Source organism: Odocoileus virginianus, chromosome 26 (assembly GCF_023699985.2).
Source record: "Odocoileus virginianus isolate 20LAN1187 ecotype Illinois chromosome 26, Ovbor_1.2, whole genome shotgun sequence".
NCBI lineage: Eukaryota > Metazoa > Chordata > Mammalia > Artiodactyla > Cervidae > Odocoileus > Odocoileus virginianus.
In genome coordinates, this window is record NC_069699.1 from 13,666,613 (window position 1) to 13,954,970 (window position 288,358).

The 288,358-nt window shown below is 45.0% G+C and overlaps 1 protein-coding gene and 3 long non-coding RNA genes across 8 annotated transcripts in view; 3 read left to right on the forward strand and 1 right to left on the reverse strand.

Moving 5' to 3' along the window:
- The first annotated feature begins 92,613 nt into the window (after positions 1 to 92,613).
- On the forward strand, positions 92,614 to 219,248 carry LOC139031314 (serine/arginine repetitive matrix protein 2-like). The gene is made up of 8 exons (XM_070456155.1): positions 92,614 to 92,638; positions 92,774 to 92,965; positions 95,182 to 95,642; positions 99,835 to 99,893; positions 213,185 to 213,360; positions 213,463 to 217,036; positions 217,732 to 217,905; positions 218,430 to 219,248. Exons 1-6 carry the CDS (start codon positions 92,614 to 92,616, stop codon positions 213,756 to 213,758), a joined length of 1,209 nt encoding a protein of 402 aa, XP_070312256.1. The 3' UTR covers positions 213,759 to 217,036; positions 217,732 to 217,905; positions 218,430 to 219,248.
- On the reverse strand, positions 168,038 to 176,483 carry LOC110145192 (uncharacterized). Of its 2 annotated transcripts, none has more exons than XR_002316128.2 (3): positions 176,172 to 176,483; positions 175,437 to 175,578; positions 168,038 to 168,570 (listed from the first exon to the last, which is right to left on the reverse strand). It is a non-coding gene; the product is annotated as an uncharacterized lncRNA (long non-coding RNA). The 2 variants fall into 2 exon arrangements; XR_002316127.2 differs by lacking the exon at positions 168,038 to 168,570 and adding an exon at positions 174,032 to 175,248 and having other exon boundaries at positions 176,172 to 176,482.
- Positions 219,249 to 219,364: 116 nt separating the features above from the next.
- On the forward strand, positions 219,365 to 235,553 carry LOC110152018 (uncharacterized). Of its 4 annotated transcripts, none has more exons than XR_011483626.1 (3): positions 219,365 to 219,500; positions 221,476 to 232,878; positions 234,494 to 235,553. It is a non-coding gene; the product is annotated as an uncharacterized lncRNA (long non-coding RNA). The 4 variants fall into 4 exon arrangements; XR_002318234.2 differs by lacking the exon at positions 219,365 to 219,500 and having other exon boundaries at positions 220,020 to 229,969; positions 230,051 to 232,878; XR_011483627.1 differs by lacking the exon at positions 219,365 to 219,500 and having other exon boundaries at positions 220,020 to 222,340; positions 223,414 to 232,878.
- Positions 235,554 to 288,211: 52,658 nt separating this feature from the next.
- The window catches only part of LOC110152023 (uncharacterized), a 7,148-nt gene continuing 7,001 nt past the window's right edge, over positions 288,212 to 288,358 (forward strand). The window contains exon 1 of the long non-coding RNA XR_002318237.2: positions 288,212 to 288,358. This exon is cut by the window's right edge and continues 47 nt beyond it. This is a non-coding gene — a long non-coding RNA (uncharacterized lncRNA).

The following is a 288,358-nucleotide window of genomic DNA, read 5'->3' on the forward strand; positions in this document are numbered from 1 at the left end:
AACATTCATTAGAAGGACTGATGCTGAAACTGAGGCTCCAATACTTTGGCCACCTGATGTGAAGAGCTGACTCATTAGAAAAGACCCTGATTCTGGGAAGGACTGAAGGCAGGAGAAGGGGATGACAGAGGATGAGATGTTTGGATAGCATCATGACTCAATGGACATGAGTTTGAGCAAGCTCTGGGAGATGGTGAAGGACAGGGAAGCCTGGTGTGCTGCAGTCCGTGGGGTCCCAAAGAATCGGACAGGATCGAGTGACTGAACAAACAAACAACCCAGATCCTTCGGGCCCTCTTTCATAAACTTTAGATAATGATGTTGATAACAATGGTAACCATTTATTGAGTATTTACTGTGCTTTCAAAAAAAAAAAAAGTGGATTATTTCATTTAATCCCTAAAAGAAGCCTAGAGGCAGCTATCATTATCAATACCATTTCAGAGAAGAGAGAAACTAAAGCTCAGTGAATTAGGGGTTCCCTGATGGGTCAGCAGGTAAAGAATCTGCCTGCAAATGCAGGAGACACTGGAGACGTGGGTTTGATCTCTGGGTTGTGAAGATAACCCTGGAGTAGGAAATGGCAACCCACTCCAGTATTCTTGCCTGGAAAATTCCACGGACAGAGGAGACTGGTGGGCTACAGTCCATGGGGTCACAGAGAGTCAGACACGATTGAGTGACAGTGTTTGTTTAGGCCCAGGGGTTAGACTAGTACACACAGCATGACATGAGCTCTTTGTGACTCTATGGACTATAGCCCTCCAGGCTCCTCTGTCCATGGGATTCTGCAGGCAAGAATACTGGAGTGGGCTGCCGTGCCCTCTTCCAGGGGATCTTCCAACCCAGGGATAAAACCACCGCATTGACAGGCAGTTCTTTATCACTAGCGCTACCTGGGAAGCCCCAATTCCACTCACACAGTCCATCAAATAACCATTATCAAACAGAAAACTGAAAGCCCTGATTTTGTTTTTATTTTTGGTTATCTGAAAACTTGCAATAAAAGTGTGAGCTTCTGGCCTGTAATTCCCCCTTGAGGCCTAACATGCCTTGCCTAGTGACTGGGATAATAGGGTAAGTGTTTTCACAGATACTACTCCTAATTTTAGTATTACACCGCCCTTCAGGAGCCCACAGCCTCTTCCCAACCACATCTGGCATCTGAGTGAGCAACCCAGGGAAAGTCCTTTAAAGAGTTGAGGGCTTGCTCGCCCACCGTATTGAAACAGATCAGTGGTCATGGCAGTTCTTTGACTAACCTGAGGGCTCAGCCGTTATTCAAAAACATTTATAACATGTCAGCTTTATACCAGGCACTGAGCCAAGGCACTGCAGATCCATAGACGTGGTCTCCATTCTAATTTTACTTAAAATTAAGGTTTTAAATAAATCAGAACAGCTGACTCACGGAGCAGACAAAAACCAGGCTGGAGGGACATTTCCTTTCATGCTGGAGAAGGGTGACGGCAGGAAGGATGCAAATGCATTCCCAAGAGAGAAGAGGAGGCTGTAAGGATCAGATTTGCCATCAGTTACCAAAGATGAAGAGACCTCAGAAACAGAAAGGCCAGGAGCCTTGTCCATACCACAGGGCAAGGCTAATGGCTTGTAAATTATAAAACTTGTTGTGCTTTATATGAAAAATCCAAACTCTCTAGAGCTGTAAAATGTGGCAGTGCCCTTTTCCTGTCACCCCCCCCCCCACACACACACACACAGACAAACCTATAATCTTACTCTCTAGGGATAGATAGTACTGTGAACAGTTCAGTGTTGAATCAAAGGGAACTAGTGCTTCTTTCCTAAATGTGACACCAAAAGAAAATATACCAAAGAACATAGCCCAAAGTATTAATAAAATGAGGCCACAGAACTTATGCTAACTGGGCTACAAGATCCTTCCTATGGGGTAAATTATTTGGGCTTTATCCTTTCTGCTTGGAAAGAAAAGCCTAAATATTTGCTTGTCATATGGAATTCAGGACTCAGTGGCAGTCACTATGTAAACTGTCATTCCATCCTCTGGGTAAGGCATTACCAGGTTTTGGTTAGAAGCCAGATGTGTTCACCTGGTTGCTGTCACTGTCAAGCCTTAACCAACCTAAATGTCTTTATATGAAATTAACTTATCAAACTAGTAATGTGCAGAACCTTGGAGAATGGAACAGGTACATATTAAGGCAAGAAGGAGAAACTTGGGCTGGTGAGACATTGTAATAGGGACTCTGGGCAGGTGGGATTCTGGGGGGAATTTGAAAAGGAAAGAAGGGGCCATGGCTCAAGAGGTGGGCGAGGCTCAGGGCAGAAACTTCACTCACTTTGCAATTTTGCCTTGGAGCAGAGATAGTATGTAGTAGTCATTACAGTAGCAAGTTAGATTGGGATTTTGTTGTTCAGTCGCTCAGTCATGTCCAACTCTTTGCGATCCCATAGACTGCAGCATGCCAGGCTTCCCTGTCCTTCACCATCTTCTGGAGCTTGCTCAAACTCATGTCCATTGAGTCAATAATGCCATCCAACCATCTTATCCTCTGTCATCCCCTTCTCCTCCTGCCTTCAATCTTTCCCAGCATCAGGGTCTTTTCCGATGAGTTGGCTGTTCGCATCAGGTGGCAAAAGTATTGGAGCTTCAGCTTCAGCATCAGTCGTTCCAATGAATATTCAGGATTGATTTCCTTTAGGATTGACTGGTTTGATCTCCTTGCAGTCCAAGGAACTCTCAAGAGTCTTTCCCAGCACCACAGTTGGAAAGGATCAATTCTTCAGCACTCAGCCTTTCTCATGGTCCAACTTTCACATCCATACATGGCTACTAGAAAAACCATAGCTTTGATTATACAGACTTTTTCTGGCAAAGTAATGTCTCTGCTTTATAATATGCTGCCTAGGTTTATCATAGCTTTTTCCCCAAGATTGAGATTAGTTTTAATTAATTTATATCTGCACAGATTTATCACAGTCTCTGCCTCTACACATCCTGCTCCAGAACCTTGACCTTGAAGGGATCAGAACAGGTTTTGAAGACTGAATAAGGAGGGATGGCCACAGTTTCAGAAGTCCCGCACCATCCATTCTCCCCTGCATGGTCATTCACAGAAGACACTGCGTGTCCCAGCCTCCCTTGCTGCGTGTGGCCCTGTGACAAGATTTTGCTCCAGGGTGATGAGTGGGAGTGATGTATGCACTCTCTGTGTAGTTCCCTGTGGTATAGGCTGCCTCCCTCAGAGGCAACCTGGCCTCTTCTGCAGTCATTATACAATAGGGGAAGGTAGATACCCAGGTGGAACTGACATGCAAGGATTTTATTGGGAGGAGTGTCAGATGAGGCTGGGAGACGTATCTGGAAACCTTTGAGCCAGGCCAGCGTCAGAGGTGTCCCAGATCTGGGAACCTGTGTTAGAGTCCCTGCTTTCCCTGGCCATTGAGTCAGGCAGCCCACAGAAAGCACAGCCTCGGCACAGACACAGCAGTGGGCTCCATGTGCAGCTGTCAGCCCGGGTCACAGCACCCAAGTTGGAGGCAAGTCTGCTAGGCGCATGCTCGGGCCATCACTGAGGCCAGCCAGGAAGGAGGCGTCAGGATGCTCCAGGGAGCAGTTGACCACTGTCGGGAACAGGCACAGTCCTGCTGGCCCCATCTGGGAAACTAGGGAACACCCCTCTTCTCTACCTGAGGGGCATGGAAGGTGGGAAATATACTCCCGTATATTTCCTGCTGAGATGCTGGCCTTCACTGCAGCAGCTAAATGCTTACGGTAACTAGCCCAGGTTCAAGCCCCTGAAATTGCTAACAAACTGAACGTATAACTGATCGGCGTTTTACTTCCTCTCTCTCCACACTCCTCTCCCACCTCCCCACCCCTCACCTGCTGGAGAATGGAGAAGTGTGAAATGCCCCCAAAGTGAGAAACACAGAGCAGAGGATTCTGGGGAAAAAAAACAGGTAGAACTATCTACCCCTCCCCCAACCCAAGGGCATACTGCCAAGGCCCTGGTTATAACCACCTCTCTTCTTTACAACTCTGTGTGAAAACATGATCAAGGGGGGGAAAGTCTAGAAGGAAATATACCATAGCAATAACTGGCTCTACTGAAATCATAGATTTTTTTTTATTCCTCTTGACAATTTTCCATAATGAAATGTGCTTTTTTACCTCTTTAAATGTTTATATTAAAAACAAAATTTCTGCTTTTCTCTATGCTTAAACACTTCCATAATAAAAATCATGTTTTAAATTTCAAAACAATTGTTTCCCTTACCCTTTCTACCTTTTTTTCCCTTAATATCCTCCACTTCCCTGTCTTTCCTTCTTTCTCCCTGCCACCTGAAAAAACCCCAGAAGTACCATCAGCTGTAAATCTGCGGTGGTTCATTAGGACATGTGATCTTGGGCAGATGGCAAGCCTTGGTTTCTCCTGGCTGAGCAGTTCACTGAATCTAAGGGGAGATGTTGCTGGGGTCTCTCTTGAGGGGAGGCTGGCAGATGAAACCAGGTCTGAGTTTGTGTTCAGTGCTCTGAAAAAAGTGTCACTGCCTACAGCCAAACCAACTAGTTAGTTATCAAATCTAGCTCCTCCGCCCCCTGGCAACAATAGCCTGACCACATTTCCCAGATTGCCTTGCAGTCTGCCACATCCACCTGATAATTGCAGTCCCCTGGATCTGAGATAGTCACTCAGTCGTGTCCTACTCTTTTCAATCCCATGGACTTGCCAAGGTCCTGGTAGCCCTCCAGGCTCCTCTATCCATGGAATTCTCCAAGCAAGAATACTGGAGTGGGTTGCTGTTCCCTTCTCCAGGGGATCTTCCTGACTCAGGGATCAAACCCTAGTCTCCTGTATCACAGGTGGATTCTTTACTGTCTGAATGTGCCATTTCCAGAACTTAGGATGGAAGGAGCCTGATCCCTAATCACCACTTGGATGGAAGTTGCCCACCCAGCAGAAACACCCTTGCTGGACTTGATTTGTCAGAGAAATAATTGTGTTAAACCACAGAAAGGTGTGTGTTTTTTTTTTACAGCAGCAAGCTTACTGCAATGGGTACATTTTTCATCTCTCTTGCTAAAGTGCCCTGGTCACCATGCTCTAAATCCACTTGGTCTGAGGTGAATTTGATTGCAGAGAGCAGTGGATGGAGCTCCCCCTTTTAAGACTTGCAACCTGGTCTCTTCTGCAATCATTATACTGTAGGGAGATATTGCCCTTGATGAAATCTTGTAATGTCCTCCAAATTTACTGTAGCTTTCTTCAATGGAAGTAGCTCTAGATGGGGAGCCTGGATTATCTATTCCTAATTATTAGCAGGATGATGTAACCCCCAAAAGCCTCAGAGAGTATCCAGTTCATTTTAGAGAGAGGCAGTAGCAACAATGCTAATAACTAGCTGTGGCTGAGTAGAGGCCAAGCACCTGAACAGATTAACTGAGGGAGGTGGGTGTTAATATCAGCATTTTGAACATAGAAAAAACTGAGGCTTCCCAGATGTCGTTAGTGGTAAGGAACCCTCCTGCCAATGCAGGAGATGCCTGAGACAAGGGTTCCATCCCTGGATTGGGAAAATCACCTGGAGGAGAGCATTGCAATCCACTCCAGTATTGCCTGGAGAATCCCGTGGACAGAGGAGGCTGGTAGGCGGCAGTCTATGGGGTCGCAGAGACACGACTAAAATGACTTAGCAGGCATGCACAAGGCACAAAGAAATGAAAACACTACCCAAGGCCACAGTTAGAAAATATCATATTCAAACATAGGCAATCTAACTCCAGGGCCAGAAACTAAATTCTCAGGGTTCTAAAATGCTGAGATATGCCCAGAAAGCAGTCTCTCTGTGGTTGAGATGCTGTTGGTGCTGGCCTTGTGATATGCCTGGACTTGGTGGTTTCTGTATCCCCCAGCTGTGTTCCCACCCTGCTCTGGACAACCTTCTCCCGCTGACAACTCCTGCTCTGGAAATATACAGCCTTGCAAGGGATGACAAGATCTCCCCTCTTCCTTGATCTCCTTAATCTGATTAGACACAAATTGTAATAGGCCTTGATTCGGAGAACTTCCTTTTGCCAAATTAAATCCCTGGAGATCTCACACACAGACCTTGATTTATGAACACCAGACTCTTTCAGTCCTCTGTGATTTTCTTTATTGAAACCATGCAAGGCCAGCTCTCAAGCAAAAGAGAGCTGGTGATCAAATCTTGGTTTCCGATGAATTCAGGGAATTCAGGGAACATCGGAGGTTATGTGATTCAAATGCAGAGTAAATCACCCTGACTTTACTCACCAGAAGAGCAGTTAGAAAATGACAACCAGACAAACCCTGGGCTTTAATTAGACTGATTATTGAAATACTAATACAATTCTGTTATGACTATCTTTAGTAATTCAGCTTTTTTCTTACAAATTGACTCATCTACTCTGAATTTCTCCAACTGTAGTATGTGGTGCACCTTCCTGGACCATTATGAGGATTAAACAAAAAACCTATATAATACAATTTAAGGATTCGCTGTGTTCCAAACATCATGCCAACGAATACTACCTACTTATCATCTCATCCCCAATTTAGAGATAAGGAAATTGGCATCAGAGAGGTTAAGTTACCTGCCCAAAGTGTGGTAGGCAGAATAATGACCCCCCATAAAAAAAGAAAACTTAGAGTACGTTCTAATCCCCAAACCTTTGACTTTGCAAAGCACAGGGATGTGCAGGTATGATTAAGGTAAGAACTTTGAGACGGAAAGATTATCTTGGATTATTCAAAAGTAGACCCAGAATAATCACAAGAGACCTTAGAAGAGGAAGAGGTAGGCAGTGGAATCAGAAGAGGAGATGTGACAAGGGAAGCAGAGTGCAGAATGTGGGGCCGAAAGTCAAGGAATACATGAGCATCCTAAAGAAGCTGGAAAGGCAAGGACATGCATTCTTCCCAAGAGCCTCCAGGAGGAACATAGCCCTGTCAACCCAGTTTAGACTTACAGCCTCCAGAACTATAAGATATGTGTTGCTTTAAGTCTCTAAGTTTGTGGTGATTTGTTATAGGAGCCTTCAGCAGCTGTAGGAAACTGCTACATATTATATAGATGCTGAGTGGTGGAAGCAGGATTTGAATCCTGCTCCTCGTGGCTGCACAGACCATGCTCTTTATGTATAGATTCAGTGGCCTTGAAATTTAAAATATGGTTTTCATACTACCGCAAATATGATATTAAGAAACAAAATGTAAAACCCAAAAGATTTTTTAAAGATAAAATGTGAGATATCAAAAAAAAAAAAAAAAAAAAAACCCAAATACCCACCACTACTGAAAGAATCCATTTATCTTTTCTGGGAATTAGGACTCACAGCTCTGATGAAATCTGCAACACCTAAATTTAATTTTTAATTAAAGACACAAACCAATATTCAAACTAAAGTACAAGAACTCTTTGTTTGTTCTCTTTTTGATACTCTACCACATTGCTATTCTTGAGTTCTAAAAATAATCCTGTATTCTTGAAGTAAATATTGTTGCTTCTCTGCTTGTTAAAAAAAAAATGACAGAGCAAAAGAACAGAATAGAGGGCACAATAGAACCAGGTTGTCTTTATGTGGTAATCTGGTCTACTAGTGAACGTACTATTACAAGGGCACAGGAAAAGTATGGATTGTTTGGTTGATGATGTTAAGGAAACTGGAGTTTTAAAAAAATAATAACTTATGGGCAATAAAGTAAACCTGGAGCCATATCTCATACCCTGATTGATTTAAGTTTCAAATCTGAAAGGAAAAATAATAAAGCCAATAGAGAAAAATACACAGGAATATCTCTGTAGCCAAGAGTTAGGCAACCCTAAGACTTCCCTGTCAAATCAATAGATTTAATTATATTAAGTGAAAAGATTTCTGTTCAAAAGATAGATATGATAAACAGGTCTCAATCTGGGAAAAGACATGTGTGATGATTTAAAAAGATAAAAAAATAATTGTATGCTCTTTAAAGAATTCCTGAAAATTAACAGGAAAAAGACAGGAAACCCAGAAAAGAACAGGCAAAGAATATGTAGAGTGAATTCACAGACCAGATTCTCTAACTCATTAATAATCAGAGGAATGCAATGAAAACAATGGACAAAATATATTACACCCACCCGAAGAGAAGAAAAATAGAAAGGTAACTAACAATAAGAGTCGATGAGGTCTTGAGGAAATGGGCACTTTTATGCACCGCTGGTGGGGGGAAAGCAGGACCGTCATTCAGGAAGCCTGTCCAGTGTATGTGCTCTAGGATCAGGGACCCTTCCACCGGGTCTTTATTCAGCCTGTCAGGGGGCACGTATAAGGTGGTCACGTCTGTGTTGACTGAGTCACAGTGAGCTGGAAGCAATCCAGGGGCCCATTCTCAGGGGAATGAGTAAAGTGACTGGGCATGATCTGGATTATGCACCATGGCATAATCTGCAGCAGCGAGCAACACACTAACTGTAGAACATGTGTGTGTCTGAAAACACAGTATTGAGTGGGAAGAAAGAAGGAAACACAGCAAGTTCCGTTACCCAATACTGCATATACCAATTAAAACAGAAAATGACACTATATATTCTACAAGGAAACATCCTACCAGAGGGCTTTTATCAAACGCATTGAAGTGGATGCCTGTGGGAAGAAGGGACTAGATCATGGATAAAAAGGAAAATACATCAACTGAACAAGAGTGACAACTCCTACGGAGCAATGATGCCGATATGCATATAACTGAGATCTCTCAACACCTAAAATAATAGAAATAATAGACTTTCTTTGGGGAGGAAGGACATTTTTCCACAATAAGTCACGCCAAACTACAGGAGTTGATCCCAGGGGGGAGCCACTTTTCCCTGTCATGTTGGTTAGAAAATGTGAAGTGTTGACAGGTACCTAATATTTCTGAATCTCTAAAATGCTCTTGGAGTTAAGAAGAATGGAAACAGGGTAACTCGTGTCTGGAAAAGCCCTCTTAAAGTCAACTCACTTAAAATGAGAACCAAACTGTCATTTCAAGTAGTGAAAAAAATTAGAATATCATCTTTTTAAGCTTGAAAAGTAAAACTAAAATTTAATAAGATATGTTTTGTCTCATGTTTTATAAAATTATATTTTCAATGCAACTCTGATCTGCTATATTACTACTATTTAGGGCCAGCCACCATGCAATAAGTATTTGTTGAATGAATGAATGAACAAATGATGATCAACTCTTAGAAAGAACAAAGAATGAATTGTTACTTTTCCCTCAGAGCGTTCCGTAATTTTCTCAATTTTTTATTTTAAGTATAACTGATTTATAATATTATGTTAGTTTCAGGCATACAGCAAAGAGATTCCATTATATATATTTTTTCAAATTATTTTCTATTATTGGTATTATAAGGTGTTGAATATAGTTCCCTGTGCTATACAGTAAATCTTTGTTGCTTATCTATTTTATGTATAGTACTTTGTTAATTCCCAGCTCCTAATTTATCCATCTCTCCTCCTCTTCCCACTTTGGTAACCATGTTTGTTTTCTATTTCTGTTTTGTATAAAGATTCATCTCTGATATCATATCTTTTGATATTTATCATATGATATTTATCTTTCTCTGCTTTACTACTCTGAGTATAATATTCTCTCAGTCCATCCATGCTATTGAAAATGACAATTTTTTGTTTTTATGGCTAATATTCCCTTGTGTATGTATATATATGCACACACACACACCCCTCATCTTCTTAGGCTGATTGTTGATGGGCACTTGGGTTGTTTTTATGCCTTGGCTATTGTAAATAGTGCTGCTATAAACACTGGGGTGCATGTATCTTTTTGATTTAGAGTTTTCATCTTTTCCAGATGTATACCCAAGAGTGGAATTGCCTGATCATATGGTAGCTCTGTTTTTAGTTTTTTAAGGAACTTCCATACTGTTCTCCATAGTGGTTGTACTAAAATTAAGAAGATATGTTTTGTCTCGTATTTTAAAAATTATGTTTTCAATACAACTCCGATCTGAAATTCCCACCAACAGTGCAGGAGGTCTTCCTTTTCTACACATCCTTTCCACCGTTTATTGTTTGCTGACTTTTTGATGATAGCCATTCTGACTGATGTGAGGTGATACCTCATTATGGTTTTGATTTGCATTTATCTAATAATTAATGATGTGGAGCATCTTTTCATGTGCCTATTGGCCATATGTATGTCTTCTATGGAGAAATGTCTGTTTAGGTCTTCTGCCCATTTTTTCTCAATTTTAAACTGTTTTAACTCTGCATGATTTTCTCATTCTTGTTGACATGGTGTGTGACTTTAGCAATTCTTCAACTTCACTTTTATCAACTTGTGAAATTCTGTATCTTTGTAGATAAAGTGATTTCTCTTTGCAATTGATCTGCATTGCATGTGCATTACAAGCTCCAAAAGGGACATTTCAATGGGAACCCATTTCATAAGTAGATATTCAGAAGTGATTATCTGATCATTACCTTCACTTTTGCTTGCCATGCAACCCTGTTCCTCTGAGGATCCAAATAAAGAACTCAGGCTACAAAGATGCTCTGGACTATCCCCACTTTGCAGACATGAAAACTGAGACTTAAGGAAGTCAAATGGCTTGCCCCAAATCTCAGGACTTGAAAGTGGCAAACCACAGAAAACACAGTGGGAAAGAGACCATGACATACGGGTCATATCCAGAGAGCTCCATGGAACAGAAAGGAGTGGGGTGGGGGTAGCAGGAAGGGCTGGTTGTGTGCTTGCTCTGTTATTAATAATGGCCTGTAATAATAAAATGGTTCTGGCAAGGAACAGTTAGCGTCTTAATTTTACATTGAGCTGTCCTTCCTCATGCACCCTTTCTCTATGAGGCATCAAGGAAAACTGCATGAGGCATCAAGGAAAACTGCACTTGTCAATAAGGAACGTTTCAAATTTCCCTGGTAGTCCAGTGATTAAGACTCCACACTCCCTTATACAGGGGGCACAGGTTTGGTTCCTGGTCTGGGAACTAAGATACACTGCATTGCAAGGCCTAGAAACGAATAAAACAAATATAAAAAAATAAGTAATATTTCAGGGCCCCAGTCTCCTTTGAGTTTCTGCTGTCCTCGATCGTCCTCTCCCAGAAGGCTGAGGGATGCGCTGAGCGTGCAGTGTCCGGGCAGCAGCGAAGGATGGGGAGGGAGACCTGTGTCTGGTTTCCTTGTGCTGGGCTGTGGCCCCTCCTCAGCCTCTGGGGACCTGCTGTCTCCTGTCCGCTGGTGACTGCCTGCCCTCTTGGCCCCAGTCAATGCTGCGGCTGCTGGAGCCTGGGACCCTCTCGCTCTTCACTGATTCTAAGAGCCTGATAGTCCTCCCACTGTCTTGCTATAGCCCCTGAGGCTCAGTTGCTGGCCCCTGGTGTCCAGCCTCCTGGACCCCATGGCTGTGACCAAATCTCAGCCTTCTAGGGTATGTGACAACCCAAGGGCTCAGAGAAGCTCAGGGTTTCCCTGCAGAGAGCATGCAGCACCACCGCCTTTTCAGCAGCGTGTCCCCTAGGGTTGCTAGGTGAGAAACATTCTGCTCCCACGTCCCTACGGCAGCAGTCAGCGTTTAACCAGAAAACAGAAGGAACTTGGGGATTTAAAACAGAGGGATTTTAGTACTGGCCAGTGGTGACACAGATGAGGGAAGAATTAAAAAGTCAGAAAGGGCAGAGTGAGGCGCTCAGAGATCAGCAGCTGTGTGAAGCCACCACTGCCTTCAGGAGGGGAGGTGAGTGGAGCCCAGGGCCTGCTGGCCCCGGAGAGATCGGACACCACAGAGACCTGAAGCAGAGAGACAAGGGAGAAACACCCTGGCCTCTCTCTTCCTCCAGCTGCAGCCATATCCACCCAGAGCATCTGATTAGCTGGGAGCCTGGGAGACAAAGACCCCCAGGGGCTGCCCCTCTGAGATTCAGGGCAGGGCAAAGAGTGATGTGGATGGGAGGGCAGAGGACCCAGGGCCAGCATGAGCCCCTCCCCAGAAGGAAACAAAGCCCCTCCTCTCTCCCTATGCACAGCAAGCCCCTTCCACGCTTTTGCCTGAAGGAGGCAGGACAGGATCTATGTCCCTTGCTCTCTTTTCTCCCCTCTGCTTCCTGCTTCCCATGATCCACTGGGGTCCTGGTGGGCAGCAACCCACTCCCTCTCTCATACTTTGAGCCTGTCTACTCTGAGCTTATAATAACACCTTAGGGTACCCGGGCCCTGCTCTTAGGGGTTTAAAGGTGGTAAAGAGATATTTCTCTACGTAAAGTCCAAATTTCAAGACTATTGTCTTAACATGGACAAGCTTTGAGTCTCAGTGCTTATCAGTAACACATGGACAAGCTTTGAGTCTCAATACTCATCAATAACATCTTTTCCTCCTTCCTTGGGGGCAGTAAACCTCATGGTTCATGTTAGCCTTATAAGTGGGAGACTGCAAAAGGAAATGATAAAGGAGAAAATGAAACTATATCAGTTAATAGCCCAAGAAATAGTGTTCCCATGACACTCCCACGTAGGGTCACTGCAACTCTACCTGGAGTGTGGAATGCTCCAGCAAGCCCATCAGGGGGTTTCTCTCGTTGGTCCCATCCTACAGATGTGGTGCCACTGAGGCTGAGAGATTCATTGCCCATCTGGGATTTAAGAAACTGGGTGAGATTTGAAAGCAGGTCAGTTTTGATACAGCTTTTTAACATTTTTATTTGTTTACATTTGGCTGCGCTAGGCCTTCACTGTTGTGCGCCAGTTTCCTCGTGGCCAGCGAGGCGCTGCTCTCTAGTTGCGGGGCACAGACCTCTCACTGCGGCGGCTCCTCTTGCTCCGGAGCACGGGCTTCAGAGTGTGCACTCAGTAGTTGTGGTACATAGGCTTAGTTGCTCCGCAGCACGTGGGATCTTCCTGGACCAGGTTCGAAACCCGCATCCCCTGCATTGGCAGGCGGCTTCTTAATCACTGGACCACCAAGGAGGTCTCCCAGATCACTTTTGGATTTTCATGCCTGGCTGATTCTTCCTGTGTCCCCACCTCTAGTTTCTAAATTCTATAAACTCCTTTTTTCCCCATTTTAAAATAAATTATGGTAAAATACACACAAAATTTACCATATTAATCATTTTTAAGTGTCCAGTTGAGTAGTTTTAATAACATTGAATACCCATCACCACCATGCACCTCCATAACTCTCCATCTTATAATAGTGAACTTCTAAACCTGTTAAACAATAATTCCTCCTCCACAGGTCCCCACACTAGAGTACCACAGTACAGTACCACTCTATTCCATGTCTCTATGATTTCTCACTACTAAAAGCGCCTCATAGAAGTGGAATCATACAGTATCTGACTTAATAAGTATTTCCTCACTGATTTGAAATGCCACATTTATCATATACTAAGTTCCCATAGGAGAAGGCAATGGCACCCCACTCCAGTACTCTTGCCTGGGAAATCCTGTGGACGGAGGAGCCTGGTGGGCTGCGGTCCGTGGGGTCGTGAAGAGTCGGACACGACTGAGCAACTTCACTCTCACTTTTCACTTTCATGCATTGGAGGAAGAAATGGCAACCCCCTCCAGTATTCTTGCCTGGAGAGTCCCAGGGATGGGAGGCTGGTGGGCTGCCATCTATGGGGTTGCACAGAGTCGGACACGACTGACATGACTTAGCAGCAGCAGCAAGTTCCCATAGATATTGGAGTCTCTTTCTAAATTCCTCATCCTATTTACCCAATCTATGCTAGCATCAAACTTTCAATTACTATAGTTGTTTTGCATAATTTGCTTGGTTTATTTTTTCATATAAACGAAGAACCTTGTCTCTTTCTTCCCCCGGCTATACAAATCCATTTTGATTTTATCTATATATCTATCTGGCACTTATCCGGGCCTTAATGGGTACCAGAAACAGTTGTGAAAATGTTAAATTTACAAGCCAATTTAAAAAGATACCTTTATAATTATTCTTTTTCACTAGTATTTGTTGTTTTCACTCACTGGCTTATTTCACTCAGCATAATGTTCTAAGTTTCATTCATGTCGTAGCATAATGCAGAATTCCCTCCCTTTAAGGCCATTATCTATTTCACTGTATGGATGCACCACATTTTGCTTATGCATTTCTCTGTCAATGGACATTTGGGTTGCCTCCATGTTTTAGCTATTGCAAATAACGCTTCTACGAACATGGGTATACAAATAACTCTTCCAGATCTTGCTTTCAATTCTTTTGGATATATACCCAGTGTAATTGCTGGATCATATGGTGATTCTATTTATAATTTTTTGAGGAACCAACATACTGTTTTCCACAGCAGCTGTACCATTTTACATTCCCACCAACAAAGCATAAGTGTTCCAATTTTTCCACATCTTCACCAATACTTGTTGTTTCAAGGTTGTTTTTTTTCCTGGTAGCCGCCATAATGTATGTGAGATAGCTCTGTAAATTTCATCATAATTTTATTTTGCATTTGCCTGCTGATTGGTGATATTGAGCATTTTTTCATGTGCTTCATGACCATTTACATATCTTCTTTGGGAAAATGTCTATTTAATTTCTTTGTCCCTTTTAAAATTAAGCTTGTTGTTGAGTTATAGGCATTCTCTATACAGCCTGAATATTACTGTCTTATCAGCTATAACTTGCAAGTATTCTCTCTCATTCTGTGGATTGCCTTTTTAGTCTGTTGTTGTTGGCTTTCCATGAGAAAAATTTTTTAATTTCCATGAAGTCCAATTTGCCTTCACGTCTTAATTCTCACTCACAATACTCATTCCAGCCCACTTCTCACCACCATCCCCTTTCCAGCTTGTTGGAAAACTTCACTCAGGAAATAACACAGTTGGTGATCGTCTCTCTGATGGTCAGTCTCAGCTTGACATTTTCACAAGGTCATGAACCAGAACTACTGTCATCACTGTCTTTATTAACATCCACCTGTACATGTGTTATAGCCTGGGTCCTCCCTACTCCAAAAGGAGACCCTGAGATGAAGACATGGGTGCAGGTGGTTTATCTGGCTGATGCCAGGGAGCAGGAGTGAGGGAGAGTGAAACAGGGGGAGAAGAAAAGCCACTAGAAAATGGTCATCTTGAGGTCATCACTATGAGCAACTAAAGACCCCACTGGGACACTCTTGGGAGTTTAAAAGATGCTTCTCTCAATTGTCCCTGGTGGATAGAAACATCTATCCATTAGCTCCCACCCTCCATGATTGGACCTCTCCTGCACATTTGGGCTGTGCCTAGTGGCCGCAGTGTGATGGCCTCCAGATCCCCCTGCAGAAACAAGAGTTATACTTCCAGCTGCTGGAGGCGTTGCCCAAAGATGGTCCTTGGCTATCAGCCCTCCTGGACATGCCTTGGGAGAAGAATACTGCCTCATCCATGGACACACTTCCTGCCGGGGAAGCCCATACTCTGGAATATAGAAGCCTGATTCATCCCCCCAAATCGGGCAACTCTGCAGGGCCACCCCAGCTTCAGAGTATCCCAAGGAGCTGATCACAGATGACTTCTTCCTCTGTCCACATCTACCATAACCTCCCTTCCCTCAGGGGCTGATGAGTACTCCCTAGTAAGCATCGTGCATGCTACCCTGCTTGGGGGGAGTCTGCCCGACCACAGCCTGTGTAGCTGCCTTGTCTGCATGCCTCTCCTCCAGACCCGGAGGATTGCAGAAAAGGAAGTAGAGGACACGCAGCTCATGGAGTCATGCTAAAAGCCCGAAGTGCAAGGGGGCTTGAAGCTCACTTAGGATTGCTCACATGGCTAAGACTGCAGTTAAGGCTGGGAGGGTGTAAGGCAGGCCTCAAGAGGCATCTGATCCCACATGAATTGGAATTGGTTCCAAAATCATGAAACAAATCTGGGTCTTGCCTTCAGTTCAGTTCAGTTCAGTTCAGTCGCTCAGTCGTGTCCGACTCTTTGTGACCCCATGAATCGCAGCACGCCAGGCCTCCCTGTCCATCACCAACTCCCGGAGTTTACTCAGACTCATGCCCATTGAGTCGGTGATGCCATCCAGCCATCTCATCCTCTGTCGTCCCCTTCTCCACCTGCTCCCAATCCCTCCCAGCATCAGAGTCTTTTCCAATGAATCAACTCTTCGCATGAGGTGGCCAAAGTATTGGAGTTTCAGCTTCAGCATCAGTCCTTCCAATGAACACCCAGGACTGATCTCCTTTAGGATGGACTGGTTGGATCTCCTTGCAGTCCCAGGGACTCTCAAGAGTCTTCTCCAACACCACAGTTCAAAAGCATCAATTCTTCAGTGCTCAGCTTTCTTCACAATCCAACTCTCACATCCATACATGACCACTGAAAAACCATAGCCTTGACCAGACGGACCTTTGTTGGCAAAGTAATGTCTCTGCTTTTTAATATGCTGTCTAGGTTGGTCATCACTTTCCTTCCAAGGAGTAAGCGTCTTTTAATTCCTTCTGAAGCTTAATGACAATAATAACCTATTGCCATTATTTCTGAGCACCTTCATGTGCCCAGGAAAAATGATGTTAATGGGGAGGAAAAGTAGAAAATTATGATATTGAGAACAGTCATAAGGAGAACAGACATAGGCTAAGGACATGTTGGCCACCCCACCCCCTCCCCTAAGAAAAGCCCTGTGACTTTTGTAAGCCCAACAGCTGACTTCTGGTGTAGTGTCTTCAGTTTTGCAAGTCTGTCTCCTGCAGTGATGCTGGTAAGAGCCAGAAAACCTCAACATTCCACTCACTGTCTTCCAAGTGCTGCATGGAAAATGCCTTGTCACCAGGGAGGGCATGCTTCCAGTTCTTTTTCTCCCAAGTCCCTGCAAGAAGCTGAGGCCTATAGTCAGAGGAAACAAAAATCCTTCTCTCGATACTGCCAATGAAATCATACCAGAGGATGCAAAGTGGCCTCAGAAGGAAGATTATACAACATTGAGAGTTTGGCATGGAGGAAGGGCTAAAATGGTGGTACTGAACTCATATGTGCTCACCTACGTCTTTGCTGTGCGTGATGCTTCATATTTTTTTCCCTTTTGTTTTAATCACTGTTTCATGTTATTCAGTAATTCATTTAAAGGAGTTTTCCAAATAGATAACAAGCCAGAAGAGATGTAAAAGCAGACTGGAAATTCTAATAAAGGAGAGCGGAATTTTATTTTACTTACCTGGCTAAGAACAAAAGACAAGGAAAGATCGTGATAATGAAGAAAATAATTGCTGCAAAGATAGGGGAAATGCTGACTGGACCAAGAAGATACTGAAGGACCTTCAGAATAACTGAATTGCATTCAAGGTACTTAGTTGCTTGACTGTGGTCCAGTGGCTCCTTCCTAATGGATATTTATGAAGCATGAGGGTCTGGGAATCCAGAGGTGCCCTCATTACATCTAGGGAAAGAGAGAGTTGGGGAAGAGAGAGTCTCTTAATAAGACAACAAAGGTGAATAATTGCAGAGGGGCATGCAAAATACCTAGTAGCATTTTCAGATCTGTTTGTTTGGCATAGAGCCAAGCAGAGTGGAATTTTCAACCTCTTTCCCCTCTTCCAAACAAAAGTCAAGCTAATAGTATTTGGAAGAAGGGATTTTTGCAGATTGAGTCCCCGGCTTGGCAAAAGTGAGACTCAGAATTTCCTACAGCAAAAACTGTGGTGGTGAAAGCTGCTGGAAAGTAGGCACCACATGCTACCCTGCTTGGGAAAGTCTGCTTGGGGAAGTCCCTTGCTTGGAGACGATTTGACAACATCAAGGACCCACTGCTAAAGGAAAGTAAGCATCATTGAGGATTCTCCAGATCATCCACAAGAAAAAGGCAAAATTCTGTGGTTGTCATGTCACCGCTGATTACCTTCAATCTAGTGTCTAGTTTATCCAGCTGGCAGAGGCTTTGACTGGATTAGTCAAGCCATACCATGACTACCTGGTCCTTGTTCTTTGAAGAAAATTAACCTGCCATAAGTCCTTGTGAGACTGCAGTTTCTGGAGGGCAAGGGGTGAGTCCTGTTCTCACGTGCCTGAGTTGTGCTTAGTTCTTGGCACATGCTCAGGATCTTATGGCTGACTGGGTAAAACGAAGCACAGGTGCCTTCATAGTTCCTCCTCTTCCCCATCTTCTCCCAACTCCCTACCCACAAATGACACAGGGGCTTGTTTCTCAAGACCAAATGAGCAACTGTTGAAATTTGCTTTGAGCCTGGATTTTCCAGATAATCATATCCAAGAGCTCTCCAAAATAAAAGGTTAATGGGAAGTAAAGATCAGAAGTGAAAGGCATCAGCAGTCCAACAGAAGAAAACCTAAGCAATTAGAATAAAAATTCAGGAGGCAGGGGGAGCATAGAGCTGAGGGGGATCAGTGACGCTGGGTTTTGTAAAATTTAATAAAACGTATAATTGACCCTCATTAGATTTATTCACATTACAAAGAGAAAGCTGTTTGCTAATGAGAAACGCTTTATTCCCCAAATTTCAGATCATGAATTCATTTCCCTTCTTCCTTGCTGGCTTGGCACATTTTTAAATGGCTCCGTTAAAACAGTTATTAATCCAAAATTAAATATCCATGACAATTAATCCCCCCAGAGCCAAGGAAAGTCGCCACTGCTTCCTGCTTCATTTTCTCTGCCACCAAGTTGTGAATTTGCTCTAAGTCTACGTGTGAGTTGTATTAAAGCAGAAGAAATATATTCTAGGTTAAAGAGAGGCAAATCAATAAAAAGAAAATAGAGACGGTGGAAACATGTGTTACTTGAACCATAGGTTGGCATTTTAACTTTGTTGCTGTGTACTTCCCGTTAAGGATTGTATTTAAAGATGAGATACATCTTTATTATCAGCTGTATACCTCCTGTAATAAGTGAACGATAACTGTGCCTCATCAATGGTCTCAAGGTTTAAACGAGCTAACCTCCGTGAAGGGCTTGGAGCAGTGCAGTGCGTCTGTAAGGGCTGGTCCCTGCCAGTTGTGATCATCATTCTCTTTAGTAAGTTCTTTCCGGGCATTTTGGCTATTATTTTGGCATGATGTCAGATAATATTTTTTTTTAAATATCTGTCCAACATTTAATTTGGAGAGGCTCTGCGAAACTAATTTTCTATTAATAAACATGTATTTTCTTCTATCTGAAATAAAAGTGATTTCACACATCCGATACATGCTATCTTCTGGATCAGAAAACCCCTCGCGGAATTTTAAGTGGTTTAACTCTTGGGATCCTAAAACGTTCCTTCCATGATACATTTTTCTGTTCCAAAATTTCAGCAACAGCAGCCAGTCAGTTCAGCTCCGGTCAGCTGGCTTACCTCGTGGCGTGTCACCTCTCACACGTAACTGACAAGCACTTGTCACAAGCACACACAAGGTGCACAAGCAACTCACCAGCATACGCAGTGCAGCCAGTCTTGGTCATGTATTTCTGCTCCAGATCCGCCTTCCTTGGCAGTGACTTTTTGTCAGTTGTCACAAATCGCAAGAGAGATAAATTGGACTGAGGGTATTTTATTTCTATTCGAGGATAGTCTTTTTTATTTTATTTTTTTTCCTCAGAACTAAGCCTAATTTACATTTTACCAGTTATACACAATGCCATGTTTGGAAACCTGAGTCAACAGCCAACACATTTTCCGAGGTGTATTTAAGCACTTCTTACTGCTGGCATTTCTAATTAGTGACCCTAAGGGTCCACCCTTTAATTTAGCCTCAGAAGACCCCCAAGATTAACTCCTACCTCATTAACACTCTCTTCAAATTCTCCATCCAATTAAGTCTTACTATTTTTGCAAAAACCTTCAAGTTGTTTCAACATAGTATCGGCTGAAAAAAAAAAGCATAACCTAAAAATTGAGAATTATGTTCTATTTAGCGGACAAAACTGAGGACTTAAGCCCCAGGACATAGCCTGTTAGCTAGTTCAGAGAGACTGCTCTGAACAGGTAAGGAAAAAGGCAAGTAGTTGGAACATCAGAAGATTACCATTAATTTAAAAAAATCAGATAGCTCAAGTGAAGGAATTTAGCACCTTTCTATGTATGGCAAGGTGACAGGGCTTGGGTCCACTGAAATTACTCCTTTGACATGCACCTCACCCATCTGGGCCCAGCACCGAGTCTCCTCAGGGCTCACCATCGGGGCATCTGCAATGTGATGGCCTAATGGCTGCAACATCGTTTGTTTACAATGGTAGAGAGTCCTCCTGCCAATGCAGGAGACACAGGTTTGATCCCTGGATTGGGAAGATCCCTCGGAGAAGGGATTGGCAGCCTGCTCCAGTATTCTTGCCTGGGAAATCCCATAGACCGAGGAGCCTGGCGGATTACAGTCCATGGGCTCACAGAGTGTTCTGGACGTGACTGAGCACCTGAGCACAATGGCAGGCAACAGATCTTCACTCACAATAGGGCCAGTGCAACCTGTAGGAAAACCAGGAGAGGTAGGTAGAGGCTCAGAGGGCCACGGAATAGCAGAATAGGGTTTCCGGATGCAGATTTCATTCTGAGCTGGAAATGACCCATCCTTTGGATTCCAGTAAAATCTGAGTCATTCATCTGCCAATGTCTCAGATGTAAACTGGAGCATCTCCCTGTAAATAGTCCCTTTGACCATGAAATGGGCAATTTCTATCCCTGTCTCATACTTCTTCCTCACAGCCACTTTGTGACATAGGTAGCTATATGGCTCAGAGATAGTTTAACCAAAATAAAGGTCTTATTTCCCTCACGGGACAAAAAGTCTGGAGAAGTAGCAGCCAGTAGTAGCTGATCCAGCTCCTGGAGACATCGTCAGGAACCCCAGGACCTGCTCCGCTATCCCTGAGTATGTGGCTTCCACCCTCATGGTCACAAGATGGCTGCCCCTCCTCCAACAACAGTATTTGTGTCCCAGGCAAGAAGAAAAAGAAGGGCACAGAGAAAAAGGCGTGTGTCAGCTAAGTCTGCTCATATTTATGAGGAAAGCAGTGAATCTCCTTGGAGCCACCCCAGCAGGGTTGTGGTCACCTCTTATTGGCAGGAAACCAGCTATATGATCACCCCTGGGTGCAAGCAGGCCGGGGAGGGCGAGCACTTTATCTGGAGCATGTCTCCCAGACATGGTTGGGGTTCCACTGGCAAAAATGAAGGGGACTGAAAGTAGGTGGGAAGCAGTGTCTGCCTCTATACTATTTTTTCTGTTGTACTCCTGGGGAAAACAGCTTCAGAGAGGCTTCAAGGCTTACTCAAGGCCATGCATCTGGTCAGTAAAAGATATCTGAGGACTTCGCTGGATGTTCAGTGTTTGGGAATCCACTTTCCAATTCAGAGCCATCAGATTAGATCCCTGGTCAGGAAACTGAGATCCCACAAGCCTGCAATGCAGCCAGAAAGAAAAAAGAGCCAGACTCTGCCTCCAGAACCCTCATCTATGCTGGGCATGTGTGCAGTGATGCCGTGAGGAGGAACACAAAAGACCCTATTTTATATTCCTCCTCCACCATGATATACACACAACACAATTACACATGGCAGGAATGGTTGATCTGTTTGTTTATTCATTTATTTATTCCTGTGTGATTGTGGTGTGTGTGTGTGTGTGTGTGAGTCCATTCCTGGGTAATCTCTTTTGTTTATTTGCCAGTGATGTGGATATAATTTGTGCTTCACTAGTGCTTTTACCCAGGGAACAAAGTCCAAGTGACTTAATCCAACTGTTTACTTAGTCAGTAGGGGAACGGGAACGGTGCCAGACTTCTGATGACTTGAAGGGGGATGAGCACTCCACTCTGTTGGAGATATGACCCTCCTCCATGAAAGAAATCCTAGAAAAATCAAAGAAGTGGGACACCTCCAGGGTCAATAAACAATATCTCTACCATGTTTCTCTAATGAGGTTGATTCAAGAATTAAAAATTACTTTCGAGAGCTGCTGGATGTGGGTCTGACTATCCAGAGAGCTGGGAGCTGCCCTGCAGAATGGACTGCAGTGTGACTTTGTTCCTTCTTCAGGGCCTGGGTACAGGCTGCAGGCTGAAGTGAGGGTGCTGCCATCCTTTTTGGCCATTTCCAAGTGGCTTGGTGGTAAAGAATCTGCCTGCCAATGCAGGAGATATGGGTTAGATCTCTGGATCAGAAAGATCCCCTGGAGAAGGAAATGGCAACCCACTCCAGTATTCTTGCCTGGGAAATCCCATGGACAGAGGAGCCTGGCAGGCTATAGTCTGTGGGGTCAAAAAAGTTGAACACAGTAACACCACCAAGAGTTCATTGCAGTCTCCCCTTCACCTTATACTATATATATATATATATATATATATATATATATATATATATATATATATGTAAATAGCTTTATCCCAGTTCAGGTCAGAGTCACAGAAGCAAATCCACAGTGGTTGTTGGCACAGAAAAGTGGACCATAGCCAACAATACTGTTCTACTGACTTAGCCACTCCCTCTGGTGCCACAGTCACCTCCAATCCTTGGTTTGGGGAGGTTCACTGCCGGACTTGACCTTTCTTCTTCCCATGAGCTCCACCAGATTAGCCCCTTCTCATCTTCCAGGCTTGGATTAACTGTCCCTGGTTCTCTAGGATAGGATTAGGGTCTGTTCCAAAGGGCTCCCCCCACCCCGCCCCGGACAACACTACCCAGTTCTGTCCAAAATCAGAACCAACCACGCTGTTGTGGCTAGGATAACTAAAGTGGCCAGGTCATCTATCATCTAAACCAGAGCTCTTCAGAAGGAGAGGTAGCACCATTAAGCGTCACACAAAAGACAACAAGCAAAACCAGAACATGGGCTCAGCGCCAGTGATTTCAGAGAAGTGAAAATAGGAGCATAAAAAAACGTACATCTTACCATCAGTTAGATGTGGCATTTAACGTTACAGATTCTTTTTGGACAAGTGAAAAACATGTCTTACATGGTCTTTGTGAGCGTTCTGTTGTTTCTGTTTGTTTGTTGATTTGTTTCTTAAGTGATAGAACCCAGAATGGGCCAGAGTTTAGGGAAGCAACCACTTTGGTGCACTGATTGTAGGGCTGGAGCTTGGTTCGATGTATCTGGAAGATATTTGACACTGTACATCAAAGGCCTTAAAATGATTCATAACCTCTGACTCAGCACTTCTATCCCTGGGAATCGCTCCTATGGAGATAATCAAGGTCATGAAAAAAAATTTGCCTATGTTCATCACAGCATTAACAAAAAATGGGAAATAATTTAATAGTCAGCCTATAAATAGTTTAAGTAAATTATCATACAAACCTTTTGGTAGAATGCAAAGAGCCACTCAAAAATTCTGTTGTAAAAGTAGGTTTAATGACATCTTGTTAATCAGAAAAAGAGTTATAAAGTAATTCATACATAATTTAGTTCTATCTATAAAATGCTTGTAAAAAAGAGAGCTATGTATATTTTCTTTTTATGCCAGAAAATTTCTCTATATTTCTAGTATTTTTTTCTATATGTTTTTTTAATATTTTCTAATTGTAAATATAAAAAACTTAAAATTACACCCCCAATGAACCTAATATTTACTTTTATATAAAAGCAAATTTTCAGTGGTGGTTTCATGTTTTTATATTACATCTGACTTTCAGAAAAGAGGTATTTCTGAAATACATTTCCCCCAAGGCTGAGAGCTAGTTTGGGGTAACAAAGTCAAACTGGACAAACATGTTTGTTTGGGGCATACAAACAACCAATTTTGTAGTAAGATCACACTTTTATAATGTTCCTCTAAAGAATTTTTTTAGAGAGAAAAAATAGGTTTTCCTGTTTGTCTTTTTTAATGGAGCTGTCTAGATTGGCTTCTCAACCACCTTAATAAATATCTAGAAAACCGTTGTGCATCTTCCAGCAGCAATGCTGAGCCCCCAGGCCTTAGGGCCCCAAATTCCTGCTGCCCTGCAGAGTGATGCTGTCCCACTCTGCTCCTTGACGGCAAGGAGAGCAGCTTTGCCAGGGCAGGTCCCAGCCCTGGTCCAGGAACACTCAGCATCTTCCCGGCACAGAAGCTGCTGCAGTTTCACAGCTTCCAGCCTAGTGGTGTGAGGACTTTCTGATCTCTCAGGATCCCTCTTTTTCCCTATTACTCCTCCAGCCCTTCCAATGCCTTGTAAGCAAACTTCTGTGTCAAACTATCTCTTTTTGAAATTCCTAGATGGTTTCTATTGTCTGAGTTGCAGCATGAGTGATGTACCATCATGGTTCAGATGACCAGATGCAGTGTATTTTATATTTTAACATTCTGGCAACTGATATTTCAACACTCTTCCAAAAAGTTGGAAACCCTAACTGGAGGGTTTGGAAACCTGTCTCCCTCATGCTTTGACTGCTCTTTAAGATGGGAGAAATCCTTGCTGTGATAACTGCCTGGAACATAGGCGTGTACAGGCTATAAGGGTCTGAGTAACTGTGCCCAGGCTTCAGCTGAGGGCAGTAAGGAAGCCCACCACCTCCTTGCCAAGAGCCAGAAGAGTCAGCACAGAAGAAATGACATTGGCATCCAAATGAAATACGCCTGAGAGAGAGCTGGGGGCTGCTACAGGGACATTTTATGGGGTCGGGGAGGGGAGGTATGTCCTGGGGTGGGGGGAGAGCAAGGGCTTATTGAGAAAATGTGGAAGCTGAGGTTTGAGCAGTGAGAATAGGAAGTGAAAAAACACTCATGGGGGACATTAGATGTTTTCTGTGTTTCCTTGTTAGGCCTAGATGCCTAACAAGGAAAATTAGCTACACAAATCCTCCAGGTCTCTATGACTTGGGGGGCTTAGACCAGAATCCCTCCTGGTTAAAACACCACCAGGAGTCACTTTGTATTTAGAATACAAAAAACTAGCAAAGTGGTATTTTATTTATTTAATTAGTTAATGTGATGTTTATTTATTTATTTATTTAGTCTTTTGGCCATGCCATGTGGCATGTGGGATGATTCCCTGGCCAGGGATCAAACCTAGGCCTCCCCAGTGAAAATATCAAATCCTAACCACCAGGGAACTCCCCGAAGTGTTATTTCACTATTTTTTTTTTTATAATTTTAAATATTATTTTTTATTTTTGGCTGTGCTGGATCTTTGCTATTGGGTGGGCTTTTCTCTAGTTGCTGCAAGAGGGAGCTACTCTCTAGCTGCGATTCTCAGACTTGTCATGGTGGCGGCTTCTCTTGTTGTGAGCACAGGCTTTAGGGATCAGGGGCATCAACAGCTGTGGCTCCTGGACTCCAGAGCACAGGCTCAGTAGTTGTGGGGTACTGGCTTAGTTACTCTACAGCACGTGGGATCTTCCCTGATTAGGGATCAAACCCGTGTCTCCTGCATTGGAAGGCAGAGTCTTTACCACGGAGCCACCAGAGAAGCCCCCAGATGTCATATTTTAAGGGCGGCAACCACCCCTGCCCCCAGCACACACACACACACACACACACACACACACACTGTTGACTTCTGGTGGACTCTGCCCCATTTTTCTAACAGCAGAAATCCCAAGCTGGAGACACTGTTGGATTCCCTTCACTTTTCCCTCCCACCCAGAGGGCAGTGTGGGGCTCACCCAGAACCACGGGACTGAATGGATGGGCCTAGAACAAGAGTTGCGGTCGTATACAGAGGTAACTGAGAGCAGTCCCGGCTCTCAGTCATTTCTATATCCCAGAAGAGCAGCATGCAGTCGGCACTCAATAAATATTTATTGAATCAAATTCACGCTACCCTTCTGTGCATGTCCTCTTCTTTGCATCTCCTCTACAAGTCTACCAACTGGAAAGCACTTTGCAATTCTGTTTCTGAGCCAAATACACAGCATCATTTCTTTGAGAAAACTTCTGGGACTTGGATTCTTTTTGAGAAATCCCCAGCAATAGGGATTCCAACCAAACGGTGTAAGGATAAAGAGAAACAGTGATCAATGTATTTTTGCTGACTGGTGTGCAACTCAGATGCTAACTAGTGCCATGTGAGCAGGCCTCATCAGACGTGTAATGGCAACGAAGTGGCTCACTTCTTGGGCGAGACTCACTTGAAATCTCTTTAGAAGAAAGAAGGTAGGAGATGCACTTCCCCTTCTGAGAAGTAAGTTGGCAGGGCTCGCTAATTAAAGTTAAAAGCAAATGTCTGAGTCACACTTCCTGGCTTTCTGGCTCCTTCCTTTTGGTCTCCCACTTATTTCTGAACCATGTGCCGCTCTGCTGGAAAACACTGTGGGTAACACGTTTGACACTAACATAGACACTAATGATTTTAAGTTTTTCCCACCAAATCTGAGGGTTTGTCTGAGATGCAAATAAATATATGCTTCAGGCTGTGAATTCTCCAGTTGCTGTGAATTTTTGTGTTCCACATGGCTTGTTTTCTTCTTTTTTGTCTAAAGCAACAAAGGTTTTCCCAAATGCAAGCGTGTGTACTGGGGGAGGGGGTTAGGTGGGAACTTACTGATCCCAGGTTGATAAAATCCTGTGGGGCCAGGAAAGGGAAAGGGAGTAGAAGCTTTCAGTTCTTGGTTTCACAGCACACGTTTCTAAAGGAAACGCCTTATGGTTTTGTAATTGATTTTCAATTTTTGTGTGTGTGAGATTATACTGCAAGTCTGGCAATAAAAAGCATGGGTTCCTTTCTTGCTTGGTACCAACTTGGAGTTCCCTCCCCAGAAACAACCATTGAATTCAGTTGTTTCTCCTGGAACTCACTCTCCTGTTTCTAAATAATATGCCCATGCTGCAATTTCTTGATTTATTAGTGTTAGAAGTGATCTATTGACTTCATATTCAGTTAAGTAAAGATTTTGCACTCTTACAGATCACTCTGTAAGAATTTCCATTTTACCCATTCTCCTAATACGCTACTTCCAGAATTAAACCAGCTGTCAGTGTTTACATCAGTACAAGCTTGTCAGTATTGATCACTGCTGAAGCAGAGAGACACTTTCACCTTTCTGTCTCTCGTACAAGTTTTGGTTCTCCTGGAGTTTATCCTTGCCTCAGTTTTTATCATTTACTTCATTTTCTATGTTTCAATTTCTATGTCTTCCTTTTATCTCCTAATGGATCTGTCAGTTGTCTACAGATACATTTTCTAAATGAGCAACCATATCAGATACTTTATGATTTCCTAAACACTTGCCTTCCACAGCTCTCTATCTTTCTCCTTTATTCTGGACTTTTTGCAGACTATATCCCACATTTCCCCTCATCATGGGTTCTTTCTCTGGCTTGATGGATTTAAAGTTTTCCTTTTTTTAATCTTTCTGCCTTTTCTGTTATTTTACTGAAGTACATCCTCCAGTAGCTTCCCAATATTGCTTGCTTGAGAAGCAAGCTTTTTGAAACTGTACCCATCTAAAAACATTTGCTTTAAAATTTAGTTGATAGCTTGAAAATATAAACCCTTTGATTCAAAACTGTCTTCGCTTGTATTTTTAAATGTATTGCTTCCATTATGCCTTGAGAGGGCCAGTGCCATTATGACGCCCAGTCCTTTTGTGTGGGACCTATTTATTCCCCTCTTTGGAAGCTTTCAGAGTCTTTTCTTTTTTGTTGCTGATGTACCTTGATAGCGAGCTCTCTTCAGATTCCTGAACTGGATGATGTTTATGCCATCTCAACTTCAGGAAAGTTTTCTTGTAATGTTTCTTTAATAACTTCCTCCCCCGCACCTTTCCTTTCTGTCACTCCAGACTGATTATATAATTTTATTATCTTCTCTGCCCTATCGATGACATATTTGCCTTTTTGTTCTGTCCTCTGGGGGAGTTCCCATACTTTATCTTCTACTTCTGCTAGTTAATTTTTTAAATTTTAGTTACATTAAAAAATGTCAGGTCTGGTTTACACTCTCTGTTGCTCCTTTTTCATAGTATTCTGTTCTTGTCTTTCTTTGTTAGTTTCTGGCAGGGCTGAAATGTATTTTATTTTCTCTCCCTAAGAGGATTAAGCTAGTGAGTAGGTATATTCATGTGGTTGGGGGAAGGGGCCAGGCATCTTTGTCCACTTGGAGCACAGGCAGGGCTTGCAGACTGGTCCGTGTTAGGTGTAGGGGTCCAGGTTGCATGGTCAGACCTGGCCTTGCCCCCAGTAGCCAGAAACAGGATTTTTTTTTTTTTTTTTAGTTTCTGCAGATTCTCTAGAGAAGAATCTTTCCATCTTCTGGTCATATTAGAGGTGCCCAGATGCCTGTATTTGGGGACATGCTAAGAAAACAACAGAGGGACCCACTCAGGACACAGACTTCTATTTCATGTGTTTACTATGAGCCCATACCTCTCTGCCACCTCCACTGTGCCCATGGCCCCTGAACCTGAAATGTCTAAAGGGGATCTTTTTCTTTAGAAAAGAAACCTCTCATCTCTTGTGGGTGACATTAGTATTGTACCTATTTGGGGGTGACAAACTGCATCCATCTAAGATGGTAAATTTAGATGTTTATATTGTTTATAATGAAAAAGAATAGATATAACAAATATCATATACATATGATCTCAAAAAAATGACATAACTGTCATATTCCAAGATAAAAAAAGACGGTAAACTTAGTTGATAAACATTGTATGTATTATATATATACATATATATGTATTACATACATATATACATATTATATACATATATATGTATTATATATATATATATGTATGTATGTATGTATGTATATTTGGCTGAGCCACGTCTTAGTTGCAGCAAGCAGGATCTTTTTTTTCTCCAGCTGTGACATGTAGGATCTTTAGTTTCAGTACGCACACTTATTTGCAGCATGTGGGATCTAGTTCCCTGATCAGAGATTGAATCCAGGCCCCCTACACTGGGCATATGGAGTCTTAGCCACTAATCGCCAGGGAAATCGCAATGTTGTGAAGACAAAGGAGAAGTTCTTTAAGGAAATGAAAGTGCTACTCCAGTGAACACAGGAATGATAAGAAAGCAAAACAGCCTTATTGCTGATGTAGAGGATAGTTTTAATGGTCTGGATAAAAATCAAACCAGTCACAACATTCCCTTAAGCTAAAGCCTAACCCAGAGCCAGGCCCAAACTCTCTTCTGTTCTGTGAAGGCTGAAAGAGGTGAGGAAGCCGCAGGAGAAAAGTATAAAACTAAGAGAGATTACTTCATGAGGTTGAAAGAAAGGAACCATCTCCATAAGATAAAAATGCATGGTGAAGCAGCAAGTGCTGATGTAGAAGCTGCAGTAAGTTATCCAGAAGGTCTATCTTGGATAATTGAAGGTGGCTACACTAACCCACAGATTTCCAACAGAGACAAACAGCCTTCTAGCGGAAGAAGATGCTATTTAGAACTTCCATAGCTCAAGAGAAGTTACTGCCTGACTTCAAAATTTCAAACGACAGGCTGACTCTTCTTAGGGGCTACTGTAGCTGGTGACTTAAGCCAATGTCATTATCTATTCTAAAAATCCTAGAGCCCTTAAGAATTATGCTGAATCTACTCTGCCTGTGTTCTGTAAATGCATCAACAAAGCCTGAATGACGGCACATCTGTGTACAGCATCAATTACTGATTACGCCCACTGTTGAGACCTATTGCTCAGAAAAACAGAGATTCCTTTCAAAATATGACTATTCATTGACAATGCACCAAGAACTCTGATGGAGATGTATGAGATTAATATTGTTTTCATGCCTGCTAATGCAAAATCCATTCTGCAGCCCATGCATCAAAGGGTCATTTCAACTTTCTATTTAAGAAATACATTTCATAAGTCTATAATTGCCACAGAGAGTGATTCCTCTGATGGGTCTGGGCAAAGTCAATTGAAAATCTCTGGAAAGGATTCACCATTCTAGGTGCCATTAAGAACGTTGGTGATTCATGGGAAGACGTCATAATATGAACAGGAGTTTGGAAGAAGTTGACTTCAACTCTCTTGGATGACTTTGAGGTGGGGAGGGGACTTCGGTAGGGGAAGTAACAGCAGATGTGGGGAAATAGCAAGAGAATTAGAAGTGGAGCCTGAAGATGGGACTGAATCTCTGTAACTTCCTGATAAAACTTGAATGAATGAGGAGTTACTTCTCATGAATGAGCAAAGAAATGGTTTCTTGAGAAGGAAACTGCTTCCAGTAAAATCATTGTGAAGATGGTCGAAGTGACAACAAAGAATTTCAAATACTACAAACACTTAGTTGATAAAGCAGCTGCAGACTTTGAGAAGATTGATCCCAATTTTAAAGAAAATTCTACTGTGGGAAAAATGCTATCAAACAGCAATGCATGCTACAAAAAAAAAAATCATTTGTGAAAGGAAAAGTCAGTCGATACAGCAAACTTCATCACCTTGTTTTAAGAAATTACCACAGCCACCTAACCCTTCAGAAGCACCACCCTGACTGGTCAGCAGCCATCAACATAGAGATGAGACCTCCTTGGTGGTGCAGTGGATAAAAATCCAAGAATCCACCTGCCAGTACTGTAGGGGGCATGGGTTCAGTCCTGGGTTTGCGAAGATTCCACAGGCCATGGAGCAACTAAGCCTGTGCACCACAGCTACTGAGCCTGTGTTCTGGAGCCGGGAGCTGCAACTATTGAGCCCTCATGCTGAAGTTACTGAAGCCCACAAGCCCTAGTGCCTGCAAGCCATAACTACCAAAGGCCATGCACCTAGGGTCCGTGCTCTGCAACAAGAGAAGCTACCACAATGAGTAGCCCATGCACGCAAGAAAGAGTAGCCCACGCTCACTGTAACTAAAGGCCTGCATGAAAGCAACAAGGACCCAGTGCAGCCAAAAATAAATAAATAGAATTTTTTTAAAAAATTGAGATGAAACCCTCCACTAGCAAAAAGATCATGTCTCTCTGAAGGCTCAGATGATGGGCAACCTTCATTAGCAACATATTATTTTTTAATGAAGGCATACACATGGTTTGGGGTTTTGTTTTAGACTTAAGGCTACTGCAAATTTAGTAGACTACAGTATAGTGTAAACATAACTTTTATATGCATGGGAAGCCACATAATTCATGTGACTCCCTTTATTGTGACATTCACTTTATTTCAATGATCTGGAATCAAATCTATAGTATCCCCCAGGTCTGCCTGTGTAACTGTGATAAGTAACAAGGAAAACCACAGTAACAGGAGGGCCCACTTGGGCTTTGTGGGGATTGAGAAGTCTTCCTTGGGAAAATAACTTTGAACTGAGATGTGATGTTTGAGTAGGAACTCCTGGAGGAATGAGGGAATAGGCAGTGGAAGAGAGTGTTCTAGACAGGAGAAAAGACCCCGGTTTAGAGGGAGGGATGAAAGAGGGGGTGTTTGAAGAACTCAAAGCAAAGTCGTGGCTTATTCTTCAAAAGTTTCCAGCTTGTTTAAGAACAAGTTGAGGCAAATCGATGCTCCAGGGCCAGAAATATCCTTGAGGCCACGATTGCGATTTTGATCTTTATTTGGAAAGTGATAGCAGATCATGAAATGGTTTATAGCAAAGGAGAAATATGGTCTCATTTTTGTTTGTTGGTTGTTTTGTGAAAATATCTTTGGTTTCTGAATGCAGGAAAGGTTGGCAGCTAGCAAGCACCAATGAGAAGTAACAGTTGAGTGGTCCAAGTGAGTAAGCCAGTGGGTGGGCAAAACTGGTGATGAAGATGGAGGGAAGTGATATTTAGGGGGTGAGTAGTAATGGGCTTTAGGAAGAGGTGCATTAGGAAGGGTAAGAGAGATGTCCAGAGTTAAGTATTAGTGCCATTTGGGGAAGCTGGGGGAAGGTTTATGGGGGAGGGAAGGGAGAGCATGAATTTGATCCTTGACATGTCGTGCATGAGATATTTTGAGCCTTCGGAGCAGAGGTACTGAGTGCAGAGGGGCCACTGGATTTAGAAGCCAGAGGTGGAGGCAGTGTGGGCTGGAGGTGTGTATTTGAATGTCAAGGGCATGCTGACTGTTGACACCTGCTTCCTATGGTGCTGTCACATGCCTTAACAAGGGCAAGGTGTCAACGATATAAACAGGCAGAGACCTCAATGAAAATCTCCTTCCCTCAAATGCAGTCAGTGAACAGGCTGACAGCTCACGATGCCAGGCTCCATCCTAGAGGCTGAGAGGGAGGTAAGGAGCATAGAATTGACACTCTAGATGGAAAACAAATAAGAGGAAACCCAAATAAGAATACGGAAGCCAAAATGCAGAGTGCCATACGAGTCTTTAAATCAGCAGGCAGAGACTGCTGAGTAGGAAGCAGAAACATGAGCCTCTTGGTTTTTCTCATGGGCTGGAAGTAATACCACTCCAGTGTCCATTCTCCTGCCTCTTCGGGAGCCCTGTGGTCACAATTTATCACTTACCTCTTGCTATGTGCACGCATGCATGCTTACTGCTTCAGTTATGTCTGACTCTTTGCGACCCCATGGACTGTAGCCCGCCAAGCTCCTCTATCCATGGGATTCTCCAGGCAAGAGTGGGTTGCCGTGCCCTCCTCCAGGGGATCTTCCTGACCCAAGGATTGAACCCTTGTCTCTATGTCTCCTGCATTGGAAGACAGGTTCTTTACCACTAGTGCCACCTGGGAAGCCCCATCTCTTGCTATCAGATCAGTTCAGTTCAGTTCAGTGGCTCAGTCATGTCCGACTCTTTTTAACACCATGGACTACAGCTCACCAGGCCTCCCTGTCCATCACCAACTCCCAGAGTTTACTCAAACTCATGTCCATTGAGTCAGTGATGCCATCCAACCATCTCATCCTCTGTTATCCCCTTCTCCTCCTGCCTTCAATATTTCCCAGCATCAGGGTCTTTTCAAATGAGTCAGCTCTTCACATCAGGTGGCCAAAGTATTGGAATTTCAGCTTCAATATCAGTCCTTCCAATGAATATTCAGGACTGATGTCCTTTAGGATGGACTGGATGGACCTCCTTGAAGTCCAAGGTACTCTCAAGAGTCTTCTCGGGGGGGAGGAGACAAGATGGCGGAGGAATAGGACGGGGAGACCATTTTCTCTCCTACAAATTCATCAAAAGAACAATTGAATGCTGAACAAAGTTCACAAAACAACTTCTGATCGCTAGCAGCGGACATCCGGCGCCCAGAAAAGCAACCCATTGTCTTCGAAGGGAGGTAGGACAAAATATAAAAGATAAAAAGGGAGACAAAAGAGCTAGGGACGGAGACCCGTCCCAGGAAGGGAGTCTTAATAGAGGAAGTTTCCAATCACCAGGAAACCCTCGCGCTGGCGGGTCTGAGGGAAGTTTTCAAATCTCGGAGGGCAACCTAACTGGGAGGAAAAATTAAATAAGGCCCACAGATTACATGCCTAAAAGCAACCCCCAGCAGAAAAGTACTCCAGACGCCCGCACCCGCCACCAGCAAGTGGGGGCGAAACGGAGAGGAGCGGGCGGCATTGCTTAGGGTAAGGACTGGGCCCGAAGGCCCTGAGAGCAATCAGAGGGAGCTTTTTTTAAACTGTGGGATAGCAAGAGAGAAAATCAACCGGCCCGAACACACTGCCGGCTGTTCGCAAAACAAAGGGACTGAGAAACTCCAGAGAAGAGCCGGCCCATCCCCGCTGGAGGTAGGAGGCAGGGGGGAGGGGAAAGGGGCAAACTCAGCCCCAGGGAAGCCACCCCCTCCCACACTGCAAACAGGACCCCGGTTCCTATCTAAAGACTTCCTGAGACCCGACCTCGGCGCGCGCTGGGGCCGCGGAGGGAAAAGGTGTGCCGCACCCGGGGAGAGTGCGCCCAAGCCTCTGGCTGCCTGAGCCGCTCGCCACGGAGGGAAAAGGCGCGCCGCATCCGGGGAGAGTGCGCCCAAGCCTCTGGCTGCCTGAACCGCTCAGGCCGGGGAAGGCACAAAACGAAGGCGCAACCGAATCCGCGCTTTTGTGGAGTACCCGAAAAGTGGAACCGCACTCAACGCAGGGCCGCTCCATATAGAGCAGCCGGGAGCCTGAGCAGCGTAGACGGGGAAAGCACAGACACCCCTGTACGGGGCAAACCCAGTGTGGCCGGAACACGGTGAGTGCTATCCACACAGAGCGGTATCTGCCTGCAGCGCCCCACCCTCCCCGTAGCAGGAGTGAACTGAACTAGCGAACCTAAATAAGAGATCACCTCCGCCCGCCAGTGTCAGGGCAGAAATTAGACACCAAAGAGACGGCAAACAGAAGCCAAATAAACAAAGGGAACCGCTTCAGAAAGGACCGGTGCAACAGATTAAAATCCCTGAAGGTAACACTGACTACACCGGAAGGGGCCTATAGATATCGAGAAGTGTAAGCTGGAAAGAGGAGCTATCTGAAATTGAACTGAACCTACACTGACTGCAACAGCTCCAGAGAAATTCCTAGATATATATGTATATTTTTTGTTAAATTTAAAAAAAAAAAAAGAAAATTTTTTTCTTTCCTTTTTTAAAAAAATTTTTCTCTTTTATTTTCTTTTAAAATTCCCTACTACTCCCCCATTACTCCTCAACTTTCATTTTCATATATTTTTATGATTTTTTTTAATTAGGGAAAAAATTTTTTTTTCTTTTATTTTTCTTTTTCTTGTTTTTCTCTCCTATTTCCTTTTAAAGTCCTCTAATACTCCTCTGTTATTCCTTAATTTTCATTTTCATTTCACTATAACCTTGCAAAGAAAAAAAGAGAAGCCCTATTTTTAAACTGAACTTCATATATATTTCTAAATTTTGTGTTTTTGTTTTTAAATATTGTATTTCAAAGAGTCTAACCTCTATGCTAGGTTTTTAATCTTTGTTTTTCAGTATGTGATATAAATTTTTGACATTTAAGAATCCAATATTCAGTTCCCATTTCTATTCAGGAGTGTGTTGATTACTCTCTCCCACTTTTGACTCTCTGTTTTCTACCTCAGAACACCTCTATTTCCTCCTTTCCCCTTCTCTTCCCAATCCAATTCTGTGAATCTTTGTGAGTGTCTGGGCTATGGAGAACACTTTGGGAACAGATAACTGCGTAGATCTGTCTCTCTCCTCTTGAGTCCCCCTTTCTCTCCTCCTCCTCACCTCTATCTCCTTCCTCCCTCTCCTATTCTTCATGTAACTCTGTGAACCTCTCTGGTTGTCCCTCACGGTGGAGAATCTTTTCACCATTAACCTAGAAGTTTTATATCAGTGCTGTATAGTTGGAGAAGTCTTGAGACTATTGGAAGAATAAAACTGAAATCCAGAGGCAGGAGACCTAAGCCCAAAACCTGAGAAAACCAGAAAACTCTTGACTACACGGAACATTAAGGAATAAGAGACCATCCAAAAGCCTCCATACCTACACCAAAACCAACCACCACCCAAGAGCCAATAAGCTCCAGTACAAGACATACCACACAAATTCTTTAGCAACGCAGGAACATAGACCTGAGTGTCAACATACAGGCTGCCCAAAGTCACACCTAACATATAGACCCATCGCAAAACTCATTACTGGGCATTCCATTGCACTCCAGAGAGAAGAAATCCATTTCCACGCACCAGAACACTGACACAAGCTTCCCTAACCAGGAAACCTTGACAAGCCAATCGTCCAACCCCACCCACTGGGTAAAATCTCCACAATAAAAAGGAACCACAGACCACCAGGATACAGAAAGCCCACTCCAGACACAGCAATCTAAACAAGATGAAAAGGCAGAGAAATACCCAACAGCTAAAGGAACATGAAAAATGCCCACCAAATCAAACAAAAGAGGAGGAGAGAGGGGATCTACCTGAAAAAGAATTTAGAATAATGATAATAAAAATGATCCAAAATCTTGAAAACAAAATGGAGTTACAAATAAATAGCCTGGAGACAAAGATTGCGAAGATGCAAGAAATGTTTAAACAAGGACCTAGAAGAAATAAAAAAGAGTCAATTAAAAATGAATAATGCAATAAATGAGATAAAAAACACTCTGGAGGGAACCATGAGTAGAATAACAGAGACAGAAGATAGGATAAGTGAGGTAGAAGATAAAATGGTGGAAATAAATGAAGCAGAGAGGAAAAAAGAAAAAAGAATCAAAAGAAATAAGGACAACCTCAGGGACCTCTGGGACAATGTGAAACGCCCCAACAGTTGAATCATAGGAGTCCCAGAAGAAGAAGACAAAAAGAAAGGCCACGAGAAGTTACTCGAGGAGATAATAGCTGAAAACTTCCCGAAAATGGGGAAGAAATAGCCACCCAAGTCCAAGAAACCCAGAGAGTCCCAAACAGGATAAACCCAAGGCGAAACACCCCAAGACACATATTAATCAAATTAACAAAGATCAAACACAAAGAACAAATATTAAAAGCAGCAAGGGAGAAACAACAAATAACACACAAAGGGATTCCCATAAGGATAACAGCCGATGTATCAATAGAAACCCTTCAGGCCAGAAGGGAATGGCAGGACATACTTAGAGTAATGAAAGAGAATAACCTACAACCTAGATTACTGTACCCAGCAAGGATCTCATTCAGATATGAAGGAGAACTCAAAAGCTTTACAGACAAGCAAAAGCTGAGAGAATTCAGCACCACCAAACCAGCTCTTCAACAAATGCTAAAGGATCTTCTCTAGACAGGAAACTCAGAAAGGTTGTATAAATGTGAACCCCAAACAACAAAGTAGATGGCAACGGGACCATACCTATCAATAATTACCTTAAATGTAAATGGGTTGAATGCCCCAACCAAAAGACAAAGACTGGCTGAATGGATACAAAAACAAGACCCCTATATATGCTGTCTACAAGAGACCCACCTCAAAACAAGGGACACATACAGACTAAAAGTGAAGGGCTGGAAAAAAATATTTCATGCAAACGGAGACCAAAAGAAAGCAGGAGTCGCAATACTCATATCAGATAAAATAGACTTTCAAATAAAGGCTGTGAAAAGAGACAAAGAAGGACACTACATAATGATCAAAGGATCAATCCAAGAAGAAGATATAACAATTATAAATATATATGCACCCAACATAGGAGCACCGCAATATGTAAGGCAAATACTAACAAGTATGAAAGAGGAAATTAATAGTAACACAATAATAGTGGGAGACTTTAATACCCCACTCACAACTATGGATAGATCAACTAAACAGAAAATTAACAAGGAAACACAAACTTTAAAGGACACAATGGACCAGCTAGACCTTATTGACATCTATAGGACGTTTCACCCCAAAACAATCAACTTCACCTTTTTCTCAAGTGCACACAGAACCTTCTCCAGAATAGATCACATCCTGGGCCATAAATCTAGTCTTGGTAAATTCAAAAAAATTGAAATCATTCCAGTCATCTTTTCTGACCACAGTGCAGTAATATTAGATCTCAATTACAGGAAAAAAATTATTAAAAATTCAAACATATGGAGGCTAAACAACATGCTTCTGAATAACCAACAAATCATAGAAGAAATCAAAAAAGAAATCAAAATATGCATAGAAATGAATGAAAATGAAAACACAACAACCCAAAACCTGTGGGACACTATAAAAGCAGTGCTAAGGGGAAGATTCATAGCATTACAGGCCTACCTCAAGAAACAAGAAAAAAAGTCAAATAAATAACCTAACTCTACACATAAAGCAACTAGAGAAGGAAGAAATGAAGAACCCCAGGGTTAGTAGAAGGAAAGAAATCTTAAAAATTGGGGCAGAAATAAATGCAAAAGAAACTAAAGAGACCATAGCAAAAATCAACAAAGCTAAAAGCTGGTTTTTTGAAAAGATAAACAAAATTGACAAACCATTAGCAAGACTCATTAAGAAACAAAGGGAGAAGAACCAAATTAACAAAATTAGAAACGAAAATGGAGAGATCACAACAGACAACACTGAAATACAAAGGATCATAAGAGACTACTACCAGCAGCTCTATGCCAATAAAATGGACAACTTGGAAGAAATGGACAAGTTCTTAGAGAAGTATAACTTTCCAAAACTGAACCAGGAAGAAATAGAAGATCTTAACAAACCCATCACAAGCAAGGAAATCGAAACTGTAATCAGAAATCTTCCAGCAAACAAAAGCCCAGGACCAGATGGCCTCACAGCTGAATTCTACCAAAAATTTAGAGAAGAGCTAACACCTATCTTACTCAAACTCTTCCAGAAAATTGCAGAAGGAGGTAAACTTCCAAACTCATTCTATGAGGCCACCATCACCCTAATTCCAAAACCAGACAAAGATGCCACAAAAAAAGAAAACTACAGGCCAATATCACTGATGAACATAGATGCAAAAATCCTTAAGATTCTAGCAAACAGAATCCAACAACATATTAAAAAAATCATACACCATGACCAAGTGGGCTTTATCCCAGGAATGCAAGAATTCTTTAATATTCGCAAATCAATCAATGTGATACACCACATTAACAAATTGAAAGATAAAAACCATATGATTATCTCAATAGATGCAGAAAAAGCCTTTGACAAAATTCAACATCCATTTATAATTAAAACTCTCCAGAGAGCAGGAATAGAAGGAACATACCTCAACATAATAAAAGCTATATATGACAAACCCACAGCAAGCATTATCCTCAATGGTGAAAAATTGAAAGCATTTCCCCTGAAATCAGGAACAAGACAAGGGTGCCCACTCTTACCACTCCTATTCAACATAGTTTTGGAAGTGTTGGCCACAGCAATCAGGGCAGAAAAAGAAGTAAAAGGAATCCAGATAGGAAAAGAAGAAGTGAAACTCTCGCTGTTTGCAGATGACATGATCCTCTACATAGAAAACCCTAAAGACTCTACCAGAAAATTACTAGAGCTAATCAACGAATACAGTCAAGTTGCAGGATATAAAATTAACACACAGAAATCTCTTGCATTCCTATACACTAACAATGAGAAAACAGAAAGAGAAATTAAGGAATCAATACCATTCACCATTGCAACAAAAAGAATAAAATACTTAGGAGTATATCTACCTAAAGAAACAAAAGACTTATACATAGAAAACTATAAATCACTGATGAAAGAAATCAAAGAGGACACAAACAGATGGAGAAATATACCGTGTTCATGGATTGGAAGAATCAATATTGTCAAAATGGCTATACTACCCAAAGCAATCTATAGATTCAATGCAATCCCTATCAAACTACCAACAGTATTTTTCACAGAACTAGAACAAATAATTTCACAATTTGTATGGAAATACAAAAAACCTCGAATAGCCAAAGTAATCTTGAGAAAGAAGAATGGAACTGGAGGAATCAACCTGCCTGACTTCAGACTATACTACAAAGCCACAGTCATCAAGAGAGTATGGTACTGGCACAAAGACAGAAATATAGATCAATGGAACAGAATAGAAAGCCCAGAGATAAATCCACGAACCTATGGTCACCTTATCTTCGACAAAGAAGGCAAGGATATACAATGGAAAAAAGACAACGTCTTCAACAAGTGGTGCTGGGAAAACTGGTCAACCACCTGTAAAAGAATGAATCTAGAACACTTTCTAACACCATACACAAAAATAAACTCAAAATGGATTAAAGATCTAAATGTAAGACCAGAAACTATAAAACTCCTAGAGGAGAACATAGGCAAAACACTCTCTGACATAAATCACAGCAGGATCCTCTATGACCCACATCCCAGAATATTAGAAACAAAAGCAAAAATAAACAAATGGGACCTAATGAAACTTAAAAGCTTTTGCACAACAAAGGAAACTATAAGCAAGGTGAAAAGACAGCCCTCAGATTGGGAGAAAATAATAGCAAACGAAGCAACAGACAAAGGATTAATCTCAAAAATATACAAGCAACTCCTCCAGCTCAATTCCAGAAAAATAAATGACCCAATCAAAAAATGGGCCAAAGAACTAAACAGACATTTCTCCAAGGAAGACATACAGATGGCTAAAAAACACATGAAAAGATGCTCAACATCACTCATTATCAGAGAAATGCAAATCAAAACCACAATGAGGTACCATTACACACCAGTCAGGATGGCTGCTATCCAAAACTCTACAAGCAATAAATGCCGGAGAGGGTGTGGAGAAAAGGGAACCCTCTTACACTGTTGGTGGGAATGCAAGCTAGTACAGCTGCTATGGAAAACATAGAAATAGAACTGCCATATGACCCAGCAATCCCACTTCTGGGCATACACACTGAGGAAACCAGATCTGAAAGAGACACGTGCACCCCAATGTTCATCGCAGCACTGTTTATAATAGCCAGGACATGGAAGCAACCTAGATGCCCATCAGCAGACGAGTGGATGAGGAAGCTGTGGTACATATACACCATGGAATATTACTCAGCCATTAAAAAGAATTCATTTGAATCAGTTCTAATGAGATGGATGAAACTGGAGCCCATTATACAGAGTGAAGTAAGCCAGAAAGATAAAGACCATTACAGTATACTAACACATATATATGGAATTTAGAAAGATGGTAACGATAACCCTATATGCAAAACAGAAAAAGAGACACAGATGTATAGAACAGACTTTTGGACTCTGTGGGAGAAGGCGAGGGTGGGATGTTTCAAGAGAACAGCATTGAAACATGTATATTATCTAGAGTGAAACAGATCACCAGCCTATGTTGGATGCATGAGACAAGTGCTCGGACCTGGTGCACTGGGAAGACCCAGAGGGATCGGGTGAAGAGGGAGGTGGGAGGGGGGATCGGGATGGGGAATACATGTATATCCATGGCTGATTCATGTCAATGTATGACAAAAACCACTACAATATTGTGAAGTAATTAGCCTCCAACTAATTAAAAAAAAAAAAAAGAGTCTTCTCCAACACCACAGTTCAAAAGCATCAATTCTTTGGCACTCAGCTTTCTTTATAGTCCAACCCTCACGTCCATACATGACTACTAGAAAAACTATAGCTTTGACTAGATGGACTTTTGTTGATAAAGTAATGTCTCTGCTTTTAATATGCTGTATAATTTGGTCACAAGTTTTCTTCCAAGGAGTAAACATGTTTTAATTTCAAGGCTGCAGTCACCATCTGCAGTGATTTTGGACACCAAAAATATAAAGTCTGCCACTGTTTTTCCATCTATTTGCCATGAAGTGATAGGACTGGATGCCATGATCTTTGTTTTCTGAATGTTGAGCTTTAAGCCAACCTTTTCACTCTCCTCTTTCACTTTCATCAAGAGGCTCTTTTGTTTTTCACTTTCTGCCATAAGGGTGATGTCATCTGCATATCTGAGGTTATTGATATTTCTCCCAGCAATCTTGATTCCAGCTTGTGCTTCATCCAGTCCAGCGTTTCTCATGATGTACTCTGCATATAAGTTAAACAAGCAGGGTGACAATATACAGCCTTGGTGTACTCCTTTTCCTATTTGAAACCAGTCTGTTGTTCCACGTCCAGTTCTAACTGTTGCTTCCTGACCTGCATACAGATTTCTCAAGAGGCAGCTCAGATGGTCTGGTATTCCCATCTCTTTCAGAATTTTCCACAGTTTATTGTGATCCACACAGTCAAAGGCTTTGGCATAGTCAATAAAGCAGAAATAGATGTTTTTTCTGGAACTCTCTTGCTTTTTCGATGATCCAGCAGATGTTGGAAATTTGATCTCTGGTTCCTCTGCCTTTTCTAAAACCAGCTTGAACATCTGGAAGTTCGCAGTTCATGTATTGCTGAAGCCTGGCTTGGAGAATTTTGAGCATTACTTTGCTAGTGTGTGAGATGAGTGCAATTGTGTGGTAGTTTGAGCTTTCTTTGGCATTGCCTTTCTTTGGGATTGGAATGAAAAATGACCTGTTCCAGTCCTGTGGCCACTGCTGAGTTTTCCAAATTTGCTGGCATACTGAGTGCAGCACTTTCACAGCATTATCTTTTAGGATTTGAAATAGCTCAACTGGAATTCCATCACCTCACTAGCTTTGTTCATAGTGAAACTTCCTAAGGCCCACTTGACTTCACATTCCAGGATATCTGGCTCTAGGTTAGTGATCACACCGTCATAATTATCTGGGTCCTGAAGATCTTTTTTGTACAGTTCTTCTGTGTATTCTTGCCATCTCCTCTTAATCTCTTCTTCTTATTTTAGGTCCATACCATTTCTGTCCTTTATTGTGCCCATCTTCACATGAAAAGTTCCCTTGGTATCTAATTTTCTTGAAGAGATCTCTAGCCTTTCCCATTCTATTGTTTTCCTCTATTTCTTTGCATTGATCACTGAGGAAGGCGTTCTTATCTCTCCTTGCTATTCTTTGGTACTCTGCATTCAAATGGGTATATCTTTCCTTTTCTCCTTTGCTTTTGGCTTCTCCTCTTTTCACAGCTATTTGTAAGGCCTCCTCAGACAGCCATTTTGCTATACAAGATAGCAATACTGGAGTCTTTCTCCTGTCCTGATACCCCCAGAAATAGCCACCCCCTTCCTTCTGCATGCCTTTCCTTTCCTCCCTCACTCTCTCATTCCTCTCTACCCCATCACCAGGCATCTGTTAGGAGGGAGCACAGACTCAGAGAGTGTGAAGATTAAACTGCTGAGCACTGCATTGAGCTCTCTGTTAAGGTGGGGAGTAGGGGGAGCCCCAGGCAGAGTTGTCAGCCCTCACTCAGTACATATGCTCAGACTCCCCAACTCGGAGCATGTGGATACTCCCTGGGGGCTTCTGCATCTTCTCTCTGGGGTCACCCACGTCCTCATGGTCATGTTAAGTTCCCCAGTAGGCTCCATGACAGTGCATTTTCCTGCCTATCCTCCAGCCTCCCAAGACAAACCTTCAGGTTCTGACCAAATACTGTTTGCTCGACTTCTCGGCTCCCACATGAGCCCTCCCTGGGCAAAGTGCTAGGGTGGGCACCACACAACTGCCTAGTCCAGTGACCTTCTCCTTGAGCAAAGTCGGGGGAGAGGAGATGCTGGGAAGTCTTGCCACACATCTATATGTGCGCTGTGAATCGTGGGGCCACTGACTGGTGACCCAGAGCAAGATTCTTCCTTCCTGGTGTTTTTGTGTCAGCCTCTCAGGAGAGCCATCACAGCCCTGGCTGGACTGTAGGGTGTATCTCGTCTTAGGAGCATTGGAAGCTGCTTTATCTTGAGGGAAGTAACTGCTCCTCTGTTCTATGGAACCAACAAGCTGAGATCTGAATTCATGCTAAGTCCCACACAACTCAAACATCCAACAAAATTCTCTTAACTTGTCATCTAAGTGCCAGGCGTGGTGATGGCTTGGATCCTGAACTATGGGGAGGTCAACACTGCTAAAGAAAAAAAAAAGGTGATATTGGGGCAGTTGGCAGTTAGAACAATGTTAATTGCTCAAATTTTTATTTTTGAGTTGTGGTTATGTAAGAGAATGTCCTTTTTCTTAGGAGATACATGTAAAGTACTAAGGGGCTTAGGGTTTGAGTCTCTGTAATTTACTCTCAAATATTTAGCAAAATTAAGGAAGGAATAAATAGTGTATATATTTCATATCACCCAACCTTATAAACTGAAAGAGAGAGAAAAGAGTAATAAAGCATAAAATGGCAAAATGTGAACAATAGGTGACTCCATATGAAAAATATGAGAGTCCAGGGCAATATTCTTTCAATTTATCAGCAGGTCTGAGGGTTCCCCCCTCCTTCAATAGACGTTTTAATTTTTTAAAGGCTCTGCATTGAATAAATATGCTGTTTTCATGCAGTAGGCATACTGGAGTACTCAGTAGTAAGAGGATGAAGTGGTAGCCATCCTTGTTAAGCTCTGCATGGGTCTTCCCTCCCCTTCTCCAGAAAGCATAGCTCCACGCAGATCCTTGGATCCTGCCCAGATCATTTCAAAATCAGCCACATGATTCTGAATACCTGCATGGCCCAGAAGTTTTGCTAATGGGCTCCTCTACTAGAAGTTACTTTGACATTTGACTTAATGACTTTCCCTCCTTCTCAGTTTACTTTAAAAGACTAAGTGGTTTTCCAAACTTGACAGAGTCCGGTTGGCCTTTGAAGGCAGTCTTTAGCATCGAGCTCATGGCCTTGCACTTTGCATCTGAAAGTTCCATTAGATTTTTCCAAGCTTTATCCCAAGGAGTTGCTTCACCTACTACTACCATTAATATTATATATCTTGGCAAAGGACCTCAGAGTAAGTGCTTCTAGAAACTGGCACATCAGGAGGATCTTCCCTTAGGCCTTTCTCAAGAGTGCACCTTCCTGAGCCTGCTGAACCAACGCCACTCAGAAGGGGTTCACTCAGGCCAGTGCTCTAAGACCATCAGTCCACTTGAGGGGAAGCCAAAATTCCCAGAAGCTGTTGCCACTCCTATGCCTGTGGGGACCTGGGGGAGGGGGAGGTCTCCAGAACTGGGAAGGAGAGAGTCATCCAGAGCAAGTTGCTCTGAGAGAAGCCATGACCTTCAGGAAGGGTCAAGGTCAGCCACAAGCACCCTCGTGGAATAAAAGCCCTAAGATTCATACACTCCACCCTCTGACCTCCTGACCTCCTTTGGCTCCCCTGCCAAACTCAGTCAGAAGCCAGAGGATGAGGGGGTCTCTGGAGACAAGGACTCCCGAGCACAGAGTGTGGGTCTGGAGGGCCAGTGGGAACATATCTGGCATATTCCGTTTCCTCATCTGTAAAACGGGATGTTGGCAGGGTTAAATGAGACAGTGTAAGTGGATGGCCTATTTATTTAATTAAATTTCAGGAAGGAAGGCTTTGTGGGGAGGCTCTTCCAGGAGGGAGCTGTGTGCTTTTGCTGTGCTTCACCAGGAAGAAGAGGGGTCAAGAGTGCTGCTGATGTTGCTAGTAAAGCACTTTCTGCTTTCAAAACTTACTACAAAGCTACAGTAATCAAGACAGTGTGGTACTGACTGAAGGGTAGACAGCTCGATGAAACAGAATGGAGCATCCTGAAAAAAAAAAAAACCCTCTCATGTTTTAGTCAGTTGATTATCAACAAAGATGCCAAGACAATTCAACATGGGAAAGAATAGTATTTTCAACAAGTGGTACTAGGACAACTCAATATTTACATGCAAAAGAGTGAATGCATACCCATATCTCGCATACAAAAATTAACCCCAAATGAATCTAAGACCTAAAACTATAAACTCTAAGAAGAAAACAAGTATAAATCTTCATCACCTTGGATTAAGCCAGGATATTTTAGATGTAACACTTAAAGCACAAGTAACCAAAGTAAACTAGATTACTTTGACTTCATCAAAGTTTAAAATGTTTATGCTTCACCACAGTCATCAAGACAGTATGGTACTGGCACAAAGACAGAAATATAGATCAACGGAACAGAATAGAAAGCCCAGAGATAAATCCACGAACCTATGGTCACCTTATCTTCGACAAAGGAGGCAAGGATATACAATGGAAAAAAGACAACCTCTTTAACAAGTGGTGCTGGGAAAACTGGTCAACCACCTGTAAAAGAATGAAACTAGAACACTTTCTAACACCATACACAAAAATAAACTCAAAATGGATTAGAGCTCTAAACGTAAGACCAGAAACTATAAAACTCCTAGAGGAGAACATAGGCAAAGCACTCTCTGACATAAATCACAGCAGGATCCTCTATGACCCACATCCCAGAATATTAGAAACAAAAGCAAAAATAAACAAATGGGACCTAATGAAACTTAAAAGCTTTTGCACAACAAAGGAAACTATAAGCAAGGTGAAAAGACAGCCCTCAGATTGGGAGAAAATAATAGCAAACGAAGCAACAGACAAAGGATTAATCTCAAAAATATACAAGCAACTCCTCCAGCTCAACTCCAGAAAAATAAATGACCCAATCAAAAAATGGGCCAAAAACTAAACAGACATTTCTCCAAGGAAGACATACAGATGGCTAAAAAACACATGAAGAGATGCTCAACATCACTCATTATCAGAGAAATGCAAATCAAAACCACAATGAGGTACCATTACACACCAGTCAGGATGGCTGCTATCCAAAAGTCTGCAAGCAATAAATGCTGGAGAGGGTGTGGAGAAAAGGGAACCCTCTTACACTGTTGGTGGGAATGCAAACTAGTACAGCCGCTATGGAGAACAGTGTGGAGATGCCTCAAAAAACTGGAAATAGAACTACCATATGACCCAGCAATCCCACTTCTGGGCATACACACCGAGGAAACCAGATCTGAAAGAGACACGTGCACCCCAATGTTCATCGCAGCACTGTTTATAATAGCCAGGACATGGAAGCAACCTAGATGCCCATCAGCAGACGAGTGGATAAGGAAGCTGTGGTACATACACACCATGGAATATTACTCATCCATTAAAAAGAATTCATTTGAATCAGTTCTAATGAGATGGATGAAACTGGAGCCCATTATACAGAGTGAAGTAAGCCAGAAAGATAAAGACCACTACAGTATACTAACACATATATATGGAATTTAGAAAGATGGTAACGATAACCCTATATGCAAAACAGAAAAAGAGACACAGATGTATAGAACAGACTTTTGGACTCTGTGGGAGAAGGCGAGGGTGGGATGTTTCAAGAGAACAGCATTGAAACATGTATATTATCTAGAGTGAAACAGATCACCAGCCTATGTTGGATGCATGAGACAAGTGCTCGGACCTGGTGCACTGGGAAGACCCAGAGGGATCGGGTGAAGAGGGAGGTGGGAGGGGGGATCGGGATGGGGAATACATGTATATCCATGGCTGATTCATGTCAATGTATGACAAAAACCATTGCAATATTGTGAAGTAGTTAACCTCCAACTAATAAAAATAAATGAAAAAAAAAAGAATAAAAAGAAAATAATATGAATACCTTAAAAATAAAATAAAATGTTTGTGCTTCAGAGGACACCCTCAAGAAATTGAAAAGGCACCCCTAGAATGGGACAATATTACTGCAAATTATATATCAAAAAGGGACTCACATATATCAAAAAGGGACTCACATCCACAATACACAAATAATTCTTACAACTCAATTATCAAAAGATAAATAACCCACTTTAGACATGAGCGAGAAATTTGAATAGACTTTTCTACAAAGAAGATACACAAATAGCCAATGAAAAACACATATACAAAGATGCTCGACATCTTTTTGACCATGAAACCAAATCAAAAGTACAGTGAGATAATATTTCATACCCACCAGGATGGCTATAATAAGAATGACAGACAATGTAAGTGTCGGCAATGATGTGGAAAAATAGGAATCTTTAGATCACCCCCCAATCCCCCACCATGTGCCCTCCCTTGACCCGGCAGGGCTGTGATGCTCCTCTGGGCTCTCATGACTTTCTCAGGTATTGGTGTCTACTTGCTCTGCCCTAGAAAAAGGCTGTAGAATAAATTGTTTAGAAAGTAAGGGAAAAAACAGGAAGAAAGGGGAAAAAAAGGGGGAAGTAAAAAGAGAAAAAGGAATAGGACAAGTCATTTTTTTGGTATTTAATCAATTCTGTTTCCATCACAAAAAGTATTTTGTGGCTTGAATCACAATCTATTTTTTAAAATATTTATTTATTTAGCTGTGTCAGGTCTTGGTTGCATCATGTGAAGTCTTTCGTTGCAAGGCATGGACTCTAGCTGTGGCATGCTGGCTCGGTAGTTGCAGCTTGAAGGCTCAGTTGCTGCGGGGCATGTGACGCCTTACTTCCCCGACCAGGGATGGAACTTGTGTCCCCTGCATTGCAAGGCGGATTCTTATCCCCTGGACCACCAGGAAAGTCCCACCATCTATTTTATTCATGCAGTTCCCTCTATATGTCATTGCCTCTACCCTTAACTTCCAAAATCCTAGTTACTCTTCAACACAGAGGAGACGTGTCCCTCCATGGAGCCTCCTCTGATCTCTCTCACGCACACACACACAAAACTGCTCACTAGTTCTTCTGGGTTCCTATAGCACTGTGTACAAGCTTCTGTCATAACACTTAAGAAATTGTACGATTGATTTGGGTCTGTAGCCCCCACTGGACTTTGTGCTATAACAGCAGGAGTCTTCCTTTGCTAGCACTTAGCACAAGGCTGGCACATAGCAAGGGTTGAATGACCCATCCAGTTGATTCCGCACATAAAATGAGCTCCTGGTGTCAGAGAGCTGGCAGAGTTTTTTGTATCCTTGCGTAGTGGGGTTTCTTTTTTATTATTTAAACTTATCCAGGTGGCTTACAGTGAACAATCATGTTAATTTTGCAAGGGGATATGTTCTACAGGACAGTAGTGAGCTGATTTAACACAGCCTTCTGGCAACTACAGAAAACTACCAGGAACTCACCCACAGCATTTTCGCATGTGCCCCAGCCCTTGGCAGCGAATGAGTTACAGTGGTTCATCAGTAACAGCCTGTGCATCTTCAGCTTCTGTTAGATTATAAATAAATTAACATGACAAGACTCTCAATTCAGAGAACAATGCCGAAACATAAAGAACAGCAGAAAGTAATCCAAGTGCCATTAAAAAGGAAGAATTCAATACACCGTACAGGAATTTCTAAGCCTGAATTCCCTCAGAGGAAAGATTCCCAAGTGTCCAACTTGGGAACCAATTTAAACCTCTATCCTGTATTTGTGAATTCAGAAATGCAGGTGACCTGGCATACATTGTGTAGTCAGCACAGAGAACTTGGCATCTTTTATAATTTGTATTTGATTTCACAGTTAAATGTAAACATGGGAAGCAACCCCGCCACCCTTCTTTTCTCCTTCTTCCTCCCTCGTTTCTCTCCATCTCTCTTACTCAGACACCACTGGGTTGGGAGGATCTGGCTCCCTTCCAAGTTGCACCGAACATCTGGAACCATTTTCTATTGTTCTTGATCTGAGTTTGAAAAAACCACAAATCACTTTGCTAAGCATCATTTCCCCTTCATTTTTAAACCTACCTAGATTTCAGATGTATTTATTTCATGAGCTTCTGATTCACGTATACCTTACTCATCAAAGTACACTTTTTTCCCCTAGCTTTTTATGAGCCATTTGTTACCCAAGATGCTTAGGCAATCTTTGTAGTCTTTGTCAGCATCTTTCAACCTTTTTTTTTTTTTTTTCCTTCTGGGAAGGCAGATCATTGACAGAATAAAGAAATGAGCTTCAGGAACCCACAGCACTCCCATCCCCTCCGCACCATACCACCCAAGAAAAGCTGATGATCAGGTCAGAATGGAGAAACCATGGGCAAATGAATACATCCCCTTGGCAGAGAGGCCTGCCAGGACACAAAGCAGAGGCTTATTAGTGCTTTGGAGCACTGTGTGCAGATAAACTAGAATGAAACATAAAAGGATTTTTGTATATATAAGAGGATACATCACAAACACTCTCACTAAATGACTTTTTTAAACTTTTTTTTTTGTTATGGCAAAATATACATAAGATTTACCACTTTAATCATTTTTAAGTACATAGTTCAGTGACATTAAGTACATTCATATTGTTGTGCAACCATCACCACTATCCATCTCCAAAAGTTTGTCATCCTCCCAAACTGAAATTCTGCACTCATCAAACAGTAATTCCTCAATCCCTTCTTCCCTCCCAGCCCCTGTAACCACTATTCTGTCAATGGACGTGACTATTCTAGATACTTCATTTAAGTGAAATCATAAGTGGAATCCCTTTGTGTCTGGCTTATTTCTCAGCATGATACTTTCACGTTTCAACCATTTTAGAACCTCATTCCTTTTGAAGACTGAATAGTACTCCAATTGTATGTATATACCACATTCCATTCATCCATTTATCCATCAGTGGACATTTGGGTTATTTCTACCTTTCAACTACTGTGAACAATGCTGCTATGAACATCAGTACACAAATATCTGTTCAAGTCCCTGCTTTCAATTCTGTTAGATATCTGTCTAGGAACGAAGTGACTGCACCATATGGAAACTCTATTTTTAAGTTTTTGAGCACCCTCCATACTGTTTTTCACAATGGCTGCATCATTTTGCCTTCCTACCAGCAATGCTGAATGATGTTTTTAACTTCCTAGGTTATTTACTCCAGTGTAACCTACTCAACAAGAACATAAGGGACAATCTGTCTGCTCAGGAGAAGGGACAGGAGCCAAAGTAGCTGCTGAGGCTCCTTTGTATGCAGGCTATCCATTATTCAAGAAGTGGCCCTTGAAGTGAAAATAGGATTTGAGGTTTCAGAAAGCTTTAGAGAAACTAAGAAATCCATTAAATTTTCAGTGAGGATGAATTTATAGGCACCCAGAATCTACTGTGTAATAGACTCTCTTGTCAGACCTCTGTGTTTAGCACCAAACACAGAGGTGCTCTGGCTAGACTGCTTGGTATTTTTATTGTATTTGTATAACCAGTGATCATATCCCATCTAAATTCCTCTTTTTGTGCACTCTGTTCCCTGCCAGCTAAGCCACCCTGTGAAACTTTCTTATCCAGTTAGGAAGCACCTCATTCCCTAAATAGCACGTAGCCCTTGACCACACACCAAGCTCTTCTCCAGGCTCCCCCCTTGCGCCTCACCGGCAGAAGGGCCAGTCCTCCAGGAACCCCCAGGCTGGCCCACGTGGTCACTGTCTCTCACCGCGACCCTTCTCAGTGGGAAGAGGTGACAAATGGAAGAAGCCCAAAGAACTTCCTGGTAAAGCTTCAGTGGGTTTGCAGAGCAAGGCCCGCAAAGGCTGTGCATACACAGTCAGCTCTGTGTCCAGCTCTCTGGGTCTCTTCATCATCGTCTCTGATACCTCATCGCCTCCTCTGGCCCAGGAGCAGATTTCTGCACAGCGAGGGACAGAGAGGGTGTAGATAGTGTCCTGTGGCAGAGAGGGCCCCAAGCGGGACCACACACAGCCAGTGTGTGAATCAGGGACAAACCTCAGTCACCACGCCTGACAGCACAGTGTCCCTGATCCGCACTCCATTTGGCTACACTGGTGACCCTCGCAGGACCTGCCAAAAATATGACTGACTCCCCTCCTCAGGAATGCCAAGTTCTAGTTTTGATTAGTTTTTCTCGTGAGGAGAGTAGGGGGAAAGGTTGAGTAACCGCAGACGGATGAGCCATGCAGACTGTAAACTGGGCCAGGGTGGCCCGTTTCAAAGGCATCGAGGCAGCCAAGAAAACAAAGAGGCAATTTCCTACGGCCACATCACAGAAGGGCTGGGCAGGTTACATCTAAATGATTGCAAAGAGCTTGGAAAACTCCAGGCCACAGGCAAACCACAGCCACGAATAATTACACCCCCACAGTCTCAGAGTGGGGAGATTTCCCACGGTCTTAGAATGAGAGCTCCCAGCTCAGCTTGTGGTTCCCAAGCAAGGCCAGAAAGTCAGGGTAGGGGGCCACTGGAAACTAGACAGGACCCTGGGAGAAGGGGACAGTGAGTCAGGAGCTAAGTAGCATCGTGAATATCAGGAGATGCTGGGAACCAGGCAACAGGCAGAAACCACTGGGAGACCGGGTCAGGGCCACCCACGGCGTGTTGGAAAGAGCATCATTTGGGGGGGTCAGTAAGACACGGATTCAAATTCCAGCTCTGCTACTGTCTTCTTTTGAGACCTACCCTCCTCCCTCCACAAATAGCCTTAAAGACGAGGAGTTGGATGCAAGTAGTTAATTTGGGAGATAACCCCAAGACACACCAGTTGGGGTGGAGGAGCAAGGGACGGCAAAGATACAGAGTGAGTTATCCAGCAGTTAGCATCGCAGGAAGTGAGCTGCAGAGCTGTTCCCGGCCAGAGGCGAGGGAGCCGAGGGATGTGTCCACCAACACCCTTCCATCATCAGTTGAGGGTATTAACTCTCTGGCGCTTCAGCTTGTCCTCTGTGCCTTGTGGGGATGGTGGAGCAGGGGTGCGGTGCTTAGGTAGAAAGTTCAGGGTGGTGCTTTGTGGAAAACTAAGTGTTGGGACACAGGTGTGCTTCAATAGCCTCTAATATACCTTCTTACTAGTCATGTGACCCTGGGTCTGGTCTCCTGACACGTGAAGTATGGGAAAACCCCCTTCTAAGGAAAGTGAGTTTTATTCAGTTGTTCTGCCAACAACCTCAAAGGCTTGTTTTGGCTCCTCAGGTGTGGAGGCATGGGTGTCTGGGCTGGACTGCTCTGCAGAGTGGATGGAGGAGAGTTGAGCGCTCCTGGGGTGATTCTGGGGGGTGGAGGTGCAGGGGTGGAAGCAGAGGTGACTGGAAGAGAGAGGAGAAGCCCGTAGCCCAGAGTCTGCAGTGAAGTCCACATAACTGGGCAGGAGTGGATGTCTGTGAGGGTGCTGCGTTTTGTGACCAGGCTGATGCGAGGACAGATAAGGACGGCAGGTCTGGATGGTGAGCCACGAGCAAGGGACTCCTGGTTGCTCTTGGGCTTAGTGTGATTCGGGGTAGGGTTTTGGATCTCTCTAGGCTGTGGAGTTCCTGTTGTGTTCAGTCGTTAGGTGGTGTCCTATTCATTGCGACCCTGTGAACTACAGCTTGCCTGGGTTCCCTGTCCTTCACTATCTTGTGGAGTCTGCTCAAACTCATGTCCATTGTGTCGGTGATGCCATCCAACCATCTCATCCTCTGCAGCCCCCTTCTCCTCCTACCTTCAGTCTTTCCCAGCATCAGGATCTTTTCCAATGTATCAGCTCTTTGTATCAGGTGGCCAAAGTATTGGAGCTTCAGCTTCAGCATCAATCGTTCCAGTGAATATTTAGGGTTTATTTCCTTTAGGATTAACTGGTTTGACTCCTTGCAGTCCAAGGGACTCTTAGGAGTCTTCTCCAGCACCACAGTTCAAAAGCATCAATTCTTTGGCGCTCAGCTTTCTTTATAGTCCAACCCTCACGCCCATACATGACTACTGGAAAAACCATAGCTTTGACTAGACAGACCTATGTTGGCAAAGTGATGTCTCTGCTTTTTAATACACTATCTAGGTTTGTCATAGCTTTCCTTCCAAAGAGCAAGTGTCTTTTAACTTCATGGTGACAGTCACTGTCCACAGTGATTTTGGAGCCCAAGAAAATATGGTCTGTCACTGTTTCCAATTTTTCTTCTTTTATTTGCCATGAAGCAGAGTTGTGTAGGCTGTGGAGCTGGGGGAGTCCAATTCCCCCAGAGCACCCTCTGAGGTAAGGACTTGAGTACACATGGTTTGCTTGCAGAGGTGATTCCAGGGACAAAGCATGTAGATGATGAAGTGTGTAGAACACACTTTAGGATTGTCCCAGGAGGAAAGAAAGTGACTTTACCTAGAACTCTCTAGTTCAGATGAGAACTGCCCCTAGGGTGTGAACTCCGAAGCATGGCAGGCTGCTGTGCCCAGGCTAAGCAAACTCTTGTGCAGCCAGAGAAGGCTTTGGGCAGGGTGAAGCACACAGGCTTGAGGAGTGACAGCTGTCACATGTGGGGACCAGCCCCTGCAGCAAGTGAACTCCAAGGAGGGTGGGGGAGGAAGGGGACTTGAAGTTTCTACTACACCTACCTAGAGCTCTGGGGGCAAGGTGGGCTCAATAGCATATGGGACATAAAGATCATGATCCCTCCAAACAGCAAAGATCTGGAGGCTGGTGCCCTTGGTGACAGGCGAAGGTACAGGCCCAGGTGGAGGCCAGAAGTTCAGATGTTTAAGAAGTCTGGGGGGCAGGGCCTGCATGTACGTCCGGCCAAGCATGGCAAATTGGCTGCAGCCCCCAAAACGGGCGGGGGAGGCCAGCAAGGTTCTTATTCCTTTTTAAAAAAATAAAAAGAAACATAGGATTCATGGGGAAAGAGTAGAACAGTGAGGGACTATATCCACTAGGATGACGTTAGTCTGTGAGTAACAACAGACTCAAAACATCATGGCTTAGACAAGATAAAAAGTTATCCCTCTGTCAAAAGGCTGGAGCTTTTCAGTTGGTGGCTCAGGCGGCAAGCTCCCCGACCAAGGGTGCAGGGACCCAGGCTCCTTCCAGCTCCCCCCGGGCCACCCAGGGTGCTGACCCTCAACCTACAGTCCAGTTGCAGGATGGAGGATGGAACCAAGAGGAAAGGGAAAAGGACAAAGGACACCACCAGCTATTTTGATGGAAGATTCCTGGAAATTGCCACAACTCCACTTCGATCCCATTGGCTGATCTGAATCTCATGGCCACACCCATCTTCAGGAGAGGCTGGGAAATGTAGTCCCATGACCACGCCCATCTTCAGGAGTGGGCGGGAAACGTAGTCTGGTTTGTGTGTGAACACATACCCAGCTAGAGATCCTATTACTGAGAAAGAAGGGAAATGGATGTTTTCCAACCGGCCACCTGGGCTGCGGCAAACTTGGGGATCACCTTTCAATTGTGGACGCTGAGCCAAAGGTGCTTAGAGAACGTGAAATAGATCCCATGTGTGTTCTGGGCAATAAGCCGCTATTTAACCCGCTCCGTGTCCCCCCATCCTGCAGCGGGCCCATCCCCTCCACCCTCCTGAGTTCACCTGCAGCTGTAGGGGACCGTTCCTGCGTGACAGCGGCCACCTCTGGTGATCGCGCGCCTTCTCTCCGCCTGAGACTTTCTCCAGACTTTCACCGTGAGGACCTCCAGCACAGGCCGCGCAACTGAACTTCAGAGAAGTTAATATGCTGGAGCAACTCTCAGAAGAGGGGACCCGGCAGGCAGTGTGGTCTTGTGCCCCAGGCTCCCAGCCCTCAAAGGAGAATTTTGAGGGTGTTCAGCGTGGCTCCTCAGCAGACCCCAGTGGCATGGAACCCCACCTTGCCACACCCACTGCCTTCTTTTCTCCACTCCTGTCTCTTTCCTCACACCCTTCCTTTGTGGCTCAGCTGGTAAAGAATCCACCTGCAATGCGGGAGACCTGGGTTTGATCCCTAGGTTGGGAAGATCCCCTGGAGAAGGGAAAGGCTACCCACTCCAGTGTTCTGGCCTGGAGAATTCCATGGACTGTACAGTCCATGGGATCGCAAAGAGTTGGACATGACTGAGTGACTTTCACTTACCCTGACCAACTCCCTGCACCCATGTTCTCATCCCAGAGTCAGTTTTCAGAGAACCCAAATGAAGTCACCTTTGAATGCCCTCTCCCTATGATCACCCAGACTGTTAGTAGCTACATCAGAATTCAAACTCGGATCTGTAGACTTTGACGCCGAACACTTTTTCCACTGTGCCAGAATAAGAACATGGGAGCATTTTAAAAACCGTTACTTTTTCAACAAATTGCAATCCTGAAATTGTTGACCTGATTTCTGAATCAAATCATGGGCCAGCAAAGAGTGAATGGAGTAGATTAAAATGCAATAAAGACACAGCCCATGTATTAAAGATAATCACCAGGACTGGTTTTGCTAATGAATGGAGCCTGTGCCTCGTCCTGCCCCAGCAATTCTGGGAATGGCTGTTTGATTTGGTTTATTGGTTTTGTTTTTTTTTTTTCTTTATTAGGATGCTGTGCACAGTGGTGGGAGCCACTGCACTCGGAGGTTGAGAGCTCCACCCTGGTAGACATGAGAGGCTGGACACTCTGAGACCAAGACACACAAAGACACTGTGGAGAGTCAACAGAGTTATCCCACCTCAGGGTCGTCCATGGACCCTGTAGCAGCCAGCCTCCCATAGCCAGGTGCATTCTCTGTTAAACACATGTGCGAGGAAACTGAGGCAAGTGACTGAGAACTTGCCGAGAATCTGGGGATGGGGTTCTTGCATAGGAAAGGAACCGAAGGGGTTGACAGTCAGGTGGGGCAAGATGGAGAACCTATCCAGACTGGCCCCTCCCTAGCTCCTGCATCCTGGCCCTGCCCTGTTGGACTGAGGCTTACACACTTGTTCCATCAGATCTGGTGTTTCCAGCAGTAATAATAGTAGTAGTAGTAGTTTTATTATAAGCATAATATCAACAGGATCAACTGGTTTTGCTTTCTTTGGCTGAGTGTTTAATGTGACATTTACTTGGCTTTTTTTATTATTTAATTTAAGATTATAGTTGGTCTGTTGATTTTCAATGTTGTGTTAGTTTCAGCAAAGTGATTCAGTTATACGTATATCTATTCTTTTTCAGATTCTTTTCCCACATAGGTTATTACATAATACTGAGTAGAGTTCCCTGTGCTATCCAGTAGGTCTTTGTTGATTATCTATTTTATATATAACAACTGCTTTACTTTTAGTATTCCTTTTAGTCCTGACAATGATCTCCATTTTACAGATGAGCAAACTAAGCCTCAGTAAGGCCAGGTAACTAGGCCAAGGCCACAAGGCCAATAGTTCCAGCATATCTGCCCCCAAAGCCAAGTTTCTAGCACCATGTCTGCACATCGCCTCCTAGTCTGCTGTATTTGGCCATCAGGGTACTGAGATGGGTAAGGGGGGTATCAGGCTCCCCTCACCCTTCAAACCTTCCCATGAAGCCTGCCTACTGCTCCCCAGGTACCTTGGGCAAAACTCTGGGAAGCCCTGCCCAGGATCATGAGTGCCTTTGAAGGGCCAGAGTCCCATCATGCAGGCAATCCGCAGCTCCTCAAAAGGGCAAGGTGGGCCCAGCACCTGAAAGTGAAAGTCGCTCAATCCGACTATTTGTGACCCTATGGACTATACAGCCCATGAAATTCTCCAGGCCAGAATACTGGAGTGGGTAGCCTTTCCCTTCCAGAGGATCTTCCCAACCCAGGGATTGAACCCAGGTCTCCCACATTGCAGGCAGATTCTTTACCAACAGCTTTCAGGGAAGCCCAGCCCAGCACCTGGCCCGCCACAAAGTCCCAGCTCTGAAGCGCTCAGCACTGCCTATGCCCCACCTGAAGCTTTCTTCAGAACATGCTCCAGCAATGTCTCCTTTGTGAATAAGGCTTGATGACAGAGAAGGGAGAAAGAACAAAACCAGGGGCAAAAGTAATCTGGGATTCATTTCTTGGAGACAGCAGACTCCTTGAATTTTTATCCATGGCAATGTGATGATGAAGTGTTGCTGGGGCTAGTGGCTTATGGGAAGCCGGAAAGGAGGCTGCGTCCCACGGAGGGGGTGAGAGGGATGCAGGTGGTACCTGGTGAGCCAACTTCCACCCAGCCTGAACTCCAAGGACATCTCTGTGCTTCTCTGGGCTCGCTACATGCCATATCACCAGTCATAAATCTTCTGGTCCTGCCCTCTTTCCATTTAAGGTGTGCATGTAGTGGGGGCAGGGTACACTGTGTCCCGACTGTTTCTTAATAAAATAGATAGGCTGGTGAGTGTTCCCAAATATCAAGAACCAGAGGGTGACTGGAGCCAAGGTTTTCCTAATGTTATTAAAAAAGCCAGTGGACGGAGGGCTGGGCTGTCTGCTGGCAGCCTCCAGAAAATGGACACAGTAGCTAAAGAGCCTGTGATGGATGGGGCTGATGTGCTGGCAGCTGGGCATCTGGAAAGATCAGACCACAACCCACAACATACAAGAGGGATGGTTTCTTTATTACTGAACTAAGCTTGGCCTCTAAATAACAATGATACTCAGCTTTTAAGCACCTGGTGGCTCAGATGGTAAAGAATCTGCCTGCAGTGCAGGAGAACCAGGTTTGATCCCTGGGTCGGGACGATCCCCTGGAGAAGGAAATGGCAACCCACTCCAATATTCTTGCCTGGAGAATCCCATGGACAGAGAAGCCTGGCAGGTGGCTGCAGTCCATGGGGTGGCAAAGAGTCAGACACGACTGAACAACTAACACTTTCATAAGAGGCCCAGTCTCAGTGCAGGGGCATTTTGCAAGTCCTTTCTTGGGGCACGTTGGTCAGTGTCCCATCCGTGAAAGCACCATGTGGCCGAGCCCATGTTCTAACAGTGGAGAAGTAAATCCTTTCTTGACGGGAAGTGGCAAAGTCACATTGTAAAAGGGTCTCTGTGCTGGGATGGGTTGAATGATGTTAGCCATTTTTGCAAACTGTCTCCTGCTTACCAGCTCTTGCCTCCAGATTTCAAAGTTCTGTCAGATTATTCTGTCTGACTGAAGTTCATCATCCACACTGGTTCAGCCTCACAATTTGAAAGATTAAGTGAATTGAATGACAGCAGTGTTCCATGGGCTGGGAGTAAGGCACTGGGAATACTCTGGTATAAGGTGCCCGTCCTATCTGTGAAGTCATATAGTGTTGATTAAAAGAGTCGCCTTTTAGGAAAAAGGGTCTTTGTTGAGTTAGTTGTAAATGCAGATTGTAAACTCTAGTGCAATCACAAAAAAATTTTTTTAAAGAAATGAAATTTAAAACCAAAAAGAAATGTAATCAATATGCTAAGAGACGAGATAAAATGGAGTCATACAAAATGCTGAATTAAAATCAGAGAAGGCAGAAAAAGAAGGGAAGATTTTTTTTTTAAAGCACCAAGAATTAAGAACAACAGATAGGAAAAAGTTATAAATGTAAGGGTCATTATTCTAACTAATGTCAATAATCGTTTTAAATGTGACTCATCTAAATACACTAATTAAAACAAGAATTTTCTCCACTGGCAACAAGGATAAAACAAAAAGAAGATCCAATTGTATATGTTGTGTGCAAGAAGCCCAATTTGAATGTTTTGAAAGATCACTCTAGAGCCATCTCTCCCATGTTCAGTAAGCTCTGCCACTGCCGTAAGCCCGCAGGAAAAAGTGAAAGCTCCTGAGAATGGCTGTTAGTGGGGCTCACAATCTGGCCTTCACCTGCTTAATCAGCACCACTTACTGTACACCCAGAAATCTAACTGACGGCCCTAGGAGTCTGTACTTCCATGCCTTTCACCTTCTCTTCTCTCCACCTGGAAATCCTTGCCTCTTCTTTGTTCACTGGATAAATATCAGGGTGCTCATATCATGTAAGAATTAAGTCAATAAAAGTTGTCTTGCTGAAAGCGAGAAAACTTTAGACACTGCCAGTGATGCTGAGAGATTCTAGCATCACATGTGTACTTCCCACTGTATGTAGGCGTTTACCTTTGAGGCCAACCCTGGACCCTCCCTCTTCCGGTAAGGCATCTTTCCAGGGTACTACTGATCCTACACAGCTGGTAGACACTCTGTCTCCCCACTGAGGCTTCCCCTGATGCCCTAGCTTAGTTAGCTGTTCTCCCCACTGTGTTCATATAGCAATTTGTCTCTGTCTGTTCTAGCACTGCCCCATCGGATGATTGTCTATTTCAGGTAGACTGAGAGATCCCTGGGGGGAGGAAGAGTATCTTATTTAGCTTTGTCCTTGCCTGACTGCCCCCTCTGCAACCCATGTGAGTATAGTAACTGGAACCTAAAAGGGGATGGAATAGCATGGGTGGATGGATAGGGGGATGGATGGATAAAATGGATAGATCATTCATTTGGGTTCCCGCAACTCAGAGCCAATGTGAAGATTTGGATGCAAGCAGTTTTTCTATAGGTGGTCTCAGGAAGCAGTAATAATCTGGGAAAGTAAACGAGTCAGTAAAGGGTGCACAGATGAGCAGGTTGCCTTGTGGGGAGCCTGGGAGCTTTATCCCACCCACTGGGGACTCCCTGAGCAGGAACTTCTCGAGCATGGCTCAGGGGGTCTCACAGCCGACTAGAGAGCAAGGCCTTTGTTTATCTCTTCCCAGCCCCAGCAGCTGGTGTGACTGCACCACTCCCCTGCGTTTCCGGTTTCCCCTGCTTGCAGCGGAACGACTTCCTGTGGCGTGGGAAAAAGCCCTTAGGCAGGTCCTCAGGAACATCTGCTACAAATGTAAACTCATCGGAAGACAGAGTCATCAGTAATCTTGGGCTTTAGAGTGAAAAGATCTTACCAAGCCCATTCCAACCCAGACACATTGCTTTCATTGAGATGGTCAACAGTTGTTCTCCTATTTACTATTGGAAGCGATGCGCTTTGCCCACTACATGGTTAGAGGGTGTGGGCGTAGAGTCATCCTCCCCTTTCCCCTCTGAGGGATCATTGCATCCCTCACTGTGACCCAGGTGGTCTAAGCCAGTGATATTTTCCTGGTGTAGCTCCATGCTCCCAAATTACAGGATTCTGTTCTGCTGAGCAGATTGTAAGTCTGGTCCCTATGATCGCAAGGTCCTTCCCAGCCACATCAAGTTTCCAAAAACAGGATGGAGTGTCCAGCAGGGAGTCACCGCCTGAGCAATCTCTTAGAAATGGCAAAAGAGCTGACAGTGGATGTCCAGGGAGGAAGTGCCATTTTGTTGCAATGAAGCTGGGTGGTTTTGCCGATTTTCCTCCTAGATTCAATGGTCTTTCCAGCTGTGTAGAGAATACATAACGGGGAGATAAAGACCAATTTGGGGTGGGGGAGGGAGGGAGGAAGAGCTGTCTAAGAACTGATAATAGAATTGCTGGGTTGAGGCAGCTTCTATTGTTTTGTTTGTCTTTTGCATTTTAGGATGCAAGAGAGGGGGTTTGCAAGTGTTGCTTGGAAAGGACTCTTTTTAGCTCTTCGAAGAAAATCGAGTGTTGCTTTGACTGTAGTATTCTTGTTAGTAACTGGAAACAGCTATTCACCTGGCAGGCCCTAGACAGGGAAGACCAGCCTGCGGTGGGTGAACAGGGGCCAGTCTCAGAGAGCAAGGCTGGTTTTCTAAACTGAAAACAATGCTCGGGTCACTGGAGCTTAGTATTGAGAGGCTGGACAGAAGCTCAGCGGAGCACATCTAAACTGCACAGGACTTCAGAAGACACAGGCATCCTAACTAAATAGTATGCGGAGGAAAGAGAGCCCAGACAGGGTTTCTTCCTTGGGGGTGCTCTCAGGGAAGCAGGATGGAGCGGGGGCGAGGGGAGGAGCCAATGAGGATGTGATTTCTTCTGGGCACCCTCTTAGCCTGATCCCTCCGGGAGCTCTGGAGCACGAATTGTACCAGAGCTGTCCCAGCATGAGGCAGGGGGGTACCTCTGTCATGCTGTGTCATTTGGCCATTGCTCAGGTTTGTGGGGGCCAGGGTGACTTGTAACCTAGGGGGAAGCTGCAGTGGGGAGTGGCTCATATCCCTCAGGCTGAGGCTGGCACGGGGAGGAGACAGCTGCAAGTGATTTGCATCTACTGCTTACCGCAGCCAGAGGTCAGGTGTGTTTGTGCTGTGATGGGATCTGCATGGGGTGCCAGAAGCTTCCACCATGGGAGGAAATACCAAACTTTAGCCTGTCTGTGTCCACATGAATAGCTGACACCGAAAAACACAGCTAATCTCCTAAGATTTATTGTGTGGTCCTTGGCATTAACACAACCAGTTCCCAGCTTGTCATAAAAGATGGGTTCTCCACTGCCTGATCTCAGTTCCCTGTGGGTACATATACATTCTTCTAGGTACTTCCCATCCATTAGAATTTGATATTTTAATTATTCTAATCAATAACTAGACTATTTGACTCCATCGAGCTCTCCATGTTGAAATGTATGTTTCTTAGTCTGTGCTTCTGTGCGCCTGAGCCTTAAACTTAACCCACTGAGAACCAGGCCCATAAAAAAGCAAAAAGCACCACTTTTCTAAATCCAAATAGAATCAAATCCAGATCTTTGAACTGGAACATGAATCAGAAAGAGAAATCAGAAGCTATACTTTCTGAAATAACTGAAACAAAGAAAAGCCTGGATGTCAAAATTGCCTCAAAACTGAACGTTATTTGTGGTGCTGTTGTATTAGGTCTGAGTCACTTGTGGACATTTGTTCCCCAAGTGAGCAGTTGGTCCAGTTCTGTCATGAAGGACCCACGTCAGTCCTATTCACTCACCATCTCCTCCTTTACCTTTTACAACATTCCCCTTGGAGGTGGAGGAGGAAGGGCGGGGAGGGAGCTATTTTAGAATCTGCTGAAGGTGTAGACAGGAAGAGTCCCTGGGAAGAAATGGCTGCAAGCTGCAGCAAACTTTCCTACTTGTTTTCCCCACGTATTAAGGGACAAAACTCATTCAGCTTCATGACCGCCCCGCCTACCTCTCTCCTCTTCCTCCTTTGTTCCCCTTAAGTAAATCCTAGTGAAGTCATGTGGGCATTGGCCACAAGCGTGTTCAATTCTAAGCATCGTCCAGGAAGCTGCAGTGGAATGGAGCACAGTCATCTTCTGTGACTTGGTTCCAAGTGCAGCTTCAGGGGCCGCTGATCATTTGCAGGCAGGCGGGAAGGCCACCTTGGCTTCGTTTTCCCGAGGACTTCTGGGCTGCACTCAGCCTGCAACTGGCAATCCTGAGCGCCTCCCCAGGGGGACAAAGGGACACGGGGCCTGCTGTTCATTTAGGGGTCTGGCAGGAGCCTGTCGATTCTTTTATGATGCTGTTTAAAAATGAGCTTCCCCCTCTTTTCTTTGAAATATTTGCTTACATACATTTTCTCACTTTTCTTTCCGTCTTCCCACCCTTCCCACATACACACACAGAAATAGCTTCACTTCTCCAGAGTGGCAGGCTCCAAGCTCTCCGGGTGGGGCTGCGGAAGCCTGTGGTCTCTTCCTAGAGCTGGCAAACAGCCGAGGAGGCTGAGGGGGCCCTGGCCTCAAACCAAGGACATAATTACTGACATGCTTAGCATCCATCCACTCTTCTCCTGCGAGGGCTCTGCTAATGAGGCAATCGGCTACACAAGTCTCGTGCATTTTGCAAGGGAGGGGTGCAGTGTGGAGAGAGAGCCAGAGAGAGAGAATGAGACCCAAAGATTCAAAACTCCAGGAATGGGCTCAGAGAGCCCTTGGAAAGAATGGCGAAAAGTGTGAGTGAAGTGTAAGCCTTCTGACAGCAAGAAGCCAGACTGAACTTCCTACACTCCCAGAACACATTTATGTCACCAAAATCTCTCCCAGGACAAAAAAAAAAAAAGATTAAATATTGGACTCTAAAATTAAACTCAGAGAATTCTAAGCCCTGGCCAGAGACTCATGCTCTGAGATGAGGCATATGCTAAATGACATCTGAGGCCCAATAACTCCATGGGAGACATTTGGGGACTCCAGGTGTGTTCACAGCATGACGCCAGCGCAAGTGCAAATATTCATAGGATCCAGGCACGTGATAAAGTGAGTGCCGTGGGCTGAGTGGGCACCGTGGTGAGTGAGGAACCTGGGCCAGGTAAGAAGGCACCTGCCGATTACCCCAGGTAAGTGTTCAGTTCATTTCAAACACTCAGTCGTGTTGGACTCTTTGCGACCTCATGGACTGCAGCATGCCAGGCTTCCCTGTCCATCAGCAACTCCCGGAGCTTGCTCAAACTCATGTTCATCAAGTCAGTGATGCCATCCAACCGTCTCATCCTCTGTTGTACCCTTCTCCTCCTGCCTTCAAACTTTCCCAGCATCAGGGTCTTTTCCAATGAGTTGGCTTTTCATGTCAGGTGGCCAAAGTATTGGAGCTTCAGCATCAGCCCTTCCAATGAATATTCAGGACTGATTTCCTTTAGGAATGACTGGTTTGTGTAAGTGTAGCCACATGTAGGATCGTGGCCAGAGCTGCCAAATGGCACTTTTGTTCAAGTGGAGCCAGAAATTCAAAATTTTATATGAAATCACTGATTTTTAAATACCGTGTCTAAATTTTTTAAAAAACTGTTTAGGCCAAAGAGCACATCAGTTATGAGCTGGTTTGCCCAAAGCCTTTAAGACAATTCCCTTAAGTGAATTAAAAGCTTCACACAGGAACTCTCGAGGTTCAGTGAACTTTGCAGACCTTGGAAGGGGTCATTCATCTCACTCCAGAGAGGGGCGGGGGGCCCTTTTTGTTCTACCTGCCACTGGGTACAATCTAAAGGAAGCAAGACCAGCCATGTAGACTGTTTCTCCATGAGGCCAGGATGATTTGGGAAGCCGGCTTTGGCTGAGCCAGGACTCTGCCCGCTCCCTCACCCAGGCAACTGCTTCATGCCTGTGGATGGGGCTCAGGAGACAGTCCTCCACCCACAGCCACCCACAGCCCAGAGTCTGAGCGGCATGACCTGTAGCCTGTGTGTTCCAAGTGGAACCCCGTATCAGACAGCTGCTTGGGTTAAAGTAGGAGGAGAGGAGACGAGCACCGCAGTGGCCCCACCCACTGCCAGGGTGACAGGTGCCCCACAACCGCCCCCCTCGTGCGAGAGAACTGAGCACACACATTGCCCGCAGTCCCTTGGAAGGCCCACGCCCTCCCCCGTGGTATCTGTACGGATACCTGAGCCCCACTTCTCCATGCCACTGGGGTTGCCTCCGAGTGGCTCCAGCTCTGTCTGTTGCTGAGTGTTTTAATAGACCCCACTCAAGACACAAGCGTGGAGGCACCTTCCTCTGCTCTCAGAGCAAAAGCACATCCCTCCCTGTGTGATGAGCACAGCAACCTGGGGGTGCTCCGGTGCTTCTGTCTGCCCTGGGGGGCCTCACCTGCTCCCGGCAGCTACTTCTGCAAGCGTCGCACTAGGGCCCACCTCACAGGTGCCAGACCCCACGTGCAAAAGGGCCTCACACTTGATGGAATACTCTGCTGCCACCATCTTGAAATTCTTCATAATTTTTGGATAAGGGACTCCGTATTTTCTCTGTATCATTCTCCCCTCCCTCCCTTTAAGGAGCCAGTCCTGATGCAAGGAGTGTCTCACTGGAAAGGACCCTGATGCTGGGAGAGATTGATGGCAAAAGGAGAAGGGGATGACAGAGGATGAGATGGTTGGATGGCATCACTGACTCAATGGACATGAATTTGAACAAACTCCGGGAGATGATGGGAAACAGGGAATCCTGCTGTGCAACAGTCCATGGGGACACAAAGAGTCAGATCCGACTCAGCGACTGAACAGCAACAGTAACCTGGCTGCGTGTGCCTAAGCCCCATGGTGCCCCAAGAGGAACTTTAGTGGTAGCAGTGATCCGTGGCCTCAGACTCTCCACCTATGAAATGGTTATATCCATCTCATGCAGGTGGCCCACTCGTTTTGTCCTTTGCAATTAAAAGCTTCTGGTTCCTTGAGGGGCTGGTGGAGGGAGGGGGTACAGAGTCTCCCCAGTGTCTCCACCGCTAAGAGAACGAGATAAGAGACAGAAGAGAGTATATGCTCCCACCCTGCCCCCATTCTGAGCAGAGGAAAGGGAACCGCCCCACCCGCCAAAGCGCCCCGACTCCAGCTTCAGTGGTGCTCCTCTCCCTTTAAGTTCATTCTCACAGAGTCACCCACGACTGCACCAGGATCCTGGCAACAACTGCAGCTTTTCCTATTTGCATGCAGCACCAGATGTCCCAGCAGGGTCCCTGACTGGTGCCCACTGCTGTGGCAGGGCACTCACCCCCACAAGCAAGTTGCTGGATAAACACTCACAACTCTGCCCGGGGGTATTTTATGGTCATGAGAGCTTGCTCTGCACACACAGGAAAGGCTAGGAAGAGAGCCTGTGGTACTGGAAGCAGTCCTGTGCTGAAGATAAGGGGAGTTGGTGGCTAACTGTGCCCGCTTCCTTGTCGGCCACGGTGGGACAGCTGTGGGGTGAGTGCCAGGCCCCAGTGGCACTGGCCCCAGCTGCCATGGTGGAGACCTGCCAAAGTGTCCTGCTTGGACCTCCCCCCTTCCCACTGCCCTCCAGGGGCTTCCTGAGCTTTCCCCCCAAATTAACCACTTGCACTTGAATTTTTGTCTCAAGGTCTGCCTCTGGGGGAATCCAATTCAGAATAATGCCAGTACATTTGCCATTTTGCTACCAAAGTGGATCATTGTGCAAAGTGGATGTGCTTGCCAAAATAGGCTAAAGAGAAGCAGATCACCCAGTTCTTAGACCATGTGCTCCTCGGCTCACCCAGGCCTCATCACTTCTGTGTAAAGTTTGAAAGGAGGCATTTACATTTCTCAGTTTCACTCTATTACATCCTAGAGGTGCCAGGATGTTAACACCCCAGGAGTGACCCTTCATCAGTGCAGGAGGGTAGTTGGTAGAACACAAGTCAGAGTCTGGTGGGCTTGTTATAGTGATCAATACTGGGCTATGATCTTTTGTCCCCCACTCTTCTGTGAAGAGCCCAGTGAAATTTACTCCAGTTGTCCCCCAGGAACTGTGCTGTACTCTTTTCCTATTTGACTTGTCCTGCTCCCTCTTCCTAGGATCACCTTGCAGACAGACTGCATGCGTGCGTGCTAAGTTGCTTCAGTCGTGTCTGACTCTTTGTGACCCTATAGACTGTAGCCCACCAGGCTCCACCTGTCCATGGGATTTCCCAGGCAAAAATACTGAAGTGGGTTACCATGCCCTCCTCCAGGGGATCTATTCTATCCAGGGATCGAACCCCCATCTCTTATGTCTCCTGCATCAGCAGGCAGGTTCTTTACCATTAGTGCCACCTGGGAAGCCTTGCAAACTACAGTCCAAATAGTTGACTGTAGGTCTGCTTTGGGAAAAACACAAACTAGGAGGCAACTGAGGCACGGAGGCCTTGAAGGGTGTATTCAAGGTGAAACAGCTGTGATTGGAGCCCAGGCATTCTGGCTCCAGAGCTTGAGTTCTTTTTTTATTTTAGTATGTATTTATTCAGCTGTGTCAGGTCCTAGCTGTTCTCACGGCATGCGGGATCTTTCGTTGTGGCATGCAGGCTCAGTAGTTGCAGCTCAAGGGCCTCATTGCTAGGATGCAGGTGGGATCTTAGTTCTCTGACCAGGGATTGATCCCACATCCCCTGCATTCCAAGATGGATTCTTAACCACTGGACCACCAAGAAAGTCCCTCCAGAGCCTGAGTTCTTTATCTGAGTACAGCAATCCTCTACCTGAATCTTGCCTTGGAATCACCCAGAGGATGATTAAACCCAGATTGCTGGGCTCCACCTCTCAGAGCTTCTGGGGTCTGGATGAGGCCCTGGAACTGACATCTCTAACCAGTATCCTGTAACATTATGGTTGTTCCAAGCACCGCCTGTGGGAATCACAACTGTAATGCTTTGTCAGTGCTCAGTAATCAGAGCCCCTGTCATGATCCTGTTGAAGATGTTTGTCAAATGGATCCATCGTATCAAATTGGTACGGCCTGTCCCAGGGCAGGTTGCCTGCCCCAGGGGAGCTGAGTCCCGGTGTGGTTACTATGCTCTGTGGTCTACTGACATATCCGCCTGCCATGGTGTGCAGTGGATGCACACATAGGGTGTATCCACTCCAACCTTTCCTGAGTATCACGTGTCAGGTATTTTACAAGAGGCTGTAGGCATATGGAAACCTATAAGACCAAATGTCTGCTTTTGGAAAATGTGGGTCCAGCCTAGGGTAGAAAATTTGAGACCAGCCCCAAACCATGATACCAGGCGGCTGATTTTAAACACAGGAGAGGGACTTACCTGGCGGTCCAGAGCTTAAGACTGTTCTCCCTGCAGGGGGTGCAGGTTCGATCCCTGGTTGGGGAACTAAAATCCCACTGGCTGTGCAGTGCAGCCAAGAAAAAAAACTTGTTTTTAAATCAAAATAAAAACAGTAACAAGTTTGATGTCTGGATTAGTACCTCAGAAAATCACCAGATCAGTCATCAGAGGAAGTAGGAAGTCAAGCCTTGGCCTGGTGGCCCCAGGGCAGAGGTGAGCTGTGGATACTGCTCTTGCCTGTGTAATTCCTGTTTTATCTGCAGATAATGAACACAGCCCGTGGGAGCTGCCTCAGAAAGCCTGAGTCTACTGCAGTTTTGATTCCTGACATTGGAACTTGTTCCTTCACAGCCATTATTCTGCTGGCAGAAGGAGATTAATTCATGGGATGAAAGGAAACCATATTAATGGCAGAGATGATATAAATTTGTATTCAGTGAGGCAAATCAGCAGTGCTCTGCACCTACAGGAGCAGGAGGCAAAGAATGGCATGTTAAATTACTCCTGTCTTGGGCTGTCAATTTTAAACACCTTTTGTGCATTCTTTTCTTTGACCAAATATATGTGCATTTCAGGCGCAGTGTGAAGGCAATACCCGCTAACCTGCAGCGTTCATCCCTCCCCCTCCCTTATAAAAGGCTTGTAAGTTAAACTAGAGTTGCTTTGATTGGAAGTATTTTCCGTGTATAAATATAAGGTAGCTATTAATGTGTGTGCTGTATATGTGTGTGTGTGTGCATGACTTAGTTGCAATTAAAAAAGAATAAAGACTGCAGTGGTTTGAATCATAATGATTTGCAACGAAAAATCCATTAGCCCTGTCTATGGATAATGCTAAATATACCAAATGTCAGGATGTGGTGGACGGGAAGGACAGCCTTAAAATAGTTCCTTTGAAAATAGCCCCTCCAGATGGCTTTTCTCCACAGATCTATCTCCTTGACATATATTCCTGGGGAAACAAAGCCGATGATCGGGTGCAGGGAAGATTGTAGAGGGGGAGGAACAGATACGGGTGTTCCACTGTGTAAAAACCCATGGATCCTGGGCCAGGGCCAGGGGTTCCTGCAACCCATTTGGGGTTGCTCTCCAGCCTCTGGTTGCAGGTCACCTGGATCACATCTGCCCTTGTCCTAGTGAAAGAAAGCTGATCAACCATCAGGGGCAGACTTAACAGAAGTCCAGACCTGGAGTTGTTATTGTGCAGCATCTTCTGTGTAGATAGGGTCAAGGAGGAGTTGACAGGCTTCAGGTGCTGGTCTGAGGGGGGTCCCCCACTCTGGAGGGAGCTGCTTCAAATGGTAGAAGGTTGTGGACTGACTTCCGGCTGCCTGCACCTACCCCACATGACTTTTCCTGGGGGTTCTCTACACAGCAGACCCTGAGTGCCAGGGACTCCCCTACCCCCAGGAGCAAGGAGTTGTTGCATAAACACACTCCTTTGCCCTCAGGTGGGACAGATCCAAGGTGCATGTTTTACATTTATTTCTAGAGTTTCTCAAAGGGACTACATTCCAGGTATCCACGGTGATAACCTGCTGATTCCACATCCTTCACTGACTGATTCCCTTTCCTGTCTCCCTTCACCACTCCCCTCCTGGAGTTTCTTGGGACCAACTCTCAAATAGACTATCTGTACTTGAGTCCTTGGGCTTACTTGCTGGCTCAGATGGAAAAGAGGCTGCCTGCAATGCAGGAGACAGGGTTTCGACCCCTAGGTCAGGAAGGTACCCTGGAGAAGGGAATGTCAAACCACTCCAGTATTCTTGCCTAGAAAATCCCATAGATAGAGGAGGCTGGCAGGCTACAGTCCATGGAGTGGCAAAGAGTCTGACATGGCTGAGCAACTGACCCTATCATTTTCATGTCACTTGAGTCCTTATCTTAGAGTCTGTTTCTGGGGAAACCAGACTGAGACCAATGTATGACTTCTAGTATGGCCTATTCAGGACCTTATTTACTTATTTTTATGGAAGATGGCCATAAGGGAGAGTGCCAGATATTTGAATTTTTGATACACTATAATTAGGTACCAACTAATGGTAGAAGCTGGAGATTAGATTAATGGAGAGGAAAGAGATCCGCTGGTGCACTGGAAGACCTGCCCTCTAAATAGCATTTCTCTGTTTTCCTTGGGTTGCAAGGGTTGCCTTGGAACTTATTCTCTACCTAGGAAATTCTAGTTGGTCAACCAGGCCACCAGGAAAGTATTTGTGTAAAGATACAGGAGTTGAGTTAAATGAAGATTTTGGGACTGTTGGGCCAGATAAAGAGCCAGGCTTGGGTAGGACATAGGCTGCCCCACTGCTCCCCTGTTAGGCTAGCCACCTCCCAAAGGCAGGATGGGGGCCTCAAATTTCTCATCTGAAAATTTGGTCCCCAAAGGAATTAAAATTCTGCCTCAGAATCCAAGCCCATATGACTAAGAGGATTCTTTGCCAGCATCTGCACATCCTTACTCAAAGTGTGGTCCATGGTTTAGCAGCATCAGCATCACCTATGAGCTTGTTAGAAATGCAGAGACTTGGTCCCACCTATAGACCTCCAATTCGGGTCTGCATTTCAGTAGATCCCCAGGTTCTTTGTGTACATTGGGCATTTAGAAGTGGTTGCCTCTTGGAGGAATTAAGGTGGAGACTAGAAGGTGGGGAGGACTAGGCTATTGCTTTTAACTAGGTGATCCTATTACTTTTATAAAAATGTAAAAGTCACTATGAATAAAGAAGCTAGATGCTTTAGCATATCATTTAAAGCTATAACACATATAAAAACAGAAGAACTAAAAATTTCAAGAAACACAATTTGTGTGAAGGCAGGGTGAGAGAGGTAGAATACATCAGCTAAAAGCCGTATCTTTCATACAAAGAAACCAAAATATACATGTCAAAAAATAGAGGTATAAGCAGTAATTTTTTTTAATGTGGATAACTACCAGGGAAAAAAAGTAGAAGCATTATTATTTGAAAACTTTTGGTCCCAAGGAGCAGTACTAGTGGAAATGTGTTGGGCCGGAAAGAAGGCTTTTATTTTTATATTGGGTTTTCTGTACTGTCTGAATTTTTATTGGTATGTGTGTTATTTATAAAATTAAATTTGAAAAGGAAAGAAGAGAGCTAGATTAAAGTTAACCAAGGTTACAATGGCAGGAGAGGGTTTTTTAGCATAAAAAACACTTGAACATATTTGTAGGCAGAGGATTAAAAAAAATAGATTTTAAAGATAGAAGAAAAGAAATGGCCAATAGACCTTGATCCTTTACTTGTGTCTGTCCCTCTGCCTGACCTTCCAAAGAACTTTCACCAAAACTTAGAGTTTTCTAAATTCTGGAATATCATTACCCAATTTTTCTTTGTTTTTTCAGTTGCAAAAGCCATCCTTATTCCTCTCCCTTTCTCGAAGAGAATCTGTGTTATCAGTTGGGTGTGTTTTGTTTCTGTAGTAGTTAGATAAATTTACGTAACCACAGACAACACATTAGGTGACACAGTAGGCATTTATTGATTGTGTGTCTGGTGTGGTCTTTTTGGCAGCTCTGTTCATTTGGACTGGGTCTGCCCACAAGTCTGAGGGTCAACTGACTGTCAACCAGTCTAGGGTGGCCTCAGCTGGGACAGCTGTGGAGACTGGACTCTCCTCCATGTATCTCTTCTCTTCTAGCAGGCCAGCGCAGGCATCCTCTCTAAGTGATGGAGAAGGCACAAGAGCAAAGCAGTCCCAGGGTACCAGTGTCTCCCAAGCTTACATTTGTGTCCCACTTTCAGCATCCCATTGATTCAAAGCAAATCACATGGCTGAGTTCAGAGTCGGGAGGAGAGGGTTAAACAAAGACATTCAGCAAACAGTATAGATACAGGATGGGGTGAAGAAGTGGGAGCAACCTTGCAATCAGTCCCACTACTAGGTGGCAAGTTATGGACCATAGGTTGAATCCAACCCACCTGATTTTGTAAATCAAGTTTTATGGGGACATAGCCAAGCTCATTCCTTTATGTGCTATCTGTGGCTACCTTCACACTACAATGGCAGAGTTAAGTAGTTGCAATACAAGTGGTAGTGCCTAAAGTGTTTACTATCTGGTCCTTTACAGAAATATACCAGCTCTTTTTCTAGACCATTTTCTAATCATTTCTATACATATATATTTATCAATATGACATGTTAACTGTTGATTTTTAAAATTTTACATAAAAAGGAACATCATATGTATTATTCTATAATTTATTTTTCTACTTTAAAATATATCTTGGAGATCTTTCTATATCAGTATATATGTCTACCTCATCCTTTTTTAAAAAACTTTTGCATAGTTTTCTATTTTATGGATTTACCATGCCCTACCACCCAACCCACCTTTTATTTTCCCTGCTGTTAAAAACAATATTGCAATGACTACCCTCCTATATGCCTCTTGGTACACATCTGAAGTGTATTTCTCTAGGATAAGTACCTAGACATAAATGGATTGGGTCAAAGGGTATGCCTATTTTTTCCCCCACACTTTATTATGAAACTTTCAAACAAACAGCAAAGATTAAATAAATTTAAGTGAGCACCAGTATGTCACTATCTACCATTTTACCATTAACATTTTTGTATACTTGTTTTATCATATATCTATCCATTCTTCTACCCATCCATTAACCTATCTCATATTCTGATGTCTTTACGAGTAAACACAGTGTTCAGTTCAGTTCAGTTGCTCAGTCGTGTCCAACTCTTTGCAACCCCATGAATCGCAGCACACCAGGCCTCCCTGTCCATCACCAACTCCTGGAGTTTACTCAAACTCATGCCCATTGAGTCGGTGATGCCATCCAGCCATTTCATCCTCTGTCGTCCCCTTCTCCTCCTGCCCCCAATCCCTCCCAGCATCAGGGTCTTTTCCAATGAGTTAACTCTTCACATGAGGTGGCCAAAATATTGGAGTTTCAGCTTCAGCATCAGTCCTTCCAATGAACACCCAGGACTGATCTCCTTTAGGATAGACTGGTTGGATCTCCTTGCAGTCCAAGGGACTCTCAAGAGTCTTCTTCAACACCACAGTATACTTTCCCCTAAATACTTCAACTTGCATATAGTTGAGTAGTGTTAAATTTTTTTTGAGTTTTGATTTCTTTTGATGTAGAATTTATGTGCCAGAAAGTGTTCAGATCTTAAATGAACATTCATGGAGTTTTGACAAATTGTATGCCTGTGTCTCACTGAACTTTTCCAAAATTAGATCATAAACATCACCCAAGGAGTTTTCCTCATGCCCTTTCTTACCTGTAAACACACAGAGAATCAACTACTTTTCTGATACTTTTCCATCCTTTTGCCTGTTCTAGAACTTCAAATGAAATCATACTGTATATATTCTTTTTGTAAGGATTTTCATTGTTCCATAGCCTCACCAACATTTAATATTGTTCCTTTCTCATTTGAGTCCATTCCAGAGGTGTGTCAGTTCAGTTCAGTTCAGTCGCTCAGTCGTGTCCAACTCTTTGTGACCCCATGGACTGCAGCATGCCAGACCTCCCAGTCCATAACCAGCTCCCGGATGTTACTCAAACTCATGTCCATCGTGTTGGTAATGCCATCCAACCATCTCATCCTCTGTCATCCCCTTCTCCTCCCACCTTCAATCTTTCCCAGCATCAGGGTCTTTTCCAATAAGTCAGTTCTTCACATCAGGTGGCCAAAGTATTGGAGTTTCAGCTTCAGCATCAGTCCTTCCAATGAATATTCAGGACTGATTTCCTTTAGGATGGACTGGTTGGATCTTCTTGCAGTCCAAGGGACTCTCAAGAGTCTCCTTCAACACCACAGTTCAAAAGCATCAATTCTTCGGCGCTCAGCTTTCTTTATAGTCCAACTCTCACATCCATACATGACTACTGGAAAAACCATAGCCTCGACTAGACGGACCGTTGTTGTCAAAGTAATGTCTCTGGTTTTTAATATGCTGTCTAGGTTGGTCATAGCTTTTTTTCCAAGGAGCAACCATCTTTTAATTTCAAGGCTGTGGTCATCATCTGCAATGATTTTGGAGCCCAAAAAAAGTCTCTCACTGTTTCCATTGTTTGCCCATCTATTTGCCATGAAGTGATGGGACTAGATTCCATGATCTTAGTTTTCTGAATGTTGAGTTTTAAGCCAACTTTTTCACTCTCCTCTTTCACTTTCATCAAGAGGCTCTTTAGTTCTTCTTCACTTTCTGCCATAAGGGTGGTGTCAGCTGCGTATCTGAGGTAACTTATATTTCTCCCAGCAATCCTGATTCCAGCTTGTGCTTCATCCAGCTCAGCATTTCTCATGATGTACTCTGCATATAAGTTAAACAAGCAGGGTGACAATATACAGCCTTGACGTACTCCTTTTCCTATTTGGAACCAGTCTGTTAGTCCATGTCCAGTTCTAACTGTTGCCTCTTGACCTGCGTACACATTTCTCAGGAGGCAGGTATTCCCATCTCTTTAAGAATTTTCTACAGTTTGTTGTGATCCATACAGTCAAAGGCTTTGGCGTACTCAATAAAGCAGATGTTTTTCTGGAACTTTCTTGCTTTTTCAGTGATCCAGCGGATGTTGGCAATTTGATCTCTGGCTCCTCTGCCTTTTCTAAATCCAGCCTGAACATCTGGAACTTAATGGTTCATGTACTGTGGTAGTATCTTATTGTGGTTTTAAATTGTAAGCCTCTGATAACTACTGTAATTAATCATTTGCAAGTCCTTACTGGGGAATCATATAGTATTTTCTTTTGGAAGGTTTTTGTTCAAAACTTTCGCCAATTTTTCTCAAGTATTTATTTCTTAATTGTTGTCAAAATCCTTTATATGTGCTGAATACCAGGCTTTGGTCAGTTTTGTGTTTTGCGAATATTTTCTCCATCTGTGGCTTGCCTATTTATTTCCTTAGTGATGCTTTTTGATGAACAGATGTTTTCAATTTTGATGAAATCTAATTTATCAATTTTAAAGTAATTATTGCTTTCTGTGACCTTCCTAAGTAACTGTTTTTTTTAACCCCAATTCACAAAGATATTCTTCCAAGTTTTATTGTAAACAACTGATAGTTTTAGCTTTTATTTTTAGTTCTAAGAGCCATCTTAAATTAATTTGAAACACAGAGTGAGGTGGGCTTCCCTGGTGGCTCAGATGGTAAAGAATCTGCCTGCAATGTGGGAGACCCAGATTTGATCCCTGGGTTGGGAAGATCCCCTGGAGAAGGGAATGGCAACCCATTCCACTATTCTTGCCTGGAGAATTCCATGGACAAAGGAGCCTGGCAGGCTACAGTCCATGGAATTGCAAAGAGTTCAACATGACTGAGCGACTAACACACAACACAACACACAATAGGGTGAGGTAGAAATATTATTTAATTTTCTCCATATGAATATTCATTTATTCATGCTCCATTTGTTGAAAAACATTTCCTTTCTACATTGGATTATTTTATCACCTCTGTTAAAAGTTAAATGTTTGCATTAACTAGGATGTATGTCTGGGTTTGATGTTCTGTGCTTTTGATCTATTTGCTTATGTTTATCCCAGCACCACTCTTCATGAAAGGAAGTCTTACAGTCAGATAGTCTAAATTCTCTGACTTTGTTCTTCCTTTTTAAGATTGCTTTGGTTATTCCATATAATTTTATTACTATATAAACTTTAAAATCTAGTTGTCAATTTCTTTTTTATAAACTCTGCTAGGATTAAGATTTAGATGGACATAAATCTTTCGGTTAATTTAGAAATAATTAATATTTTAAACCAGTGGATTTTCCAATTAATTAACATGATATATTTTTCCATTTATTTAGGTTTTCTTTAATTTAGCTCCAAATGTTTTACAGTTTTTAGTCTAAATTTCTTGTGTAGCTTTTGCTACATTTTATCCTAAATATTTTAACTTTTTTAAAACAATGGAATCAATTTTTTATTTTTTATTTTCAATTGTTTGCTGTTGATACATAAAAATACAACTTACTTTAGTATGTTAACTTTGTATCCTGTGACCTTACTAAATTAACTTCTGAGTTTGATCATTATTTTATGACATTCATAGAATTATCTACCAAAAAATCATGTTATCTGAGAATATAGTTTTACTTCCTTTCCAATCTTTGTGTCTTCTATTTCTTTTTCTTTACTTGTTGCAATGGCTAGCATCACCAGTACAATGTTGAATAGAGGTGGTAAAGGTAGGCATCCTTGTTTCAGTCCTAGTCTTGAAGAAAAATGTTCAAAATTTTACTATTAAACATGATGTTAGCTACATGTTTTCAATAGATTGATTTTATCAGATCAAGGACTACCTTCCTATTCTAGTTTGCTGTGGGTTGTTATTATGGATGGATATTGACTATTGTAAAATGCTTTATCTGTATCTATTCAGATGATCATATGAGCTTTCTCCTTTATTAATGCAGTGAGTTACATTGATTGATTTTCCTTAAACAAATCTTGCATCCCTTAAACTTTATTTGATCATGTTATTCTTTTAATGTAACATTGGGTCTAATTTGCTTACATTTTTGTTAAGACTATCTGTATCTGTATTCATAAAGGATATTGGTTTGTAATTTTTTCAGTAATACCTATGTGAGATTTTGGTGTTAGAATTCTATTAGACTCATAAAGTCAATTGAAAAGTATTATCACCTTTATTTTTTGAAAGAGTTTGTATAAAATGGTGTTATTTCTTGCATATTTGATATAACTCATCAGTGAAACCATCTGGGCCCCAGTAAAACCATCTGGGCCTAGAATTTTGTGTGTTGAAAGGTTTTATTTTTAATGATTAATTCAATCTATTTTTAGTTATGTGATTGACTATTCAGATATTCTCTATCACCTTGTTTCCATTTTGGTGGCTTGTATTTCTCAAGGAATTTATTCATTTTATCTAATTTATTAACTATATTGGCATAAAATTATTTTTATTTTTAAATTATCCTTCTAATGCCTCTAGGTCTTATACCAATATCCTTTCTTTCACTCATGATATTGATAACTTGTGTTCTATTTTTATTTCTTGAACTGACTAGCTGCATTTTTTTTTTAATCTCTGAAGATAACCAACTTTTAGCTCTGTTGGAAAGTGGAAGTGAAGTTGCTCAGTTGTGTCCAACTCTTTGTGACTCTATGGACTGTAGCCTACCAGGCTCCTCCATCCATGGGGTTTTCCAGGTAAGAGTACTGGAGTGGGTTGCCATTTCCTTATCCAGGGGATCTTTCCAACCCAGGGATCAAACCCAGGTCTCCTGCATTGTAGACAGAAGCTTTACCGTCTGAGCCACCATGGAAGCCATTAGCTATGTTAAGTTATTCTATTCTTTGCCAGTTTCTATTTCATTAATTTCTTCTCTTTAAAATTTTAAAACATAATACTTATGGATTTCCAAAAAGAGGAAAACCATCAGTATTTACTCCCAACAGCAATATACAGTTCAGTTCAGTTCAGTCATTCAGTCATGTCTGACTCTTTGCGACCCCATGGACTGTAGCACGCCAGGCCTCATGTCCATCACCAACTCCCAGAGTTTACCTAAACTCATGTCCATTGAGTTGGTGATGCCATCCAACCATCTCATCCTCTGTCGTCCCCTTCTCCTCCCACCTTCAATCTTTCCCAGCATCAGGGTCTTTTCAAATGAGTCAGTTCTTCACATGAGGTGGCCAAAGTATTGGAGTTTCAGCTTCAGCATCAGTCCCTCCAATGAACACCCAGGACTGATCTCCTTTAGGATGGACTGGTTGGATCTCCTTGCAGTCCAAGGGACTCCCAAGAGTCTTCTCCAACACCACAGTTCAAAAGCATCAGTTCTTTGGTGCTCAGCTTTCTTTATAATCCAATTCTCACATCCATACATGACTACTGGAAAAATCATAGCCTTGACTAGACAGACCTTTGTTGTCAAAGAAATGTCTCTGCTTTTTAATATGCTGTCTAGGTTGGTCATAACTTTCCTTCCAAGGAGTAAGCAATGTACAAGAGTATAGAATTGTCCCTTATCCACTTCAAGTCAGGATGTTTATTAACATATAAATGATTGGATGGGTTAGAACTGATAATTCATTGTTTTAATTTTTATTTTCCAAATTACTGCTGAGATTGAGCTTTGTCATATATTTGCTGGCCACTTGTTTTTCCTTTTTCTGTGAATTGTTTATTCACATTTTTAATTGGACTGTGTTGACTTTCTTCTTTGATTCATAACTTTTATGTACTTAGACATCAATTCATTCATAAATATATATTGCAAATTTTTCAGGAAAATAGCATGCAAATTTTTTAAATGTGGACAATTTTTCAGTATTTTATATTTTGTATCTTGTTTAATAGTGTTAAATTTATTCCCAAACCTGTAAACCTAATTCATGGCTCCATATTTATCTAAGAATTACTCTGTAATTTATCTGAAATATTTTCATTATTACAAGAGATAAAACCTAAGTTTATTTCTCTCCACATGACTAGAAAATTTTCTTAACCATGAGTAGTCCATACTTTTCTCACTGAGTTAAACATGCTAGATTTCTTTTATACAAAATTAAGGGTGTGCATTTGTATCTGAACTCTTCTGTTTCATTAGTTAGTTTATTTTAAGGCCAGTTTCACAATTTTAGTTATTAAAGCTTTATAGTATCTTTTGTATTTGTGATCCTTCATTATTTTTCATTTTAAAAGATATGTCTGACTATTTTATTCATTTTCCATTCCAGATTAATTTTAGAACCAGCTTGTTAAATTCCAGGACAAATCCTGTTGGGCTTTTGTTTGAGTCTGTATAAAACTTACAGACTAATTCATTGAAACAAATATCTGCATTATACTAAGGTATCCTATTCAAGAACACAGTATGTTTCTTCATTAATTCACATCTTTTAAATATATCTATGAAGTTTTATGATCATCTGCATACTGATTTTATACATCTCTTAGATTTATTTCAAAACATTTAATTTATTTTTACATTTTAAATGTTTTATTTTATAGTAGAGTATAGCCAGTCAACGATGTTGTGATAGTTTCAGGTACTCAGCAGAGTGACTCAGCCATACCTATGCATGTATCCATTCTTCCACAACTCCTCTCCATTCAGGCTCCCACATAGCATTGAGCAGAGTTCCTTGTGCTAAACAGTAAGTCCCTGTTGGTTATCCATTTGAAATACAGCAGTGGGTACATGTCGATCTCAAACTCCCTAACTATCCTTTCACCCCACCATTTCCCCCATAACAAGTTCATTCTCTAAGTCTGTGAGTCTGTTTCTGTTTTTTAAATAAGTTCATTTGTATCATTTCTTTTTAGATCCTGCATATAGGCAATGTCATATGATAGTTATCTTGATCAGTTTTACTTCACTCAGCTTAACAATCTCTAGGTTCATTCATATTGCTGCAAATGGCATCATTTCATTCTTTCTGTGACGGAGTAACATTCCATTGTATATATGTACCACATCTTTGTCCACTCCTCTGTCGATGGACATTTTGGTTGCTTCCATGTCTTGGCTTTTATAAACAGTGCTGCAGTGAACACCGGGGTGCAGATATCCTTTTGGACCACGTTTTTCTCTTGATATCTGCCCAGGAGTGGGATTGCAGAGGCATATGGCAGCTCTTGTTTTAGTTTTTTAAGGAACCTCCATACTGTTCTCCATAGTGGTATTACCAATTTACATTCCCACCAACAGAATAGGATTCCCTTCTCTCCACACCCTCTCCAACATTTATTGTTTGTGGATTTTTTGATGATGGTCATTTTCACTAGTGTAAGGTGAAACTATCTCACTGTAGTTTTGATTTGCATTTCTCTAATAATTAATGATATTGAACATCTTTTCATGTGCCTCTTAGCCATATGTATATCTTCTTCGGAGAAGTGTCTATTTAGGTCTTGTGCCCTTTTATGATTGGACTGTTTGTTTTGGTGATATTGAGTCTCATGAGCTGTTTGTAAAATTTGGAGACTAATCCCTTGTCAGTCACATCGTTTGTGAATATTTTGTCCCAAACTACAACATTTTATTTTTTATATTGCTATTGTAACTGGGGTTTTTTCCTGTTTCATTGTTTAATTTGTTATTGCTGGTTTGAAGGAAAGCTATTGATAATTTTTGCTCCTATTTTATCTGGAAAATTTGCTGTCAGTCATTAAGTCATGTCTGACTCATGTTGTTCAGTTGCTAAGTCATGTCTGACTCTGTGACCCCCATGGACTGCAGCACGCCAGGCTTCCCTGTTCTCCACTATCTTCTGGAGTTTGCTCAAACTCACATCCATTGAGTTGGGGATGCCATCCAATCATCTCATCCTCTGCCATCCATTTCTCCTCTTGCCCTCTGTCTTTCCCAGCATCAGGGTCTTTTCCAACAAGCTGGCTCTTCCCATCAGGTGACCAAAGTATTGGAGCTTCAGCACCAGCCCTTCCAAAGAATATTTAGGGTTTATTTCCTTTAGAACTGACTGGTTTAATCTCCTTGCAGTCCAAGGGACTCTCAAGAGTCTTTTCCAGCATCACAATTCATAAAAAAGAAAAAAAAAATGCTGTATCCTCTTATTAAATTGAATAAATTTTGAAAGTAGACATTGTAAGTAAAATAACTGGAAAACTAACTTCTGATATTCATATATAATTTTAGTTGTTTGTAGCAAAAATAGAAAAATAATGAACAATTTTATTTCACTTCCTTGGAACTGACATCAGTATTCACTAGATTAGAGTAGAAAGATACGCACACTTATCCATATCTGTTAGGTTAATTTTTCCAGATCTCATTTTAAATTAAATTTAGGTTTAGAAAGCTTTAGTAATGTATTGTGAGACCTCAGAGTTCAAATACTGCCTGACATCTTTGAGCTTCGGAGGGTCCTGTGAGTTCCCCTGTTCTCTCCGGGAAAGGCTTCCCTCTGGGTTAGTTCCTCTATCAGGCAGACCAGCTTCCCCCTGTGGAGTCTTCAGTCTCACGGGCTTCCCTTCCCTGTCAGTTTGTGGAATTATTCAAACAAACCAATCACATCCCGGCAGCCGCCTGGAGCACCCGCAACCTCCAGGGACTGCAAAGCCTGCCTCCCACCTCCACTCCTGGTTCGCTTGCCCCGCCGTGGCGACTTTGTGTGGCCCGACATGGTGTGTGGAGCTCTTCCCTCTGCGCTGAGTTTCCGTGACTAATAAACTGCTGCCAGTCTCATGTATCAGTGTTAGACACCAGTGTTCAGTGACCTTGGGGTCCTCAGAGCAGGAAATCTCTCCTTCACCGTCACGGTGAATAGAAGGTTATCAGAACAAGTAATCAAATCATTTTTTGTTCTAAGCATGCCTCTCTGGCTTAACTAAATAATGATGGTGAAATATATGTAATTATTCCTGAAATTCCTGAAGATGGAGGAGCAGTGTTCCTTTTGGACGTCACTTGTCCTTAATTCTGACTTACCAGATTGTAGCACCCATGTGCTCCGAGGGAAGTAATTTGTTCCAGAGGCAGCCCCAGGCATGCCTTAATTCTCTTTTGAAAGAGGATCTTGGTTGATGTGTTTTGGGTAGTAGACCCACTAAACACCAGTGCTCACAAACACTGTCGGCCTCAGCAGATTCAGCTCCATCTTGGTATATACTTGTATACACCCCATGGGAAGTATACACCCTGTATACCCCTCTTTTGTTCTAAAATTCCCTCATTCCAAACAGAAGAGTCTTAGTGTATTAGTTTTCCCTTGTTGTTTAATGAATTACAACAAACTTGTGGCTTAAACAATATAAACTTAACATCTCCTGTGGGTCAGGAGCCCAGATACCATTCTACTGAATCCTGTGTTCCAGGTGTGGAATCAAGGAGTTGGCCAGGCTCATAGTCCCATCTGGAGTTTGGTGTCATCTTCCTGGCTCACCGAGCTTGTTGGCAGGATTCCGTTCCATACAGTGATAGAATTCATGATGGCTTCCATATTCTTTGAGGCCAGCAGAAAGCCCACTGCTGGTTAGCTTTAATCTTTCTGACTTCTCTCTCAGATTCTAGCCCTAGATTTAAAGGAGTTACATGACTAAATCAGTCCACCCAAGAGGCTCTCCTCTTTGGATAGGTCAAAGTCAACTGCTTAGGGACCTAAATTACATCCTTGCTATATTGCAGAAACTAATCATGGGACTGATATTCCATCATGTTCATAAATTGTGTTCACAGTCAAGAGGAGAGAGCTATATATATATAGTGTGTGTACCCCCCAAGGAGGGGGCAAATCATATTTTCTTTGCCTACTGTCTCTCTTTATGCCTTCAATCTGGTTTCTTTTCCTTCCAACCCTTCCAAAGCTTCTAGGCCAAAGGTCGTTTGGCTCACTGGTGGTAACCAGTGAGCATCCCTTTGACCACAGAGAAATATGGCTTTCATCCCTGTTCCTTCTGGAATGGGGTAGAATCTCAGAATCTGTGTATCTCTTGATAGCTACTTGGCTGCTCCAGTTTGAAAGCCAAGGGCCTGGTGACCTGTGAACCCGAACCAGCCCACTACCTCACCCCAACTAACTACAGTTCTGGGTTTGATTGATATTTGTTGCTATTCTTCACAGGGTATTTCTTGAAAAGTGCTCCCAATGTCACATCATTGTTGATCTCGTCAAAGCCTCTGGGTCCTATTGTCTTCTATTAGTGCTTAGGAAAACACTTTTTTCTCAGGTAGGAAATGGCTTATGAACATTGATAAAGTACGCTGACATCCTCCCACCCTTTCCACCTCTTTCTTACACTTGCACATCCTTGGATGGAGCCAGGAAGACAGGGAACCACTGGGTAATCTAAATGGGCTCCTATTTCTACAGTCACAAAACTGTGCTTAAGCCTGAGTGTTCACATCAAGCAAATTAGGGGTAATTTTTTACTCTATAAAAATTATTATTTGTTGTACAAAAGGATCCAATGCAAGTTTTCTTTTAATATCCAAGTTCTCTAGTATATTTCAAAGATAATTCAGTTTCTAACAATTCAATTGACTCTTTTTTTTAAGGACTGCATCAATTGTGGAAAGTCAGGTATGTCAGAAAGTTCCTTGTTACTGGTTTTTGGGTCTTTGAAGTTCAAGGATGAAATTCTATAAATTCATAGAAGATATTAGAGGACCTGGGTGTGGTTTCTGGGAATAGAATCTCCTATGGAGTTGTTCAGATGAAAGAAAGCTGAGAAAGAAAAATCATAGTCTACTCTAAGACCCTATAATCTAGCTTCGTTCTCTATTTTTGATAATGTCCTTATAACAGATATCATTATTAAAATTTTTCAAAACAAAACTATAACTATTATTTCAACTTAAACCTCTGGAGTCATCTTACTTCCTGAAGATTCTTGGGTGAACAATACTTTTGTACCCATTGAACAACTCAGTGAACCAAGGTATCAAAGATGGACTGAAATGCAGGGTGACAGATCTATCTGCCCTTACAGAACACTTAGCTCAGGGCCAAAGTCATTAGTTGGTGCTTGATAAATGTTTATTAAAATGAAGAACAGTTTTTTTATATGGCCACTTTTATAGACTTTTCACTTTATTGTGCTGCCTCTCAGCTCAGCAGGGACCACTCATTAGCACACTCTGATTCTGGGGGACTAACAACATGGACGATTGGAAGATTTGTGTCCTGTTTGTGTTATCTGTGTATAAAAATGCAACCACACATGTGGTCTCAGTGTGTTAAGGGTGCTCAGTTGACTTAAATATTTTTCCAGGAGTTCAGTGCTGGTGGGTTAACTTATGATGTATGGGCAGACAGCCTGTGACCTATGAACAAAAGGGCTCTGAACTTGGTTTAAGTAACTGGTTTCTCCTGATGGAGATTCTTAATTTTTGATCAAGGAGCCTGCATTTTCATTTTTCACTAGACCCTACAAATATATAGCAAATACTAGGGGGCAAAGAACAATCCCTGTTTTTCTTTAAAAATCTCTAAAACATTAAGCCTTTTGATAGGAGTGAGACAGGCATTTTATATTTGTGATGCTATAGCCATAATAATAATGAAAGTTAAATAGACTAAGAAAGAAAAAAAAAACTTGAAGGAAAAGAGTTCAGGCAGGTTTCACTTAGTCCTCATATTTGTCTTTGAAGAGGCAAGTTGATGGGACTGGCAAGGTGATTGTTGGTCAAGGTCAGTGTTGTTTTCAGTGACCACATAAGTGGGGAGACAGAGGAGAAGATACTTCCTGAGCCAGCAGCATCGATATGTCTTGGCTATTTTCATTCCTGTCATTGTAGGATTGAAAAAAATAGACTCTCTAATTGATGCAGCAGGAAACCTGGGTGAAACAGATTCAGGTCACTAAAGTAAACAATAACAAAACTGGAGTGGGGAGGGGTGTGGAGAGGACCTCTTGACAGTGAGCCTTTGCAAGTTGTATAGAAACACCTTTGTAGTGTAGGTAAATATTTCTGACAAATCAAACCATTAGCTTTTTTGGATCATTTTTATTGTGGTAAAATATATGCATTGTAAGTTTTACCATTTTAGCTATTGCTAAGTGTCCAGTTCAGGGGCATTAAGTACATTCACAGTGTTGTGCATGCGTCACCACTGTCCATCTCCAGAACATTTTCATCACCTCAAACAGAAACTCCTTACCTATGAAACAATAACTGCCTACACCCTTCTCACCCCCAGCCCATGATAATCTCTATTCTACTTTCTGTCTCCATAAATTTGCCTATTCTAGGTATCTCATTTAAGTGGAATTACATAGTACTTGTCTTTGTATCTGGCTTCTCTGACTTAGCATAATACTTTCAAAGTTCATGAATGTTGTAGCATGTGTCAGAATTGCATTCCTTTTTAAGGCTGAATAATGTTCCACTTATGTATATATCACATTTTGTTTATCAGTCAATCTGTTGATAGACATTTGAGTTGTTTCCATATTTTGACTATTGTGAATAATACTTCTCTGCATACCGATGTGCAATATCTGTTTGAGCTCCCGCTTTCAATTCTTTTGGTTATGTATCTAGAAATAGAATTGCTACATCATATGGTAATTCTAAGTTTAACATTTTAGGAACCACCAAATTGTGTTCCATAGCAGGTGTACCATTTTGCATTCCCACCAGCAATGTACAGTGTCCAATTTCTTCATATCCTTAGACACACTTGTTATTTTCTGTTTTGTTTTGTTTTTTATAATCCCCATCTTAATGGGTATGAAATGATAGCCCATTATGATTTTGATTTGCATTTCCCTAATAAGTAGGGATGTTGAGCGTCTTTTCATGTGCTTATTGGCCATTTGTTTGTCTTCTTCAAAGAAATATCTAGTCAAGTCCTTTGCAAATTTTTGAATTGGGTTATTTGTTTTCTTGTTCAGTTGTAGGAGTTCTTTATATAGTCCCTTATCACATATATGATTTGTAAATATGTTCTCCCATTGTGGGTTGTCTTTACACCCTCTTGATAGTATCTTGTGATGCATAAAAATTTAAGTTTTGATAAATTTATCTATTTCTCTTTTGTTCCACATGTTTTGCTATTATAATAAAAAAATCATTGCCAAATCCAATGTTATGAAACCATACACTTTTTATTGGACAAAATGACTTTTAGAATTTCACCAACTGCCATCCAAAAAAATAACTTTAAAAAAGTGCATGAATGTTCAAATTATATGATAGAGGAAGGTTGAAATTTAAAAGAATGAAAAATATATATATCATTCAAATATTACTTTTTTTAAAAAAAAGCAAGAGTGGCTACATTAATACCAGACAAAGTAGGCTTCAGAACAAAGAAAATTATTAGAGAAAAAGAGGGAAATTATGAATGAGAAGGATCAATCTACCAGGAAGACATAACAATCTTAAATGTATATGCAGCAAACCACGGAGCCTCAAAATATATGAAGCAAAAACTGATAGAGTTTACAGGAGAAATAGACAAACCCACAGTTAAAGCTGGGGACTTTTACTTTTGCCTTCTCAGTAAATGATAAAGGCTACTAGCCAGAAACTCATTAAGGACATAGAAGAACTCAACTGCATCTAATCGACAGTAAAGTAATATAGAATAGAATAGTAGAGAATCTAATTGACATTAATGAAAAACTCCACCCAACAACAGCAGAATACACGTTTTTCAAGAGCCCATGAGACATAGGCCATATGGTTCCTCATAAAACAAACCTCAACGAACTGAAAAATATTGAAGCATACAGAGTGTATTCTTTGACCATAAATCAAATCAAACTAGAAATCAATAACAGAAAGATAACAGAAAAATCTTTAAACACTTGGAAATTAAATAACACATTTCTAAAAAAAACCTCATGGATCAAAGAAGAATTTCCAAAATAAATTTTAATATTTATTAAAAAACTGAGTAAGAATGAAAATACATGTCAAACTTCGTGAGACACAACTGAAGCAGTTCCAAGAGAGAAATTAATAGCACTAAATGCTTACACTAGAAAACAGGGAAGATCTCAAATGAGTAACATAACTTCTTATCTCAAAAAGCTAGAAAAGGAAAGAAAAATAAACCTAAAGCAAGAACAAGGAAGGGGAAATAAAGAGAACAAAAATAAATGAAATTGAAAATAAGTACACAACAGGGAATGATCAATGAAAGCTGGTTCTTCAACAAAATCAATAAAATTGATAACACCCAGCAAGATTTACAAAAATAAAAAGAGAAAAGAAACAAATCATCTTTATCAGGAATGAGACTAAGGATATCACTATACTGTAATCATTAAAAGGAAAATAGGAAATACCATGAACAACTTCATGCTTAAATTATTAGAAGAAATGCAAAATCTTAGAAGAAATGAATCAAATTCTTGAAAACCCTAAGCCACCAAAACTCAGCAAAGATGAGATGGATCATCTGAAATGTCCTAGAACCATTAAAGAAATTATTACTTGCATTTCTATATTAACAGTGCTCATGTGGAAACCAAAATTAAAAGTACAATATCATTTACAATTGATCCAAAAACAGTGAAACCTTTAGGTATAAATCTAATGAAACATGAACAGGATTTATATGCTGAAAATTGCAAAATGCTGATGAAAGAAATCAGTGAAGACCTAAATAAAGGAATAGATACACCATGTTCATGGATTAGAAGACTCAACATAGGAAAGATGTCAATATTCTCCCCAAAATGATCCACTGACTTAAAGCAGTTACTATCAAAGTCACATCAAGGGTGTTTGTTTTTTTCTTTTTTGATAGATATAAAAAACCCGTTCTACTCCTGGCAGAGAAAGATTCCACACGCCTCAGGGCAACTAAGCCTGTCCACCACAACTACTGAGGCCTGCGTGCATAAGAGCCCATGCTCTGAACAAGAGAAGCCACCACAAATGAGAAGTTAACGCAACACAACAAAGAGCAGCCCCCTCTTGCCACAACTAGAGAAAGCCCCCATGCAGCAATGAAGACCTAGCACAGCCAAAAATACATAAATAAGAATATGAAAGGAATCACTTTACTTGATATTAAAGCTTATTACATGGCTGCACATATCAACAGGCTTCCCTGGTGACTCGGTAAAGAATCCACCTGCAATGAGAGAGACCTGGCTTTGATCCCTGGGCCAGGAAGATCCCCTGGAGGAGGGCATGGCAACCCACTCCAGTATTCTTGCCTGGAGAATCCCCATGGACAGAGGAGCCTGGCGGGGTATAGTCCATGGGGTCACAAAACAAAGAGTCGCACATGACTGAGTGACTAAGCTCAACAGCACAGAAATCAATATAGCGTGCTACTGGTCAAGTGATAGCTACACAGATCAGTCGAACTGAATAGAGAACACAAAAACAGACCCACACATATATGCCAACCAACCTTTCATAAATGTGCAAAAGTAATTCAATGAAGGAATGGTAGCTTTTTCAACAAATGGTGCTAGAACAACTTGGGACCATAGACAAGAGATACCTCAACTGAAACGTCACACTTTATAGAAATGGTAACTCAGAATGAATCACATAATTAAAAATTTAAATGTAAAACTATAAAATGTATTTAAAAGGGGGAGAAAAAAAAGTCTTCTGAAAATTAGGGCCAGGCAAAAGTGCTAAGACTTGATAACAGCAAGATCCACAAAATGAAAGAATGATAAATTATATCTCTCAAAATGAGAAACTTTTGCTTGTAAAAGCTCATGTGAAGAGAATGAAAAACACCAATAAATTGGACAGCCTAGAAGAAATGGATAAATTCCTAGAGACATACAACCTACCAAGCCTGAATCAAGAAGAAATAGAAAGCCTGACCAGATCTATAATAAATAGATTGAATCAGTAATCAAAAACCTCCCAACAAAGAATGTGTGCGTGTGTGTGTGTGCATGCTCAGTCGTGTCCGACTCTTTGTGACCCCATGGCCTGTAGGCCACTAGTCTCCTTATTTATGGGATTTTTCCAGGCAAGAATGCTTGAGTGGGTTGCCATTTCCTCCTGCAGGGGATTCTCCTGACCCAGGGATGTCTTCTTCGTCTCCTAAATTGGCAGGTGGATTCTTTACCACTGAGCCATCTGGGAAGCCCCCCAATAAAGAATAATCCAGACCAGATTTCACAGGTCATTTCTATGAAACTTTTAAAGCAGAATTAAATACCAATCTTTTTAAAATTCCTCCCCAAAAATAGTAAAGGAGGGAAACTCACTTTATGAGGGCAGCGTCACACTGATACCAAAGCAATTTTGAGCAATTCAGAGGTGTCATACTTCCTTATTTCAAAATATATCACAAAGCTACAGTAACAAAAAATAGTTTTGGTACTTGTATTAAAGCAGATATATAGAGCAATGGAACAGATTAAAGAGACCAGAAATAAGCACACATGTAAATGGTCACCTGATTTTTGACAAAGGTGGGAAGAATACACAATGGGGGAAGAATAGTCTCTTTAATAAATGGTGTAGGGAAAACTGGATATCCACACACAAAGAATGAAATTGGATCCTTACACCATACGCAAAATTTAAATCAAAAAGTTAAACAGAAGACCTGAAGCCATAAAACTCCTAAAAGAAAACACAGGGGAAAAATTTCTTGGCAATGACTTCTTGGATATAACACCAAAAGCCTAGGTAATAAAAGCAAAAATAAACAAGTGGGAGGACATCAGACTAAAGGGCATCTGTACCATAAACAATCTACAAAATGAAAAAACAACCTACAGAATGGGAGAAAATCCTTGCAAAACATGTATCTGATAAAGGGTGAGTATCTAAATCATATATGAAATTCCTACAACTCAATAGTAAAAAACAAACAAACAAAAACCCAATAAACCTATTTTTAGAATGAGCAAAGGAAGTGAACAGATGTTCTGAAAATAAGATATGAAAATAAGAATCAGGTAAATGAAAAGATGCTCAATGTCATTAATCATCAGGAAAATGAAAATCAAAGCTACAATGAGCTATCACCTCACACCTTTAAGGATGGCTGTTACAAAAAAAAAAAAAAAAAAGATAAGTATTAACCAGGATATGGATAAAAGGGAAAACTTGTACACTGTTGTTGGGAATGTAAATTGGTACACCTACTGTTGAAAATAGCATGGTGGTTCCTACAAAAATAAAAAAAAAAAAGTAGAACTACCTTCTAATTCAACAATCCCACTTTCGTATATATCTTTAGGAACTGAAATATTCTGCAATCTTATGTTCACTGCAGCATTTTTCACATAGCCACATAGCCAACACATGGAAACAAGCCAAGTGTTCACTGATGGATGAATGCATAGAGAAGTTATAGTACATACTTCCAATGGAATATTATTCAGCCTTAAAAAAGAAGGAAATCCTGGCACTTGTGACAACATGGATGACCCTAAAGGATATTATCCTTAGTAAAAGCCAGACAGAAGGACAAGTACTACATGACTACTCAACTTATACGCAGAATCTAAACTAGTCAAACTCACAGAAGTAGAAGGCGTAATGGTGGTTACCAGGGACTGGGAGGAAGGGAAACGGAGGGTTATTAGTCAATGGATGTAAAGTTTTAGTTTTGCAAGATGAATAAGCCCCAGAGCTCTACTGTATAGCATGGTGCCGATAGTTAATAGCATGCCTGAGTTATACGTTTAAAAATTTGCTAAGAGGGTAGATCTTATGTTGTGTTCTTACAACAAACTAATCATAATAAAGAAGGTGGGAAGAAACCTTTAGATGTGATGGAGGTGTTTATGGCACAGACTGTGGTTGAGAGTTTCACAGGTATATACTTATCTCCAAAATCATCAAGTGATATACATTAAATATGTACAGTTTTTTATATGTCAATCATACCTCAATAACATGCTTTAAAAAAAAAAACCTCTGAAATATTAACAGGAAAAAAAACACCACCTCTAATTAGAAAATGGTCAGGGACTTCCCTGGTGGTCCAGTTAAGATTTTGTCTTCCAATGCCGGGGGTGTGGGTTCAATCCCTGGTTGAGGAACTAAGATCCCACATGCCTCACAACTGAAAAACCAAAACATAAAACAGAAGCAATACTATAAGAAATTCAATAAAGACTTTAAAAAAAAGAAAGAAAATGGGCAAAAAGTGTGAACAAACATCACCAAAAAAAGGGTATGGAGATGACAAATCAGCCTATGAAAAATAATAAGTATCATTAGCCATCAAAGAAATGCAAGTTAAAACCACAATTAAATATTACTATATTTATCACAATCACTAAAGTAAAAAACAGTGACAACACCAAATGCTGTGGAAGATGAGGAGAAGCTGAATCATTCATATACTGCTGTTGGCACAGGCACTCTGGAAAAAGAGTATGGCAGTTTCTTACAAAACTAAAAATGTGCTGATCATAGGACCCCGAAATTTGTCCTCTGGGGCATTTATCCCAGAGAAAAGAAGCTACTGTCACACAAAATCCTGGAGGCAAATGTTCACAGAAGTTTCATTTCTAATAGTGCACATCTAGAAACAACCCAGATGCCCTTCAATATGTGAATGATTAAACAAACTGTTTACCATTATGGTAGCTCCACGGCATGGATAAAAAGAAGGACCCACAATAAAAAGAAGGACCCGAAATAAAAAGATGGACCTATTGATACAGTGACTTGAATGAATTTTAAGGGAATTATGCTGAGTGGATAAAACTGGTCCAAAAAGATACTAGTATATAATACCATTATACATGACATCCCTGAAATGACAAAGTTGAAGAAAAATGATTAGTGGTGATCAGCCCGCCTCTCCCCTAGGTGTGATTTCAGAAAGGCAACAAGAGTGATCCTGTGTGTTGAAATAGTTCCCTACCTTGACTGTGGTGGTGGATATGGACCCACACATATGATAAAACTGAATAAAACTAAATACATACACACATGAATACAAGTAAAACCAAAGAAACCCAAGTATGATCAGTGGATCTGCTCAATGCCAACATCCTGGTTATGACACTGTACCATAGTTCTGGGAATCGCTACCACTGTGGAGAACTGGGTAAAGGGTGCACAAGATCTCTTTATATTGTTTTTGAAACTGCATATGAATCTACAATCAGCTCAAAATACTTTAATATTATTTTAAAAGTGCAAATGTTCCTGGGCTATTTTTTATTGGATTATAGTTGCCTGACACTGTTGTGCGTTTTTGGTTTTGTTTTGTTTTGTTTTGTTTTTTTAATAAAGGACAATCCTCTTAAAAATGCCATGACTAGGGGCAGAAAGCTGTTTCATGATTTTTAAGAAACCACCTAGGTCCTGAGTGCCACTCCCTCACCTCGCTGTCAGCGACGTGAAGTGCGCTGCACAGTGCTGGAATTAGGAGCTGGAGAGCGATCCCCGGCCGCGGCCTGCGGTGCTCAGGTGTGTGTGTGTGTGTCTATAGGTGGGCACTGGTGTGGTGGTGAAAAGGAGACAGCCAAGGGAGAGCTACGCCTCCCACACTGTCGGGGAGGGTGGCCGGCTGATGAAGGTGCTGTGCTGAAAGCCAGGGAAGGGTTTCTGGAAGGTGCCGGCGCCTCAGGAACGCCCTCCTGCTGCTCTCTCCAGGAGGCCGTGGGCGGTGGCTGAACAGCCCGGGTGCAAGGACTGAATCCCAGTTCACAGGGAAAGGTGAGTGCGGGACGCGCGCGGGCGGTGCGGCCTCTGGGCAGCGGCCCGCAGGCGTGCTCCGCAGCTCAGCTAGCAGACGCGGCGCCGGGTCTTGGATGCTGCAGCAAAGGCGCCAAGGAGACTCCGAACGCTGCGAGCGAAGCGTGGTGGCCGGGGAGGGTGGGGCCGCCCAGAAATCCTGGCGGCGCCAGCCGGGTAGCTTCTGCAGGCCCGGGGCGCGCACACGCGGGGCACGTGGGTGTGGGGGAACCGGCGCCGCTGGGCCTCCTTCCTGCAGCGCCGCGGCGGCCGGGTGCCGGCGCTGGAGGAACCTAGAGTGGGGTGCCCGCCCCGCGCAGGCGGCCCTCTCAGCCCCAGCCCAGCTGGCAGGCGAGGGGCGGGGACCGCACCAGGGCCCGGCGCCTGGAGGCGCTCTCCGCGCGAGTCTCTTACCCAGTGCGGGGACGGGGGTGGGGTGGGGGGGACCTCCTTCCCGCGCCGGTGCGGGAATCCTGGCGGCTTTGTCCGGGGATGTCTGGGGGCGCGGGAGGGAGACGAAGGGACTTCCCTACCTGCCAGACTCTGGCATGGAAGAAAGACTGGGATGGACAGAGCCTGGTCGGAGCACCAAGGGGCTTCGCAAGCTGCACCCTCAGCCCAGTCGGGAGACCGGCGCGGGGGGACCGGCGCAGGCCGGTGGGCTCCACGTGGGTGGACCCCGAGCTGGGCGCAGTGGTAGGGTCGCGGGTCGCCGTCGCGTACGATCCCCTACGCCAGCGCACGAACGCGGGCATATAGCCCCTGCCACCCGCCAGTGGAGGGGCTGGCGCCGGGAGCGCGCGGGGAAGGGCAGGCGGCCGTGTTGGGTGGGTGGCGGTGGGGGGCGGAGAGAGGGGGGCGGTTCGCGACTGAGGTGTGGCCGCGGGGGAGGGGGCGGGAGGCGCCGCAAGGCTTTGGCCCTGCTGCCGCAGCAGCCCCGCAGTCCCCGCCCGGCTCTGAGGAGGCTGCGGCGCGCGGCGAGGTGCCTGCCGGCCGCACTGCGGTCCCAGTCGGCGTTAACCTGCCCGCGGATTAAAAGCAAAAGGCAAAAAGAGTCCATTAAAGGGGCGTGGGCGGGCAAAGACTTTTGCCGGTTCCAGCTGGCGCTAAGAGGTTGGCCGTGGGGACGTGGGAGTTGCAAGGTACCGCCAGGTGTCATAATGCGGGGAGGTGCCTCCACCTGGGTTAAGCTGCCCAGTACGCGACCTGAGCCGGGAAGATCTTGAAGTCGGGCATTACCCTTCGTAGTCCTAAACCTAGCGTTAACCCTTTCCCACCCCCACTCTACACACCTTCAAATTCTTATTACTCTTTTGAGCGCTCAGTATTACCAGCCTCATTTTATGTGAAAAACCAGGACACATTCTTCCCTCTATTAACCTCTCCGTGCCGAAGACCCCAGAGGCAGCTCTCCATTGCCCTAAGACGTGGTCACTCCAAACCCACAGTGAGCGGCTCCTGGGCTCGGCTTTTGCTCCACAAACTCACTCGAGTGCCACCGGAGGATGCTGAAGGCAATGTCTCGGCGGCCGCCCGGCGCCGGTGAGACTACCGCGCCATTCAGTGTGGACGGGCCTCGCGTCCCCCTCCCCAAGCGAGTGAGTCGGCCCTGCACGGACACTTGGTCACTCCCTTTCTCTTTCACTCCCTCTTGGGTAGCGCGCGTTTTCTCTGCAGAGCGTGACCTGGTAGACAATGAACTCGGATTCCCTGAGAACCCGCTCGCTCTTGTCCCGTGGGCCTCCCGACATCTCTGCCCTTCACCGCGGCGGGCGCTGTGTGGGCACCTGGACCGCCCTGGTACCTCGGTTCCCAGCTCTCTCCTCCCCGAGAGGCGGGAGAAGGGCCTTTCCGAGTTACCTGACTCAGGTCAGCAGCCACATGGAGGCCTTCCCCCTCGCACTGATTCCCAAGGGCAGAGCGCATCAAAGTCCGAATCGTCTGTGGCACTCACCTCCGCCCAAGCGGGGCAATCCCCTGGTGTGTGTGTGTGTGTGTGTGTGTGTGTGTGTGTGTGTGTGTGTGTGTGTGTGTGTGTGTGTGTGCGCGCGCGCACGCGGTACGCATGTAACCGCACAGAGTAAATTTCAGACGTGAAAGACAAAGCATTTCATGCAAAGATGGCCCAGAGTTCTAGTAAAACAAACAAACAACACCAACACCCCCCCACCCCCAAACACCACGTCTCGAGGTATGGAGTCAGGGCTTGCCGCCTGCGGAGGCTTCTAGAACGTCTGCATCCTGGAGAAGGGATTTTAACTCTGCATCTCCGCCAGATCCGCTTGGAAATCACCTCCTCTGAAGATGCCGCAACAAGTGGCCCCGCCACCTACCCCGGGTTACAGCGTCTTGATCCCCCAAGTCCCCCTCCTCCATAAGGAGTAGCTGACTGGGATCGGCAGATGGGAGTGAATGCAAGGAGGAAGCCTTTTATTTTCAATTGTGAAGATTCTGTCTGCGTCCTGTGGGCTGGGATTCTCCCGTCACCATCAACCTCCAACGTTAATGTAGTGGTATCATTAACACTTGGAAATGGAAAGCTTACCCATCTTCCTATTAAAAAGGTGTTGATTTTTAACCAAGCATTTTCCTCTCGACAGACTTACACTTTACTGATGGGATTTCCCCCAGCCTTTTGCGGTTTGGAGAAGCGGGGTGGTGGGGGACGTAATGGTAGCAAGGCATTTATTTTCAAAACAGATACTTCTTCCCTTCTCCCCACCCAATTTACGAGGGTTAGATTCTAGGCTTCCTCAAAGGTGCCCTCTCTAGGTTTGTGCCAGAAGCTTTACTGGTAAAGCCCTTTGTGTGTGTGTGTGAGGGGGGTGTCAACCTGCCCATCACTTTTCCCTGCCCAGCGAAACCCAAGTACCAAGGGGTCAAGGTTCCACACCGTCACATTCCTGTTAGGGCCTCGGGGACGCAAGACGGATTGCCGGGCAGGTCGAAGTGGCGAACAGAGGCGACAGCGTCCAGGAACTAGGAGCCTCGGTCTTTCTCCCGGCGGTTTCCTGGACTCAACTGAGCGCCGCGGCGACCTCGACTAGAAACAGATTCCCCGCCCTAGCCGAGTACGAAACTCCTTTGGACAAAAGTTTGAGAGAATCCAGCGCAGAGCCAGCCTTCTTCCAATCTCGTTATAACAAATAATCTTATAAGTTTACCCACATAACCACGCAAGCGGGGAACAGGCACCCAGATTCGCCACCCCCACGTGGTGTTGGAGTTGGCGCAGACGCGCCCGCGGTCACAGCGGGGAACGTGACACCGCATTTTCTCTGAATTCCTGCCTTCTAGGGTGGTGCGGCCGGGTGAGAGGGCCTCAGAGAGGTGGGAGAGAGGCTGCGGAATCCATCCGCTCTGCAGAGGCATTGGGGCTCTAGCACAGCGCGCAACTCCGGGGGCTTTCCCACGGCCCCATTCTCCGACTTGAGAAAAGCAGTGGTGGTTATGGGTGATTAATAGCCGGGCTTCCCACGACCGTGCGGCGCGTCCTCGCCAGCACCACTAGCGTAGCCGTTTAATCTGACCTTTATTATGAGCCAAGCGTTCCCACAGGCTGGAAACTGGATTCGCACCCCAAGACCGTCCTCTAACCGCCCCCACCTTGCTTCCTGAGGAGGGTCGGAGACTTGCAGCTCTCCCGTGGTGCCCCTTTCCTCCTCCAGAGGAAGCAGGCCCCAGCTCCTCTGAGACTAACTCGGGGGGCCAGCAGACATCCCCGGGGGGTCTCCCGGGCCTCCGAGTTGGACGGTGCCTGCAATGCATCGTCTTGGGTTCTCTCTAGCACATTGTGCCGGTATGCAGAGAGAAGGGGGAAAAAAAAAGAACCACTTTTAAGTGCCACAGGCATCTACGGAGTGGCGATGGTCTATGCAGAGCGCCGGTGCCTGGAGTTGTGGGGGAGGGTACCGCGGTCAAGGGCAGGTTGGGAGGCCGGTGAAGGCCGGCTGGCCGCAGGGGAACCCTTCCTCTCCGGGTTCAGGGTCCGGGAGCAAACCCCGAGCTGCGGCAAAAAGGGCTGGTAGGCTCTCCTGCACCCCCGCTTGCTCCCCCGCCTTCCCTGTGTCCCCCGGCTTTTCCAGGAGGAAGATGGGGTGCCCAGCGGGGGTGGGGCGCGCCGGGCCGCGGGGCCGGGCTGTCACGTGCCCCCCTCTCCCCGCACCCCCCGCCACTGCGGCGGGAGTTCCAATCAGAGCGCGCCAGGGGGCTCCTCCCGGGCAGGAACCACCCGGCTCGGCGGCGGAGGGTGGGCCGCCGTCACCTGACCGCCCGCCCCCGCCCCCCGCGAGTAAGGGGCGGTGGTAGCGTCTGCTCGGTTACAAATGGCCCCTCCCGCCCCGCTCGCCCGCTCGCTCGGGCTCGGCGCGGACCCGCCCGGGAGCACTCCTCCCGCCGGCTGCCGGCGTCCCGCCGCCCTGCCCGGAGCCGGCCGGCGGTCCCCACCAAACCCCGAGGGCGCTCCTGGCACCCAGCGCGGAGGCTCGCCCGCGGAGGTCGCCCCGGGAGACTGGACCGCGGCGGCGCGCGGCTTGCCTTCCCGCAGGTGAGTGTGCCGTGTGGGCGTGGGATGCTGCGGGGAGAGTGCAGGGGCGACGTGCGAGCCCTCGGCTGCGGACGCGGGTCCGTGCAATGCGCAGGTTAAGTTTGCAGAGCGAGTCCGAGGTCTCTCTCCATCTCAGCCTCCTCTTGCGGCTCCCGCGGGTTGGGGGCTCCAGCGAAAGCCTCGATTTGGGGGCCGGGGGGAAGGGCTTCAGGAAATTCTTGCCTTGAGATACTTGACAAAGGTTGAAAAGACATATCAGGTGGAGCTTGTAGCTACAGCTGATGGGGGTTAGACAGGTGCATTCGAGTTTGCCTGCGTTTGCGTGACTCCCGGGCGTGTAGGGTGAGCCCGAGATGGGGTGAAGCCTCTGCGGTGGGTCATTCCGTCCCCCAAAGCCACTTAGATGCCCAAGAGGAAAATTGCGCTGCTCTGAGGTGGTCACTGGATGTTACAGCAGCAAACCGGTGACCCCCGTATTTCTGATATGCTCCTGTAGTTAACAGAAGAGCAGGTGGCTTCAATAAAAAGTGTATGAAGCCTTAAGGCACCCAAAAGATATTCCATTTACCTTTTAACTTCTTGGCAGGATTTTGTATTAAAAGTGCTGAATCATGCAAAAAGACATGGAACGGGAAAATAATGAAATAATTGAATGAAAAATAATTTACTTCATTTTTTTGCTAAAGTTTTTCAAAGCTAGCAGTCATTTTTAAAATAAATGCTATAAGTTTAGGGTGTAGGCACCAGGTATTTTAAAATCATGTTTTAAGACTGTGCTCTTGGCGTTCTGGCTGTCGGTTGCTTTTCTGTCTTTAGAGTGAGTTGTATCTATTCATCTAATGCCACTCTACTGCCTCAAAAAAAAAAAAAAGCCAACCCAAGACATGTGTTTTTTTTTTTTTTTGGTGTGTCCATGATTGTAAAGGGAGTGGACGAAATCAGTCCTTGGAAATAAAAAACTCCTTCGTTGATAAATGCGATGATGGACAATTTGATTTGTCATATGCCTCTGAAGGGAATATCAAGCTGATAACATGCAGGCTGGAGAGAAACAGAAACAGGAGTTGCCCATCGAGGAAGAAATGAGCTGTAATCCAATTGTGTTCAGTAAAAGAGCTGAAGGGAAGTGATTCCACCTTGGGAGCCTGAGTCCGCGATGGTGGAGATGGAAGGGTGCCGTTTTTGATGCAAGTTCTGCAGTCAGACACCAAGTAGCATAAAGATGATTAAAAAAAAAATCGGAGTGAGAATGAGCAAAATGGGTGTGTCCAAAGACAGCTCTTGCCCATTTACTCTGTCTGAACTGCTTATGGCCTGCTGACTCATAAGGAAACCAGCATGCTTCAGGAGGGTTGGATTTGACTTCTAGATAACCATACCTGTAAAAAAAAAAAAAAAAAAAAAATCTTTTTTAAGGAAAAGAAAATGTTTAACAGAGACATCCATAAACAGGAAATCTTGTCTCCTCCTCACATCTCTTCTTGAGGGAGGTTTTCCCAATTCCTTGACTTGTCACCTTCATTCCAGTCCCTGTCGTCCATACTTGTGCCCGGAACATTTGGGTTGACACCAGAGATTTTCATCTAAATCTTGACATGAGAAATAGTGGCACTCCTACGAATAGGATTATTTCAAAGGTGTTTGTGAAGGATGCCGAAACCCTGGACTATGAACGATTAATTGAGTTTTCTTTGCAGCACAGTCTCCCTTGACATGGCATGCAGGGGCAGGGAGCCCCACCCTGTTTCCGAGCATCTGCATGAAAGGCCAGGGAAGGAATTCGACAATTGCAGTGGTGCAGAGAGAGGCAGTTGCTAGACTTGGGTGTGAATGTTTATTTAAATAATCACTAAAAGGTTGGGGGCTAGGCTTCAGTTCATAGGTAGGTCTTGGAAAAGCACAGTATTATTCCGTGTCGCTTGTCAGCCTGTGAAAATATCCATTTAACTTTGAGAGGTTGGTTTGGAAGAAAGGGAGTCTGAAGTGAATGCTGCTTTCCCCATTTTAAGATCCTGGGGTTACAAGACACTCTTGGAAGGACAAATATCAAAGCATCTAGTGAAGCCCCAAAGAGTTCTTTGTGCTCTGGTATTCTTGATAGAATTTCTTTATCAAAGTAAGTGTTTTAGAGAGGTTTCCTTTTCAGGCAATAAACCTGCTTGTGGAATAGACAAGCACCAGGCATCTCAGAACAGAGATGCACAGCGGAAGCAGGAGGCAGATGAATGAGTTTACCTTTTGCTGCTTGGTCCTTCCATCAGAAGCCAGTCATGTCATGTCAGGTGAGAGGAAAGCCATTCCTGCAACAGGACGAGGCGATTTCAAACCTTATTTCCAGTCTATGGGAAAGAAAATATTTTGCGCCGCTCTGAAGAAAGAGGCATTCACTTATTGTCATTTAATTCATTTATTGTCATAGTCCTGCTAACCCGCGTCGTCTACTGCAGACAGTGGGTCTGACCGTGAGGAAGAGAGATAGCAAGTTGACCTCTTTCCATTTCTTCAAAAAAAAACAAGAAAAAAATTTTTCAAAAGGATGCCCACTTGATGTTACCATTTATTAATGCAAATCACTTAAATAAGAAAAAATTCTACTTTTCCCCTGATGGCTGGAGTGAATGAATGCCTTTCAGAATCTGGATGTGGTGCCCATTTATGTAACAGGATAACTGTATCTCAGTAGTTATTCCAATCTGAGGTGAGACTCCAGGTGAAAACTGCATGTTCTGCTCAGATTGAATGTAAGTTCAAAGCTGCTGGGACCACCTTCTGCTTTTTGCCTTCTTCCTCTAATACTACCTAATCGTAGCACCTAGAAGGCTTTGCGGTCTCACCAGGAACACACAGTCAGGTAAATTGCCAATGACAACGGGTCATTCTAAAATCAAAATAGATTTCAGCTTCAGTCTAAACATTCCACTGGGGGGATGTCTCTGGCGCTTTGCTCAGACACCAGTGGCCCTGGTAGCCTGGTTTCAAAGAGAGACTTGTCCTAAGATTTGCAGCGATTATTTTGTGGAAGTTCGCTCTGCCCACTTGCATCGTAAATGGCAGAGCAAGAAGGTTCCAGAACACTGCCTCCTTGAGTTACAACAGTAACGTGTACACAGCATTGTATGAGGCGCATTCCAGAACTCCCACCTCCCGGTGACGTGAATGTGCTGCCTGAATAAACACCTGGGCTGCCTTGGCCTGCCAACAGATCTCATTTTTTATCATAAGAGATGGTTTTAGTGTACACTGAGCTTTTTTAGGACACTAGAGAGCCTTGTAGGATGGAGAGAGCCGTCTGATGTCTGACTTCTTTTAGAACCGGCCTCCAAGGATCTACCTTTTCCCTATGAGAGTGTCAGGTTATGTGTGTTTTTCAAGGAAATCAAAGAAAAACACACTTTGCTAAGCCACTTATTACAGGGAGTTGAAAGGTTAGTCATACTAGTAATATCATTGGCTGCAAGCATGTAAAAATTAAAAATTCACATATTTGTGGATGTGTGAGTGTTAGTAGGGAGTTGCCTTTAAAAAACTGGAAATCAGTGCTTTTTAAAAAATCATGTGATGTTAAGTACTTGCACATTCATCTCTGTAATATGAAAGAATACACTTCAGTATGCACAGTTTGCCACAAATGCACACATCCTACACAAACTGGAATTGCCACGTAGAATTACTTCGTTAATTATTTTGCAGTGACTTGGGGTAGTGGGGAGAGTTTTTCTTTTCTTCCTGGTGGATGCTAGGCTCTAATACTGCTGTGCTTAGGTATCTTAGCGCCTACAACGCTCAAGAAGGTGCAGTGAACATATACAGTCGTTGATATCATGAGTAAATTTTTTTTTAACAATATGTCCTCCTCTAGGTTGCCAGTTTAAAAGTAGTCATGCTCTAGGCTTTAGAACTAAAAGTATCACAAGAAACAGGTTTTGTCCAGATGTAGCTCGGATACATTTCTTTGGTCAAATTGAAGTAAATCACCTTTGCTTCTTGGGGCTTCCCAGGTGGCTTAGTGGGTAAAGAATCCGCCTGCCAGTGCAGGAGACATAAGGGACATGGGTTTGATCCCTGGGTGGGGAGAATCCCCTGGAGAAGGGCATAGCAACCCACTCCACTTGCCTGGTGCATGCATCTTTGCTACTCATGAAATTTGGAAGCTACCTGGACTGCTAATGACCTGAATATGTTGGTCTTACAGGTGTCCTTTGATATGGTGGATGGTGACTCTTCTCCTGCCTGCGAGTGGTGGTTCAAACTGTAAGTTCAGCAAACCGAATAATCAAATATCAGTAATCCTGGAGCTCTATGCAGAACCGTTCTTCCTGTTTTCATTCCTTCTGCCCAGGACTCTAGCCTCATAAGTAAGAGTCAAGACGGAAGTGACATCATCCCGTTGGGTAGGCGGAAGGATGTCCAACTTAGACCAAGTCACTCTGTTCAGTGTAAAGCAGTGTGACTGCCGTGACAGCCGTCCATTGGCGTTTTTCTCTACCCGTCCCTGTCGCATTCTTTTCCTGGTAACAGAATATGAACCTTTAGTGTCTGAGCAGTGCTGAATTGATCCTTCCCCAGATGTCACGCCTTTTTCTGTGGCCCTGCCCCTTCTGATCTTCTCCTGGCTCAGGCAGACAGATCCTAATACTTAGACACGTAGGAGCAGCATCAGATATGGCGGATGAAATCTTAAGTCTGCTGTGGAGCTGCCTGTCCTACCACATCCATTGAGCAAAATATTTCTTTAGCTCAGCTGATGAAGGTCACGCTCTCAGGACTGGTCCGCCTCAGTTATAAAATGGAAGGCATTACAGTACGCAAGAGACCGTTGCTCTTTCACACACAGACATTGGATGGTATGGGACTGTATAGATTTCCCGGGGATGGGTCACCTTCTCCACTTCTGGATGTCAGGTACTTCTCAGTATGGCTGTTTACTGTCTGTTCTCAGAAAGGGACCCAGAGGAAGACCCTTCCCTACTTCTGTAGAGACCTCAACATGTAATTTAAGATTTTTGGAAAATCCTTAGGCATTTCAGGCATTTATTTCCTAAATATTTCATCAGTGGTCAGGTTCTAGAAAGCTGGTGTTTATTAGGAAAAAAATCGCCCCTGCCGTCTCTTCTCCTTGCTTTTCTGTCTCCCTATCTCTGTTCCCTTTGCCCCAAATACGGCTTTCTGTGTAATTCAGTTCACTAAATATTTCTCCATTTTTGGTTTTGCTGCAGAGTTTATTGCTAGAATGGGTAATAGACTTTCAACACAAATAGTATATTGATCACTTGAAATCTTGTTTGAGCTTGACTGAATATACATAATGGGGTGTCAATCGGGGAAAAAAATCTCATAATAAATGGCAGGCGACTTATATTCATGAGAAAAAAAAATGGCTCAGGCAGCACACAAAATATCATGTTTACTGTAGCATGACAGACTGATTCCGCCAGTCTCCTCATGTTCTTCGGGCCGCTATTTAATAGGGTGGCTATTTACTAGCAAAGACAAGGTTAGAATACCAAGATTCTGGAACCATTCTTTCTTTGTTTATATGGGAAGGCATTTCTGCACACTCTATAGAGTATAAACATCTTCTCGAATCACAGCCAGCAAGAAAGATCTTTTCTACCTGAGGAATTCAGAAATTGCAAACAAATCTGTTGAAGTTGGTGTATATTTAAAATCAGATACTGATTTATGCAGTCCATATTTTTTAACTTTTTACCATGTGTGTATCAGTGCATACACTCGCTGTATGCAAATATCATTTCCAATGTGTACATGGGAGAGCACGGTATATTTAGAGAAAATCCTGCTTTACATAAATTATTTTTAAGAACCAAGCAGAGGAGTAGCCATGCGTTAGGAAAGCGCAATCTTTTTTTTTTTTTAATTTCCTATTGAATGCTAAGTAAAGGAATCTCAGCTTTAATGTATTAAATGTAATTCTTCAAAATCTGTTTTCTTGATAGAGCTGTGATTATGATGGCAAGTACTTTTGGGAAAGTAGTATTTTTTATTACCTTCTGATGCTGACTTTTCTCTGACTCCGTTGCTGCTGGTTGTCTGTGTGGAATCTGGCCCCAGAGGGAATGTGGGGTATTGTAGGAGCTGGCATCCGGCTTCCCCCCCAAAACTGTGTGGGGTACATTATACTGTCCCAGTCCACCGGGTGGGGTCAGCCTAGCTTCTGTTAGGAATTCTTGATCTCTTGTAAGTGAATGGAGCCAATGTGCTCTTTGCGTAACAGGTTTTAATTTGCTTTTTTTTAACAGCAAAAATCAAATAATACTCTTGACAATCAGACAATCATCTCTTCCAGTTCCTTTATGGTATTCAAGATTTTTAAAAGCAGATCATGGCAGAATTTTCACTTCTTAAATCACAGGTCATGTCCCAACAACTGGAAGAACCTACTTAGCACAGAGTGTGTGTAATAGAACAGATGAGGCCATGAAGGTATAAAAGACGTGACATCAGGCCCTGATCATATCTGCTGTTTTTCTGTAGGGCTTCGAGCACTTTTGCCTATTTTCATCTACTTCATTAAAATGCTTCTGATTTTTGTTTTTTGTTAAGGTTTCTGATTAGCAGTAAAAGAGAAATGCAAAGGTTGCTGAGAAAATGGGATTATCTGAGAACTAGCCAGTTGCAGAGATTCAACAGTATATGATTATAGGGGAGCTATAGATTTTAATGATACCTTTCGTAAGTAAAACATTTCCTCTATATCGTCCCTTATGTACGTATACTGTTTTGTGATAAGTTAGAAACAATTTATAATGTGTGCATTTTTTGCACAAAGAAAGGCAATCACATTCAATAGTTGAAGCTTGGGGAATTACGCTGGTGAGATTTTAGCAGAAACTACCTTATATGATATTTTAAACTTGGGATTTAGCTATTTGAAATATGTTCTTAACTTTTAACCTGCAGAGAAGCAAATGTTAAAACTTGAACTTATTGGGTGTCATTAGTAAAAGGGAAAAATATAATTGCAGGGCAGAGAGAATGGGAAGGAAAAAATTTCTCAGAAATCTGAGTCTAAAACCTGTATTTACAGTCCTTGCTGTTCTCTTAGATTTTGGATCATTTTACCGATTTATTATAATCAAGTGAAGGGAGAAAAAGAATAGGAATGAAGCAGAAGCTATGTGAACTATTTTCTGATTAAAATATATTCAAGATTACAAGTTGGTAATATAAGTACCTACTTTTAATAAATAGCTTTCTTACGAGTTTGTACCATCTTACAGTAAGAATATTTAAAGACAAGTTTAAACACATATCTTTTATAGACCTTATCAGTAGAACTGAAAACAATACCATATACTCACCAGGTGCTTAGTAAGCTTTTATGTTGTTGTTCTTGTTGTTTTTTAACACCTTTATTTAACACAAATTTTTAAAATATAGTTGAATTGGCAGCCATTTCAGAGAAATGGACGTTACAATTTCTGAGGTTTGATTTCTACATACGCTTAGTGAATGAACATCAGGAAGTAACTAAAACTCCTGGATTTTTGCTTGCCTGCAAATGCAGCATTTTCAGAAGCGAGAATCAGACCTCTTTTCTGTTAGAAGCAGCTCATTTAAAGTGATCCTCATTTAATAGAAGAATTGCAGTGGGACAACTTTTCCTTCCAATAATGATTTAAATAATAACTAGGCTGATGCAATGGATTAGGATAATATTACTTTTTAAAAAATTGGTGGTTTTTTTTTCACTTTAATAAAGAACACACCGAGGCAAAATAAAGACAAATTACAGTGTATTAATTCAGTTATCAGTGAAGTAGTAGTTTGTATATTACTGCTAATAAATCTCACTTTACAATTAATAAAAAGTTTATTTTCAGGTTTAATTGCTCATGTTAAGAGAGAATCAACAGAGAAAACTTGCTTAGGGCATAGAGCTGCTGCTGAGCTTTGCGTGAATTCAGTTTATTAAACCCCTGAGCCTCTTAAGAATGAAATTTTGCCATTTGCAGCAATGCAGACAGACTTGCAGAGTACTGTGCTCAGTGAAGTAAGTCAGACAGAGAAAGTCAAATGCTGTGTGCTCTCATGTATATGTGGAATCTAAAAAATACCGCAAACTGGTGACTATAACAGAAAAGAAGCCGACTCAGATAGAGAGAGCAAACTAGTGGTTCCCAGTGGGCAGAGGGGAGGGAACAGGGCAGATAGAGTCAGGGGACTAAGCGGTACCAACTGTTCGGTATAAACTAAGCTACAAGGATATACTGTACAATGCAGGGAATGTAGCCAGTATTTTACAGTAACTGTCAATGGGATATAACCTTTAAAAATTGTGAAAAAAAATTGGAAATCACTATATTGTACACCAAAAAAAATCCCTATCTGCCATATAAAAGGGGATAACTTGGGGTCACAGCTGATGACTTACAGTATTTATTGATATGTTAATGATATCGTCTTTCTATATATCATGTAAATATATACTTATTACAAATATAGTGTTATACTATAATTATTAACAAGCCTGAGCCATTTCAGTTTCATTGGAAACCTGATCCTGAGAAATGGACATAGCCAAATGTCCTATAATATTAAAGAATACAGGCTCAACTGTTTCCCCAGCTTACTGTTAGCTTGAGGTACACGCTGTCGCAAAATTCGTTTTCTAAGTGACAGGCTGATCCACCATGGTTATGTAAGAATTTGGTGAAAGGTACTTCGTGATGGTTTTGGGGGATCATTTTGGTTTTCGTGTGTATATTTGGGGGGAGGGGGCGTGGCTTTCAGGAATTATTTATTTTAAAAATAAAAAAAGTGAAACCAGTTAATCCCACTTTCAGGTTAAACGTTTTCATCTTGCTGTGGTCTTTGGTCCCGTAAGACCGCGCTTTGGTCACACTGACAAGTGTGGACCTGCAAACCCATCGTCTGATGGGCTTGATTTTGTCTCAACCAAACAGAGAAAGTGGTCAGCCTATGAATTGCATCCGCACGCCACGCATTTGAAATTGATGTTATTCTCCAGCAAGCAGCCACACCCTCTTCAGAGTCATTGTTTCTTCCCTGTGCCCTATGTATGCTCCTATAAACACTCCTGTGCCTCTCCAAAAGTTCTTCAAAATCATTTTTCTCTCATATTGTTAAAAAAATAAGCTTTCAAGATAAGACTTTAAAATATGAAGCCTCCTGTAGACCCACAGTGTCAGGCTCTTCCACTCTCATATGGTCTCTGGAAATAACCTGGAGAGCTTGAATTTTCAGCCTGGGCAGAGCTCTAACTCAGGACTTTATATGAATGCTCCTTAGGAGATGGATTTTAGCCAAGATTTGCAGAGTTGAGATGCTGGATTAAAGCAGACAGGCAGACAGACAATCTCTCAGGCAAGAATCTTAACTGGATTGTTAAAAAAGCACAAAGGTGAACATGTTTAGAGATAAATGTTGTTCATTATTCAGAGATGTCAATGAATGCAGGAGAATAAGCCAAAATTCCAGAGTTTTCTTTTTCCTCTTTTGTAACAGTCCAGGGACGTCTTTGCCAGTGATCACAGTGACTAATCATTCTTAATTTTTCTAGCTCTAAACGCAAGGCTGACTGATCCCTTACAGAGTGGCCTTCTTGAGCAGCATTGTCCAATGGAACTTTCTTCAATGCCAGGAATGTTTGCTTTCTGCACCGTCCAGTACAGAGCCACTCGCCATGTGGAGCTGCTGAGCGCTTGAAGGTGGCTAGTGTGACTCAGAAACTGACCTTCCAAAACCTTATTTGATTTTAATTAAAATGTAAATTAAAAAAGCCACATGTAGCTGGGGGCTGCATGTATTGGACAGTGTTACCACAGACAGAAAAGTGAGTCAGCTTCACATAGAGTCCTCTTTATGGACGATGTGAGCAAAAGGCCCTGCACATTCCAGACGCCGGGGACCACCCCAGCGCTGACCAGCGTGTGTGCGCTGTCCGTGTGGTGGAGTCCGCAGAGCCGCCAGGCACATCATGGATGCGCTGTTGTTGTCATGTTTTCACATTTTTTTTAATTTATTCATTTACAATTTTCGTTGGAGTAGAGTTGATTGACAACGTTGTTAGTTTCAAATGTACAGCAAAGCGAATCAGTTAGACATGTAGCTATATCTATTTTTATGTTTAGATTCTTTTCTTCATATTTTAAAATAGAACTGAATCCTCCCAGAGCAGACCCAGTGCACGATATTGTTTGTTGTTGTTGTTTAGTTGCTCAGTCGTGTCTGACTCTTTGTGACCCCATGGACTGTAGCCCACCAGGCTCCTCTGTCCATGGGATTCTCCAGGCAAGAATACTGGAGTGGGTTGCCATGCCCTCCTCCAGGGGATCTGCCTGACCCACGGATTGAACCCACATCTCCTGGTTGGCGGGCAGATTCTTTACCACTGAGCCATCAGGAAAGCGCCCCTCGCCAAAAAAAGATGATACTGCTACTCCTCTTTTTTTCTTTTTGAGTTGTGGAAAGAATGCTTGAAATGAGATGTAGCCTCCTCACAGATTTTTTTCCATGTACAGTATGGTATTGTTATCCATAGGCGCCGTGCTGTACCCCACATCTCTAGAATGTGTTCCGGTGGCATAACTGAAATTTCATACCCGTTGGTTAGTAACTTCCCATTGCCCACTACCCCCAGCCCCTGGCCACCACCGCTCCATTCTTTGCTTTCCTGAGTTGGACTCTTATTGCTCAGAGACCCCCATCCCCACCTGGGTGGTCTCTTCCCAGAACTTCTCTGGATCCTGGCTAGTTTGTTTGCTTGTGACTATACGTCTGAGGTACTCTTAGAATTCTGGCTTTAGGATACAAGGTTTAGGGGCACACGTCTTGATTTGCCCTTCTAGAAAGTTCTTCCACTACTTCGTCCTTCTTTTTGTCTCTGTACCCTGTTGCCCACGACTAAAGCTTTACCATCTATTTATCAACACTTGTATTTATCTCTGTGTCTGAAAGGGTGTTTGCCTCCAGTGTTCTTCAGTACGGACCCCCTCAGACAAGACTGATTAAGAAGTTACAGCAACTCACTCGTTTTGCAGACACAGGCCTCTTCCTCAAGGCAGTGAAAACTTCCTCCATAAATGGAGAGGGTCTTCTAACTGGATTGCCGGTGACGTTTTCAGAGCCTGTCCTTGAGTAAGTGCAGTTCTCCTGGTGGAGCTCAGCTTTCTTTGGCTCCTGCCACTCTTCAAGTCTTCACAGACAAGGCAAGCGGGAGAGAAAGGGGATGGAGGGTACCTGGCAGGTGTGACTGTCTTGTGTCGCCAGGGAGACCCCATGCGTCCCAGCACACGGAGGAGGCTTCCGTCTGTGCCGGGGGAGAGAGCCTGACCGAGGCGGGCATGTGTGGGTGGGGCTGCTCTGTCCTTAGAAAGCCCCCAACATGCACTCCACCGACTCCCCCAGACCCGAGATCCTCCTGTCAGGTCCTGCCGCAGGATCACCTAAGTTTCTTTAGGAAAAACATATTTATAAGCAATTTCCTGGACCGCACTCCTCATTTGGGGAATAAGACCGTTTCTCTCAGTACTCTCAGCCCTGTCTTCAGTTAGGGGGTTTCTAAGACATGCCGCTGCCAGAGTTCCACCCCCGACTGAGAATCTCTGGGGTGGGGTCTGGACATGGATGAGTTTCAAGCTGCGCTGTCACCCCACCTCCCCCCTCGTCCCCCACCAGCACAGCTTGATGCAGCCTGCATCTGGCTCCATCCCAGAGGGGCTCAGGATGTGCAGTAGAGATCTTGGCTAGGATGACTCCCTTAGCTTACATGCACGTGTTGTTTGTGTGTGCGCAGTCGCTCAGTGGTGTCCGACTCTGTGACCACAGGACCGTCGACTGCCAGGCTCCTCTATCCATGGGATTTTCTAGGCAAAAATACTGGAGCAGGTTGACATGTTGGGTACCTGCTATGCCTCCAGCCCCCTGCTCTGTGATGCTGGGTTTCACCATCTTTGCTTCATCTGCTTTTTGCCAGCTCATCTCTTTGGCTCTGCCCACTGAGCATATGACCTCTGGGCCTGTGTCTCTGCGGTGACCTTTCCAGATCCCACTTTCCAGCTCTTGCCAGCTGTGTTCTTCAGTGACACTGGGCCAAGTCCCCTCCCCCGGGCCGCCCTGCTTGCTGGCAGTCGGGGTACCAACCTCGGTTGCTCCTCCTCCCCCAGTGTGGTCCCCGAGTCCTGCAGCTGTGGACCCCTTGCAACAGCCCGTTCTCTGGTCACTCTGATGCTGACCTAGTTCCAGCCTGTGCCGTCTCATGCCCCGGTTGATTAGCAAGGCCCCGCGTTGGCCTCTGCCTCCTTAGCTGGTTCTTCTCTCCAGTCGTCTTTCCTCAGTGAGGAACCACAGGCCAGTTCACAGAACTCGCGTCAAAGCTCCTTAGGACTTGTTGATGAGCAAGAGCCATCCATACCTCTCTCCCCCACCTCACCCTGCCTTCACAACCCCTGACCCCCAAGGCTGCTCCCCTAGGCCTTCGTGTGTGGTCCTCCTGTTCTTCTGTACCCCCCTCTGTGTTTGCTGATCTACATCTCCCCCACGGCCTGGTTCACAGGTCAACTTCCTTCCATGCCTTTGGCCAAACCCCTCGTTCCCAAGGCCCCACACCTTCACCTACACTTCTAGTTGTGGACTCACTTTTCTCATCTTCCGGAGCTCCTATGTAGCTACTCACAGGGCCCCCACTCCCACACCTGCCCCAATTCCATCCTGCAGGCAGGAGCCGCAGTCAGTGTCTGTATCCAAAGGACAGGGCCCCTGCAAAATCCCTGTCGCCATCACACACTCCCACCCAGCTGCCTGTGTCATGGGTTTTTAAAAATATATATTTTAAGAATTAATGTATTTGGCTGCACCAGGTCTTAGCTGTGGCACGCAGGATCTTTAGTTACAGCGTGTAAACTCTTAGTTGTGGCATGTGGGGTGTAGTTCCCTGACCAAGGATCGAACTGGGGCCCCCCTGTAATGCCACAGGGAAGTCCCTATTGCATGTTTTTTGGGTGCCCTGACTGGATGCTCTCAGCAGTGAGCAGGCCTTCGGTTTCCCCCGGCGTGGGGAGGTGCTCGACCCCAAGCCCGCTGACCAGACACGTGCACACAGCGTCATCCTCCCATCAGTGATCTCTGTTCCTCTCCCGGCAGAGCTGCTCACCCCTCCCTGTGTTCTCAGAGCGGCCTCCTAACACCTTGGTGGTACCTCTGGAAAACACTTCTCCACCGGCCTTCTTTGAAGGAGTGAGAATTTTGAGACACAGTTGGCAAGTCTTGGTGGTAGAAGGAGAAGGATCCAGGACCCCTCCCACGGTCGTCCCCTCCCTGTGGCTTCTGTCCCTACTCCACTCCTGGCTCGGACTTAGCCAACCTGGCTGGACCCCGAGCCCCCTTTTTGAGCAGCTGCTTTGAAGGTAACCTCAGATGACTGAGCCCGACCCTTGAAAGCATCTCCCATCTCCCAGGGAGAGCCCACAGGGTCCCTGGGGACAGCCGGGACACCCCCTGCCCCCTGCTCTGGACAGATGCATAGAAATGAAGGGTGCTTTTCCACCTCTCATCCCCCTGGGGAGAAAGGCCGGCAGCCCATCAGGGAGGGGGAGAAACACTGGCGGGGGCTGAGCCGAGGCTCTGAGGGCTTCATCCAGCTAGGCCCAACTGGAGAAGCTTCCAGAGCTCAACGCTGGTGAAGGAGGAGGAGACAGAGGCATCCTGAGATGCTGGCAGAGGCTGAGGGAGGGTGCGAAGGCCGGGCTTATTTGAGGAACTACAAACACGTCAAGCATTCCAGTGTGGGGTGGCCTCGGGGCAGGACAGGCAGAGACGAGGGCTCCGGGTCTTAGAGCCCGTGCTCAGGGGACAGGGAGTGGCTGCCTAGCGGGCCCTGCAGACCGGCGCTGGGGACCTCCCCCTCCCGGCGCCACAACGCTGGCTGGGCCTGGGCATGGCCCCCCTGCGCCCTGCTCTCATCCCACCCCCGAGCCTTGCCAGCTGGCGGGCCTTTGCTGCAGTGGCTGCCCCCGTGGTCAGGCCAGGGGATCGCCAGGGTACCCCCAGAGGGGAGATGACAGTCAGGCCCCAGGGCACTGTGGCCTAAGGATGAACCTCCGGGTTCCAAACGTAACCCTCAGCCCAGAGTCCCTTTGGCATCTTTTATGGGAAAGAGCGTGGGCCATTTCCCCTTCCCCACTCAGGTTTCCTCTGCTGTGGCCCCACAGGGCCAGGAGCACATGGGCAACCCACCTTGCCAGGCCCCTCCAGGACCACAGCCTGAAAGGATGTGGGTGAGTCTGCATGGCCCCCTGGAGCACCTCCCTGCGAACACAGCCAGCGCCTTCTCGGCACTGCTGTCCGTCACCGGCTTGACAATCAAGGCACTGAAAAAGGACAATTCACAACAAGCCTACACAGAGAAGCCCTTTTATGCGTAAGAATGGCCCCGTCGTTCACTTCAGCACCATTTATATCTTTCTTGATAGGAGTTACTGTACTTGAGAATGGTCGAGCAGCGTGACTTTAAGCAGCGTGTTGGGTCATTCGATGTAAAGGCCACTGAGAGGGTTCATTGTCCCCGGCAGCCCAGTGGCCTGCGCCAGCATCCCCGGGTTGGATCCGAGTTGGCTGAGTGTGTGGGCGGTGCCATCTGAGCCTCTGTCCTGGGGTTCATAGGCTTTGGGGGGGGGGCTGCCTCATGCACGCAGGCCTGGGACAGGCCCCACCAGCCCAGGGTCCCTCTGCAGAATGACACAGGGGCCCATGTGGGCAGTGGGGAGCTGTCCTCACCCACTCACACAAGCCAGAGAGGAAGCAGGCTGGTGCACGATGGAAGGTCCCCACTAGAGCTCCGCCCGAGAAGGACGACGGTTACTTATAACCCTGGCTTTTGGCATGAATGCTTCGTCCGCTGGTGAGGGAAACGCACACACACCCTCTGAACTTGCCACCGACGGGTGGGCCTGTAAGAGGTGTCTGGACCAAGACCCGGTGCAGTTTTGGAAATAGTCCAACATGCAGGAGGATCCAGAGACCCTGGGAACCCTTCTCTACCTGGACACATCTGCCCCTCCACCCTGCCCCCACCATCGGGGTGGGACCCCTTCTTCCCAGCTCCCAGGCCTGCCATTCCTGTTCTGCCCAGCATCCAGGACTCCTGTTCAGGCCAGGACCACAGCCCACAGTTGGCTTGAGTTCCAGGGCCATATTTGAATGAGGAATGCCCAAGGCATGTGCTCCCCATCTCTTGGGGCTGGACCTGAACTGGATACCTGGTCTGTGGGTACCGTGATCCAGGACATAAAAGGATCTGCCAGCCTTTTTATCAGTACCATTGTTAGCTATTTATAACTTGCTAATGTTTCCTTGGCCCTTGATGTGGGGAATTTCTTCTTATCTTGCATCTTGATAACCATCCATGTAATAGGTACTGCTCTCACCATTTTTTCCAATGAAGAAGTTGGCTCAGAGAGGGCAGGCCAGTGGCTGGAGGTCACACAGCTGGGAAGAGGTGAGGTAGAGGCGGCCCAAGTTGCCGTCCCAGCTCTCCAAGGCCTGGACTCTGAGCAGTCTAAGCCTAGGCTCCTAAGCCCAGCTCACCCCCATCTCCAGGTGCTTCTGAGTCAGGAACTGTGGAAGAAGAAAAAGAACAAGTCAGAAGCTCAGATGGGTGCTCCGGGGGCCTCACTTGCCAGCCTCCTCCTCCCAGCTGGGCCTCGAGGCTTCTGTAAACCACCCATGTGGCTCCTCGGGGCCCACTTTCTCTCGCCTCCGTACATATCAGTGAGTCATTTCCTCAACTTTTTTTTTCCCCTTAGTTTTTTTTTTTTTTTTTTCCTATTAGGAGGAAAAGTTTCCTTCGCAATGATGATTTATGTCTGCCTCTGCAGATCAGTTTTTGAAGTGTTTCAAAGACTTGCAGAATTACTTTCTGTTGGAATATTAGATTTCTATCTCTGTAAAATTTAGAACCATATGCTCTCAACCCTGGATACTGGCTTCTGTGCATTATCCATCCTCAATTTTTTTAATTTTTTAATCCCAGATAATGATCCCACATCTGTCTCAGAGCAGTTTAGACCTTAGCTGGAGAAAGACTAAAAGAATGGGAAATGGGTTCCTGTGCAGGGACACGGTACCTGTTAGCCATGATTCCCCCAGGATTCCCACATAAGGAAGACGGGAAATCAGAGTGGATGGGCACGGGCCTCTGGGCTGGAGGAGGAGAGAGGCAGGATAAGTGGCCATAGCCCCCAGTACAGCGCTGAGCTCCTGAGCCTGTTTGTTGGTGAGAGCCCTGGAGTACAAGGCTGAATTCAGATCCTGGGTTCAAATCCCGGCTGTGTCGTGGGTCAGTGCTGTGTGCCCTTGAGCAAGTTGCTTAAACTCTCTGTGCATCAGTTTCCAAATCTGTGAAATAGTGGTACTCCCTCCCAGGGTGGACACAAGGACGGACTGAGTGCATACGTGTAGCGCCCTGAGAACTGTGCCTGGCACGTATTAGGAGCTCAGCCTTGTTGCAGTGAGAACAGACTGGCTTCTGGAAAGGGTTTTTCAGAACAGTTTGGATGTTTCCCATCCAATGAGAAGCAGGAGTAATTCCTGTTTTATATAGGCAGAGACAGTTGACAGCTTTAGCAAAGTGCCCACCCAGAATCAGAAGATTCATGTCACAGCCATCCGGGACCTGATGTGATCTGTTGTTTATTTACTGTATCGCCACATCAAGCTCCATGCGGGATCTGGGCTGTCTTCCTCTCCCTGGATGTGCTGTGGCTTCTTGGTGAATGAGATTAGGTCTGGGATTGGCCCCAGTTCTGGAAGCTGGACTGGTCCTATCAGAATGCCATCATTCTTTGTGTATTTGCACTTGATTCATTGCTTTTGCCTGTGAAATCCTGGGCCAAAGGTCAGGGGAGAGGGGAGTGTCACCTGCCGTTATGTACTTCGTTCTTTGAAAGACACCTGCTTACATGACTCCTGTCCGATTGGAGAAAGCTCCTCTTGTGATCCCAGCCTAAGGTTTCATCCAGCAGCATGGTCCTCTCTAGGCCAGCTCAGGATCTGCGGGCCAACTCAGGTTTCTCGTGGGTGCTTCTGCCCCATCCGAGTCCCCCAGGTGAAGCAGACAGCGATGACGGCCTGGGGCTCAGGCCATCATGTACAATAAGAGCTGTGGTTCAGGCGCCCACCCAACCCTCCCGCCTCGGATGTTCCCTCTGGGATGTCCTTGCCTCGTGGCCAAGAGGTGGTTGCCTTCTGAGGGACCACAGATCTCCCCTGTAGCTGCCAGGCATCAGGCACCCCAGCGAGCTGACTGCACAGGCCCCAAGCCTGCTGTCATCTCTGGCACCTTTGTCTCCCTCAGGCCTGTACCCACCCCGTCTCCAGAATTGCTCCTGGAGCAGAGACCACCACCTCCCTTCTCAGGCCTCCACCCTGGCCTCCAGGTCTGCCTGTCTTCAGCCTCTGTTCTATCCCCATCCATACAGCATCCAGGGTGGGCTTGAGAAACACAAATCTGATCACATCGTGTCTCCTGTTTCCCTCTTGCTAGCCTCGGGCTCCAGCTTCCTGTATTTCTTCATAACACACTGCAGTTTCGGCAATCTGCTTTTTTCTTCTTGCGCCCACTAGCTGGTAAGGGCCCTGGGGCAGGGTCCTGTCTGTGTTGCTTATCTCTAGGGTGGCGTTACAGCCATGGCTTGGGGTGGACAGAGGGAAGCCCTAGAGAGTCAAAAGATAGGCCTGTCTGAGAACCCATCTGCTAAGAAGCCAGGAGGACCTAGTGGAGGTAACAGGGCTGGTGCAGGCAGGTGGAGAAGGAAGCACCCCCGCCTCCCTCCAGCCTACCACCCATCTGCCATTTCTCCTTCTGACAGCCAGCCAGGGGCTCCCCAAGGCAGCTGGTGCACATGCTTCTGGGGAGCTTGGAGGACGGGTCTCTTCTCACCAGGAAAAAGATGGTGATGCTGGACTAGCTCCTGGTGGCTGAAATCCTGGCTAAGTTAGAGAGGATGAACAGAGATTTGCCTTTGGTCCAGATTTCTCACACGTTATCTCAGTTCCTGCTTGCTCACTCAGTCATGTCCGACTCTTTGCAGCCCCGTGGGCTGTAGCCTGCCAGACTCTTCTGTCCATGGGGTTCTCCAGGCAAGAATATTGGAGTGGGTTGCCATTTTCTCCTCCATATCTCAATTTATCTCTACCCAGACTTTGTGGGGGTGCGTTGTACATTTCCCATGTGACTAATAAGGAAATTGAGGCTCAGAGAAGTGGATGCTGCCCACCCCCCCAACCCCGACCTGGTCTATCAGCCAAGCCTAGGAGGAACTAACCTGCTAGAAACAAGTAAGCAAACCTTCTCTGCCATAATGGGATCAAACCACTTTATCTCCAGGTCACGGCCAAGACGAGGTCCCTCAGTGAGGACGGCTCAGATATGGTGATGGTCTGTGAAGCCAGGTGGACAGTTTTCCCCGCAAGGAATCTAGGAACTGTCCGAGTCTGTCCAGGAGAAGGGTTGTTCAGACTCATCAGTTTGTCAGCAGGATGGCCCCTCACCTTGTCTGGAGCTCTTGAGGTCTGACAACAGGTCAGGTGTGGTCAGTCTCCAGACAGAGCACTGACAGCCACAGGCAAAGGGCAGGGGAGGTGGGAAGAACAGCAGGACAAGAAACCTCCCCCTACGGGACCTGGCCCTGTCCACGTCCACATCAGCAGTGAGGGTTTTGAGTTGAGATTGTCACCGAGCCCAAGCTTACACTGCTTGCCACGCAACACATTGAGAGATGACTTGTCGGGGCAAGGAATAGCAACTTTATTCAGAAAGCCAGCAGACCGAGAGGATGGAGGACTAATGTCCCAAAGAACCATCTTGCCCGAGTCTGGGTGCTAGTCTTTATTATAGAGCAGAGAGAGGGAGATGAGGAGGTAAAATAAAAAAGGTGATAAACTGTTGCAGATATTTCCTGGTTTTGACCAGAGTCCAGGGAGTATATATAAATTTCTTCTTTCCTGAAGCCATTCACAGGTAGGCCTGGTCATGATGTTTCCTCTGAGCTTAAACAAAGGTATTGTAGCTGAACACTCTGGCAGCGAGGGCCAGGGTTCTTGGAGATGGGCCATTACATATGCCTTAAGCTATAGGCAGCATCCCTTTAGATTAATTTACAGCAAAAAAAATCACTTCTTGGCCTTTTGGCTAAGATCAAGCATAGTAACTTGTAGCAAAAGAAATAAAGGGTAAAGTAAAAGAAACAGATTCGATATGGAGTCAGATTTATTCTTCTGTGTTACAAGATCACAGATGATGACAATGGGGTACAATGGAGTTTTAGTCAGAGCAGCTGTAATAGTTGGGCTATGATAGAAAGATTGTAAGGTGGCAGTCAAAGGGGAAAAGACCGAAGAACTCAGAAAACAAGAAATAGAGGTGCTTCTTGACCTTGTCCTTGGGGGAGACCAGTCACGCCCTCATGTCTCATTTTGTGCTCATGATCAGGCCGTAGTTTTAGATGCTGGTATTGGTCACACAGACTCGAGCTCCGTGCTGCACACAGATGGAATCCCAGCCAGATGGTGGCATCACACACGGGTTACCTTTACCTGTTTGTTGTTCTTTAGTCACTCATGTCTGACTCTTTTGGAACCCCTGGACTGTAGCCCACCAGGCTCCTCTGTCCTTGGAATTTCCCAGGCAAAAATACTGCAGTGGGTTGCCATTTCCTTCTGCAGGGGATCTTCCTGACCCAGGGATCAAACCCAGGTCTACCTGCATTGCATGTGGGTTCTTTACTGCTGAGCCACCTGGGAAGCCTGCGCTTGTGTAAATAAAGGAGCTTCCAGTTTAGGCTGCAGCGGCAGCTCTCCTGATGCTGACAGTGCTGGCCCAGCAGGGAATAAGAGTGGCCTTGAGGATGAGGTGAGGGGGGGATTAAGGTTGAAAGATGGTGAAGAGTAACAAGAGACCCTTGCTTCCAAGAGGAACCACAAGACCGTCCTGTTGCAGTATTAGCTGGGCATTCAGAGCTTCAGGGACTCCTGAGGGAGACACCCTGATTTGGTAAACGTAGTCCTGGACTGGGACATGAGCCTCCTCCATCACCCCGTCACCTCATTGCCATCACGTTTCCTCTTCTGCAAAATAGCACCACCGCATGCCCTCAGCTGCTGCAGCGCTGCCACATCACGTTTGAATAAACACCACCTGCATTCGGGTCTACAGTATTCTCCTTTCAAACGCTGATACTTTAACGGCTTAGTCCACTCTGGCCCCATAACTCCATAAGGTAATGTTGGTTTTTTATCGTTACCGTCTTGTGATTCCTCATGAGCAACTCACAAAGCACTTGTGATCCAACTGGACTGTCTCCATGAAAACATGAGGATCACACACAGCCGATAACGATTAGCACCAGGGCTGAGGAAAGGAATAGCCAAGAGAATCGAGACCAGGAGGAACTCTCCGGGCATTGGCCATGAGATGAGGTGTTGCAGGTGGTCTGCGCTCCTCCTCCGGGGACGCCCCCATTGACGGTCACAGCCCCCACCACCCCCCATGCAGTCGACTATGCTAACTCTCCACCCTGAAATAATTTGGCCATGAAGCAAATCAAATGGCTCTTCTCCAGGCTGGGGTGGTCCTGCCTCAGTCCATTTGTTTTAGGAGTATGGACCAATGCTCCAATAACTTTATATCTGGTTAAGTACTCCCAGGGAGGAAGATGGAGCTGCCCTGCACTCAGGTGGACAGGGGCTGTGTGCAAGTAGACTTAGATCAAGTTATGAGAGTGAAAGTACAAGGTGTTTCAATAGCTGCAAATCCTGCGAGCAGTGAAAAGGTTCCCCAACATCTTTTTTTTAAAAAAAAAAACTTCATTCCCTACAATAAATATTTTTCTATACAAGGTAAAAAAATTGTAAATTTCACTCTGTAGTCTTATAGTCTGTGATGGCTCTGAGAATACTGACAGTTTCTTTTTCTTCCTAGAACGGAGGGGGAAATCCTTTATATTCCACCCGAGATTTTTTTTTTTAATACCAAAGAGGATATTGTTTATAATAAATATGTATTCTCCTGATGAATAATAATTTGATAAAAATTATTCTGTTTTCCTATAAAACAATTTGTTTAAATGAGATGGGGTGAGGGTTTTTCCCCCTCCTGCTAACATGAAGTTTTCTCTATTTTCAGTGGCATCACAAGACAGTTGGGCAGTGCTTTATATACTGAAAACAGGAATGACCCCGTTATCCCACTTGGTTAAATTTTTACCCTCTTCAAAATTCTATTAATTCTTCTATTAATACTGGATTCTGTGGAGTCTAATAAGTGCTTCTGGAGAGTCTAATAAGAACCTTGATACAGATTTTTAGCAAACCCAGACTTAGTTCCTTTCTAAATAATGAATTTCTTGAACCCCTTCTCCTGAACATAGAAGCTGTAATATGGATGCCAATGTTTTGTGATCGAAATTTGATGAATATATTACAAATCCCAGCTGCACTCAAAGGAAGTAGTTTGGTTAGATGTTGAAGGCAGGAAGAAAATTCCACCGCTTTGTGAACTCAAGTTAGAATGTCAGTTGCCCAAAAGAGGGATTTTTTTTTTTTCAAAAGGGTAGATTCACTTTTAAAAATTGGCAGGCTAACTAACCACAGCAGATTTGGAATTCCAGTCCTGACTGGGAAGTAGGGAAAAAACATCCTCAAATGTACTATTAAGAAGTGGTTGTATATGGGGAGAATACAGATTGATGATAATGTTAGAATAAACACAGCATATATTTGAAATACCAGTCGATAATACGTACATTGTCTCCCCAAACCTATGATAGATTTGGTGGATGAACCCTGATGTTGTACCTTCTGAAGTGTGTAGGTAGATGAGGGGTGATGTGCGTGCCAGGCCCTCACGTTCACGTTCAGACAGATTCTTGCTGGCAGCCATGTTCGTCTGTGAGTGGTGAAAAAAATAAAGGAATCTGAAGGTGATCAGTCCCATCGTGGATCTGGTAAATGAAAAATTTACATGTGTGAGTAGTTTTGCAGTCCGAGGAACATAGATGAGAAAGTGCAAAGCATTGAAATTGAAAGCTTTTAGAAACAGACACACATAAATGAGAATGACTTAAATTGATTTTTTTTTTTTAAATCCTTTCTTCTGTGGAGTCAAGTGACCCCAAAGCCTTTGGAGGCATATGGGAGGTGACAGAGGGCTAGTGGCTTTCTGTTTTAGAAGAGCAGGAGCAAATTAGAACAGAAACGTTGCCTGAACAGTTTGTGTTTTCTGGAGACCTGCACAGGAAAACAGCACCCGTCAGTGGGAACAATGAAGCGATCGGCTTTGTTTGCATAGAGGGACTTTGCAGAAAAGCTCCAGCTATAAAATACCAACACCCTCAGCTTGCCCCCAAGTTCCTCCTGTCACCCAGTTAATTCTGAAGGAGAACAGTGTCCTGTAGGGGCTCAGTCTGTGTGTGTTTGCTGTACCACAGTCAACACTCCCTCTCCCCTAATTTTCTGAAACTGACCAAATACTTTCCTGGGGACAGAGAAGGAAAATGGTGTGGTCCTGGGCATTCATCGCGTAACACTGCCCACAAGGGCACACTGGCCTGTAGGCTGGATGCCAGCCACCAGCCCATCATTTCTCAGTGAAAAGAACCTTTCAGCTCGGTTACCTCCTGGAGAGAGCTGATTTTCCAGCAGTCAGGCTTGATCTGGGTAAATAATTAGAGAGCTGGAGAGCGAAGACATCGCTCTAGTGCTGTCTGTGATTCTGCTAGTATAGCCAGACCCTGTGATTCCATCCTTGCTACAATCTTAACTGTTGTCTTTCTCTAAAGATGCAGAGAAAGAGGGAGGGGGGAGGGAAGAAGAAACAGCAGCAAAGCCGGTTGCTTGCATTTGTCTTGGAAGAATTAATGACATTTTTCATTCTTTGGGTGAAAATAAGAAAATCGCTGCGGTTCTTTATCTGCACATAAGAAGGTGAATCTCGGTCTACCTCCCTCGCCCTAACCGCTCTCACCTCCCAGGCCCTGCATGCTCAGTGCAATTACTGTGGCATATTGATTTATTTTTAAAACTATATTACCCCTCGTTTACTGGAATTTGCAGGGCTCTGGGTCATGCAGGCGGATCACATTTCTCATAAAGCAGACCCTGAAGTGGTTAATAGGTTGTTGTTGAACTTTTGCAGCTGCTCATTAAAAGCCGAATTTTAAAAAAAAAAAAAAGGAAAAAGAAATATTGGCTGTTATAGAGCATGTATGTCTCTCTAAAAATTTCCATTATTCTGAAACTTTATCACGTTTTATCCTGTCCTTCTGTGTGAAGAGAATAAGGAATTGATAAAATTATTCCAAGGTTCTAGTGAAATTCCCAATTTTTCTCTCATTTGTGTCTTTTGTCGCAACCTCTATGGTTTATTAGACCATTAATTCTCATTGATTGAGAATCATGGTCACAGGGGCAATCTGATTTGCTGGAAAATAGTAATTATACTAGTGGAGTTTTATTAGTTTGGAGGAAGCTATATAGATAAGAATGAATACTAAGAAATGGGAAAAGGTAACATAATTAAGAATAGTTATAATGCACAACAAGCATGTTTAACATGGTTCCATGTTAACTACAAAGGTCCTCTAACAGTTTCTGGAAGACAGAACTGGAACAAGAACTGGAAGACACAATGAAGAAACAAAGGCTGTTAGTTTTGGTGGCTTCCTTTTCCAAAAGTACAAGATTCTGAGGGTCAAGAAAGGTGGAAGCCATACACTTCCCCACCCATGGCCCACCACCGCAGAACTGTTTATCACAGCTTGCAAAATCAGTGAGTCCTTCCTTGAGTTGAACTACAGACTTTTCTGGCAGATACCAGCTGAACTGGTAACCTGGCTTGCTTCGGTCACCATCATGGCAGGCCTTGCTGGGTGTTGGGGGTGGGTGTGACAAACCTAGATGGTCTGACCCATCCGGGAGTTAAGTAACCCCACTAAAGGGGCGGGTGCAATAATGCCATGTATGTCTCCTGCTCGCCTGCATTCAGACCCACTCTCCTCACCAGAGGTTATTTTTCCTTTTTAATTTTTCATCCATTCAGTGAAGCAGTTCATCTTGGAACTAAAAGCAGCAAAAGTTGATTGATACTAACTATGGCACCTCTGGGCGGATTAAACCTAATCCCTTCCTCCTTCCTCCTTCCTTCCTTCTTTCCTTCCTTCTCTCCTTTTTTCCTGCCCCTTGCTCCCTTCCTCCTTCCCTCCTCCTCTCCTGCCCAAGCCCAAGGGAGACTAGAAGGCTTTTTTCTGGCAGGAGAGGGAGGTCCCTGGGGACTCGATGCCAGGAGGGTAGGTGTGTCAGGAGAGAACGTGAGGTGTCAGGAGTCTGGGGGCCAGGAGCTTCCCAAGTGCTTTCTGGTCTCACACAAAGGGGATGGGGATTTTTTTTTTTTTTAATCATGGGACGTGATTGTCCACAGCTATGGGACAGCCTCCCGCGCGGTCTCAGGACTTGGGGATTTGGGGATGTCCTAAAAGAATCCTCTGGAGGTAAAGAACATGTAGGACCCCCTCTCTGCAATGCCACTGGCACGTTACCGCTTTCAGAGCAAAGCCAGACTCTGGCCCTGCCCGAGGTGAAGTCTTTGTCTGCCTGCGCGCCCGGCCGCTCCGGCTTCGGATTGATTTTTGGCCCCCGCGGCAGCAAGTTGGGGGCTGGCTCGGAGGGTGGAGGCGGCTTGGGGGCGGAGTACGGACTGGCATCCCCGGCTGCAGGGAGCCCACTGCTGCTCCAGGATTTTTTTTTTTTTTTTTTAACTTGGAATTTCCAGATGACAAGAAAGAGGTTTCTCCTGGATCTGAGGGAGCCATTAACATCTATTAGTAACGCCGATGGGGTAAGTAGCAGAGTGGCGCTCGGGGCTCCAGTCGGGTGTGCGGTCCTCGCAGAGCTCGAGCATCGGCTGCCCTGCGCTCCGGCTGGGTGCGCTCCGGGGCCGGCGGGGACGGCCGGCTGCCTGCCGGCTCCGACCCCTGCCCAAGGTAAGGGGTCCTCTCTGGGGCTCCTGCAGCTGACCTGGCTCCCCTCCCGGGACTTCTTGGCAGGGCATCTTCTCTGGCGGGTGAATTACTTGTCATTCCTCCCGGGGCACTGCCGGCCGCCTTCCTGGGACCGTCCTTTCAGATTTGGTGATCCGCCCCGACACCCACCGGAGTCTCTCCCTGGAGGTGGTGCTTATGCATATTCATTTTGTCTGGTAGCCGGCTACCCGACTTGCCATTGCAGGTTGATGTATCGATGTGCGTGTAAAGTGTGTTTTATTTGAGTAATTAGCAATCCTGAATTCGTGGAATCGTCTGCGCGTCCCAGATCAAAGACAAAAGGTGGTCCTGCCACCTCCCCCCACCCCTTCATTTTCTAGCTAGTGACCACTGACTTCTGTTGTTTTAGGGAAAGCTCGTTAGCAATGGCAGATCCCCCCCCACCGCAGAGGAATCACTGAATTCAATCTTAGTGTTGGTAAATAAAGCATAGTTATTTTTAAAGCCCAGCATTTGAGAACTAACTTCTTCAGGGCTCTGTGTCCACTGAGTGGACAGTGTGTTGTGTTGTTTCAGTTTGGGGTTCATTCCAGGATTGCTCTTACTTCTGTGAAACCGTCAACCGCATGTTCCCATCCAGGTCCATGAAAAGAAATGTTGCCTTTCATTACAAAGGAGACTGCAGTGAAAGGGAGACACGACTTCAACTGTATATTCTATTTTCTTATTTTGTTCTTCAACTGTGGTTTTCATCTTGCCATGCTCCCAGCCCTCTCACAGTCATCTATAACCCCATCATTAAACAAAATATTACCTCCATGGACTTACTTGTATTTTTTCAGGAGCTCTATTATGCCTGTAAATTTGACCTGGATGATGTTACTATTTTGATAGGTTATTCTGTCATACAGGAAGTCACAGGCTATGGATCAGTATGTCCATGTGAACCGTCCCTCTCCCCCCAGTCACATCAGCTAAATTGTTTCTAAAAGATATTTTTAGGCCAGTGAACACTTAGCAAAAATGTCTCTACAGATCCTGATAGAACTATTTTTAGATTCAGTACTTTAAAAGCCTGTTCAACCCAACCAGTTCCAATCAATGTAAATGTGCTCCTAACAAAAGATCTTTATATTGTTAGTGATTAAATCATTACACATTTCCTTTATGGAATTAACTGATCTAACAAAAAACTCTCACCCCATGAAATATTATTCTGATTTTAAACTCTAGAAAAAAGTATACATTTCTTGTATTTTCAAGGGAAGAAGTCGTGTAAGAATGAATCACTCGAGTATAGAACATTTGTTTGGGTTTTATCTTTTCTGCAGACTTATTGTGTATTCTATTTGATATGCCTCTGTTACTTCTTTAAAATGATCTAAACTTTCAGTCTGTTGCCAATTAGTATTCTATATAAAATAGATGAATGTATAGTGCATAGATACGTGTAGGATTTAGTCCATGGGTAGAAACAACAGCCATTAGGGTGAGACTAATGAAGCATCTGCCTCCATGAGAAACAGCAAGAGGGAAACCACTCCACATCAATAACTTGTAGGTAACCCGCATGAAAAGGGGCCCCAAAGCTTTTCTCTTCAAATATTAAACACGCTTTCCCTGATGGTGTCGTATTGATGTTGGAAGGGTTAAGTAAAAGTGAGAGGACCAAATGTTAACTAGGCAATATATTGTTTCTATGTTATTTACTACAAACATTTTTGACATGCCTCAATTGCTGAAAAGGAATCATAAACTTGATATTCTGAAGATGGCATGAAGCTAGCTTTTTAATGGGAACAGCAGAGATGAGCGGCTCTGGCACGTAGGCACAGGGTGTGTTTGGTCTGTCTTTGTGCCTGCTTTATAGGAGGCACATCACCCTTGTCTGAGCTCTGGTACTGACGGATCGAACACAGAATGAATATGTAACGACTTAACACAGCAGTAATACATTTAGCATGTAAGCAGTTACATAGATCTTTCTGAGATCGTGGGAATAGCAGAAATTTACCATGGACAGAATGTCAGGAAGGAAAGAATTAAGGTGAACTGGGCTGACTGTCTCTAAGCAAAGAGACACTCTGCCTTGAAATGTATATTTTTGAGTGAGAACACAGTAATCACCAGCACCACCTTTCGTGGTACTGTCTGCATGGTCTTTTGTTCACTGTACGTGGAGTTGGCCCTGAATCCTTGGGCAGGATAATGGTGTATATCATCTTTTACTGAGTCTGAATCCTCTTGTGCTCCTACGAGATATGCACAAATGCTTGTTTATTAGACAGTAACCCATGCAAACATGCATTTATGCAGTCGTCTTTTCAATTCATTGAAAAAATTACAGGGAATTTTTTCTTGAAGCTCCATTCCAGACCATTACCATCAGATCACTAGTTGTGATTTTTTTTTTTTCTTTTTAGCCCAAGAAGTGACCCTTTTCCCTACCAGAAACTATTAATGATTAAAAAGAGAGGTGTTTGGTTTGGTTGGTTGGTTAGGCTTCTGTCCTAAGAAAGAACAGCAAATGAAATATTCCTCAGTATCAGAAACATTTGACACAAACGTCCTATTTGATTGACTCAAGGATTCACATATGTATTTTCACCCCCATTTCTGTGAATAATTGAAAGGGAACTGTTTAATATAAAAGCCTGTACCTGGACAACATGATACTATATCTGTCTGTCGTGGTTGAATCAGAAGCAAGGGAAAGTCATTTCCACTTTGCGACCACCATTGGTCCTCTCTTTTATCAAGGGTGGTACTGAGACTGAATTTACGGGGAGTATTAGAGATTATGTGTGTAGTTATTTACTGACACACAAAACTGTTGTTTTTTAAATGCAGCTCAACATAGGATGGAATTCTTTGCACTTTCTGTGCACTAGGGGCAGTTATCCCACTAGGATGTTTTGAATTCCCCTAAAAATTAGATGGAATGAAAAAAAAACCTTCTTGTGTTGGTAGAGTTAGGCTCCTGTAGTAGCCAGTATGTGACCTCTAACCACCTTTGAGTCAAAGCTGTCTCTGGTCTCACTTTAACATTATCATTTTGGGAGTTGTGATGATCCCCCCTAAAAAACCCCCACATCTTCTGTATGATTGAAAAGGACCTGATTTTGGTGTATTTTTGCAGAGCTTAGTTCCAGGGAGACAATAAAATACCTTAGTGGTTTTATCTTTACATAATTTACGTATTTTAAGCTCTCTATTCCAGGTCACTGGCCTATTTTGCTACTCTGGATGGTTGACCAATGTTAACAAACCCAGCGGATCTTAGGATAAATGAAGAGTGACTGTGGGCAGCCCTAGAGGCCATCAGTAACCAGTTTCTAATAGATTCAAAGAGAAAGCTCTCACCCTTTCTTCAAACTTGATCCCAAACTCAGTGCCTTCCTGCCTGATAATCATTAATGATTCATATGGGATTTGATTTCCAGTGAAGTTTCCTTGTCTGTGCCCCAGAGGATTTGCTTATAACGGTCTCTGGATGGCTGAGGGGTTAAATAAGCACTTTCCCTCTATGCTTCAAGGATAACCACAAAAAATCAAACTGTACAGTAACATCAAGGTATTGTTTAATTACTCGACAGCTGATGGTCTTTGACCTGAAGAGTGAAATTTAAGAAATTTCTTAAATTGCATGGCAAATACTGGATAATAGATACCAGTTCCACAGCCTCAAGATAAACTTTGGTGCCATATTCTCACACAGAATTTAAAGCATCACCTTGACACCACTGTGGAACCGATTGTCACATGCACCTGAGTAAAATGTGGATGTGTTGAAGCGTAGAAATGTGTGCTCATCTTGGCCAGGGACTGAATCAGGCTGGGCAGTTCAGTCTGCATTTTGCTTAACCACAAAATCCTCACGACTAGGGCCTGTCAGGGTGAAAATGGATGCTTGTCACTGTATGGGACAGGTATGCCGGTCAGTGATTGTGGCCACCTCTTAGACCCCCTCTCCTGTTCTCAAGACTTTCCCTTCTTCCACAGAAGCTAGAGTGAGCCTTGGGGGTGCTTGTGTCTTTTTGAATTATGGTGTGCCCTGGATATGCCCAGGAGTGGAGTTGTGTTGGTTACCAAAAGGGAAATGTGGAAGAAAGTGATAAGTTGGGAGACTGGGATTAATATATGCACTGCACTATAAATAAAATAGATAACTATTAAGGACCTACTGTCTAGCACAGAGAACTCGACTCAATACTCTGTAGTAACCTATGTGGGAAGGAACCTGAAAAAGAATGGATATATGTATATGTGATACGTAAGTGATTCACTTTGCTGGACACCTAAAACGTAACACGGCATTGTAAATCTACTCCAGTGAAAATTTTTTTAAAAAGCTAGAGGCAGTCGGAGAAGTAAGAGCCTGGCAGGAAAGCCGTGGCAGAGGCCCTCCCTTGTCTGTCTGTGACGGAGCAGATCAATGCAGGTGGTCGAGGGCATTGGTGGCGAGTTGGCAGAACATGAATAATCCAATTCCCCGGGAAGATGATAGACCGGAAACGCTAACTGAGGGATCATTTCCTGTGTGTTGTGCCAGCTGTAGGGACCCAGCGAGACCCCTCTGCTGTGCTTCCGCCTCCACACCCCGGGAGGTTCAGGTCCTCGTCCCGGTTCAGAGCCACCGTCCCAGGGAAGACTCCATGGTGGCGGCGGCCACCCCAGCCTTATTAAGATGCAGCTCTTGTTGTCAGCGACAGTCTTGACAGGGCAGGAATCGGGTTGAACCTGTTGAAACCACTAGCATTCAGCCATTTCTGACCTAAAAACCAGCAGCTTCTCATCTCCCAGTTTCTCACCTTGCTCTCCTTCTCACACAACCAGATCACAGAATTCCCCTGCCTGCAGAATGTCCTACTGGCTTCTCAGCGGCCTCAGAATAAAATCCAGGCTCTGCACCTTGGCCTCCTGATCCTTCAGGACCCAGCTCCTGCCGGCCCTTCTTCCCCTGCCTTCCTCCCCTGCCCCGGTCCTGTCGCCCAGCTCCCTCTTCCTCCGAATGGCATCCTAGCCTTGGAGAAGTTCCTGGAGCTCAAGTCAGGATCTTTGTATCTGCCCTGTGCATTCTGTCGAGCTCCTCATAATCTGAACCTCAACTCGGATGTCACCTCCTTAGAGAGGCCTTTCCTGGGCCTTCTGTCTAAAGGAGGTTTTCCTCCTAACCCTATTAGCTCATTGTAATTTTTTTTCTGGGTGCTTTATCCCTATCTAAAATTACTTTTTCCCTTGCTTTTTTTAAAAAATTGAAGTGTAGTTGATTTATAGGCACAACAATAGTCTGCTGTACGCAAAGTGACTCAGTTATACACAAAAGCACATTCTTTTTAATATCCTTTTACGTTATGATTTATGGCAGAATATTGACTATAGTTCCCCATGCTATATGGTAGGACCTTGTTGTTTATCCATTCTAAATGCAATAGTTTGCACCCACCACCCCCAGACTCGCAGCCCATCCCTCTCCCTCCACCCTAGACCTAGAGAATAGACTTGGGCTGGCCTTGCTGCTTAGTTGTCAGCTCCTTCACGACGGTGGAGAAGAGAACAGGCACTGTCTGGCTTGTTGTTCGCTCTGTCCTCCCTGCCTGGCCACACGGCAGGGAGGGGCTTAGTATGGATTTGTTGGGTGGACACCGTGTGGACGCCTCGCTCACAGCTCCGAACCCTCCGCAGCCAGGGCTGCCAGTCGGGAGCCTCCGCCCTGCCCTGTGCTGACTGCTCCCTGCTAACACCCCGTCCAGGAAGTGGGAATGAGGGCTGCTGGAGGTCTCCTTCTCCATTCATCCTCTGCCAGGATTGCTTAAGGTTCCCTGGACGGGTCTTGTAAGATCCAGCCAACCCGTGATGCTTCCCCTGCTTGCTTGAGCTCCTTCCTCGTCTGACCCTCCTGTCCCGCTCCTGCTAAACCATCCTCCCTTGAACTCCTGTTGCAGGCAGTGCTCTTGGGGGGAAGTCAGGCTCATGAAGGTGCAGTAGATTTTGTGATGTTTTTCTAAAGTTAAATCTTGTTCGGTAAGTCGCAGTACTACCGGAGGTGATCCGGTAATAGCCAGCAGTGAATGTGGTTAGGCAAATGTGGTTACCCACAAATGCAGGACACACGCCTTCCATACCTGGATTGGGAAGATCCCCTGGAGAAGGAAATGGCGACCCACTCCAATATTCTTGCCTGGAGAATCCCATGGACAGAGGAGCCTGGCGAACTGCAGCCCATGGGGTCTCAAAGAGTTAGACACGAGGCAGTGGCACCCCACTCCAGTACTCTGGCCTGGAAAATCCCATGGTCGGAGCAGCCTGGTAGGCTGCAGTCCATAGGGTCTCGAAGAGTCGGACACGACTGAGCAACTTCACTTTAACTTTTCACGTTCATGCATTGGAGAAGGAAATGGCAACCCACTCCAGTGTTCTTGCCTGGAGAATCTCAGGGACGGGGGAGCCTGGTGGGCTGCCGTCTGTGGGATTGCCCAGAGTCAGACACGACTGAAGCAGCATATTGCTGCTGCTAACAGTATGCATACACTAACAGTGAATAAGGACTTGGTTTTAAGTCTAAACATTTAACCCTTACAGCAACCCTATGAGGTATTGTCCCCACTGAACGGATGAGGATACTGAGGCATGATGACACTGAATGCCTGGCTGAAGGTCATAGCAGCCAGCAGCAGAGCTGAGTGCAGGGGAACCACCACTAGGCTGGCTGTCTCAAGCTCCTCTCCCGACCACAGTACCCTGGCTCTTCACTCGGGCTTTGCCCACAGCCTCAGTCCCTCCTTTTGAGTCCCTCTGTCCCTGCCTTTTTTCCTTTCCTTGAGTTCTTACACCACCTCCCCCCAGAGTGGCATGGCTACCTCAGAGTGCCAGGAGGCCATGAGAAGGTGTTACTGACTCATTTTGCCCTGTGGCGCCGAGCATAGCCCTGAGGCCAGCTGAATGGACTTCTGTCCTCAGGATCCACCTCTGCGATCCAGTGCTTGCTGATGGAGCTTCCACCCGGCTCTGTCTAGCCCTGTGAGCCAAACACATGCTCCTGCCCCGCTAAGCTGCGTTTCCCTTCTGGCCTCCAAGTGCCCACCTCCCAGGGGTATTCTAAGCATCAAACAAGATAGCGTGTTCAAAGTGCTGAGAAATCCCGACTCCCAGTTAGCGCTCAGTGGCTATGAAGTGTGATTCTTCTTTTTATAGTAGTTGTTAGGAGATGAGGACAGGCCCCACGGTGGGGTGGATCAAGGGGAGGGCTGTCTTTTCTGCTGAACTTTTTTTTTTTTTTTTAATTTATTGGATTTTAGTTGATTTACAATTTTGTGCCAGTTTCAGGTGTATAGCAAAGTGATTCAGTTCTTTTTCTCTTATAGGTTCAGATCCTTCTCTTCTGTAGGTTATCGCAGAGTAGAGTTCCTTGTGCTATACAATCTTGTTGGTCATTTATCTTGCATGTAACGCTGGATGTCAATTCCAAACTCCTGATGTATCCCTCCCTGCCACATTTCCACTTCGGTAACCATAAGTTTGTTTTCAGTTTCTGTAAATCGGTTTCTGTTTTATAAATGAGTTCATTTGTGTTATTTTTTAAAAATTAGATTCTACGTATAAGTGATATGCTATTTATCTTTCTCTGACTGACTTGGTATAATTGTCTCTAGTTGTACGCATGTTGCTGCAAACAATATTATTTCATTCTTTCTTATGACTGAGTAGTATGTCATTGTACATTTGGACCACATCTTCTCTATCCATTTCTCTGTCTGTGGACACTTCGGTTGCTTCTGTCTTGGCTCTTCTGTTGCATCTTTGAAAAGAGTAAGTTGCCACGTTGTTTTCTGCCTTCCTCTGAAAAGTCAGAGATGATGGAGGCACTTTGTCTCTCCTTTCCTTCTCTTGTTAAACTCCCACTGCCCTGCCTTGCCTGCCATGGGTTTCCTTTAGTTCTGGGCTTCTAGAACCCGAAGCATCAGCCCGTCTCTTCTTAAAGCCCATGGCATAGCTACAAAACAGCTGGAACTGGAGGGTAAGATTAGCTTAGAGCAGTGTTGAGTGGCTTCTCCTGCCCTGGGGTCTCCACGTAGGCAGTGAGCAGCGAAGCCAGTGGTTCCGACGGGTGGGCACACCCGAGTTCCCGTTTCAGCATTCACCTGGAGGGACCGCCAGTGCCCTTCAGGGCTTTGGACTCCTACTTGCTGGATTATGCTTTTCCTGTCCACACAGAGTCCGGATGCATTGGAAAAAAGAACACTTCAAAGGTGGCTTTTAAATTATATGCTTTTCATAGTATTGGCAAAACCAAGGAATAAAAACACCAGGCAAAATAACTGACAATAAAATAGCTCTTCTTTCCAGGCCCTTCTTTTGGGAAATGTAGAATCTTTGACTTGACAAGGGATAAAGCATCCTTGTATCTCTTCTTATTTTGGATTCTTAATGCAAAACAAAATCACACTTTGAAAAATGAATCTCCCAATCTTTGTCCTCAGCTTTGATGGAAGGTACAAGGATCTTTATGGGGTGTGAGTGACCAGGACAGTCACTTTTCTTGTAGGCATACCATCATGCTCAGAAGAGAGTACTCTAAAAACTGAAATATTATTTCTAAAAACTGAAATAACTTCAGTATTTTCCATTTGGGCCTTGTTCAGTCCTATAAACCTGAATAGCCCATTACCCAGTATTTTAGAGGAATTTAACTCGACTGTGTTCCAAGAGTTTTTTTCTTTAACGTTATCTGTTAAGATCTTGCTCATAATTCTGTTATCCTCTTGCTTATTAACATATCAAGTCAGATTTTGCAAAAGCAGGTCTTTCATCTCTCTCTCCTCCTGCCAAAGCACATTCTTCACATACAGCGCTTTGTGTGTTTCTGCCGACAGCTCGCGATCAACGTCTTGAGAGTAAAAATCTGCATGCAGGCTAAAGATCGTTTATTGTTCAGGCCAGCTCCTCATCGTCTCTAGACTTTACAGCCCTCGTTTATTTGTGACTCCATCCTCCATTTTCTTTGAGGGAATGTCCCTGTGTTTCCTATGTCAGGTGTTTCCATCTTTTGCTTTGCTTTCTTAACCATATTTTCACCTTTCTAAAAGCCTAGAAGTGAGAAGAAAGAGCAAGGATGTGGCAAGATGGAACTGGTAACTGGCCCTCAAACTGGAAGTGTGAAATTACTAATAACATAACACATAGGTGTAGATACACAGAATGACCCCCACGCTGAGTCATTCATTGAAATGTGTTCTCAGTTATTCTTGGTCACTTTCAGGGGGAAGAAGTGGACCCTGGACCCTTTGCATATGAACTATTTGACTTCCTTGTCCCTCTTCCATCTGCTTATTTGGCCATGCACAGTACCATTCTGAAATCCATCAGGTCCTCTTGGTTATTTTAAAATTCACATTGATATCAGTGTAATTCAATGAAGTACCTTACAAATTAGCACTGTGCAGAGAGAAACAAAATAGGTATGGTTTAAATTTTATGTTGGTGGTGGTATGTACAAAACCAGGGAATAAAACCAGCAAAGTTGCAGATATTAAACATTAGTATTTTCAGACCCTTCCTTTGGAAAAGGTAGACCCTTTCACCAGACAAGGTTGCCCCATACAGACTCCATGAGTTCTTCTACTGGCTTGGGTCCCAGGCTGGTGGTGTAAAACCTGGCCTGAATAGAGTTGCCAGATGAGAATAGTTTATGGTTGATCAAGGGACAGGACACTGGGAGTTAAGTGGGGAGCTGAAGTGAGAACGCCAGGGGTGATGATTATAAATTCAGATCCCCGGGCCAGCCCCTCCCCAAACCTAAGGTTCTGATTCAGTAGGTCTGAGGCCGGAGCGTGGGATTCCACATCTTCACAACAGCACCAGGGGCTGGGGCTAGCAGACTGGTTTGAGTACTTCTCTCAGCTTCAGCTTCCACATCCCTAAAAAGAGGGTAAGAACGTCTGTGTCAGAGTTGTTGGCAGGAACTGAAAGAACGTGTGGGAAAGGTCCCTGTGAGCCGTGAAGTGAGACAGACTAGGATGTTGAATGAGTGGGTTTAACTCTCCGCCTCCTGCTGAAAGTCTATAAAGATTGAGGTGGGCCCTGCCCACACATCCCAGGATGCTAGAAATTACTCTTGTTCCCGGTAGAATCCTCTTCTCAGTCTTCATCTACCCACATCAAAATGCCAGGAAAGGCTTTGTAACCCCCTAACTCTTTCCTTCCTTTAACAAATACTGATAAAATGGGGCACCCACTGTTCCAGTTGCGTGGGACACATCCAAGACTGGTTTTCCTGCCTTGCTTGACCAGAGTGGGTAGAGATGTACCATGGTTTGGTCCATGGAGAGAATAAGGTCTGTCTGATTTCTGCTGCTTTTCAGATAACCCTTAAAATAGTATTGATCAGAAATGTCTGTATTTAGTCCTGAAAACACTTCGTAAGAGGTGACCCAGAGCCCTTCTAAACCAGTAAGAAGGATGGGCTTTCCCAGGTCACGTCGTTATAGCTCTGTCACCCAGGAAATCCTGAGAGATACTGCTCATAGCTGAGCCCCAAATTGGGGGTTTCATCTTGCCTTCCCTCATCGAGAATGCGCAGAAAACTTTGACCAACACCTGTCTCTGGGAAAAAAAAAAAATCCCCAATTATTTTCACTTACCGGAGACTGTAACTTAGTCTAAAGACCAAGAATTAACACTTTAATATGGTATGTGTTTTCATGAAGTAACTTCTCAGCCTTTGTGGAAGACAGGAGGGTAGTTCCTGCTCATGTGACATAGGAAGTGCTTTCTGAAATACTGTGTGATAATAATGCAGTAATAACAGTCCCTGCCCAGTCAACAGATTCAGCATATGCCAGACTCCTTATATGAATGATGGCTTAGAGTTGGTTGGAAGATAAGAGGAAGGAATGATGTAAGTGTTGGGCAGCAGCTGAGACGGGAAGGTTAAGTGGCTTGCCTAGGGCCATGCATCTTGTGAGTGGCAGAGCTGGAATTTCCGCACAAGTATGTGGTGACCACTGGGCTCTTCTGCCTCCCCCAGTGTGGTAGAACTTTGTGTAAAGCAGTTCAGCCTCAGACTTCCCTGAATGAGCGGTATGGCTACTAAAATAACAAAAGGAGGTTACCAAAATACAGTGTGAGCCAGCCTTTCTCAGTCGGCTCCGTGAAAGTATTAGCCGCTCAGGCATGTATGATGTACTGAGTCAACTGCTCTCTGATGCATCTGGGCTGGTACAGATGATAAACTGTTCTTGGGAGAATTGAGCCAATGGTCTCTCTAAAGCTTTCTGTTACCTTTCAAAGGAAGACCAAAATCCTTCACCTGCTCCCAGGGCCTCGTGCCATTGGGCCCCTGCCCACCTTCATTCATTTCTTTGGGTAAGCCTTTCTTTCCCCCAACTTGGAGATCTTGGCTTGAAATCCTCCCCCTCTTCTCTTTTCTCATTCTTCAGACCTCAACTTGAAAGACACTTTTTTTTTTGGTCTTGTTTCTCCAGCTTTATTGTGATCTTATTGACAGAAAACAAATACCCCAGTCCAACTTGTTAACTGAAAAGATGGAAAAACCTGTGGCTAAAACCCACACTCGTTACCTGGACAGGGACCGTCTGGAAATTCAGCTGACCCTTTTTGCTGGGGTCCCTTGCCTCCCTGTCCTTGGAGTTTTGGGGTGTCCCCCTTGCCTTTTCTCCATGGATGGCTCCTGGCGGGTCTCAGTTTGGCTTGTTGTCTGGGTAAAGACAAGCGCAGTCACAGCATCGTTGGCAGCATCCTCCAGGCAAGCCGGTGGGACAGGGGTGGCTGAGGACTGCACGTTGAGCTTTGTTCCAAGGGTTCAGGAGGTTTTCAGGACCAGATGCATCCCCTGGCAGTGGCTGTGGTTCTCCTCAATCCATCCTCCTCCCCAGAACCTCTCCACCTCGATCATTAAATTGTCCCCCTTCCCCCGGTGTCATATGGTGCATTTGCTGGGATAAGAGGGGATTCACTTTCTTCTTTCATGCTATCCTTTCAGGAACATTAGACACATTGAGATAAAGACCAAAAATCAAAGGCGATGTTCTATTTTACATCTTTTTGAAAAGAGGAAGAATGCAAGTGTAAAATCCCACACAAAGTCCTCATTGTTGCAGAGATCTCATATTCTTTTCCTTTGGAGATAAACTCTAGTTTCTCATCTTTTCAGTTCAAAAATGAAAAGCCATCCTCAGGTTGCAGACAGTTTACTGTTTTACAAAATCCGATGATAATAGTATTAATGATCATAAAACAAGGTGATCCCTGAATGAGTCTGTCTCTGTGTTACCAAAAAATAATTGTTGACAAACAGTCTTTCTCATTGAGAAACTTCTCTTGTGTCTCTTGTGATTGGAACTCTGAAATCACCCTGAAGGTTTTTCCTCTCTTTCCCTGTTGTCCCCGCTTTCCCAGAGTGCTTAAGTAATGCTTTGGACTTTTGGATCATCATTTTGGTGATCTTGAAACCCAGTTTCCAGCTTTTCTGCTGGGGTTGGAGTCATAGGCTCTATATTTTTCCAGTGGTAAGATGTACAAGGTTTTTCTGTTCTGCAGAAAAACCCTGAACAGGTTTGGGAGTATAGTCCCTTAGTGGAAAATCTTATTTCCATAACACCACCACTTCTTAGAAGTGCTTTGTGGCACTGTGTTTTTTGTTTTCCCTCTGATTCTAAAAGTACTACATGTTCATTTTAGACAATTGAGGAAATACAGAAAAGGATAAAGGAAATATAAATACCACCCACAGTTGTACCCCTCGGGACGACAACTGATAACACCTTTATCAGGCTCGTCTCGTCTTGATCTGTGCAGATATGAGCTATAAATTGAAATTGTATTCTACACACAGTTTTCTTACCCTGTTTTCTTCATACTTTTTATTTTGAGCATGTTCGTATGACATTAAATATTCTCTGAAAACGTAATTTTAGTAGACAAACAGCATTCTAGTGTGTGGCAGACCCTGAATTTATTTCATTGTTCAGCTGTGGCTGGATGTTTGTTCCTGTTTTTCACTAGCATGCAGACTAGTTCTGTAAATGTCATGATTAATAAACCTTCATGTCCTATTCTTCCTCTCCTATAACTTTTAAGATTGAGGTATATGTTACATAGAGTAAAACATGCAGATCTGTAGTGTACATTTTTACACGTGGACACCGTTCGTTACATATTTTAAGGTTCCTTGTACAATTCTCTCAACGTTAGTTGTGCTTTAGGTTGTTAGTTTGTGAGTCTTCAAATACAGACCTTTACTGGGGACTTTTTGTGTGTGATTTCATGTAATGCTTATGGGAATCCTGTGATAGAGATGCTACTATTTGAATTTTCTACTAATAGCAGAGAAAAATGAGACTCCGAACATCTGAGTTGGTTGCCTGGTCTCACAAAGGTGGAGTTAGGATCAGATCCCAGGCTTGCCTGCACCTAGAGCTTTGGCTCTTTGTGATGTTTTCTCTTAGATAATTAAAAGGAAAAGCTGCCAGCATCTTTTGATAAAACACAGAGCTGTCAGAGTTGGTTATGTCTATCCCTCCCTTTTAAACTAAGGTTGGGAGTCAGTAACTGATCGCACTGGCTCTCCCGGTTGTAGCTTATGTTTAAAGTCAGCACAGATGGACTTTCCTAGTGATCCAGTGATTAGGACTGTGCACTCCCACTGCAGGGGGCCTGGGTTCCATCTCTGGGTCGGGGAACTAAAATCCCGAATACTGAACGCTGCTCACTTTCAAGGTACATTTTACTCCTGGCTAGAAAAGGGCTATGGGCTTTCATCCATTAAAAGACATAACCCACCCACTCACCCACCCCGACCCCCACCTCTCGCCCGGGCCAATCCCCCTAAGAAGAGAGCAGTTCTGAAGACAGAGGCTTAGGAAAGCAGCGAACAAGTTGTTTCAGGCTTGGCTGTCCAAATGTGGAAAGAGAAGGCCTCAATGAAGGTGCCCAGTTGACTGCGGGACATGAGCGAAGCTTCTGGGCCATCTTGTCCAACCTGCCCAGTTTGTGAAACTGAAGGTAAGTCCTGCGTCCTCTGCCTGGGGAAGACGGTCTGTTAAGGGCAGGCGTGAGACTGGAACGAAGAACATCTGCCTCGAGACCAAGTTACAGCTCATGGCCTCAGTGGACACCCCAGGCGGGCGGTGGCAGGGGGGTGGCTTAGTCCCGTGGTGTGGCCGGAGTCACTGCCTCCACCCCTGGACACAGTCATATAAGGGCAGTCAGCTTGGATGGTCCTGCAAGAGCATTCCCCCTGTAGGGAAATTCAACAAGGTGGACAAGGTTGTCTCTCAGGACTCCTCGGTGGATATGGTGAGAGGGATCTCTGGGGCCTGCCATTTGGGGTAGGCTAGGTGATGACCCTCCCTAAGCACCCTCAAAGAGCAGGCAGCAGATGCCCAGCGAGCTGCTGGCCCCAGTGTGTGAGGCCAGTGAATCCCAGGGCTCTGGTTGGCTGGGTGGCTGTGCCAAGTTTGAGGCCAGAACTGCCTGACATTGAGACCTCCGACTCCTGGTAATTCAACAGAGTGGCCGGGTTTGAACCTCGGCTGTGTATAGCTGGTTGCTTCACCTCCCAGGGCTTCATGAGCAAAATGGGGCTGTTAATGGTCCATGCTCGCTTCCGTGCTTGACGAGCATAAATATTAGGCACTTAGAGCAGCACCTGGCACAAAGGACTCAGTCTGTGTGGGGCTCGCGGCTGTTCTGATGACAGTGATGATGACCTCCTGCTGCCTGGGGACCCTCGAGGAGACATTACCCTCTGCCACCACCACCCTCTGCAAAACTCCCCAGAGCAGCAGAGAACCTTGCCTCTAAGGTGTGCTGAACAATGAAGTTTTGATTTAAATAGGTGGCAGTTCATCACCTCACCCGGGGTACCAGTATGTCTCAGTCTGCAACTGGATATGTGGACCCTCTTTCTAGGCCAGCCCCCATTTCAGCCCAAGGACCCACGCATCTCTGGGAGGACATCACTTTTCTCGGGTTCTTTCTGGGGAAGTGGAACTGCTGGCTGGGCATCCCTGGTGGCTCAGTGATAAAGAATCCGCCTGCCAAGCAGGAGACGCAGGTTCAATCCCCGAGTCAGGAAGATCCCCTGAAGAAGGAAGTGGCAACCCACTCTAGTGTTCCTGCCTGGAGAATCCCAAGGAGAGAGGAGCCTGGCGGGCTGCAGTGCGTGGGGTTGCAAAGAGTGAGACGTGGCTCAGCGACTAAATAACAACAAGAGCTGGTGGCTGGAAGGCCACCAAGCCAAAGCTGGTCACTGGACCCCTTGTGCCACTTCCCACTGCCTCTCTGGGGCTGACGGGGATCGTGATAGCATCCCAGGGAGGCTGTCGGGAGAAGAGTGAGTGGATGCAAAGCATTTACAGTGGCGCCCGGCACCATGCATGACAGCTGCTGGGTTTCTTTTTCCTCTTCCTGTTTGTCTTTCCTTCCATTTGTTTTCTCCTTTCTTCTCTCTCCCTGATGCCTTCCACACTGTTAGACATCTTTGCCAACATTCTTGACGGAAGACTGCAACCATGCTGCTCTGTGAAATTCACTCGGATTCATTATATCTAGAGATAAGCCTCTTTTCTTTTCTTTTCTTTTTTTGGGGGAGAGGATGTGTGGTTTTTCATACTGCTCTGTGGTTTTCTAGGGCTTAGAATCTTGGTTTAAATGGGAGAGTCTCCCAGGAGACTCCGTGCTCCTGGAAGGCAGGGCCTGCCGATCGCCAGTGCACACCAGCTCCTGGCCCTAGAGCAAATGCTAGCGCATGTTTTCCAAGTCCATCATCTTCCTTACAGAGAATCTGGGAGAGAGAGAAGGTCACCTGTGGCCGAGGGATGTCCTTGGATAATCCACAGAGACGCTCGTGGTGTTGTGATCTCAGCCCAGCAGCCAACCTGGCTCACCATCTTTCTGAGCCCTTTGCTTAGGATAAGTGACTTTACTCTGGAGCTGGTGGAAGAAAATAAGTTCTTCCATCTCTTCTGTTTCTCTATAAGAGCAAGGAGAGGAGAAGATGCCAGGAACAAATGGGTCCCCCGAGGACATCTATTCTCTGTTTCCTGCCTGGGGCTTGGAGGTGGTGAGAAACCAGCTTGAGGTTTTCCCTCTTGGTTTGTGGCATCTCTGAGAAGTGGGTAGAATGTCAACATCTTTTATTTGTTGGCAGGGGAGGGGGGGGCCTTCCCAGGTGACACTAGTGGTAAAGAATCTACCTGCCAATGCAAGAGAAGCGAGAAACTTGAGTTCGATCCCTGGGCGGGGAAGGTCCCCTGGAGAAGGGATTGGCAACCTCCTCCAGTACTCTTGCCTGGAAAATTCCACGGACAGAGGAACCTGGCAGGCTATAGTCCATGGGGTTGAAGAGTCAGACATGAGTGAGTGCCTGTGCGTGTACACACACACACATATGCAGAGAGTCAGACATGACCGCGTGTACGTGCACACACACATGAATACAGGCCCTGGGGCACTGTGGGGTCGGTGTAGACAAACCCACCTAAGCCTCTTAAGCTCCTGCTGTGGCCCCTGCCCTCGCCCTGAAGGTGTGAGGTGTCTGGCTGGCAGATACGGTTACCAGAGCTGAGCTATTTGGCTGTAGGCTTCAGTGACAGTAATTTCTGACATGCACGTTAACATTTTCAGATAAAATCAAATAAATGTGTCTTTCTGGGGCATCTTTGGTAATAATCTCTGAAAATAATCTTTAAACTTTTTTCACTACATAAATATAATTTGCTTTAAAAAAATGTCTGATGCTTCAAAAAGTATTCTTAAAATGTTACAGAAAGGGGATCATGTCATACATGCAGTGTGATTTTTTTTTCACTGTGGACGTATATTTTTTTTTTTTAAACAGCCCTTCTCCCTCCCCCTATCTCTGCCACTTCCAGGATAACCAGCATTAGGAGTCTGGTAGTTTCTTGCCATACTTCTTTGCACGGATGTATAATCATGTGTGCATACCGTAGAGAAACACGATTTGGTCATTGTTTGAGGCATGCGAAGTCATCCTACACGTGCTTCTCTGCATTTTACCTTTGTCCCTTCACAAATTGGACTGCTCCCTACAGTGAATGGTGATAGCTCACCCTCGCCCCTCCGTGTGGGTGGCAGCAGTTTCCTCGGGAATGCGTGGACCGCAGTGCAGGCAGCGTGTTGCGGCAGCAGCCTCTGCTGTGATAGACGTGCGTGTGCTTACAGCAGGGCCCACTTGCTTTTATTTCAGCAGGATCATGCCAGCTGGAGCCCTTGCTCTGAGGAGATCTGACTCAAACTGGCTTAAAAAGTAAGAGCTTAATAAACACAATAAATGTGATACACAAATCCTAGATAATATATAAGTAAAATGGATCCAGCAACTTATTAGTAAAGAATATATCGATACAAGGAAATGGAAAAATGGCTTTATATTTGGAAATCTATTAGAACTGAGCACAGATCCAAGGAGAAAAGAGTTCAGGCATCTCAATTAACACATAAAAAGCAGAAATTCTACTCTCATTCCCCTTGTTTGAAAATTTCTTTATCCCATGTGAATAGAGGGTCTGGTAAAGGGCATCTGCCAAAATCCTACAGTAAACACCTGCTTACTGGTGAAATGTTACATGTGGAAATACTGCAGAGAGGCCCAATTGGACCACTTCTCTTTAAAATCTCCACTGGCAGTCCTGGGCACTAAGGTGCAACCAAAGATGAACAAGGGCTGTTAGGGATTGAAATGTGAACAAATTTATCATTTTTTGGAAACCCTTATGATACTCAGTTTAGAAAAATCCAAGATAATCTATGCAATTAGAACTATTCCATGAATTCAGAAAGTTTTCTGAATACAAATTCAGTAGTATGCCTAAGCACTTGCAACTTCTAAGTAGAGAGTGAAATTTAGAAGATGCCGTGAACTGCAAAAACTCAGAAATAAATCTGATAACAGGACCTATGAAATGTGTATGCAAATAATTTTTAAAATTTATTGAAGAACAAGAAAGGATGGCTAAGTAGACAAACTAATTAATATATTAATTTCCCCCAATTAATATATTAATTCAGTACAATTTCAATAAAAGCTTTGATAAAATTTTGCTCAGAAAAAAATTTTTTTTGCTCAGAATTTGATGAGCTGATGAGAAAATTTACGCGGAGGAGTAACGGGTAACAAAACCCAAGACAGAGCATAAGGTGGCCTTGTGCCGTGAGAGAGATTTTCTCAAAAAGATGGCTATTAAAATAACGTGTTTTTTGCAGAGATATTGTATTTGTGTTCTGCAGTCTGTCCCTTTGGTCAAAGTGTGTATCAGAGTTATAGTTCAGAGGTGGCGTTATTTATCAGTGGGGAAGGACGCCAAGTCAGTATAGGATGACTGATTTCTCATTGAAGGAAATGTAAACCAAGATTTCTTTCTCACATCTCACACAAAAATAAATTCCAGATGGATCTAAGACCTAAGTATGAAAGACAGGGTTTTTCAGTGTTTAGAAGAAAACCAAGCAAATTATCCTTATGACCTCAGGGAGGGAAGGATTTTTCTTTTTTTTTCTTTTTAAAAATTTTCCTCCATCACTAAAAAAAATGGAGAACCAGCCCTAGTAACAATGTAGCAAAGTATTATTAGTGAAGACTGTTGAGAGTCCCTTGGACTGCAAGGAGATCCAACCAGTGAATCCTAAAGGAAATCAGTCCTGAAAATTCATTGGAAGGACTGATGCTGAAGCTTCAATGCTTTGGTCACCTGATTCAAAGAACTGACTCATTAGAAAAGACCCTGATGCTGGTAAAGATTGAAGGCAGGAGGAGAATGGGACAACAGAGGATGAGATGGTTGGATGGCATCACCGACTCGATGGACATGAGTTTGAGCAAGCTCTGGGAGTTGGTGATGGACAGGGAAGCCTGGTGTGCTGCAGTTCTTGGGGTGGCAGAGTCGGACACGACTGAGCGACTGAATTGAACTGAAAGACATGAACCCTTGGCTTTAAAAGCCAGAGGGATGCTGGAGACAACCTCATCTCACATTGTTTTTTTATTATTGAGATAATTGAGGTACAACATTGTATTAGTTTCAGGTTATATATTGTGAAATGATCACCACAATAAATCTAGTTATTTGACACCACACATAGCTATATTTTTTTTCCCTTAGGATGAGGACTTTTGAGATCTACCCTCTTAGCAACTTTCAAATATGCAATACAATATTATGAACTGTAGTCACCCTGCTATACGTTACATGCCCAGGATTTCTCCATTTTATAATTGGAAGGTTGTAGCCTTTGAATCCCTTCACCCGTTTCACTCACCTCCCTCCTGTGGCAGCCATCAATCTGTTCTCTGCATTTGTGAGCTGGGTTGAGATTCTGGGTGGTTTTTTGTTTTGTTTTCTTTTAGACACCATGTAAAAGAGAGATCTTATGGTATTTGTCTTTCTCTGACTTATTTCCCTTAGCACAATGCTGATAAGCTCCCTCCATGTTGCCACATATGGCAAGATTTTCTTCTTTTTATGGCTGAATAATATTCCAGTGTGTGTGCATACGGTATTATCTTTATCCATTCATTCATCAGTGGACATTTAGATTGTGTTCATGTCTTGCCTATTTTAAGTAATGCTGCAGTGAACATGGGCATGCAGATATCTTTTCAAGTCAGTGTTCTCATTTCTTCAGATAAATTCCCAGAGGTGAATTGCTGGACCATATGATAGTTCTATTTTTAATTTATTGCAGACCCTCTATACTGTTTTTCATAGTAGTTGTGCCAATTTACATGCTGACCAGCTGTGCATGAGTGTTCCCTTTTCTCCACATTATCATCAATACTTATTATTTCTTGTCTTTTTAAAACAATAGCCTTTCTAATAGGAAGATATATCTCGTGATTTTGATTTGTATTTTAAATCAAACCCATTTGTGATTAGTGATATTGAGCACTTTTTCGTATACCTGTTGGCTACCTGTATGTTGTATTTGGAAAAATGTGTATTCAGATCCTCTGTTCATGCTTTAAATCATATTGTTTATTTATTTATTTATTTTTTACTGTTATGTGAGTTTTTTATGTCTTAGATATTAGCCTCTTATCAGATAAATGATTTGCAAATATTCGGTCCCATTCACTGGGCTGCCTTTTTACTTCACTGGCTTCCTTTGCTCTGCAGAAGCTCTTTCATTTGCTGTAGTCCCACAGGTTTATTTTTATTTTTGACACCACACATAGCTTTATTTTTGCCTTTGACTTTGCTGTCAAGCCCAAAGGATCACTGCTAAGACAGATATCAAGAAGTTTACCACCTACATTTTCTAATAGGAGTTTTATGGTTTCAGGTCTTAGTATACTTTCAAGCCTTTAATCTATTTTGAGTTCATCTTTGTGTTTGGCATGAGATAACGGTCCAGTTTTATTGTTTTGCCAGTGGCCATTCAGCTTTACCAACACCATTTATCAGAAATACTGCCCTTTCCCGATTGTATGGTCTTGGCTGCTTTACTGTGAATTGACCATGTATGTACGGGTTAATTTCTGGACCCTTTATTCTGTTCCATTGATCCAGTGTCTGTGTTCATGCCAATACCATAATGTTTTGATTACTATAGTTTTGTGATATAGTTTGAAATTAGTGAGTGTGATACCTCAAACTTTGTTCTTTCTTAGGATTGCTTTGGCTATTTGACCTTTTATGGTTACACACAAATTTTATGATTGTTCTATTTTTGTGAAAATGTCACTTGTATTTGATAGGGATTCTACAGAAGCATGGCTTCTGTAGATTGCTTTGGGTAGTATGGACATTTTAACAATATTCTTCAATCTATGAGCCTGTCAGACGTGCATGCATGCTCAATCATGTCTGATTCTTTGCAACCCTATGGACTGTAGCCCACCAGGCTCCTCTTCTTCATGGGGATTCTCCAGGCAAGTGTACTGGAGTGGATTGCCATTCCCTTCTCCGGGACATCTTCCTGACCCATGGAATTGAGCTGCATCTCTTATGTCTCCTGAATTGGTAGGCAGGTTCTTTACCACTAATGTCACCTGGGAAGTCCCCTGTGAGCATAGAATATCCATTTATTTGTGTCTTCTTTAATATCTTTGTTTAATGTCTTAAATTTTTCAGTGTACGGGTCTTTCTTCTCCTTTCTTTAATTTATTCCTAGGTATTTATTCTTTTTATGTACTTGTAAATAGGATTGTTTTCTTAATTTCTCTAATAGTTCATTATTAGCAAATGCAACTGCAATAGATGCTTATATATTGATTTTGTGTCCTGCAACTTTACTGAATTCATTTATTAGTTTAACAGTTTTCTGGTAGAGTCCTCAGTGTTTTCTGTATATATAGTATGTCACCTGCAAATAATGACAGTTTTACTTCATCCTTTCCAATTTGGATGCCTCTTTTAACAGTTCTTTTCCTTGCCCAATTGCCCTGGCTAGAACTTCAGTACTGTGTTAAATAGAAGTTGTGAGAGTGGGCATCCTTGTCTTATTCCTGATCTTAGAGGAAAGCTTCCGCCTTTTCACCATTGGGTATGACATTAGCTGCAGGCTTGTCACAGCCAGCAGATTAGCTCACATGTTGAAGGCTGGCAGAAATGAGGACGCTTTGGAGAGGAAGTTTAGAAGTAGGAGCTGTCGTACTGGATGGTAGGACTGTGAATGCAGACAGCACTTAGGAAACCTCAAGATCCTGCCTCTCTGTGGCGGCTCCATTTCAGTGTTCTACCTTGGAGAGACTCGCCACGAGCACCAGGAGTTGCAGCACCTGTGATTTAAAAAAAATGGAAAACAAGGTCAACACCCATCTATAAAAGATGCGAAAAATAACTTTTATCACTCATCCAATCAGTGCAATTCTGAGTGGCAGTTAAAATGCCAGGGATCAATACGGATAAAGTTCAGAAGTTACTAGAGTTGCTAAATTATATATACAGTGATGCCATTTGTAAAAAAAAAAAAAAATTAGGTTGAAATATATAAAATAAGTATATGTAGATAAAATGCATAGGTAAAAATGATTGATACTGACCAATTTGTATAGTCTAATATGTACATAATATAAAGATTAAAAGGTAAAGGGAAGGCTAGCTGCAGGATAGTGATTGCTTGTGTAGAGGGAGACAGAGGAACCAAGTCAGGAAAACCTGCAAAGAGAGCTCCAAATATGTCTAAAGTTTGACTTAACATGCAGAACTGGAGCATATGGCAAAATAGGAACATTTGTGAAATCTGAGTTGTGGGCACTTGGATATATTCTTCCTTATCATCTGTACAGGCTTCCCTGATGGCTGAGTGGTAAAGAATCCGTCTGCCAGTGCTAAAGACGTGGGTTCAATCCCTGGATCAAGAAGATCCCCCGGAGAGGGAAATGGCAACCCATTCCAGTATTCTTGCCTGGGAAACCCCATGGACAGAGGAGCCTGGCAGTCTACAGTCCATGGGGTTGCAAAGAGTCAGTCACGACTTAATGATTAAACAACAACCTCTGTACCTCTCTCTGTGTTTAAAATACTTCATAAATACAAAGAAAACCAATGAAAGGGGAGATGTCAGGAGGCAGGAGAGGTCAGTGGCAGATGGGGTTCAGGGAAGCCTCTGTCCTCTGCCATATTTGTGATTCATTCTCAGACTGAAAGCAAGAGTGGTACAGTCATTTCTGGCCTGGTCACCGCATGCAACAACAGCCACAGGAAGAGAGAGGCTTCTGATGAGTCTCCTTAGAATGAAGACTCATCTTTCCCAGAATCCCCTAGAAAACTTTGGCTCCGGTCCCATTGGTCTGGCCAGGAGAAAGCCAGGAGTTGCTTGGCTTAGGCCTGTGTTCCTGAGTCAATCACAGGCAAGTTACTTTAGGGGTTACTTTTGGATCATGGGTTCTTGAACGGAGCTGTAGGTGAGGATTGGGTGAATTGTGTGGGAGGCAGAGGTGGATACCCAGGAAACCTGGTATTCTATAATATTAGAAAGAAGAAGGGAGAAATGAATGCTGAGCAGGAAACCAAGTCAACAGCATCTATGAAAGAAAAGTTTGCCAGGAGTGAGATTTGCGTTTAAGTGTAAGGAAATGTATTCTTTAAGTTGGAGTCTGTGTTGTCAGACTGCTTTCTAAGCAGACGGAAGTACTTTGCATTTCCACCAGTGATTTTTTGAGCCATACCCCACCTGACCCCCAGGATTTCTCACTTATCAGATTGGTAAATTAAAGAGTGATAAGTGACAGCTGATTGTTGCTATGATTTACATTTCCTTGACAACTGCTAAGGTTTAGCATCTTTCCCTGTGTTTGTTGGCTATTTGAATGAGCTCTTCCATGAACTGTCTACTCACATTGCTTGCCAAAATCTGAGTTCTTGTCATCAAGCTCTTGGAGTGCATCTGATTTGAATGTGTTTTGAGGCATTCTCTGAGCTGGGAGGTGGAAAATGATTATCCATTTCCAGAAGCAGCTTGGTGGGTTGGTAATAAGAATCAGTAAGCAGGACACCCAAGATTCTTGTCCCCACTCATCTGCCCCAGTCACTTGCTTATGGTGTCATTTTAGGGAGCCAGAGGCTTGGAGAAGAATGCCATTACCTACCTATACAGTGAGAGGGCTGGGACTTCCCTGGTGGTCTAGTGGTTAAGAATCTGCCTTACAATGCAGGGGATGTGGGTTAGATCCCTGGTGGGGAAACGGGGACCCCGCATGCCCCGGAGCAGCTAAGCCTGTGTGCCGTAATTACTGAGAAGATAAAGATAAATAAATACAGCGAAAGGGCTGCATGTTTATTTGTAAGGGGCTTTCCAGGTGTGGTACTTGGCTGCAGCTTTAGCCAGGTGGGAGGACCTTGGTACGCCCTTGACCCGCCAGAAGTCCCACCCCTCCAAAATCATGGTGCTGTCTCACTGGACACGGTGATCGCTGGGGCTCGCGTCTACCTTTCCGGGCAGACCAGGATCCTCAATTCAGTCTGTGGCACTCCGTTGGGTCTTGGTCTCGTCTTGATTCCTCAGCCGGAGGGCAAGCCCTTGCCTGTTTGAACTGTCTGTCGCTGCTCTGAGGGGCTTCCTGCAGGACACAGGTGGGAGCTTTGGTTCTGCCGGTAGATCAGACCTTTCTTTCTTTACAAAGCAGCTCTGTGAAAGCAAAGCCTGACCTCAGGGCCAGCGTTTGATGGCAATCAGCAAGGCACCGGTCACACATCTCACAAGCAGGACAGGTTGAGGAAGGCCAGAAGAGATCACCCAAGAAGGGAACGGAGCAGGTGGTTCCGAGTCATGTGTGTCTCTGCTCATTCGGATCAAAATCGCTGCTCCGAAGAGCCCCTTTCACTAATGAACACGTCTTGCCACCGCAGCGGTAACGATCTGAGCCTTGCAGAGAAAGTGGGGGTGCCCTGCAATTGCAGGTCTGCCTCAGCACCGCTGGTGTGGCGGAGGGCAGGTCCCATGACGTGTGCGGGAGAGAATGGGCGTGTAGTGCTGGGGGAACGTGTCCTGCTGCCCACCCCCGAGGGTGAGGATGCCAGGGTGCTCCTCTGGTGATCAAAGGCTGCTGTGCACCCAGAGAGGGGTGTGATGGCTGGCTTTCCCGTTTTGGCTTCTCAGCGGTGTAGAGAGGCCCCATGCTCAACCCCGCATGGGCCACTGTGCACCTCCCTTTCCGTGTATCAGCGTAAACTTCTGTTCTCTGCCAAGGGGGTCGGTCAGGCAACCCCCCAAACAGTGCTGGTTTCACTGGGGCTTTGTGACTCCTAATTTGCCTGCCCTCATTTTGTTTTAGCAACAGACTTTCATCAGTTTACCTCTAATGTTTACTTCCAAATTTTGGAAGAAGTCCATCAGTGTGTGAAGAGTATTAAAAAATCCCCTCAGCATCTTCCTCATTAATGTCGGTACAGCTGGCTGGCATGAGCTGCGGGAGCATTGGGGGACAGGGATGAGGGGGGGAACTGGCCGGTCAGAAGCCATCTCAGTGCTCCTGGGCACCCAGACGGGGCAGCAGAGAGCAGCACCCAGCACCCCTTATACGAGCACCTCTGTGGCTGTGCGCACAGCACATGAAATGATAAGGGTGACCCTGTCCCTGGCAGCCCCTCCTTGGGGCCTCCCCACAAGCCCCGGACGCTGTGCCGCTCTCGGTATGGTGACTTCACAGAGCTGGGCCCTTTCTTTAGCTTGGAGAACACCATCTTCAAGGTTTCTACCTGTTATCTTCCTCCGTTCTACAGACTGGAGCGTGTGCTGAATTGCAGTCACACCCAACCTGCGAGGCTCACCCTCCCCAAAGCCAGCAGACGACCTCCTTCCTTCCTGTCATAAGATTGCGTCACTCAGAATGGCTGGTGGCAGTTTATTCCAGCCAGTAGGCATGAGCCTTCCTGTGCCAGGCTCTCTCCCGAGCATCTTGCTGCCTTTTCCTGGGTGATTGCAAAGGATTGAAGCAGCCAGAGACTTCACTTTTGTGGTGTCTCATGGACATGCATATTTTCTTTTATTTTTTTGGTTTTTAACATAGTAAGATTGGGTCGGCTTAAGACTTTACTGTATCCTTCTGGAAAAAGCTAAGTCATTATTTGCGTGCAATTGTCTCCATTGGAACATTGTCTAGCACACATTTCTAGGCAGCCATAGTCAGTTTCTTGAGGGGAGATTCAGGTACAACATCCATAAAAAGTGGGGTCTCTTTCAGTTGGTTCTACCCAAATCTGAAGTTCATCTTGTTCAACATAACAGACAACCACAAAGTGTGTACCACCTACAGATGGCTCTGGTCAGCTCTGCTCCATGAAGCAGACCCCCTCTGGTCAGTCAAAAGGTACTGTGCCCCATTATTAATGATTATGAATTGGAAGGGGTCATAATATGGAATAGAAGTGATATTCTAACCTATCTGAGCTCATGAATTATTTTTGGATATTTCCTGTTTTCCCAGTGTTAGAACTCTCTCTCTCTCCCCCCTTTGGACACACAAAGTCTGTGTCCTACTTAAAGTCACCTCGTTTCCTTGTTGCCTGCAAGATAAAATGAAAATGCCTTCTCCTGTAAGGTGCTTGCCAAGCGGTCAGCCGCCTCCTGCAGACCTGAGCATCTTGGACTTGGCAGCGTCCCCCAGTGGCACCCCCGGGGAGCTGCTTCCTGTGCTGGGAGTCCCCCCACCTTCCTTGTTGACCAGCTCCCTGTCCCCCATCCCTACTGGTCCAAGGGCAGCTTCAGGCCTTTCTGCTCACCCACAACCTCCTGCAGTTTGTTCTGACTCTTGTGAGAGCACACTACATGGACCTTCTGTGCTGATCCTCTTTCTTCCACATTGTTCTGTTAGCTCTTGGAGGCCAGGAGTCTTTATTTCACCTGTTGTCCCAGTATATATTTAGTTTTTTTTTTTTTAATAGCCTCCGAAAGACTCCGCATGTCTCTAAACTCACTGGAGTACACAGGCTGAGACCCACACCTCAGTGATGTACTTCAGAATGTCAGGGGATTATTTATTCATTCATGGTTCGTTGGTTCATTCATTCATTCTGTAGAGGTATTACACTCCTGCTTTCTGCTAATTCTTGGATGTTAGATGATATACTCCAAATCCTGGAGATTCTTCAGAGCCTCCACCTAGCAAAGATGGAATTGATGTTAGCAGACATTTTATGAGATTTTGTTTTGGACTCACAGAGTTTGGGTTTTTCTTTAAATTTTTTAACTTCTAGTCTCCATCATCCTCCAGATTTGAACTGGAAAGAGCTCTCCCATGTCACTCAGAACTTGTTTGGAGAAAATAGAGAAGCACACACAGTCTTAGAATTTCTTCTTTTACTATTTATTTTTATTTATTTATCTATTTGACTGGGCCAGGTCTTCATTGCAGCATACGGGATCTTTAGTTACAGCTTGCAAGATCTAGTTCCCTGAGCAGGGCTGGAACCTGGAGCCCTTGCATTGGGAACACAAAGTCTTAGCCACTGGACCACCGGGGAAGTCCTGCAGCATTTCATATTGACTTTTTTAAAGATAGATCTGGATGCAGCATTGCACCAGGGTGTTTCGACTTTTCACAATGTCCTAACATCAGATTTTTGTAAAAAAAAAAAAATTTAGAAACCTTTGATATGACTCCTCTGATCGCCATCTATTTGTATTTAAGGCTTTCTGAGCAGAAAAAGAATCACTGAAGCTTTTCTATCATCTTGTAGACAAGCCATATGAATAAATAAGGGAATGCTTCTCTCTCAGAAGTTCCTTGGAGCCTCAGCCAGCTATGCTGAGGTCCCCAGGCAGAGCTGCCCGGAATGTCGCTGTGAGAAGGGACTTTGAGCCCAGGAGAAAATGAGTTCCTACTGGCGACCTACCAGGTACAGGTTGTTGAGGCCATGCCACTCATCTGGTTGGAGATTTCCAGTGTGCGGCCCTGCTACATGTGAGAGACCTGAGTGGTGGGCTTTTATGGAGCCTCTCAGATGGCAAACTAACTCCAGCCAAGTCTTGCTGACCACTTTTTATCAGTTGGCTAAACTTGAGATCTCCAAAGTGAGTACACACACAATAACTCTCCGTGGTACACCAAAAATGCAGTGGATCATAGGTCCAGTATGTTAGCTGTCGTTCAGTCACTCAGTCATGTCCGACTTTTGGTGACCCCATGGACTGCAACACGCTAGACTTCCCTGTCCTTCAGTATCTCCTGGAGTTTGCTCAAACTCATGTCCATTGAGGTGGAGAAACTATCTAACCATCTCATCCTCTGAAGTTGCAATACATTGGCCACCTGATGCAGAGAGACAACTCCTTGGAAAAGACCCTGATGCTGGGAAAGATTGAGAGCAGGAGGAGAAGGGGACAACAGAGGATGAGGATAAGTTAACATGTACAGCAGTGCATATACCTACTTTAAAAATAAGCATGCATCTATCAGTGGTGTGACCACAGTTTTTCTTATATTAGTGGGATTGGCACAGATTGGAGGCCACTGTGTTAGCTAGTTCATTAATCTAGAACAAATAGGGTCAGTTTTCACATGAGTATATAAAAATAAGAAATTTAAAGTAAGCATCAGTTGTATAAATCAAGTATTTTAATTTCCCTCACAGCATTGTATGGTGTATTGGTGTGCCCGTCATAACACTTTTGTTATTTCCTCAAAAATCTAAGAGTGTGAGCTGTCGTATTTTACATACTCTATTGTTAGCCTCTGTGTATGCATAATAGAATGAAGAACTTTCTAGGGGGAGTAAACACTGTCAGTGCTGCGACTGTATATGATATCAAGCTTCAGAGGTAGGTGGTGAGGGGGACCACCATTAATATGGTGTTGCTTGTTTCAGAAATTTTTCTTTAAGTGTATGCTTCATTTTAGGGTTACCAAGTTACGGGCATGTTGAACAATGTTTTATAACCACCATGTTTCTACTATGTTTGTATTTTTTTCCCTTGTCAAAAAAATGAGAATAAGACAGGCCAGGGTAGTAGTCATGAAGATTAGTGGTGGTGGTTTGGCTTCTTGGTTCTGAGACTTAGACCCTGGAAACCATACCCTTGTTTCTTACATTTCTTGGTAAATTAAAAAACCCATCAGATGCTTTGCAGTGAGAAATACAACCTCCACGCATGATAGACCAGGGAAACACCTTAGAAAACCATACTGAGATGGGGAAGCCTTTGGAAGATGCATCGACTTGACTACACCTGGAAGTCCTCCCCAGCTCGGTAAGATGTTGGACTCCCCAGGGCTGAGCCGTAACCAGCTCTCTGAGCGACAGCCTCTGTTCAGTTCCAAGTTGTCTGTCAATATCTTTCTGACTGCTTCAGATGAAGTGTTTTTTGGTTTTTTTTTCTAGCTGCACGGCTTGGCTAGTGGGATCTTAGTTCCCCGATCAGGGATCACACCCATGCTCCCTGCAGTGGAAGCATGGAGTCTTAACCACTGGATCACCAGGGAAGTCCTGCTTCAGAAGGAATTCTTGTCACCCCACCCCAATCACAGGCATGGTAACATTGACAAGTGAAGTATACTCCTGTGGATATCCTTAGATTCCAGCAGAACTAACAGTAAAATCTCCAGCACAGAGCACAGAGGTACTTAATAATTGCCATCACTATTAACAGGACAAGGTTCATGGGTACTCACTGAACACTATGGCAGAGACAAGCAGGCTGCCAGCTCCGAGAAGTTCCCTGGCAGTCACCAAAGTCACCCCCTGTCTCCTACTCCAGCATCTCATTGGAATGCAAGGGATGTGACGATATGGATAGACCTGACAATGCTGTTTTTAAAAGCAAGTCTGGTTCTTAAAATGTTAACACCTGACAAACTCTTACTAGTTTCAAGGCACTGCCTTGGAAGTTGAGCTGTGGATCATCCCTTTCTGATCATCCATCTTCTCTGCCGATTAACTAGTGAAACCTCCTCCATCTCTGCAGGGGAGGGCTTAGGAACCGTAGGGACCTCGTTGTATTTTTGTATTCCAATCAGAGTCCATAAATGCCTTCAGCATCCACATTTCTTGCACACTAGTTGATAGTGTAAACATGTTTGTGGAAAGCCATGTAGTCTGAGCCCTCTGTTAAGCATCTAGTTCCCAGGATTAAAGAGGCAGCAGAGTATCCTTCCATCTTTAGAGCAGTCTCTGGACTCCCCTTTATGAACCGACAGAAGCTTGATGGAGGTTGAACAGGTGATCCAGCAGGCACATAAGCGATGTTACAGCCTCTATGACTTCCTTGGTTATCTTTGGAATGCAGTTTGACAGGAAGGTTCTGGCCTCCAAATAATTCACGTTTTATCGGTCCTTCTCGTGGCCCGCCCTCCAGTGCTAATCAGTTCGGAGCAACCTAAGAGGTCTTTTGGTGAATGGTCATTTCAGCTCTTTGTAAATACTTCTGAATTGGGACATTTCTCTGTGAACAGTCCAGATAAACAAAGGGTCCAGTGTACTGGGTTTAGTTGGTATTTTTAACAAGTTTGTTGAGCTGGCCTTCTTCATACCAGTCCATTCTTGGAATTCTAGACGTGACTGCTGGGAGCCATCTGAATGCTGTCTTTAAGCCTAAAGCTTCTGTCATCTATTTTCTTAGCAGCTCCACCCTGAGTTTGTGGTCCAAAAGCTCTAGATGAGAAAATTGCTTTCCGGGTTTGGACTAGGGGATTTTCCTTGTCACAGAAGGGGGACCTTACTGAGCTGTTAATACATTGCTGCCTGAGTCAGTGTTACGAGGTATGAGGTTGCAGGAGATTGACTAGTAATGTCTTCCATGGACACAGACGAGGAGTGGACTAGTAATGTCTTCCATGGGTGATAACCGGCTGTCAGTCTGTTACCCTGTAGCTACCACCCCAAGGTCATTCCCCACCAATACCTGAAGCTAGATATTGGGGGTTTCACAGCACCTGGGTGAGGTGTCCTATTAATGAAAGAGTCACCTGAGGAACATCAGGAATTAGCCTCTGAATTTAACAATGTCTGAGGCTAGAATTCCCTCTCTCCCCAGTGAAAAGTAGCTTTTCTGCTATATATAGTGTTCATCCTGCATTTTTAAAGTTTTTTCGGTAGCACAGACTTTGGTTCTGTGAAGGATCTTCCAGATACCGGCATCTGAGCTGATGGCTGTTCCGTAGGCAGACAGGACCTCCCCCACAAATCTCTCCACTAGAGATAAGAACTTTTAATACAGATTAAACCCCACAGCGCCAAATCACAAAGACCAGGTTCGTCGCTTATGCTGGAACATGAAGGCTTCATAATATTGACTGGGATGTTCGCTGCTAAACAGAAATCTTCTGGTAATAGTTTCTGTAAGAGGATTTGATTTGGGGATAAAATTTCATTTACAATTTTTGACCCACTCGTGCCTTTGCATAAAATTCTGAAAAACTAGGGTAAATAGTTAGATACTCTTACTGACTTTGCCGTGGGTATTTTTATACGTCATGGGACAAAGACCCTTTTGGCTCATGGCAGAAAGATTTTTTTTCCCCCTGCTTTTAAGGGAATTTTATCTACCAACTCAATGGATATCATTTTTTAGTCTTCATGTTTCAAGGACGATTTCACTTTCAAGTGTCAAAATGCTTAATCCAGTTACAAAAATCAACTTCGGTTCTACTCAGAAATCAACATGTCATTAAGCCGCTGAGATTCACATGTGAGAATACAGGGGTGGGTGGGCGAGTGGCACGTGGTGCCCTGGGGACTGTGCTGAGGGTGGTTACAGGAGTGTAGGGGAGAGGGCCTTGGGCAGAGATGTTGGCACAGTCTGGGTCCCACCTGCAGAGGGGCAGTGGGGCCTTTGAGATGCTGCAGAATGGACCATCCTGAGCAGAAAGCAAGAGTGTGCCTATTTATTCCTCAGTGACTCTCAAAGTCCCCAGCTCCCTTGACTCGAGTGAGCAGTTCAACGTGTGGGGACAATGAGTGCAAACATCTCCGCTTCTCAATTGGTGCAGCTCAATGCCAGGGGCTCGGCTGACTCCAGCCCTGACACCACCGTCTTGTCTTCTGTCCCTCCCGGCCAGCCTCTCCCCAGGCTGAGTGCAGTGCCTTGCACCTGGTGGGACCTCAATACAGTCTTGTTGAATTGAAATGGGTCCTTCATGCCCAGTCCTTACATCCCAGCTCCTGGGGAGGGGCCCATCACAAAGGGCTTTCCATGGAACCATTGACGGCTCTGAATTGGTCCTTAGCACACCACCCCCCCGCCGCCCCAACATCTCCAGCATTGACGCGGTGGATCTCCCCACCCTTTACCAGTCAGCACATCTGTCCTGTCGCTGGTCCAAAGGACAGAGCTGGGTAGGGGGCAGGGGGCCTCGACTGAAGTCTGATATAATTCCCCAACAAACCCCCACTGTCTGTCTGTGTGACGCTGCTGGCACAAGAAGGCCCGTCCATCTGTGGGTGCGGAAGCATGTTTAGTCGCCAGCTTTGGGTCAGTTTTATATATGTTTTCCTCTGATGAGCTTCTGTAGCGTGTGGGGGTATGAAATCAATTTTAGGCCTATAGGGTTTCTTACAGACTTGCCTGGATCTTACTTTGCAGAGAAGCAAACAGAAGCGTGATCCAAAATGAAATTAGATCTTTCTTTACAGGGTAGAGACTGTGTGTTTTCTGAGTTGCAAAGCAAGCAAGCAAACACAACCTGGTTTCCTAGATAACACGTTCTCAAACTGTTTATCAGGCTCTGCCTTGCTTTGGGGAATCAGAGGAGGAGGGAGAGGCTTCAGGTCTAAGAGGAGGTGGAGGATGGGGAAGCCTGGGGGTCCTGGGCCCGGAAGAGGCCTGTGGGTGAAGGCAGGACGAGGGGCAGGAGCTGGAGGGAAGCCCACCCAGGAGAGTGGTACGGGCTCCCCTCCCCCAGGAGTTCGCTCCAAGTTCCACTGATGGGAACCTTTGGGGTTGATTTATCAGTGGGTTCCTAATCCCCCCAAGGAAAGCAAGGAAGCGGTGACCACAGGACACCCACAGAGGGGGAAACTGGAGACTCTTCTGTTTATCCAAATGAGCTTAGTCTGCGATTAAACGCCCTCAGGCCAGAACATTTGCATTTGTGGTTCAAGGTGCCTGGCGCCCAGGCCGAGCTCAGGGTCTAGGGTGGGCTCCGAGCAGCAGCCCACCTCCCCACCCCACCCCCAGCCCCTTGGGCCACCATTCCCACGCCCAGAGCAGCGTTTGCCCAGCAAGGACCCGTCCTCTCACCCCCTAGGGCTCTGGAGACAGATGCAAAATGTCCAGACCAAGTGCCATGCCACCCCGCCAGCCTCAGGGGAAAGCAAAGCTCATCCTTTCTAGTCCCACCCACCTCAGGCCACTCAGCCAGCCTCCCCAGGAGCTAGAAGATTGGGACCACACCGGGGGTTTTGCAGTTCCATCCCGCCTGAGTCTGGTGCCATGTGCTGACCCCTGCCTTCCTGAGCGTCCCTGCCTGTCCCCAGGACATCTCTCTGCATGGTGCAGGCCACCACCTCCCTGGCAGTGAGTCTGCCACGGAGTGGCCTTGTTCATCCTTTCATTCACATTCGTCTCCCTGAGCACAGCTGCGGTCAGCCTGCCACGTCTCAACCCCAGTCAGCAGTTCAGAGACATGGAACAAAGAAAAAGGAAAGGGGGACCCCAGAGAGGCACCAGGCACCATCACTCCACAGGCGCCCTGCCGGCTCCTGCTTCCTAAAGGTGGAGGAGGTCTGTCTGCCTTTCTCCCCCATCTCCAGAGACCAACCTGGAGAGACACAAACCCCACCTTCACCCCGAGGGTCCACCCTGCAAGTCTTCATCCTGCCCCCACTCTGGAGGTGTGGGATCGTAGTCCGCTCCAGGGAACTCGGAAGTTACTTACACCACCCTGGCCGCCGCCTCTCTCCATCACCTCCCGGGACAGTGCCACTAGCACATAGTGTATTTCTGTAGGAAGGACCTTTTAGCCTGAGACTCTCCCATCAGCCTCGTTGACTGTCACTTTGCAGCCCTCACCTTGTAAGGATGGCCTAGCTCTCAGGTGGCCATTCTATCTCCTGAGCCCAGGATGTTTGCCATTTGATCTAGGAGAACAGGAGCAAAGAGCATCTCGAGGAAAGTCAGTTGTATTATCACACACAGTTCTGTTTAAACAGAATGGGGAGAATATCGAGGGGGAAAAAAAATCACAGGAAGGAAGAAGGGGTTTAAAAATAAGAGAGGTGACATTAAAACCAGAGAGATGATCCTGCTTTTTTTTTTTTAAGTGATGCTTTAAAATATCTGGATCTAACGACGAGAAGGCAAATAGATCCTTCTCTTCCTAAGACTTAGGGTAGACTGCCATTGATTGGGTTTGGCATCCAAGATGAAATCTGAGATCTAATCAGTGCTCAGCAGAGAGTCCTGTAATTGATTATTAATGTCTGTCAAGGGCATGAGGAGGAGGGGGACTGACTCAAGTGTCATGCATTTGCCATCTTTCCTGACCAGGCTTTTCCATGTCTGCCATCCATCCTCCTGCCCTCAACCTGAGATTATTATGAAGGTAAAACAGGGCAAGCGGAGCTGGACCTAACTAAGCTGCAGTAAGCTGACTTGGCCATTCATTCGCTTGTGCATTGTTCATTCAAAAAGTCACTCCGTGGGACAAAAGGCCAGTATATTGCAGAAAGCGGAAAGCAAAGACTCACTTGCTGCTTCAAATCCCTTCACATCTAATTTCAGAGATAGAACATGAAATATAACTGATTACACTACAAGCAATCGCTAATTCTACTATGTGCTTCAGTGCATCGACTGAGTCATGTCCGACTCTTTGCAACCCCATGGACTGTATGTAGCCTGCCAGGCTCCTCTGTCCGGAGGATTCTCCAGGCAAGAATACTGGAGTGGGGTGTCATGCCCTCCTGCAGGGGATCTTCCCAACCCAGGGATCGAACCCATGTCTCCTGTGGTGTCTCCTGCATTGCAGATGGATTCCTTACCCCTGAGCCACTGGGGAAGCCCCAGTTACACTATGCTGCTGCTAAGTCGCTTCAGTCGTGTCCGACCTGTGCGACCCCATGGACTGCAGCCCGCCAGGCTCATCCGTCCATGGGATTATCCGGGCAAGAGTATGGGAGTGGGGTGCCATTGCCTTCTCCAAGTTATACTATAAGACACCCTAAAATAAAAGATGCTCAGTGTGACAGGTGATGGTTGTTCAGTACCTGATGAGCAGTTTATAAGTATTGTTTGTTTTCTCTCGTGTGTGTGTGTGTGTGTGTGTGTGCTGTCAGCAGCTAACTCCTTTCCCTCAAAAAGCACAAAAAGTAATGTTTGGGAGAAGGAAGAGGATAGAGAAGTGTCCTGGATGGGTCACCAGATGAAGCTAAACATACAGATCTTTGGCAGAGCTTTCAGATACACCCATAGCATATGTGGGTTGTTTCCCTGAAACCGTTCGTGCTTTTGCGACTTCAGGATTCTGTGCATGGTAACCTTGGGGAGAGACTCTCTCTGCCCTCTTTCAGCTCTTCATTTCATTTCTGAAGACAAGCGGGATTTACCTAATTGCAGTAACCTAAGATAGAATACCCTGCAGTCGGGGAATTGATGAAATATTCCACTCAGAAGTTTACATAAGAAAACCAAGTCTCTTTCTGAAGTGCAGTTGTGGTCTCTCCTCACTTTCCCTCCTTTCCCTCTGTGGTGAAGGAGACAGGCAGAGGGAGTCAGCCAGTGCCAGGAAAAGCACGTTGGGAAGATGTCTTGCATTGCCCCCAAAGGTTGGTCGTTTTATTTTGTATCATCGCCTTACGCCGTGGCTGTGGGGTTCCTGTGAGGAGGTTGTGTGCCTCGGCGTGCTCTGTGCAGGTTCTGTGGACGAATTGGGGGTGTGCAGGAGACCCAGGGCTTCGGCTCGGGACCCCCGCGGGATGCCTCCTGGGGCTGCGGCTTTAACATGCAGGAGAGAGAGAGGACAGCCCCGTCCCGCTGAGAGGATCAGTACTAGTAAATCTCCGTCCACACGTTCAGCTAAAAATAAGGCTTGTGAAGTGCTTGTTCCTTCCTGGAGGCAGACCCTGTTTTCTTGATCCTCCCTGGTCATTCCAGAGCCAGAGCCTGCTGAGAGAGAACCAGCTTTCCAAGACCTGGAAACTGTCCTTGCTCGTGTCGGCACTGCCGAAGGGCCAGCCTTCTGAGTCAGGAGGCTGCCCGGGTGCTCCATTTTCTTTGGCTTTTACAGTGGTCTCTTGTGCCCCCACAGAGGTCCCTGTTCCAAGCTCACATTTAGCCTGTATCTTTCAGCCCCATCACATTGGATGATGCTGCGTTGTCCTGTGAGTTCTGCCTTCAGCTGGTGTCTCAGCTCTGACCCTTCCCTTCCAGCCCACTGTCCTCACCTGAGTCCCCCCTCCCCACCCTGACAGTCGCCTCCCACACTGGAGCTGTCATAAGCATCTGACAGCCGTCTCCTCCCATGGGGGTCTCAGGGAGGCATGCCAGCCCCGTTGCCCGTCTCAGGTGAGTGCCCCATGCCTGCCTGTCTCGAACTGCCTGGTGGTCCCAGGTGTCTGGGTGCCCCCCCCCAGCACTCCCCTCTGCCTTCCCCTGCCAGGCCTTTCTGTGAGGCCCAGGTGCCACCTCCACCATAGGCGCTCCCTGGTCCCCGTTATCCTCTGTGTCCATCATGTTTTCTGGACACCACTCTTCCATCTGTTCCATTCTGCAGTTTCATATACAGATGGTCCCCAACTTACAAGGGTTAGACTTAATGGTTTTGTAACTTTGTGTTAGTTTGGAAGTAATACACACTCTAGTAACCGGAGTTCAGATTTTGAATTTTGATCTCTTCTGGGCTAGTGATAGGTGGTATGTATGATCTCTCGTGATGCTCGCAGGGGCCTCCAGCCACAGCTCCCAGTCAGCCTCTTGGTCATGGAGGGTCAGGCATCCAGCACGCTCACAACCATTCTCTACCCAGACCACCTGTCTTCTTCCGTCTCAGTGCAGTATTCAAGCAGTTAGATGAGAGACTCCACGCTTGATCATAAAACAGTGTTTGGGGCTTCCCTGGTGGCTCAGTGGTAAATAATCCGCCTGCCGATGCAGGAGACGCGGGTTCAATCTCTATTCCGGGAACAAATAAGCCACAGAACAAATAAGCTGGAGCAGCGCAGCCACTGCACCCATGAGCTGCAGCTACTGAAGCCCGCACACTCGAGCCCATGCTCCGCCACAAGAGAACCGCTGCAGTGAGAAGCCCGCACGCTGCAATCAGCAAAGCCCAGGCAGCTGTGAAGACCCAGCACAGCCAAAAGTAAATAATAATGTAAACCAAGCAGCCAGGCTTGTGTTAGATTTTCCTCAACTGGAGGCTAATGGAAGTGTTCTGAGCACATGTAAGGCACGTCAGGCTAAGCAGTGATGTTCGGTGGACTAAATGAGGTTAGGTGGATTAAACAGATTTCGCCTTACAATATTTACAACTTACGATGGATTTATAGGGAGGTAACCCATCATAAGTTGGGGAAAGTCTGTATTGCCTGCCTGCCCCACCCCTACTAAGCCATCAGCTTCCCAAGGGCTGTTTCTTATGCTTCTCAGAAGGTTTGTGGAGTGATGTTGAATCTGTTCAGGTGGATGCAGCCCTAGAAATGAATGACCTCAGGATTTTTAGATGAAAGTGACTTCTCAGACTATTTTAAGCGTGACTTGAAAATTTGGGAACCCACCTTCTGTTATCCGTTTTTAAAGGTGAGGGACAGAATAGAGGATGTTCATTATTAATAATAGTTATTACTATTCATTGGACTTGCCAGGTGGCGCTAGAGGCAAAGAACCCACCTGCCAAAGCAGGAGACGTAAAAGACATAGGTTCAGTCCCTGGGTCCGGAAGATCCCCTGAAGGTCATGGCAACCCACTCCAGTGTTCCTGCCTGGAGAATCCCATGGACAGAGGAGCCTGGAGGGCCAGAGCCCATAGAGTTGCAAAGAGTCAGACACGACTGAAGCGACTTAGAACGCACTATTAAATTAATAATCACCCTAACATTCTCTCTCTTGCCTCACCTTTTCTGAAGGAATTCCAGTTATCCCTCCCCCAACATCCCATGGTCCTGCATCAGGCCCGCACTGATGCCCAACTTTAAGTCAGGCAGCATCATTGCATCCACGCAGCCCTGCATGTCTGCCGCGCTGTCCTCGTTTCTTGTCCTCCCCGCCGTGTCTCCTCCTGCTGCCCGTGTGCCTGCTACAGCGGCATGTGGGTCCAGGCCTAAGATCTTGCTTTTCCTTTTGAGGAGAGAGTTGCTCATCCCTGTGGAGGCAGGCTGTCCATCCCCGGAGGAGTACTTCCAGGCGCACTAGGTGTATTGTTTTTTGTTTGTAAGTGAGACAAATGTGCTTTTCAAAAGACAGCATGTGTGTGCGCTCGCACCCCCGAGTCGGCTTGAACATCTTAACACCTACCAGCTCCCTGACGGGAACATTCGTGGCAGATAAAAGGCATTAAGAAGTCCTAAGAGTGAAGCGGGATGAGTCACGGGGAAAGTGAGCCTTGCCAGCGCTGTGTGGAGCAGCGGTTTGCAAAATTTTGCTCACACCTCATGCAAAGCGGGGGTTGGGGGGGACCCAGGGGTGGGTGTAATAGTCTCCCTCCCTCGAGGTCCCCCCACCACCACCTCCCAGCAGACTCAGGATGCGCTGGCTCCCTGCATGCCCTGCTGGGCTCCTCTGAGTCCTGAAGGCTTTATGTGCCAGCTGTGGGATGCTTTCGCCCTGGACATGTGAGACTGAGCCGTGAGTGGTTTGTCACTCTGCATCTTTCATCCCCACTCTGGGAAAGCAGCAGGAGGGCGTGGCCCTGCCGAGGAGGTTGGAGAGATTAGAAAAGTTGCCTGCCTGCCGAAGAGCTGAGAAGATTTACAACTGGAGATCACAGGAAAAGTGGAATTCCAGTGTCCCTGGGCATGCAATTTGTATTCTCTTGAAGGTTCTCATGCACCCTGGCCACACCTGCCTGCTTTCAGCATTGCTTGTCGTCTTGCACCCCAAGGGGCAGGGGGGAGGCTTGAACCCCCTCCTCTGTGGGGCTGGGGGCTTCCACAGAGTCTGCTGCGTTTTGAGGTCTGCTCAGTCATGCTCAGAGCTCCTCCGGGAACTGTGGGGTTCCCCAGACTGGAATGAGTGGGGGAGACCGTTGCTGATGGGAGCGGGGGAGGATGTCTAGACATTTGGTGGGAGATGGGCTTGGGGAGCAATGAAAATGAGTGACTTGATGGGGAACTGGGGATTGGAGCAGCTGGGGAGAGTTCTTGAAACCCCCAAACGAGCCTGGAAGAGCCTCCCCCCAAAGTCTGTTATTTGTGTGTATCCACATCTCCTTAGAACCTGTGGCCAGGGCTTCAGGGGCCTTCACAGAACGGGGTCTCAGAGCCATAGGCTTGCCTTTCCCCAGGGGCTAGTGAGAACCCCGGTCACAGCCTCACAGGCGTACCGGCGCACACTTCTAGGGACCTGGGAAGAGATGATGCTGACATTCAGTTAGCATGCCCCCTTCCTATTACTGAAGTGAGTTGGGGCCATAGGGTTAGTCCATGCCTTGATGTAATACTGCCTTGGGGGTGCTTCCTGCTGGTGTTGGGTTCACACCTGGGTTTGCCAGGTGCAGTCGTGCTCCAAAGGCCATTTTGTATTCTGAGGTCAGGCTCTTCTGCAGAACCACTGATGCCTTTGGCTAGGTTTTAGGAAATTCAGTCACAGGCGGACTGTTGACCTCTGTGGAGGTCACAGAACTCCAGTGCTCTGGGCCAGCCCTCCCCGCCCCAGCCCATGGCTTGGAAATTCAGTCAAATATGGGAAGCCAGTCCTTTCACCCTCAAAGTCACAGTGTGGCTCTTGTAAAGAAATGTACTAAGAAATGTGTTTTCATTTTTATTTATGCAAAAGCAGGAGATGGCAAATTTTAAGCCCCAATTACAATCAAACCTGGAAGAAAACTCACAAGATTTGAACAACTCATTGGAGCCTTGCCTCTGTCTTTTTGTTTCTCTGTAGGTCTGTTTCTTCATAATTACTGGTCTCACTAACAGAACGCAGTGTATTTAGCCAGGGTATAGAGTTCCCATTATTTGTGAGACCACAGTGGCCCCACCGGAAATTCAGAAATGGAACTTATTTTATTAGAAAGTTTGGAAGAAGGTATCAAAAAGAGGAGCTTCCCACGTGGCTCAGTGATAAGGAATCTGCCTACCAATGCAGGAGACCCGGATTCGATCCCTGAATGGGAAGGTCCTTTGGAGGAGGAAATGGCAACCCACTCAAGTATTCTTGCCTGGAGAAGGCCATGGACAGAGAAGCCTGGCAGGCCACAGTCTATGAGGTCACAAAGAGTTGGACGTGACTTAGTGACTAAAACAACAAGAATCAAAAAGGGAGGAAAGGAAGAAAAGCAAAGAATCGAGCCACAGATCTGCCTCAGCAAACACCCCAGTCACTGTGTGCAGCGGCGTAGAAGCAGAGCATTGTTGTAGCCAGCTGGCAAGAGTTCGGGGTGTAGACTCCTTTTACCTTATTCATCTGACAGGAGCCCTGGGCCCCGCATTCATCATTTGGGGCTTAAACAAGGGATGTCGTTGGTAGAAAGGGTTTTCTTTTTTAACCACTTTTTCAGGTACGGTGTTTCCCCGCCCCTTCCCCCCCCCCCCCCACTGCGATTTACCCAGGAAGTTAATTGCCTTATTCTTTTCCATTGACCTTGAGAGGATTTCATATCTGAGAAAAGTGACATTTTGGTTTTCTCATTTAGAAGCACAAAGGAAGTTGGGAGAGATAGTGTTTGAACCTGATTCACACTTTGGGAAGAAGTGCTCTGGTTAAATTACAGGCTCCTGGAACTGGAAGCAAAGATAATACTGTTAGAGGTATGCATAAAATATGATTAATGGGACAATAGGGATAACATCGACGCCCCTTTGTGAAGACAGCAGTGACTCGCATTTCATCTGTGAAAACGCATGCAGGTTGAAGGATGCGAGTCCATACCCGTGAAGGTCTGAGATCGCTTAAACTCCCCACTTCCTGGCAGGAGCAAGCAGTCCGAGAAAGCCATCGCCTGCAGCTTCTGAACATGCTGTTTCAGAAAAGGGAGGGATGCTTTCCCTGAGTAGAAATGCCAGCCCTTTGGTGGAGGGTCACTGGTAGAAGAGTTAATGCAAATAAAGAACAGCAGACCTCAGTAGCCTGGGAAGATGAGGGGCTTGAACCAGCCCGAATCAATGATCGTGCTACTTGACATTGGTGAAGGATGGCCAGTTTGGTTTTCCTGTGAAGTAAAGGCTCTGGTTTCTGTCGGATCCCACTCCACCTCAGAGCTGGCCCGAGGGCTGTTCATTTGTGGTGCCAACAGAGGCTTCTGGAACACATGTGGGTGATGCTTTGGGTAGCCTCATCTCTAGCAAGGAGACTCGAAGCCCTTATTCAGCTGACAAACCCATGTTTAACATGCAGTCATCCTGGAACGCTAATGATGGCTGGGCGAGGGCAAAATAGAGCTGTCTCCTGGTGCTCTTGGGGATTTGTGATGTCTTAGTCTCTTCAAAGATGAATAAAATATAACATGGGTAGGACTTTCCATATGTATATATATATATATATATATATATGAAATTTTTTGGCCACATGGCATGCATGCTCTTAGTTCCCTGACCAGGGATCTAGTCCACACCCCCTGCATATGGGGAAATGGGAGGCTCCAGGGGGCAGGGGGGTGTATGTATAATTATGGCTGATTTGCATTGTTGTATGGCAGAAATCAGCACACCATTGTAAAAAAATTTTTTAATATATTTTTTAATGTGTTAATAAAGCAAAAATAAAGGATGGGAACAGAGGTCTGAGACAGGGAAGTGTGCTGAAGAGGCATTGAGAGAATTAGAAGGAGCAGGGGTGGGAGGCACTGGGGGCGTGAGAGCAGTAGGGACAGGGTCTCTGACAGCGTGAGTAGAAATGTAGGGAAAAAAGCAGCCAGCCAGGAAAACAGCAGATAGGATGCTGACAAGCAGGCATGCTTTCAGAAGCCTATTTCCCAAAAGTGGACGTGGGAGACGCTGAGAAATGGGAACACCAGGCATGATCCCTCTGCAGAGGCATTGAAGGGTTGGCAGACATGGCGGGCAGACACTGCTGAGACTGGGGGGTCAATCCTGAAAGGCTTGGGAAGCTGAGAGGCAAGGGGTGAGCAGGATAGACTTGGGGGTGACCGCCCAGAGAGGGCTGGCTGTTCCTTATTACGGAGCTGCTTTTTTAATGATATGTTATCTTTGTATTGTTGGATTGTTGGATTTTTATTGTTGTTAAAATTTTTTTTTTAATTTATTGAAGCATAGCTGATTTACAATGTTTCGCTAGTTTCTGGTGTACAGCAGAGTGATTCGGTTATACATTACATATATTATGTATTTTTCAGATTCTTTTCCATTATAGGTTATAGGTTATTACAAGATATTGAATATAGGCCCCTGTGCTATATAACAGATCTTCGTTGATCATCTGCTTTATACTTAGTAGTGTGTATCCGCTAATTGCACATTCCTAGTTTATCCCTCCCTCCCCTTTCCCCTTCATTACCATCCGTTGTTTTCTAAGTCTGAGTCTGTTTTCGGGTCTGAGGAGGATTCCATCGCACACACACACAGGATCTGCTTTTGCAGCGGACCGGTCAGGTACCTGCAGCCCGACCTCCGCAGAGTCGCCCGCACACCGTCCCCGGCCCCCGTTGTGACAGCGTCATCGGCTGTCTCTAGCGCTCCAGGGTCTAACTTTCCTCGAGAGACACGGTCAGGAAGGCGAGGGCAGTGTCATTGTGTCAGTGGTGGGAACTCAGTAAGGTCGGCAGAGGCTTCACCTCAGCCTCCGAAGTTGAGGAACTGCTGTTGAAGCCAGCAGTTGGAAAAGGGAGCGCCTAGACTGGGTAAAAGGACCTGAGGCCAGCAACATGTGTCTGGAAAGAGGGTGTGTGAAGTAGGCTTTGGAGTCTCTGAATCTAGAAAATTCTAAGGAGAGTATGACCCCATCTTTGCCGGGTGGAACAGTCTGTCTGTTTTTTTCTTTATTTTTTAATCCTAGTTTTTCAGTATGTGCTGGGCATACTGTATGTTCCTAGACAAGCATCAGCCAGACAGAGTTGAGAAGAATCAGGAAACCAGTTTGGTTCCAGTGACCCCCCAGTGGTTGTCTGGCCTTCACGGCATCGGGCTGGAGGAGCTCAGAGAGGTCTGAGCATCTGGGCTCACGTGGAGCCAACTGCAGCCCCTCAGACAAACTACAGGCCTCTCCACATGGTCACTTCCTTTAACTCTAGAATATGAGTGGCCAAATCCCGGATCACAGTAGGATGAAACAAAAGTGGAAAGCCCTTTACCATCGTTGAGGGAGCCCAGGAATGGTGCATCCTGGGGATATGGCCCAGAGAGGAGCCCCAGCAGATGTTAGCCGCTGTTACCACATTGTCATACCTCAGCAGACCATGGGGGCGCCACACACCTACGTGGCAGGCACAATCTCATGCTTCTCATGAATTAATCCACCCCAGCTTCATAATGCAAGTTTTCGACACACTCCCTATAATCAGAGATCTGAAAGGTACATTTTTATAACTGCCACCAAGGAGGAAGGATGAAAGAGAAGTGGAAAGAAGCATAGAAGGAAAGATGTAAGGAAATACAGATGGATGGATAGATGGTAGGTGAATGGATGGTGGCTGGTTGGCTGGATAGAGGTTAGGCTGATGGATGGATAGAGAATGGATGGATGATGGATGGGCAGATGGAGGGAGGGAAGGAAAATGTATCCACAGTCCAAACTCTATTTGACCTTTCAATCCTCCTCCCATAGCAATACAGAGAATCAGTAAGACATTGTTTCCATTAAAAAAAAAAAATTATTAGGTTCCTACTGTCCCTGGTCCATACTCCTATCCCTATAGGGCTCACTCCTAAGAAAGGACAGTGAACATAGCTAGTAATGACTTGAATGCCCAGCGGAAGTGATAAGGGCCCTGTGCAAAGGGCACATAGATGAGGTGTAGTGACTGCCTACTGGGAGTGGATAATGCTCCATTGAAATGCCACCTCTCCCTAGTAAGAAATTGCAGATAATTTCTCTGGTTTGAGTGTAGTTTCCATTGGAGGTGGTGGGGGGACCTGAGGGAAACAGTAGAAAATGTAGGTTGGGACCTTATTATGAGCAGCCCTAATATCAGCCTAAGAAACAAGGTGTGGTTTGTTTTTTTTTTTTTTTTTCTGTTGAGCATGAAATTACTGGATCCATATTTTGGAGTATTATGCTGCGTTTACCATATGCACCAACATCAGTTGACTTCCAAGGCCAGTCGTTTAATGAAAAATGCAAGTTGCAGAAAAATATGCCCAGCATGATATCAACAGTGGAAAAATCCCACGCAAAACAGCTCTTGTGTGTTGGCATTCTCTGTGGGTCTGAGGACCATACGGTCTTCTAATAGTGGTCGTCTTTAGGGCCGAAAGAAGGAACTGAAGTTTGAGGGTAGGGAGTGCTGAAGGGGCGCGTCTGCATTATTTGGTAATCTTTCAGTTTTATTTTCACAAGGAAAAGGTTATCTTGCCATTAAAATGTAATTTTAAAATTCAAAAGATAATGGAGTCATTGGCTTACTTCCTAGCTCGGAAATTTTCAATTGGAGCTTGTATATTCCAAGAATTGGGAAGATATTCTCTGAAACCCAACAAAATCCAGGGATGGGGGGGGAGGAAAAAAAGCCCCTGTCTGCTCAAAGCCTCTTCAGGCCTCTTTCTCACAGGCCCGAGCAGCATCATTGGTTTAGTTCCTCACTGGTCAGTTGCAGGTGATGAGGACGCTCTTCACCCACATTGACCTTGCAAGATCGTTCAACTTCCTGCCGGTGACTGAATTCCACCCCGTGGCAGTGGCCAGCTCCAGGCAGCAGTGGCGAGCATGTTTGTCTCTTTCCTTGGCACCGGGATCATTTTCTTGGAGAGTCTCTGTGGACGTTGGCAAATAGTTTTGGCCTTCTTCCAAGAGATTGGGTTTATACCAGTCTAAATGAGGCAGGCATTTAATCAGTCACCCAGGGAACAGGCTCGGGGCTCTCTGGTGTCTTCTTTATAATTAATTTTTAACATTTGTTTTCAGTATAAAATTTGGGCCTTTATCCTCTTTGAAATAAAAACATAGCATGCATATTAGACTGGATTGGCACTGAACTTCACACAGCCTCCTTTTATTCCCTTCCAACTATTAACTCCTATTAAGCGAGACAGAGAGATAATAAGATCCCCCTGCCCTCCCTCGACTCGCTGGCTTGCGCCGTGTCTCATCCTCTGTGATTGCCTTTGGTGGCCAAGCTCTGTCCTATCGTTCGTGTGCATCAGAGGCTACCTGTCAGAGACGCAGACACCTCCCAAGCCGCCCCCCTCTGCTGTGTATCCCCTCCTGGGCCCCGGCCATCCTGCTGCAGCCTCTGGGAGGTCCTGGCCGACCAGAAGTCTTGTTAACCAGACACAGGGGTTATTTCTGGATTTTGAACTCTGGAATTTAAACTTGGACTGCCAGAGATTCTTTCCTGTTTATTGAATCTGCTCTTGGCTCCCAGGAGCCCAGGCCTGGGCCAAGGGCACCAGAGACCTCATGGTGAACCTCGATGTGTGCCAATACCTGGGACTTGATTTAAAATACAGCAAAGGCAGCCCTCTCCAGGGTGTGTGGCACCAGGGACCCGTTTCGTGGATGATTTTTCCCCAGACCGGGATGTGAGGGGGGGATGGTTTTGGGATGATTCAAGCACATCACATTTGTTTCACACTTGATTTCTGTTATTATCATATCTGTGACATCAGCTACACCTCACATCATCAGGCATTAGATTTTGGAGGTTGTGGACCCCTCTTCTCAGGTCTGTCCCCAGAGCTACTGAATCAGAGTCTCCAGGGTGAAGGGAAAAACCATTGACTTTTTTCTTTTTTGGGTTGTGTGCTATGCTTAGTCACTTAGTCATGTCCAACTCTTTGTGATCCCCATGGACTATATAGCCCACCAGGCTGCTCTGTCCATGGGGATTCTCCAGGCAAGAATACTGGAGTGGGTTGCCATGCCCTTCTCCAGGGGATCTTCCCAACCCAGGGATCGAGCCCAGTCTCCCACACTGCAGGCAGATTCTTCACAGTCTGAGCCACCAAGGAAGCCCTTTGAGTTGTGTAATTATTTGCAGGTTACCCAGTTAAGTGATCTATTTTGTTTTCACATTCTCTCAGACAATTTTCAGCATGGACACAGCTTTAGCTTTAAGGGCACTGGGCTTGCCCTCAAGATTACTGTAGAGCCTTTGTGCAAATTATGAGCAGGGACCCATTTTTCCTGACAGCCACAGGCCACACAGGAGACATGGCCTGGCCTGCAGAGCTTCAGCCCCAAGTCCCTCCTTGGCCAAGAGTTTTTGTGCAGTTAACAACCTACACAACTGCACATGGCAACCCTTCTGACTCTGTGCTCTGAGAGAGAAAATAGCTACCATTGAGGACCTACTTGTATAATCATAAGTCCAGGCATTTTTTTTTCTTTCCATTTACTTTTATTAGTTGGAGGCTAATTACTTTACAATATTATAGTGGTTTTTGCCATACATTGACATGAATCAGCCATGGATTTACATGTATTCCTCATCCTGATCCCCCCTCCCACCTCCCTCTCCACCCGATCCCTCTGGGTCTTCCCAGTGCACCAGCCCCAAGCACTTGTCTCATGCATCCAACCTGGGCTGATGATCTGTTTCACCCTTGATAATATACATGTTTCGATGCTGTTCTCTCGAAACATCCCACCCTCGCCTTCTCCCACAGAGTCCAAAAGTCTGTTCTGTACATCTGTGTCTCTTTTTCTGTTTTACATATAAGGTTATCGTTACCATCTTTCTAAATTCCATGTATATGCATTAGTATGCTGTATTGGTCTTTATCTTTCTGGCTTACTTCACTCTGTATAATGGGCTCCAGTTTCATCTATCTCATTAGAACTGATTCAAATGAATTCTTTTTAATGGCTGAGTAATATTCCATGGTGTATATGTACCACAGCTTCCTTATCCATTCGTCTGCTGATGGGCATCTAGGGTGCTTTCATGTCCTGGCTATTATAAACAGTGCTGCGATGAACATTGGGGTGCACGTGTCTCTTTCAGATCTGGTTTCCTCGGTGTGTATGCCCAGAAGTGGGATTGCTGGGTCATATGCAGTTCTGTTTCCAATTTTTTAAGAAATCTCCACGCTGTTCTCCATAGCGACTGTACTAGTTTGCATTCCCACCAACAGTGTAAGAGGGTTCCCTTTTCTCCACACCCTCTCCAGCAATTATTGCTTGTAGACTTTTGGATAGCAGCCATCCTGACTGGTGTGTAATGGTACCTCATTGTGGTTTTGATTTGCATTTCTCTGATAATGAGTGATGTTGAGCATCAAGCATTTTTTTATTACCTTGTTTTTATCTAGAACCCTGACAGCAACTCTTAAGGTTTTATGCTGAGGAAACTGAGTTTCAGAAAATTTTATGTTCCTCAGTTGACACAGTTAGAAAAAAGGTAAGCCAGATTAAGACCCGAGCCAGGCTCTGACAAGGCAAGCAGTTGGATGGATAAGAAATTATTTACAGTCTGTACTTTGCTTCTCCAACAAGGCCATGGGTCATACCTCATTCTTCTTCCCTTTGAAAAACCTATTAACTCAGGAGCCTGGGAATGGTGCTCCAGGCCAGGAGTTCTCTTCTCTTCTTGCTGTGGGAGTGATCAGAAACCTCAGGCCTCCAAATGCTGAATGAGTGTTGATGGTGCACCCAGGGACCCAGCAGAAGGCACGTGACCATTAAGCATCGCATGTTTATTATTAGCAAAAGCATCACACTGTCCAGCCAACCATCATGATTAAAAGTCCAGTTTCTCTTTTATTATGTGTAGGGATGTGAGCAGAAGGGATCAGGAAATTGGAATCAGTGACGACTGTTGGTGTCTTTGTCCTGTCCCCTCGATTATTCAGCTTGGTGATTTGTCCCCTCTAGAGTCAGGGGTTGCCTCGCAGAGCACCGACTTGGCCGGTTGAGTGTCTGATGGCTGTCGAGTGTCTCCTTGGTTATCCAGGGCTGCACAAGGAACCATCTAAGAACCAGGTGGCTTCAGAGGCGCTCGTGTCATCCCATGTCTGCAGGACTGCTGGCACTCAGCTGATGCAGGGTTGGCTGGCGGGGTCCCGGTGCTTCAGGATGTGGCTGCTGGGAAGCTGTGCTCGGCTCGTCTCTCGTTCTCCATGGACCAGTGAGGAAGCCAGGCAGCTCCGCTCGTGGCAAAGGTAGAGGAGTGAGGAGACAAGTGGAAACACACCAGACCCCTTGTGATCCAGGTTCCGGACTGCATGCCATCACTCTGCCTCGGTCTGCTGGCCAAAGCAAGTCACAGGGCCATGCTTCCTTCCCCTCTTCAGTGGAAAGAGGCAGCAAATTCATGGGGCAAAGAGCAGGGGTGGAGAGTCAGAACCAGGTCCATACCGCCCCCTACCCCTCGCTGGAGGCTGATCTGGTGGAACCTTCTTTCACTGTCCTCTCCCACTCATAGGCAGTGAGAGAGCCTGGAGGACCCCCGCCCTCGATAATACCATCCCCATAGACGTGCCCTCCCACAGCACAGAATTCACCCAGCGAGCTGCTCCCATTTTCAGAGAAAGTCTGTCCCACCTCAGATGTTTTCCATTTGATTCTCAAAAACTTTTCAAAGGAGCGTTTTCTTTCTTTTTTTTATTTTTTTTAATTATAGAAATGCCTTCCTGCACACTTGTTTTGTTCCTTTTCCTGTCTGATAAATTCGGAATTATCCAGATTGCCCTTCTCAGCATGATGGTGGCTCATCTGTGGCCCTGCCTCATTGTGGGCAACTTTGGTTCTGTTCACAGAGACGGGGGCAGGGACCCCAGCCCACACCCCCGTTCCCCTCTGTTAATAATGAGACAGGGCCCCAACGTCACCCTCCCACCATGAGCCCTTAATCCCTCCATCCCCAGGTGACACGTGAGGCGCCTGGTCTCAGCCCTTGTCTCAGGCTGTTGCACCATCCCAGACTGAAAAGGCAGTTTGAGGCTAAGCGGCTGGTCCCCCAAACTGGTTGAGTGTTAGAATCAGCTGGGGAACTGTCTACACGTTCAGTTTCCTGGATGTCCAGGGGAGCAGAGAGGGAGGCCCATTCATTGGGAACCAGTGGTCTCAGTGCCTATATGCAGGTAGCACTCAGACTATTCCAAATCTTGCTGCGTGTGTATGTGGTTGGTCAGTCACATTTGACCCTTTGAGACCCCGGGCTCCTCTATCCATGGGATTTTCCAGGCAAGCATACTGCAGTGGGTTGCCATTTCCTCCTCCAAGGGAATTTTCCCACCCCAAGGATCAAACCCTAGTCTCCTGCACCGGCAGGTGGATTCTTTACCACTGAGCCACCAAGGAAGCCCCCTGATGATTTGTGACCCAGATCAGGAAGACATGGTTGCATTAAAGGATGTGCAGTATTACCAGATGTCGTCTCCTTAATGCAGAAGCCTTGCATTCCCACAGAATCTGTAATTTCTTGTCCTGGTGTGACCTCGGGGGGCTGGGGGCAGCTCTCTCTCTGTGGCCCTAAGAGTGCTGTACTTGATGAAATCAGCCCTCTTGGTTCCTCCAGGAGCCCCAACAAAGAAAGGGTTCAGAACTTCCCTGGTGGGCCAGTGGTTAAGACTCTGCACCTCCATTGCAGGGAGCATGGGTTCCATCCTTGGCCGGGGAACTAAGATCCCACATGCTGTGCGGTACAGCCCCAAAATAAAACAACGTAAATAATTTTTTTGAAAAAAGAAATCAAAGAAATAGATTTGGCACTGAGAGGTCATTACTCTGAACTTCATATTTCTCACTTTGGGCTTTCACTTGGAGTTCAAAACTCGGCGGCATAGCCAAGCAGAATGCTGTCTAAGACTGAATTCGAGGGGAGGGCAGGCCCCTCACCCCTGTTGTTTCCATGGTTATCTAACTGATTCCTCTGAAGGGATGCTGGGCCAGGAATCACAGACCCAGAAAGATTCAGCTCATTTCTTATTCAAACCATCTTTCCCAAAGTCATTGCCCCACTCTGGACCTCAGTGTCCTCATGTAAAAATGCCAAGACTGAATGAGGTTACCTAGAATCTTGCAAAGTGTGGCCCAAGGGGGCTGGTTAGAAACACAGACCTTGAGACTCCACTTCAGATCTGCCTAATCAGAGTCTGCAGGTAACTCACGGGTGCCATAAATTTTGAGAAGCGTGGTTCTGTAAGGAACCGACATCAGGTGAGACCAAAGCAAGACCTTTGCATGGCGCCCCCACGAGCTGAAGAGGCCAGCTGCTCCCTGCACCCTGGGTTTCCTGGTGGGAGAGGGAGCTCCTTCCACTTGGGATGGCCTCTCTCGGGCCGGCTTAGGGGATGGGATGACACAGGCAGAATGAAACGGTCTTCCTTGACTTCTTGTGTGGTTATCCTCTGGGCTTTTGTTGCACTGTGTTGCTGAAATTTCTTACATGGACTCTGGACTCTCCCAGAGCTGTTCTGTTCATGGCCAGCCATCTCATAGTTGATCTCGTCAGAGACAGAGAAACTGAGTCTTCCTCCATCACTGTTTTTCTGTAGGCTTTAGTGTAAGGTACTTTCTCGAAGCCTCAAATTCAGTGCCTTGGAAACCACTCTTATTCTCCTGTACCTTCCCTGTTGTTCTCCCCCCAGTTCCTTTTGTGAAAGCCTGTCTCAAAGACCATTCTGGTTCCTGGTGCCACCAGAGGCAAGGCCACTGCTCATTCATACCTCTGGGTTTTTTCATACCAAGGACCAGAGGCCAGGAACACAGGAGAGATGGATAAGCTAGGACCAGTCAAGAAAAGAACTGTGGTTAAAATTCTAAGCGAGCTTCATGCATGTCTGGGTCACTGGACAAGTCAGCATCGCAAAATAGATTGAATGTTGAAGGAGCAGAGAGAGGCAGAAAGCAGGTTAGAGAACCGACAGCCAGGAGAGTAGGAGCATGCAGGAAGCCTATTTTCCATTACCGCTTGTCAGAAATACAGGCTGATATATGCCCAGGAAAAAAGATTATAAATTTCCCTCACTGCTTTCTCCTGCACTGTCTTGAAGAGGACTTTGCCGTAGACTTGGAGCTGTGTTGATTGGCAATTTATTTGTGGATTGTTTTCTGCAACAGAGACTTCTGTTCTGGGCTTGCTGCAGTTCACTACAATTAACCGGCGGTTTGGTGGAAATTTCCTTTCGCCTCTAGCCAAGCTCTACATCCCATTCCACTGCACGGTACCACTATGCCCATTTAAATAGCAGGATAGGGGGAAGGGATAGTTAGGGAGTTGGGGATAGACATGTATGTACACACAGCTATATTTAAAATGAATAACCAACCAGGACCTACTGTATAGTACAGAGAACTCTGCTCAATGTTATGTGGCAGCCTGGATGAGAGGGGGGTTTAGGGGAGAATGGATGCATGTATATTTATGGCTGAGTCACTCTGCTGTGCCCCTGAAGCTGTCACAGCATTGTTAATCGGCTATACTCCAAATAAAAAGTTACAAAAAATAAAATAACAGGCCCCGAAAGCTGATGGAAGCTTTTTTTGTCCGGTGCTCTGTTGGAGCCTGCTGAATTTTCCCTCTTCTTCATGGTACTATGTCAGCTATTATATACTCTCCTATATGATTCTGCCTAAGAATACTGGAGTGGGTAGCCTATCCCTTCTCCAGTGGATCTTCCTGACCCAGGAATCAAACCAGGGTCTGCTGCATTGCAGGTGGATTCTTTGCCAACTGAGCCATCAGGGAAGCCATGATTCTGCCAGGAAGCGTGGGGCACAAAAACTAAAGGGTCAACTTTTATTCATGTTTTGAGATCTGGTTCAGGAGCCAGGGACGCTGCCAAACTCTGAGACATTGGATGAGGGGCACATCCCAACCTTTGCTCGACCAAAGTGATATGCACAGTGGTGGTAGCAAATAAAGTGACTTCTTCGTGCACCGTTTGAATAAGCAGGTGATTGACCAGGTGCTGGGTGGGCTAAGGATAATGGTGAGGAGTGAATGAGATGGTGTGTGCAGTCAGCCTCCTACCAGTAAGGGGACACGTGGAATCTTTGTCAAGGCCCAGGCCCAGTCAGTGGGGCTGAGGGTCCAGATGTCAGCCTCCAAGCTCCCGAGCCCCACATCCCTGACTAGGAAAGGCCCTTCCTCCTTAGCCCTTGTCCTGCATCCTCCTCTTTTTTTATTAACTATAAATTAATGCTACTTGGTGTGCAAGACCTGGCCGTCAGTTTCCTTCCTGGGGGCTCTCCGTGACTCCCTGTCACCCCTACCTGCCTCCTGGCAGGATCAGTGGCCTCTCTGCTTGTGTAACCAGCACTGTTATCATAGCATCCTTTTTTAATTTTCTTTTTTTAAACCTCAAGACTTGGGCAGAAATAGTTCTAGAAATTAGGGCTCCTCATTCCCAACCCAGGGCTTCAGTTCAGTTCAGTCACTCAGTCGTGTCTGACTCTTTGCAGCCCCACAGACTGCAGCATGCCAGGCTTCCCTGCCCATCGCCAACTCCTAGAGCTTGCTCACACTCATGTCCATCGAGTCAGTGAGTCCATCTAGCCATCTCATCCTCTGTCGTCCCCTTCTCCTCCTGCCTTCAGTCTTTCCCAGCGTCAGGGTCTTTTCCAGTGAGTCAGTTCTTCGAATCAGGTGGCCAAAGTATTGGAGCTTCAGCTTCAGCATCAGTCCTTCCAGTGAATATTCAGGACTGATTTCCTTTATCTTCAGTTTTATTTATTTATTTATTTTTGGCCTCACCATGCATCACGTGGGATCTTAGTTCCCCAACGAGGGGTCAGACCTGTGATCCCCATGAATTGGAAGTGTGGAATCTTAACCACTGGACTGCCAGGAAAGTCCCTGTCATAGCACTTTAAAGTGAATTCCCTGGTGGTCTTTCTCATTAGACTCTGAGAACCTGAGGTCAGAGACCATTGCATCCTTCCAGGTACCCACCACACTGCCTGGCATGAATGTCTGTGTCTTTTCCGCCGTCAGTGAGGGATGGGTGGGTTCTTTGTGTTGAAAACAACCCAAATGCAAGATGTGGGGAGGGGGGCTTTCATATGTGCATGGGTATTTCTCCATGCTTATTCTGTTGTGTCATAGTCTATTGTGATCATCGAACTTTAAAACATTTTTAACTTGGCAGAGGAGATGGGGTGAGGCTATTTCGGTGACTCATGAAAGCAAGATGGCAAGACCTTGTCAAGCGGCTGCCCTCAGTGGTGGGAAGGCCTCTGTCAAAAGTCAGAGCCCTAACATCCTGATGGACATTTCATCAGACGTCTGTGGCTTGTTTCTCTCCATCAGAACCCTGACTTTAGCCATTAATCATACAGAGCTGCTCTGAACGGGGCTCAGAAGAGCCTAGGACATTCCAAAAGGTGAGCAGACTTCGTTTTTGTACATGGATTCCCCGTGGAAGTGAGACGGCTGTATCCCGAGGCTCAGAAAAGGAGGCAGCAGATGGAGAGTGTGACCCTGTGAAATGCCGAGGGTGGGCTTTGGCAAGCCACAGGGCACAGGGGTTAAGAGCCCGGCACAGGGCCCTGCTGTCTGGGTGGGACCCCGGCCCGCCCTTGACGGCCTGCTGACCCTGGCTGAATTGAGGCAGTGGGGTCCCACTGCTCCCTCACCGCATGATGAGCAGAGCATAGTATGTCCTTCCTAAAGGGCTGCTGGAGGATAGAGCAGATGGAAGCTTTTGGAAAGCTGTGGCACATTTTCGGCACTTGCTGCTCTGGGTTCTGACTGGTCTGCCCCTCACTCAACGGGATGCTTGGGAGGGCAGGTCCCTTCTTACCCAGGCTTCTCTGTGCGTTTCCCAACCCAGCGTCATTTATCAGAGAGGGTATTCAGTCAGTACCTATAGAATGAACAGGATTGCTCCTGGCCTTGGTGGGCAGGTTGGACTGAGCTGACACTGGATAAGCAAGTAGAGGAACACATGGACTTCATGGAATTTAGTAAGTTTCATTTTTATAATCAGTGTTGTTTTTTTAAATTTATTTGGCTGTGCTGCATGTGGGATCTATAGTTGTGGCATGAAAACTCTTAGTGGAGGCATGTAGGGTCTAGTTCCCTTACAAGGAATCGAACCCAGGCCCCCAGCATTGGGAGTACAGAGTGTTCGCCCCTGGACCGCCAGGGAAGTTGCAGCGTTGATTTCTTAAACGGAACAGCCCAGAGCCCTGCAGCCACGCAGGTCCGTTCCAGCTGAATCTGTGAAAAGCTATCATGCTGCCAGTGCCAGACACTGAATCAGGAAAGAAGGGCACAAGATCCGTGACCTTAGTAACGACAGGATGTCCACTTCCAGTTGTATCGGCGACTGCAGACAGGCGTGGGAGCTGGCTGCTGCTTTAGAAGCCCTACATCCCGGCTCTTGCCTTTTGGCATCAACAGAGCACAATGGCTGAGTCACTGAATCTTCTGCTGTAGGCAGGAAAGGGTTAGCATGGCCGAACGAGCCTTGAAAAGAGACAGGAAGGCAGCCGGGAGGTTTCGATGACTGAGTAAAACCCAGTCTGCAGCTCCCGTGGTGGGCGGAGGCTTGGTGCCTGGTCTGGACCCACCCCTCTGCTGGCCAGCCCCTGCCATAGCTGCCTAGACAGCTGAGGCTCGCACAGAGGGCATGACAGGCCCCCCAAGGAAGGCGGGCTCCCAGCTACAGGAGTGAGGGGTGCTCGGGGCCTGACTGCGCTTGAGTCTCTCCCTGTGTGGGGGAGACACTACTCAGCCTGCCACGGAATCCGCGGAGAGCAGCTGCTGTCGTGAGCCTGGGGCGGGCACAAAGGGCCCCCTCGCCGGTTTCCCACGAGGCTTTCCCGGGTGACTTAGGTCCGGATCCCTCTATGAGATGCTGCCGGGCGGCATGATCGTGCTCCTGTGGGTGACAGTGGGGTTCTCCATCCACAGAGCGCACCCTGTTGTGGCCGCCCGGCTTCTCCCACGCCGTGTGGCCTCTGTGTGTGAGTGAGCCTGGTGCAGACCTTAATCTGGATTCCCCCTGAGGCGGACACTGCGGGCGGATTCAAGAGCAATTGGTTTATCTGGGAGGCGAGCGCAGGCTGCACTGCGGAGCGGGGAGGAGGGGGCAGATGGGGAGGGAAGGGCAGGTGGGGACCGCCACGAGGGTGAGGGTGTCAGTGGGGCATCCACCCCCCAGCTCCCGGGCCATAAGGGCTGCTCCCGGGGCTGTGTACGTACCAGCGCGTCCAGCCTGCTCTCTGCAGCCTCGGACAGAGAATCCAGGGCAAGAAGACGGGGGTGGCACGGCAGGTGCCAAGGGTATGTGAGCAGCGTGTTAGCAGCACCTGCTCCATTTTGCTGGGGGAAGGGTTGGAACCACCTAAGAAGCAATGGACAGGTGAACAGATAAACACAGTGGGGTCTCTGCACACAGTGGAATATATTTCAGCCTTGAAGGAACATGCTACAACATGGGTGAGCATTGAGGTCCTTCTGCAAAGTGAAATAAGCTTGTCACGAAAGGACAAATACTGTGTGATTCCTCCTATATGAAATAACAGAAAAATCATAGAAACAGAAAGCAGAATGGTGCTTGCCAGGAGCCAGAGGGAAAGGAGGAAAGTGGGGTTTCTTGGGTTCAGCGTTTCAGTGTGGGCAGACGGAAAAGTTCTGAAGGTGGGTGTTGGTGATGGTGAATGCACAGAAGTGTGCGTTTAGAAGTGGTTAATTTTCTGTTACACATACTTTAGTACTATTTAAAAAGGAGGAAAACCAAGGCCCAGCATCTGGGTAGCGTCCCCAAGGCTGTTCAGTGGCTGGCCATCCCCGGTGGGGCCGGTGAAGAGCCCGAGGTGTGTGCTGCCGCCGCCTCGCCGCTGAGAACTCCCGGCACAGACAGAAGAGGGTGCCCTGATGTCGGAGCGCTGATCGCTTTGCGACAAGGCTGGACGTCGGGCGTGGGGCATGGCTCACCTCTCTCTGACCTCCCCGTGCTCCAGTTTTCTCTTGAGCAAAGTGAAACATGCACATTGGGGACCTAATACGTGCAGGAAGTTCCCGATGCTGAGAACATCGTGCCAGAACCTCTGCCCCTTAGGTTATGTCTTGGGATCAGGAGGGCCTGTAGACGGAGGAAGTGACATTTAGGCCAGAAACCTGATGGATGGGTTTACCAGGCTGCTAGAGGGAGGGGGCTGAGCCGGAATTGGGGGAAGGGTGAGCCATCCTGACGGGACAGTGGGGGGCATGGGAGTGGCCTTGCGGAACTGAAGGATCGAGGTCATAGAGGAGAATGACGCGATCGACTTGGCTGTCATAAAACCTTGCTGCAGGGCAGAGCAGGTTAGACTGGGTGATGGTTGAGGGAGGCAGCCGCTGGGCAGCGTGCGATGGGGGCAGGGCGCCGGCACCTGAATAGCGGCCGTGTTGCTGGTCTCACGTGAGGGTCTCGAAGGAGGGTCAGAACATAGAAACATGTCAGCATCTTCGGAGGAGAAGAACATCTGGATGTCGTAACCTCTATTTAAATAGAATTGGCAATATATTTAATCAGCTGTAATGAGGCCAGGTTTATATAAAACAGAGGCCACACGCTGCAGACCTCATTTGAGGTGGTTTGGAGGACAGCAGAGGTTGAATGACTGTCCCCCTGCCTCCTCTGGTCCCCAGGGCACTCGAACTCTCCCAGAGGCCTTTGCCGTCCTTTATTCATATATGCTCCCGTTGTAAGGTGGAGGCGGGTGGCATGCTGCCTTTCCGGCACCCTCCGTGTGGATCCTGAGCAAGATGGAGAGATGCATGTGATAAGAGCACCGCGGGTCTAGCTGGGATCGTTAGGCAGGGGCAGCTGAAGAGTTAAGTGTGTGCCTTTCATAGCCGATCAAGGCAGCCAGAAGTAGGACATGACTAATTGTTTAATGATAAATGGGACAGAAAATAAGGGACTGTAGGAAATGAGAGAGAGGGAGAGCCCCCTAGGGTTTTCCGAGCCAGATCTGAACGCTAGGAGGATACCAGGCTTGGGACAAGAGTGTGAGCGGGAGCAGCGGGCAGGGTGGGTGTGCTGGGCTGGGCTGTGGCGGGCACACCCAGGAGCCTGCGTGGAGGACTGGTGTCCACAGGTGGGAGGAGGCTGCAGGCTGCCCTCTGGCTGGGGAGGTGGCAGGACACCAGATTGTGTGCTCGGGCAAGGGGCTTGTGCAGACTGGGAAGCCGGGAGCTGCACGGGCTGACGGGTAACATGTTCAAAATGGTATTTTCGGATGATTTCCTTGCCCCAGTGGGTGGAAGGACTTAAGAGTGAGAGAAGCTGGAATGGAGAAACCATCAAGGAGCTGATAAAGGGTGTTTGGGGAGAATCAAGAACTCGAGAGGGGCAGGAACAGAAGTGCTCATCACTCTGAAGCAGCCATGTCAGGAAAGGGGAGATGGAGAGAGCCTGAACTTGCCATCCAAGGACCCACATCCCCAAACAGCCAAGGCCAGACCCTTAGACAGCTTGCTCTCCAAGCCTCAGTGTCCCATTGGGGCAGACGAGGAAGTCTCGGGGCTCCCCCAGCTTGATGATTCTGAAACTGTCTGACAGGGAGGGGTGGTGTAGGTGATGGCAAGGTAGAAGCCTGGGTCGGGCAAGTGGTGACGCCCCCAGAAGGGGGTGGGAGGAACACATTTGGGGAGCAGAATGAGTTATTTCAGACATCCTGAATGTGATGTTATGGGTGGGGCTGGATCCAAGAGGAGCCGTCTATCAGATGAAGCAGAAAGGATGAAGGTGAGAGAAACCACCGTTGGCTGTTTTGCAGGAGTCCGTGGGGATTTTTTTAAGAATACAAGGTGTGTCAGTGGTCAGGGGCCCCAGGAGGAGACAGATGGCCCACTCAGGTTGGGTCATTCGAGGAGAATGTAATCAAGGGATGGTGTGCAGAAGTGTGGGTAGGAAGTAAGAGAATCTCAGACATGTTGCAGACCTTGGACCAGAGTAGGGTGCTGCTCCCAAAACCTGAGACAGAGCACAGTCTTAGCGGCGAGGGACCGGCAGGGGCTGAGCCAGGGCATCAGTATCTTGTCCTCCCCCATCTGGAGGGAAGGGAGCCATTGATGGAGTCCCCACCGTGCATCAGCCTCCTGGATCCCAGAGCCAGGCGACACGAGGAGAGAGGACCCAGGGGGCAAGCAGAAGACAAGGTTGCCCACAGCCTCGGGTCAGGGAGACAGGATGATGCCGACACGGTGGCAGATTAATGGCAATGGTGAGAGCTGAAGTTGGGGTGGGTGGTGCTGGGCAGCCTAAGCAGATGATGGTTGTTGGCTGGGAGCAGAGCTCTGCACACCCGTGAGCAGGGGAGGAGTGAAAGATGACGGGAGAGCAACCAGACTGGGAGCGGGGTGGGTTGGGGTCCAGTAACCAGGCACTGGGAAATGTCCCTGGTCAGTCCTCCCTCTAGAAAAAGCATCATTAAAGGGAAAAGAAAGAAACAGACTAGTAACCCACAAAGACTGAGTAATAGTGATGAAAAATACAAAGTGAGCTCCCAGCAACTGATGAGCCTTTCTATCTTGGGAGGTGCTTTTATGAAATTGGCAGAAACCAGAATTTCCAAACTGTACCTGCTCTTAATTTCTTTTCCCTGAAAGTTGGACCCACCTGGTGCGTGAGAAAAACATTCTTGAACAAACAGCCTGATAGGAAGCCGCCTGTCTCCCACTTTTCACTTCATCAGACTCTGCCCTTGAGCTGGGTTCCTCCAGCTTTCTTTTGCTCGCCCAGGGATCTTGATAAGTGCACATTCCGATCCAGCAGGCCAGGGGTGAACCCAGGGGTCCTCTTTTGCACCAACTCCTCAGTGAGATGCTCATGGTCTCTGGAGCCACTCTGGGTCCTGAGGTCCTGAGAGGCCTTTTCAGTGATTAGCTGGGGGGAGTGGGGAGCGGCAGCTGTGAGTTCATCACAGGTATGAGAACCAGATAGTAAACATCCATACCAAAAAACTGCTTTTCAAAGGAATGAGCATTCCACCCCCCACCCCACCACCACCTTTCTGAACACTTAAAGCTCTGCATGTTCAGCAGATGTGTTCCACTGGTACACACAGCTTAAAAGCAAATGCTTCTGCAAGCAGAATGGCTCCTGCACATTGTAAATTAAGTGTTAATTGCAGTGGCACCTTAAATAGATTGGCCAGGGTGGTTTTTTATTTCCTTCTACTTGAAATGGTTCTCTAGCCCACATGCTAGATGACTTTTCACCACCACCCCTCTCTCCCTGGTCCCCTGCACATGCTAAAAGTGGTTTTCTGCAACTTCTTGAGATGATTTGCACCCGTGGATGGAGGCAGATAGTTCAGGAGCGTCTGTAAACACCTCCTTATCACCACTGTCTGCAAAACTGGCCACCTGCCCTTCTGACTGTAGCAGTAAATTTCAGAAAAGGCAGCGCCCAAGCATTCGTCTCACTCATTAAATGAAGAGGGCTGTTACAGGTCTGCTGGATTTGAAAAGCACAGGGCATTTGAGGATGGCGATTCCTCACAGTCTCGCTGAAGGCTCTCCTTGGCTGAGAATAAGCCATGCGAGGGCAGCTGGTGTCCTTCTGGCCTCTCAGATCCCGAGGGTTATAAACTGGGACCCACGTTTCATTTGTTATCCATTATTATTTAGTTCTAGTGCTTGGGTGATGAGTTCAGAGCTAGGGTGTACTTATTGTCATGTGACTGTTTATTTTGAAAATTAAGGCCAATGAGATAGAAAAATCCATTCAAATTTCTCCCTCAGACACTATGCCCACCCCTACCCCATTGCACTGCCTCTTCTTGAACTTTTTTCTTAAGCAGAATGTAGCATTTGCCAGCATTTGGGGTCTGGATATACCTGGGTCCAGTCATCATTTTCTTCACTCTTTCCTGATGTCATCTCAGGCTCATACCCACTCAGACTCATCAAGCAAAACAGGTTCACCCATAATCTCTGGTTCACACTAGATTGCATGCATGCTAAGTCACTTCAGTAGTATCTTTTTGCAATCCTGTGGAGTGTAGCCTGCCAGGCTCCTCTGTCCATGGGATTCTCCAGGCGAGAATACTGGAGTGGGTTGCCATGCCCTCCTCCAGGGGATCTTCCCAGTCCAGGGGTCAAACCTGCATCTCGTGTCTCCTGTATTGGCACACAGGTTATTTATCACTAGCCCTACCTGGGAAGTCCTCAGACTAGATTATAGAGAATTAATTCACTTCAAGTAGAATCATCCCCTCAGTTCAGTTCAGTTGCTCAGTCGTGTCCAACTCTTTGTGACCCCATGAATCACAGCACGCCAGGCCTCCCTGTCCATCACCAGCTCCCGGAGATTACTCAATCTCATGTCCATTGAGTCGGTGATGCCATCCAGTCATCACATCCTCTGTCGTCCCCTTCTCCTCCTGCCCACAATCCCTCCCAGCATCAGGGTCTTTTCCAATGAGTCAACTCTTCGCATGAGGTGGCCAAAGTATTGGAGTTTCAGCTTCAGCATCAATCCTTCCAATGAATATTCAGGATTGATTCCCTTCTGGATGGACTGGCTGGATCTCCTTGCAGTCCAAGGGACTCTCAAGAGTCTTTGCCAACACCACAGTTCAAAAGCATCAATTTTTCGGTGCTCAGCTTTCTTTATAGTCCAACTCTCACATCCATACATGACCACTGGAAAAACCATAGCCTTGACTAGACGGACCTTTGTTGTCAAAGTAATGTCTCTGCTTTTTAATATGCCGTCTAGGTTGGTCATGACTTTCCTTCCAAGGAGTAAGCGTCTTTTAATTTCATGGCTGCCGTCACCATCTACTATAGCAGTATTCCAGTAATAGTGATTATTACTGAGTGCTTACCGTATGCCAGGGGTTGTACCAAGGCTTTCCATACAATGGTGCGTTGCTGTGCCAGACACCTCCATGGGGTGGGGGAGAATCACTTTCCCAACTTCACAGGAGGGAGACCAGGATATCCCATGGATCAGTACCTTTGATCAGGGGCACTCAGTTGGGAATAGCAGTATTAGGCCTGCCCCGAAAGAGAGCCCCAGTTCCTAACAGTGCCGTCACGTAGCAAAGGCAGCTGGAGGGGCTTCCACCCTCGTCACATGTGCTCGGGGGAAATTCAGGAGGTGCTCTTGGAAGTTGAGGGGATGCAAATTTGAACAGCCCCTTAATTAGAACACGGCACACTGTCTGCTGTGTGCTGACCTAGAGCTGGACATTGTGCAGTGTTCCCCGTGTCCTTCACAAGCATCTCCTTCCAGGGCTTTAAGGGGTCCACGCTCATACTGATTGCCACATGACAGGTCAGTAAATTGAGAGTTGAGTACTTGGGGACAAGGAAGAGCAACTTTATTTAAAAACCAGCAGACCGAGAAAATGACAGACTCGTGTCCCAAAGAACTGTCTTCAGGCTTTTATACCAAAAGTGGGGGTGCAGACTTGCTGCTGGAATCCTTTGTTCTTCCAGCTGCCCGCATAGGTCCAGTCACAACCTTCCTATAAACCTCCACCAGGACGAATGTTACTCTTTGTTCTGTAACTTTTTATCTCTATGTGGATGGCCTCTTTAAGGTCAGAGCCTTGAGAATAGGCTACCCTTTGTATTTCCGGCTGCAGGCAGCATTCTTTGACAAGAGGTGCAGAGTCAGCATGAGTCAGCACAGGCTGTCAACAGAACACAAAGGTTGAGGCTAAAAGAGTAGCTTCAGTATGGAGGCTGGTTTGTTCCTCTCTGTTAACCCGCCTCCTATGAGAAGTCCCATCCCAGCCCCAGGCCACCGCGCACCTTGGCAGAGACCACAAGGGGTTCTTGGTCAGACATCTCTCCCCATGCCCTGGGCAAGAGGGCTCATGCCAGATTCTGGGAGGGGCTGGATCTGGTACATCTGTTTATGTCTGAGTGAGCTGGGCACCTAGCACTGCATAAACTGTCAGACTCCGATTCGGGGATCTCAGAAAGCTGGGTTGCTAAGGTGATGTGAGGAAGGTAACAGTTCAGCCGGAGCATGGGGTATATCTATTGAGTACAGGCCGAGGATGGGGTGAGGTGGAAAAGCCAGAGGGGTAAATAAGACACAACCGCTGTGTCTGGGCCCCATGGCGACCTGAGTCAGTCCATGACACACACCGTGTGACTTCATAACCTGCTGGGGGGGCCAGGGAAGGAAGGGGAGGGAGCTGGCCGGCAGGCAACCTGGGAGGCCTCGGGAGGAGGTGGCATTTGAGGTGAGGCTGGAGGGAGGCAGCAGCTCTCAGATGGGCAAAGCCTCTGTGGAGCGGGGTGTTGCCTGTAGAAGCAGGGAGTCCCCCTGTGGGACTTCAGAGAGTGTCAGTCAGTCTGGGTGTGTCCGAGGGCCTGCAGCTGTGTGGCCGTGTGGCCTTGGATAGGACTCCAGTCCAAATGCTGTAACATGAGAGCCAACATCTAGAGTCTTAAACCACTGCACACTCTGGAGGCATCAGTTCAGCTTCTCTCCTCCCACTCAGAGGTAGGTTTTCTTAACCTCCATTTCGCAGATGAAGAGACGGAAGCCCAGAGAGGCTAAGGCACTTGCTCAAGGCCAAGTGAGAGGCAGAACCCCAGCTGGCACGCTCGAGAGGCCCTGCTCCTCACCTGGGCATCCTGCCACCCTGCTGTCGACCCCTGTTCTGGGGACCCGATCTGGTCGCAAAGCCACAGAGGCTGGAAGCAGTGAGAGCCGCCCTCACCATGTGTGAACGGAGGTGTTTCTGGGGCACATCCTGCGTGCTATGGGAGCTGGAGGCACTTCGGGGACCTACCTGGGTGACACAAGCCTCCAGAGTGGCCAGAAGCGCAGCCGTTGCAAGCTTGTGTCCCCGCCGCAGCCGGCTGCTCGCACAAGTGTGTGCACAGCCCGCACGCGCCAGGGAGCGCCTGTCTCTTCAGACCACCGCCCCCCACCACGGCAGAAGGAGCGATGGGTCAGCAAATGAAAGCAATCGAAGTCACATCACTTGTGCCTCTTTGAGCCACCCATAAATACATAAATACTCGAGCCTGCTATTCTGACTCCAGCTAATATGTTGCAACCATAGTCTGTGGGCTCTGGAAAGCAGCTGTGAGGAGCAGAGCAATAAATTGGATTGTAAAAGCGCAGGATAGAAAAATGATTGCAGCATTTTTACAATTACCTGGTGCTCCTCCGTGCAGAGGGGTGAGAGTGCTTTCTCGCTGTACTCCGGTGGTTAAAAAATGTATCCAGGTTAAGTCTGTTTCGTTATTACACCATCCTCGTCCAGCCTGTACTGATTGCTCCCCACTCACCCGCTCACAGGGCACTGCTGCTTGTCACCATCACAGCTACTCCACCCCAGGGCCCTCCTGGCACTACTCCGTTTCGGGGAGTCAGCAAGGCTCGGGGGAGTCAAGCAGTGTTCCCAGCCCAGGGGCTGGTGACTGTGGACCAGGACCCCAACCCAAGATATCAGACACTAGAGCCCATGCCTCCTGAGGGTGAAAGTTTTTGCTTTTCATTCCCTTACTGCCAGGAAAAGGTAAATAGGTCAGTTTCCATCTGTCAATTGCATGTTCTTTTCACAGCCATGGGGTTGGAACAGTCTCCTACTTGGTACAGTGGATCCACGATCACTTCTGTGAGATTGTCAATCATGTGAGGGGGCCCCCCCTCTGACTGGAGAGGCCGGGTCCCCTCATGGCATCCAAGCTTGTAGCCGTTTTCCTGGTCTCCTTCCACTTTATTAGGAATCTCATGGAAGTGAACTTCGATCCATTGTACTGCAGACGCTTTCTATTTTTTGCTCTTCTACTAAAATTTTCAAAAAATCTAAAATAGCAGTTGCCACTTCCCCCCACCCCGTGTTCTTTTCTGAAATATTTAATTCTTCCTCGAGCAGTTTAACATTGCTTCGCCCAAGGATTAACTTCCATTTCTGAAGAGAGTCTATTAGCCAAGAGAGAGAGGAAACCTATTTCACCGAGTGGCAGAGATGGGGGCCTAGCAGTGCTCGTGGAGAGAACCAGGACGCCCGTGGCTCGCCTTGATGGAGCCGCTTGCCCATCAGCAAAGCCGGGACCCACTCCCCTTGATTAAACACATACTGATTTTTAAAAAGCAAAGTTTCCCTGCAAAGACCAATTTTAAGGGGATTAGTGCTCAATGAATAATGCATTGGGGAAGGAGCTACAACAGTAATACTTAATTGGAAGAGGTAAAATCAACTGTGGTGAAGTGCTCACTTTTCACCTTGTAGATGCCGAGCAAGTTCTGGAGGGTCTTCAGCCCATGAGACAGACGGGAAGGCAGCTCCCGAGTCGAGTCGCCGGCCAGAATGGTACCATTCAGGATTGCAGGCTGCTGCTGCTGCTCGTTTTCTGCTTATTTGTTTCTTAATGATGGCTCAAGAAGAGGGGAACAGGGAAAAGTGTGGGTGAGATCAAAGCTTTGGTCATTTCTGCCTTTGTTTTTGAAGGTCCAAATCACGCACTTAATGAAATCAGATGATGCTGGTGTCAGGTGACTCACCCAGCTCTTGGTTCAGTTGGGTCTTTGGCCTTCATCTCCTGCTCCCCTTGGGCGAGACCTAAAAAGTGTGAGGTTTCTTGCCCCGTGAGGCAGCTTCTTCCAGCAGCCTTTGATGAATAGCTGTGATGGTTTTACTGCCTCCCTCCACGTGTCTTTCTGTTCAGCGAACTGTACCTCGTTTAGACTAGGGAGTGTGGTATGCAGCATTTTATATCCTTGACCAAAAGTGTCAGAATTTACTTGCAGTGGTAGCAAGAGAAAGGGATGGTTCCTCCCTTAATCTTGATCCACTGTAAAAAAAAAAAGTGTCTAAGCTGTGACACTGGAAATGTGCTTGCCAGTCACCATGGGAAAATGTGATTCTTAACCAATTAATGATAAGGCTGATTTTCCCATATCCAGATTGGGTAGTGATGGATTACTAACTGTTGTCAATTCTCACTTTCTTTTTTTTTTTCTTGAAAAAGAAAATGAAAGAGGATCTCTAAAAATTAAAGAGAGATCATAAGGGCCCCAACTTTGAGCACATTTTTTACCCTGCAGCTGGCCCCCCACGAGACACAGTGGACACCGCCTGTCTTCCACGTTGCTTTAAGATCACTGAATTAAACCCCAGAGAGACGAGAGGCATGATGAGCCCTAGAGAGTGTGCAGGGCTGCCCAAGCTGCTTCACACTGCATTTTGCACCTCCTGGGAAACCTGGCCCTTTGGCTCCCATGCGGTCAACTCCCCAGGGGCCCTAGGTTTGCAGTCACCTCGGGGTCAGGCGCCCAGGGGAAGTATATGGAAAAGATGCCCATCGATAGTATCTAGAGGTGGGGAGTTTTTAGAAACCCTCTGACCAGCCCCACACTAATTAAACTGAATTTCTGGGCAGTCTTGGGACAGAGGCAGCTGTGCTTTTTTTCAAACAGCTCACTAGAATCCACTGTCCTGCCAAGTTTGAGAGTCACCCAGGGCACCTCCTGAGACTACTTTGGGGAAGGTTTCATTCAGGATGAGGCTTCCCTGGGGGCTCAGACGGTAAAGAATCCGCCTGCAATGCAGGAGACCCAGGTTCAGTCCCTGGGTCGGGAAGATCCCCTGGAAGAGGAAGTGGCAACCCACGCCAGTATTCTTGCCTGGAGAATCCCATAGTCAGAGGAGTCTAGCAGGCTACAGTCAGTCCATGGGGTCACAGAGAGTCAGACACGACCGAGCAACTAATACTTTATCTTTCATTCAGAATAATGCCTGCCTGCATCCTAGTCCCTCTTACTTAGTAGAATCTCCAGGTTTACCGTACTTTTCCTACTGTGTTTTTAAAAAAATATCTTTATTTAACTGTGCGGGGTCTTAGTTGTGGCATGCAGAATCTAGTTTCCTAACCAGGGATTGAACCCAGAGCCCCACATGGGAGCTACTGAACCACCAGGGAAGTCCTCCCACCCCCCAGCGTGGGTTTCTTTCTTTCTTTCTTTTTGACACATTTCATTCTGTATTTCCATTATCCCTCAGTGGCCAACACAACATTTAATAGTCATGTTTCTCACCAAGAAGATGGTTTAAAGGTTTCAGCAGTATGTGACCTTACAGCCTTTGTCCAGCTTCGTAAATCTCCTGACTTATGAGAGCCATCGCTAAGACCTCACAGTTCCATTGGAGTTACTTTGTTTTACTTCACCAGTTTTTTCTAAAGCAAAGATGTGTTTTGGCTTTGCTTTGAAAAGATTAGAATTTTTTAAAAATTAAAGATGCTTAGGGAGGGAAGAAGATTCTTTTATTCTAGACTTTTCTCATTATTTCTATAGAAAGTGAGTTAAGCTCTTCAACCACTAGAATATTGGGTCTCTAAACTGTTACAAGTAGAGCTTTAGTAAATATCTGCCAATTTTTACAATTTATATCTAAGGAGAGAACAGGTGTAAAGTTGAAGTATTATGTGAAACAGGAAGAACAAAGTGAAACAGCCGTCATTGCAATTAAGCGTTCCTTTTTTACAAGACTGTAACAAACAGTGTGTTTATTTCCCCACCAGCGCTCCTTCCAGAACACACAAAAGCTTGGGATAATGGGAGGCAGAAATCTCTGGTTCAGTTTCTGACTCATCCACTGTCTGAACGTGAAATGTTAGGTGTAATATTTCATTTCTTGAAAATGTTTTATACTGCCTACCTCATGGGCCTATTATGTCGTTTCAAAGAGATGTAGATGAACATACACTGAAAAGCCTAAAGCCTGATATGATATAATGTAAAATTAAAATGTTATTAATTAAGGGTTCACTGTCTGCTATGGCCTTTTTGTACTTGGGTACAAGGCTGCCCTAAAATAGGCACATTTAAGCCATGATCTAGCCAAAAGAACTGAAGTTAAAAGAGAAATGAATCATAAAACGAATAATGTTTCAGTGCTTCCTCCCTGAGGGCAAGGGGAATTTACATCACCACCTGCAGAGGGCAATTAATTGGTTGAAAGACCACTATCGCTCAAGTCACTGCCTTAAAAATGCCTTGCACCGCACATCAAGACAGAAAAGCAAGGGGTGTAGGGAAGACAGAAGGAGCCTCAAATAGGTAGATTTTATTTACATAAGGTAATTTTTCTATTCTAGTTTTTTTAGAATTTATGAATGTTTTAAGTTACTCGGACTTGTTTCATATGTTGGGTGCATTTTCCACCCTGAGCTTGACCAGTATGTATTTTCAGAGACAGCCTGAAAGGCAGGGAGATGCTGTAGCGGAAGTTTCTGCCTCCAGGCCCCTGGCCTGGTTGCTGTCATAGACTCACTCACTGTTCCGTGTTTATGCCACAAGACTCTACCACTTGAGACTTCTCTGGCGGTCCAGTGGTTAAGACTCCCCACTTCCACTGCAAGGAGCACTGGTCCCATCCCTGGTTGGGGAGCTAAAGATCCCATGTGTCACACAGCCAAAAAAAGTTTTTTTAATTAAAATAAATAAAGATTCCCCACTTGGGTAACCTGGTGGCTCAGAGGGTCAAGAATCCACCTACAATGCAGGAGACCCAGTTCAATCCCTGGGTTGGGAAAACCTCCGGGAGAAGGGAATAACAGCCCATTCCAGTGTTCTTGCCTGGAAAATCCCATGAACAGAGGAGCCTGGCGGGCTCCAGCCCATGGGGTTGTGAAGAATCAGAGACAGCTGAGCAACTAACACAGACCACTTGTCATCTGTCAGGACAGAATGAAGAAGACAAAGTAGAAGGAAGACAATGGGGTTATTTCCGTATACATGTATTTATTTGCTTTTTTTTTTTTTAAGGATAAGCACATATTACAGTTTTTAAGAAATTACTAAGATGAGAAAGATCCTGTTTTAGAATGATGGAGGTAGAAGTGTGTGGAAAATTCTTCTACTCTCTTTTTTTCTGCCTTGATTATAAGATCTCCCTTTCCTCACCTCCTGCCAGCTATCTCTCTCCCCGTCTCTGTCCCATCTCTGGGAAGATTCACCATTTGCCATTGATAATCATATGCCTTTGCAAACAAAAGCCAAAAGTGGGACTCTCATACATGAATATTTAGCCAGTTCCTGGATGTTAATTGAGCAGCTACTACAGGCAAGGCACTGTTTAGGTGCTAAGGATACAACACCCAAGAATTGTTGCAGCCCCTGGTTTCAGATACCTTATAGTTTAACCTTTAGTAGCTGTTTTAAAACCATTTTTCCCCCAGAATAATAATAGATTCACAGAAAGTTTAAAGATAGTATAGAAAGGTTCTATGCATACTTTTCCCAGTTTCCCCAGTATCATAGGACATCGTGTAAACCAGTCTTACATAATAGAGTTGCATTTGTGGATTTGTGTAACCATCATTACAGTCGAGATGAAGAACTGTTCATCACCATGAAGATCTTCATGTTACCCCTTTTATAGTCACAGTCACTCCTCGCCCCCTCACCCTGTCTAACCCTGGCAACCACTCACCTGTTCTCTACCTCTACAGTTTTGCCGTTTTGAGCATATTATATAAACAGACTCATACTCTAGATGAGCTTTTCTAATTGGCTTCTTTTTTTCCTTTCAGCATCATGCCCTTGAGGTCTAGCCACGCTGCTGTATCCTTAGCTGGTTCCTCTCTACCGTGGAGTACTGTCCCACGACATGCACGAACCACAATTTGTCTAGCCATTGACCTGTGCCGCAACATATTGGTTGTTTCCAGTTCTAGATTTTTTTTAAGTAAATCTTTTATGAACAATTGTGTGTACAGGTTTCCGCGTGAATGTAAATTTTCATTTTTCCAGGACAGATGCCCAGAAATACCATTGTTGGGTCATACAGCAAATCTGTTTATTTTTTGAAGCAACTGCCAGACATTTTCCAGAGTAGCTGTACCATTTCACGTTCCCAAAGGCAGTGTGTGAACAATATTGCCACATCCTCTCCGGCATCTTGTGCAGCCACAAGTTTTAATTTCATCTGGACTAATAAGTGTGTAGTGATAGCTCATCATCATCTCAATTTGCAATTCCCAAATGGATGGTTGTGTTGGGCTTATTTGCTATCCACGTATCCTCTTTAGTGAAATGTCTGTCTGTTATGTGTCATCTTGTATCTTGCCTTCTGATTGGATTGAGTTTTTTGTGTTTTTAATTTACTCTCTCTTTTTTGGCTGTGCTATGGAGCATGCGGGATCTTCATTCCCCTAGATGAACCCACACCCCCTGTGTTGGAAGTGTGGAGTCTTAAGCCACTGGACCACTAGGGAAGTCCTATTTGGGATTTTAATTTTGAGTTTAGCGTTTCTTATATAGTCTGGATAAAAATCCTTTGTGGACTATGTGGCTTCCAAATATTTTCTTCCAGCCCATAGAGCACAAGGTTTTTATTTTATTAAAGTCCAGTCATCAACTTCTCTTTCTTTTATGGTGTCATGTCCTATCTAAGGATTTTTTGCCTAGCCCTGGATCCTAAAGATCTCTCATGTTTTTTTCCAAGTTTGATAGTTTTACATTTTATATTTGTCTGTCATCCCCTTTGAGTTAATTTTTGTATAAGATATGAGGTTTGAGTTGAGGGGGGTGGTTTTCTTTTTTATCTATGGGTATCCAACTGTCCCAGTATCATTTGTTGAAAAAGTCATCCTTCTGCCACTAAGTTACTTTTGCACCTTTGTCAAAAATCAGTTAGGCAGGAAAGTGGAGTTATTTCTGGGTTCTCTATTCTTCCCATTGATCTCTGTCTCTCCTTCTGCCAATACCACACAATAGCTCTACAGTAAGTCTTGAAATCAGGCAGAGTGATCCTTACTTTATTCTTCCTCAAAATTGTTTTAGCTATTCTAGTACCTTTGCTTTTACATAAAAAAAATTTTAGAATCATCTTGTCTTTAGCTACAAAATAGAGGGATTTTGTAAAGCATTGCATTAAAACCTATATCAACTTAGGCAGAATTGACATCTTTACTATGTTGAATTTTCAAATCCATAAACACAGTATGTCTCTCCATTTATTTAGATCTTTGATTTCTTTCATTAGCATTTTGTGGTTTTCAGCATCCAAGTTCTGTACAAGTTTTGTTAAATTTACATGTAAGTATTTCTCCTTTTTTTTTTTTTTAGCAATTGTAAGTGATGTTACATTTTTAATTTGGTGTTCATATGTTCATTGCTAGCTTATAAAATACAATTGATTTTTTAATATTATATTTATCTAGTATTCTGCAACCTTGCTAAACTTCCTTATGAGTTCTAGGAGTCTTTTGTTCATTTTTCTTTTGGTTTCTTTTTAGGTTCCTTGGAATTTTCTATGTAACCACGTGTTATCTAGAAATAGAGTTTTATCTTTTTTTCTTTATAAATTTCTTTTTTTTCACCTTAGTGCACTGAGAACTTCCAGTGCTTTGTTTAACAGGAGTTTTGAAAGCATGCATCCTTGCCTAGTTCAATTTTATGTGGAGGGCATTCAGTCTTTCACCATGAAGTATGTTAACCATACAGCAATTTGTAGATGCTTTTCTCAAGTTAAGAAAGTTCTTCTTTGTTTTTATTTTTCCAAGTGTTTCCATCATGAATGGGTGTTGAATTCTGTCAGCTAGTTTGTATGCATTAATTGATAACTATCTTGTAATTTTCTTCTTCAGCCTATTAATATGGTGAATTACGCTGACTGATATTTTTGGACGTTGAACTAGCATGAATCCCTAGAATAAGGCCCACTTGGTCATGGTGTATAGTTCCTTTTATATTTTGCTGAATTATATTTGCTAATATTTTTAAGGAGTTTTACACCCATTTCTATGAAAGCTATTGATCTCGAGTTTTCTTTTTCATAGTGTCCCTGCCTGTTTTGGATATGAGGATAGTATTAATTTCATAAGATGAGAAAAGTTTCCTCCTCTTCTAGTCATGGGAAGAGAATGTATACAGTCATCCTTAATTCTTCCTTGGTAGACTTTTCCTAGGAAACCATGTGGGCCAGGAAATTTGTCCTTTGGCAGACTTTAAATTACAAATTCAATTTCTTTAATACTTACAGGGCCATTCAAATTATCTATTTTATATGGGGTGAGTTTGTGATAGTTTGTATTTTTGTAGGATTTGGTTCATTTTATCTAAATTGTGAAATTTATATGTGTTGAGTTATTCATAGTAATTCCATATTCTTTTGGTATCTTCAGGGCATGTAGTAATAGCTTCTGTTTTTGTGTTTTCTTTTTTTTGTTTGATCAGTGTTTTAAAGAAGCAGACTTTTGTTTCTCATTTATTTTCCTATTTTCAATTTTTCTTGTTTCTGCTCTTTATTACGTCCTTTATTCCACTTGCTTTGGGCTTATTTTGCTCTTTTTCTAGTTTCTTGAGGTAAAAGCTTAGATTATTATTTGAGACTTTTTCTCTTTTCTAAAATAAGCATTTAGTGCTAAAAAAATTTTCTTTTGGCACTGCTTTAGCTGTGTCTCACAGATTTTAATATGTTTTATTTCCATTTTAATTAAGTTCTATGTGTTTTATTTTATTTCCCTTCAGGCTTCTTCATTCAACCGTGGATAGCTTAGAACTCTTTAGTTTCTGTTTGGAGAATTTTCAGTTATCTTTTTGTTATTTATTTATAGTTTTATTTCATTGTCAGAGACATACTCTGTATGGTTTCATGGGTGTTTTTGGTTTTTTTTTTTTTAATTTGTTGAGTTTGGCTCTAGATATTGTTTTTCTTTGACTACTTCCATGATCATTTGGAAAGAATGTATATTCTGCAGTTATTAGGTGGAGTGTTCTATTGATACCAATGTTGATTAGTTCTTGTTGGTCAATGATGTTGAGCTCTTCTGTACCCTTGCTTATTTCTACTAAATTTTGGGAAAGAGATGTTGAAGTTTCCAACTTTGATAGTGGATTTTCTGTTTCTCCTTTCAGTTCTATCAGGTTTTGATTGTCATATTTGCAGCTCTGTTGTTTGGTACATACACATTTAGGATTTGCTGTTTTTGTTTTTTGGTTTTGGGGGTTTTTTGATCCTTCTAACCTTATGTAATATTCCTCTCTCTCTCTGGTAATCTTCTTTGCTCTGAAGCCTATTTTACCTAATACCAAAATTCCACTCCTGCTAGTTTTTGATTGATTACATGATACATCTTTTTACATTCTTTTACTTTTAATCTGTCTTTAACATTACGTTTGAAGTAAGTTTCTTGTAGATAGCACATAGTTGGGTCATGTTATTTTATCCAGTCAGCCACCCTTTGATTTTCAGTTGGTATAGTTAGATCATTTACATTTAATGTAATTATTGATATGTTAGGGCTTAAGCTGACCATTTTATATTTCCTTTCTAATTGTACTTTCCCCCTCTCTTTTTCATATCTGTTTTTTCTTGTCTTCCTCTGGGTTGCTTGAACATATTTTACAATTCCATTTGGTTTATATATAGTGTTTGTGAATGTGCTTTTGTATAGACTTTTTTTAATGGATTATCTAGGTATTACAAACATGTATGTATATATGTATATGTGTGTGCTTGTGTACATATGTAATCTATCATTCTGCTGGTATCAACATGTTACCAGTCTGAGTGACATATAAAAACCTTACTTCCCTTTATATTCTTTCACTCTCTCCTGTTTATATAAACATTTCCTCTATCTACATTTAGAACCCATCAGACAGTTTCGTTTTCAACCATCAAAAATACTTCAGAACATTCAAGAAGAGAGGGATGACATATTATTTGTTGTTCAATCTCTCAGTTTTGTCCGACTCTTTATAACTCCGTGGACTGCAGCATGCCAGGCTTCCCTGGCCTTCACCATCTCCCGGAGCTTGCTCAAACTCATATCCATTGATATTTACTCGTTCATCCCAACATTCCAAGGTCCCTTCATGTTCATTTCCTGTGTGTTTAGAGAACTTCCTTTATCCATTCTTCTGGGATTGATAACACATTCTCTTAGTTTTCCTTCATCTAGGAATGCTTTGAATTACCCTTAATTCCTAAAAGATATTTTCACTGGTATAGAATTTTGGGTTGACAATTCTTTGAAAAGCACTTGAAGAATGTCGTACCACTTTCTACTTGGCCTCCCTGGTTTTGGATGAGAAATTCTTTCCTCTTTCCCCTCCATTTGTTGTTCAGCCCATCCACTGAGCATTCTGTTTCATTGAATGTATTTTGCAGTTCTAAAATTTTCATTTGGTTTTTCTTTTATAGGTCTGTGTCTTTGCTGAGACTCTTCTTTTCTTTTTCCATTTGTTTCAAGAGTGTTCCTAATTGTTCATTGAAGTATTTTTATGATGCCTGCTTTAAAACCTTTGTTAGATAACTGTAGCATCCCTGTCATCTCAGCATTGGCCTCTGTTTTTCATTCATTCATTCAATTCATTCAAGAGGAGATTTTCCTGCTTGTTGGTCTGAGTGAGTTTAGATTGAGTCGAGGACACTTTGGGTTTTATGAGACTTAGACTCTTACTCAAAGCTTTTCCTGTTTTAGGTGGCTTCTTTTAACACTGTTCCAGCAAGGAAGGGATAGCCTCAGCTTGCTGCTGCCAGATGAGTGTAGAAGTCCAGGTTCCCAGCTCAGCTGCTGTTGATACCCAAGGGAAGAAGGAGCTCTTTATTATTGCTATAAAGGGGTGGAGGTTTCAGCTCCCCGCTAAGCCTGGTACCACGTGGCTGGGAAGAATATGGGTGCCTTCTACTGCCCTTCATAAGGTCTGCAACGGCAGCTCAGTTTGAGGAGAGTGGCTTGCCTCATTACCACTGTTGAAAGTCTTTACATTCGTAAGGCCTCCCAGACCTCATCCCAGCATGGGGTGATAATGAAAGTTCAGGCTTCCTACTGAGACCACTCTGACACCACTCTGGCAGGAGTCTGGATGGGGTATATTGGGGGTACCCAGCACAGGCTGGCAAGGTTGAGGGTTCAGGTTTTCCACTTGAGCTTTGCTGATGGGAGTGGGGTCACAGTTTTTTCCTGCATTGTTTGGCTGGAATGGATCAGTTATTGTCTGAAAGTTTTCTGTCTTGCTAGGATATCTCTTTCTAGTCCTTTGGCTGTAAAGAGCAGCTTGTTTGGGGGTGTTTTTGTCTGTGGGCTTCCCAGGTGGCCCAGTGGTAAAAAATTCGCCTGCCAATGCAGGAGACATTGGTTCGACATAGGTTCGATTCTTGGGTCAGGAAGATCCCCTGGAGCAGGAAACAGCAACTCACTCTAGTACTGTGGCATTTCCAAGTTGTTGGGTTCTTCACCTCCAAGTCTGGAATATACGAGGCAAAAGGACAACCCAGGACAGTCATCACGTCATTCTTTGGCTCCCCAGGCCCCTGGCCAGTCTTTTGTTCTCTCCACGTTTCATCTCTCTGTCTCAATGATGTAGAGATACAGGTATACAGATAAAGAGAGCCTCTATCTAGGCACCTTACTGAACAACTGTAGTGGTTCTGATAATTTTCAAATGATGATTTTGGAGAATGACAGTCACATACTTGGAAAAAAACTATCTTGTTCTCTTCCTGCACAGTATTTATACCTCACTTCCTGTTTCATCACTGCCTCACCCAGGACCACCAGGGTAATGTGGCAGAGTGTGGACAATAGCAGGCACTTGTCCTCTTGCATCTGATCTTTCAGTGTCCGGTAGATTGTTTTGTAGGTTTCTGTTTATATCCGTTATCAGTATTTTCTCCAAGCATAGCTTAGTAAGAATTTTTATTAAGAATGGATGTGCAGTTTTATGAAATACCTTTACTGAATTTACCAGGATGATCAACTGGTATCATCAAAAATCATGTGCTTTTTCTCCTCCAATCTATTCATAATAGAATTCTAGTAATACATTTTTCTAATGTTGAGTCTTCCTTGCATTCGTAGGACAAACCCTCCTAGCTTCCAGAGTGTTCCTCTTTTAAGACACTACGAATTTTGATTGGTTACTGTATTCAGGGCTTTTGCTCATGTACACATTCATAAGACTGTGTTTCAAAGCCCTGCTATGCACCAATGGGATGACCTATTTCAGGTGGGGCCTGTGTTCTGCATACTGCCTTGGACCACTCCCTAAAATCACTCTATTAAATGAATACTACATTTCCTATCAAATACTGAGTTTCTTTTTGTGAGGTGTCCTGTCTGGCTTTCACAGGCGTTTTGAGCTATTGGTGTGTACTCTGCTGTGTTAGTACCATCCTATCCATTTTTGCTATCTAGGTTATATTAGGTTAGTAGGATGAATGGAGAATCTTTACATATTTTCTACATTCCACAGCAGTCTAGCACAGGAATTAATATGTACTTTAAACTTTAAAGGTGTTGAAAGTGAGAAAAAAGGAAGAGTGAGTAGTAAAACCATCTGGTCCTGGGGCCTGGTAAGTGGGGGTTGGAGGTGGAAGAGGGGTGTATCTAACTGCCTTTTCTATTTTCTTTTCCTATGGTTACTGGTCTTTTCAGGTTTCCTGTCTCTTACAGAGTCATTTTGGTCGTGTGCATGTTCCTCGAAAATCGTTTTCTCTTTCTTTGCAAATTTAGGTTTCTCAAATCTATTGGAATTTGCATATGTCTTCTCTAATGATTTTGAAATGAATCCATGCCTGTAGTTTTTTGCTTTTTAAATATTTATTGGAGTATGGTTGCTTTACAGTCTTGTATTAGTTTCTGTTGTACAGCAGAGTGAACCAGCCACACATCCCCTCTGTTTTGAATTTCCTTCCCAGTCAGGCCACAGAGAGAGCGAGTCGGGCTCCTTGTGCTGTCCAGTAGGCGCTCCTTAGTTATCTACTGCGTGCATAGGATCAGCGGTATCCCAGTACTACTGGGGTAATAGTCAACCCCAGTCTCCCAGTTCAGCCCACCCTCCCTTTCATGTCTGTAGTTCTGTCCCCTTTGTGAGCCCTAATTTTGTTTCGTTTCCTTTCCTTTTCCCCCCCACAGGCTGATCTCTTTTGTTGGTCTTTAAATAATCTCTTGGTTTTAATGATGCAGCCAACTTGTTTGTTTTTTTGTTTTATCAGTTCCTGTTTTTCTCTTTATTGATTCCCTTCCTTCCACTTTGTTGAGCTCTTTTTAAGACATTTCTTGAGATGAATGTTTAGTGCAATTTTAATCTTTCTTGTTTTCCAAATGCACTTGAAGTGTGGAGTCCCTCTTTGATGCATCCTGTCAATTTTGAGCTGAGTGCTCTTATCATCATTCATTGCTACGTGGGTTCCAATTTCTTTTGATTTTCTTTTGTAAATTAACTCTTGGGTTAGAGTTCCAGGAGGCCTGTGCTATTTATCTTCCAGGAGTTGTATTGAGATTTTATTTGCGGCCAAATAATTGGTCGGGTTTTTTAACTGTTTCATGAAAATTTAAACATAGCTGGGAACTGAATTGTCTGTTAGTTGGGAACTGAATTCAAAAAGGAAATGTATTTAGTTTGATGATTGTATATTGAAATCATCTCTATCCTTACCTCTTTTTCTGTCTACCTGATCTGTCAATTTCTGAGGAAGACATGCTAAAGTTTCCCACTATGATCATGGATTTAATAGTTTCTGCTTGCATTTCAAACACTTGTTACATAATTCCACTCTGTGGTGTTCAGTGAAAAAGCTTTGTGACTATTGTCTTCTAGATTATATCTTTAATCCATGTGAAATAGTCCTTTGCTTTTGACCTTGAATTCTATTTTTTGTCTAGTATTAATACTTCATATTTTGCCTTTGTTTTTGATAACATGTACTAGATTTATCCAGCTTCCCAGATGGCGGAGTGGTAAAGAATCCGCCTGCCAAGGCAGGAGATATGGGTTCAGTCCCTGGGTCAGGAAGATCCCTTGGAGACAGAAATGACAACCCAATCCAGTATTCTTTAGGGAAATCCCATGGACAGAGGAGCCTGGCAGGCTACAGTCAGTCCATGGTGTTGCAAAGAGTTAGACACAGCTTAGCAACTGAACAACAATTAGGTTTGTCTCCAGTTGTTCTATTTTGTGCCATTCTGAGTCTTTTAAAATAACATACAGCTCAGTTCTAAATATTTCTCACCACAGTCTGTCTTTCAATAGGGAAGTTAAGCTGTTTGTGTTTATTATAAACATCATGTTTGACCTTACCCCTGTCATTTATTTTCACTTTCTGTTTAACATACCTCCCTTTTCTTTATTGCTGTACTTATAATGTCTTATCTTCTGGTGCTTTGGAATTTCTACATTCTGTTCTTCAGTTAGATGCAGAGCATCTGACTCTAATCACTGAGAGGAAAATATCATTTTAATCAGAATTTGTAACCTATCCCTGCCACAATCCAAGATCTTGAGTGAATTTTTCCTGTTTTTAACTTCCAAGGCTCTGGTGACTCTCTGTTCACAACAGCCTGTTTTGGTTTTCTCAATGCAGTATTCCTCTGAAGATAGCAATTGCACGCGTGTGTGTGTGTGTGAGTTCTGTTCTCTGCACTGGAATCCCATTTAGGTTAGTTTCATCTTTCTCTATGGTGTAAATGTCCCCAAATGTCTCCTGCCTCTTGCTTGTCCACTCATGTATTAAAACGCAGGAAGCTGTGGATCGCTGTTGGTCACTGCTGTGTGTTTCCTCAGCGTCAGAGGCTTGGTTTCCACCGCAGGTCCCTCTTCTGAATGGGAGGGACGGCTGAGAACCGCATGTTGGTTCATGGGGGTGGGGGGCAGTGGTATGACAGCCGATTTCCCCTCCGGGCATGTGGGAAGGAGCAGCCGGCGCCCCCCTCGTGGGGTCCCCTAGGGCAGCTTCGCCCTGAGACAGAGCAGTTTCCCACAGCTGACTTCCACGCTGAGCTGTGTTTCTCTCTCCCCTCCTTCCCCTCGACTCTTGTCTGCTGGGTGCTCTCCACCTGTTGTTCTAGACTCAGCTTCCAGGAGGACACCCCCAACCCCATCCAACTCCCAGCCTTCTTAAAGCTGAAAGTTCATAGCATGCAGCCTTCTCCATGCCGGGGGAAGGGGCAGGAAAGGTCGGCCCAGGTTCTTTAGAGCCCATCTTGTAACTCCTTCCCCTCATAAGGGCCCTGTGGTCTGCCTTGCGTCCAAATTTGGAGGTTTTCAGCACAGTGAGAAGACATCTGAACCAGCTGTTGTGCTGGGCCCGGTTGGGGCAGCAGTTTTCCCCATTCTGGTTTTTCTGTCAACCTGCGCTTCCTGTCAGCGTGTCTGGGGCACCGATGACGCCCTTGCAGCGCTCATAAGGCTTTCTCTTCCTTCTCGGTGAGGGGCAGACGTGTATGCGCTTGGTCTGCCATCTTGAAGCAGAAATCTAAAAGAGGGTTTGGGATGGCACAGACAGGTGGCTCTTTCGTAATGGCTTCTTTCTTTTTCGTTTTATTGAAGTATAGTTGATTTATTTACAGTGCTGTTAATTCCTGCTATGCAGCCAAGTGACACACTTACACACATGTGTACCCTCTTTCCTTTTCTCTGCCATTATGGTTTGCCATAGGATATTGAATATGGTTCCCTGAGTTATACAGCAGGACATGGTTATTTATCCATCCTCAGTCTAATAGTTCGCATCTGCTAATCCCAGACTCCCGCTCCATCCCACCCCCTGCCCCCTTGGCAGCCACAGGTTTGTCCCCTCTGTCTGTGAGTCAAACAGCTTTTTGAGGGAGGAAAACAAGTCACTTACAATTTTCTTTCTATAAAGAATTCCAAGAGAGACATCCCTCTTCCTGTACCCGAATGTCAAATAAATAAAAGGCAAGAATAGAGTCGTGTTTGTCTACAACCAGAACGAAGGGGCGCTTACTACTGCCCGACAGAGGCTGGAGTTGGGACTGTGTTTGTATTGGCAGCATCGGCCATGTACACTAGCAGCCTCTATTAAAATGTAACTATTAGCAAATGAAATTAAATACTTCAGTTGCCTAGTAACTAATCTGATCTGAGAAAGAAGCAAAAATAGAATACATAAATTTAGAACTTTTAGGCCATGTGCCAAGCAAGATATTCTTGCTTGAATCCTTTGGATCATCTGCCATTTGAATAGAAGGAAGGATGTTTTTAGTGTCAAATCGGCAACATTTGTGTTGACCTTGCTTGCTAAAAGTGAATCCCCTTTGATGACTAGACATATATGAGAGGTAGGCAGGTTTCTCAAGGACTTCCAGCTCCATGAGCCTCCGAAATTGCCAAGTAGGGGTGGGAGCAGGAAGAAGCTTTGAGGGGGACTACTAGAAATTTATTTTTCAGACTAATTAAAAAGCCAAAGGGCATTGTGTGATTTAAGCCACCTGATGCTCTTAGGGGGGAAAAGTAAAACTGTCTGTTTTATCTATTTCCATATAAAAATAAAATATATTTCCTCCCAAAGTGGCTTTTCAACAAGGCAAAAAATTAAGGAACACTTTATGATTGGGTAGTACATAAAACAATGACTTGGATCATATAATATTGGAGTTTAAAGAAATACCATATTAAATAAATTGACATTCAGTGTGATGTCAGTTACTTCAGTTATTACTTTTTCTTGCTTCTTTGAAAAAACTGAGAAAAAACAACAGTTGCCTGTATTTATGGAGGACAGATTACAAAAGAGAAAGAAAAAAAATTTTTTTAATGGTTCTCTCCAGAATAATTTAAAACTTAAAAAAGAATTGTGAGAATAGTGAAATTAATTCTATGTACTCTGGACCCAGATTAATAATTTTTTTATGTGGACCATTTTTGAAGTCTTTATTGAATTTATTACAATATTGTTTCTGTTTTATGTTTTGGTTTTTTGGCCACAAGCCATGTGGGATCTTAGTTCCCTGACCAGGGATCAAACCCACAACCCCTGCAATGGAAATGCAGAGTCTTAACCCCTGGAGCACCAGAGAAGTCCCCAGGTTAGTGATTGCTTTATCATTTTTCTCTCTCCCTTTCTCTTATACACACACACATATATATTTATATGTGTACACATATACACATACATTTTTCCTAAACCATTTGAGAGTTCAGTTCAGTCACTCAGTCGTGTCCAACTCTTTGCGACCCCATGGACTGCAGCACGCCAGGCTTCCCTGCCCATCACCAACTCCCAGAGCTTGCTCAAACTCATGTCCATCAAGTTGGTGATGCCATCCAACCATCTCATCCTCTGTCGTCCCCTTCTCCTCCTGCCTTCAGTCTTTCCCAGCATCAGGGTCTTTTCCAATGAGTCAGTTCTTCACGTTAGTTTATCTTAAAATATTTCAGCTTGTATTTCCTGAAAACATAATCAAATACAATATTCAATTCAGGAGATTTAACATTGGTATAATAGTATTATACAGATGCAACTGTATTAGTACTGTGTTGTGTTGAAGCTGTATCGCAATCCATATTCAGATTTTGCCATGTGCCTCAGTAATATTCTTTAAAGCAATTTCATTTTCCATGCGTCCAGGATCCAGTTCAGTAGTGCTTGTTTGTTACATTTGGGTGTCAGGTCTCTTTGATCTTCTGTAATCTGACTCCTCAGCCTTTCTCGTCTTCTGCAGCATTGACACATGAAGAGAGAACAGAGAATGTCCTTCATTTGGGATTTTTCTGATGTTTCCTCATCATTAGATGAGGGCCTATTTTTCCATTATTAATGGCAATATTCTTTTAAATAATCTAAACTCATAAGCGAATCATGCAACGGCAGATGGTTAGCAAGCCTCAAAGCCCTGTCACCCCAAATTGTGTCCTGGTCGGCGTGGCTCGTGGTTGGGCGTGGCCAGCTGTCCTGCCACATGCTAGGGACTCCGACCTCCACCCTCTGGCCTGTCCCACACAGGAAGCATTTTCTAACAAAATATCCAGGGACGCTTTCCAAAATAGGAAAGCAGCCATTTCAGCCCCAAACCTTTTTTTTTGCCCCTTTCTGTTTTATTTTTTTAATATATTTTTATGCCTGGCTGCACCAGCATAAAAGTTGTGGCATATGGGATCTAGTTCCCTGACCAGGGATTGAACATGGGCTCCCTGCGTTGGGAATTTGGAGTCTTAGCCACTGGACCACCAGGGAAGTCCCCCTAAGTGTTTTAGAGATATAAAAAGCTCATGAAAGAAAAGGCTATGTAATATTATCAAAAATATTTCAGCCATATAAACGTTCTTCTGTTACTAATAGTTATTAGCAAGCTAAGTTTTTAAACTGATACTGACGTTAGCTGCTAACTTAAAGAAAGGTTGGCTGCTACCTGGAAGGGCTGGGAACTATGAGTAAACATCATTGGCAAGGCCAAGAAACCAGTGAACAAGACTGACAAGGGATGTTCACATTCAGGCCAGTAAGTGAAATCTATAGCCTTCTTGTCTTCAAGTCGGGACTTACCCCACACCCAGGTTTTGAATAGTGGGTTCGGTTAAGAGAAGTTTTTGCAGGGAATATGTGACATGTGTGTGAGAGTTAATGTTTACCTGTGGTTGGATCGAGAAGAAGAAATAGTCAAAGAGCTGTTTCTTGTCCTTGGAACCGAAGAGGTTCACGTCTTAGTCCTCAGGGCCTCAGGTTTCTCGCTGGTGTGGGCCGGTCTCGCGCATGCCCACAGGCACGTGCACATTCTAAACTCTGAACAGCGCCGCACAGTCGTTCTGGGCTTTGCTTTATGACTGCTTGGTGCTCACCTTCACTGATGTCTGTAACTTTTTCCTTTTCCTCCTTCCCTTCCTGTTTTTCTGCACTTCTTTCCCGTCTTAAAGATGCAGGCTGGAAACATCATAGCAACTGCCCCTGGGCTGTGATAGCGGAATCTTGAGGCTTTTCACCATGGTATTGCATTGGCCCAAAAGTTCGCTCGAGTGGTCCTATAACTTGGTGTGGGAAACACTCAAATGAACTTTTTGGCCAACCGAATGCTTCGTGCCCCCCTCCTGATTTATGGTTCTCAGCTTAGTTAGTTCTGAGCTAAGTTTCTCCTTCAGCTTCCGCGAGACTCTCCTGAACTACTTTCTGTAGCAGAACTACGGTCCTGCTCTGTGCAAAGCCAGGGTGGCGGGCTGGCAAAGATCAGAGGAGTGTGGGCATCTCTGTGGACTGACGCTGCTGCTCCTCATTCATTCATTCAGCATGCTCACGCCTTGAGCAGATGCCCAGCACTGCTCTTAGAGCTGGAGATACACAGATGATGGATCAGATCAGATTCCTTCCTTCATGGAGCTCATATGACAGTGAAGAGTCATGTGATATACTAGTAAGTAAAGCCAGGAAGACATACTTCCCAGTGGTGACAAGCACCATGATGACAGTCAAACAGGGTAGCGTGAAAGGCAGTGGGAAAGGGTGAGGGTGCTCACCTGGCTTCCCCAGGCCCTGTCTCAGCTGGATGTCCCCACCTTACAGGGAGAACTTGGGGTCAAGGAGTTGGACAAGACACCATTTGATAATCTGAGAAATTACCTACTTCCTGAAGAAAAAGACTGTTTATACCAGGGGAAGCTAATAGAGCATTATGATTTGTTTAATGTTTATATGATGGAGAATCGAGTTATGGACCACAGGTTTAGAATAGGCATTGTCTCGCTTACGCTTTCTAGACATGATGTGACTATCCCATGCAGTTCATTCCAGTGAATCTCTATGATTCTTAGCAAAGTAATTACCATTCCGTTCACATCTGCCCTTGAAAACGGGCCATATGCAAGTCTCTCTTATAGTAGTTATCTTCCAAATCAAAAGGTAACAGACTGAAATGATGACTTAAAACCTGGGTAGCTGTTATTCTTCTCAGATCTTTTCAAAAGGTCACATCTTTGAGCTTTTGCAGTGCATGGGCTCCCCAGGTGTCTCAGTGGTAAAGAACCCGACTGCCAGTGCAGGAGGCATAAGGGACATGGGTTTGATCCCTGGGTCGGGAAGATCCCCTGGAGGAGAGCATGGCAACCCACTCCAGTATTTTTGCCTGGAGAATCCCATGGACAGAGGAGCCTGGCAGGCTTCAGTCCATGGGATCGTGAAGAGTTGGACATGACTGAGCGTGCACACAGGGGCCTGGATGGGGCACAAAAGGAAGGAAGGGCTGGATCTGTTCAGGGCATGACTGGTAGCAAGCCTACAAGCCGTCATAACAGACGGGTTCTAGTCTCTGGGTGTCAGCCTGAGATAGTCGCATTATAAATTTATCAGCAGCAGGCTTTCTCTTGTGCATTATGGAAAAGTGCCTGCACACCCTCCAAAAAAACGTATGTGCTTTCACCAGAACTTGACTTTTGGTGAAAACTTTGACTTGGTTTCACCAAAACCAAGATACTTACTGCAGGGTGAGGTAGCAAGGCAGGTCTGATGCCTGTGGTGGGGCAGAACATGGCACCCAGCCCACAAGCTTTCCGCTGGGTGGGCGGCTTCTCCACCACTTTGAAGTCAACTCTCCTAGTTTCACCTCCCCCCACACACCCCCTGACCAGAACCCCCCAGGGCTCACAGTTTGAAGGGAAAGAGAGAGTTCCCTCCTGGGAAGAACTGGCTGAGGCCTTGATACTGCAGCTTATCTCAACCATCCCTGTCCTCCCCTCTGCTCTGATCAGCTGATTCCACAAACCCTTGGAATGGCAAAAGGCCCAAGGGAAGGGCTGAAATGCACACCTCTTGTGTATTTCCAGCCACAGTGGGGGACAACAGAGTCTCCTGTTGTCTACATAACCCCCACCAAGGTCAGTAAAGCCAAGCTTGGAAGGTCAGACTTCCTGCCTGGGGTGGTGGGAGGGGGAGGCGATGTGGCGCTTCAAAGCTTAGAAATAGAACGTTCATCAAGGAGAGGAACTCTGGAAAGTCCCAGGGCACAGATTTTATCACAGCCAAACACAAGACAGAGGGTATCCCTACCCCACCCACTCTCCGACAGCACCGTTTGCGCTGTCAGAAGGTTCCTGAGCAGAGAAAGCATAAAATGGACAAAGCTCAGGTGTCCCTGTGGTTCCCTGCTAACCTGTCCCAGCCCCCACCCCCTGTGCCAGAGCTCGGCCATCACCTCTCCTCACCCTGGGGTCCCTGGGCCTGCACTTGGCCAGCTACAGCCTAGAAAGTGGGGACCACTCACCTTGTGCCTTACCCCAAGATCACAGCCCCATAGTCTAGAAAGAGACTGGAAAAAGCAGGAAAAATAAACAGGCTTCCCTCTCTGAGAGGCTTTAATTACTTCTAATTGTCAACACAATGCAAAATTACCCTGAAAGATAAAAATGTGAACTTGAAGAGCCCCAGAAGACAGACTAGACCGGTGAGCTCTGTACGTAGGCTATTGCACTCGGCAGCCGACCGTCAGCTGCAGCAGCGGGAATCAGGGCCCCTTGGTAATTATGCGCATCCATTAGCATGGCATCCGTTCTTTGTCACAAGCGTTTGGTGACAGTCTCTCTCCAGAGAAGCACACAGCCTTGTGGTCTGCAGCGACGTGACCACCAGGTACCATCCCAAGGGAGATGCTACTGATAACACCGTCTTCAAGGCAGAGCTTGCTGGGTTTCTGTTCTTGTTTTAAAACCTCAGGTGCTGGTGCAGAGGCACAGAATGTTTATGACAGTTTTGTAGACCCTGCTAACAAAAGCTGCACTCACAGAGGAAAATTCAGTGTTAGGGTTTCGTGGATGATGGTGGTGGGGTGGGGGCGGGTAAGCAAGCAGCAGAAGGTAGGGAAGGATGGGGGGAGTGGCGTTGTCTTTCCTTTAGCGAAGGAAAATAGGGGGGCAGGCCATAAACAGAGCTTCATTCCCAAGCCGGCAATTCTTACACTTAATATGTTTTGTCAGGCAAGTCTTCAATACAGATTAAAATGAAATGCCAAGTAATTTCCACCTCTCGGCCGCTCATGTCTGCGAACAATGGAGAGTGTTTTGATGAATGTCAGTTAATGGCACTTGCATGCTTGTAGATTTAGTCCCAGCAGCAAGGACTAGGGGTGGGGGTGGGGGGGTGGGAGGCTGTGTGTGTGTGTGTGTGTGTGTGTGTGTGTGTGTATGTAGGGGAGGGTTGGGAACATTGCTCCCTAATCTCCTCGTGACTGAGGCAGTTCGTGACAACCCAAATTGAAAGTGAACCCACAACAAAATCAGGATGCCAAGATGAGATGACCTGTTGTTGTTAATTAGGCTCAAAGCAAAAAAGACGACTGCCAGGAGCTGCCTCCACCCGGAGTAGGATTTCTTTGCATGTAGGTGGCATTGTGGGGCGGATGCAGTTTCCGTGGAAGGAAAGTGGGCAGCTGCATTGCTGCATCTAAGGCTGCGGTTCAGTTAGGATGTTGAAACCAAGCCTCAGTAGTTGTACTTTTTGAGTCTGTCTGCTTCCGGTTGGGTCCTATCCCCACAGAAATCAGACCCTGCCAACCCACAGGTTAAGCTATGATTCCTCATTTCCCATACATCCCTGCCTTTGCAACTTCGCATTATAAACTCCCAGTGTGGGATAATCAGAAGAGCAGGATAAAGACAGAAGCTCCAGCAGACTCTGTCCCCCGAGGATTTAAATTCTCATCTTCCTCGTGACTAGTGGAGCTTCCTGGGTGGCTCAGATGGTAAAGAATCTGCCTGCACTGTGGGAGATGGGGGTTCGATCCCTGGGTTGGGAGGATCCCCTGGTGAAGGGAATGGCTACTCACTCCAGTATTCTTGCCTGGAGAACTCCATGGACAGAGGAGCCTGGCAGGCTATGGTCCATAGAGTCTCAGAGTCGGGCACAACTGAGTGACTTAACACTTTCACTTTCTTTCCTTGTGACTGGTGTGCTGTGTTCTTATTTCTCAGCCTATTCTTCAGCTGGATTGGGAGGATTTGGTTTCCAGTGATTCTCTTATTGTTCAGCATGGGAGCTTTAACGGGAAATTGCTGACTAATTTTACGGTTGTGTAGGTAACAATTAACACTTCTGTCCAGCGGTCATTGTGAAGGAAGTTTACATGTTCAGAGTCTAGTAGATTAAATTGGTTTTCTCTTCCAATACCAGGGACCAGGCTGTTAACTGGACTTTGGCGCTGACTTGCTTTTTGAATCATTTGGTTACCAAATTTTTTAGTGTCCAAGCTGATTTTTTTAAAGACATCGAATCAGAAAGAAATTCTTGCAGGAATGCTTAGGACGTGTGTGAAAATTCTCTTCCTGTGACCAGCAGGTGAATCCCAAGGGCAAAGAGAAGAGAGACTGAGTTGTGTTGGGCTCAACTGTTCTCACTGTTAGTTAATAGCATTTGGACCCTCTGTTTATCTGGTTTGATCCCCACAGCAGCCCCCTGTGAAAGGGTTACCATCCTCATTTTATAATGAAGAGACTGAACTCTCGTGGTTTCCCCAAGATATCACAGAGCAAAGAATCAAGTTTACAGGTCTGTCTGACCCAGTCCCCGCTCTCTCACCAAAGCCTTATCGTTGAGACATTTTCCAACTCTTTGAAACTATTGCCCACTATTTCCAAGTAATTCAGGATTGAACTGACTTGCTAAAAGATGCTTGGGGAAAGAAGTCATTCTTATACATTTATACACTGGCACTGAACTGTTTAAAAAATTTTAACTTGGTATCCTTTTGGTCAATAATTTGTCTGAAAACATCAAACATGGTGGCTGACAACTGAGTCTGTTCCTCAGAGGATTGCTCTGCATGCAGAAGTTCATTCATTTCTCAGGTACATTTCAGAAGTGGCATGAGCTTTTCAGTTCTTAGTCTGAAAAGTTTGTGTTGCTGCCAATTCTGGGCTTTTCATAGCCAACATTTAAGGAGGTACTTCTGTAGCAAGAATAAAATGAAATGGCTTGAGTTTCTCCCTTCTGCACCCAGGGAATTTGGGAAAGCAGTAGGGACTGGGCAGCCTGCCAGTCTAAGAGAGGAAGGGTCACGCTTCCTGCCAGTGTCTGGAGGCGGGAGGACTGTGGCCAGGACCCAAGTCGTGTCCCTTGTGACTGACCCAGAAGCCCACCGTCCCCTGTCACTCCCCCAAACCTTGCCTCACCATCTGGGTAAGGGAGAACCAGCCTCCCTGTCTTAGCATCACTACCACTGGGAGCACGTATGGATGCCGGGGAAGCATGTGGATGAGGCCGAGTCTTCGTTTCCTCATCCATGAGAGGGAGTGATACCTCCGTCCCCGGGTTACTGAGTCTTCAACAGAAATGCCGTGGGGCTCCTGGGCCACGCGGCACAGCCAGGCTTGGTGAGAGGCGGTTACTGCACAGAAGCATCACCAGAGCCCCCGGACATGGCTCTCTCCTCCGCAGACCGGAGCTCACAGTCTGTCTTTGATAAGAATTCCAGATCTTCTGGCGTTTGGAGAGAGTGCCAAAGTGAGCGTTCACACTGCTGGGGAGGTCAGCGTGGAGTCCCCGCCTGCAAAGGTGATTTCAGAGGCAAGTGTAAAAAGCAGAACTGTCAGGTCAGAGGGCTCCTAGGCATTTCCTAAGACAGTCTTCTGGGACTTTTTCCTGATCAAAAGGATTTTTCAATTTCAAAAATCAAAGTAAAATCTCTGGCAAATCGCCAAAATAGAGTTGAGCATCTCTGTCAGCAAATTTTACTTCCCCAAGAAGTGATTTTTCACTTCCCCGTCTCCACAGACAGAAACACTGGTGGTGAGTAGGAGCCAAAAGATGTGGGGCCCAGGCCTCCTAGATCAGCTTAGACCTCCATCGGGAGGTGGACAGGATCAGGTCTGGTCCCCAGAGTACAGGTGTAGGAGGAGGTCAGAAGGGGCGTTCCTCCAAAGGAACTTCGAGATTTTGCTCATTTATATTGGGGAAGTGTGGGGACTTCCCAGGTGGCTCAGTGATAAAGAATCCGCCTGCCAGCACAGGAGATGCAAGAGTCACAGGTTCAGTCCCTGGGTCAGGAGGATTCCCTGGAGAAAGGCATGGCAACCCACTCCAGTATTCTTACCTGGAGAATCCCATGGACAGAGGAGTCTGGCGGGCTACAGTTTATGGGGTCACAAAGAGTTGGACATGACTTGGTGTCTGAGCACACATATTGGGGGAAAGCCTGAGGAATGCAGGTTGAAATGGATTCTAAGCAAATTAAGATGAAATAGTCTGAATGTAATATGTTCGCTCAGACAGCTGGAGGTGGCTCTCAGAGATGGCTTTGTTGGTTGGCTGAACGTTGGCCTCACTATTCTACGGTGAGTGCGGTTCTGGCGTGTCCCTGGCGTATCACAGAAGGAAGGCGTTAGAGACTTAGCAAGGTTGGCAGGTTGGAGTGTGCTGCACACCCACTTCTCGCCTTGTCCCCAGACCAGACTCAGGACACTCCCTGCTCAGGCCCTGAGAAGCACATTAATGGTGGGGTGAGGGGACACTAGCCAGCCAGTCAGCTCTGGGGTGGCTGAATTCTGCAGACTGGATGTGCTGGGGCGAGGCAGCCATTGAGACACTGATTTTGATACGGATGATAGAGGTCGCTGTGTGTCAGAAGATACAGCAGTGTTACCAGCACAAAACGGGTCCACTCAGCCGGTTGCGGTAAACTGTATCTCACGGCCGCGTGGTCTGTGAAGGAAAGCGTGCTGTTTACTGTAAGGTGCCAGACAGGGAGTCTTGGACAGTTAATACTCCAAAAGCCCAAGGTCCCCGATAGGTTTCAGCAAAGCGTTTCTAAAGGCCAGGCAAAGGAGGGGAGCCCCAGGGTATGTGATTAGCTCATGCACAATTCTGGGATTGGTGGATGGTGAGGTAAAGGAAAAAGGCAGTAAGTTGTTGCAAGTATTTCCTGGTTGGCCAGACTCCAGAGGGGATGTGTCAATTTCTTTCATCTGATGAGGTTTTTTTAGCATCTTCAGAACAACTCAGGAAACGTCTATCAGGTGCTGTTATCTAGGTGCTTCACAGAGAGCCGCAGCGGAGGATACGGGGGAGCGGTCTGTCCCAGGAAGGTCCCAGAGGGTCCTGCTCCGTTACAGGTGGCAACATTAGCCAGTGGCCATCAAAACCTTTGTTCAGTATTGCTGACCAGCTCTCCTACCAACGTCACTTGTAAAATGTTTCCTTACGCCATTATTTTTCTTTGCTTTTACTGTTGATACCTAAATATTCTGTAGCCTGTCCTAGCTATAAATCAACTGAGCGCTTCTACTTTGATCCCTTCATCTTTGACGTTGGAGAAAAACCACGTCCCAAAACATAATGGGTTCCACCAACATGTCATCTCTGGCATACTGAACTGAGAGCAAGAAGTGTGACCGAGAAGGAATGTTCCAAGTGTTCAGCACTCCTCCAGGGCTCCCCGAGGAGGGCCGGAACACCCCACCGCCTTGGCTGGGGCGCTGCGGATGCCATTCATGATCAGGCCTGTGTGTGTGTGTCAAGCCCCAGGATTCGCTCTTTTGCTCCCTCTAGTGGCCAAGGAGGATAAGTGCTGCTGTTGTCTTCCTTTTACAGATGAGGAAACTGTCAGCTAATCATTGAAAATCTCTCTCACTGACCTTTACCCTTCCACCCCAGACAACCAGGGTGTCTCTGTGAGAGTCCCCCCGGACCTCCAGCCACACTGCCCTCTATTTGATGAGCACGAGATGGCCAGACACTCAGAACCTGCCACGAAAGGTGGGCAGTGTTACATAGCTACAGGTTCTTGGCAGAGGTTGGGGGGAACATTTTGCAAATGGCAAAGCCTTCCGTAGACATATGGTCTTGTTCAGTTATAATAACCCAATTTCCTGTTATATGTGATGCAGCTGAAGCTTGGGTTAGATGAGTAAGTGGCCAGGGTCACATGGGGGGAAGTGACCACAATGCTCACCTTCTGACTTCAGGACGCCCTCTAAAGAAGCAAAGTCATGATCCCATGTCCTTCCGTAAGCTCACCATAGTCCTGTTAACAGAGGATTCAAGTGGAAGAGGCAGTAAGTAATGTCGGAAAAGGTCTGTCCACATTCTGGGTGTCACTGTGATGAGCCTCCCTGCCAAGTCCTGAAGGGCAGCCCTCTGCCCTGAACTTCCTGCTGACTCAGTCTGAATAAGTGCTGTGGCCCAGACAAGCTGCCTCATTCTTTATCTCCTTTTCACTTGGCCAGTCTGAACCCATTAGAGGAGTAAAGGAAATAGCATTAACTATTAAAATTTGCTTCAAAGAAAAGTTAAAAAACATTTACAAAATATGTGTGGCCCCCACCAACCTGTGATCTTCATCAGGGTTAACAGGCTGCCCCCAAGAAAAGTTTGCTTTGGTCCCCATTGCTTCAGCTTTCCCCATCTGCTAAATGGACCCAAAACCATGATTCAGTCCCCCTCTCCATTTTTAGTACCTGTCGAGGATAAGGGGAATGGAGGGCAGGTGTAACTTCAGCTGAAAAGACAAGCTTTGCAAAGGATCTTCTCATATTCCCCCATTTCTCTCCAGCCTGCCTTCAAAGTCCCCCCCTGCTCCAGAGACCCCAGGTCTGCAGCTTTTGCCTCTGGGAGTGAGGGGGCAGAGGAGCGGCATCAGCTAGGCTGCAGGCTTGGTACTTGGTCTAGAGAGTGCTGCGTCATCGTCCTGCCTCTTTTCTCGCTAATAATGTGGAATAGGGGTGAGGGGAGGTGGGGTGGATGAGACTGCCCGGGCCCTAAACCGGAAACTCGTCTACTTGCCACCTCTGCTTAAAGACACATAAAAGCATGTCACTAGAGGCGTTGAGTCAAACAAGAGCTAAGAGGCACTTAAGGGTGCTGTGATAATGTTAGCTGTGCCCTGTCTCTCCGTCTTAAAAAATACGCATGTGCAGAAGAGAATCCGGCAGTGAGACCCCGGCTGGCAGGATTCCCCACCTTCAGGCCCACCCCCCACACACCCCCCCAACAATTGTTCAGCCTGGAGTTAGGAGAGCAGGTCAGTGGTAAAGGCGGATCATCCTTTCTTTTTTGTAAAGCAACAATCAAACTGAGCACATTTATTATACAATGTTATGTGTACGCCTACCAGCTATTCCCAATCTCTACATCAAAGCATTATTTTCAAAAAGTTAAAAACCCAGCAATGCAAATATAAAATATAAGACAAATACATGATGAAGATCTCTGAGCCCGTTAATGACCAATCCAGTAAATGAGCATTTTGAGCCACACAGTCTGTGATGTTCGGTTGAACCCCAAGATTGTCTTTGCTGAGTCTGAAGTTAGGGTGACGATGAGGATGACTGGTTTTGGAAATTTCTTGCACAATGAAGGAGGCTGGATATCCCGGTTTGTGTCCAGAACGAGGACAGAGAGGCTCAGCAGCGCCTCCAGGTCAGCAGGGTTTTTTTCCTGGGCCTCAGAATTGGGGCTCGGAGTTAACTGCAGCCATGGCCGAGAGCAAGACACATGTCCAATTTTGAGGTCCAAGGCTATTGTTGTTCTTGTTTTAGTAAGAAGGAAACTGAGGCCCAGAGTGAAGGCAGAGCACGTGGGCAGCAGTAGCAGGCTACGTGAATGCAGCAAGCTTGATCGGGTGACAGGTCTGATGTTGGGGTGAGTCTTTACACACATGCTGATGGCCACCCTCCCAGGGCATCTACATCCTTAGGGGGAAGGGGTCCTTGATCTTTTCTCTGCTGTGGACCCCTTCTCATCACGCTACCTTTAAATGCTTAAGGTAAAATATCTAGGGTTTCAAAAGTGCTTTGCTTTGAGCAGAATCTCAGGGATGTTTGTCTAGGTGGTGGTTTCGGTGCTAAGTCATGGATGGTAGCCCTCCGGGGGATCTTCCTGAGCCAGGCAGGGACCAAACTGGCAGATTCTTCACACCAAGCCATCAGGGAAGCCCTGTTTGTCTAAGTAGTCCTCGTTTAACTTGATCAGTTAAAAATTACACACAGACGTTGTTTAGTATTGCCAAAGAAAAACTGCATGGACCCCCACCCCACCCCCAAATTTTACCCTCTGCCTTGGTCCACACCACCTTCCTGCTCCTCTGGATAACTCCCTACCCCAGGCATGCGAGCCCCCCCCCCCCCCCCCCCCCCCCCACCCACTGGCAGGAAAGCTGCCGCGGCCCCCAGGACTAGGAGGCATCTTTGAGGTGTGGTCCATGGGGCTGGAGTCTGGAGGACTTCACTAGCTGACCTGGGTCCTCTTCAGGGGCTATAACACAGGTGGACTTAAGCTGCTCCAGTCATGATGTTCTGCCAGTTAAGTCAGTGATGAGCCTAGTTCTAGAATCTGGGGAGTGGTTCCTCCAAGAGGTGACTGCGCCCAGCCCCCCTGAAACTGCTTAATAACCACAGGAAATTTGTGATTTGTCTCTCAATTTTGCTAGTGATCTCCCCGAATAATGTTCGGGCGATCTCCTAACAGACCATGAATAGGGGTGGCGGGGTGTCATGCGGCTGTGCAAACCTAGGTGTGAGCGTGTGTGAGAATCAGCATCTCTGTGAACCCGAGGCTACGCAGGTAAGTAAAGTAAGGATAATTCACACATTCTTATGAGCCTATTCCTCTTTATCTTCTCTTGAGTATTTTCTGGTACATAGAGATAACTCATTCTCTTTGAGTTCAGAGCAGAACCTCCCTTAGCTACTGTGTTAAGTCACGTTTCACTCAAAGGTTTCCTTCCTCCAAGACTACATTAGTTGCTGTTTTTTTTTAAATTTTTGTTGGAGTATAGTTGTTACAACGTTGTGTTTTCATTGTACAGCGAAGTGATTCAGTTATACATATATCCATTCTTTTTGAGATTCTTACAGAATATTGAGTAGAGTTCCCTGTGCCCTGCAGTAGTCCTTGTTATTTTAAATATAGTGTGTGTATATGTTGATCACAACCTAATCACTTCCTCCGACATTCCCCCTTTGGTAACCATAAGTTTGATTTTTGAGATCTGTTTGTTTCTGTCTTGAAAAAAAAAAAAATTGTGTCATGTTTTTAAAATTAGATTCCACCTATAAGTGATCCCTGGGTTGGGAAGATTCCCTGGAGAAGGGAAAGGCTACCCACTCCAGTGTTCTGGCCTGAAGAATCCATGAACTGTATAGTCCGTGGGGTCACAGAGTCGGACACGAGTGAGTGACTTTCCCTAGCAGGATAACTGGCAGGATAAGTGATATCCTATGGTATTTGTCCTTCCCTTTCTTACTTCACTTAGTATGATCATCTCTAGGTCTGTCCCTGTTGCCGCAAATGGCATTATTCCCTTCTTTTCCACAGAGCGAAGAGACTTCAGACCTGTGGTGACAGAGGCCTTCAAACCTCGCAGGGGGACATCCTTGGAGCTCCCCGGCCAGAAAGTGCGGGAGGAAGCAGGACTTTGAAAGCAGAGAAAGTAGGTCTGCCGAGAGCCAGAGCCGGCCAACCAGGCCTCGGAGGTCTCCGTGCCAGTGAAGGTTTTCAAACAACAACTTCTTTTCTTCCCTGAGAAAAATGGCTTGGGCAAGCTTCCCCGGTGTGCGTTTTGTCTGACAGGAAACCCTTTTGTCCTCTGTCAGTAGAAACGCCGAGAATAAAGCATGAGGGGCACTGCCGAGAGCCAGGTGCTGGAGCCCCGACCCCCTCCGCCGGCACCTCTGCCCGGGGGGCTCAGCCGAGCCCAGACGGACTCTCCCCAGGGCCTGGGGGGCGACAGGACAGGAGATGTCAGTCACCCGTTGATGCCCGAGCTCCGGTCAGTGGGGGAAAGGGGCTTTGGGAGAAAATGGAGATGGGGCTGTCTGCTTCATTTGTTAATAGGCGTTTGTCACACACCAGGTTAGGAAATAATCCTCCCATTGTCACCCTGGCTTAATCCTGCCCTTGTCAATATGTCTTCCGGGACCTCGTGGGGAGGGGGCGCTTTCTCGGAAGAAATCCCTTTTCAGAGGGAAAGGCAGATGTACCTCTCACCATGGGCCTGTCCCCGCCGGGAAGTCTGTGTCTCATGCGCGATATTCAAGGCATTGAGGAAACCAGCTTTGTAACGAATGAAATCCTAGATCTCTTGAAGTCACCCCTTAGGTGGTTTTTGCATAAGTAGAGGCTTCTCCGAACTGGGTTTCTTTAAAGCAAGGGCTTTTTTTCCCTGCATTTTTGGTTGGCTACTAAAATAGAAACAAACCGCATTATTCAGGGAAGGGCAAGAAGGCTTAGCCTACTCTGAAGAAGGCCTATGGGATTGTCACCCAGCGATTATCACCACCACTGCCCCCAAATACAGCCCTTCAACCAAACCTAGCAACTGAGATGACCACAGTATTTATTTTCTTTCTTTCTTTTTGGCCATGCTGTGCAGCTCATGGGATCTTAATTCCCCAACCAGGACTTGAACCCAGGCTCCCACAGCAGAAGTGTCCTAACCACTCGGACCGCCAGGGAAGTCCCCACAATTTTTTTTTTTAATTAACCCTAAAGTGTTTTCAAATTCAGTGAACAATGAGAAAAGCAGTGTCCTGAGAGCAAAGTCAAAAGCAGGTTTCTGTCAGTTGTACGAAATCATAACAGTGAAAACCTTTTGAGTAAAGAAACCCAAGGACGTTCTCCTAGCCTTCTGACAGGACGTGAGTGCTGAGGGCAACCCTAGAACCACCCAGGAGGCAGGAATGAGCCAACTTGGATCTGGCTAAAAAAGAACAGGAAACACACATGCATCTAAACACCCAATTCACACAGTGGTAGGAAAGCAGAAACGATTAACTCCCTCTATGATGCTGAGTCTTTACAGCAAAAGTGAGTTTTTTGACAGTCAATCAACTCCTCAAAGAAGCTTCCTGCAGCCCATGGCACGGAGCGGCCTCCTCTCAGACGCCGGGTGCTGCTTATTCTGCTCTCGGCCTTTATTTCCCTCCCACCTCTCCCCCAAGAAGGCTGCAGTCAGCTACAGCGATCCATCCCGAGGAGGAGCTTCGCCTCTGAGAGATTAACCATGAGCGGGGATGTGTGATTGATCCTGCCACCCGCAAAGCAGGGGGAAGCTGAGGCCATCTTTTCTGCAGTAAGCAAAGTTCAGAGCTGTTTGAGTTCCACTAGGTAAGTAGGCCTCTCCAGACCTGAGCCGGTAGGCTGCCCTCTCAGCAGGAATTCTCTCCCTGGCCATGCACAGGGGTGCCTCAGTGGACGCACCTGAGCCATGGAGGCTAGAAGGTCAGAACTGCTCATTTTTGCCGGTAGCCTGACTCCATCAGGTTTTAATTAGCATGAAGAATTGCAAACCCATTCTGTTCAAGAGGTTGGCAAATGAAAATCGGATTAAGACCTGTCCTATAAATTTAGGCTGTATGGGGTTTTTCCTAATCCCAGCTAGAGGCTAGTATATCCTAATTTTTGCAGAAAAGGAGTCTTGAATTTTTTTTTTTTTGGGGGGGCCATATCCTACCCCTCGCCCTAAAAAAAACCTTAAGAACACGATTCACCCAAAAAATAAAGGGAAAGGGAAAATAATTGCATTTTCTGTGGGTGTAACTTGGAAAAAATAAATGCTAAAGGGAGCTGGTAATTTGGGAGGACCCTTGACTCAGGTGCTCAGTAGAAGAAACAACGTCACATCACAGATGGATTAGGTAGCCTAGTGGCCCAGAGCACCCACAGCCCTGGGCTCAAACCACAGCTCTGAAGCCACTTTGGAGCTGCAGCTTTGGGTAAGTTCACTGTCATTTCTGAGCCTCTATTTTCTTTTTATTTAAATAGTAGTTTAGTACTTATATTTCTCCATTTCTTCAAAGTAGAAAATCGATAAAACAAAACTCTCACCTCAGCTAGAATTCAATGAGATGATGACTGCGGAGGATCAAACCCGATAACAAGGACAACATAAGTTCTCAACTTACTGTATTGTTAGACTGGATCAGCAGGCCTAGCGGGACCCAGGAGAAATGGGAGTGTGTTCAGTGGCTGAGCTGCCAAGGGAAGCATGTACAGCGCTTCCCGGCAGCAGAATTCGCCCTTCACATCCCGGGCAGGAAGCCTCTCCTGATCACTCAGTATCAGATGGGTTTAGTTCTCCGCCCTCAAGGTTATCACGAAAATGTCTACATTCAGCTCTGTCCAAACACCGGGGCAGTTTTTTAAACCTGCGCATGCACTGTCATTTACAGACCACTCACACACCGTAGGGCTGAGACTAAAGGCTGATGCACAGGCTAACGTAAAAGGGATGGTGGAGCTGAGGATTGGGATAGATTACAGTTTAACGGCAGCAAGCATGGCTTCATCTTCTGACCTCGTATCGGAAGCCAGACTCTATGCTTCTTTCCCTGCGTGATTCTCACATCTGCATGCCGGCTGAGGGGAGATGAGATGGCAGGTGCATGGAGGGTGGAGAGGGAGGCCTGGGACCTTCCAGAATACTCCGTAACTCACAGGAGCCGTTACCTATGGGGCAGGGACTGTTCTTGCAGGGTGCCAGGCAGTTCTCACCTGCTCGTTCACCTTGTCCTGCCAAACCTCACAGCATCGGGGTGCTAAGAGTCTCCGAGGTTGAGTACCTTGTACTGAGTCACATAATAGCAGATCAGAACTCAGTCCCTGGAAATCTGTTCCCATATCCTGTGCTCATCTACCTAGAGCCCCTCTTCCTGCCCACCAGAGCTGCCAGGGATAACTCAAGAGACTAGTGGTGGGGGGGAGACAGGAAAGGGCTTCTCATAGCCAGGTTTCTGTAACTCACCAACAAGAGAGTGAGGTTTACTGTCAGCGTCTGAAGACCCTAAAAGACAGGCTCACATGGAATGTGACCATGCTCAGCCTCTGTGCTACAGGAAGCTACGGATGAGAGGGGTGGTGGATTTCACAGTCTCTGCAAAGACTCGCTTACCTTTACAGTGTCTGCTCTGCGTGTGGCAGCACCGTCCTCAGTGATTAGTGTGTGTGAAGGCCCTGAACCCTCAGGGCAATCCCATACAGTAGGTTTTGCCCATCCTGTGGAAGAGGAAAGCACTTGCCTGAGGTCACAGAGGTAGAAGTGGTCCAGCCGGGGTTGGAACTTGGGTGAGCCTGCCTCCAACGACACAGACTAGAAGAGCAGTGTGCTGCGGGGCCTGGAGTTGCTTCTCTTGCCTGTGGCAGGTGCATACCTGGCATAGGTGTTTGCAGGTAAGGATGCACCTTTTGTAATAACTCACGTGAATGATTCCACTGGACACTCAAGTGGTGGCACCAGAGAGGAAGAGTATGATACTAACACCCTCCATTCAGTCATCTTCAAGGCTTGGGAAAAGGCGGATCTTTATCAGATTTTCCTGTTTGAACCCTTCCCACTTAGCATATTCAGCTGCCAGCTGGGTGAGGCTTCTGGAAAGAGTTTGGAGGCCCGCTGAGAGCCTTGACATCCTTGTCTGAAAGGCATTGGCATTGGCAGCTGTCCAAACACTGTGGTTGACTTTCAGACTATTTAATTGAAACCATATTTAAGGGAAAAAGAGAGAGAAGGAAGGGGTGTGGGGTGCCAGAGCAGGAGAAAGATCTTGGCAAAAAACAAAACAAAACCCTTCTGTGCGCTGTTTGCACCGTCGGATTGACCAGACAGGACCACAAAGCTGATACAACAGGATTAGCAAAACTGCATTGTTGGCTGTGGGCGCGGCGTGACACGTGCTACAGCAAAGGCATTTGGCAGGATTAACCTGCCAGGGATAAAGATGTAGCAGACAAGAGGCTGAATTAATGGACTGGCATGACCGAGGCGGCGAAATCTATTTGCATGCGATATTAACTGTGCTAATAAACTCCGGGCTGGGTTCGGCAGCCCTGTGGGTCCTCTCAGAAACAGGATTTTTTTTATTTTAAAGCCCACCTGGAATCTTCCAACCAAGACCGGCTGCCTTTAGGCTCATGTTTGCTGTCATCCTAGAATAGATGAATGCACATTCTTACATACCTGTGGCAGCATGGGCACCCACTGACTGTGCAGAGTGATCCTCGTACCCCGGGGTTTGAATGCCAAAGGGTCCTCCGTTCAGAAGGTGATTGTCTATGAAAAACAATGAACGATCATTAAGTACAACACACTTGACAAAATACCTGCTTGGAATGGTTGATTGTGCCTGATGTGTGTATTCTCATTGCGTGGAAGTCAGGGCGAGAGCAGGGTGAGCAAGCAAGACAGGCCAAGGCATACATTTTCAGAAGGTGCTCGCGGTCCCACCTATACAAGGGCAGCGTCAGCGCCTGAGACCAAGTGCCTCGTGCCTCTCCTCCTGGTCCTGCTGAAAGCAGCAGTGGGAACAAGGAAGATACAGGCATTCAAGATGCAGGCGCGCTTACACGCACACTGTCGCCAGTGCACAGCTGAGTGTTGGGGGGCAGCACCAGGAAGAGGCCGGGCAGGTGAGAGTGGAGGGAACCAAGAAAGATGGAGTTACCCTCCAAGTTACTGCTGTGGGCAGCTGGGGACCTCTGCCAGCCCGGGTGGGGTGAGAGAGCAGGAATTTTTGCACCAGCTTCCAAGCATCACTGATGACGGATATTAACTCCTTGTACCCCGCAGGCTCACCACATTCCTGCTCCTGCTCCTGACCAAGGGAGACCCCACCAGCCAAGGGTTCCCTGTGCACCGGACCAGTGCGGCTCCCTCCAGCCAGTACCTGCCACATGAGTGAGATTTCGTTTTCATCTGAAGATGCTGACTCTCTATCAGACTCTTATCACCACACCAGGATTCATACAAATGTCCATTTTTCACAGAGTCCTAGATTTAGAGCAGCAGCCCCCAAATCTGGATTATCAGAATCCACGGGGGTGGGGGTGGATTCCTGGGCTTCGCTTTCAAACCTACTGCAGCAGAAGCTGGGAGTGGGGAATGAGGGAGCCCTGAATCCCACCTTCCCCTCCTGAGCCAGTCAGCCAGGGTGGGGGGATGTCAGCTGCTGGAAAAAGTCTGCATTAACCCATGGACACCCTGGGAGCTGGTTGATGAGGAAACACACCCTATTTCTATTGCCATCATCTTTTTCCAGAAGGAACAGGCAGGAAAATGGTTTGTTGATTTGAGACCTCTGATGTTATAAAGCTTAGATAAATGTCACGTCCTTCCAATTGCCTTCACCAAGTGATCATTACGTGACGTTAAAAACACACACACACTAGAATTAGCTAGCTTGACCTTACCAAGCAAATAGTGAAGAAGAAGAAGTTAATGTAAACAGGCCAGAGTGGGAAATAAAGAGATAAAAGGCTTTGGTTAAAATGGGTGCTGAATTCTGGAACACCAGAAATGTTAACATGCTCTTCAAACGCCCCTGGCATAGCTGAGGCACTTCGGAGGCAACAGCAGGTACCCGGGCCCTGAGCGGAGAGGGAGGGCGGCTGTGAGGCACGAGCCCCCTGTTCTGGGGGAGGTGGGGGCTGGGGTCCAGGCCACCCAGGAGGTGGCCACCCACATACTCTGTTCTGGGGCTGCATCTGCCCAGGGAAAGGGGGACTTTCTTGAGCTCACAAAAGGCTCCGTCCCCAGGACAGGCCTGATTTTTTACCTTGCAGAAGATGCTGCGTGGTCTCGCCCTGTGTGCCAAGATCTGAAGGAAAGACGGTGCGGAGATGAGCGGACAAGAGGAAGGAGGTGAGCGGGGACAGGTGGGCGGGGCAGGGCCACCCGGCCATGTGCTTCTGCTGGACTTTGTATTTACTCTGGATGGACGGGGGAGGGAAGGAGGGGGGTACAAACAGGAGAGCGACAGGCTCCCAGTCATGTTTTAGAAGCGTCACTCAGGCTGCAGGAAAGAGTGAACCACAGAGGGACAAGTCTGATGCCCAGAGCATTGTCCAGGTGAGAGGTGGGGTGCCGGCAGGGGTGGAGGGCTGGCCTGGCCATGTAAGGTGGCCGTGGAGATGAGAAGATGTCCTTCAGTGGCAAAGTGTTGGCCATCCTGATGACTCAGAGCAGACGCTAAGGACAAGCCTGTGTCTGTGCCTCTGAGCTGGTGGGGACTTCCTCCACAGGAAGCGCGGCCACGCTGCTGTCCCCGCTGCCATGTGGCCCTGGGCTGCGGGGGACCCCACGATCGGGCTGAGCTGGGAGCCCGCCTGCGTGAGCACGAGTGTAGTGGGCAGGAAGTGGGGGAGGGTGTTCAGAGCCACAGAAGCAGGCACACGGGGTGTGCTGGGGGGACGCCAGCTCCACAAGGGAGGAGGGGCAGGCGCGGAAGTGAGGCGCCCTGGGATCTTGGACTTGGGGAGAGATTAATCCAGATCCGACCGGCCCTCTGGAGGGACCCCCGTGGCATCCTTACGCATCAGGGCACGAGAACCTGGAGGCAGGGAGGTGGGTGAGCAGACCTGGCAGCCAGCTCTTCATACACAACAGGTGTGCGCGTCCTGAGGACGCTTGGTGCCAGTTTTCTTTCTCCTTTTCCAAATGCCTAGAAAGGACGGGCTGGACCGCTCAGGTCTTAGTTTAAGTGATACATTCATTCAGCCAGTATTTATCAAGCATCCCCTGCGTGGCCAAGGCTGGGGACCTGAGAGGGAGGTTGGAGTCGAGTGACAGCAGCTCCCTGCACACTGTGTGGTAAGAACCTCGAGGACGGGGACCAGAGGGACGGAGGAGTCAGGTCTGGTCTGGGGGATGGTGTCCAGGAAGTCATTTTGCATTGGAAATCTGAAACAGGAGTGGGTATTAAACTATGTGAAATCAAGAATGAGGCATTCCAGGAGGAGGAAGCAGCTTGCGGTGGACAGGAGTATGGCATATTTGAGAAGTCAGAGCAGCAGACAAATGGATGGACCTAGTGTCTGTCATACAGAGTGAAGGACGTCAAAGAGGAAAACAAGCATAGCATGTTAACGCATATATATGGAATCCAGGAAAATGGTACAGGCGAACCTATTTGCAGGGCAGGAACAGAGAGAGACACAGATGTAGAGAACAGACATATGGACACGGGATGGAGGGGGGACAGTGGGACAAATTGAGAGAGTGGCATGGACATGTATGCACCACCACGTGTAAGCTGATCGCTAGTGGGAAGCCACCGTGTAACCCAGGGAGCTCAGCGCCGTGCTCTGTGATCACCTAGACGGTGGGGCTGAGAAAGGGAGGCTCGAGGGAGGAGAGAGATGTGGACATAAAGCTGACTCACATTGTTGTGCAGCAGAAACTGACAACATCGTTAAAGCAGTTATACTCCAATTAAAAAAATTTTTAACAATTCAAAATACAAAACAAGTCAGCGGGGTGCAGATAGAGGGGGAGGTGAAAGGCCGGCTCTGCTTCTAACCCCTGTCTGCTCTGTGTCCGCTCCGCACTCCAGAGGCAGCACGGAGGACCTTCAGCTGGCACGGTGCGGTGGGGCAGCTGGTGTTGTGAATCAGGCCGTCGCCAATCAGAGAACGGCTACTTCACAACACCAGGGTCACACCCCACCCCAGGCAGCGCTCCCAGCTCCAGCCCCCATCCGGCCTCCACCTCGGCCAGCGCTGGGGCACCACCAAGCCCCTCCCAGGACCCCAGCAGTCGGCTTTCCGGTTGACACCTCATGCTGTGCAGATACCACTGCAAACACAGGAGCCCTGAGGCTGTTTCTCCTCCAACACAGACAGCTCCACTTCGAAATGAAAGGCACTCGCGGCACCATCGGCTTCCTGCAGAGAAAATGGAGCCACCAGCTCCCCGCGGTGAGGACAGAGTTGTGATCTCGGGAGGGTTGAGCACCGCGACCTGCCCCGCTCCTCCTGGCGCTGAGAACACAGCTGTGAGCCGGGCTGGGATTTTGACACATGATGGTGACCACTCTGACCCGGGCAGAGTGGAGGGAAGGGGGGCGCTAGTGCCAGGATGGTGGCTCAGGGACAGTCCTGGAGAGCGAGGAGGGCCTTTTGTGGCCACACAGACCAGGGACACGTCTACTTCCTAGATGGCCCCGGGTGCCCTTGAGAACACATGCCCGCCGTCAGAACGTGTCCCCATGCTGAACGAACCTTATGAGGGCCCCTCCAGGGCATCGGTGGGTCACACGCTCCCATTGTGGGTAATGTGATCAGTCAGCTGGGCTGACAGGGGCGCTTCCTTTCCCCAGGACCCCACAGCCAGGGACCTGGCCGGGGGGAAACTGACAGAGGCCTCCCGAGTGGGAGTGTGGTTATGTTTGAGTACCTAAGTGACATCTTCCATATGACACCGCTGTTTTTTAGAGCCAAGGGAGGTGCTGAAAGCAGAGTGGCTGGGTTGGCTAGCGTACTTTCTGAAGCACTAAGGAAAAAGGAGGATGTCCACCTCTCTGGTTTTCAGTGGGACAGAGTGAGATCCAGGGCTGCTGCGATGAACCCAGGCTCCATCTGTGTCACCTCTGCGCTGTGCTGCTGTCCCCAAGGAAGCCAGAGGGAGGGATAAAAACACATCCGGTGCAGAACGAGGTTACGCAGAGCCTGGGTTAATCAGCACGGCCCTTGAAGTTCCGGGAGGTGAGTCTGCTGCTTCTGTGAAGTTCTGTCCTTGACCCCAAACCACTCAGGCAGCTCTGAAGTTTGTACTGTGTTATGTTTGGGGACAAGTATCTTTAGAGGTAAGAGTCCTAGTTTTTCCCAGAAAGGCCTTCCCCCCTTTTTCTTGAAGCATATAAACAGGACGTCTCTAAGAATCCATCTCCTAACCTGTTCTCCCTCTACCACCAGTGGCCAAGTAGGCACCATTCAGGGTGTGGCCCACGGTGGTGGCATCAGCACCTTGGAAGGTGGCCCCCGCCCACACACACCTGCTGCATCACAGTCTTGGGGCCTGGGCCCCAGCCTCGGCTCAGGGACTGGGTGCTAACAGAACCAACCCCTGTTGGTCTCCCCGCATCCTCTCCCACTTCCATTCCAACCTCATCTCTCCTGCTTGTTCCAGCCAGAATGGTCTTTTCCAAACATGTGCCTCTCTCGAGGGAACCCCTCCACTCCCTGCCTTAAAACTGCGTAGGGAGTTGGCCTCACCCTAACAGCACTGGCCCCCCACCCCAAGCACCTCTCCATTCACGCCCTTCCTCCCTCCAGCACCCCTGTCCCAAGACCCCTTTCCAGACCCTCACACCCTCCAAGCTCCCTCCTGGCCCAGGGCCTTTGTGCAGCTCAGCCCTGTCTGAATGCCTCCACTAAACTCCCCTGATTGGCGGTGAAATCTGGAGGACAGTCACCAATCAGGGGAGAGTATACGGGGGGCATTCAGACAGGGCTGAGCTGCACAAAGGCCCTGGGGCAGGAGGGAGATTTCGGCCAGCATTGACTCCCCAACCCGGAAGGTAGGTAAGACAGCTGATGTTGAGAGCAAGCTGAATTCTGCCTCTGCAGCGCACTCTTCCCATTTTGTCATGGTGCCTTCACTGGTGGGGATCTTTGCTGAATGTAGTCCTCCCCCCGGGCCGGATGTGTCCTGTGGGCAGGGACCCTCAGCTGAGTTCAGTGTCTGGCATTGAGGAGTGACTCAATAATGAATTTGTTCACAAAGTCAAATGGCTCGCTCTTGCTCATTGGAGCTTTGGGTCTTTGTTTCCTTCCAGTGACACTGTAGTAACAACAGCAAGCACGTACTAGGAACCGGGGCACGCACTGCTCCGAGCCCTTTGCATCATCAGTTACCTCCAGGTGGCAGGTGTAGCCTGTCAGGTAAGAAGTCAGACCACACCATCATCCTGTTGGTAGTTGGCGCCACTACGCGGCTGCCGAGAAGCCGAAGTGGACAAAGCCGGCACCCTCCTTCGCTGTTGGTGGGGATGTACACTGGTGAAGCCACTATGGGAAACAGTATGGAGGTTCCTCAAAAGAAGCTAAAAATAGTTTCTGTATGATTCAGCAGTCCCACCTCTGGGCATATATCTAGATGAAATGACAGAAAGATGACGTGCACCCCAGTGCTCACTGCAGCACTATGTACAAGAGCCAAGACATGGAAGCAACCTAAATGTCCATCAACAAATGAAAAAGATGTGGTACATATATGTAACGGAACATTACTCAGCCAAGAATGAAACGATGCCATTTGCAGCAACATGGATGGACCTAGAGATTATCGAACTAAGTGAAGCCAGACAAAGACAAATATTATATGCTGTCACTTGTATGTAGAACCTAAAATAACAGACTCACAGACATAGAGAACAAACTTGGGTTGCCAAGGGGGAGATGGGTGGGAGAGGGGGGATGGAGTGGGAGTTTGGGCTTAGCAGATGCAAGCAAGTATATATAGAATGGATAAAGCCACAAGATCCTACTGTGTAGCACAGGGAACTCAATATCCTGTGATAAACCATTATGAAAAAGAATGTGTGTATATGTATGTGTGTGTATATATAACTGAATCAGTCTACTGTACAGCAGAAATTAACACAATATTGTAAATCACCTGTACTTTAAAAACAGGAGGACAAGGCTGAACATGAAGGTCCCCAGGGCTTGCTCCCAAGTACCCAGCAAAGCCCACTCCATTCTCTCTGGTCTCTGAAACCTGGCAGACCAGGCAAGTATTCTTCCTGTTTGTACGCTTATAAAAGGTTAAATTCCAAACTTGTTTAAAGTACTTCATAATGAAACCTGATTAAAAACCTAATGAAATATAAAATAGGGTCAAGTCCAGAGAGAGAAAACTATTTAAGAACCAGAGGAAGCTCTACTTAATTTTGTTGTTAAGCTGGTGAATTCATTCGAGGTTTGCACAGTTACCTTCAAGGTCAGCGCTTCTGGGAACAGCAGGGTTTGAAAAGGAAGTTTCCTGAGTAAATATTTAATGTCAGATAGAGCCATGCTTCTCAAAGTGGGGTTTACCTTCAGAGGTCAGCAGCACCTGGGAACTTGTTAGACACACACATCCTCTCCAGGTCCCCACAGCCCTGCTGTATCTGAAACCCTGAGGGGAGATCCTGCAACCTATATGTTAATAAGCCTTCCAGGAGATTCAGAAGTGCTTCAAGTTTGAGAACCACTGAAATACGTAAAAGGGGGGAAAAACCCTTTCATTACCAAATGTGAAAAAGGGCAAGGTTGTGGAATACCCACGCAGTCCATTCAAAGCAGTGTGAGAAGTTTAGGGCATTTCCTGTGAGAAATGGAATATTTCTTGACATCAGCTAACAAGGATGTCACAGTCATCAACGATTTCAGCCCTCCCTGTGAGCTAGTGAGCCTGAGGAGACTCAGGATACTAAAATGTAGGATATTGGTCCCAAATAGATGAGGTACATGTCAAAGGAATGACTTCAGTGAGCCCCATACATAGAAAAGTGCTAAGTTCCTTAACCTGGGATATCTGGTTTTCTTTAAATGACAATCAGCTTTTGGTGTTTTTGACATAACTTCTATATAACCTGGCTTCCCCCACCACCCACCTCCATGCAGTTCCCTCAGTGTTACTTGAGATGCTGTCTCCTGTGCTTAAAGTCCTAAAAATTCCCACCAAATAAAACATAACTCTCAACTTTTAGGTTGTGAATATTCTTAAGTCCACAGTTATGGCGACTGATAACTGATGACCGGAGCAGATTCTTCTCCTTTGCCTGAACTCAGCCAGGTTTATGTATGTACAGGATTTAGAAGTACTTAATTGAAAATTGAAGGAAATCTTGCCCTAAACATGAGGGGGGGGAGGCTTTTTTATTGCATACAGAGTTAAATTAAGGCTAAAAAGCTGGCTTGATAAAAATATCTTTTTGAATTCTGAATTTAAACAAAGGCCTTCTAGTGGGGAACTTGCATTTATCTGTGTCTTTGCTACTACCTGATCGTCCTAGGAGTGAGTGAGTGTGTGTGTGTGTGTGTGTGTGTGTGTGTGTGTTTTGAAAACTTGCCCTCTGCTATACTGTTTTTGAAAGTAAACTCCCCAGGCTTTACTTATATCCTCCCCTACTCTTACGGAGAAGTCTCCTGCAGGTTTGAATCACTATTAATATATATTTTAATATTGGCCAAATGATGGATCCTTTTAAAATTGGAGAAACTGACAAATTGGTGAATCTAGAGGGCTCCCATTATAAATAGCTATTTTATTGGTACTTACAAAAACAAACCAGAGGTGGAAAATATGTATTCAATGGTAAACCCAAGTACTTCAGTTTAAAACAAGAAAAACTGGTTTGGGAAGCTCCGTTTGTGGTTTTTGCTTCCCCCTCAGTGAGTCTTACAGATGGCATTAGAATAATTAACGTTAATAGGAAAAACACATAAGGAAAGTCTGGATACTATTTCCAGCAAGGTAGGAATTTTTAAAGGAATTATCTCAAGTGAATAAAGAAATCTTTAGCTGGTTATTTAAAATGGGATAAATAGAAAGGAAATCATAACTGAACGTACTAAAGGAAACCAACCTGAGCCATACAAGTGAGTAAAAACTGAAAACTATATAATATTAAAAATAGTGATTTCTGCTCTGGGTTTAATATGTAAACTCAGAAAAGAAGGTTTCTGCTGAATGCCTTATGAAAACCTTTGACGGCAAGATAAATGCTCAAGTTCTAAGACATAGAACTCAAATTTCAGTTAGAAATCTTCTCACTGATACATAACATATAGATGGACAAATCAATCTTTTTAACTGGCAGACTTATTCTTTGAGGGAATTAAAAGCAACTGTCTTTCTCTTGCAAATCTCTACAAACCAGAATGTATCACTAAATACAGGCCACAAAGACCTGAGTCTGAGCCTAATTAGCTCAATCAGTTAAGACCTGAAACCAAGGGAGGAAAAAAATGACAAAGTGGCAGTTTTAAAATTCAAACCGCTGGGAATGCTCCCTCAGCCAGACTTCACAAATAGTAAAGCTTTAGTCATCTGAACAAGCAGTTCTAATGTATTTCCAACTGTACTTTATAAATTAGTAAGTTTATATTGTAATACCATTCATAGTTTTTTTTAAGTGAATCTGTTGCAGGATGGGGGACTCCTTCTGAGGCCCAAAACTGGGCTCTTGTCTAACACTCGGAAATGAATTGTCCGAAGAGACACGTGCTGACAAAGCAAGAGGGAAAAGGCCCTCTTGGGAAAGGGCCCCGGCAGAGAGCCTTAGGGTAAGAGAGCCCAGGAGAACTGCTCTGCCACTGTGCTTTTATGGTGATGGGATTAGTTTCCTGGTTGTCTTTAGCCAATCATTCTGACTCAGAGTCCTTCCTGGTGGCGCACGCCTTGTTCAGCCAAGATGGATGCCAGCCAGAAGGATTCTGGGAGGTGGTCGGACAGGTGGTATCTCCTTTTGATCTTTCCAAACTCTTCCTGTTGGTGGTGACTTATTAGTTCCGTGTTCATTACCAGGACCTCCTGTCGTAAAACAGCTCATGCAAAGGGTTACAGTGGTGCCTGGCCAGGGTGGGTGGTTTCAGTCAGTGTGCTGCTCCTAACAAATCCATGAGATGTTTAGTTTTGCCTGTTTATGCCTGTGAACACATTATACATACGAGATATCTCTACCTGTGGATATTATCATCAAAATTAAATTTTTAAAGAGTGCTTACAAATTAAAGAAACTGGCCAAAATGACCTTCAGGTTCATGTGAACTAGGAAGTATTCAATGTTGAGTTGAAACCTGTTATTAAAATTTAGGTTTATTGATCTAGACATTTCTTTAGAGTTATCAGTATTAAGTATAATTAAGTATTGTACCTAGGTTTGAAAAGTGAAAGTGTTAGTTGCTCAATTGTGTCTGACTCTGTGATCTGATGGATTGTAGCCTGCCAGGCTTCTCTGTCTATGGAATTGAATTCTCTAGGCAAGAATACTGGAGTGGGTTGCCATTCCCTTCTCCAAGGGATGTTCCTGACCCAGGGATCAAACCCACGTCTCCTATATTAGCAGGTGGTTTCTTTACCATCTGAGCCATCAAGGAAGCCTAGGTTTAACAGAAGTTAAATAAAACCCTATTCTATATATTGCAAGGAAAATGACTTGATACTATGAGACTTGATGAGCTTTTGGGTAAACTCTTTAAAAATATTTTAGAAATGCCTACTTAAAATGATCTTTACAGATATTGGTAACTTACAGTACTAAAACTATGCTAATTTAAGTGATGGAAGTTTATTGACTAGCTAGATAATTTCCAAAAAGAAATAAGATACTGAGACATCAGTTACTAAATAGAAAAACTAAAAATATTTAGAACTATTAATGAAACTATTTGGTGCCACCTGAAATGCTGTTAGAAAACAATGTTTTTAGAAATTATTACTGATATTTATGTTCACCAGGATACAAGATACTAATGTAAAAGTTCATATTGCTTACTTCTTAGCTTTTACTGGAAATTAGGGTTTTTAAGAGTTGAGGATTCTAGTCGTGGTCCATATACACAATGGAATATTACTCAGCTATAAAAAAGAATGCATTTGAGTCTGTTCTAATGAGGTGGAAGGATCTAGAGCCTACTATTACACAGAGTGAAATAAGTCAGAAAGACAAATATCGTATATTAACACACATATAGGGAAGCCAGAAAGATGGTACTGATGATCACTGACAGTTTACCATGTAGACACCTTATGTGATATTTCTAGATGGAAGCTACTAATTTGAATTACTGTTGAAAAACAGTGCATGTAGGCATTTTTAGTTTATAATATGGTGATATATCCATTTTTAACTGGAATCCCACAGTGCCTAATAGTCATGAATAAATTTATGGACTTGTTTTTCAAAACAAAGTTGAGGATTCTAATTTAAACATGTAATTAAAACTTCTAGGAATTCTATAGAAACATTTCAATATTCAGTAGGAAATACAGTGTGTTTTCAGTAAAGAAGGTATAAGGAATGGAATTGTATTTTATTGAGGAAAAAGAATATGTTGGTTGGTTTTATTTGGAAGAAAAAATATAAGGGACAGGCTGATACAGATATAGAAACTGAAGAAAGATTGTGGAAATGAAACCTGAGAAACAAGTTTTATGCATGGTTAGGATTAAGATTAAATTTAGATTGAAGTTAACTAAGTAAATGGATCTTGTTAAGTAAACTAATGCAAGACTGGAATTTGATTTCTCTGTTAGAAGTGCTCCTCTTTGGTAACAGATTGTGTGAGTTTCTGTGCCCTGCAGGAGAGGTAAGAGATTCAGGTGCTATCCCTTTGGGAAGATCCCCTGAAAGGCATGGCAACCCACTCCAGTATTCTTTCCTGGAGAATAATCCCATGGACAGAGGAGCCTGGCAATCCACAGTCCGTGGGATTCCTAAGAGTCGGACACAACTGAAGCAACTTAGCACGCACGCACAAGTGATCCATATTTGTTTTCTTGTTTTGTAACTTCGGTTAAATGATGAGTATTGTTTAACCTGTGATCCTATTGCATTTTAAACCTCTTTGATATTTTTATCAAACTCTTAGCTAAAGTTCTTTTAGCCTCCAGTTGACTCTGGGATACTTCAAAGGAACATCTCTGAAAGATCTTGGAGAGGAATATTAAACTAAGTTTATTTGGTATGTTAAATTACTTCAGAAATATTGTCAAGTAATTGAAGATGAACCTTAGGTTATAGTGCATGGATAAATGTCATTAATATATTCCAAAATTTATATGGAATCCCTACCCTCTGATATGTCCTGATACAGTGTTATTAATCATAATTCTAGTTATTATCCTAAAATGTTACATCACAAAAATATCCAAGGTTCCTGCTAATTGCATTGTACTTAAATCTTTAACCATACTATTTTAAGCTTTGTCCTTTATAGACAATAATTATTTTACACTGATGCTTTTACAAAATGAAGATGTTTCAAGAAGACTCATAAAAAGAACTATTTAAACAAATATCTCTGATAGCTTTAGATGATGCCATTGAAGTGGCTAACAAGTGACAAAACTAATGGAATATCTGATTCTTTCATCCAGATGAACAGGAATTAATTACATAGGACTGAATGAATGGTGAATAGGATTTATAACTATGACTTTTGTCAATGGTACTAGCTGTATTACTTATCTTGTCTATTTTATAATATCGTGTCTATTTTGTGAAATTGTTGTCTTTTACAGTACCCAATGTGCAACCGGGCCTCCAACAAAATTGATGATGGCTAAACATCTTGAGGAAATTGATTATGACTCTTATAAAATAATTTTAAGTGTGATTCCAGGTATGGGAATAGGTGACAAGGGAAAACATTTCCTGGATCCTAATAAGACAGAGGGTCCAGAGAACATTTCATTATCAACAGGGCCTACTCTGGAGCTTTGCACTTGGAGTGGCACGTCAACAGGAACTTCTGCCTGATCTGGGATGAGCCTCCCTGTGCCCTGGGATAATAATTGGTCATGAAATGTCTCCCAGATATTGGTCAAATTCTGGTTCAAGAGAAGGATCTGAGAAATAAGAATATTTCCGGCCATATCAGTACACAAGGATGTCACAGTCATCAGCGACTTCAGTCCTGCAACAGGAGCCTGAGAAACTCAGGAAAGACAAGAACACCTGCCATCTAGCAACCAGCCTGCAGCCACTCCCTACAGTGAGCCCTGAGGAAACTCAGAATGGGGAAACACTGCATACGACCCCAGCTAGGTGAGGTACATATCAAAGGAATGATTTCCATGAGCCCCAAACTTCTTGCATCTGCCCATACAGAGAAAAGTGCTAAATTCCTGATCTTGAGATAACTGGTTTTCTTTAATTAACAATCATCTGGTTCTGACTACTGCCCTTTGTTAAAAAGTTCTGTGTAATGTAGCTCCCCCTCATTGCCCCCTTGGAGCAGTTCTCTGAGGGTTACTTTAGATGCTGTCTCCTGGGCTTGAAATCCTAAAAATTCCCACCAAATAAAACATAACTCTCAACTTTAAGGTTGTGAATATTTTTTTAAGCCCACACTGTATGTTGAATAATAATTTTTCTTAAACCTACTTTTTTGAATTTTTAAAGTAAATCTCCTGGTGTTCTACACTGTGGAAACCTGACCCTTCCTTTCCTCACCTGAACAAACACCCCCAGAACATCCTTTTATCTGTCACAGCAGGGACACTGGAAGGTAAAAGTTTCCCCCAATTTAAAGGCTTAGATGTTCATTTCTTAGTGACTGAATTATTAAGAGAGTACAAGGCACATTTTCAGAGCTCACAACAAGCCCATTTATGAAGAGGAACCACAGGCAAAGAGAGGTTAAGAAACCTTCCCCCAGACCCACACGCAGACCTACCTTTGATTGGCCACCTCTGTAATGAACACCTGGGGACCAGGAAAGTCAGCCATGCCAGCTCAGAGCACCCGGGGTCGGTCTGAGTAATCAGAAGCCCTTTAGGATTTGGCAGCTAACTTGGGGAAACTCTAACACCATAAAGATGAACACTGGACAGTCATTTCATTTGAACTTGAAAAATTTCGTTATTTACCTTGAAGTGGGTTTCTTTTTTGATGGTGGAGGGAGGGGAGATTTTCCTGGTTTACTTCGCTTGTAGTCATCACTAGGCGTTTACTTAGGTCCCACGGGTGGTTGTTTATGCAATCCTTGTGTGAGCCACAAGCCAAGGACATTCAGCGCTTTGTTGAAAATGATACCCCAGGGAAGTGGCTTTTCCTCACTATATATACACACACACACATACATATATATACATATATTAATAGTAATGTATTCGCTGTACTGCCACAAAGCAAGAATTCCCATGTATCATATCTTAACTACAGCAGTGAGGCTGCAGGGAAAACTGTGTACACAGATGTTGCTGAAACTTTAGGAAGAGTTCAGGGCCTCATAGACGTGAAGTGGAAGGTTTGCACCACAGGGATGGTGGACGGGTTTTTAAAGAGAAGAGAGGCAATAAACACTCATTCCATCTGTCCCCTAAACTCAAAGAACCTCACAGAGACCAAAGAGAGAGTTTGAAATTGCTATTTTAAAAAGGCACAGCAGTCCACCCCAGTGTTCATAACAGCACTGTTTCCAAGTAGCAAGAATGTGGAAACAAGCTAAATGTCCATCAACAGAGGAATGGGTAAAGATGCAGTGCCTACATGCAATGGAAGATTACTTAGCCTTAAAAATGAACAACGCCACTTGCAGCAACACCGATGGACCGAAAGTTTGTCATACTGAGAGAGGTGAGACAGGAAGACAAATACATATTATCACTTATATGTGGAATCTTTTTTTTTTTTTAAGAAGAAGATATAAGTGAACTTACAAAACGGAAATAGAGTCACAGGTATAGAAAACAAACTTATGGTTCCCAGGGGGTACGTGGAGGAGGGATAAATTGGGAGATGGGGACAGACATACACACACTCGCATATGAAAAACAGGTAACTAATGAGAACCTAGTGTAGAGCACGGGGATACTCTGTTCTCTGTAATGACCTGTCTGGGAAAAGAATCTAAAGAGTGAATATATGTGTAACTCATGTACTTTGCGGTGCAGCAGAAACTAACACACTGTAAATCAACCACTCCAATAAAGATTACTTTTTTTAAAAAAAGGCATAGCAGAAAAGAGTTTTGGTAGAAAAATGGATCAGACTAAGTAAGTAAGAAAACCTAATTCTCTCCAGCTTCTGGCATACTGGGGTGCTTTGGGGGACCTGGAGCTCTGCTGCTGATTTCTAATGGGTAGCACAGAGTCCAGAAGCAAGGAGAGCTAAGGAAGGTGAAAGCTGGGAGCTGCTTCCAGTCTGGGACACTCTGCCATCTTAGCCGAGCAGGTGGGCGCCTCCCAGCAGCCCATCAGTCACATCTCAAGGGAATGAAATCGGGGGTTGGGGTGGACACCGACTGGAGCAGAGGGGCTGCTGTCATGGCTTCAGGGGGTACCTGTGACTGTGCAAAGACCTCCACCTGGCCTTGTCCCACTGCAACTCCCACACAGGTCAAGGAACCTGGCTTAGGCCACATGGCGTGGAGTTTCCAGAGCCACAGGTCTCTATGCTCCAGAACCAACACAGTGAGCCCACCCCACTGCTGCTATTTACTGCATCCTGGCCCTTGGACAGTGTCATCTCACTGAGGCTCAGAGCATCTCTGGGGAGGGAAGCAGTGTCGTCATCCCCATTTCTCAGGTGAGGAACTGGCTCAGAAAGGCCAAGACACTTGCTCAAGGCCTCACAGCTGGTGAGTGGGTGTCAGGCCCCCAAATGTCTGCTGCCAGCCCTGCTGAGGGGCTTCATCCTTCCTTTCCTGGGCAGCGCCCCCCCCACACACCTGCCTACCGCTATGTGACCGACTGCCTTACCTTCAAGACTTCTTACCTGTCTTCTGCTTGAAACTGGAGCTCGGGCAGAGACAGCACTGGAAATGTGGGGGGAAAACCATACCCTCCTGGAGTGAACCTCCAAGGTTGTTCCCTTGAGGCCTAACTTAAGTGGAAGAAGAGGGGTGTGTGGGTGTGTGTCTTTACAACTGTGAAACACAATCCACTTTTTTTTTTTTTTTTTTTACCATTTCTTTTTGTACAATGCTTCCAGGAATGCCCCTCAATGGTTAGAGCCACAAAACAAAATGGGAGGGAAAAAAAAAAAAAAACACTGTTGTAGGACCAAACCGCTCAAAACTCAAAAGGAGTACAGACATACACGATAGACTGTGAAAGTCCCTTATTCTGTCCCTAGAGATAACCACTTGTTTAGAAGTCTTTGAATATTTTTTATGATTACAAAAGCCATAAAAAGCTACATTAAGAGATACAGCAAAATGAAAGTAAACGCTTCACTGTTCAGGCTTCCTTGGCGGGCACAGCGGCCGAGACCACAGCCGCTGATGCAGCTCACCTCCTGGAAGGCTGCCAGGGCCCCCGCCCTTGACCCTCTTCTCTCTGACTCCACAGATTGAGGAGGCAGAGGCTGACCTGCAATCCTTTTGAAACACCAGTCAGGTCACAGGGCTCTGGCCTCCGCTGCCCGTGGCCACGTGGGATCCACCCCCTCGTCTACTGTTCCCCACGCTGTCTCCCCGTAAGGCCTTCACATGCCGTCCCCTCAGGTGTCACCACGGCCCCTCCTCCCCCAGTCAGAGCCCCCTGACCGTCCAGCTGACCGCCTGCTGCCGTCTACAGCACACCCCTCCCTCCCATCTCCGGACCCTGCCCTGTGCTGTCATCGCACGCAGCACAGGTCACCTTTAGACTCTTAATGTGATTTACCTGTGATCTGATCTTCCTCCAGACCCAAAGGCTAGCATAACTGACTCCTTTGACCACTCATGTATCCAACACTTGGCATACAGTTGGTGTCAATACATGTTTGTTGAAAGAGAGACCACGGACCCCATCTTTGCTGAGGCTGGGATGTGAACAGACCCTTCTCAGCCCAGCTTCGCCAGCCCATCCTGCATGTGTGTGGTTCTGGGGGGTGGCCTCCTCTAAGGGGTGTTCACACCACTCAAGCTCTGGGGAGCGGAAAGCTCGGATATGGACAGGAAAGCCCACATTTGAGGGCTCTTGTCCCAGAGGAGGCGGCCTTCCCTGGGGCACTGACCACAGGCCATCAGAAACAAGCCCAGGCATTTGGGAGGCATTTATCCTTGTGGAGCTGAAGGATACACAAAACAGCTTATAGGCTGCCTTCCCTGAGCTCCAGACTAGGTCAGGCTCCCCCGTTACTCACACGGCACCCTGTACTTCAAAACAATTCAGCAAAGAATTAACTATGACTTTGCCGTATCCTATTTCTCCATTAGGCAATAAGCTTCAGAAACCCAGGACTCGGCACATAGTAGGTATTTTGAGGAACAGCTGACCCACTTGCTTATGCAGTGCCCTGCTTGCTCTGGCTGATGGGCATGCTTACTGCACTTCTGATCCTTCCAGAGACATTCAGTGCCCCTTTCCTCTCAAAATCACCAAACAAACTGAGACACTAAAGCCAAACAGATGGCACAACCAGCTTTGGAAGAAAGTGTCTTGGTGAAGACACCCCTGTTTCCATGGAATCAGTGTGGTGTGGTAGGAGTGACTTAGGACCTAAAGGAAAGACCTAAACTTTGTTACTTGCAGCTAACAGTATTCATAACTTGCCTGACCAGAACTGTTATATCAGAATTATCACCCATAACACGAAGCCTGAAGGTGAATCCAGCAGAATGAAATAATTCAACGATGCCATCAAAAGCCCAGGCTATTGGAGCCCCTTCTGCTTGATCACCCTTATCACTTCACGGTCACAAGAGGGCTGCTGCTGTTCAAGGCATTACCTCCACCTTCTGGAAAGAGGAAACAGGAAGTAGAGGAGCCAATACTATCCCCTTCCTTTCATCAAGAGACATAAGCTCGCTAGAATCCTCCACCATCACCCAGAAGACTTCTACTTACATCTCAATGGCCAGAACTCGATCAACTGGCCTCCCTACCCACACTAGAAAGATAAGGATTCATATAGAGTGGGCAAGCTGAGACAGCAAGGGAGGAGTGAGTCAGTAATAGCTATAGGGTTAGCCAGCCAGAAGTATCTGTCAAAACCTATGTAAACTATTTTTAATAGAACTGTTTTTGTGGGTTTCCTTATAATAAAAGCAATGAATATATATTACTTTAGAAAATAAAGATTTTAAAACATCCCTCCAATCCCATCATACAGAAGTAATCACTGTGTATTCCATTATTATTAACCTTTGTTATTATCCTTTCAGATCTTTATTTTTTTTAACATGGATGAAATCATACTATGTGTTGTTCTGTAATTACCCTTTTCATTTGATAGGATGAAAAATCTTAACAAATCATTAAATGATCTTTGCAGAATCATGTCTGTGTGTCCCATTGGATAGAGAACCATTGTTCATTTGATCCCTTGGTGTTGGGCGTTTTGACATTTATAAAAACAGAATTAGAAACCAACACTAAGGTCTCCCCTTGTAGCTCAGATGTGGCCCAGCAGGTCCACTTCTAAGAACGTGTCACAAGAAATCATCGTGGATATGTAGTTCCTTTGGAGCATTTGAAATACTACCAAATTGCCTTCCCAGATGAATTATTCCAATGTATTATCCCTCCAGCAGATACAGGTGCCCACATTTCTCCCCGCAAATTTTCAACGACACTAAAAAATAAAAATAAAAAAATAGAGGAACATGAATGACAGCCTAACTCTGCCCACTCAGTTCCCAGATGAGGGGACAGAGGGAAGAAGCTCCTGCACAAGGTCACCCAGCCCAGCCAGCCTGGGAACTGGGGACTTGACGCTGCGGGCCAGGCCCCTTGGCACTGCACCCTGCTACCTCCTGGAGCATCCATCAGGGAAAGAGAAGCACCAGATGCAGGAGAATCTGGGGAGCCAGAAACAGGTGCCAGAGGTCCCCAAGGAGAGAGGACCAAGGCCAGGAGACCTCAGAGGCATGATGCCCTGCAGGCTGTGGGCATGAGCAGTCCTTGGGCTCGGGTCACCGTGGGCAGACAGGTCTGTTCCTGACTCAGCACCGACTGCCACTCAAGCTGTGGGGCCCTCAGCTGTCCCCTTTCCTGTCTCTGGGGCTGGTACAACGAGGCAAGACGGCTGAGACCCAGGACCACTTGCCAGCTATTCGTGCCTGATATGAGTTGGACTGTGTCCCCCTAAAATTCGCATGTTAATACCATAATGCCTTAGAATGTGACAGATTTTGGAGATAGGCCCTTCAGGGAAGTAATGAACCTTAAATGAGGTTATAAAGGTGGGGCCCTAATCACATAGCACTGGTGTCCTTAAAGAGGAAGAGAGGGACCTCCCTGGTGGCCTAGTTGTTAAGACGCCACACACGCTTCCACTGCAGGGGTTCTGAGTTCCATTCTTGGTCGGGGAACTAAGGACCCCTAAGCCATGTGGCACGGCCAAAAAAAAAGAAGAGGAAGGCACATGTAGAAGGCACACACACACAGAGGTAGGACCACATGAGGATACAACAAGAAGGCAGCTGCCTGCAAGCCAAGGAACAAGGCCTCAGAAAAAACTCAATTGGCCATCACTTTGATCGTGGACTTCCAGCCTCCAAAACCATTAAAAAAAAGCAGTTTCTGTTGTTTAAGACACCCAGTCAGTCATATTTTGTGATGGCAGTGTGACGTGACTACTTAAGATGTCCCAGTAAATGTGAGGATCACTGCTTCTCCTGCATCCTGAGCTGCAAGGCTTGGATACCCCCAGACTGGAGGCAGGTTCTTTCCACAAGCCTTGGGTACGCAGTGTGGCAGCTGGTATGGACGCCCGCCCGGTACCTGGGCTTCCTTGGGCTCCCTAGGGCTGTGACAGGTACCTGACAGGTGCCTGCAGGCTGACCACAACCTTTCTGAAGCTCTGGACCTGAGGCTCCACCTGCTAGCCTGGCGTCACCGGGCCCCCCTGCAGGCCACATGCTCCCGGAAGTGCAGGGGGAAGCCAGTGCCACCGTGAGGACTGAGTCAAACGTGTCCCGACATGGGGACCTGAATGGGAAGGAAGTCCAAAAGGGAGGGGTATGTGTATGTGTATGGCTGACACTCTGCTCTAAAGCAGAAACCAACACAACATTGGAAAGCAGCTATACTGCAATAAAAGTTAATCTTAAAAAACTGTCCAAACATTCTGCACAGCTCCTCATGAGCCCTCCCCTCAACGCCTGTTTCCTGTGATCCCCTCTCTGTTAAACTACACTTCTCAGCATCTGCCTAAGGCACATAGGGAAGAGAGCTGTGTTTTGAACCCAAGACAGACCCATGTGTGCATACGGTCCTCCCTCAGAATCCAGCGGCCACAGGGGATTGACTCCAGGACCCCCCACCCCCGCCAGATACCGAAATCCAAGGATGCTCAAGTTCCATATATAAAATCATATCAGCACATAATCTAGGCATATCCTCCCACCTCCTTTAAATCAGATTACTTATTATACTGAATCAATGTAAATGCTATGTAAATAGTTGTAAATACAATGTAAATGCTATGTAAAGAGTTGCCAGGGTGCACGACAAATTCCAATTTTGCTTTTTTGGAACTTTCTGCAATTCTTTCCCCCCAAATATTTTTGATAGGATGCAGAACCGGCAGATACAGAGGGCTGGCTGTATCTACACCACCCCAGAGAGGAAATGGGCTTCGGGAGCAACAAGCAGGCACCGCAGCTGCAGAGCTCACGTTCCCCAGGGGATGGTGGCAGCTGGAGCCGGCGGCCGCTGCTGCACAACATAGAAGCAGGAATGTTCACGCCAGATAGACACAGGTTCAAATCCCAATTCTGCCAGTCACTAGCATGACAGCCTTGGCTAGGTTAGGGGAACCACTGCCTAAACATCCGCCCTGGCCCCAGGCCCAACAGTAATGTTGTGCACAAGTTATCTTACAACAGGAAGTTCCGGGAAGGAATGCGGAGCTAACGAATTACCACCTACCACAAGAATTCAGGAAAGGTCAAAAGGAGAGAGGAGACTACAATCCAGATGAACTGCCATCCTCCCAGAACCTTCCTTGCTGAAATGCATCCTTGGCGGAGCGATGTGTGCACCACCAGGAAAGACTTTGAGTTGGAATGATTGACCAGAGACAATGCAGAAACTAATCCTGTTTCCATAAAACCTGAGACTGTGAGCCACGTGGCAGTTCTCCTGGCTTCCCTTACTCTGCTGCTCTTCTCCTGCACCCACCCAGGAGCCCCTTCCCAAAAAGTCTGTTCCTTTGTCAGCACATGTGTCCCCTTGGATAATTCTTTTCTGAGCGTTAGACCACAGTTCAACCTCGGGTCCTGGAGTGAGTCCCCTTCCTGCAACACCTCCATCAGCTGTGGGAGTGGAAATGACACTGACTTCCCAGGATCAGTGGGCGACCTGAGGGTGGCGAATGGAGAAAGTGCCTGACTCGTGTGTGCTCGGCAGAAGGCAGCCGCCCTTTCTTTCCTCTATACCCATGGAGCTGTGAGGCTGTGATCTCCCTTCAAGAAAGAACCTGCCATTCGACTGCCAGGAGTGCAGTGAGCTGACAGCCTCCAGACACGGAGCCTTCAGATGTACCCCAGTCTCTGAACAAAGGTCATGCCCTTCCCAGCCACTTCCTGCCAATGCGGAACTCCTCGGAGGGGAAGTCTTTGCTCAGGAGTGCCCCAGTGACCTGGCTGAGACATCATCAGACCTGCTTGACAGCTGGAGGATATTCCTGCCCAACCCACACACCCAATTCCCTGCCCTCAAAACAATCCTTTCACTCCTATTTCCCTCTCAGTTGAGTCCTCTGTGAAAATGAGACTAAGATAATCTTTCCATTCCTCTCTCACTCCTGAATAGATCTCCTGCACGAAGTAACAGAAAGGTTTTCACAGGGCTTCATCTGAGAGCCTCTAGGATATTAATCCCAGTGGGATCCCTCCAAAGGAATTAGAATCTGTCAGGTCTCTTCCCATGGCAAGCATAGAGACAGGTTCTTGTTAACTCCATAGGAAAAGGAACAAGAATTTATTGAAATGCAATGGATCATAAAAAAGCAAGGAAATTAAAAAAAAAAAAATCTACTTTTGCTTCATTGACTGTGCTAAACTCTTTGACTGTGTGGATCACAACAAAGTGTGGAAAATTCTTAAAGAGATGAGAATACCAGACCACTTTACCTGCCTCCTGAGAAACCAGTTTGCAGGTCAAGAAGCAACAGTTAGAACTGGACATGGAACAATGGACTGGTTCCAAATTGGGAAAAGAGTACATCAAAGCTGTATATTGTCACCCTGTGTATTTAAATTCCGTGCAGAGTACATCATGCAAAATGCCAGGCTGAATGAATTGCAAACTGGAATCAAGATTGTCAAGAGAAACATCAATATCCTCAGATATGCAGATGAAACTACCCTAATGGCAGAAAGCAAAGAATAACTAAAGAGCCTGTTGATGATAGTGAAAGAGGAGAGTGAAAAAGCTGACTTAAAACTCAACATTTAGAAACTAAAATCATGACATTTGGTCCCATCACTTCATTGCAAATAGATGGAGAAAAAGTGGAAACAGTGACAGACTTTATTTTCTTGGGCTCCAAAATCACTGTGGATGGTGACTGCAGCCATGAAATTAAGAGACACTTGCTCCTTGGAAGAAAAGTATGCAAACCTAGACAACATATTAGAACGCAAATACATCACTTTGCCAACAAAGGTCCATATAGTCAAAGCTATTGTTTTTCCAGTAGTCATGTATGGATGTGAGAGTTGGACCATAAAGAAGGCTGAACATCATAGAATTGATCCTTTCAAATGTGGTGCTGGATAAGACTCTGGAGAGTCCCTTAAGAGAGCAAGGAGATCAAACCAGTGGATCCTAAAGAAAATCAACCCTAAATATTCATTGGAAAGACTGATGCTGAAAGTTGAAGTTCCAATACTTTGGCCACCTGATGCAAAAAGGTGACTCACTAGAAAAGACTGTGATGCTGGGAAAGATTGAGGGCAGCAGAAGGGGATGACAGAGGATGAGATGGTTGGATGGCATCACTGACTCAACGGACATGAGTCTAAGCAAACTCCAAGAGACAGTGAAGGACAGGGAAGCCTGGCGTGCCACAGTCCATGGGGTTGCAAAGAGTCGAACATGACTTATCAACTCAACAACAATGGGATACCCAGAGAATTTTAGGGCCCCAAGAGCTCACAGTCTCCTGGAATTAGAAAACTCTGTTTCTTCAGGACACTACTGTTGACATCAGTAAACTCCAGTCAAATTTTGTCCTTGTTACATCCCACTCAGGAGTCAGATTCCAAGGAGAAGGTATCTAATTGGTCCAGGAGGTGGTGGGGCAACTTCCAGAAGCAACTTGTCTTCCACTGATGGAGAGACCCACCGACTCTGCATCCAAAGAAAGACCAAGGTGCCTGTCATTTGAAGGTGAATGGATCTGCCAGATGGTTGTTAGATTCAATGGAATCTAAAAAGAGAAGGCAAAATGCCTGCCTTGTCCCAATTCACACCAAGAGCTCAAAGCCATGCACCTCCAATGCATTTCTACCTGTTTGCTCTTGCCTAGACCACCATCCATTACTCCCGCCGGTGTTTGAGTTTCTCAGGTTCAATATCATTGTGTCTAATCTTGGCATTTGTTAACTCCCCCAAAGATCAGATATGGGAGTCAAGAAGGATGTACTCAACCTTTTCCAAAACCACTCATTTGGGATTTAATAGGCTGCCTCCTGGGGCTTCCCAAACCGCTCGGCAGTAAAGAATCCACCTGCCAATGCAAGAGATACACGCTCGATCCCTGGGTTGGGAAGATCCCCTGGAGAAGGAAATGGCAACCTGCTCCAGTATATTCCTGCCAGAACAATCCCACGGACAAAGGAGCCTGGTGAGCTATAGTCCATGGGGTCGGGAAAGAGCGAGACACAACTAAATGACTCAACAACAACAAAACAACGCAACCCTTCCTCCACTCTCCACTGTGATGGAGGACAGGCAGCCTTGCCCCCGAAAACACCAATTTCACCATCTGGATCTCTGGAATTTTGGCAGCCTTTCAAAGGTCTGTTTTTGTTGTTGTTGTTGTTTTTAACATCTTTATTTTTACATTCCTTTCACTTTTCAGCTGAAGCTCCTTAGCCCAACTCTAACGCACTTCGGATAGTTGGGGAAATCCATGGACAGGCCAACAGACAGCTCAGCCAGGAGGCCCAGGCCAGGTGATGTGCTCCCTGTGCGGATCCTTTCAGGAAGGATTCCCATTCAAATGCTGCAGGCTGCTGCCTGCCAACGCCTGCAACTCTGCCTGATGACTTTGCTGGCGTTTTGTTTGTTTTTATTCTGACTTCTCACAGGTAAAGCTAGGAACATAGAGTTATGGCCCCTGGGAGGAGCACTCATTCAAGCACCCATGGTGTTTGCCAGATAAATCCACCAGTTTCCTTGCCCCGTGGGGGGATAACATGGCTTCCAAACTTCCTGGAGGGCTGAGCTCCCCGTATGCAGAGCAGTCAACTTTTGATAATGCACCTTCACCAGCTGCCTCCCCTTCCCGCTCCGCTGGAGTTTCTTTGGATTGCCTCCAAATGAAACTACTTGCACATAAATCCTTGTCTCCGTTTTTGTTCTCCCAGATGGAGACCTCAAGACAAAGCCCACTTTGATTTGAATCAGTTAAAGTTTCTCGCCAGAAAGACTCTGAGAACTGCAGCATCCATCCGCCGCTGGCAGAGGTCCGGGGTACGAAGCACCAGGCAGAGCCCTCCGCCAGGTGGGGAAACTGCCTGCGCTAAGTTACCTGCCTTCTCCCCAGATGACCCAGGGGCCCCGCCCCCTGCACACAGCTGCAGGCTCTGCCCTCGAGGCCGGGGGTGCCAGGAGGCTGCTGCTGGGAATGGAAGGAATGCAGATGCCAACAGCCTTTCACTGCCTATCGGCTCATTTCACACTGACAGGCTACCGGGGGTGGAGGACTATTTTTATTTAAAACATCGGTTGCCATAGTAACATCCACATGACCGAATACTTATTCTAAGTCACATAGAAAATACCCTTGGGAGGGGAGAAAGCGAGAAGAGAAGGCCTGTGCTGCCCCTGGAATCAGACAGCGAGCGGCAGTTCCTGGAAAAGGGAAAGCCACGCCAGCCCAGGGGTCCGGGCGCTCCTCCAACACCTGCCTGAGTCTTTCAGGGCTTTCGATTTGCAGTCACTGAAAAGGTTTAAAGGGGACTCTGGGGAAGGCTGCAATCTGCCAAGATGGCCTTGTGAGCAATAGCTCCTCCAGGGAGGTCACAAGTTTCCCTTGGTGTGATCTGCTCCACTGGTCAAGATGGGGAGCTAAGAACATGGCCCGGCCACCAGGTGGCGATGCCATAGGAGGACCTGCTCCTACCCTACTCAGCTTTCCACGGGTGTGCTCAGGACAAAGGGAGTTTGTGGGAGCCTGTCATGCCCCCCACAGCCCTGGTGCAGAGAGGCAAAGCTTCAGGAAGGCTGGGAGGGCCACACTGGAAAGCAACCCCCAGGAGTAAAAGAACACATGGAAAGGAATTGTCTTTTCAGGACCAGAGGGAGAATTCATTCGCAGCCACCTCCAGCATGAGCCTCCCTGAGCCTGGGTCAGATTCAGATTCCTCAGACAGCCCATGCTTTCTTTATCCCCCATTAGCAAAGAGCCCAGAATTGGTAATGTTAACATCTGAGGTCCTCAGAGGACCCCTGAGTGTCCCAAGACTTGCAGGGGTTTGGACAGAAATCATGGGGTTATAGGAACTTCCCTGGTGGTTCAGCAGTAAAGAATCCGCCTGCAATGCAGGAGACATGGGTTTGATCCCTGGGTCGGGAAGATCGCCTGGAGGAGGAAATGGCAATCCATTCCAGTATTCTTGCCTAGAAATTCCATGGACAGAGGAGCCTGGCGAGCTACAGTCCATAGGGTCGCAAAGACTCAGACATGACTGAGAAACTTAGCGTGCACACATGTACGGGGCTATGGTGGCTCAGTGTAATTGGTAATAAGCATGATTAGTAATGATTCATGGTCAATGTTATATTATGGACCATCTTTGAGGAACACCAACTGGACAAATCATATCATGCCTCTCCCTTCCCCGAGGTAATTCAATTATTACAATGCTAACAGTTCACATTGATTGAACACTTAATATATGTGAGGGCCTGACTCACTTGATCCTGGCTCTGCCAGGGCCCACTGTCACGTACAGTCAACAGACGACAGACTAGTTTTCCCATCACTGAAGTTAGGTAACCTACAACTGGCAGGCCATGGAGCTGTCTGACTCCTGAATATGTACTATGAGGCATCGTGCTATGAATGTGATTATGCAGCTCCACCTTGTCCAAACAGAGTGAGCACAGTGCAGATGAGGTGTGCCGGGGGGCAGGGAAGGGCCAGCTCTGACTGGGTGGATGCTGGTGGGGTTGGAAGGTGTTACGGGCTGGCTGCTTGTCTGTTAGTCTCAGATCTCTGCTCCTGGCCCCCCAGGTCTGGTCTGGCAGCCATCACAAGCCCTCGAGACTATCCATGTCTACCACTCTGTTACAGATCTGGGGGAGGGAGCCATGACCCAGGAGGCACAGCTGAGAAGATGCTGCTGCGGCCCTGGGTCGGCAGTGGGGATTCCCCTGAAGTCACCGCCCTTCTAGGCTCCAGGCTCTGTGGGACAGACTGAGGCTCATGTGCGACAGCTCCTGCCTGGGTCCGCTGCCACCCGGAGTGCCACAGAGATGCCAGAGCTTCCAGAGCACAGCAGGGTCATGTCACAGTGGCAGTCAGCTCTTCCTTGCTCTGGCTGCTGCTGGCATCACCTTGAAGGTGGTCATGAAGTTTCAGTGGGCCCTGGGTCCCATTCTCACTTCATCTTGGAGCACGTTCTAACAGAAGGACATTGAGCAACGTCTTAGTCCAGCAGATCGGAGCAGGGCCAAGCTGTCTGACTCTGGGAGTCCCTTCAGGTCTCTCATCTCTCACACGACACTGATGTGTACCTGCAGCAGAAACTGCTGGGATCTCGCTCAGAGCCACGCGGCTGCCTCGGGAGGTTACAAGGGACAGTTTAAGGAAGCCCGTGACTTGCTACCTGAGAATCTTCTCCGCCCACAGCAGTGAGCACAGCTGAATGTGCAGGGCCGTCCACATGTGCCCACAGCCTCAACCAGTGAGGACGGGGCTTGGTGGCAGCTTTCCTGCCCCTGGTGAGGGGACTGTGAGGTCCGTTTCATAAGTTTTTTCCTTGTGGGTCTCCATCAGGGTGGAGAACTGGGTGTCCACTACATAACCTGCACTTTCATGCACAGGTGTCATTTTCCGCCCTTCGCTGACTCACGTCCCCATACCATTGCCACACTTCCTGGGATGACCTCCCAAATAAACCACCTGGGGCCTTGTCTCAGGGTTTGCTTTGAACAGAACCCAACCTAAGACACCACCTCATGATTCAGGGAAGACTGAATGAAGATGCAGGTCAAGCTTTCACCACAGTGAACACTTTCATAACCTCTAATACCTCTTGTTGTATCTGATGCACATTTGGAGGCGGAGTGGAGTTTGGTTGTTGGTTTACTTTGGACATTTGGGAGATCTACATTCCCAGAGCTAGAAGACCTCTAACCTGGGATTAAATTTGACTGTGGTTGCATGTGTGCACGCGTGCTAAGTCGCTTCAGTCGTGTCTGCCTCTTTGTGATCCTATGGACTATAGCCTCTAGGCTCCTCTGTCCATGGGATGGATGATCATCCACCAAATGTTGGATCTTCACATGGGTCATTCTCAGTGACTCAAGACTCCACCTTCTAGATCAGTTTCTCTAATAAAGTGCCCCTCCAGGCCCAAAGAGAGGTTGTGTGGAGCAGGTCAGGCATCAGGCAATATTATTCAGTGTTATCTTCCCCTCACCCTTCAGGCTCTTGGTCCTTCCCAACTGCCCAAAGAGAGACTCACTTCTGCACAGGAGAGCCCCAGTGCCCCCTAAATCTAACTTACCTCAGCTACTGAAAATAAAACCACACTGTGGTCAGAAGCATTAAGGCGTGCCTGATGTCTTCCACTGAAGTAGGGACTTCAGTCTGAGGAGCAGGATGAGAATGCATCTTGGCTGTCTAAGGGGAAGCTGGGAGCAGGGCATTCCTTTCCCCCCACCAGGCTGACCATTACTTTTGAAGATCCTGTTTCAGCAGCAGCATCCATGCTCCACTCCATAATGCATCCATCACTTAGACAAATAGAAATGGGGCCACACACCTGCCAACATGTTGCATCTGAGTCCCATTCTCTGACCCCCTAATATGAAACATCCTGGTTTTGTTTAAGCTCTTGGCTTTTGTGTCCTCCTGTTCCATGGACTGCTTTGTGTTTTCAGAAGAGAGACAAAGAAATCAGGACGCATGTGATAGAATATTTGAATCGGAAAATTAAAGAGAGGTTTGCCTCCTCCACCCACAGCATCCTCTCCTATGTAGAGCAGAGAGCCTCAAATCTTAGGAGAGATGAGAGCTGTGGAGAAGAGAGGGGCTTTTTAAAAGGCAGCTCCTCAGCCCCACACCAGGAGGCTGATTTTAGGCTTTGAGATTCTTTTTAAAGCTGGGATGCTGGTCATTCTAATAAAGGCCATCTTTTGCATTCTCACTTTGTTCCTGTAAATCACTGGTTCTCAAAGAGAAGTGTCCTAAGGACACCCCTATGCCCACGTCTGCCCTAAGCTCACAGAGACATTCGAGCAGATCAGAGAATGCTGCTGCTTTGCCTGTCAAAGGCAAAATCTGATGCTTCACAGAGACTCGTGTACCTCGAGGATTAAAAGCCGACAAATTAACCAGTTTGTTCATTACTACTCTATCCCGTGAACATGATTTTTTTAATTCATAATTATATATAGTCTGGGTCTTTGAGCTAGCTATAATGCCACCCACTAAAGAGAAAACATATTATATCAAATAGTAACAGAAGAAACACACAGGCTTCCCCTTGGAGGTATTGGCATGGACACAGGAGGTATATGTTGTGCAGATAGAAGTCCTTGGGAGCTTCCTGAGAACAAAAGGGGAACATCTGCACCTCTATCCCATATTCTTGGTTAATTCTGCTCAAAAATATTCTGCCTCATACCTCCCAGGCTTCTAGTTTGACACACAATCATCTCCATTTGCAAAGGTCAAGAGTCAGAAAAATTAAAAATACCAGATTCAAATTCAATTCAGTTCAGTCTCTCAGTTGTGTCCGATTCTTTGTGACCCCATGGACTGCAGCACGGCAGGCCTTGCTGTCCATCACCAACTCCCGGAGTCTACTCAAACTCATGTCCCTTGACTCGGTGATGCCATCCAACCATCTCACCCTCTGTCATCCCCTTCTCCTCCCACCTTCAATCTTTCCCAGCATCAGGGCCTTTTCAGATGAGTCAATTCTTCACATAGGTGGCCAAAGTATTGGAGTTTCAGCTTCAGCATCACTCCTTCCAATGAATATTCAGGACTGATTTCCTTTAGGATGGACTGGTTGGATCTCCTTGCAGTCAAAGGGACTCTCAAGAGTCTTCTCCAACACCACAGTTCAAAAGCATCAATTCTTCAGTGCTCAGCTTTCTTTATAGTCTAACTCTCACATCCATACATGACTACTGGAAAAACCATAGCCTTGGCTAGACGGACCTCTATTGTCAAAGCAATGTCTCTGCTTTTTAATATGCTATCTAGGTTGGTCATAACTTTTCTTCCAAGGAGCAAGCATCTTTTAATTTCATGGCAGTGATTTTGGAGCCCAAAAGAATAAAGTCTCTCACTGTTTCCCCATCTATTTGCCATGAAGTGATGTAACCAGATACCATGATCTTAGTTTTCTGAATGTTGAGTTTTAAGCCAACTTTTTCACTCTCCTCTTTCACTTTCATCAAGAGGCTCTTAGTTCTTCACTTTCTGCCATTAGGGTGGTGTCATCTGCATATCTGAGGTTATTGATATTTCTCCTGGCAATCTTGATTCCAGTTTTTGCTTCATCCAGCCCAGTGCTTCTCAAAATGTACTCTGTATAAGTTAAATAAGCAAGGTGACAATATACAGCCTTGACGTATTCCTTTTCTTATTTGGAACCAGTCTGTTGTTCCTTGTCCAGTTCTAACTGTTGCTTCCTGACCTTCATACAGATTTCTCAAGAGGCAGCTCAGATGGTCTGGTATTCCCATCTCTTTCAGAATTTTCCACAGTTTATTGTGATCCACACAGTCAAAGGCTTTGGCATAGTCAATAAAGCAGAAATAGATGTTTTTCTGGAACTCTCTTGCTTTTTGATGATCCAACAGATGTTGGCAATTTGATCTCTGGTTCCTCTGCCTTTTCTAAATCGAGTTTGAACACCTGGAAGTTCACAGTTCATGTACTGTTGAAGCCTGGCTTGGAGAATTTTGAGCATTACTTTACTAGCGTGTGAGATGAATGCAATTGTGTGGTACTTTGAGCATTCTTTGGCATTGCCTTTCTTTGGGATTGGAATGAAAATTGAACTTCTCCAGTCCTGTGGCCACTGTTGAATTTTCCAAATTTGCTGGCATATTGAGTGCAACACTTTCACAGCGTCATCTTTCAGGATTTGAAATAGCTCAACTGGAATTCCATCACCTCCACTAGCTTTGCTCGTAGTGATGCTTCCTAAGGCCCACTTGACTTCACATTCCAAGATGTCTGACTCTAGGTGAGTGATCACACCATCATGATTATCTGGGTCATGAAGATCTTTTTTGTATGGTTCTTCTGTGTATTCTTGCCACCTCTTCTTAATATCTTCTGCTTCTGTTAGGTCCATACCATTTCTGTCCTTTATTGTGCCCATCTTTACATGAAAATTTCCCTTGGTATCTCTAATTTTCTTGAAGAGATCTCTAGTCCTTCCCATTCTATTGTTTTCCTCTATTTCTTTGCATTGGTTGCTGAGGAAGGTTTTCTTATCTATCCTTGCTATTCCTTGGAACTCTGCATTCAGATGGGTATAGCTTTCCTTTTCTCTTTTGCTTTTCACTTCTCTTCTTTTCACAGCTATTTGTAAGGCCTCCTCAGACAGCCATTTTGCTTTTTTCATTTCTTTTTGTTGGGGAAGGTCTTGATTCCTGTCTCCTGTACAATGTCTCGAACCTCTGTCCATAGTTCTTCAGGCACTCCATCAGATCTAATCCCTTGAATCTATTTGTCACTTCCACTGTATAATCATAAGAGATTTGATTTAGGTCATATCTGAATCATCTAGTGGTCTTCCCCACTTTCTTCAATTTAAGTCTGAATTTGGCAATAAGGAGTTCATGCTCTGAGCCATAGTCAGCTCCCAGTCTTGTTTTTGCTGACTGTATAGAGCTTCTCCATCTTTGGCTGCAAAGAATATAATCAATCTGATTTTGGTGTTGACTACCTGGTGATGTCCATGTGTAGAGTCTTCTTTTGTGTTGTTGGAAGAGGGTATTTGCTATGACCACTGTGTTCTCTTGGCAAAACTGTGTTAGCCTTTGCCCTGTACTCCAAGGCCAAATTTGCCTGTTACTCCAGGTGTTTCTTGACTTCCTACTTTTGCATTCCAGTCCCCTATAATGAACAGGACATCATTTTTAGGTGTTAGTTCTAGAAGGTCTTATAGGTCTTCATCGAACCATTCAACTTCAGCTTCTTCAGCATTACTGGTGGGGGCACAGATTTGGATTACTGTGATATTGAATGGTTTGTCTTGGAAACGAACAGAGGTCATTCTGTCATTTTTGTGATTGCATCCAAGTACTACATTTCAGACTCTTTTGTTGACTATTATAGCTACTCCATTTCTTCTAGGGATTCTTGCCCACTGTAGTAGATATAATGGTCATCTGAGTTAAATTCACCCATTCCAGTCCATTTTAGTTCATTGATTCCTAAAATGTTGACATTCACTCTTGCCATTTCGTTTGACCACTTCCAATTTGCCTTGACTCATGGACCTAACATTCCAGGTTCCTATGCAATATTGCTCTTTATAGCATCAAACTTTGCTTCAATCACCAGTCACATCCACAACTGGGTGTTGTTTTTGCTTTGGCTCCATCTCTTCAGTTTTTCTGGAATTATTTATCCACTCTTCTCCAGTAGCATATTGGGCACCTACTGACCTGGGAGTTCACCTTTCAGTGTCCTACCTTTTTGCCTGTTCATACTGTTCATTGGTTCTCAAGGCAAGAATACTGATGTGGTTTGCCATTCCCTTCTCCAGTGGACCACATTTTGTCAGAACTCTCCACCATGACCCATCCGTCTTGGGTGGCCCTATACAGCATGGCTCATAGTTTCATTGAGTTAAACAAGGCTGTGGTCCGTGTGATCAGATTGGTTAGTTTTCTGTGATTGTGGTTTTCAGTCTGTCTGCCCTCTGATGGAGGATAAGAGGCTTGTGGAAGCTTCCTGGTGGAAGAGATTGACTGAGGGGGATACTGAGTCTTGTTCTGATGGGCAGGGCCATGCTCAGTAAATCTTTAATCCAATTTTCTGTTGATGGGTGGAGCTGTGTTCCCTCCCTGTTATTTACCTGGGGCCCAACTATGGTAGAAAAAGGAAATGGCAACCCACTCCAGTATTCTTGGCCTGGAGAATCCCATGGACAGAAGAGCCTGGTGGGCTATAGTCCACAGGGTCGCAAAGAGTCGACACGACTGAGCGACTTTACTTTCACTTTCAAACTATGGTGGAGGTAATGAAGACAATGGCGACCTCCTTCAAAAGGTCCCATGTATGTACTGCTACACTCAGTGCCCCCAACCTTGCAGCAGGCCACCGCCAACCCACGGCTCCACCAGAGACTCCTGGACACTTCCCGGACACGTCTGGGTCAGTCTCTTGTGGGGTCACTGCTACTATCTCCTGGGTCCTGGTGCACACAAGGTACTGTTTGTGCCCTCCAAGAGTCTATTTCCCATATTCAAATTAGCTACTGACAAAAGAAAATTTTCAGAAAGATTCACTGGACAGACAGACATAAGGTGATGCAGTGATCACCTAGCAGCATGACACAGCCCAGCACCACTCCCCACAAAGGCTGCTCTGTCCCACTGGTCATCTAAGCTAAACCTTGCCACTTCACACTGAGATTGTGGAAGAGACTTTAGGGAACAGAAGCCTCCTGTTCTGGATGCTTATTTTAGACTACACTGCAGATTAAACCAACTGGTAGGGAAGGTCCTGGAGTCAGGAAGTCTTGAAATTCCAATGAAGAGAAAAGTATCCAAAACGTTCTTGCCTTCATCTGCCTATTCTGCCATCAGTGTTGGGGGAGCCATAAACCCACACACAGACATGGCACAGAACCTCTCATTAAGCCAACTTGGTTCCAAAGAAAGGCTAGGTCAAGCCCATTTCCAGGAAGGATCATTCTTATAATCAGATGATTTGAGCATCTCACTCTGCTTTTCCACCACATCTCCATCAGTTTCCACCAAATGGCTGTCCAGAAGCACTACATCACTATGACTCCACCAGCTCCCTCCTTCCCCCCCTCCCTCAATTTCCCAAACCACATAGTTTTTTCCCTTCCTTCCCCACCTGGGTCCTGGCTCTATCTGGAGAGGCAGCATGGTGTTGCTGGAGTTCTGGTTCTGTGTATGGAAGAAGCTTCCCCTGTGGGCCACTCAACTCCCTTCAGAGCAGTGCTTAGGTGAGTTATATCTTATTTTGGGTTCTGTCAAAAGCAGATCCAGAGATAAGGGTGTGAGGGCAAAAAATTTTACTTGGAAAGTGATCCTAGAAAACACAACTTGGGGACTGGAAAGATGGGACAGGGAAGGGTTCCTTATTAAGCTATTTACCTCTAAGGACCATTGGAGATTTATGCCACCCACGGGGACACACTGGGAGCTAGCGGAGGACGAACACCTCAAACAACTAGGGCATTATTTACAACAGCCAGGAAGTGGAACCATTCAATGAGAAATGAACAGATAAAGAAGATGTGATACATAAACACAATGGAATATTACTCAGCCAGTAAAAGACCTGTCTCTTGAAAAATCTGTATGCAGGTCAGGAAGCAACAGTTAGAACCAGACATGGAACAACAGACTGGTTCCAAATAGGAAAAGGAGTACATCAAGGCTGTATATTGTCACCATGCTTATTTAACTTATATGCAGAGTACATCATGAGAAACGTTGGGCTGGATGAAGCACAAACTGGAATCAAGATTGCGGAGAAATATCAATAACCTCAAACATGCAGATGACACCACCCTTATGGCAGAAAGTGAAGAAGAACTAAAGAGCCTCTTGATGAAAATGAAAGAGGAGAGTGAAAAAGTTGGCTTAAAACTCAACATTCAGAAAACTAAGATCATAGCATCTGGTCCCATCACTTCATGGCAAATAGATGGGGAAATGATGGAAACAGTGGCTGATTTTATTTGGGCGGGGGGGCTCCAAAATCACTGCAGATGGTGACTGCAGCCATGAAATTAAAATACACTTATTCCCTGGAAGGAAATATATGACCAACCTAGACAGCATATTAAAAAACAGAGACATTACTTTGCCAACAAAGGTCCATCTAGTCATGGCTATGGTTTTTCCAGTAGTCATGTATGGCTGTGAGAGTTGGACTATAAAGAAAGCTGAGCACTGAAGAATTGATGCTTTTGAATTGTGATGTTGGAGAAAACTCTTGAGAGTCCCTTTGACTGCAAGGAGATCAAATCAGTCAATCCTAAATAAAATCAACCCTGAATATTCATTGGAAGGACTGATTCTGAAGCTGAAGTTCCAATACTTTGGCCACCTGAGGGGAAGAACTGACTCACTGGAAAAAGTCAACTCACTTGATGCTGGGAAAGATTTAAGGCTTGAAGAGAAGGGGACAACAAAAGATGAGATGGTTGGATGGCATCACCGACTCAACGGAGATGAGTCTGGGTAAACTCCGAGAGTTGGTGTTGGACAGGGAGACCTGGCATGCTGTGGTCCATGAAGTCGCAAAGAGTCGAACACAACTGAGTGACTGAACTGAACTAAAAGAATGACATACGGTCATTTGGATAGATAGGGATGGACCTAGAGTCTGCCTTACAGAGTGAAGTAAGTCAGAAAGAGAAAAACAAATATTGTATATTAAGGCATATACATGGAATCTAGAGAAATGTTACAAATGAACCTATTCTCAGGGCAGGAATAGACACACAGGTGTAGGGAACAGACATGTGGACACGGGGTGGGGGAAGGGAGGGGGGGACACACTGGGAGGTCAGCACTGACATATGTACACTGCCATGTGTAAACAGATCGCTAGTGGGAAGCCGCTGCATAGCACAGAGAACTCAGCTCAGGGCTCGGTGATGACCTGGAGAGGGGGTGGGTTGGGACGGAGGCTGAAGAGGGAGGGGGTCGGTGTACACATAGGGCTGATTCACTTCATTGTACAGCAGCAACTAACACAACATTGGAAAGCAATTAAATTCTGACTTAAATTTTTTAAATTAAAAAAATAAACCATTAAACGACTCGGGTATTGGTTAGTTGAAGCCCACCCCCAGGGGCTGTTAATTCCCTGGGCTTTGGGCCTGCCCATGGTTAGGAAAAATGTCCTCAGCTGTCAGAATAAGTCCTCAGGCAACAAAATGCAGGTGCAAGCAGCCGGAAAAGTCTGATGGCGGGATGATAAGGGCAACAGACTGTGGACACCGGCAAAGGGAGTGACAGATTCTTAGGTTAATAGCATTTTCTGCTTCTTTACTCTCTTATCTAATACTGCTTCATATATGCAGTGAGACTCAGGGAAAGGAAGAAGGAAGGGAAAGAGAGAAAATCCACTCTCATCACGGTATTTCTAATGTAACAAATCACAAGATTATGAAAAAGGCAGGGGGATCTCCAGGGAAAGGAAACTGGTATGAAAATATTTTAATATAATCCTACATGGGGCTGGAGTGTCCTGCTTTTTGAGAATACCAGTATAGAAAGACAAGTTCAGGGAAATCTCACCATCTGCCATATACAACAAACAGAGCAGTGATCACCAAGCTGGTGAGTCTCCTGTAATATTCTCTTGGGACAGGTAGCAGATCCTGAGAAGTTTAGTGGTTACCAAGGAGCAACCTGGGTTTTAAAAAGTTGGGGAACAGTAGACTTCCTGGTGGTCCAGTGGTTAAGAATCCACCTTCCAATGCAGGGGACACAGGTTTGATCCCTGGTCAGGAACTAAGGTCCTACATGCCATGGGGCCACTAAGCCCATGCACACCACAACTACTGAACCCGTGCTCTCTGGAGCCCATGCCACAACTAGAGATGCCCGAATGCCTCAATGAAGAGCCCTTCAGCTGTAACTAAAGACCGACCCCGAGTGCCACAACTAAGGCAGCCAAATAAATAAATCTTTTTTTTTTTTAACAATAGTTGAGGAACACTGTCAGCGTAAGCAAGGTCAAGAGGCTAAACACTATGTGACCAGGGACATGGGGAAGTGGATGAGAGCCATCTCATGGTTTAAAAAGATGAGACACTTTAAAACAGAGTGTGTTAGGCAACACAGCCTCCCTTATAAAAACATGTCTGGCACCACCTGAGTTTCACCCTGGAGGGAACTTCAGCCCTGTACCCTGGAATGTCACCCCCTTTAGGGAGTTCTCACTGTGAGCAGTGCCACTGATCCCCAGGGATGCTCAGCTTCTCAGATGTGTTACTCTGAGTTCCCCCAAAGCAGATTCTCACCTATGGGCTTGTATGAGGGTGGCTTCTTTTTAGAGTGGTCTTATGAAGCAGAAAGGAAGTTGTGGGAATAGGAAAAAAATTTACAGCAAAGGGTGGATTGATGAGCAAATTAGTATTGTGGGCAGTGAGTCTCAGTCCTGTTTGGGACCATCAGAGGAACCATATAGAATCTGCCCCAGACAAGAAGCTGCACACTCTTCATAGGCCCCCCTCTAACCTTGCATAACTGGGCTAAGTGTGTGTAAAAGTCCAGGGATCTTTATCAACTTTGGAGAAAGCCATGAGGCAGAAAATCAGAGAGAAGTTATAGGGACCACTTATGACAGCCAAGGAGGTTTGCCACTCAAATCACCTTCAGGAAAACCTGCTACAAGGCGTCTCCTAATGCTGTACCCTTGAATCTGCCTCAGCATGCACCCCAAGGTCACACTTTCTCTGTCCCCAGCAAACAAGAACACAACAGGGACACTAGACTCAGGCCATTCCTGCCCAGTGAAGGACTCCTCTAAAGGGCATTCTGTTCACAGACAACCCAGTGGCCTAGCCAAGACTGTCTCAGAACTACACTGCGGTCTGAGGTTCTCCCTGCCTACATTCACTTCCCCTACCATCACCCCCAGCCCCTTCAGCCTTCACAGACATCTCCCCTAGTAAATCTCCTGCTCTTCGAACTCTTCTTTCGCATTTGCCTCTAGGGCTGATGAAGTGACAGGAAGTGTGCAGGACACCATCAGATACTTTGGAACTGTCCACACTGTGGTGCTGAAATCAGAAGTATCCCAGGGAGAGGTGATGCAGAAACAAAATTTATCAATATCCGTGTTCTTCATCCCTGAATGGGTAGACATTGAAGAGTACAGCATATTCCCGGGTCCTTCCTAGCCAGGGGAAGTAGCTGGTACTTTAAGAAATGCCATGGGAGGGAGGGGTGGGGCCGAGATGGCAGAGCAGAAGGACACAGAGTTCACATCTCCTCATAGGCTGGGGGTTGGGCCTGAGCCCCTGTAGCAGGAGTACTGAATCCAAGCTGCTGGGCTAATAGAGAGCTTCAGGCCTCAGGAAGTATTAATAAGTGTGAGCTCTCCCAGAGGTCCTCATCTTAGCACCAAGACCCAACTTCCTGAAAGCTCCTGTGCTAGATGCCTCAGGCAAAACAACCAGCAAGACAGGAACACATCCCAACTCATCAACAAAAATAAGACAACAGAGAAATATGTTCCAGATGAAGAACCAAGGTAAAAACACACAAGACCAAAGAAATGAAGAGGAAATAGGCAATCTATCTGAAAAACAACTCAGAGTGCTGACAGTAAAGATGACCCAAATCTTGGAAATACAACAGAGGCATGGGTAAAGAAAATGAATGTTTAACAAGGACATAGAAGAACTAATGAACAAACAGTGAACCAAGAGTAAACAGTAACTGAAATTAAATATACACTAGAAGGAACCAATAAAAGAATAACTGAGGCAGAAGGATGAAAAAGTGAGCTGTAACATAGAATGGTGAAAATAACTGCAGAGGAACAGAACAAAGAAAAAAGAATGAAAAGAAATGAGGACAGTCTCAGAGATCTATGGGACAACATTAAATGCAACAACATTCTAATTATAGGAGTCCCAGAAGAAGAAAAGAAACAGAAAGTGTCTGAAAAATATTTAAAGAGATTATAGTTGAAAACTTCCCTAACATGGGAAAAGAAATAGTCACCCAAGCCCAGGAAGCAGAGAGGGTCCCATACAGAATAAACTCAAGGAGAAATATACCAAGACACATATTATTCAAACTAAGAAAAATTAAATTCAGAGAAAAAATATTAAAAGCAGCAATGGAAAAACAACGAATTATATGCAAGGGAATCCCCGTAAGGTTATCAGCTGAGTTGTTTTTGTTGTTGTTGTTGTTGTTTTTTAGCAGAAACTCTGCAGGCCAGAAGAGAGTGGCAGGATACATTTAAAGTGATTAAAGGGAAGCACCTACAGCCAAGATTACTCCACCCAGCCAATTATATCCTGATTCAACAGAGAAATCAAAAGCTTTACAGACAAGCAAAAGCTAAGAGAATTCAGCACCACCAAACCACCTTTACAACAAATGCTAAAGGAACTTATCTAGGTGGGAAACACAAGAAGGAAAAAAACAGACATACAAAAACAAATCCAAAAAAAGAAAAAGGTAATAGGAATATACATATTGATAATTACCTTAAACATAAATGGATTAAATGCCCCAACAAAAGACATAGACTGGCTGAATTAATACAAAAACAAGACCTGCATACATGCTGTTTATAAGAGACCCACTTCAGACCCAGGGACACATATAGTCTGAAAGTGAGGGGTTAGAAAAAGATTCAAATGGAAATCAAAAGAAAGCTGGAGTACCAATACTCATATAAGAAAAAATAGATTTTAAAGACTATTACAAGAGACAAGGAAGGACACTATATAACAATCAAAGGGTCAATCCAACAAGAAGATACAACAATTATAAATATTTATGCACCCAACATAGGAGCACCTCAATACATAAAGCAAATGCTAACAGCCATCAAAGGGGAAATCAACAGTAACACAATAGTAGTGGGGGACTTTAACACCCAACTTACACTAACAGACAGATCATCCACACAGAAATGTAATAAGGAACACAGCTTTAAATGACATACTAGATGAGATAGACTTAACTGATATTTATAGGACATTCCATCCAAAAGCACAATATGCTTTCCTCTCAAGTGCACACAGAACATTGTCCAGGATAGATCACATCTTGGTTCACAAATCAAGTCTCAGTAAACTTAAGAAAACTGAAATTGTAAAGCATCTTTTCCAACCACAGCACTATGAGATTAGAAATCAATGACAGTAAAAAAAAAAAAAAAATTTAGTAAAAAATACAAACATATGGAAGCTAAACAATATGCTACTAAATAACCAAGAGAACACTGAAGAAATCAAAGAGGAAATCAAAAAGTACACAGAAACAAATGACAATGAAAACACAATGATCCAAAACCTATGGGATGCAGCAAAAGCAGTTCTGAGAGCGAAGTTTACAGCAATACAATCCCACCTCAGGAAACAAGAAAAGGACTTCCCTGGTGGTCCAGTGGCTAAGACTTCACCCTCCCGATGCAGGTGGCCCGGGTTTGATTCCTGGCCGGGGAAATAGATCCCACATGCCACAACTAAAGATACCATGTACCACAACTAAGACCCAGAGTAGCCAAACAAATAAATAATTTTTTTAAAAGAAACAATAAAAATCTCAAATAAACAACCCAACCTTACACCAGATAATCACGATGATGAAATCACTCACCTAGAGCCAGACATCCTGGAATGCAAAGTCAACAGGACCTTAGGAAGCATCACTACTAACAAAGCTAGGGGAGGTGATGGAATTCCAGCTGAGTTATATCAAATCCTAAAAGATGATGCTGTGAAAATGCTGCACTCGATATGCCAGTAAATTTGGAAAACTCAGCAGTGGCCACAGGACTGGAAAAGGTCAGTTTTCATTCCAATCCCAAAGAAAGGCAATGCCAAAGAATGCTCAAACTACCACACAATTGCACTCATCTCACACACTAGCAAAGTAATGCTCAAAGTTCTCCAAGCGAGGCTTCAACAGTATGTGATCCGAGAACTTCCAGATGTTTAAGCTGGATTTAGAAAAGGCAGAGGAACCAGAGGTTAAATTACCAACGTCCGTTGGGTCATTGGAAAAGCAAGAGAGTTCCAGAAAAACATCTACTTCTGCTTCACTGACTATGCTAAACTCTTTGACTGTGTGAATCAGAACAAACTGTGGAAAATTCTTAAAGAGATGGAAATACCAGACCACCTTACCTGGCTCTTGAGAAATCTGTGTGCAGGTCAAAAAGCAACAGTTAGAACCAAATATGGAACAACGGACTGTTTCCAAATTGGGAAAGGAATACATCAAGGCCATATTGTCGCCCTGCTTATTTAACTTCTATACAGAGTACATCATGTGAAATCCCGGACTGGATGAAGCACAAGCTGGAATCAAGACAGCCAGGAGAAATATCAATAACCTCAAATATGTAGATGATACCACCCTTATGGCAGAAAGCGAAGAGACACTAAAGAGCCCCTTGATGAAAGTGAAAGAGGAGACTGAAAAAGCCAGCTTAAAACTCAATATTCAAAAAGCTAAGATCATGGCATCTTGTGCCATCACTTCATGGCAAATAGATGGGGAAACAATAGAAACAGTAACAGACTTCATTTTCTTGGGTTCCAAAATCACTACAGATGGTTACTGCAGCCATGAAATTAAAAGACGTTTGCTCCTTGGAAGAAAAGCTATGACAAACCTAGAAAGCATATTAAAAAGCAGAGACATTACTTTTCCAACAAAGGTTCATCTAGTCAAGCTATGGTTTTTCCAGTAGTCATATATTTATGTGAGAGTTGGACCATAAAGAAAGCTGAGCACCAGAGAATTGATGCTTTTGAACTGTGGTGTTGGAGAAGATTCTTGAGAGTCCCTTGGACAGCAAGGAGAGCAAACAAGTCAATCCTAAGGAAATCAACCCTGAATATTCATTGGAAAGACTGATGCTGAAGCTGAAGTTCCAGTACTTTGGCCACCTGATACAAAGAACTGACTCACTGGAAAATATGCTGATGCTGGGAAAGACTGAAGGCGGGAGAAGGGGACAACAGAGGATGAGATTGTTGGATGGCATCACTAACTCAGTGGACATGAGCTTGAGCAAGCTCCAGAGTTTGGTGATGGACAGGGAAGCCTGGTGTGCTGCAGCCCATGGGGTCACAAAGAGTCAAACACAACTGAGCAACTGAACTGAACTGATACACCATATTAACAAACTGAAGAATAAAATTCATATGATAATTTCAACGGATGCAGGGTAAGCTTTTGACAAAATTTAACAGTCTTTTATGATAAAGTCTCTCCAGAAAGAGGGCACAGAGGGAGCCTACCTCAACATAAAAAAGGTCATATATGACAAACCCACAGCAAACATCATTCTCAAAGGTGAAAAATTGAAAGCATTTCCTCTGAGATCAAGAACAAGACAGGATGTCCACTCCTGCCACGTTTATTCAACATTGTTTTGGAAGTCCTAGCCAGAGCAATCAGATAAGAAAAATAATCCAAATTGAAAAGAAGTAAAACTGTAACTGTTTGCAGATGACGTGATACTCTGCCACCAGAAAACTAGTGCTAATGAAAGAATTTGGTAAAGTTACAGGATAGAAAATTAGTGCATAGAAATCTCTTCCATTCCCATACAGAAGCAACAAAAGATAAGAAAGAGGTATTAAGAAAACAATCCTATTTATCACTTCAACAAAAATAATAAAATACCTAGGAATAAACTGTCCTAAGGGAACAATAGACTTGTACTCAGAAAACTATAAGATATTGAGAAAAAAATTAAAAGACAACACGAACAGATGGAGAAATATACAATGTTCTTGGATTAGATGAATCAATATTGTCAAAATGACTATACTCCCCAAAACAATCTACAGATTCAATACAATTCCTATCAAATTACCAATGGCATTTTTCAGAGAATTAAGACAAAAAATTTTACAATTTGTCTGGAAACACAGAAGAGCCCAAATAGCTAAAGTAATCCTGAGAAGGAATAATAGAGTTGGAGCAATCAGGCTCCCTGACTTCAGACTATACTACAAACTACAGTCATCAATACAGTGTGATACTGGCACAAAAATACAAATATAGATAATTTGAACAGGAGAGAAAGCCTAGAAATAAACTCACACATCTATGGTTAATTAATCTATGATAAAGGAGGCAAGACTATATAATGGAGAAGATAGTCTCTTCAATAAGTGGTGCTGAGAAAACTGGGCAGCTACATGTAAAAGAATGAAATTAGAACACTCCCTAACACTAGACACAAAAATAAACTCAAAATGGCTCAAAGACCTAATTGTAAGGCTGGACACCATAAAACACTTAGAGGAACACGGAAGCAGGAGACTCCTTGACATAAATCACAGCACAGTCTTTTTTGACCTGCCTCCTAGAGTAATGAAAATAAAAACAAAAATAATCAAATGAGACCCAGTGAAACTTAAAAGCTTTTATATAGCAAAGGAAACCAGAAATAGGACAAAAAGACAACCCTCAGATGGGAGAAAATATTTGCAAAAGAAGCAACTGACAAGGGATTAATCTCCAAAATAAACAAACTGCTCATGCAGCTCAATATCAAAACAACAAACAACCCAATAAAAAACATGAGTGGAAGACCTAAATAGACTTTTCTCCAAAGAGAACATCCAGATGGCCAAGAGGCACATGAAAAGATGCTCAACATTACAAATTATTAGAAAAATGCAAATCAAAACTACAATGTAATATCAACTCACACCGGTCAGAATGGTGATCATCAAAAAAATCTACAAACAATAAATGCTGGAGAAGGTGTGGAGAAAAGGGAACCTTCTTACACTGTTAGTGGGAATGTAAACAGATAAAGCCACTATGGTGAACACTATAGAGGTTCCTTAAAAAGCTAAAAGTAGAATTATCATATGACCCAGCAATCCCACTACTGGGCATATACTGAGAAAACCATAATTCAAAATGACACATGCACCCCAATATTCACTGAAACACTATTTACACTAGCCAGGACAAGGAAGCAGTCTAAATGTTCATCAACATAGGGATGAATAAAGAAGATGTGGTATATATGGACGATGGAATATTATTACCCAGCCACAAAAAGAATGAAATTGTGCCACTTGCAGAGACGTAGATAGACCTAGAGACTGTCATACAGAATGAAGTCAGAAAGAGAAAACAAGTGTCATATATTAACACATATATGTGGAATCTAGAAAAATTATACAGATGAACCTATTCGCAAAACAGAAACAGAGACAGACTCATAGAAAACAAATGTATGGACACCAAGAGAGGAAGATGGGGGATGAACTGGGAGACTGGGATTTACATATATACACTACTAGGTATTAAACAGATAACTAATGAGAATCTACTATAAAGCAGAGGGGGAAAAAGGTACAATCTGTGTGTAGGACATCTCTAAACTCAACCTTTAAAATGCATTCTAATATACACTAGATGCAGACAAGTACTGTTTGGTTCCACTTATATGAGGTACCTGAACAGTCAGATTCATAGTCAGAAAGAACACTGGTAGATGCTGGTGGTTTGCGGGTGGAGTGGAGACGAGGAATAGGGGGTTGGTGTTTAATAGAGACAGAGTTTCAGTTTAGGAAGGTGAAAAATTTGGGAGATGGATGATGGTGAGAGTTGTGCTTAGTCGCTCAGTCATGTCTGACTCTTTGTGACCCCATGGACTGTAGCTCGCTAGGCTCCTCTGTCCATGGGATTTTCCAGGCAAGAATACTGGAGTGGGTTGCCATGTCCTCCTCTGGGGGATCTTCCCAACCCAGGGATCGAATCTGTGTCTCCTGCCATGGGAGGCAGATTCTTTACCACTGAGCCACCTGGGAAGCCCATGAATGTACTCAGTACCAAAATACACAGTTAAATATGGTGAACATAGTATGTGTTATATTATGTGTCTTTTACCACATTTCTTAGTAAAGCACATTTTTAAAAAATGCCACAAGGGGAAATGAGGAGCCTGCCATGAGACTACACAAACAGGTAGTTTTCAAGGATGCTGCTCCTAGAAACACCAATGCTGCTAACATCTGCCAAGTCACCCTCAGCCATTCACAGCTCCAGACCCAGGAGCAGAGTGGTTTCTATGCTTCCTGCTGTCTAGCCTCCTGCAAATGGTTTGCATCAGGAAAGACGGACAGGAACCCAGTTGGCAAGATTAACTAGAAATGCAGCTCCACACGTTCACCCTTCACAGTCCAGACTGGAAAGAGAGCACTGGAGGTCGGTGAGGCCGAGGACCCACAGAACACCTCCTGGGCTGGAGAGCAACATGCCTGTTGGTGTCATCAGAAGGCACTCTCTCACTGGTGTCAGAGGTCTTTCCCTCGCAGAGGTGACGAGCTAGAGAGGAAGGACACTCAGTTTGGTTCTGTCAACAAGGCTGAAGTCCCACCCCTGCTAGAGGACAACCCTGTGACCTTGGGCAAGTAAGCTGACCTCTCTGAGCCTCAGCAACCTCATATGTAAAGCACAGGTGGGACTAGACCAGAGATTTTCAAGGAGTGTTCCGAGGAACCCTAAGGTACTACGACCCCATCAGGGGTTATTAGCAATTAGGGAGAGAAGAGGAAACCAAGCCCACCTGAATTAAGAGCAATCCAGCCTTCATCTGATTCCCCTTTGAAGGTGTTCCAGGATTTTCTCTGAAGTTTAAAAATAAAAGTTTGAAAATCTCACATCTCGAGGATCTTTAAGGCCCTTTTCTACCCCTATGTTTTGTAAGTCTATGGGGCTTGAATCAAAGCCTAGGTCCTGCCTCATAGAGGTGTGTGACCTTGGGAAGCTACCTAAACATTTCTTACTCTCTTCTCATCTGTAAAACACCTCATTACTTAATGGTTATCTGTGATGTGCCAGGTGATTTGCACACATCCCTAAATTCGTACCCATCCCTCTAAGAGACACACCATCAATACCCCCACTTTATAGCCAAGGAAACTGAGGCTCAGAGAGGCTGAGCAACACGCTGTATTACTCATCTGGCAAACGGCTTTATATATATCAGGCTCCAATATTCGTGTTGTCTCTGCTCTGTTGTCTGCCTGTTTCAGGGTGTTATGAAGAAGAAATGAAACTATAAATGCAAAATGTTTTACAAAAATACAAATCATGATGCAACCATAAAGAATTATAATTTGGTTTCAGAATCAGAGTTACTTTTGCACTAGTGAACCTGAACCCCCTTTCATAGGGAAGGTTATCTAGCTCCACAGCCAAAGCTGTCCTTAACCACAGTGGGACACTTGTACGAAGAGAGCTACCACGGCCGGTGGTGGAAGCAGGCGGCAGGGCCCAGTAGGTCAGGAGTGGTGCATGAACTGATTCCAGAACAAACGCTGGACAAGGACTGCAAATTCTGGCAAAAGTGCGTTTGAATTAGCTCCTCCATTTACAAGTCTTATGGCCTAAAAGTAACTTATCTTCTTTGCCTTGGTTTGTTCATAGAGAAAATGGGGATGAAATGTATTTAACTAGCAGTACAGTTTGAGGGAAGAAGTCTTCTTACAAGACCACCCTCAGGATTTCCCTGGTGGCCCAGTTGTTAAGACTCCCCTTTCCCCAGGCAGTGTGACTTCCATCCCTGGTTGGGGACGAAGTCTCACATGTCCCATGGCCAAAAATCCAGAACAGAAGTAATACTATAACAAGTTCAATAAAAGCCTTTAAAAAAATGACCCACATTAAAAAGAAAAATTCTTAAAAAGAGACCTCCCTCGCTTCTGATATCAGTTGCAAGTTGGAAGAATTCATAAAACCACCCACAAGTTCGATAATTCATTGAGAGAACTCTCAGAACTCACTGAAAAATATTATATTCTCAGTTTATTAGAGGGAAAAGACACAGGTTAAAGTTAGCCCAAGGGAGAAACTCAGGGCAGAGTCTGGAAGGGAGTCTAACTGCGGAGCTTCTGAGTGTCCTCTCTTCACGGACTCCTGGATGTTGTTACCTCTTTGCACCCACAACGTGTGACAATGCACACGGAGCACTTCCAGTCAGGGAAGGTGACCCAAGGCTTTGGTGTCCAGAGCAATATTTGGAGCTGATCACTACTGCCCTGGTGGCTGATCTGTAGTCCCCAGCCCCTCCCAAGAGTCTAATACCTTTAGTCTCCAGTTCCTCTAGAAATCAGAACTCATAATGCATAGCCCAAAGCCTCCATCATAAATCACTGTTAGGGACTTCCCTGGTGCCGCAGAGGGTAAGAATCTGCCTGCCAATGCAGGGGACATGGGTGCGATCTCTGGTCTGAGAAGATTCTACATGCCATGCAGCAGCTAAGGCCAAGTGCCACAACTACTGAGCCCACATGCTAGAATCCACAAGCTGCAATGTTGCACCCACTGAAGCCCACACATCTAGAGCCTGTGCTCTGCAACAAGGGAAGCCACCGCAGTGAGACGCCCGAGCACCACGGCTAAGAAAGTAGCCCCCGCTCTCCACAACTAGAGAAAGACGGTGTGTGGCAGTGAAGACTCAGAGAAGCCAAAACTAAACAAATACAGCAGTGTGTACATGTCAAAAAACTTAAACACACTGTTAGACTATCCGGTAACCAAAGCCTCCAGGCAAGTGAAGACACTCCTGCAGACAGGACATTCCAGGGCCTGAGAGACCAGCTTCTGTGAGCCAAGGCAAAGCCCAGACCACTTGGTGGGAAAGGTTGATTCTTCTCTACACAAGATAACACCTCCTGTTTCATGGGGTCATCATGAGGATTGAGTGACAGAACACGAGTCGACCAGCCCATGTATGCAATTCCAAAATCCCAAATGCTCTGAAAACTGGAGTTTTAACAAAAATCATTTAGAGGAAAACTTACATTGCAGCTAGTGGGAATCATCACACATTTTCCTACCGAAATATCACTGTGTGTGATCTGGTGGACAGTGCCACAACGCCCCCCCCCCCCCCGGCCCCGACCCTGCCCACCCCGCCCTGGGGATATAATGGTAGAGTGAGCACCTACCACACTTTGCCTTTCTAAACTCAAAAATGCACCTGGCCCTGAGAGGCTTGGACAAGACATTGTGGACTGTAAATGTATTAACTGGTACTAGTAACAGTCCCTAGCATATAATAACTGCTCATTAAAGGCAAACTTTAATATTTTCTCCTCAGACAAATACAAAAGTAGTAAAGGAAGAATACACTGCGCCAAGGTGGTCAAAGGCCACTGATTTAATATCCCTTTGGCAAAACTTATCCCAATTTAAATTTTCACAAGCAAATCCCAGGAGTGTATATGGTGAAAATTAAATTCTTTTTTTAGACCATGCCATGCAGTATGTGGAATCCCAGTTCCCTGATCAGGGATCGAAACTGTACACCCTTCACTGGGAGTGTGGAGCCCCAATCAATGGACCACCAGGGAAGACCTAAAAATAAATTCTGTAAAAAAAAAAAAAAAAATTCTATAGAAGATTTACCTTGATAGGTTTATTATCATAAGTATTATATATTATATGCTTTGACACAATAAGTAAAAATTAAACATAGTCATGGCACAGTCAAGCAGGGCTTGCTGAGGGATGGGGGAGCAGAGATGGTACCACGGTAGTTTTGAGGCTCTGCCATGGACTTTCAGCCTTTTGTGTACACTGACAAATTCTTGCTGTGTGTTTGCTTCTGAACATCCTGAAACTTGCCACCTGGGGAATTTCTTATGACTTCCTACCAACTTTTAGACAATTCAGTTTCTTAATGAGGTACCAATTAAGTACTGACATTATCGTTTTTCCCACTCTAGAATCTTTGGTCAAGCCTATTTGTGTCAAAACAGTTGTGCCTGAAATCAGATCCCTGGGAGAAGCAAATCAGGATTTAAAATGTCAAAGAAGAAAGGAAAATTCACAAGAGCCCACTCACATCACAAGCAGGAAGGGAAACCGAACCAGCCTGGGAACAGACCTTTCCACATGCATCACTGTACCACACTGAGTCGTTACTGGAGACAGCTGAAATGAGTGGATAGACAGAGACTATCTGATCACAGGACTGCAGCCTCCGTTTGCCAATCCCCCAGTCCAAAGGGACTCTGGAAAGAGAGAGATCTGTTTATAACTCACTTGGTTACAAACCTTGCCCTGGGCTAATGAGAGGCTGTTTTCAGTCTTTATGCTACCCTATATGAATATTCATGGGTTTGGCTGCAGAAATATTAATGTGTTTGATGACGGAGTGCTTCCCAAGGCTCCACTGGGAGTGTTAAGTAATATGATCCACATGCTGAATTGCCTTTCTAAGAAAATCCAGAAAATTATGAATTCGGAAGTTCATCAAGTTTTTGGATAAGGGATTATAAACTTACATCGCACAAAATCTCAACAGGTAGGTGTTATCTTCACTTTAAGGATAATAAACAGAGATGTTAAGTAACTTGCCTGAGGTCATACAACAAGCAACAAAATATAATACACTTTGATGGAACAACTATGTCAACGGCAACTTCCAACAGCTGCAGTTTTTTTGCAAAATCCAACAAGGTTTTGCATGGCATCATCATGGAGCGGATACCTGAAGGTAGACTGAAAATCATGAAGAGATATTTTGCCATTGGCAAAGTTATGCTGTTAAGATTTCAGACCAGCCTCCAGAGAGCCTTCTATTTCCAATTTCAAGGAAACCATGCCCTCTGACTTTAAGGACATGCATTTCTTCTCAACCTTTAAAAGCAGAGGAATTTGATAAAGAAGTTGCCTGGTGAAGGAAAAAAAAAGCCCACTACACTGAAATCAAAACAAATCATTTTTTGCATATTAATCAGGCTCCTGATTGAAACTATGCTTGCTGCTTCGAGAGAGGAATATTAAAAGTAAAGCGTTGCTAATTTAAGCACAACTTATTTTAAAAGATGTACCTAGAAACAGCCACATGGGAGAATCACTTAGGCTGTATCAACCACCCGCTTCGTTTGATGGGATCTGCCTGGGTTGCAAGCACCAATGTCATGACATTTGCCTCATCCCTATGGGTAGAGAATGAAGTCAGCCATTCCCTATAATGTGCAGGGCTCTGGTTTTCAAGTATCCATGCCAACTTACTCCTGCCTCCCAAATGAGCAAGGGGAGCCCAGAGGGAAGACCCTGATCTGGAGTTAAAGTGACTATCTAGGAACTGCCACCAAGCTTGAGCCCCATCCTTATGGAGCTGGAAGGCCACCTCTCCCAGGGAGGTGGTCCCATGAGAGCAGTTTCTGTAGGACTTCCTACCAACTAGTTGGCTCACTTGTCAGCCTCATCTGCAGCAGACTGCTGTAGCTCCCCCTCTCTCAGAGCTTCTCAATGCCTGTACCCATAGCTCTCTCGGAAAGACTGTGCTGGGGCTGCAAGGGCAATTTTGTTTACAGGCACTGGGAGTTTGTCCACTGAAGCAACCATCAGTCCATACAGAACTAATGTAATAATGCAAAGGCTCAGCTCTCTCACCTCCAGAGGTCCTCTGTGGGATCAGGTCAAGGCTGTGACTCCACCTGAACTTGCCCCTTTCTGAGCTGCTTCTCCTTGTTGGTCAGCTGTTTCCCACTCCCTTACTTACCTCTCACGGGAGCTCACCCTTTAAAAAAGTCACTGCTTCTGGGTTATCCCACCTATGACCATTGTACCCAAAGCTCTGATATTTCAGCATAGATAGTACATGTTATATTTTAAAGAGAATTCCCTGGTGGTCCAGTGACTAAGATGCCATGCTCCCAATGCAGGGGGCCCAGGTTCAATCCCTGGTCAGGCAACTAGATTCCACATGCCACAACGAAGAATCTGCATCTCACAAAGAAAGATCCTGTGTACCACAGCTAAGACCTAGCAGTGTAGTGTTAGTCACTCAGTCGTGTCCAACTCTTTGGGAATCCACGAACTGTAGCCCACAGGCTCCTCTGTCCATGGAGCTCTTCAAGCAAGAATAGTAGCGGGTTGCCATGCCCTTCTCCAGGGATCTTTCCAACCCAAGGTTCAAACCCAGGTCTCCTGCATCAAATCTAAGACTTGGGGCAGCCAAATAAAGAAGTAAATTGTGAATAACCTCAAGTGAATCATCTAGACTTCTGGAAAGGGCCTACTTACTTGTCGATCAACTATTCCACAGCTGAACTCATCATTTGCACCCTGGCCCGCATGGGGATGAGGGCAAAGGAGAATAAGCTAGAACAGAATAGAGAACATGACCTCATCAGATGCCCCTCTTCTCTCTCTACAGACCTATGGATAGCACATAAGCATATCCATGGCAGAGGGTCCTAGCTATCCCAAGGTATGGTCTCCCTTTATCCCTCACAATCATGGAGCACAGCATGTTCAGTTACAAACTGAACATACATCTCCCCAGCCAGCCTCCATTCTAGTTAAATAAGCTCTGGCCACTAGGTTCCAGCCAATGCGTTTTGAATATAAATGATGTGCACAACCTCTAAGACATGCCTTCTCTTCCCTGTCACCCTACCTGGATGTAGTGGGAAGCCATGGAGATGGAGGCCATACCTGAGGAACGCAGGAAAAACAGTATAGGATCCCGATCCTCAGTATCATGGTCTTGCCCACATTGTTTTATGAGCAGAAACAAACTTCTATCCAAGTACTGAAAGTCACCTGGGGCTCCTGTTCAGTTCAGTTCAGTATTCTAAAGAATATATACCTTAGAGTGCAGTAGGATTATACATTTCAAACTGTGTTGTGGAAAAAGAGAAAAGTCTCTTATAGGCTGAATTTCCCACACAAGATCCTGGGATGAGGATTCATGTCAAAGTGACTTACAAATTATTAGAAAATATTCCCAGGAAAGCCTGCTAATGAAGCTGGGGGTAAGAAGAAAAGACGGCTAAGCAGGGATATGATGTCAGATAAAGCCCCACATCCCTCCAGGAGAGTTCTGGGACAGTATAGGTCACAAGTTATGAGTAAAAGAACTGCAGAATTTACATAACCCACACTCACCAGTCGAGGGATGCTTCCAGGAGAGCTTGACTCCCCTGGTACTTCCAGATGCCCAAGCACATAAGCAGAATAGGTCCAGCAGCCTGCAGGAAGCCCTCTAACATGCAGGCACAGGTTCTGGCCTTTGACAGAGAATATACACCAAGAAGTCAAATGCCTAAAAATGGTACCTGAATCTAAGAGGACGTGCGTGAAGTGCAGACAAGACCTGCTTACAGAGGCCTTCCTGTAAGTTTTTGCCAGGAATTCGCACTTAGTCATGTGATCCTTTGCATAGGAAACAACTCTTACCCTCACCTGGACATTTCTCTTCATTATATCTTTATATTCCAAAGGTCTACAATGGCATTCTCTGGCAGCCACAATAATAGACAAGGTTATATTTCAGAGATCTCTTTCAGTCCTAATAGAAAGAGTAACAAATTTATAGGAGTCTCTGATAGGGCTCTTTATTCCCCACTTAAGCTCAAACAAGCCAACAGCAGAAATCATCATGCTTATTCCAGAAATGACACTATTGGCAAATTTATTCCATACCTACATAGGAACAAGCAAAGACAATTCATAATATTAAAAGGCATTTAACAATGTGACCTGAGATGGACATGCAACTCAAAAACAGACTAGAGCTGAAGACTGCTTGCTAGACACACACACACATACACCTTTTTAAATCCCATCTAACATTTATACCTATCAAGGTTGTAAAGAACAGTAAGTACCTGTGATGGGGAAGACAGGCAGTCTCAGGTGCTTCCGACTGGCGTGTAAAACATTACAATCCTTCACAAGGTCAATATAGGAATATATATCTAGAAACTTAAATGCATACTCTTTGACTCTTCAAACAAAATCCATGTTTAGGAAATTTTGGGGGTGTAGAGTTCAATGAAGTTTAATACATATATAGATTCATGTAACTACCAATACAGTGAGTGAAGTGAAAGTCACTCAGTCTTGTCTGACTCTTTGAGACCCCATGGACTATGCAGTCCATGGAATTCTCCAGGCGAGAATACTGGAGTGGATAGCTTTTCTTTTCTCCAGCGGATCTTCCCGACCCAGGACTTGAACCGGGGTCTCCTGCATTGCAAGCAGATTCTTTACCAACTGAGCTATCAGGGAAGCCCAATACAGTAAGGGTACTCAAAAACTCCTTTGCTTTATTTCTTTGTAGTCACTCTCTTTCCCTTATAGTCCCTAACCACCATTGATTTTTTCCTTCACTCCCCATAGTTCATCTTTTCAAGAAGCCTCACACCACAGCTGAGGAAGCCACAACTGCATGCCCTAGAGCCTGTGCTCTGCAACAAGAGAAGCCACTGCAATGAGAAGCCCTGCACCGCAACTAAGAGTAAACCCCACTCGCCACAACTAGAGAAAATCTGTGTAGAACAACAAAGACCCAGCAGAGGCAGTAAGTAAATTAAATTTTTTTTAAGTTTTTTTAAAGAATGTCATATAAGTGGGATAAAACAGTATATAACCTTCTTTCCCAGCACAATGTTTAAGACTAATCTAAGTTGTGTTTATCAGTAACTTGTTTCTTCTTATCACTGAGATTATTCCATTGCCAGACCTGCCTGTGAGTCTTTGAGGGTCTCTGGTGGAGGCATGGGTCAGCAGTGGCCTCCCATGGGGACAGGGACACTGGCAGCAGCAGTCCTGGGAGGCATGGTGTGTGGCCTAAGTCCTCTTGGAGGAGGTCGTCATTAGCCCTACTATAGAGCTGCCCGGTGGGCAATCCACAAACTGGAGACCAATCATACCAAAGAAGTTCTCCCACTATTGTGAAAATCATAGGCCCCACAACAGACTTCCCAACCTGGGGATCCAGCAAAGGGACTGGGAATCCCCAGGGAACCTGACTTTGAAGGTTAGCAGGTTTTGATAACAGAACTTCCACAAGACTGGGGGAAACAGACTCTTGGAGGGCATTAACAAAACGCACCAGGACCCAGGGGAAAGGAGCAGTGACCCTACAAGAGACTGAACCAGACTTGCCTGTGAGCAGTCTCTGGTGGAGTCGTGGGTTGATAGTGGCCTGCTGCAGGGTCAGGGGCACTGAATACAACAATGCTGGGAGCCATGGTGCGTGCTGGCATAAATCCTCTTGGAGGAGGTCACCATGAGCCCTACCACAGAGATTGCAGACTACACGGGTGGAAGCACAGCCCCACTCATCAGCAGAAAATTGGATTAAAGATTTACTGAGCATGGCCCTGCCCACAAGAGCAAGACCCAGTTTTCTCCAAAGCTAGTCCCTCCCATCAGGAAGCTTGCACTAGCCTCTTGTCCTCATCCATCTGAGGGCAGACAGAATGAAAACCACAATCACAGAAAACTAACCAAAATGATCACATGAATCACAGCCTTGTGTAACTCAGTGAAACTCTGAGCTATGCCATACAGGACCACCCAAGACAGATGGGTCATGGTGGAGAGGTCTGACAGAATGTAGTCCACTGGAGAAGGGAATAGCAAACCACTTCAGCATTCTTGCCTTGAGAATCCCATCAACAATGCGAAAAGGCAAAAAGATAAGACACTGAAAGATGAGCCCCCTAGGTCAGTAGGTGTCCAATACGCTGCTGGGAAGGAGCAGAGAAATAGTTTCAGAAAGAATGAAGAGGCTGGGTCAAAGCAGAAACAATGGCTACTTGTGGATATGTCTGGTGGTGAAAGTAGAGTCTGATGCTGTAAGGAGCAATACTGCACAGGAACCTGGAATGTTCAGTCCATGAATCAAGGTAAATTGGATGTGGTCTAACAGGAGATGGCAAGAGTGAACGTTGACATTTTAGTAATCAGTAAACTAAAATGGATAGGAATGGGTGAATTTAATTTAGATGACCATTATATCGACTACCATGGGCAAGAATCCCTTAGAAGAAATGGAGTAGCTCTCATAATCAACAAAAGAATATGAAATGCAGTACTTGGCTGCAATCTCAAAAATGATCTCAGTTCATTTCCAAGACAAACCATTCAATATCACAGTATTCCAAGTTTATGCCCCAACCACTAATGCTGAAGAAGCTGAAGTTGAACAGTTCTATGAAGACCTACAAGACTTTTTAGAACTAACACCAAAAAAAAAGATGTCCTTTCATCACAGGAGAGTCCAATGTAAAAGTAGGAAGTCAAGAGATACCTGGAGTAGCAGACAAGTTTGGCCTTGGAGTACAAATTGAAGCAGCACAAAAAATAACAGAGTTTTGCCAAGAGAATGCATTGGTCATAGCAAACACCCTCTTCCAACAACACAAGAGATAACTCTACACTTGGACATCTCCAGATGGTCAATACAGAAATCAGATTGATTATATTCTTTGCAGTTGAATATGTAGAAGTACTATGCAGTCAGCAAAAACAAGACCTGGAGCTGCCTGTAGCTCAGATCATCAGCTCCTTATTGCAAAATGCAGACTTAAATTGAAGAAAGTATGGAAAAACACTAGACCATTCAGGTATGACCTAAATCTAATCTCTTATGATTATACAATGGAAGTGACAAATAGATTCAAGGGATTAGATCTAAAAGATAGAGTGCCTGAAGAACTATGGATGGAGGTTCGTAACGTTGTACAGGAGGCAGTGACCAAAACCATCCCAAAGAAAAAGAAATGCAAGAAGGCAAGATGGTTGTCTGAGGAAGCCTTACAAAGAGCTGAGAAGAGAAGTGAAAGGCAAAGGAGAAAATGAAAGATATACCCAACTGAATGCAGAATTCCAAAGAATAGCAAGGAGAAATAAGAAAGCCTGCCTCAGTGATCAGTGCAAAGAAATAGAGGAAAACAATAGAATGGGAAAGACTAGAGATCTCTTCGAGAAAATTAGACATACCAAGGGAATATTTCATGCAAAGAAGGGCACAATAAAGGACAGAAGTGGTAAGGACCTAACAGAAGCAGAAGATATTAAGAAGAGGTGGCAAGAATACACAGAAGAACCATACAAAAAAGGTCCAAATGACCCGGATTTCCCTGATGGTGTGATCACTCATCTAGAGCCAGACATCCTAGAGTGTGAAGTCAAGTAGGCCTTAGGAAGCATTACTACAAACAAACCTAGTGGAGGTGATGGAATTGCAGTTGAGCTATTTCAAATCCTAAAAGATGATGCTGTGAAAGTGTTGCACTCAATATGCCAGCAAATTTGGAAAACTCAGCAGTGGTCACAGAACTGGAAAAGATCAGTTTTCATTCCAATCCCAAAGAAAGGAAATGCTGAAAATGTTCAAACTATGGCACAATTGCACTCTTCTCACACACTAGCAAAGTAATGCCCAAAATTCTCCAAGCCAGGCTTCACCAGTGCGTGAACTGTGAACTTCCAGATGTTCAAGCTGGTTTTAGAAAAGGCAGAGGAACCAGAGATCAAACTGTGAACACAGATCACAGAAAAAGCAAAAGAATTCCAGAGAAACAGACACTTCTGCTTCATTGACTACACTAAAGCTTTTGACTGTATGGTCACAACAAACCAGAAAATTCTTAAAGAGATGAGAATATCAGACCACCTTATCTCCTCCTGAGAAACCTGTATGCAGGTAAAGAAAAAATAGTTAAAACCAGACATGAAACAACAGACTGGTTACAAATTGGGAAAAGAGTACATCAAGGCAGTTTACTGTCACCCTGCTTATGCAGAGTGTACTTCTATGCAGAGTACATCACACAAAATGCCAGGCTGGATGAAACACAAACTAGAATCAAGATTGCCAGGAGAAATAGCAATAACCTCAGATACCCAGATGACATCATCCTAATGGCAGAAAGCAAAGAGGAAACAAAGAGCCTCTTGATGAAGGTAAAAGAGGGGAGTGAAAAGGCTGGCTTAAAACTCAACATTCAAAAAACGAAGATCATGGCATCCAGTCCCATCACTTCATGGCAAATAGATGGGAAAACAATGGAAACAGTGAGAGACTGTATTTTCTTAGACTCTAAAGTCAGTGTAGACAGTGACTACAGCCAGGTAATTAAAAGACACTTGCTCCTTGGAAAGAAAGCAATGACATACCTGGACAGTGTATTAAAAAGCAGAGACATCACTTTGTTAGCAAAGGTCTGTATAGTCAAAGTTATTGTTTTTCCAATAGTCATGTATGGATGTGAGAGTTGGACCATAAAGAAGGCTGAGCACTGAAGAATTAATGCCTTTGAACTATGGTGTTGGAGAAGACTCTTGAGAGTCCCCTGGACAGCAAGGAGATCAAATCAGTCAATCCTAAATATTCAGTCAACCCTGAATATTCATTGGAAGAAATGATGCTGAAGCTGAAGCTCCAATACTTTGCCCAGCTGATGCAAAGAGGTGACTCACTGGAAAAGACCCTCTGCAGGGAAAGACTGAGAGCAGGAGGAAACAAGGACAGCAGAGAATGAGATGGTTGGATGGCACCACCAACTCAATGGACATGAATTTAAGCAAGCTCCAGGACATAACAAAGGATGGGGAAGCCTGGCATGCTGTAGTCTATGGGGTCGCAAAGAGTCAGATACTACTGAGCGATGGAACAACAAGAATTCCATTATATAGATGAACCACAGTTTATTTATCCATTTGCTAAATGAATGACATTTGGGTTGTTTACATTTTGGGGCATTTATGAACAGAGCTGCTACGAACATCTGTGTAAAGTTTCCATGCGAACGTAAGTATTCATTCCTCTATGGTAAATAACCAGCAGTGGGATTGCTAGGCCATATGATACATACAACTTTAACTTTATAAGAAAATGTATTATAACAAACAGCCAAACTATTTTCAATATTTGCATTCCCACCAGCAATGTAAAGAGTTCCAGTTGCTCAATGTCTTCATCAACACTCAGAATTGTATTATTAATTTTTGCCTTCAGATAAATAAGTTCAAATTAAAACCGTGCTTACATACCACTTATCTAATGGATAATGATATTGAACAAGACAACTTTTCATGTGCTTATCTGCCAACTGTAAATCACTGTTAATAAAATGCCCATGCCATTTTTAAATTTTTTTTAAATTTTGGTTTTAAGAACTTTTTACATATTTTGGATAAAAGTCCTTTGTAAGATTTGTGATTTGTAAACACTTTCTACCAGTCTGTAGCTTGTGTTTTCATTCATTTTGATAGTGTTATTTGCAGACTAGGAGTTTTAAATTTTAGTGGAGTCCAATTTATCATATGTCCTTTTATGGATTGTACTTTTGGTGTCACGTCTAAAAGCTCTTCACCTAACCTCAAGTCATGAAGAATCTCTTCTATGGTTTATTCTAAAATTTTTATATAGCAACATTTCTATTTAGATTTATTTTTTTCAGTTAATTTTTCTATAAGGTATGAGATTTAGGTCCAAGCTTATTTTTTTGCCTAAGGATGTCCAGTTGTCCCAGCAGCATTTGTTGAAAAAAAATATTTCACCCATGAATTACTTCGAGATCTTGTCAAAAATCACTTGGGATGTTTGTCTTTTGCCTTCTGACCACCTCGTGTTTTGCCCTATGACCCTGCCTGGCATTTGGTGACTCTCTCTAGGATCTCCAAATTGTGGTAGAAGGGGAGAGACAAGAAGGTTGAGTAGAAGGATTGAGTTCACCTCCTGTTGTGAAAACACAACTAGCTGTTCAACAACCATTGACAAAAAGTATCAAACCTACCAGAAAAGTCAGTCTACACCCAAAGAAGAGGCCACCACTAGATGGTAGAAGGGGTGTTCTTGCAATAGAATCAAATCCCATACATCTACTAGGTGGAAAAAAAAAAACCACCCACAAACTGAAAAAAAATTATATCATAGAGGTTCTCCCACAGAGGTGAGAGTTCTGAGCCCCATATCAGGTACCCCAACCTGGGAGCCTGACACTGGGGGGAAAAGCCCCCAGAGCAATTGGCTTTAAAGGCCAGTGGGTCTTAAGTGCTGTGAGATTAGAAATCAACTACAAGAAAGAACTCATAAAGGTAAGAGCAGAAATGAATGAAATAGAGATGGAGGAAACAAAAAAAAAGGTCAATGAAACTAAAAGTTGAATCCAACAATATTTTAAATGGATCATACACCACAATCAAGTATGATTTATCCCAAGGATGCAAGTATTCTTCAATATATGCAAATAAATCATGTGATACAACATATTAACAAAGTGAAGAATAAAAACCATATGATCATCTCAACAGATGCAGAAAAGGATTTTGAAATAATTCAAAAAACATCAATGATAAAAACTAGAGGGAACATAGAGGGAACCAACTTCAACATAGTAAAGGTCATATATGACAAACCCAAAGAAGAGATCACTCTCAGTGATGAAAAACTGACAGTATTTCCTCTAAGGTCAGGAACAAGACAAAGATTCCACCCTTATCACCATTATTCAATACAGTTTTGGAAGTCCTAGCCATGGCAATCAGAGAGGAAAAAGAAATAAAAAGAATCCAAATTGGAAAGGAGTAAAAAAAACTGTTCGCAGGTGACATGGATATTATACTTAGAAAATCCTAAAGATGCCACCAGAAAACTACTAGTGCTTCTCATTGGATTTGGTAAAAAATCCTAAAGATGCCACCAGAAAACTACTAGTGCTTCTCATTGGATTTGGTAAAATTGCAGGATACAAAATTAATGCACAGAAATCTCTTGCATTCCTATACACTAGCAATGAAAGTTCAGAAAGAGAAATTAATGAAGCAATCCCATTTACCACTGCAACAAAGAAGAATAAAATGCCTAGGGGTAAACCTACCTAATTGAGACAAAAGACCTGTACTAAGAAAACTATGTGTCTGCTTAGTCGATCAGTCATGTCTGACTCTTTGTAACCACATGGACTGTAGCCTGCCAGACTCCTCTGTCCATGGTGATTCTCCAGGCAAGAATACTGGAGTGAGTTGCCATGCCATCCTCCAGGGGATCTTCCCCACCCAGGGATCAAACCCCGGTCTCCTGCATTGCAGGTGGGCTCTTTACCATCTGAGCCACCAGGGAAGCTCAGAAAACTATAAGATACTGATAAAAGAAATCAAAGATGGTACAGACAGATGGAGAGATATACATGTTCTTGGACTGGAAGAATCAATATTGTGAAAATGACCCTACTACCCAAAGCAACCTGTAGATTCAATACAATCCCAAATTACCAATGGTATTTTTCACAGAACTAGGCCAAAAAAATTTTACAATTTGTATGGAAATATAAAAGATCCTGAATAGCCAAAGCAATCTTGAGAAAGAAAAACAAAGCTGGAGGAATCAGTCTCCCTGACTTCAGACTATCCTACAGAGCCACAGTAATCAAGACAGTATGATACTGGCACAAAAAGACAAACAGATCAATGGAACAGGGAAAAAGCCCAGAAATAAACCCAGGCATCTATGATTACCTAGTTTATGACAAAGGAAGCAATGAAAAAAAGACAATCTCTTCAATAACTGGTTCTCAGAAAACTAGACAGCTACATATAAAAGAATGAAATTAGAACACTCCCTAATACTATAGACAATAATAAACTCAAAATGGACTAAAGACCTAGATGTAAGGCCAGACACTATAGAATTCTTAGAGGAAACACAGAACACTTTTTGGACATAAATCAGAGCAATATCTTTTTTGACCTACTTCCTTCAATAATGAAAATCAAAACAAAAATAAATAAATGAGCCTTACTTAAATTTAAACCTTTTTCACAGCAAAGGAAACCATAAACAAGACAAAAAGACAGTTCTCAGGATGGGAGAAAATATTTGCAAATGAAGCAAATGACAAGAAATTAATCTCCAAAATATACAAATAGCTCATGTGGCTTAATACCAAGAAAAACAGCTCAATAAAAAAATGGGTGGAAGACCTAAATAGACATTTGTCTAAAGAAGACATACAGATGGTCAAGAGGCATATGAAAAAAATGCTCAACATCAATAATTATTATAGAAATGAATGAGGCAGCACCTCACATCACTCAGAATGTCCATCATCAAAAAATCTACAAGTAACAAATGCTGGAGAGGGTCTGAAGAAAAGGGAACCCTCTTGCACTATTGGTGGGATTGTAAATTGACACAGCCACTATGGAGAATACTATGGAGGTTCCCCAAAAAAACTAAAAAGAGAACTACCATATGACCCAGTAATCCCACTCCTGGGCATATACCCAAATAAAACCATAATTTAAAAAAACACTGAACCCCAATGTTCATTGCAGTACTATTTACAACAGCCAGAGAAATGGAAGCAACCTAAATGTCCATCAACAGATGAGTGGATAAAGAAGATGTAGTACATAGAGACAATGGAATGTTACTCAGCCATAAAAAGGAATGCAATTGTGCCATTTTCACAAATGTGGATGGACCTAGAGACTGTCATACAGAATGAAGTAAGTCAGAAAGAGAAAAACAAATGTAGTATGTATTAATGAATATATGTAAAATATAGAAAATAGTACAGAATACAGACACAGGCATAGAGAAAAACTGTATGGACACCAAGTGGGGAATGTGGGGTGGAATAAATTGGGAGACTGGGATTGACATATATACACTACCAGGTAGAAACTACACAGCTAATGAGAACCTCCAGTATAGCACAGGGAAGAAAAAATGAAGGCACTGTCTGTCTCCAGGACATATATTAAGTTAACCCTAATTTAACCAATATGCATTCAGTTCAGTTCAGTTCAGTTCAGTTGCTCAGTCATGTCCGACTCTTTGCGACCCCATGAATCACAGCATGCCAGGCCTCCTTGTCCATCACAAACGCCTGGAGTTTACTCAAACACATGTCCATCAAGTCGGTGATGCCATCCAACCATCTCATCCTGTCGTTTCCTTCTCCTCCTGCCCCCAATCCCTCCCAGCATCAGGGTCTTTTCAAATGAGTCAGTTCTTCGCATGAGGTGGCCAAAGTATTGGAGTTTCAGCTTCAGCATCAGTCCTTCCAATGAACACCCAGGACTGATCTTTAGGATGGACTGGTTGGATCTCCTTGCAGTCCAAGGGACTCTCAAGAGTCTTCTCCAACACCACAATTCAAAAGCATCAATTTTTCAGTGCTCAGCTTTCTTCACAGTCCTTGCAGACAAATGCTGTTTGATTCAATTTATGCAAGATAACTAAAACAGTCAAATTCATAGTGTCAGAAAGTACACTGGCAAATGCCAGTGACCGGCAAGGGAGGGAACTGGGGAGTTAGTTGTTAATGGGGACAGAGTTTCAGTTTAGGGAGGTAAAAATTCGGGAAATGAATGATGGTTGAGAGTTGCACAACAATGTAAATGTACTTAGTGCTGCTGAACTATTTAGTTACATGTAGTTAAAATAGTTATTTTACATTATGTGACTTTTACAACAACAACAAAAAAAAACATTTTAAAAAGGGCTATACTACCCAAGGTAATTTACAGATTCAACTCAATCTCTGTGAAATTACCAATGGCATTTTTCACAGATCCAGAACAAAAAATTTTTTTAATTTGTATGGAAACACAAAAGACCCCAAATAGCCAGAGCAATCCTAAGAATGAAAAACATAGCTAGAGCATTCAGGCTCCCAGACTTCAGAGTATGCTACAAAGCTACAGTCATCAAAACAGTACAGTACTGGCACAAAAACAGAAATCTACAACAATGAGACAAGCTAGAGACCCCAGAGATAAACCAACACACCTATGGTCACCTAATCTATGACAAAGGAGGCAAAAATATACAATGGAAAAAAGTCTCTTCAATAAGTGGTTCCAGGAAAACTGGACACCTATATGTAAAAGAATGAAACTAGAATATTCTTTAATACCATACACAAAAATAAATTCAAAATAGATTAAAGACCTACATGTAAGACCTGATACTATAAAACTCTTATAGGAAAACATAGGCAGGATACTCTTTGACATAAATCACAGCAACATCTTGTATTCACTTTCTATAGTAACAAAAAAAATTTTAATGGAAACTAGTTAAGCTTGAAAGCTTCTGCACAGCAAAGGAAAGCATAAACAAAATGAAAAGACAACTCACAGAATGAGATAAAATATTTTCAACTGAAGCAACTGACAAGGGATTAATCTACATAATATACAAACAGCTCATGTAGCTCAATTTTTTAAAAAACTCAACCAAAAAATGTGCAGAAGATCTAAACTGACACTTCTCCAAAGAAGACATACTGATGACCAAAAAGCACATGAAAAGATGCTCACATCAAGTATTAGAGAAATGCAAATCAAAACTACCACGAGGTATGATCTCATACCACTCAGAATGAACATCATAAAAAGTCTACAATCAATAAATGCAGGAGAAGGTGTGGAGAAAACTGAACCTTCCTACACTGTTGGCGGCAATGTAGACTGACATAGCCACTATGGAAAAAGGTATGGAGGTTCTTGAAAAAGCTAAAAGTAGAACTATGATATAATCCAGCAATCCCATCCCTGTATGTGGAAAACGTACAGAAAACCATAATTCGAAAAGACACATGCACTCCAATGTTCACTGCAGCACTGTTTACAATAGCCAAGACAGGGAAGCAACAAAAATGTTCACAGACAAATGGAAGGATAAAGAAGATGTGAGATATATAGGAATATATAAAGGAATATTACTTAGTCATGAAAAAAAATAAAATAATACCATTTGCAGCAACATGGAAGGACCTAGATAGTGTTGTACTAAGTAGGTCAGACAGAGAAAGACATACATTACTTATAAGTAGAATCTGAAAATTGATACAAATGAACTAATTTACAAACAGAAACAGACTCACAGACTTAGAAAACTAACTTATGGTTACCAAAGGGAAAAGGTAGAGGGAGGGATAAATTAGGAGTTTGAGATTAACATATATACACATATATAACATAATACATATAAAATAGATTATCAGCAAGGACCTACACTACAGTACAGGGAACTCTACTCAATACTGTGTAATAACCTATATAGGAAAAGAATCTGAAAAAGAAAGGATGTATGTATAACTGAATTGTTTTGCTGTATATCTGAAACTAACACTACATTGTAAATCAACTATACTCTAACATAAAATAAAAAAATAAAATCAGTTGGGCATATTTATATGGATCTATTTCTGTACTCTCTAATCAATGCTTACTGATCTATGTGTCTATCTTTTAATAACTGAAAGTCTTAAAATCAAGTAGTATAATCCTCCCAATTATATTCTTTTTTAAAATTATTTTACCTATTTCAATTCATCTGTTTTCCATCAAATTTTGAATAGCTTGGTCTATATCTACTAAAACTCTTTGGGGATTTTGATTGATAATACATTAAACCTCCATGTTAATTTGAGCAAAATTGACATATTTACTTTTTTGAGTCTTCCAACCCATAAAAACAGTATCTCTCTCTCTCTCTCTATTCACTGGGTCTTCTTTGACTTCCTTCATCAACTTTTTATATTTTTTCCAACACACAGACTCTACATAATTTTTTCAGGTTTATACATGAGTACTTTTTGAAAAAGTTAAAAGCATTAGTCATTCAGTTGTGCCATTTGCGTGAAAGGAGTACCCTTTGTGACCCCATGGACTGTAGCCTGCCAGACTTCTCTATTCATGGAATTCTCCAGGCAAGAGAATGGGTTGCCATTCTCTTCTCCAGGGGATCTTCCTGACCCAGGGATCAAAACTGAAAGGGGCTATCTAAAATATAAATTTTTTTTCTGGCCACACCACACATCTTGCTGCATCTTAGTTCCCTGACCAAGGACGGATCTGCGTGCTTAGCAGTAAAAGGGCCAAGTTCTAACCACTGGACTGGCTTGTATTTTTTTAATTCTTTTTCTCAATTGTACATGGTTAGTATACAGAAATACAACTGACTTTTGTGTCTTGATACTGCATGCTGCAAAGTTGCTTATCTTTATTAGCTCTAGAGACTTTTTTTTTAGTAATTCCCCAGGATTTTCAACATAGAAAATCATGTTGTCTGTGAAAGGAATTCTTTGCAATCTCTACAGTTTCTTACTTTTTTTCCTGATTGCACTAGCTAAGACTTCCAATGTGATGCTGAATAGAGGTGACAAGTATGCACATCCTTGCCTTGTTCCTGTTATTAGAGGGAAATCATTCAGTCTTTTTACCAATAAGTATGATGTCAGCTCTAGGGTTTTTTTTTGTAGATGTCCTATATAAAGTTGAGGAGATTTCCTTCTACAATTCTACACCCAATTACAATATGTGTATTTTTTTCTACACCACCAAGTAGTTCTGACTCTAACTGGGTCTCCTATGAGTCAACTCAAGTCTGACCTACCTGAAGACTGTCAGATGCCACATGTTGCTCAGCCTAACAGGACTGCCCTCCCACCCACCCATTTCAGATGTCAATTACAAGGTTGACCTTTGCTTCTGATTGACTAGCTATAGGTTAGAGGTTCCGACACCCTCCTCCTTGGTTTGATTAATTTGTTGGAGGAGCTCATGGAATTCGAAGAAACATTTTACTTACTAGATTACCAATTTATATATAAAAAGCTGTAACTCACGACCAACCAAAAGGAAGATTGTATAGGGCAAAGTATGTAGACAGGTCTGTACCCTCTCCCTGAATATCCAAGTGTTCACCAAACAGGAAGCTCTCTGAACTCTTCCTTTTGGATTTTTAGGAAAACTTCATTACACAGGCATGATTGATTAAATCACTGGCCATCAACAACTGAAGCCAACCTGGAGGCCCGTCTCGACTTCCCAGAAATCTGGGGGTGGCATTGAAAGTTCCAACCTTCTAATCACATGGTTGGTTCTCCTGGCAACAAGCCCCTTTTCCTTCCCTAGGTGCTTTCCACAAGTCATCTCATTAACATAACAAAAGAAACCTTCATAGCTCTCATCACAGGAAATTCCAAGGGTTTTAGCTTTGTGCCAGGAAAGAGAATGAAGACCAAATGAATACATATTTTTTATTGTAATTCACCATTTCATACCTTCTATTCTTGGTTTCTTGAGAATTTTTATCAGGGATGGATGTTAAAATTTGTCAAATTCTTTTTGTGCATCTATTGATATAATCATGTGGGGTTGTTTTTTTTCTTTAGACTATTAACATACAATGAGTTACATGGGTTGATTTCTGAATATTGAATCAGCTGCATTCCCAAGCTAAATAAACTGCTTTCAGTCACAGTATATTGTGCTTTTTATATATTTCTTTCTATAATTTGCTAATATTTGCTTGAGCATTTTCATATTCTTGAACAATAGTGATATGCACTTTTTTGTGTGTGCTGATTTTGTCTGATTTTGGGATCAGGGCAATGTCAGACTCATAAAATGAGTTGGGAAATAGTTCCTTCTCTTTATTCTCTGGAAGAGTGTGTTCAGAATTGATATTTGGTATAACTTACCCATGAAACCATTTGGGCCTGAAGATTTCCTTTTTGGAAGGATTTTAACTAAAAAATTCTATTTCTTTAATACTTACAGGTTAATACAGGTTTTCAGTTTTAGCTGAGGTTTGATAGCTTTTGGATTTTGAGAAATTAGTCCATTTCATCTAAGTTATATGTAGTTTCTAGTGTAGGCTTAACAAAAACCTGTGAAGTCTGTAATAATATCCTCTTTTTCGCTATTCCTAATATTGGTAATTTGTGTCTTCTCTCCTCATACTATCTCAGTCCTCCTAGAGGTTTACTTTCATTGATCTCTTCAAAATATCTGACTGGTTTTGTTAGGGGAAGCACACTGATTGAAACCGCCCACCCTGGCCAGGCACCATAGTAACCATTTGCATGAGTTGTTTTATGGCAGGAGATCCTGATAAGGAATACGGAACTAATAAGCCACCACCAGCCGAAGAGTTCCGGAAAGGTTGAGAGGAAACACTACCTGTCCGTCCACTTCCCAGAATCCCTCTTGCTAGCATCCATCTTGGCTGAGCGATGCGTGCGCCACCAGGAAAGACTCTGAATTAAAATGATTGGCCAAAGACCACCCGGAAACTAATCTCATCACCATAAAACCCAAGACTGCGAGCCACGCGGCAGAGCAGTTCTCCTGGGTTCCCTTACCTACTGCTCTCCACCCGGGTGCCCTTTCCCAGTAAAATCTCTTGCTTTGTCAGCACGTGTCTCCTCGGACAATTCTTTTCCGAGTGTTAGACAAGAGCCCAACTTCGGGCCCTGGAAGGGGGGGTCCCCCTTCCTACAACAGTTTCATTGATTTTATCCACCATTTTTCTGTATCCATTTAATTTCTGATCTTTCCATTGGACTTTATGTTGTGATCTCACAAGTTCCTGGGATTCTGTTCACTTTATTCCAACCTTTTTTCTGAGTTTTCTGATTGGATAAATTTTATTGAAGTAAATAAAAATTCATGCTTCCGGCAGGGGCTCAGCAGTAAAGAATCCACCAGTAAAGAGACTTGCAGGAGAATGTGGGTTTCATCCCTGGGTCAGGAAGATCCCCTGGAGAAAGAAATGCCAACACACTTCCTTATTTTTGCCTGGAAAATTCCATGGAGAGAGGAGCCTGGTGGGCTACAGTCCATGGGGTCACAAGAGAGTGACTAAATAACAACAAAAGTCTAAGTTCACTGACTTTCCTCTGTCTGCTATTGGGTCCAGCCAGTGAGTTTCTAATTTTGGTTGTTGTGATTTTCATTTCTAAAATTTGCATTTACTTCTTCTTTATGTTCTCTATTTCTTAAGAGACTGTTTTTAGCATTTAAGAGTGTCCTTGATTGTTTGTTTGAGCATTTGTATAATGGTTGACCTAAAATCTCTGTGGGATAATTCTGTCATGTGTGTTCTCTCTATTTTGGCATCTATTGATCATCCTTTCCTGTGCAAGCTGAAATATTTGTGGTCCTTCATGTGCTGAATAATTTTGGTTGTATCATGACATTTTAAGAATTATGCTGCAAGATTCTGGATCTTGTTTAAATCCACAGAGAATGTCAATATCTTTGTTTTAGCAGGCAATGCACCTGGTGGGGTTCAGAGTGAAAAAGCTTCAACCTGGAGGCATGTTTCCAATGTCAGATCGAGGCAGTAGGTAGATATGCCCATCCCAACTGGGTGAGCAACTGGAGTTCATTCCCTATAGAAATTACAAAATATCAATAGAAAGACAATCGAGAGAGAGGCGAGACCCTGACCAGATAAGAGACCACATATTCCTCATTCTCTAAGTCAGGGAGACCTTCCTGACTAGAAAGCTCCTTGGAGGTCAAAAAAGCGTACCCACAGGCCTTTGCACTGGAATTCTTCTTGGTTTAGAGCTGCGTGAGAACACGTGGGAAGATCCCCATGATATACCAAATACGGACTAAGAATCGGGCAATTCAAAATGACTGGCTAGAGAAAACCCAGAAGAAATGCCCACAGAAGTGATTTAGACTACCATGAGGTGAACTCTCTGAGTCTGCCCAGGTGGCCATCCACATGTACTGTACTCTTTCTTCCCTTCTGATAAACACTTTACTTGTTTCACTAATTTTTATCTTTGTGGGAATTCTCTTCTGCAAAGCCAAAGGGCCAGGGCCTTGTCATCGGCCAGTGGTCAAGTGGCGGGATTCAGCACTCTCACCACTGTAACCCAACTTCAGTCTCTGGCCAGGAACTGAAACCCTGCTTCAAGCTGCTGCAGTTTGAGGCCACCTGAGATCACCTTTGGTGCTGAAACCTGGGAAGTCAAGGAGAACCATGGACTTTGCCCAGCTGCAGCTTGAGGCCTCTGACTTTCACTTTTGTTTTCTTTCTCTTGCTTTCTGCTTTGCTTTCTTTCCAGGACCCACAGGGCATAACCTCTGTCTGTCTACAACCTTATGGCTCCCCCTAATATTGGGGGTGCCAGGGCATTCTCCTAGGTTGTGCAGATTCAAATAAGGCTTGGGTGACAACTGACGTGGTCCTTTGGGAGATGGTGGAAACATGATTTCCAACTGCAAAGGAGCCCAAAGGGTCTCTCTCACTGTCCCATTCAGAACCCTCCACTACGCTTTTCTTTCTCACCTTACTTGCACAACAAGGTCTCTTTCTCACTTCCTATCTCTGCTCCCTTTTAGGGAAGAATTTCCTGGACATCTTTCCCAAACCGTGTCCCTACCACTGTCAAACTCTGTTGCCTGTGTCAGACAAAATCATCAGATGATTCCCAACTCTATCTTAGTTGCCAGACAGACAGTGCAAAGGCTTTAGTGTTCTGCTCTCTAGTCTCTCACCTCCCACAATGCCTAGAAAACTATCATGAGGATTTCTCTGCCTCCTGGCCCTCAAGCCTTGAACCCTTGCTGTCTTTCATAGCGCCCAACACCAATTTGGGTTCCAAGGGTTCCTCTTTGCATCTATTGAACCCCCTCCATTCCAGGCCTCGGTAGCCTACACACTGCTACAACCTTTTGAGCTAGCTGCTACCCAGAAACTCAAATTATAAACTTTGTAGATGCTCAATCATGATAAATATATCCAAGAGAGTAGTAATTAAAAGACACTTCCTCCTTGGAAGAAAAGCTGTGACCAACCTAGACAGCATATTAAAAAGCAGAGACATTACTTTGCCAATAAAGGTCCATCTAGTCAAAGCTATGGTTTTTCCAGTAGGTATGTATGGATATGAGAGTTGGACTATAAGGAAAGCTGAGTGCCAAAAAATTGATGCTTTTGAACTGTGGTGTTGGAAAAGACTCTTAAGAGTCCCTTGGACAGCAAGGAGATCCAACTAGTCAATCCTAAGGGAAATCAGTCCTGAATATTCATGGGAAGGACTGATGCTGAAAGTCCAATACTTGGCTACCTGATGCAAAGAACTGACTCATTGGAAAAGACCCTGATGCTGGGAAAGATCAAAGGCAGGAGGAGAAGGGGATGACAGAGGATGAGATGGCTGGATGGCATCACCAACTCAATGGACATGAGTTTGAGCAAGCTTTGGGAGTTGATGAAGGACAGGGAAGCCTGGCGTGCTGCAATCCATGGGGTCGCAAAGAGTAGGGCACGACTGAGTGACTGAACTGAACTGAACTGAGGAAGACATATCATAGTACACAAGCCCTATATACAAGGAATCCCTCCTAAGGAAAGTCCTGGCCACCGACTTGTCTGCCACTGGTTTAAATATCCTCTCTCGGGCACATGGGGAGACATCTTGCACAAGCTACCAAGAAAGACCAGAGACACCTGGTCAGGAATCAATGGAAAGTAGAGGACGCTTGAAACCCTATCAGGTTCAAAGGAAAACTGGGGAATGCCCTGAACCCCTTCAGGTTAAAGCCTCCTGGTAAAAGTTTCTGGGATGCCAAATTCCATTTCTAATAGAACTGTCTTATTCTTGGTTGCAGGTTACTCAACTTGGGAGGGTACCCCTCCAAGCCAGAAGAGACACCTCTGGAGTGTATCCTTAAGAACTGGAAATATTTTAAATAGAAGCGCTAAGAAAGGAAAAACTTGAGTGCTATTGTAGCAGTGCCTGGCCTTTGGTTAGGGAATGGAGAAAAATGGCCTGAAAATGGTCTTTAAATTATAATACCATTCTGCAATTGGATCATCATTGCTGTGGGATGAGAAAGTGGACTGAGGTCCCCTTTATTCAGGTTTTCATGGTCATTTACCGAAATCTCGCCCTATATGGCTCTTGTCATTCAAAACCTAGGGAACCAGAAAACTCTCCCAACATTATAGATGATCCCCTTCTAAGCTTTCCCATCTCTCAGGGGGGAAACCTAGCACTGCCTACTCCTGACAGTATCCCTACTTCTTCTGGTCCCATTGATCTATCCCAAACTCCAGCTCCCTATGTCCTTCCATATCCTCCATTATATGAAGAGAGACTAGTCCCTCTAGGGTAGCTCACAGTGGAGCTTCCTATAACCCAGGATCAGCAAAATTAGGCCTTCTCAGGGAAGTGGCAAAGGTGAAGGGAACAATCGGAGTACACAATGTCCTTCTCTTTAACTGACTTAGTGCAATGTAAACAGAAACTGGGCCAATTTTCCAAAAACCCAGGAAGTTTGTTGAAGAGTTTCATGCTCTCATTCTGGCCTATGATTTAACTGGAAGGATGTCCAAGTAGGGCTATCTACTTGTTGTACTCTTGAGAAAAACAGAACTTGACAGCAGCCCAGGGGCATGCTGACCAGCTTGCTAGAGACAAGTCCAAACACTATGCTACGAGCGGAGACGCAGTCCCAAATCAGGAACCCTCTTAGCATATTAATTTCTGGGTGGAGACAGAAGTCAGGAAACCCATGATCCAATATGTATTAGAAGGGATGAGAAAGTGTATCAAAAAGTCAGTTAACTATGAAAGGTTAAAGGAGTGACCCAAGAAGAAAAGGAAAATCCAGCCTTCTTCCACAGGCGACATGTAGAGGCTTTTAGGATATACACCAAAATAGATCACTCCACTTGTGAAGGTCAGTCACTGTCAGGACAGCACTTTATTAGCCTGTCTACCCCTGATATTAGGCAGAAACTTCAAGTTACAATTAGGCCCACAAACCCCCGATGCCTCAACTCCTCTGAGCTGGACGTGGCCTTTGGGGTATTTGGGCTTCCCAGGTGACACAGTGGTAAAGAATTCACCTGCCAATGCAGGAGACATAAGAGGTGTGGGTTTGATCCCTGGGTTGGGAAGATCCCCTGGAGGAGGAAATGGCAACTCACTCCACTCCAGAATTCTAGCTTGGAAAATTCCATGGACAGAAGAGCCTCGTGGGCTATAGTCATGAGGTCACAAAGAGTCAGACACAACTGAATGAAATGAAATAGAATACACTTTGGGCTATTGAACAATGGAGATCAAGCTGAGGAGGAAGAAAGAGACCAACCTGAGAAAAGACAGGCCAGGGCTCATACAAAACTGATAACCATTGCTGTCAGCCTTGCTTTTCGGCCTCAA

Excerpts from the sequence above, each read along its gene's own strand:
- LOC139031314 (XM_070456155.1), top strand. The coding sequence starts at position 92,614 with ATGTCTCGGCGGCCGCCCGGCGCCG. Across the intron at positions 92,966-95,181 it reads TTCCGAGTTACCTGACTCAG|GAGGAAGATGGGGTGCCCAG; the intron begins GTCAGCAGCCAC and ends CGGCTTTTCCAG. Across the intron at positions 213,361-213,462 it reads AGGTCTCCGTGCCAGTGAAG|TAGAAACGCCGAGAATAAAG; the intron begins GTTTTCAAACAA and ends GTCCTCTGTCAG.